The sequence below is a fragment of the Schistocerca piceifrons genome, chromosome 5 (genome assembly GCF_021461385.2).
Source record: "Schistocerca piceifrons isolate TAMUIC-IGC-003096 chromosome 5, iqSchPice1.1, whole genome shotgun sequence".
Classification (NCBI taxonomy): Eukaryota; Metazoa; Arthropoda; class Insecta; order Orthoptera; family Acrididae; genus Schistocerca; species Schistocerca piceifrons.
Window position 1 is genome coordinate 678,803,972 of NC_060142.1, and position 288,358 is coordinate 679,092,329.

The window sequence follows — 288,358 nt, forward strand, 5'->3', positions numbered from 1 at the left end:
AAACTTAAGCATATCATTCTCATAACTTTACAAGCATAATCTGATTCACAAACATATTTATATCCCCAAACAATCTTAAATTCATGCATTATAAATTTAAAAAAATTAAATTTGACTTCTAGAAACATTAAATTTCTAATCCTACTAATTACTTTGCAAATATTACATTAACATCACGAAATTGCCAAACCCATTTATATATACATCCTATATTTTAACAAACATATTAGATGTTAGAAGCTTAACCTACCAATAAAATGATAACATTTGGTTTTCTTAACTTAGACATGTTGAAAAATATGAAAAACAAGGAAATTTTATTAGTATGTCATGATTAAAATTTTAAAGTCATTGTTAATAAAAATCTGGTGCTGACATACGAGATTCTTCAAAAATTAAATATTTTTAAACAACAATAGACTTTGCATGTTTGTACATTTGTTATTTCTTTCAGTTTAATCGGATACTAGTCTGTCACAGACAGTTCTTTCTCTTATATCTTCAATGTGGTTCACTGAAGTCGTCACTCTCTTTTTCATGCATCTCAACGTGTCTCTGCTGTGCATGGTAACACGGTTGGCCATGTGCCTCAACGTGTCTCCGCTGAGTGCTGAGCATGGAATGATGGTAGGCAGAGAGAAAGGTTGCTGAAGGTCTGAGGGTGTTGTGAAATTGTATTAGAGATCTATTCTTGACAGCATAAAACCCTATCGTCATCATTCTGCGAATATTTACACCAATTCACCATTGGTCAATTCGTCTCCTGTTTTCTATACAAGTAGTCATCTCCCATCTGTTGGTATGACCTCCAAAAGTATTGTAATTTGCCATAAGGAATATCGGACATTTGTACTGCTAGAACAGTTAAAATTGGATTCTTTGTTATTAGGTAAATGCAATAATGGTCTTGTATGGGAAGGGATTTGGAAAGGTTTCTTGATCTCTTCTGGTCCAGGCTCTTCTTTCTTCCAAATCTGCTGTGTTGCATCTTCTGTTCTTGTTCCATCTTACTGTCTTCTCACTTGTGTCTTTGTTCTTCTTTGGACCAGGAATTGGGATTGAAGACTTGTTTAACCTAGTTATTGTTTACTACATTCTTATTGTGTCTTCTTTAAAATTGTTGTGTCTCCTCTCTTGTATCCGCTTGTTCATCAAGATAGATTGGACAGCCTTCCATGAGTGTTCAGCGAATGTTTCGCAGTTGTTGAATTCTGTACAGTATGATAACAGTTATGCTATTCTGAATCTCGAGTTACAGAAATGCGCCTCTTCTTTTTCCGGTGAATTTAAACACCCACTTGTCTTGGTGTAATACGTCCGCCTCCTTTCTGGTGTGGTTGACATACATCATCTCTCCTTATGCTGCCTTTATCAGTTCATGACAGAAGTGCTAATTATCTAACACTTTCACAAATCCGTTGTTATAACGATTGCATGTGGCTTTCACATGAATAAAGCTCGCATTATGGACATGTTGATCGTATCCAGGATGCATTGTAGATCTACAAACTTTTCCACAGAGGTGTTATCCTCTTGGACTGTTGCTTTCACCAAGGCCTCTTCTTTCACCATTTTATAGCCTGACGTACCAAGCACTCACACTCAGTGTCCCTTCCTCTCATGCCTAACTTTTCTCCTCAGTTCTGCTGTCGAACAAGCTGCAATAAAGCTGCATCGTGCTTGATGATGTTATGGATCATACTATATTGTCCAACTTCTGTCTATCTTACTTTTCTAATATCCTCACACTTTCTCTAATTTACATGATATTATTACCTACACTACTGGCCATTAAAATTGCTACACCACGAAGAAATGCAGATGATAAACGGGTATTCACTGGACAAATGTGTTATACTAGAACTGAAATGTGATTACATTTTCACGCAATTTGGGTGCATAGATCCTGAGAAATCAGTACCCAAAACAACTACCTCTGGCCGTAATAACGGCCTTGGTACGCCAGGGCATTGAGTCAAACAGAGCTTGGATAGCGAGTACAGGTACAGCTGCCCATGCAGCTTCAACGCGATACCACAGTTCATCAAGAGAAGTGACTGGCGTATTGTAACGAGCCAGTTGCTCGGCCACCATTGACCAGACGTTTTCAATTGGTGAGAGATTTGGAGAATGTGCTAGTCAGGGCAGCAGTCGAACATTTTCTGTGTCCAGAAAGGCCTGTACAGGACCTGCAACATGCGGTCGTGCATTATCCTGCTGAAATGTAGGGTTTCACAGGGATCGAATTAAGGGTAGAGCCACGGATCGTAACACATCTGAAATGTAACGTCCACTGTTCAAAGTGCCGTCAATGCGAACAAGAGGTGACCGAGACGTGTAACCAATGGCACCCCATGCCATGACGCTGGGTGATACGCCAGAATGGCGATGACGAATACACGCTTCCAATGTGCGTTCACCGCGATGTCGCCAAACATGGATGCAGTAAACAGAACCTGAATTCATCCGATAAAATGACGTTTTGCCATCCGTGCACCTAGGTTCGTCGTTGAGTACACCATCGCAGGTGCTCCTGTCTGTGATGCAGCGTCAAGGGTAACCGCAGCCATGGTCTCCAAGCTGATAGTCCATGCTGCTGCGGACGTCTTCGAACTGTTCGTGCAGATGGTTGTTGTCTTGCAAACGTCCCCATCTGTTGACTCGAGGATCGAGACGTGGCTGCACGATCCGTTACAGCCATGAGGATAAGATGCCTGTCATCTCGACTGCTAGTGATATCAGGCCGTTGGGATCAAGCTTGGCGTTCCGTATTACCCTCCTGAACCCAACGATTCCATATTGTGCTAACAGTCATTAGATCTCGACCAACTCGACCAGCAATGTCGCGATACGATAAACCGCAATCGCGATAGGCTACAATCCTACCTTTATCAAAGGCGGAAACGTGATGTTACGCATTTCTCCCCCTTACACGAGGCATCACAACAACGTTTCAGCACGAAACGCCGGTCAACTGCTGTTTGTGTATGATAAATCGGTTGGAAACTTTCCTCATGTCAGCACGTTGTAGGTGTCGCCACCGGCGCCAGCCTTTTGTGAATGCTCTGAAAAGCTAATCATTTGCATATCACAGCATCGTCTTCCTGTCGGATAAATTTCGCGTCTGTAGCACGTCATCTTCGTGGTGTAGCAATTTTAATGGCCAGTAGTGTATCTTATCATAATCCTTACTCCCTCGAAATATGTTACAAGCTTTACAAACATTAAATTCTCAATAAACTTTACAAAAGTCCTTATTTAACCAAACAAGATTTTTTCTGATTACCATTTTTATAAGTTTACGTTTCTTATCCCCATTCTATGTAACATTTTATTAGTATAAAGATCATGGTTTCATCTTCATCATGATGGATAGTAACAGTGAAATTGATGGTGATGTAGCTTAGTGTGTTAGTAAGTTCTCTTCCCCCCTTTTTCTCTAACTACAGGTACATCATATTATCATGAAAACTTCGCTCCTTGACTCCGACTTCCCTGCAATCTCTTCTTTTTGGCATTAGCTGTAACAGAGCTTCAAAATACAATATATATCGACCCTTTATTTCTTTTCCAAAACTATCATACTCTTCCTTATTGAAATTCTCTCTGGGTTAAACTTTCATCCCTCTGTCTACCTCCTTCCACGGAATAACATGTTTCTCACTTAGCTTAATAATTCAATTCTCACTTTTAATTCTTACCTAATAATATCAACTTGTGGTACCTTCCACAAATCATATATGCTTCTTCTTTTCTCCCAAAATATCTCCTCAGCTATATGTTCACTGTCCTTGATGGAACAAATTAGAAATGACCATCTCCTTATTACCTAATTCTTTACTTCCTTCCTACTTCTTGACTTCCTTTTGTGCACAAAAATCAACTTCTATTTTACTTTAAACTATCTTTTTAAGAGAGAATCTACTACTATTTCGTCAAACTATGCACATGCTGATCTCTATCTTCCTCCTTGCTTTCTACTCTTTCCCCAAAACACATTTCGTTTGCAGAAGAGTTACTTCAGTTCTTACATTACTGTTTTTCCTTCTCAATTATTATTTTAACTTACTGTGAAAGTACACAAAATAGCTCAGAACACTGTTGCAGAAGCAATGAAACAAGCATGCCAAATTTAAAAGAACGCAAAACCCCAAAGTTTGGCGAATTTTTACAGAAGCTCGAAATCCAGTATCAACTTCAATGTGAGATGCTTTTAATAATTTCCATAATGAAACTCTGTGACGAAATATGGCAAAAATCCCGAAGCGATTCTGGTCGCATGTAAAGTACACCAATGGCAAAACGCAATCAATACCTTCATTGCATGATAACGATGGTGATGTTATTGATGACAGTGCAACTAAAGCAGAATTACTAAACACAGTTTCTGAAACTTTTTCACAAAAGAAGACAAAGTAAATATTCCAGAATTCGAATCAAGAACAACTGCAAACATGAATAACTTAGAACCAGACATCCTGGTGTAGCAAAGCAGCTTAAAACACTTAAGAGAGGCAAGCCTCCGGTCTAAATTGTACACCAGTGCAGTTCCTTTCAGAATATGCTGATACAATAGCTCCATACTTAGCAATCATTTAGAACCACTCTCTCGTACAAAGATTCATACCCAAATACCGGAAAGGTTGCACAAGTCACACAAATAGCTAAGAAAGGAAATAAGAGTAATCCACCGAATTACAGGCCCATATAACTAATGTCGGTTTGCAGTAGGATTTTGGAACATGTACTATGCTCAAACATTAGGAATCGCCTCGAAGAAAACGATTTATTGACAAACAGCCAACACGGATTCAGGTAATACTGTTCTTGTGAAATATAGCTAGTTCTTTATTCTCATGAAGTAATGAGTGAAATCGACAGGAAAGTCGAACTAATTCCACATATTTAGATTTCCAGAAAGCTTTTGATCAATTAAATTGCGTGCTTTAGGAGCATCGGCTCAGTGTGTGACTGGATTTGTAATTCACTGTCAGGAAGCTCACTGTTTGTAATAAGTGACAGGAAGTCCTTGAGTAAGACAGATGCAATATCTGACGTTGCCAAAGTAAGTTTTATAGGCCCCCTATCGTTCCTGATCTACATAAACGATTTAGGACAATCTGAGCAGCCCTCTTAAGTTGTTTGGAGATGGTGCTGTCATTTACCATCTTGTTAAGTCATCGAGAGTGGAATGGTAGAGAAGTAGCTTAAAGACAGTTTGTTGTAAATTAAAGAGTATTCTTGTAGATATAGTTGTAGATGTAGTGGTTTGATCTAGTAGAGAGGCACATCATCATGTAGTACTGATAACACAACTTTATGAACTGCCTTAATCGTTGATATCCCAGTTTGGAAAGCACAATGGGCCTTCTCAAGTAGATTGTGATACGCAAAAAAATAATTCAATTGGTATTTCATTAGAGATTCAATACCTTTCGACATTATATGTTCGAATGGTGGGTCTGTAATTTTGGGGCGCATTTCTGTCTCTCTTTTTTGTTTATTTGCAAGACAGGACTCAGTTTCAGGCTGGTTGGCAAGGTTCCACCTGTTAACTTCCTACTGTGGAATACATATAATATTTATTATTTTTTAGGATTAAATTAGAGAAACCATGTATGTCTGAAGTTCTAAGGTTTCTTAGTGATTTGACTACTGCAAGTATATCCTTAGGAATGACAATTCACCATCAAAATTTTGGCAAGTACACCTTCAGCTCTGCTTCTAGTTGGTTTGGAAGTTCATCCACATTGTCATCTCAATTATTTTCATCGGACATGGCTAATTTCCTAGAATTTATAAATCTGTTATATTGCTGATCTCCACTTAGATGAACATATACATTTTCTGCAGTGAGCAATGTTCCTGCTTTAACTATTTTATAGGCTGCTTTACAGTTGTTAGTAGACTGAGAAATACAGTTATTTAGGCTTTTTTCTTTACAGAAATGATATCTTTTTAAAAAATTGGTTTATGAATGTCTATACTCGTTGTCAATGCAAGATTTGTCGTAGGAAACATATACAGAAATCTTAAATTATTCAAGTAAAGTCTATATCAGACAGTTACATTTCTCTTCTGGGGATAATATTCACTAAAGGTAGCAGTAATAGGTATGTAAGAAATAATCTAAACACCACTTAACGCCTCATTCTCCATTACAGTGGTACACCATTCAATGCTCAAAAACCTTTGTGTTAAATTTGTTACATTTTCGTCTTTTTAACTGTCTCACTACCCTGGGACCCATTGGTTGATCATGATTGTTTTTGGACTCCATTAACTTAAGGAATATTGCATTTTGGACACAGAAGATAGCTTTAACAGCATTGAAAATTACATTATCTTTGCAAATGTTTGATATATCATTATTTAGAGAGGCATTTTGCCTGATTGATTTATCGTGAAAGCAATGGAAATACTATGACTTGAGTGTACTGTAAGGTTCTGCTTGCTTTGGAATGTAATTTATTTTTTAATTTTAAGTTTACTAGAAATTTTAAAAATAAATTATATTCCAAAGCAGGCAAATTTTAAGTTTACTAGCCCCCCCAATGAACCATGGACCTTGCTGTTGGTGCGGAGGCTTGTGTGCCTCAGCTATACAGATAGCTGTACCATAGGTGCAACCACAATGAAGGGGTATCTGTTGAGAGGCCAGACAAACGTGTGGTTCCTGATGAGGGGCAGCAACTCTTTCAGTAGATGCAGGGGCAACAGTCTGGATGATTGACTGATCTGGCCTTGTAACACTAACCAAAACGGCCTTGCTGTGCTAGTACTGCAAACGGTTGAAAGCAAGGGGAAACTACAGCCGTAATTTTTCCCAAGGGCATGCAGCTTTACTGTATGGTCAATGATGATGGCGTCCTCTTGGGTAAAATATTCCAGAGGTAAAATAGTCCCCCATTCGAATCTCTGGGTGGGGACTACTCAGGAGGACGTTGTTATCAGGAGAAAGGAAACTGGCGGTCTATGGATCAGAGCGTCGAATGTCAGATCCCCTAATCGGGCAGGTAGGTTAGAAAATTTAAAAAGTGAAATGGACAGGTTAAAGTTAGATATAGTGGGAATTAGTGAAGTTTGGTGGCAGGAGGAATAAGACTTCTGGTCAGGCAAATACAGGGTTATAAATACGAAATCAAGTAGGAGTAATGCAGGAGTAGGTTTAATAATGAGTAGAAAAATAGGAGTGTGGATAAGCTACTACAAACAGCATAGTGAACACATTATTACGGCCAAGATTCATACAAAGCCCACATCTACCAAGGTAGCACAAGTCTATTTGCCAATTAGTTCTGCAGATGACAAAGAAATTGATAAGATGTATGATGAGATAAAAGAAATTATTCAGATAGTGAAGGGAGACGAAAATTTAATAGTCATGTTTGAGTGGAACTCGATAGTAGGAAAAGGAAAAGAAGGAAACGTTGTAGGTGAATATGGAATGGGAGTAAGGAATGAATGAGGAAGCTGCCTGATAGAATTCTGCACACAGCATAACTTAATCATAGCTAACACTTGGTTCAAGAATCATGTATACATGGAAGAAGCCTGGAGATACTGGAAGGTATCAGATATATTATATAATGGTAAGACAGAGATTTAGGAACCAGGTTTTAAATTGTAAGACATTCCCAGGGGCAGATGTGGACTCTGACCACAATCTATTGGTTATGAACTGTAGATTAAAACTGAAGAAACTGCAAAAAGGTGGCAATTTAAGGAGATGGGATCTGGATAAACTGACGAAACCAGATGTTGTACAGAGTTTCAGGGAGAGCATAAGGGAACAATTGATAGAATGGGGAAAATAAATACAGTAGAAGAAGAATGGGTAGCTTTGAGGGATGAAATAGTGAAGGCAGCAGAGGACCAAGTAGGTAAAAAGACGAGGGTTAGTAGAAATGCTTGGGTAACAGAAGAAACATTGAATTTAACTTATGAAAGCAGAAAATATAAAAATGCAGTAAATGAAGCAGACAAAAAGGAATACAAATATCTCAAAAATGAGATCGACAGGAAGTGCAAAATGGCTAAGCAGTTATGACTAGAGGACAAATGTAAGGATGTAGAGGCGCATATCACTAGGGATAAGATAGATACTGCAAACAGGAAAATGAAAGACACCTTTGGAGAAAAGAGAACCACTTGTATGAATATCAAGAGCTCAGATGGAAACCCAGTTCTAAGCTAAGAAGGGAAAGCAGAAAGGTGGAAGGAGTATATAGAGGGGTCTATAGAAGGGCGATGTTCTTGAGGACAATATTATGGAAATGGAAGAGAATGTAGATGAAGATGAAATAAGATATATGATACTGCATGAAGTCGAAACAAGGCCCCAGTAATAGACAACATTTCATTGGAACTACTGACAGCCTTGGCAGAACCAGGCCTAATAAAACTCTACCATCTAGTGAGCAAGATGTATAAGAAATACCCTCAGACTTCAAAAAGAATATAATAATTACAATCCCAAAGAAAGCAGGTGTTGACAGATGTGAAAATTGCCGAACTATCAGTTTAATAAGCCATGTCTGCAAAATACTAACACGAATTATTTACAGACAAATGGAAAAACTGGTAGAAGCCGACCTCAGGGAAGATCAGTTTGGATTGCATAGAAATGTTGGAACATGTGGGGCAATACTGACCCTACGACTTATCTTAGAAAATAGATTAAGGAAAGGCAAACCTACATTTCTAGCATTTGTAGACTTAGAGAAAGCTTATGACAATGTTGACTGGAATACTCTCTTTCAAATTCTGAAGGTGGTAGGGGTAAAATACAGGGAGTGAAAGGCTATTTACAATTTGTACAGAAACCAGATGGCAGTTATAAGAGTCGAGGGGCATGAAAGGGAAGTAGTGGGTGGGCAGGCAGTGAGACAGGTTTGTAGCCTATCCACGGTGTTATTCAATCTGTATACTGAGCAAGCAGTAAAGAAAACAAAAGAAAAATTCCGAGTAGGAATTAAAATCCATGGATAAGAAATAAAAACTTCGAGGTTTGCCGATGACATTGTAATTCTGTCACAGACAGCAAAGGACCTGGAAGAGCAGTTTAACGGAATGGACAGTGTCTTTAAAGGACGATATAAGATGAACATCAACAAAAGCAAAACGAGGATAGTGGAATATAGTCGAATTAAATCGAGTGATGCTGAGGGAATTAGATTAGGAAATGAGACGCTTAAAGTAGTAAACGAGGTTTGCTATTTGGGGAACAAAATAACTGATGATGGTCGAAGTAGAGAGGATATGAAATGTAGACTGGCAATGGCAAGGGAAGCGTTTCTGAAGAAGAGAAATTTGTCAACATCGTGTATAGATTTAAGTGTCAGGAAGTAGTTTCTGAAAGTATTTGTATGGAGTGTAACCATTTATGGAAGTGAAACGTGGGCGATAAATAGTATAGACAAGAAGAGAATAGAAGCTTTCGAAATGTGGTGCTACAGAAGAATGCTGAAGATTAGGTGGGTAGATCACATAACCAATGAGGAGGAACTGAATAGAATTGGAGAGAAGAGATATTTGTGGCACAACTTGACTAGATGGCGGGATTGGTTGGTAGGGCATATTCTGAGGCATCTAATTATCACCAATTTGGTATTGGAGGGCAGCATAGAGGGTAAAAATCGTAGAGGGAGACCAAGAGATGAATACACTAAACCGATTGAGAAGGATGTAGGTTGCAGAAGGTACTGGGAGATGAAGAAGCCAGCACAGGATAGAGTAGCATGGAGAGCTGCATCAAACCAGTCTTTCAGCTGAAGACCACAACAACAACAACAAGTTCACTAGAACTCGGCAAGATAGCAGAAGTAATTCGCTCCAATACCAAAAGCTCGGAACAAAAACAGTGCTGTGGAATATGATGGTAGCGAGTAGGCAGCTGGTTTCCACAACGGTAGTGTTGATGATTGGACCATATGGCACAGTAATGAGTCATGGGTATGGGGAGAAGAATGTGATCCTTGAGAGATAATTTTGCTTAGCAGTCAATACATATGGAACTACAAGTGTTCTGGCATGAAAAATCATAATGTCGCCATGCAGTAAACCAGATAAACTAGTAGACAAATAAATATTGTGAAACTACTGAAGATCTATGAAGAGTTTCGTTTTTGCATGGAAGAAAGAGAGTTTTGCCATGTATCAATTCCGCCAGTCGGCGATGGATGTACTTGGAGCATCTTCTTATGTGGAAGTCAGCTTTACAATATTCTCCAGATTTGTTAACTGTTTGAGATGAATCGTTTCAGACTATCAAATTATTACTGTTTTACAGTGCTAATAAATCATCATGAAAGGATTCTGAGACTTATTTCAAGTAAATTAGGTGTCCACTTGTCCACTTAAAATCACAGGTAGCCTGCATACATATTCTGAAGAGTCAAATGCATTACAGGAACTGCAGAAAGGAGGGAGGAAGAAATTTTATGCACCATTTCATTAAGCTAATCGAGGAAAGTGTTGTCTTAATTAGTGCAGTGTCATGTAGCAATGCTTGAACAGCTATACTATATGTCATCTACGCCACTTTCTACTGAATTGCAGGAAAAACGGAGAAAATTTATTTCGATTTAGCAAAGCAAGGGGTTTTTGCAGTATCCAGCAGAAGGTTTCTTTTAGTATTTTTCATTATCATGTTAATATTAATGTCACTAAATATTAAGATTTTATGTCTCTTATGTCTTACATTAACAGATTATCTCTGTGTTGGACCAGTACTTTAGTAACAGTTTTGGGAGCACAGAACATAGAGACTACAACGATCTTTTTCTCAGGGAATTTATTGGTAACATTTTCAATATGTATGTAAGGCATTAAATGTGAAATTGTTGTGTCATCAGCGTTCACCATGGGTTTATAACTTAATAAGTTGGTTAGTAATGGAGACAATAAATAAGAAAAATATCAGCACAGAACCGTGTCGGACTCCGTATTTTACGTGAGAAGAACAACATTTTTATTTGAGTTTTCAAGAGCCATTTGGTTTCAGTATAACAAATACGATTTCAGTAGTGTTAGTTCTGTTTTAGTTATTCCACACATTTCAAGTTTCGTAACTGAAATGCTGTGAGAGACACTGCACTGGATAAAATCTAACAGAGTGGTGTAGGTATACTGCCTGTTTTCAAAACTGTGTAGTACTAATAGTACAGTTTTATGAACTGCTTGCTTTGGAATCGACATTGCGCCTTGTCCAGTAGATTTTACACTCAAAGAGTCATTTAATTGGTATTTTGTTAGAGTTTCAATGACTCTTATCGACCTGTATGTTTAAAATCACTTTTGATTGCAATTTATATGCAATATTTTGTTTATATTTAATCTAAAGTAAGCAGTTAAAAATTCAAAGCCAATGGAAATATACATTTTGTAGTCATGTTCCTTAAGCCAGTGCTCAGCCAGGCACAGTATGACCCATTGCAATACTTAAACACGTAGTTCAAGTTTAGGAAAGTTATTTCTTACTAATTGTAATTGTAGCAGAGACTTATCATTGCATAGTTTAATAGACCAGTACTTATAAGAACAAGATTGGTCCTTGCTGCAAGTCTCCCTAGAAGAGATGCATATGTACAAGTCTGTGGATGGAGTGCTTATATTTTAATTTTTCCTTGTAACCTTTTCAATTAGTTTGAAAAAATTGGAACTTTGTGGTAAGTTCTATGGGACCAAACTGCTGAGTTCATTGGCCCCTAAGCTTGCACACTACTTAACCTAACTTAAACTAACTTACGCTAAGGACAACATTCACACTCATGCCTGAGGGAGGGCTCGAACCTCCTGCGATGGGGGAACCGTGCGAACAGTGGCAAAGTGCCTCAGACTACACAGATACCCTGTGCAGCTGTACTTTGCGAAAAGACTAGTTTCCAGAGTTTTGTATAATGGTTCCTTTTAGAACAGCTTGTAAGTACTAGTATCACATCACTGAAATGACCATCGATTAGTTACTATGTAATGCTAGTTTTCGATACTTCTTTGTTCACACAAGAGGTTTGCTTCGAGTCATGTCGATGTAGTATGTTCACTTTTATGATATTTGTATGCTTGAGACTAGCTAGTGTTCTTTTGAGAGCATAAGTTACGTCAAATGCTTGGTTTTTACTTAACGTCATTTGATCCTCCAGTTAATACAACAAAATCCTTAGCTGATCACTCATGAAACTTACTTTTACCCACAACATTACGCTCACTGTCTCCAGCGTTTGTAGACGCATCTACCTCAAACACGGTGTCATTCAGCACTGAACTTAATGTATTAGAAATACTATCAGCATAGATGTCTGAAAGTCTGCCTATTTTGTGTTTCCTTGCTGACTTTGACACAAGATTTGCTAAACTGCAAGTATCAGATTCTTTCCTTTGGCTTGTTAACAAGGTTTTTTCATTACTATTTCACATTTTTGATTCGTTATTTTCCGGTTTAGTTAATGCTTCGAATCTATTTTTCCAAGGTGAGAAAATTCCAAGAATTACATTCTTTCCTTTAGTGTACGATAAGGTGTATTCGTTAGTATCTGAACTAGACATTTATTATTAATTGTTTACAGGTTCAGTTTACGCTTCAAACCTATTTTATTAAAGGGGGAAAGTTGATTTCGTAGTCACTTTGCATCTTTGCGAGTGTTATACTTCTTGAAGCAGATACCTATCGCCTAACAGCGGTGCAAGCATGGAGGTATAACCTTCATGCTCATACTATAACTGAAGAACTGTATCTTCCCATGGAGAATAGCCATAATATACCCTGGGGTCACCTTGGTCTAGTGGTACATCTCGGTGCTGTACATTAGTAACACCAGAAGCGAGAAGTCAGGCGCCTTTGCGCCCTGCACCCCCTGCTAAACCCATCAATGACGCTGCCTTCACGCCATGGCACCTTGCTGTATCTAGCTCTAGCCTTGGCTGTACTCTATGCGTCAGCTACCTGAAGACACTGGAATCCCACTACTGGCAGACAGAATCGGGTAATCGGACAGTACCCTTTACAAAAAGGCGTGATAGATTACGTGACAGGTTGGGCTGCGACTTCATGGACTTGCGCCATCGCATTGAGAACTGTGGGTTCCCCTGAATAGGACATCCAAGGCTGCTACTTAAGTAGCCGACTGTGTGTGGGGTGCACACAAGGGTCTTTTAGATTAGGCGACTCTCCATCCAATCCAGATAACCATAGCTGTATAAAACCGTGACGTATTTGTGTAAGATCGAAAGTAATGCCTCTCATGCAAGAGAGTATTAGAATCGTAATGATAAACTGCTAAAGCATTTGCACCAAAATGCCAGAGGTTGAAGTGCGCACAAAAAGCAATGAAGCTGACATAATACTAGTTACAGAAATCTGGTTGAAATCTGAAAATGATAGCTGTGATAACCCAGTAAAAATGCGCTCTCTGACCATGATCCATAATTAGTTAGGATAAATAACATATTGCCTTACAGTATGGCTACTCCTCAGTGGAAATCAACACGAATAATTAATGACTCCGGAACAAATGTAGCTTACAGGAGATGATGTGGGATGAAATTTATAATGAAACAAATGCTAACATAAAATTTAATCTATTCTATGATAAATTCATATCATTATTTGAAACTAGCTTTCCGCAGAAGCTAATCAGAACTGGTTCACTGGTGAGAATAAAGTATCTTGTAAACAGAGAAGGGAGATTTAGCTTTTGGCGAGAAGAAGTAGGAATCTTTTAGTACTTGTACACTGCAAAAACTACTCAAAATCACTAAGAAGTTGCGGCGGCGTGGTTCCTGCCGTCCCTTTACGACGAACCTGCACCTACCTGTGAACATTGTCTCAGCAGATCATTTGTAGCGAAGCTGAGCGAAACCTACTTTACTTCGACGTGAACCAGGCTGCAATTAAAGTCACTAATCTATGTTTCGGGAGAAAACGAAATGAAAGGTTGGAAATTTTGTTCTCAATTAATATATTCTGAAACTTAGGTGAACAAGTATCACTGCCAAGCCCGTGCTAGTCTTAACACAGTCACTCACAATCCCTTTCACTCACGTTAGCAAGTTTATGGTGTTGCATTTCTCGAAAATGCAATAGCTACAAAAATACGAATTGCTTTTGATTGAGAATGCTCGACAAATATTAAGCCTGTCTTTACCGAATGCAGTATTCGGTATTTAGCCACCGAACTTCTCAATACGCCAAGCGGAATATATGTCTTTTCTCGTCACAAAATTCACTTAAAAATTCTGAAATTTCTACACACCCATCGGAATAATTATGCCGTCGCTTTACAACACTTTTGATGTATGAAACACTGCTAGATCCGGCAACTTATCATTTCCATCGGAACTACTACTACACACGCCCGAATTGTTTCATGGCTAGGTTCTGACTCCTCTCTAGAATACTCTAAGTCTTCTCTACTAGCAGAGAAAGGCGCGTGAAGAATACTGCTTTACCATTGGTCAGTTTATTCAACAGCCAATAGCAAAACAACATTCTCCCGCATCAGTCCATGCTTCTCATCAATAATCAATCGCAAAATAATAAATCTAACGACTGCACTTTCTACCGACGTAATTATCTAATATGCTGAAGTTTTGTTTATGCATTAAGTTAGTTACTATTGTTATTTATACCTGAATTAACTTTCCCTTTACCATACACTTACTTTACAAATCTATTCTCCAAAAATCTCCTTTGTCCTCATCCATACTTCTTCGAAATGTTCCCACACTAAATCCCACTACATAACTCGTTAAACAATTATCTTCATATTAACCTTAAACCACACTCATGAATCATTCATACTGCTAAAACACATATATAACATTTTTCATACACAAAAAGACATTATAACACTTTATGAAAATACTAGCGTAGTTTATGAAAAACGTTCCATTACTTTAGTGCACTCTAGTGGGCACAATCGGAACTAAATCACAGTCCCTTGTCCAATACTGTCCTCTATTGGCTGATACATAAACTACGTGTGTGTCCAGTCTTGCATCACCATCTGCCACTATCCAGCTCTGAGACACATCTCCCACTTAACTGCCTCCAAGGCAGGATTGGTATACTGCGCTACGCCTCAAAGGGATATTAAAAATCGGGGAACGTATATATAATGTCAGAAATCAGCAGTTCAGACAGCAGACTTAAGACTATATGGAATGGAACGTATTGAAATGAGAGACAGAACAACCAGCCACTGATCAAGTTTGTATCACTATTGAACTGAAGGGCTATAGAAGATGAGTCACAGGTAGCAAATGTATTCAACAATCATTTCTTAAATAAAGTAGAAAGCATAGGGACAAACAGTTACAGACAAAAATCACAACATGTTGAAAAAGTAACTCCATAAAGTTCAATCATACGAATGTATCACCAACTACTCCTCCCAAGATTAAGAAAATGATACATTCTCTCAAAAATAAAGGCTCACCTAGTTTTTATGGTGTTTCCAATAGAGTATTTAAGAATTGTTCCCATATAATAAGCCCAGTCTTAGCCAATATATGTAATGCGTCATTAACTCGAAGTTTTTCCAGAGAGACATAAATATGCTGTTGTTAACCCCTCTGTAAGAAAGGTTATATGGGAGATGTCAATAACTACATACCTGTTTCACTGCTGACACCATTTTCCAAAATTTTTGAGAAGGTGATGTATTCTAGGATAGTATCTCATCTTAGCAGCAATAATATTTCAGCAAACCACAGTTCTGGTTTCAGAAGGGTTCTACTGACAATGGTATTTACATGTTCACGTACCATATTTTACAAGTATTGTATGATAAAAGAGCCCTGGTTGATTTTTTCTGCGACCTGTGTGACTCACATTATTCTCCTAGATAAATTAAAGTTTTATGGGATTGATGGTATAGCCAATCAATAGATAATGTCGTATCCAGCCAAAAAATGCAGGAAGTTGTACTTTGTTATTCAGCCAATAAAGTCTGGTAACATAATTTTGGCTGGGAAGAAATCACATCTGATATTCCCCAAGGCTCAGTCTTGGCTCCATTACTGTTCTTCATAAATGTAAACGATCTTCTATATAACATACTGTACAACAAGCTGAATTATTTCTTTTTGCAAAGGACACTAGTATTGCAATCAGTCCAAGCATACACACAGAAACAGAAGAAATTGTAAACAAAATCCTTAAAAGTATTATTGACTGGTTTTCTGCGAATGGTCTCAGCCTCAACTTTAAAAAGGCCCAAAATAAACTGTTCTGCGCATGTTCAGGTACTACACTAATGATAAATGTGGCACATGATGAGGAAATGATAAATAGGGTGGAAACTTCAAAATTTTTAGGCGTCCATACTGATGAAAATTTAAATTGGAAAAAACTACTTAGTTCACCCATATTTGCACTTAGAGTTGTCGCAAGTCTCAAGACAGAAAAATCAGTGAGTTGACTTATTTTGCAAAATGTATTCAATAATGCTATATGGAATAACGTTCTGAAGTAACACATCTTTGAGAATGAAAGTCTTCATTGCAAAAAAAGTACTATAAGCATAATATGTGGTGGTTCCTTGTAGACATCAGTTTAAAGAGCTGGGCATTCTGACTACTACTTCACAGTATGTTTGTTCCCTCATTCAATCTGTTGCAAATAATCCACAACAGTCCAAAAGTAACGTCGATGCACATAATAACAATACCAGAAGGAGAAATAACATTCATTACTACACATTAATGTTGTCTTTAGCACAAAAGTTCAAAGATTTTTGAACCCAGTGATATAAAATGTATGACAGGCAGCAAAGTAAAACCTGAAAACAAACCAAGAAAGTTTTTCCTTCACAGCTCCTTCTATACCGAAGAAGAATTTCTTTCACGCCAATGGATTCAAGGCGGTTGGTAGGAATTAATAATTCACATCTGTATATCCTTTTCCTTCAGGAAAAAATTCCTTAGAATTGTTCAGAATGTAACCATATGTACAAGTTAATTTAGGGTGCCCCATCAAAATATTCGAGGAGTGAGAAATAAAATTAATGAATTAACTATCTGCATAGATGAATTAGAGTCTTCAAACCCAGCTGACATAATCTGCCTCTCTGAACATCATGTGACCACTGGTATAGAACTTTTAAGTGTTACAGGGTTTAGGTTAGCTTCTCACTTTTGTAGATCAGAAATGGAGAAAGGAGGAGTTGCCACATTCATTAGGAACTGTCATAAATTTAAGAACATATACATTCATAAATTTTGCCTAGAACAGCATATTTAAGCATGTGCAACAGAATTAGAATTTCACAAAAAATCCTTCATAATATTAAGTGTATATCGAGCACCTGCAGGTAACTTTAATCTGTTTCTAAACCACCTTGAAGCTGTACTGCCCCGTTTAACAACCAAAAACAAAGAAATAGTGGTTGCTGGTGATTTCAATGTAGATTTCCTTACAGACTCTCCCAATAAGAACTTATTTGAGTTAGTAACACTATCATTCAACTTAATTCCCACTGTAAAGTTCCCCACTAGGATAGCCACTTGCTCACAAACAGCCATTGATAATATCTTTATAGAAAAGTCCAGTGAACAAAATTATATTACAAAACCAACATTCAATGGCCTCTCAGACCATGACATGCAGTTCCTTCTGTTAAATGTTAATACTGAACAGGATATAAAATCTGTTAAATCTGAGCTCAAGAGGGTAATCAATAAGCCAAAAATTGATTATTTTAGGACACTCCTCAGAGACATTCACTGGACTGATGTTTACAGTGCTCATGGCATGAATGAAAAATATAACACTTTTGCTAATAAAGTGCTTACCTTATTCAAACACTGTTTTCCCCCAAAACGTACGAAGGTTAGAGCAAAGTCTACAAAAAAGCCATGGATTACGAGAGGAATAGGGGTATCTTGTAAAACAAAAAGAAAACTGTATCTGTCAATCCGAAACAGTTCCAATGCTGATGCTATAACACATTACAAGAAATACTGCAAAATATTAAAGACTGTAATACGGATATCAAAGCAAATATATTACATGGAAAAGATAGTCATATCAGATAACAAAATAAAGACAATATGGGATATAGTGAAGGAGGAGACCGGTAGAACCAGACATGAAGAGGAACAAAAAGCATTAAGAGTAAATGATACATTGGTGACAGATGTGTATAGTGTTGCAGAACTTTTTAATAAACGTTTTGTAACTGTTACCAAAAAGATGGGGTTGTCAGGTTCGGTAGATGCTACTATGGAATACCACAGATCAGAAATTTCAAGCAACTTCCATAATATGAATTTGACCCTCACTACCCCAACAGAAATAATGTCCCTCACAAAATCTTTAAAATCAAAAACATCTAGTGGGTATGATGAAATATCAACAAAGTTAATTAAAGAATGTGATTCTGAGCTAAGTAACATATTAAGCTATCTGTGTAACCAGTCATTTATCAGTGGAATATTTCCTGAATGGCTGAAATATGCTGAAGTTAAGCCACTGTTTAAGAAGGGAGATAAGGAAATAGCATCAAATTTCCGTCCAGTTTCACTGTTGCCTGCATTCTCAAAAATCTTCGAAAAAGTAATGTACAGTCGGCTTTATAACCATCTTATCTCAAATAACATACTGTCAAAGTCACAGTTTGGATTTCTAAAAGGTTCTGATATTGAGAAGGCTATCTACACTTACAGTGAAAATGTGCTTAATTCATTAGACAAAAAATTGCAGGCAACTGGTATATTTTGTGATCTGTCAAAGGCATTTGACTGTGTAAATCACAATATCCTTTTAAGTAAATTAGAGTATTATAGTGTAACAGGAAATGCTGCGAAATGGTTCAAATCTTATATCTCTGGCAGGAAACAAAGGGTGTTATTAGGAAAGAGACATGTATCAAGCTATCAGGCATCATCCAACTGGGAACTAATTACATGTAAGGTCCCATAAGGTTCCATTTTAGGGCCCTTACTTTTTCTTGTGTATATCAATGACCTTTCATCAGTAACATTACCAGATGCCAAGTTCGTTTTGTTTGCCGATGATACAAACATTGCAATAAATAGCAAATGAAGTGTAGTCTTAGAAAGATCAGCTAATAAAATATTTGTGGACATTAATCACTGGTTCCTAGCCAATTCTTTGTCACTAAACTTTGAAAAAACACACTACATGCAGTTCAGAACTTGCAAGGGGTGTCCCACGAGTATATGTCTAACATACGATGACAAGAAGAGACAAAAAGTGGACAGTGTTAAATTCTTGGGATTACAGCTTGATAATAAATTCAATTGGGAGGAGCACACCACAGAACTGCTGAAGCATCTTAACAAATCTCTGTTTGCAATGCGAATTTTGTCAGACATAGGGCATATAAAAATGAAAAAGCTGGCATACTATGCTTACTTTCATTCCGTAATGTCATATGGGATTATTTTTTGGGGTAAATCATCAAGCCAAGCTAAAGTTTTCCGGGCACAAAAACGTGCAGTAAGAGTTATATGTGGTGTGAACTCAAGAACATCCTGCAGAAGCCTGTTTAGGGAACTAGGGATACTAACTACTGCTGCTCAATATATTTATTCCTTAATGAAATTTGTCATTAAAAATATATCACTTTTTCAAACTAACAGCTCAATTCATGGAATCAATACTAGAAATAAGAATAATCTTCACAAGGACTTAAAGTCACTTAGTCTTGTACAAAAAGGTGTGCATTATTCAGGAACACACATTTTCAAAAAAGCTTAACAACCAATGAAATTCAGTTTAAGAGAAGCCTAATGGATTTATTGGTGGCCAATTCCTTCTACTCCATTGATGAATTTCTCAGTAAAACCAACTGATTTGTATATATATATATATATATATATATATATATATATATATATATATATATAACTTCTGCGCAATTTCAGTGCAGTAATGTGTTCATTGTAAATGTGTGTGTGTGTAAGTACAATCTAACTTCTGCACCATTTCAGTGCAGTATTGTATTCATTGTAAATAAGTATGATAATAGTTGTATTACATGTTTATTACCTTATAAATAAATAGAAAAACTTTTTATTTTAAATTCAGTGCATTAGTATTTGTAAAATTACTTTCATATAGTGTCAGTAAAAAATGACGATCATTCCACTTGGGACCTGTGGAATGGTACATCAGCTTATTTGTTTTAGTTGTAAATATTTGTCATGTATTGTTGTTTTCCTGACATGTTTCATATCCTGGAGGACCTCCTCACTACGGATCAATTGGAATGAAAGTAAATCTAATCTAATCTAAAAAACACCATTCCGATCTATCGTGCAATGATCAATGAAACATGCAACTGACTAACAGCTGTTCCTGTTCTTGATTTAGTCAGCACTATCGCTATTTATCTTCACTTCAACGATAAAGGTAGACAGTTTCATGCTCAGTCTAATTTTTCTGTGTCTCCTGCTGAGAACAATGAGTCATCCTACGCATATTAACCGAATATTTTGAGAACAAGATGTAACTTGACAACCGAGGCACCTCTCATTAATGGATGTGCGTGGATGCGAAAATTGGCTGTGGAAGTGGGAGCTAGAAACGAATTTCCAGAATCGATTTTGGAGTGTTTACAAGAGCAATCAAAATCGTTATTGTGAAATCGCATTACGAAGTCGGTTTTGGGAGCAACATGTAACGATAGCTCGCTTGTCGTATTATATGTACACCCGACTGATGCAGTAGTTTATCTTCGTTGTTGTCATTGGTGTGCATTGTTGCCGCGTGTTGTTGGCGTTCCAAATACAAACAGAGATGAGCGAAACTGTTGATCCGAAAAATATTATAAAAACTCGCGATCTTCTGTATCGCTTGATGATAAGGTTTGTTGATGATGGTATATGATGTGTAAGGAATGTTGCATCAAGTAGTTCATTATCACATTTTAGCGGAATATTTCAAAAATAAACAGATATAGAATTATGTTTTACGTGGTCTCTTGTGATACGGAGTATTTTGCTCAGAGAAGCTGTGATATTTGTTTTGTTTGTTGTTCAGTCTCACGGAAACATTTCTGGCTATCGTTTCAGATATCTGATGCACACATACGAGTTGTTATTAACATCGCTATCATATTATGTGAGATGTTTATACCTAAAATGAGAAATTTACTGCACGTTTTATTTCGGAATACAACAGCAATGCTTAAAGTTCACAGTCCAAAACAAGCAGTGACATTTAAATAATGTTGTCATTCATTATCAAAAATTATTTAGTTTCGGCAATGAACACGCAATGAAACTGGGGCCTAGTTCAAGCTAGCATTTGATCGAGCTCTATAAATTTAAGCACATAACAGAATTATGAAAGCTGGTACAAATCCATCTACTACATAAGCAATATCAGAAAACTCCCTAGGAAAAATCGTCAGATGCACACTTTGTACCAAGTGTATTTGAGAAGTACAGTTAACCAGACGTTAATTGAAACTTACTTGCTACCAAAGAGATTGCGGCAGCAAAATTTTGTTCACATGCCACACTGACACCTGGTAGATACATGTTAGGATTTGTCACCCTATTAGGTTTGTGACTTGATCAAAACCAATTTCGTTGTGTTTTGCTGACTGTGGACACACCCGCAGACAGAAAATGTTCGGTAGGGCCATTGCTACTTATAGATTTCTGATTTCACAGGTAATATTAGTTAAACATTTTGCCAATAGCACAGCTATTTATATGGAAGTATTACATTGTAAAAAATGTTGCAGTGTACAGTTAGTAAAGAACAATATCTGAACTTGGTACTTTATCTGATAATTAGTTTTCAGTATATGCCTTTGTACAGTTGTGTGTATCTAGAAAAGTAATTCAGTATATTTCGTGAAAACAACCTTGGTAAATTTGAAGATCTTATTGTCAGGACAGAACATACAGTTTTCTATGGTCCATTAGTTTCACTCCTGCAAAGATAACCACTTATAACAATGCGATAATGACAGTGGACAGAAGATAAGTAGTCATTTGTCCTGCACCTCGTATACGAATAAAACTGAAATGAAGAATAATAGCCCTGAGCTATGCTTTTTATAGCCTACTGATTTGCAGAGTATCCATTCACAACATGTAATTTAACTTTGCCATTAGAAACAGAAGGAAGAGAAACCTGCAAGCTATGTAAATTGCTGGCTGCTGACAGCAGATAAATCTAGCTCATTATTCTGAAGATTTTTCATTAATAGCTTTTCTAGCTTTGACACTACATAGAAATTCATACACTGCAAACTACTGTGAAGTGCATAGTGAAGGATAGGCTACTTTCCTCCTACCATACATACAGGTTTCTTTGAATTCCATTCAGAAATGGAGTTTGGGAAGAATGACTGCTTAAATGTCTCTGTGCAAACTGTAATTAGTTGAATCTTAGTCGCTGTGGGAGTGATGGGTAGAGGCATGTAGTAAATTCCTATATTATTCACATAGTACTGCTCACTGATACATTGTAAGTACACTTCTGGAGGATAGTTGTAGTTCACACACTTGGGCAGTATTGGACTCCTAATTGTTATTCACAGAGCTGGTCCGAGAACATTTTTCCATGTAAACAACTTATCATTTGGCACCCGTTTTCCCTTGAACACTTTCACCTGTGTCAGTTTTTGGTACTAATTGTGATGCACACTGTAGACAGTTCTTGCACCTGGGCGGCCCAGATTCCTGTCTCAATAAGTTTTCACACGTGGCCACTGCTAATTGTGATATGTCCTCACATGTGTGGTGCCCCTCTCAGCTTGGGTCACTTTGGCCTTAACCCGGATCTGGTCATGCAGGCAACATCCCAATGCCCTACCAAAAAACCAAAGTCTGCGACCTGTTTCACATATGATTGGGTCTGTGTATTCACTCCATTTCAAACACCTTTTGTAACTTACAACCAGGTACTTGCATGATTTGAGTAGGCTAATTAAAATTATGGCTCACTGATTTTGTAAACATACGTTTCTACGTTTTTTTCTTTTTGTGGTGTGCATAGTTTTACATTCTGAATTTAAAACAAGTTGTTAATCTCTGCACATTTCAAAATCTTATTAAGATCAGTATATATATGTAGCTTTTTGCAGACAGTGCTCCATTATAGATAACTGTATCATCTTCTAAAAGTCTGAGGCTAGTATTAATATTGCTTCCAGGGTCATAAATATATGACATGAACAGAAAGGGTTCAAACATACTTCCATGGACTGCATCTCCATTTTGCTGCATCCTTGATACCAAAAATTCCTCATTCATCACAAATTTCTTGTGACAAACCCTACGATCATTGTAGTTGATGAGCGTTGGGAAGGTACAGAGCCAAACGCTTTTCGTAAATTAGGAGCTACTGTGTCCACAGGATTGCCTTGATTAATGGAATTCAGAACATTACACCAGAAAAGTGCGATTCATCTATTGTGTTATCAATATCTTCTGAAACTGTGGTGGTTTCTTTTCGAGGAGGTAATTATTTCGAAAGAGCTCATTATGTTTGAGCACAGAATATGCTCTAAGATTCTACAACAGAGGATCAGTGATATTCCATGTGTGGATCAACTCTATTACCTTTCATGTAAATAGCTGAGACCTTGCTTCCTTCCAAGATTTGTGCGCAGTTTGTTAGAGGGATGTGCTGTTTATTATGGTTAACAGAGGGTCCAACTCATCTGTTAATTTTGTATGTTATCCATCCTCAGCAACTGTAGTTACATATATTGAAACAATCAGCAACCATTTACATAAAAGAAATTTAGTTTTTTTACCGGTTTCGTAGACTTAGTACCCTTCTTCAGAAGGTTGTACAGATTGCAGGCATTAGGGAAGCATCTGATTCTACCCATCTGCTTTGATCCGCAACATCATCACTATGGGAGAAACGCCTACTTCCAGCGTATACTAAATGGCGACAATATTGTCACTACATACACATGCCAACAGACACGAACAAAAATAAAAATGATTCAAGAATGTCCCACTCCAACACTAAAATGAAAGTAACAGGGCAACTGTGGGAAATAGTGGGTTTTGGACAGGGACAAGGTAAATATAGAACAATGAAAAACACTGCACCATCCCAAAATAAATAAAACAAAAAAATCTCAACTTACGACATAATGCTACAGCTACAACACCACCAGGAATCATACACTTCACTCAACCTATATAGCTCAAACGAAGCCCACAATACCAAAAAACCAAGACTTACAACTCTGAAAAGTGGAATTGGATATTTCCCTTTATCTTTGTTGCTTAAAAGCATCTGTCAATACCTACTAGCAAACCGGGGGGGGGGGGGGGGGGGGGGAAATCACAGCCACAAGCTTCGTACACTTACATAATTTACAAAACACCACCAAAATAGAACCCTGCCAACTGAAAAACGCCCACATTAACTAGTTCAACTAACACAGAACCAAAATACCATAAATATGCAACAGTCAAAATTACTATGGAATAAAACCAAAACAAAAATTATTTACCTGATAAGTTGGGGTGCGTGTGCGCACACACACACACACACACAACTTTTTTTTCTTTTAAGAAGAGGCGAACAAACTGGTCATCTCTAACATAATCTCTAAACACCTCCACCCTTCTCCCCAACCCGTAACCTGCTCCATTAACCATATAAATAATATGCGCAATCCCGCCCCCTCACACACACAGCCCCTCAACTCACCACATTCAGCCTACACATCCTCACCTCAAGCCTAAAAAAAAAAAAAAAAAAAAGGTCAGGGACGCTATTCCGCCAGCAATACTAATCTAAATGAGATTGCAGGTTGGAAGAGCACCTCTTCCCTATAACTGATTTAATTGTCCCACAGAACCCCATCCCCGCCCCCCTATGGTATTAGTACAAATCCCAGTGTCATGATCTTTAAACTGAATACTATGGTTAACTACTAAATGTTTATAACTGCTCTACGACGAAAATGCATCTGATATAACAGTACTACCCTCCTTGGTATATTCCTCAATGAGCACCACTAGTTCCCTCTTACGAAGACCCTGCAAAACCCTAAAAACACAATCTATGTACCCCCCTCTTGAAATAACAGCCTCCCCACACACACAAACCAACTCGAGAAGTGCCCCATACTTCCTCTTACCAAACTGTGAATCATCAATTTCAACAACACCTGACCCACCCACATCCCCCTGTACTTGATGTACTCTGAACACACCTCACAACAAAAAGAAAACCAATATAAAATAGTTCTAACACTCACATCAGTCTGATGCACACAAAAACTCCAGGAGGACCTATAGAAAAGTAATACATAAGTAAAACAGTCTACCCTTTGGCCAACCTTGATTTCTTGAACCAGGTACCATGCCATATCAAACACCAGATATTCTTGCGTCGACAGTGCCACATGTATAGGTTCCTGATCCGCGACGCCGAAACTCTCGTCAACTTCATACACTACCCACAAGTGTGACATCTAACATATTCTGCTATTAGCCGAGGAAAGAGAACACAAATAATTCATTGCAAACAAAGCAAAGACTTCCCGATCCACATCATCACGTTGGTTACCGAGACTCATACCCCCGTTACCACAGTGATAATCAGGTCTCAAATGAGCCCAATGCCACATGTTAAACTCAACATGTCAACATCCACCACCAGAGGGCACCATCAAATAGAGCAATGTGACATCTACAAATACGAACCAACCTAAAAACATAGTCCCACACAACACCATTATGTCATGGGTCAAAGCAATGGGTGGAATCGGACACTTCCAATTACCCCCTGTCGCATTATTTATGTGTGTCCACAGTTCCTATACATGCTGATGTCCAGAGCTAAATTTTTCCAGTAATTTCTTGAGATACAACATTGTTGCTTCTTTAATGGTTTACTGAACCAGTAAATTGTTCCAATTGTTATAATAACTCTTGGTACTTCCTTATAATTTATTAATGTAGATGATATTAGTGCTTTTGAAAACCTGTAACTCAGAAAATATGGTAATTTGGAGCGTCATTTTATTGTGGATTGGTTTATTGCTTTTGAACTGGTGCTAAAGCTCGTACCAGTTTTCATAAGTTTGATAGAAACAACAGATACACACAACAGACTTACATCAGCAATAATGTGTTCTCCTTCACTATTTACAACAGTCTGTCAACACTGGGGTAACTTTCTGGATCCGCAACTGAAGAAATCACATGGTTTTGAGGCAAAGAACTCATTGAGCCATGTTTGGAGTTCATTTTCATCTGGAAAGGAAGTTCCTTAAGATTGTTTGATAGACAGCAGAAAAGGTGAAAATCTGAGGGTGCAAGACAGGTGAATGAGATGGTTCGGAATAGTTTCACAGCCCAACTCCTGTATAGTGTTTTTCGTTAGTCTAGCATAATATGGGTGGACATTATCGTGGAGTAGCATCACTTCACACAGTCTTCCTGGTTGTTGTTCGTCTCAGTTGTTAACAACAAATGTCAGCAGTGATGCTTGGGGAAGCAATTTGTAGTCCAGTGCAGTGTCACTCTTCCACCAGATGCAAAACATTATCTTTTGGTGGACGTCCACAGGTCTTTGTACAGGGCAACAGCTTTGTTTGGGCTCAGTCATTCCTTGCTTTTCTGTGTTGTTGCTGTTGTTGTTGTGGTGGTGGTGGTCGTGGTCTTCAGTCCAAAGACTGGTTTGATGCAGCTCTCCATCCTAATCCATCCTCTGTGAGCCTCTTCATCTCCGAATAACTTCTACAACCTACCACTTTCTGAATCTGCTTGCTGTATTCATTTCTTGGTCTCCCTTTCCCTCCAATACTGAATTGGTGATCCCTTGATGTCTCAGAATGTATCCTATTAACCGATCCCCTCATTTGATCGAGCTATGCTGCAAATTTCTTGTCTCTGATTCTATTCCATACCTGCATGTTAGTTACATAATCTACACATCTAATCTTCAGCATTCTTCTGTAGCACCACATTTCAAAAACTTCCATTCTCTTCTTGCCTGAACTGTTTATCATCCATGTTTCACTTGCTTACATGAATTTCCACTTGATGTTAACAAATTTCTCTTCTTCAGAAACACTTTTCTTGCAATTGCCATTTTATATACTCTCTATTTTGGCCATAATCAGTTATTTTGCTGCCCAAATAACAAAGCTCTTCTACTACCTTAAGTGTGTCATTTTCTAATCTAATTCCCTCAGCATCACCTGATTTAATTGGACTACATTCCATTATTCTTGTTTTGCTTTTTTTGATGTTCACTGTATATTCTTCTTTCAAGACATTTTCCATTCCATTCATCTGCTCATCCAACTCCTTCACTGTCCCTGACAAAATTACGATGTCATCGGCAAACCTTAAAGTTTTTATTTCTTCTCCCTGGACTGTAATTCCTAATCGAAATTTTCTTTCGTTTCATTTACTACTCACTCAATATACAGATTGAATAATGTTGGGGATAGGCTTTTTCATATGTTTGCATAAAGACACCATTTCTGGTCATCATTAACGACACAAGATAGGAATGGTCGGTGTTGTTAATGAGTCAATTGATGACAAGCAAGGACAGATGCACATCTGGTCACCCACTAATTTTTGTGATTTGGCTTAGAGCATGTGGTACTCTTACACCCGATTTTTGAACCTTTCCCATTCCATGCAAATGTCACATGATGGTGAAATGATTACAGTTCATCACATTTGCAAGTACATGGATGTGGGTCATTGTGGATTGTTGTTGTTGTTGTCTTCAGTCCTGAGACTGGTTTGATGCAGCTCTCCATGCTACTCTATCCTGTGCAAGTTTCTTCATCTCCCAGTACCTACTGCAGCCTACATCCTTCTGAATCTGCTTAGTGTATTCATCTCTTGGTCTCCCTCTACGATTTTTACCCTCCATGCTGCCCTCCAGTACCAAACTGGTGACCCCTTGATGCCTCAGAACATGTCCTACCAACTGATCCCTTCTTCTAGTCAAGTTGTGCCACAAACTCCTCCTCTCCCCAATTCTGTTCAATACCTCCGCATTAGTTGTGTGATCTACCCATCTAATCTTCAGCATTCTTCTGTAGCACCACATTTCGAAAGCTTCTATTCTCTTCTTGTCTAAACTATTTATTGTCCATGCTTCACTTCCATACATGGCTACACTCCATACAAATACTTTCAGAAACGACTTCCTAACACTTAAATCAATACTCGATGTTAACAAATTTCTCTTCTTCAGAAACACTTTCCTTGCCATTGCCAGTGTACATTTTATATCCTCTCTACTTCGACCATCATCAGTTATTTTGCTCCCCAAATAACAAAACTCCTTTACTACTTTAAGTGTCTCATTTCCTAATGTAATTCCCTCAGCATCACCTGACTTAATTCCCTCAGCATCACCTGACTTAATTCGACTACATTCCATTATCCTCGTTTTACTTTTGTTGATGTTCATCTTATACACTCCTTTCAAGACACTGTCCATTCTGTTCAACTGCTCTTCCAAGTCCTTTACTGTCTCTGACAGAATTACAGTGTCATCGGCAAACCTCATGGATTTTAATACCTACTCCGAATTTTTCTTTTGTTTCCTTTACTGCTTGCTCAATATACAGATTGAATAGCATCGGGGATAGGCTACAACCCTGTCTCACTCCCTTCCCAACCACTGCTCCCCTTTCATGCCCCACGACTCTTATAACTGCCATCTGGTTTCTGTACAAATTGTAAATAGCCTTTCGCTCCCTGTATTTTACCCCTGCCACCTTTAGAATTTGAAAGAGAGTATTCCAGTCAACATTATCAAACACTTTCTCTAAGTCTACAAATGCTAGAAACGTAGGTTTGCCTTTCCTTAATCTTTCTTCTAAGATAAGTCGTAGGGTCAGTATTGCCTCACGTGTTCCAACATTTCTACGGAATCCAAACTGATCTTCCCCGAGGCCAGCTTCTACCAGTTTTTCCATTCGTCTGTAAAGAATTCGTGTTAGTATTTTGCAGCTGTGACTTATTAAACTGATAGTTCGGTAATTTTCACATCTGTCAACACCTGCTTTCTTTGGGATTGGAATTACTATATTCTTCTTGAAGTCTGAGGGTATTTCGCCTGTCTCATACATTTTGCTCACCAGATGGTAGAGTTTTATCAGGACTGGCTCCCCCAAGGCTGTCAGTAGTTGTAATGGAATGTTGTCTACTCCCGGGGCTTTGTTTCGACTTAGGTCTTTCAGTGCTCTGTCAAACTCTTCACGCAGTATCATATATCCCATTTCATCTTCATCTACCTCCTCTTGAATTTCCATAATATTGTCTTCATGAACATCGCCCCTGTATAAACCCTCTATATACTCCTTCCACCTTTCTGCTTCCCTTCTTTGCTTAGAACTGGGTTTCCATCTGAGCTCTTGATATTCATGCAAGTGGTTTTCTTTGCTCCAAAGGTCTCTTTAATTTTCCTGTAGGCAGTATCTATCTTACCCCTCTTGAGATAAGCCTCTACATCCTTACCTTTGTCCTCTAGCCATCCCTGCTTAGCCATTTTGCACTTCCTGTCGATCTCATTTTTGAGACGTTTGTATTCCTTTTTGCCTTCTTCACTTACTGCATTTTTGTATTTTCTCCTTTCATCAAGTAAATTCAGTATCTCTTCTGTTACCCAAGGATTTCTACTAGCCCTCATCTTTTTACCTACTTGATCCTCTGCTGCCTTCACTATCTCATTCCTCAAAGCTACCCATTCTTCTTCTACTGTATTTCTTTCCCCCATTCCTGTCAATTGTTCTCTTATGCTCTCCCTGAAACTCTGTACAACCTCTGGTTCTTTCAGTTTATCCAGGTCCCATCTCCTTAAATTCCCACCTTTTTGCAGTTTCTTCAGTTTTAATCTACAGTTCATAACCGATAGATTGTGGTCAGAGTCCACATCTGCCCCTGGAAATGTCTTACAATTTAAAATCTGGTTCCTAAATCTCTGTCTTACCATTATATAATCTTTCTAAAACCTTTTAGAATCTCCAGGGTTCTTCCATGTATAAAACCTTCTTTCGTGATTCTTGAACCAAGCGTTAGTTATGATTAAGTTATGCTCTGTGCAAAATTCTACCAGGCGGCTTCCTCTTTCATTTCTTAGCCCCAATCCATATTCACCTACTATGTTTCCCTCTCTTCCTTTTCCTACTGTTGAATTCCAGTCACCCATGACTATTAAATTTTCGTCTCCCTTCACTACCTGAATAATTTCTTTTATCTCATCATACATTTCCTCAATTTCTTCATCATCTGCAGAGCTAGTTGGCATATAAACTTATACTACTGTAGTAGGCGTGGGCTTCGTGTCTATCTTGGCCACAACAATGCGTTCACTATGCTGTTTGTAGTAGCTTACCCGCACTCCTATTTTCCTATTCTTTATTAAACCTACTCCTGCATTACCCCTATTTGATTTTGTATTTATGATCCTGTATTCGCCTGACCAAAAGTCTTGTTCCTCCTGCCACCGAACTTCACTAATTTCCACTATATGTAACTTTAACCTATCCATTTCCCTTTTTAAATTTTCTAACCTGCCTGCCCGATTAAGGGATCTGACATTCCACACCCCGATCCGTAGAACGCCAGTTTTCTTTCTCTTGAATGCGACATCCTCTTGATTAGTCCACGCCCGGAGATCCAAATGGGGGACTATTTTACCTCCAGAATATTTTACCCAAGAGGACGCCATCATCATTTTATCATACAGTAAAGCTGCATACCCTCGGGAAAAATTACGGCTGTAGTTTCCCCTTGCTTTCAGCCATTCGCAGTACCAAAACAGCAAGGGCAGTACCAAAACAGCAAGGCCGTTTTGGTTAGTGTTACTGGGCCAGATCAGTCAATCATCCAGACTGTTGCCCCTGGAACTACTGAAAAGGCTGCTGCCCCTCTTCAGGAACCACACATTTGTCTGGCCTCTCAACAGATACCCCTCCGTTGTGGTTGCACCTACGGTACGGCTATTTGTATTGTTGAGGCACGCAAGCCTCCCCACCAATGGCAAGGTCCATGGTTCATGGGGGGGCATTGTGGATTAATGCACATAAATGATCGTCATCAAATCCCAAAGGATTTCCCGATTTTGGAGTGTCACTAATGTTAGAATGATCCTCCTAATAAGGATAAAACCATTTTCTTACCGTGCTCCATCCAGTTACATTATCCTCACACGTCACAAATGTTTCTGGCTGCATCCCATGCTGTCACCCCTCTGTTGAACTCAGACTTAAGAATATGTCGAAAATGTTCCAATTTCTCCATTTGGAACTCCGTTTCGTAGTGTCCACAGCTCCTTTCATTACCTCGAAGAGTTACAAAGAAAAATGACAGTTGATAAATAAACATATAGCAACCGGAACACCAACATGTGAAACACAAACACTGTGAACTTATGCCCCAACCTAATATATTCTACCATGGGTGATGAAAGAGGCTGTGATATGCCTGTGTTACCTAATTTCATTGGTATGACATCAGCAAAGTCAAGACATTTTACATTGATTCTTTTACTTTTTGTTTCCATATTTATTCTAGCTATTTTTTCTATTATATTTTGATGATTTTATCTAGTATCAGATTGAGTAGGAGTGGAGATAACCTAACATTTTAACTAATGTTTTAGATAAAAGAACTGTAGTGGTTGAACACTACAGAGAGAACTTGCGGAATTTCGTGAATAAGTTTCCTGGTCATGCTATCGTAATATTGCATGACTTCAGCTTGTCAGGTATAGAATGGGAGGGTCGAGCAGTCAAAACTGGTGCCAGAGAGAGGATTTGTGTGATGTTATTGAATATCTTCTCCAAAAATTACTTCGAGCAGATAGTTAGAGAGCTAACTTGTGAAGGTAATGTCTTAGAGCTTTTAGAAACAAGGAGATCTGATCTTTCTGAATCGGTTAGTGTAAACGAGAGCATCACTTATCATAAAGCATTGATAGCATCTATGACTATAGGTATTACAAGGAATGTTAAGGAAGGTAAGAAATAATTTTTCTTAGCAAGGGTGACTGGATACAAATTGCAGAGTATTTGAGGAGTCAACATCAGATATTCAGTGTTGAGGACAAAGATGTAAAATTCAAAGGAAAAAAATTGAAAGCATCATTCAGTATGCCTTACACATGTATGTTCCGAGCAAGGTCTGTAGGGATGGGAAAGACCTGCTATTGTTTGATACCCATGTTAGAAAACTGCTACATAAAAAAGAGAGCTTCATCACAGATTCAAGAGAAGTCAAAACCTACCTGACAAACAAAAGCTGAATAAAGTGAAAATAATTCTAAGGAGAGGAATGAGACAGGCTTTCAGCGACTTTGAAAGTGAAAGCTTGCCAACCGATCCAACTAAAAGCCCTAAGAGGTTTCTTGTCTTATGTAAATTCAGTAAGTGGGTTGAAATCCTCTGTTCAGTCACTCAGGGACCATAGATACCGAAATGGAAGATGACAGAGAAAAGGCTGAAATACTGAATTCGGTCTTCTGAAATTGTTTCACTGTGGAAGATCGTAATACAGTCTTCTTCTCTGTGATCGTATGAACATCAGAATAGCAGACATTGAGATAAGTGATCACTTAACAGGAAGGCCACTACTATCACTTAGTAGTGGAAATGCTTCAGAACCAGATGAGCTAACTGTAAGATTCTACAGCAATTATGCGAAGGAACTTGTGCACCTATTAACAGCAGTTTCTCTTAGGTCACTGGAGCAATGAAGAATTCCTAGCGACTGGAGAAAAGTGCAGGTCATTCCTGTTTTCAAGAAGGATGTAGGACAGATGCATATAACTGTAGGCCTATATCCACTGACATCAATATGTTGTTGAATTAATGGAACATGTTTTATGCTTATGTGTTATGACATTTTTGGAAAACAAAAATCTCAAAAAAATAAATAAATAAATAAATTAAAAAAAGTCAACATGGATTCTGTAAACGAGATGTTGCCAAACTCGGTTCATTCTGTTACTCCATGAGACCCACACTGTTGTAGACATGAGCACTCAGATTGGTGCCATATTCCAACATTTAAGGAAGGCGTTTTACACTGATCAGTGACGAAAATGGGGTGTCACTGGGCATGGGACCACATTTGCAACCGTATTCAAGACTTCCTTGCAGAGAGAACTCAACATGTCACACATAATGGAACCAAATCGACAGGTGTAAAAGTAATTTCAGGAGTATCCCAAGAAAGTGTGATAGGACTGTTACTATTTACAGTATGTGTAAATGATCCAGATGAAAATGTCAGAAGCTCTATAAGGCAATTCATAGGTGATGTGGTTGTCTACAAGAAGGAAGCACTATCAGAAGACTGTAGTGATTGGGGGGAAGGAAATGCAGAGGGTTGATGAGCGGTACAGGAACCGGCAATCGACCCTGAATGTAAATAAATGTAACACATTTCGGATACGTAGGAAAAGAAATCCACTACTGTACAAGTACACTATTTATGACAAATTGCTGGGAACATCATCTACTGTAAAACATCTAAGAGTAACCATATAGAGCAATCTTAAGTGGAATGACCACTTAAAGCAACTAAAAGGAAAAATAGATACTAGACTGAGATTCATAGAAAGAATCCTGGGGAAATGTAACTAATCCAAGAAGGAGTGATTCACACACATTCATTTGACTTATTCTTGAGTACTGAGTATTGTTCATCACTCTGGGACCCTTCCCGGGTGGGACTAATAGAAGAGAGAGAGAAGATCCAATGGAGAGGAGTGCATTTCACCACTGGATCATTTATTTGGTGCGAGAGCATCACAGAGATGCTCAACAAGCTCCAGTTGCAGATTTTATAAGAGAGGGATTGTGCACCATGGAGTGGTTTACTGTTGAAATTTTGGGAGTGAACACACTAGGAAGAGTTGGACTACATGTTATTTCCTCTCATGTACATCTCACAAAACGACCACAACAAGCAAGTTTGAGAAACTAGACTAGAGCTAATACAGTGGTTTGCAATTGTCATTCTTCCCACATGCCATTTGCAAATGGAACAGAGAAGGGGTGATTGGACAGTGGTACCAGGAGTACCTTCTGCCACACACTGTCTAGTGACTTGTTGAGTGTTGATGTAGATTTCAACCATGAAGTTTACTTTAGTAATTGTGTGTGTTAAGCCCTGTTATATTAAGTTGGTAGTTTTGTTATCTGCACTATATTCATGTAGTGCATTAAGCAGTGTGGTATGGTAATAGTACTTACTAGATTAAGAATGTTTATAAGGGGATTTTCACTTGGTATGTAATATAAGAGGCATTCACTGTGAATGTCTCTACTTTGTTATTTAGCTACTTAATATCCCACACACATGTTTAATAATAACATGTGTTAATGTATTTTAACTTGTTTCTGTTGTACAGTCAGCTCTTCTATGATGGGCATCAGAGTCTGGCTGTGGGTCTATCAGCAGTTGCTCAGGCAGACCCACCTTGTCCGCCTTCAGATCGTCTGCTCCATGTTGTTATGGCCGGTCTTCGTCATGAGCCAGAACGTTCCAAAGGTGGAGGTGCAGCAGCAGCTATAGCAGCAGGGGTTGCACCAGAGAATGTACTCGGACCTGGTCTAGGTGAGTTTCTTGAGAAGCAGCATGTAACCAGTGATGATAGTTATTACAGCTTCTCTTTGTATTGTTAGAAAGAGTTAGTTTCTGTACTTGATGGATCATTCCATGTCAGTTCCACCAAAAATAAGGCAGTTTATCACCTATCATCTTAGATTTTAATGAAACTTGACTTATTTTTTCTCTTTACAGAGAAAAGTAATCATACCAAATTTTAAAATTTTATCTCTCTCTATTTTCATATAATGGCTTTTCAAAATTTGGAAGCTTTTGATGATTTTAGTGCCATGACGATATTTGCTAATATTTTGAAAATAAATTAAAAGTTTTTAATTGTTCATACACTCTGTATGAAATTTGGTGTTAAACTCTAAACCATAGGGATTGTAAACAAAATTACTTAATATCATTAAATAAACTTCCCAAAGGAGGAAACAAAGTGTATAAATTTTATTTTGTTTTAAGTATGGTTCAGCATTACATTGAATATCAAATCAAGGGAATGGAGTAACACCTACCTTTTTTCCAAAATAGTTTTTAAAGCTTAGGCTATCACATGAAAAAATAAAATTAGAGAATTTTTCTCTGTGTGGTATTTTTCCTACTACATTGGAAATTTTAGCTCATTGTTTTATTCATTCATCTCATAAATATTGTTAAAATATTTGTATGACTAATTATTTAGTACTTTATGTTTCCAGTCTTACTATCCTATTTAATTAATAATTTTTTTAACCAAGGAAAAAGTGGTAGCATAAGCTATATCATCCCAGCAAAAAACTGCAAATATTTGCATTTTAATAATCATATATTCTGATCTATGAATTCTAAAAATATCACCTTCGTGCAAGTGGATGCTCACCTTTGAAATTAAGTACACTTGATGAAGAAAAGATATTTGCAGAAGTGAAACTTCTGATATGGTCTTGCTACTTGATAACATAAGGAACAATTTGCACCAAGCTACAAATAAGAAACAAAGTCAGTTGCTGACTATATAACCATACCAACTTCATTAAATTTATCTCAGAAAAAAAGTAATTGGATTTTCTTATTACTTAGTGCGGCAAGTAACTGGTTTGGTACTGAATTTTTATCAGGGTAATAAACAGTGTGGAATTTTACAAGGTGCGATAAATGTGGTAACAGAGAAGAAGAAAAACAGAAAGAAAATCGCTGATTTTTATTTAGCTTGCATGAAATGTGTTCAGATTTTGAGATGGGCACTGTAACAGGCAAAGGCCCAATACTTGAAATGCAGAAGTAGTATTCAGATTTTAAAAGTGAATATACTGGAACTAAAATAGGTTTTTTTAAATTCTGTCCGCTCTGCCTCAAATCGTCCATTTTAAGGGAGCTAATGGAACCGACTCAGTACATATCTGTAATTAATGCAGTACCATGTGAAGGCAACTATGAAGATATAAAAATGCTGCTTTGTGAAACCTCAGCCTGTGCATGTATGCTGCAGCGCTGTATTGAATAACCCCTGAAAGAAAAAGTAACAAGATTTTTATATAAAAAAGTGTGTATTGAAAACTGTGATGAAGACGGAATACCAAAAAATTACATGTTCTGCAAAAGTTGCCAACTTTACTGGGTGTCTTTCATCTGAAGTAGAAAAAATGTTCCGCACTATTACATTGCAAAATCTCAATCATATTATTATAACAGAATCAAAGGATCAGCTGATGCAAACATTGCCAGAGTAGCAATGGACTTATGTGAAAATTAATGTTTAACTGTGCAGAGCGAAGACCAACGATACCTTTCGACATCAGACATTTGCACTGTACACTCGATAGCAAGAAACTTGGACCACTGCAGACAGAAGAGCAAACAATTCGGAGCTTTTGGGGGGGGGGGGGGGGTGCAGGATCAAGGTGTGACATCAAACAGAGGAAGTGAATCATTGAATTAGAAAATGTGAGGTATGTGATACTGACTCTGTAAGTGCCTATGCCCTGTGTGTAAGGATTTCTTACTTGACTGGCTGGATGAGGGCACACCAGAATGTGTGCTGGCTAAGGGGACAGACTATGGAACTGACTGAATGTTCTAAGCATGGCTCACAAAAATAATAAAAAATATGAAATGAGTTTCATTGAAATTATACTTGTTCTTTTAACACTTTGACTGCTGGAGGCGCACCATTTGCTTGGCACACTGAGGCGCTGTGGCCTGCGGTGTAATCCAGCTACCTGTGCTAAGTGCCTGTCCCTCGGAGCTGCCGCCAGGACTGGCACGGCCCGCACTGCCCAACCTTCCCTGTGCTGAATACTTCTGGATTGATTACAACTAATGCAGAGCCAGCCTGAATTTTTGGCAACTTTGAACTGTAATAACTCGGGCAATAGTTTTTGTAAAGAAATAAAATTTGACCATCTTGTACAACTTTATGCGTTCTCTTAAGAATAATAATGAAAAGAATTTTAAGAGCCATATTGATGGCCAAAAAAATAGGCACCCAAAAAAAAATTTCGAAGTTTAGCTTTTTACATCTCCTGGACTAATGCTGTGACAAACGTGAAACTTGGCATGTAGTAACCTAGCAACACATTGTTCTCTAATATAAAGTTTCATTTGCGTAGCACTTTTCAATGCTGAATGAATGGAAGGTATTGTAAAAACATCAAAAAAGTGTTTTTTTTGTTCTGATTTTGCTAGAAAACTATGTTCTATAAAACATTCCAAGCTGTATAATTGGAATGAAAGGTGGGCACAAAAATCAGGCCCGAAAACAGTGTAAACTTGATTTGCATATGTAGTAGAGTGAACACATGATGAAAATGAATTTTAGAGTGCAATAGATTGACAGCACAAAGATACGGAATAAAATTTTTTATTTCCCTACTATTTTCCAATAATCTACAAATTAGTCAAAAAGATGTTGATTTTTATGAAAAGACAAAAACAAGGTATATTCGACACTTCTTTTACAAATACCGTCTTCTATTAATGCTTCAAAGCCAGTCTCATTCGAACAACCAACTTTAAGCCCCCCAGCCTCCCCAGTATAGTATGTTGAATTTCCAATATTGGCTAACAATTGAGGAAAAGTAGCAAGAAAAATCGCACTGAGAACAGAGTTTTAATATTAGGATGTTATTTCTCGTTGGTCAAAGGCATTTGTATCAGTTATGGAAAACAGGTTTTGTACAAGTAGGCCGAATGTGATCTATGTTTGTACTACTAAGGATAAAAGAATATAACTGTGTATGTTACGCGTTAATAATTTAAATGTATTGTATGTAGATTAATACATGGGTTTTGTTATACTGGCGCAATTACATTTGCTACAGTACAGATATTATGCCATCTCAATCACCAAGTCCGTTCATTTGCCAGCAAATTTCTACATATGAAGAAGTCGGGCATTGTTTGAATAATTTTGCACCTGTTGCTTCTATTTCCCATCCTTGTTTTCGATACAGGCTATGGACTGGCACTGGCAAAGTTAAAAATAGATTTATATGTATTTTTTACATTTTTTTGCCTTTTTGTAGTAATTCGTTTAGAAGTGTCAATACATTTTTTCAGATTTAGTTCCCAATGATTAGTAGTACTTCTTTGTATGATAAGTCTCAAAGCAGGGCACAACACATAATGGAATGTTGCAAGTTTTGCATTGGTATCTAGTTTGCCGGTGCACTTCTTCTGTTTCATGCAAACCACGTATCTGCACGTTAGTGTAGTTTTTCTGCAAATGTTCACTCACAATAACAGCCGGAAAATGTCTCCCTGTGAATTGGAGTGGATTCTCATCATTGTAGTGCCTTCCCCTACCAGATTTTTTTCCATTCTGTACCATATTTTTTCTACACTCTCCCTTGCGAGAGAAAGGTGAAACTCTGCGAGTGCCATTTTTTCGCCCTGTTACCGACCAGTGGAGAGCATGAACATTTAGAATGCACAAATCCAAATTGTGAAAAAAATATTTCTTGTACCATTTCACAGTCTTACGCATTGATCCCACTGAGCTCAGTAACATGTCACAATGGTCAATTGCACCCATACTTGAATTGTAATCTACAATACATTGCCGTTTCCTTTATTTTTTCGCCAGTATTTATGTCAGCCTTCTCTGTTTTAACCATTTGTGTTGCATGACTTGTGGTCAACATGCACACACACCTCTCTCTTATCACACGACTTGATAGCAAGGATCCTGTCAGTGCACTTAAACTCAGTCTCTCCTCGTTTTAATTTCTTCTGCAGTTTTGGCATGTTGCGCTTATTCTTATGAGCAGTGCCACATGCAGCTGTTCTATAGTTGTGAAGCCAGCCAGAGGAACAGGTCCAGGCTGGAGTACCAATTATCGACAGTTTAGAATATGACCCTGTTCCAAATACAGTCCCATAAGAGTTGTTACTACGTCGCCACTTTTCCATAAATTGTGGAACCCAATTTCTTTTTGTTGCACCTGTATATACAATAAAATCCAAAATATACCCACGTCTTAACAGTCACACAGTACAAATGTCTTTTATTCCGAATCTTCTTTGCCTTGGTTGGAATAAATTACTTAACAGATAATTGTCCTTTGAACAGCAAGAGACTTTTCTCTGTACAAAGCTTGTGATGTGGACGAAATGAATTACGAAACGTCTTACGAACTTTGTCAACAATCGTCCTAATTTTAGACTGTCACCTCCAGTACTCACAGAGCTATCACTGAAGTGTATCATTCTCAGAACTAGACCAGAATGGTCTCGAGACATGATTTCACTGAAAACTGGTGTGATCAAAAGTGTATCTCTGGATTAGTAATCACTTAATTTTAACCCTCTTAACTTTTGCCATTAGAAGGCAAATAGCAATAAAACAATACATTTCCTCTTTCCACTTTGGCAGTCGAGAATTCACAGATTCTGTGGTATTTTCTCTGGTGTAAATGTAAATATAATTTGTTTCGTCTGCAATAAATTGCAACAATTCTTCATACATAAATATCACAAAAAATGAAAGAATGCTTGGCTCAGCATCTAGTTGACATTTGGGTCCTGAACTTGATTCATCAAAGTAATGGTTTAATGGCTGGAAATCAGTTTCTGTCCTGTCAAATGTGTCACTTAAGTATGCTCTTTTCCGAACTGTTTCACTGTCACTTTCTGATTCCTCAGATTCAGAGAAATGCTGTCTGTAATTCTTGCTCTCCTCTCTGATGTAAAGGGCTGAGGACTACAGCTTTGAGATTCTGTGGAGGACTCATCACTGCTAGCAACATCAGATAATTCACACTTACTGCCGCTACTAGTGAGCATATCCAGGATCTCTCTATGTGTGCAACCACAGTGATATGACATTTCTCCTGTAGCAAACAAGAAAACTGATGAAAACACAGGAAGCGTAGTCGAATTCTGCAAAAAGGGAACACATCAACAAACATATAAGCACTCTCAAATTATAGTCAGACTACTGAACAGCTACTGGAGGAGCAGAGCGGAAAGACAACGCTGCGTGTTTACACGACTGTCACACTCAGGTAGCTGTGATTCAGTATGCCTAAACTCGTCCCTAGTGGTGAAAAGGCTGGTGGCACGTCCTTAGCACTGTAGGCGAAACCCAAGGGCCACACTTAACCACGTCAGGCACAGCTGGGAACGGCGAGGGATGATGAGCTAACACATCTCCAGCAGTGAAAGCGTTAATACCTTTCTGTTTGTACCACTCTCTCATCCTCCCTTGCCCTCCTCTCTGTCCCTCACCCCGTCTCCCCCCCGCTCCCCTCTCCCCCCTCAACCCGTCTCCCCCCCGCTCCCCTCTCTCCCCCTCACCCCCTCTCTCCCCCTCACCCCCTCTCTCCCCCTCACCCCCTCTCTCCCCCTCACCCCCTCTCTCCCCGTCACCCCCTCTCTCCCCCTCGCCCCATCTCTCCCCCTCACCCCGTCTCTCCCCCTCGCCTCCTCTCCCCCCCTCACCCTCTCTTCCCCCTCACCCCTCTCTTCCCCCTCACCCCCTCGTCCCCCTCACCCCTCTCTCCCCCCTCACCCCCTCGTCCCCCTCACCCCTCTCTCCCCCCACCGCTCACACCCCCTCACCCCTCTCTCCCTCCACCTCTCTCACCCCCTCACCCCTCTCTCACCCAACACCTCTCTCTCCCCCCTCACCACCTCTCCCCCCTCCACCCCTTCCCCTACCTCCCCTTCCCCCTCTCCATCTCCCCCTCCCCTCCCCCCTCCTCCCCTTCTCCACTCCTCCCCTTCCCCACTCCTCCCCTTCCCCCTCTCCCGCGCCTCCTCCTCCTCCTCCTCCTCCTCCCCCCCCTCCTCCCTCACCGTTCTCTCCCTCAATCTACAAGGACACACACACACACACACACACACACACACACACACACACACAGAGATCCAGAGATGCACAACACAATTTTTAATTTTGGAAGTACATCTGTTTCGCAAGACTAATTTGTGATTCTTGGGAATTGAACAAGAAATTATATTTTGGATGCAGTCAAACTGTAAGTTGTGTTTTCTCTGCATCAATGTGGAGCTCAACAGCAGCTTCCCATTTTTGAAGGTGAGTGTTGTTATTTAGTTCAGAGATGCGAGACATTTTGGCAGCAGCTACCGATAGTGATGGTTGATCAGTAATTTTGTACTTTGAAGTTGAGAGACTTAGAAGAAACTGATGTTGTTAACAGGATACCTTATCATGTAGATAACAAGGAGTCAGAAGACCTTAAAAGAAAGTGAACTATATTGTTTCTGTGAGAACTGAAGTGTTTGATTTTTTGGCGACTATTCAATTTTCTCATTTTGATCTTAAGTACTGAGAATTTTTCTTTACTGAGATATATTTGAGAGACAAGTGGAGCATGGTAGTGATGAATGTTTCCAGGTCAGTGGTAGAAATGTGAAACTTAGTAGGATGTGAATAGTTTGGTACAGAGCTGATGCAACTATGTTGGTGGTTATGTTTTGTTGTCTTTGTCTTGTAGGTCTGGTGACTTTTCTTTAAATTACTTTTGTAATACCCAAGTGTTGAGTTTTTGTAGGGTTGCCAATAAACTTTTCCTTTTGTGGTATATGTAGGGTCTTTGCCACTCGTCTCTTATAGAGTGCCTAAAGGGTGCTGCATTCTCCGAATGCTATACAACAATTCATGCTATTAACATTAATAGTTTTATTTCAGTAAAGCAGATTTGACAATACTTAATTTGAATGAACAACAAGTGACGCAAATGACGCGCGACATGGAAACAGTAATGTTCTTCACTATAGACAATGTCCCAACAAGCAATCGATAGGTATCCTAATAACTGTTTTGCAAGTGCCGGTCTACAATTATGCGAATACTGTCTGAATACTGAGCTGATACTGAGTGGCGGAGACTGGCAGGAGTGGAGTTTATATTCTTCTCTTATAGAGGCCGCTCTTGTTGTGGTGCGGTCCTAATCAGCACACCATTGGCTGACATTGTTTCACAGCCTTCTCTTCTCTTGCACTCTTCATCTTTGTTCTGGCACTTGTGGTTATGCCACAACAATGTAATTGCCTCACATAGTGGGACTTGCACACCTTATCGCATCACGAACTGCGAAACGTAGGATATGGCTCGCGCACGTATTAGGGGATTAATGATCATTTAAGTAGAAATAAACATAGTAAAACTAACAAATGCGGTGGATATGTTGTAGTGCCTAAATATTTAGTCTGTTCCACTGTCACATTCTCTAAAACTTTTGCTTTAGAATTTTTCAACTTCATAATGATTCAGTTGTGAGGTTGCTGGTGTTAGTATGTACAGGGTTATTCTAAATGATGGACCCATTTTCAAAAATTTGTATGTATTCAAGTACAAATGCAAAATGAACAAGCTTTATACTAATGAAAAGAGGAAATGGGCAGGAAGTGAATTGTTTCAAAAGGGGCCGGTAAAGTTTGCGTGGCAATAGGGCTGTCACTCCATTTCACTGTCAGTTATGAGTGAGATGGTGACTGTGAAGCACAGTGATTCAGTCTTTCATTTTCTGATGTATGAGTTACTGAATGCAGGTTATGAGAAGACATACACTGTAGAGATTTTCTTGAGAATTCTGTGCTGCTTTTCGGTCTGGCAGTGTTCAGAAGAGCAAAAATGCCGACAAAATATACTAGTCCTACAGCCAGATTGGAAGCTGCACCTAATGTGGCTGTTGCTTCATACAGGAGCCACATTACCACGGAGCTAGCGTGGTACTACTATGATCTTTGTCCTGTCATTACCATAGTGCTGGCTAAGATAGGTAATTGAAGACATAAAAATATTTTCTGCATTGAATGACCTTCCTGGACTCAAAACCATTAATTTGATAACCCAGTATCACACTTAACATGAAAATCACGGAGATTATTTAATAGCAATGCCAAGAAAATAACAAGTGAATTTAGCAGGATAATTCTGTGCCCCTTCAGAAAGTCACTGGACTATCACAGAGTTGCTATACATATTCTATTATGTTGCCATTTATACTAGCCACTGGAAGAATCTGTTTCCATAGCTGATGGTTTTCTTGAATGAGCTTGGAAGTGAGGAACACAGCTCATGTCTCAAAGATGTAACCGCTGAGTTGACCCAGGACTGAAGTACCAAACATATAAGCCAATGACTTTCTTTCTCATTTCCGTAACTAGGCTTAGGGACTACAGAGAAGATACTAATAATATGCAGATGCACCGACTACAAGGTGAACACTAGAAATCAGTAGCTCTCATTATCATTTTTGAATTTCTTTCTTAAGTGTGCTGCAAACTGGTAAGTTAATTCAGCAGATGCGATTCACTTCATTGGTGCATCTGCTGTGATCATAGTGTAAGCATTATGTTTAGGTAACACAGCTTTTGATTGTTATAGACTTAAAAAATGTTTTTCTCGAGAACCCTGTCATTATTTCCACCCCCAAAACAGAGAAATGCAAAGATGACGACAAAAGAACTTTGATTGCTAAATGCGAACAGGGAAATTCTGTGAACTACAAGTGATATAAATCCACAAATAATTCAAGTGATCCACACAAAGAGACAATGTGCAATTGCTGTGAAAGTGCACTGCAAAGACATGAAAAGATGAAAGCAGGAAACGTAAAAATGAAAACAATATGCAAAAAGTAAAATATTTAATACATCATTCTTAAGTTAAACTTTCATTCAGTCTATGTCAATTGCAAGAACTTACAATGATTAACAGAACAGTCATTACTGTGCTTTGTCCGTGAAAGTGAAAACCTTTTGTACAACAAGCTGCTCAGTGTGCACTAGCAGTAAGAGGTTCACCTAGCTGAGGAAGGGGCACATTTGCAGTGCAATGCCTTGCAACCATTGCTGGTTTTCCTTAATTTAGTGACTAATTGTTTCATATTAACGACACCTCTAGCCCTCAGAATATTTATACTAGAATCATCAAGGAGTAATTATCAGAACAGACTGCTCTATGGTAATGAAATATTGTGGACACTCAATTCTGTCGAAGGGCTCAATGATGGCAAGTTCTTAAATTAAAAAGAAAATAATAAAATAAATTTTTCACTTGGAGTGTCATTTACAGCCAATGCCACCCAGCTGCATTATGGACTATGAAAGTGAAAATTCAGATTGGAATCTGTGCTGTAATGTATGGTAACTATTCAGCTAATATTTGTTCATTATGCCAAACTACTGTCATTCCATAACAATGTCCATATAAGCAGGAAAGAATGGCTCAGTAGTGTGTGAAGAACATCTGCTCTTCTGTACCCAACACAGAACACAAGTTATTTGCAGCAATCATAAACTATGCTGCACCTTCGTGTAGACAATTTAGTATCTTCTGCAGCAGATGGTCACCTTGTAAAGGCAATAAACAATGGTAACAGACTATCTATCACATCACCTTAAATACCGTCTGCACCCCCATCCTCACCTCCCCCCCCCCCCCCCCCCCCCAAAATGGTCAGTTCTCATAAATTATGATCATGGTCACAATATAATATTCTGTTAGTTGAATATAATTTTCAATTTCAGTTAAACCCCTTTGATGAAGAGAGATTGCTAAAAGTCTTAATAATTGAAATTGTTGGATCCCAACCTGTGAAATGTTCAACATGACCCAGACCAGTCAAAAAGCCTCCAGGTTTCTCTTGGGCATATTCACTTTTCTCCAATTATTGTTGCTTACAAGCTCTCATTCAAATGACAAATATTATGATTGCATAAAAAGAGCAAAACCAGAAGGGCAAGAAAGTGTAAAGAATATTGATCTCACAGTTGACACCACTTAAAACCTGAAAATTTGTTTGGAAAGTGCCAAATAAGTGTATTTAGATGAAATGAGAGTGGAACAAATTAAATGTATTTTTGTACCAAAACAGAGTACATTACATCCATAAACTTTTCCTTATTGATTTGCCACTAAATGTCAAAATTATCTATAAGACATGTCACTGACGTTCTCTTTGAGATGTCCTGTATTACATACGGCACTCGTTAAAAAAAAACCACACCAATAGTTACATACTCCTTTGTTAGTACAACCAGTTTCACAACTTAAAAGTTGCATCATCAGATGTATTTTCAAATTATTTACAGCAGAAAATTATTGGACACCGCCATCACTCTCAGTCTAATTGTGTTAAAATGTCCTTAAAAGGAACGGTAGTCAAAATATGAGTACTGAAGAGAAGGAGATGGCCTTGGCAAATGTGTGTTGCTTACTGTAACAGTTCGCGGTCTTTGTTGTAACCAGTAAGGCAGTCCTGGTGCTACATGGAATGAGACCCCACTACATGATGCACATATGGGGGACATGCAGATGGGTAGTTGGTGCTGTGAAGAAACTAACCATATAATGCTCATTTGTGATGCCGAGCAGTTAAAGTTTTTAAAAATGGTGCACTATGAAAGATATTAGTTGCAGTTTCACTTGCAATGAGTTATGACTGTAAATTATGCTACTCAATTATTTGTTTATAACAGCTTTTCTATTGCTTATTTTCACAGTTTATTAATGATAGGGTTGGAAGAATGAAAGCATGTTATCCACACCCATATACATTTAATCATAAGAGCAAAATTTGAACACCCAATCAGAATAACTGATATGGGAAGCTGATAACGCAGGTTCATATATATGCTGATTTCAGCTGCTTTATCACCATGATGACAAAGCAGTTTAGTGTGGAGCTTGTTACCCAACTACTGAATGAGTTAATACACACTGCCAGAAAGCCATAAATGCACCGTCTTGAATAGTCTAGAATTGTGTACTGCTGTTGCAGCTGTTAGTGCCGTTGAAATAGCTGAAGATATAGACATTTTGTGACACTGGGAAACTGGTGCCTAACTTATGGACTAAAAAAAATTAAAACTACAGGGACATTTCTTGCTTTTGGATCAAACTCTGTAGTTACAGACTGCGAGTTTCTCTTGTGACAAATGATACTGAAACTTTTCATAACCACTTTGGCACCCTTGATTCAGAATCATGTGGGAATAGTAATAGTTGGATGCTGTGGTAATATTGACCTATTTTGCAAAATTTACTTTATGAACCTGTAGTAATGAATTGCTAGAGCAGTAATTCGTTGCGATTGCTTCTGAGTCATAGTTGAAATGTGATGTCTCTTAACAATGGAGCGAGTCATGGTAGCTTCAAAGAATTTGCTGAACTAGGGGCTGAGGTTGGTATACAAGCTGGAGGCTTCCATTTTTATACAGCTATTAACTCATTAGCACCCATTGTTCACAACTGAGGACAGTCAGTTTTTGACTTGTGTTGTGAAGTAAGGTTTCTTTCAACAATGGGTACTGTCGTTATCTCTCTGGTACAGTATTTCAGTTCAAGATTGTTAAAAGTAGTGGAGTGTTTTGTGGAGCCTGGTGCTTATTTCTATTTTTGTTAGTGAGCTGTATCTAAGGTAAGACCAGTGTCATTTTCTGGCTGCTGCCTAATGTAATACTGTAAAAGTGTTTGGTACTAGTGAAGGCTAAAATACTTTATTACATTGTGTGCCCCTGTAACTTGCTGCCCTCATTTGAGGACACTGGCCAGTTCTGTGGTAAACGATATGTGTTTTGGGCTTTTTGGATTCCTTTTTTATGGCTCTCTACATTATTTTAAAACTGTTGAAGAGGCAGTAGAATACTTATTTTCTGAAGAAATATAAGCAGGTATGGTAGCTCTACCTCCGGATGTAGATGAACAGACAGATGAAGGAAATATTGATGACTTGTTAGGAAATACCTATTGAAGTGATATTGCAAGTGCTATTGAAATGCTACATGAAAGATACAACAAAGACATTCCTCATGCTTCCTCTAAAAGAACCTGTAAAGAGGAAGTTAAATGTTGTTATCAGGTTCTGAAATTTTTATTTCCTGGCTTAGGGAAGAAAGCTTCTTGTTTCTCAGATGAACTGAAAGAAAAGTTGTATAGTCCCATTCCTGTACAGGTTTTTGAAGAACCCTTTCCACAAGAAGCTGCAAACATGATTTTACAGGAAACTGAAATATACACTAAGGCATGTAAAAATAAAATAAGTTTTTCAGTTGTACCTGATGAAATTCGTGCATTTCTTGGGTTCTTTACAGGCTATCATAAATTGTCCAGTGAAAGAGATTATTGGTCTGATGATGATGATTGATGTTCAAATAGTGAATTAAAATCTGTATTACATTTCAATGATAATAAAAAGGCCAACAAAAACGAAAGTAACAAATCTTTCAAAATCAAACCATTAGCAGAGGCTGTAGTACAAAATTATCAAAGATGAGGAGTCTTTCTGGAAAATGTAGCAGTTGATGAAATGATTATGACATACTATTGACATCACCTTATAAGCACTTTACCAGACTCAAGTTCAATGCTTTAGATATAAATTATGTACCTTACATGCTACTGATGGCTACTTTTACAAATTCTGACTATGTTGTGGGAAGAACCTGAAAAATGACAGTGAGGATTTAACACTGGTTCCCAAAGTAGTTTTGAAAATATTGTTCTTTACTGGTGAGCCAAACAGGTACAAAGTAGTTTTTGACAATTACTTTACTTGTCATAACTGAAGGAACTAAGATTCTTCTGCAAGTAGAATGGTAACAGAAAACAGAACAAGAATGTGCCTCCTGTCACTAGATAATGTAATGAAAAGGAAATGAAGGGATAATGTAATGAAAAGGAAATGAAGGGGATATTCTGAGTCAGATTTGATAGAGAGAAGGAAATTTTCGTCACAAAATGGAATCATAATAAGTGTGTTGCACTAGTAACTAATTTTGGCACTGTGCTTCCTACCATCGAAGCACAACATTGAAATTCATCACAGAAGAAAAAAAAAAAGCCCAGTGTTCCACAGCAACATGAATTGAAAACATGCAAGAATTTCGTGGCAGGCATTGGTATTCATGATTCTGTTTCAAGAGGTGCAACGAAGGAACTTCTCTTTCCATGAAATAGATCAGAAGACAGATTGCAAGAACATACCTGAAGAAAAGTCTTGAAATGATGTCAATTAAAGGAAGACCAACCAAACTTGTCTCATCTCCCAGGACTAATGTACCAGACATATGATATGACTGGAAACTGCACATTGCCCAGAAGTGTGAAAGCAAAGATGATGCCATGATGCCAATCTGATAACTGTAAAGGAAAGCCTAGATTATACTGTGAGAAGTGTAATATTACACTCTTCATGGAATGCTTTCCCAAATATCATATTAGGCCTTAACTAAATTTTGGTTTTGGAAAGTTTTTGTGTTAAAAAGTTTTGTAAATGTGAGTTATTGTAAAATAAATAATAATTTTGAAAAATAAATAATAATTTTGAAATGTTGTTATTACCAATTTCCTTATCCCTTGCCATCTTTCTTATAAGAAGTGTAAAGATCAATCACCTGTTAAGCAAAGCACACAGTGTCCTCAAATGAGGACGGTCCAAAATTTCATGTTAAGCTTCCATAAACTGAATTGCCAGAATACTTTTTGTCCAAGAATAAAGAATATAGCCCGCATCTCGTGGTCGTGCAGTAGCATTCTCGCTTCCCACGCCCGGGTTCCCGGGTTCGATTCCCGGCGGGGTCAGGGATTTTCTCTGCCTCGTGATGGTTGGGTGTTGTGTGCTGTCCTTAGGTTAGTTAGTTTTAAGTAGTTCTAAGTTCTAGGGGACTGATGACCATAGATGTTAAGTCCCATAGTGCTCAGAGCCAATAAAGAATATATGCCAATTAAAAATAAATTGACAACAGTATTACAGAAAGGAAAGATTGCTACTTACCATGTAGAGGAAATGTTGAATTGCAAACAGACACAACAAAAAGACTGCCATACAAGTTGAGCTTTTGACCAAAATGCCTTTTTCTAAAGCAGACAACATGCACACATTCACACAAGCTCAACACACATGACAACTGTCTCCAGCAGTCATATGACAATGATCATTGTGTGTGTTGTGCTTGTGTGTGTTGTCTACTTTAGAAAAGGCCTTGTAGCCGAAAGCTCAACATGTATGGCAGTCTTTGTGTTGTGCCTGTCTGTGACTCAACGTCTCCTCAACATAGTGAGTAGCAGCAGTCTTTCCTTTTCATAGTATTGTCATTATTCCATCCTGGATTTTCCATTGTTTAAAAATAAGTTAGGTGCTAATGGGTTAAAAATGGGGGCCCACTTTTCTCTGCTGCCCAGGACTCACAAACAGTGTGCGGGAAAAGTAAATGCTCAAGTCTTTCCATGCAAGCTGTGATTCTCTTATTTTATTGTGATCGTCTATGTAGGCGGATGCCAACAAAATATTGTCACACTCGAGGAAAAAGTTGGTGATTGAAATTTCATGAGAAGATCCTGTCACAATGAAATATGCCGTTATTTTAATGATAGCCATATATATGTGACACTCTCTCCCCTATGTTGCAGTAATACAAAATGAGCTGTCCTTCTTTGAACTTTTTTGATGTCCTCTGTCAACCCTATATGATGCAGATCTCACATCCCACAGCAATACTCCAGAAGATGTTGGCCAACCATAGTATAAGCAATCCCTGTTGCAACTTCAGTGTGTTCTGCCAGTGAAATGCAGTCTTTGGTTTGCCTTTTCCTAGGTATTTAATTGAATTGACAGCCTTTAGGTTATGTGATTTATTGTGTAACTAAAATTTAGTAGATTCCTTTTAGTACTACTCTTCCTTGAGGAACACCAGCTATTACATCTGTTTCACTCGATGAATTTATGTAAACTGTGACAGCCTAACAACTGAGATGGTACTCTATAAGCAAGCAGTTTGAGTGCAAGTAGGGGAGGAACAGTGTCAGAAGCCTTCTGAAAATCAGAAATGTGGAATCAATTTGGCATCCATCATCAATAACACACATTACTTTCTGAGAATGAAGAGCGAATTGTGTTTCACAAGAACGATATTTTCTGGATTCATATTGGCTGTTTATCAATAAATTGTTTTCTTTGAGATAATTCATAATGTTCCAAAATTCTACTGCAAGATTAATGGAATCATCTTATATATCAATTATCACTCTTTATGAGAGAATAGAGCCACAAAATAGCTTTTATATGTGACAGAAGATGGTTTAATGTTTATAAAAGATGGTGTCATGGTTTGTTTCCAGACTTGGAGTTTGAAACAGATGTTCAGTCCTCAGCACCGGAGCCTGCACTGTATGAAACAGCTTATGTCACTTCACACAAAGGCAACTGTCGAGCGGGTGCTTTCAGTGCTGATGGTCAGTTGATTGCCACGGGCAGTGTCGATGCTTCTATTAAGGTAATGTCGTAATTGGTATGTTGCATGTATTCATAAAGTACTAATGTGTCATAAAAAATGGTTGGTGGCTGTGCCATCATTAGTGGGACCAATGGTGTATTTTCAGGTGTTCATCCAAGTTGTTGATATGTCCTTCGTGAAGTCTGCCACTGTTTGCAGTTCATGACTTGTTGTTGAATGTGGATTGTTAGTTGTTGAGGAACTTGTAGACGCACATTGAATGTATAGTGTAGCAGGAGGTTGTGCTCAGAAATCCAAACAAATGTGCACAGAAAAGTTTTGCAATGTACCTTGTTGTATTAGCTAAAACTTTTAAAAGATGTTACAGTTCCACTGTGACTGTGTTGTTATACATATATATGATACTTGATAATAACTGTGTGGCTGAAATGGAGTTATAGTGACAAACAAAATATTTTATGCAAGTAAGACTGCTTCAGTGGAAACATGACTTATTTTATTGATGTTTGTAGTTGTGAACACAACTATTAAGGAAACCATGGAAGAAATTTATTAGATTTATTGATTTGAATAGAAGCCTATGAGGAATAGGTTTAAATCAGAGAGAGCTCTCTACAGAAGAGTTGTGCATTACAGGACGTGATGTTAGATTGGTGGGAGAATATTCTTCGTTAAGCACCTGCGAACTTGGCAGACATCATCTTGAACAGTGGTCATGATCTACTTCTACATTTATACTCCACAAGCTGCCATACAGTGACTGGCAGAGGGTGCCTTGTACCACTACTAGTTATCCTGTCCCGCTCGCAAATTGAACGAGGGTAAACAACTGTCTATATGTCTCTGTATGAGCCCTAATTTCTCTTATCTTAACTTTGTGGTCCTTATGCGAAATATACTTTAGCAGCAGTAGAATTATGCTGCAGTCAGCATCATGCCAGTTCTGTAAATTTTCTCAAATTGTTCCTCAAAAAGAACATTGTCTACCCTCCAGGGATTCCCATTCAAGTTCCTGAAGCTGTGGCAAATAACATTTTTTCCCCTATGTTAACAGGATATTCCGGAATTATACAACTCCACATACAACGTGAACTGCTGGAAGATTTTTTAACTGCTGGGAGGCAACTAAAAATATAGCTGTGGAGTGCAGTTAGTCGAGAGCATATTTTAAGTTTGTGTTTATTAAATACTCAGAGAAAGATAATAAAAGAGAGAAATTTGAAAAATTTATCCAGATGTGTTCTCTGAAAATAAGAGAAACCTTCAGTTTGCTTATTGTTGAAGTACTGAATCACTTGGTGTAATTAAAATTTCCCATCGCATTGTTCTTCAAAACTTGATTTCATCTTTAATTTTATAATTTTGCTGTAGCTTCTACCTCATCCAATTTTAACTGATTCCAAAAATAGTTCTGATGTTTCATCTAACATTTAATACCAAGTTTCAGTGACAATTTTTATTATTATTTCAGATTTTATCATTATTTATGTGCATTAGTTATTCTTTTAATGTGTACAGTAAGTTGCTTATGTCACTATTCAGTTGTCATCCCTGGTTCATCATCTCGAGCACTCAGTTTAGGACTCTCTACAATCTATAAAATTTTGACTGTAAATGTTCAAATGAGTGAGGTGGTGCTTTGGTAAGACATTGGATTCGCATCTGGGAGGACACCACTTCAAATCCCCACTTGGACTTCTAGATTTAAGTTTCTTGTGATTTCCATAAATTGCATAAGGCAAATATCAATATGGTTCCTTTGAAAAAGACATGACTGATTCCCTTCCCCATCTTTCTCCAACCTGAGCTTATGCACTGTCTCTCATGGCCTCTTTGTTGATCGGATATTAGATCCTAATCTTCTTTTGTTTTTATGAGTTTAGGACATATGGTACTTCATATTATGGTAACTGTGAGACACAATTGTTTGGGTCTTGCAAATTGTTATCCTGTAGTTTTTCAGTGAATGTTCATAATTTTGTGAAAAACAGTTTTGACTCTGAAGTGCTGGATGCTTAGTGGCTGTTGTGTGTCTGAATTCTGGAATTGTAATAATTCACCAGCTTCCCTTTCATATTTATTTGAAATCTTTAAATTTAGAGATTACCAGTCTTTATCAGTTTGCAGGTATTTTAACAGAATCTTCCGTTGGTTCTTGGTAGAATAGCATTATAATAAATGAAAAGCACCAGTTTGCTTTTGTTCTACAGTATTACTGAGACAAAAAGCAAAGTCAACACAACACATTTCGTTTAACAAACAGTGTTTGCAACACAAAATTACGCCAAAATATGTCTCCATAAAGTCGAGAGGAACCTCTGCCACTGCAAATAAAGCCATTGACATCACAAGATACACTTGGATAAAGGAGGAAATGAAGAAATGGTATCGTGTTTGTAACAACGTGTGCACACATCTAAATGTGGTGCATATGGCAATCACATCGAAGTTACACCCCTGTGAGTTTGACGTTTTCAATCGCGAAGTTTGTCAAAGTGTAAGTGATCTTGTTCATGATATATTTTTGTGGCAGAACAGGAAATTATCTATGATTAGGAAAGTGACTGCACCTCTAACCTCAAATTGTAAACAAAAGTTTTCCCAATGTGTAATTAACCTATCGAACTTGGTTCTGTCTCCAGATGAACAAAAAGTGCTTGACAAAGGTTTTAAATATGCTCCTCCCCACCCTCCATCAGAAAAACAACTGGATGTTATGAAAGTAGGGATTGAATATGCTCTAACGAAAGACACCACTGCAAAATATTTAGTTGCCAGTGCACTAAGGAATGAAACCAGGTTCGTGTGTAACATCCCATGGTCTATTGACTTTCACACTGCATAAACAAAATGTTCCTATTTGTCCAGTTGTATCATCATTTACTGCTCCATCTTACAAACTAGCTAGTAAACTGGATGTCCTAATTAAGAGCAAGACTAAATTCAAACCAAAGCATGGTATTTCAAACTCCGTGGACCTATTAAATAAGTTAGAAGGTGTATCTGTCTCACACAGTGATAAATTAGTATCCTTTGATGTCTGCAGTTTGTTTTCCAACATACCAGTGGTGGAATGCATTGATATTCTGACAGAGCTGATGCAAAAGTCTAATGTCAATCCTGTGAAACTGAATGACTTGAGAATGGCTACTCAGACATGCTTGGCACAGAACTATTTCCAGTTTCAAGGGACTCTTTATAAAAAATTAGATGGCTTAGCTATGGGTTCCCCTCTTAGTCCCCATATCCAGAGATGATTTTAAAGCAGAGTTAGCTACAATAAAATTTATCGCCACCGCCAATTGCTACAGTCCATTCTTATTGACCACATCTTGCACAGGAAACAAAAATGGAAAATTGTACCCCTCTTCCATGCCCCACCTGCTTCCCCATCCACTGTCTGCAACAAATGGTGTACACTACCATACCTAGATGAGGTATCACAGATTGAAGCCAAAGCACTGAAAGGCTACTATGTTAAGAACACAACAGCCCAGTGTATTTTTAATAGCGAAGATAAGATCCAGTTATTAGGCAGCAGTGGGATATACAAAATCACCTGTTCTGATTGTGACAAATTTTACATCGGCCAGTCTGGCAGAGACATAGCAACTAGGCTGGCTGAACATGAATGCAGCTGGAGGTTGCAAAATTCTGACTCCACATTTGCTGAGCATGTACTGAGTGAGGGTCACAACTACCAGCCAGTGTCCCACGTACTTCACTTAGCAAACAAAGGCCATAAACTCAACCTGCTGGAAGTCCTGGAAATTAACAAACATCTAACTCACAGTCCATATCTAATCATAAATGACCAGACACAGCTCAATACTTCCCTTCTCTTAAACTTCATATATTCATCTCTGTTGTTCATTATTCCCACACTGCCTGTTTGTACATATTCCCATTTTTCCTGTACTCATTAAGTTCTTTTGTTTTATTGTTTATTGTCTATGTATTCCATATAGACTGTAGTTTCAATTGTTAAGCCTTTCTTTTAACTGGTACTTGTATTATTGTCCATGTTTAACCCCTCTTGTAGTTGTCTCATCAAATATTGTTTATATTTTACTTGGTTCATTTATTTAATGCAAACTGTTACATAGCCACAGTTTTGAATATAATGTTAATGTTAAAATGTAGTACCACCACATTCTCAAAGATTGCATTATGTTCCCTCAAACTCCTCCATTTTCCTGCATTTATTTATTTATGTTTGTCTTGCTGATATTACTTAAGTTTGTTACGTATTCTGTAGTTACATTGATAATTGTTTCTTCTTTTAATTGGTTTGTGTATCACTCTCCATGTTTTATGCCTCCTAATGTAGCCTTGTCAAGTACTTATTTTATTTTATTAGTTTTGTTTATTAGAAACTGTTATGTAGGCATGCTGACCCTATTTTGTGTTAAAGCTTTCCTGTCTACTCCACTTTATTTATTTACAGTTCAATTTTTTACTTTTTCATTGCATTACCACCACACTGTCAAAGATGTTACTGTATGTTTCTGCTTCAGTCTAGAAGTGTTACTTCTCTTCCAATGTTGTTTGCAAACACTGTAACTTCTTTGGTGACAATACTCAGTAAATGTCTGAAGATGGCCTTGTAAGCCAAAAACCAGTTAACACAATAAAAATTAATACTGTAGAACAAAAGTGAACTTGTGCTTTTCATTTATTGCAGATATTTTGCTCTGGACTTAACCTAATATTTTTCACATCTACACATATATAAATACACTGCCAGCTATTGCACAGTTCATGCTGGATGTTACTTTGTAACATGGATAGTCATTCATTTCCTCTTCCACTTGCAGATGGAGTGAGGGAAAAATGATTGCCTGTATGCCTCCATAATAGCCTTAATCTCTCTTATTTTCTCCTTACTTTTTGAAGTCCATCTGGAGAAATAATTTTATGTTTTCCATCACAATGTCGGCTGCAGTTCTTTCCATTAGTGCCTTGTTTGAATTTATAACAACTCTTGTACAGGCAAAGGGAGCGAGCGGTACTTTCTTGTTTTCTCGAAGAAGGATTATCCACAAGCAATGCAAAACATTTCATGTTGCTGAAGCATGTTCCTGAGTACGGAACTAATGAAGGACTTCTGCATTTGATATACTCAGAGACTCCCTATTGCGGTTCTTTCTATACCTTAATACACATTGCTTAACATTCTGTTAGTACTAATCTGTTTGTGAAGATATTTCACTAAACTCTGTACACTGCCGAAAGAATCTTTAGTATTTCTTTGTCTGTGTTGCTGAATTTGAATTATTGCAGTTTTACCTTGAAACGCCTTTTTTTTATATATATATATATATATATATATATATATATATATATATATATATATATATATATATATACACACACACACACACACACACACACACACACTAAAGATTCTTTCGGCAGTGTACAGAGTTTAGTGAAATATCTTCACAAACAGATTAGTACTAACAGAATGTTAAGCAATGTGTATTAAGGTATAGAAAGAACCGCAATAGGGAGTCTCTGAGTATATCAAATGCAGAAGTCCTTCATTAGTTCCGTACTCAGGAACATGCTTCAGCAACATGAAATGTTTTGCATTGCTTGTGGATAATCCTTCTTCGAGAAAACAAGAAAGTACCGCTCGCTCCCTTTGCCTGTACAAGAGTTGTTATAAATTCAAACAAGGCACTAATGGAAAGAACTGCAGCCGACATTGTGATGGAAAACATAAAATTATTTCTCCAGATGGACTTCAAAAAGTAAGGAGAAAATAAGAGAGATTAAGGCTATTATGGAGGCATACAGGCAATCATTTTTCCCTCACTCCATCTGCAAGTGGAAGAGGAAATGAATGACTATCCATGTTACAAAGTAACATCCAGCATGAACTGTGCAATAGCTGGCAGTGTATTTATATATGTGTAGATGTGAAAAATATTAGGTTAAGTCCAGAGCAAAATATCTGCAATAAATGAAAAGCACAAGTTCACTTTTTTATATATTCATATATATATATATATATCTAAAAAGAAAGATGATGAAACTTACCAAACAAAAGCGCTGGCAGGTCGATAGACACACAAACAAACACAAACATACACACAAAATTCTAGCTTTCGCAACCAATGGTTGCCTCGTCAGGAAAGAGGGAAGGAGAAGGAAAGACAAAAGGATATGGGTTTTAAGGGAGAGGGTAAGGAGTCATTCCAATCCCGGGAGCGGAAAGACTTACCTTAGGGGGAAAAAAGGACAGGTATACACTCGCACACACACACATATCCATCCACACATACACAGACACAAGCAGACATTTGTAAAGGCATCACATTTTCGTCAGCTCGTGCAATTGATGACCGTCCACTGCAAGGTTCATCGGTGATCTCCTCTCGGCCCTCCATGAACGACTTGTGCCGTTGGAAAACTTGTGATTTGGACAAGCAATCAGTCCCAAAGGCATGCTGAAGTAATGGAAACGTTTCGGTGGCGGACTTCCCAACTTTAACGCAAAATTTGATAGCATACTGTTGCTCTGCAGAATGATCCATTGTGCCATGTTACATAAACTCAAAATGGGGTTGAGGGAAACGCACGTCCTGACTCTCCAATAATGCAGCTGAGGTGGTTTTCATTCTAGATACATACAATAGACTCATTGCTGCACCAAAATTAATGAAGTTCATTATCACCCCCATGCTTGAAACGAGAGCGTAGAGCTGTAAACACAGATTTAATGCATGGATGTGTAGCCATAAGGGTTGTTAGGGTAAACTGAAGTTGCAGCCCAGTACGTTTCGGTGCTTCCTTTACCTCTGCCTGAAGTAATTGTCCCTATGTGTTTCTCAGCAACTGTCTGGATTAATCGCCAAAAATTCTTTTTCCAACAATAATGAAGGAATCTTTAGTTTTAGCTTGAAATGTATGTGATGTTTTACCGAACAGTGTAAGATTTTCTGATTTTTTGCACAGCATAGCATTCCAAAAATGACATGGTTTGAAGAAATCTTTAATGTTCTGCATCAGTCAAACTGCATATTTTTGTAGACACAAGTATAAATACGAAGATTACCAAATATGGCACTTAAGATTCACAAACACGTAAACATCATGCCCGCTTGGTTTGATTCTTTCAGCCATTGGCAGCAAAGGAGATGTGATGTCATCCAGATATGTTTGTGGTGATAAAACACATTTATTTAAACATTTATTCAGTGTTAATTTTACTATTTTGTGAATAAAATTTGTGGTGACAACATGAAATGTTGCATAGGACAGGACCTAGGTTGGTTTGGATGACATCAGATGCCATGTTGATCTGCATGTTTGCAAAACTAAACTGCTGTATGAGATGTTTTTCATATTTATACATACGCACTACAAAAATATGTTAATTGATGCACCACATTAAAGATCCCTCAAAAACACGCCATTTTTTCGTACAGTAAGGTGTGCGAAAGTGCTGGGAAATATCACTTTGGTGACTAAAACTATAACTGGAATGTATAGCCACTGTTCTTTATGCAGGAAATCATATGCTAGTTTAAGGTTACATACAATTCACAGTGTTCAGAGAAAAATTTTGTGACAATTGATAAAAGCTCACAATTTTGCAATTTCTGCAATAATCACATCTTTCTCTGGAGAATTATTGCTCTTCGAGGTGTTTACAATGCCCTTAATCTATTTTGCAGTTGGTGCTTCTGAGTTTGGATTTGCTTTTTTCTGGTTCTGAGCTGGTATATATTACTTTTTCCTTCTGTATTCTTGAAGCTAAAGTTTGGGGAATTGTGTCTACTTAAGTTAGTCTTAACTATTCTGTAAAAGTCTCACATATTGTTCTTTCGGAAGTCCTCTTCTGCTGTGTCATGTGTTCTTTCTCATATTTCCTCTGCGGATTCCTGATAGTTACAGCTGTGTTTCTTTTTAGTACTTGTTCTTTAGATTTTCTGGTGTTTCCTGAGAACACCATTCAGCCCATGCTTTTTGATGCTCTTTGATTGTCTTACCTCTTTCTGCACACCACCAGAAGTGTTCCCTAATTTTCTTGATGTGAACCATTTCTTTTGCACTATCAGTCATTGCTTCTTTTAAGTGTTCCCATCCATGATAATTCTTCTGATACAAGGTCATTGTAAAATTTTTGGCGCTTACAAGTTTCTCTGTCTCTAATTCGTTATAGAGTAATATTCCTAATTTGTTAGGCTCTTGGTAGGATTTTGACTTCAGTTTTGGAAATAAGTGATCTGAATCTAAATTTGAACCTCTGAGGACTTTGAAGTTTTGAATCTCCTTGTTGACGGGTCACAAGATTGCTGCATGATCACTTTGAAACTCTCCTAGTAGAACATCGGGTGATACCTATGTTTTTTGTTTTCTTTGATGCTGTTTAAATACTGTCAGATTCATTATCGGATCATATTTCTAACAAATTTTCACCAGTCATTCATGTTTCCAGTCAGTGTTGTTGTGAGCTGTAGTGCCACAATGATCTTTATGAATTTTCTTACTTTCCCGAGTTGAGCAGAACTATGATAATATTCTTGGTAGGAATCTTTGATAGTGTCTCCTCCAAGTCTTCCTGAAATTCTTCTAATTTATCTGAGCCTGTTTTGTTAGTCTCATTTGTTGTTGCTCCATTTTAGGGAAAAAAGGAAAATTATTTTTGTATTATGAATGTCCAGTTACATATTACGTATTGATTTGTGGAGAATAAATGGAATGGAACTTTGTAATGAGAGAGGAAGAATTTAGCAATAGAGAAAATAATGTGTACTGCAGACTTACTTACGTGTCTTCATCATTTGTTGACTACGAGTTTTCATACCTTATAATTTCAAATTTTTGCCTTCACACCTACAGATTTTGGACGTGGATCGTATGCTGGCAAAATCAGCGCCAGATGTTGCTGGTGGTGACACAGGTCCAGGAGGTGATCGTGGGGGTGGAGGCTCAGCGAGCGATTCACAGGGTCATCCTGTCATTCGCACACTCTATGATCACCTTGAGGTAAGAGCCTGCTATGCATTCCACATCAGTTTAATTAAATGTGTAGTGGGGAACATTACGCAGTTTCTCTCTGTTATTCAACACAGATATGGAATATTTTAAAATAATAATGCTCTGTTCTGTTAATCCCTTAAAACCTGAATAAATTTCTACCTGGAAGGAATATATATATATATATATATATATATATATATATATATATATATATATATATATATATATGTTGCTCTGGAAGTACTCAGGAAATGGCAGCATACATCAGAAGGGTTGGTAGCTTCATGTGGGATCTGCACCTTTTGGTACTGGCAATCAAAAACAGTTGACTTCCATTTATTTGTGTTGCATTGGTGTGATGCGAATGCATGACAGTTCACATTAACAGGCTAAATAGAAGGATAATCTTTTGGGTGTTACGATTCATCAGTTGTACTTGTCACAAGCTTTCCCTATGGGACATAAAAACATCTGACAGGTGTTGCCCCCACAGCTTAATTTCCTAATGGCGTGCATAAAATGTTAAAAAAGATTGTTGCTGTATTCCATTTATGTCAGATTCAAACTTATTTTCAAGCTGCTGAAATCTCAGATTAATGAGGATTCTCCTCAGTGTTAACAGAAGATTCTAAATACAACATACTCTAAGTGATTTACCTACACAGCACAAATGTCAGTGTGACACGTGCTATGGGCCCCACATTGTGAGGGGACCCACAGCCACACTGCCGTTAGTGTTTTGGAACTTAAAATAATAAAATCATTTAAGATTATTTGCCAATGATTATTCAGTATTTTTAAAGCACCAGAGATATAGATCCATAAAATAAGGGAAAGGCAACTACTTACCTATAGAGGACAGTGTGTGGTGCACAGAAACACGTAATAGAAAACAGTTAACACTAGCTTTCAAGCTCTTGCTTTTGTGTGTCTGTGTGCTTGTGTGAGTGATTCTGTACATTCTTACTAGAAAAAGAGTAATAGCTCAAAAGCTAATGTCAGCTGTTTTCTGTTGTGTGTTTCTCTGCACCACACACAGTCCTCTATTGGTAAGTGATTGCCTTTCTCTTATATTAGATATATTTCCATCAAGGAACTTTAATTATTGTTAGAAATAATAGATCATTAACATAAAATTGTTTTTCCTTTTGTACGTTTGAAATGTGTGTTCATCTTAATTCTCCTGTATTAAAGTATATTTTACATAATTATTACAAGTTGCCACAAGTGTTTTATTTACACATTTTGTACGTATTATAAAACTTCTGTACAAAATTGTTGGCATAGGTTGTTTGCTTTACATTGTTAACAAAGCTTGCCGAAGAATCATTTGTTAATTTATCAGCTGAGAAAAGGACGTGGGCCATTAATTGAAACGATCAAATGACAGAAAACTCTCAAGATTTGACAACTTTTTATTTTCATTAATTAAGGTTGCTGATAGTCTGTCTCACTTAGTGCAGTATTTGTGATCATTTTTTACATATCTGTCAAGAATTTTAAAATCAGTCACAAGATGCCATTACGGTATGTTCGTGTAGAATGTTTGAACTCATCTCTGTATAGTTTTTGCACATCCTTTAATTTTTAATCTATTTAGATATGCCAGTGTCTTCATTCTCCCCCCACTGAATGTTGCAGTATTATATCTCTCGCTTCCACCATTGAGCCCAACGTAGATCGCATGCAGCCAATTGGTATGTTGCGACTGTTTTCTGTGTGAAATAGTTCTACGGGGTGGATTATGAAATTTTGTTGTTTCCTGTGGTCTAAACTTTGTAAGTTTATAATACTAATACATTTATATAACTTTATTATTCTAAATCTCCCCTTGGTCCATGGACATTGCTGAGGTGGACAGCTGAAAACAAGGGAAAGCTACAGTCATTATATTTTCCAAGTACTTGCAGCTCTATTGTATAGCTTAATGATGACGGTATTGTGTTGGATAATATATCCCAGAAATAAAATAGATAAAGCAGTCTTCCATTTGGATCTCCATACAGGAACTATCCAGGAGTAATAAGGAAAAACAAAACTGGCATTCTGCGGACTGGAGTGTGGAACGTTAGATCCCTTAATCAGGCTAGGTGGGCTGGATAATTTAGAAAAGAAAATGGATAGTTTCAGTTTAGATACAGTGGGAATTAGTGAAGTATTCTGGCAGAAAGAACATGACTTTTGGTTAGATGAGTCCAGGATTTATCAAAATAAAATTAAATAGAGGTAACACAGGAGTAAGCCTAATAGTGAATAAGGAAATAGGAAAGTGGGTAAACTACTATGAACAGCCTAGTGAATGGATTACACAGGCCTACGAAAAATATTTTTTAAAAAACTTTTTTTTACTTTGATAGCTGATCTTTATAGATTTTTATGAGCTGAATCCAAATCTAGCCTTAATTTTTTTGTATCACCCATAGTTTTCGAGCAATATGCTTTTTATTATATAATATAAAAATCCTATGCTATTCGGTTAACAGGAAAATTAATGAAATGCTTTGTTACAACATAAGCATGGTTTGTGTTTACAGTAAGCTACTTAAAACGATCATATGTGTTAATAGAGGTTTCACTTGTCAGCTGGAATTGGTTTGTATTTTCTTTCTCTTATTTCTTTGAAGCTTCTTGTGTAGCTTTTTCTACGATGAGTCGCTTGCTGAACTTCTTAGTGAAGTGACCAACAATAGTCCCCCATCATTTTGGTGTCCCAGCAGCCTTGGTAGCGTTTTTCCTCACTTTAATGTCCTGATAAAAATGCTCCCCCTGTTCCTCACTAACATCTCCCATGTTGTCCGGGAAGTAATCAAGATGACTGTTCAAAAAGTGAACTTTCAGGCTCATTAAACATCCTAAAGTTTTAAACTCCTTTAACATTGTAGCTATAATAGAAACATCTTCTGGGTCTTTTTCATGTCCTAAGAACTTTGTAATGACTTGCTTGAATGATACCCATGCTTATTTCTCATTTAAAGTCATTGTAGATTCAGAGTTAACATCAAACATCAATTTTCTAATGTCAGGTCTGACAAAGACGCCTTCTTTTAGTTTAGCTGCTGAAACGTGTGGAAAATTTTGGCAGAGATACTTAAAACATGGTCCATCTTTTGGCCAAACCCTTACAAACTGTTTCATTAGGCCTAACTTTGTATGTAGAGGTGGTAGGAGTACGTTTTCTGGATCTACAAGGTTTTAGCGCAAAATGTTCTTCTGGACAGGTTTTAAAGACTCTCCCACAGGCCAGTTCTTCCTGCACCAGTGTTCATCCTTAGCCCTACCGTCCCATTCACACAAGAAACATGAAATTTGGTAAAGCCACCTTGCTGACCAAGGAGCATGCATGTTATTTTTAGATTGCCACATATCATCCAACCAAGAGCATAATAGCCTATTTTAATTAGCACTATTTCTAAGTTTTCATAGCTTTCTTTCATATGTACAGAATGTCCAACTGGTACAGATGCATACATGTTACCATTGTCTAGTAAAACAGCCTTTAAACTAGTTTTGGATGAATCAGTAAACAGCCTCCAGTCTTCCTTTTTGTATTCAATACCAAACTCATTCATCAGACCGGGAATGTATGAGCAGTACACTAAATTACCTTCTTGTTGAAAAAACTTGGAAAACTGCTGCTCTCTTTTACTATACATGTGTATGTTGGTCCAAGCTGCCAATAAGTTATTTTCTTTTAATCTAGAGCCAAGCAATTCAGCTTTTTCTTTCGTTAAGCCCAGATCCCTAAACAAATTGTTAAGCTCGGTCTGAGTAAACAATTTGCGCCCTAGACTTTCTGTATTACAATAGAATTCATCATCGTCTGGTTCATGTAAATCAGATTATACATAAGAATATAATAGAGAGAAACATTCCACGTGGGAAAAATATATCTAAAAACAAAGATCATGTAACTTACTAAACGAAAGCGTTGGTATGTTGATAGACACACAAACCACACACAAAATTCATCTTTCGCAATCCACGGTTGCTTGATCAGGAAAGAGGGAAGGAGAAGGAAAGACGAAAGGATGTGGGTTTTAAGGGAGAGGGTAAGGAGTCATTCCAATCCCGGGAGCGGAAAGACTTACCTTAGGGGGAAAAAAAGACGGGTATACATTCGCGCGCGCACACACACACACACACACACACACACATATCCATCCGCACATATACAGACACAAGCAGACATTTGTAAAGGCAAAGAATTTGGGCAGAGATGTCAGTCAAGGTGGAAGAACAGAGGCAAAGATGTTGTTGAATGACAGGTGAGGTATGAGCAGCGGCAACTTGAAATTAGCGGAGGTTGAGGCCTGGTGGGTAACGGGAAGAGAGGATATACTGAAGGGCAAGTTCCCATATCCGGAGTTTTGACAGGTTGGTGTTAGTGGGAAGTATCTAGATAACCCGGACGGTGTAACACTGTGCCAAGATGTGCTGGCCGTGCACCAAGGCATGTTTTGCCACAGGGTGATCCTCATTACCAACAAACACTGTCTGCCTGTGTCCATTTATGCAAATGGACAGTTTGTTGCTGGTCATTCTCACATAGAAAGCTTCACAGTGTAGGCAGGTCAGTTGGTAAATCACGTGGGTGCTTTCACACGTGGCTCTGCCTTTGATCGTGTACACCTTCCGGGTTACAGGACTGGAGTAGGTGGTGGTGGGAGGGTGCATGGGACAGGTTTTACACCGGGGGCGGTTACAAGGGTAGGAGCCAGAGGGTAGGGAAGGTGGTTTGGGGATTTCATAGGGATGAACCAAGAGGTTACGAAGGTTAGGTGGACGGCGGAAAGACACTCTTGGTGGAGTGGGGAGGATTTCATGAAGGATGGATCTCATTTCAGGGCAGGATTTGAGGAAGTCGTATCCCTGCTGGAGAGCCACATTCACAGTCTGATCCAGTCCCGGAAAGTATCCTGTCACAAGTGGGGCACTTTTGTGGTTCTTCTGTGGGAGTTTCTGGGTTTGAGGGGATGAGGAAGTGGCTCTGGTTATTTGCTTCTGTACCAGGTCGGGAGGGTAGTTGCGGGATGCGAAAGCTGTTTTCAGGTTGTTGGTGTAATGGTTCAGGGATTCCGGACTGGAGCAGATTCGTTTGCTATGAAGATCTAGGCTGTAGGGAAGGGACCGTTTGATATGGAATGGGTGGCAGCTGTCATAATGGAGGTACTGTTGCTTGTTGGTGGGTTTGATGTGGACAGATGTGTGGAGCTGGCCATTGGACAGATGGAGGTCAATGTCAAGGAAAGTGGCATGGGATTTGGAGTAGGACAAGGTGAATCTGATGGAACCAAAGCAGTTGAGGTTGGAGAGGAAATTCTGGAGGTCTTCTTCACTGTGAGTCCAGATCATGAAGATGTCATCAATAAATCTGTACCAAACTTCGGGTTGGCAAGCCTGGGTAACCAAGAAGGCTTCCTCTAAGCGACCCATAAATAGGTTGGCGTATGAGGGGGCCATCCTGGTACCCATGGCTGCTCCCTTTAATTGTTGGTATGTCTGGCCTTCAAAAGTGAAGAAGTTGTGGGTCAGGATGAAGCTGGCTAAGGTAATGAGGAAATAGGTTTTAGGTAGGGTGGCAGGTGATCGGCGTGAAAGGAAGTGCTCCATCGCAGCGAGGTCCTGGATGTGCGGGATATTTGTGTATAAGGAAGTGGCATCAATGGTTACAAGGATGGTTTCCGGGGGTAACAGATTGGGTAAGGATTCCAGGCGTTCGAGAAAGTGGTTGGTGTCTTTGATGAAGGATGGGAGACTGCATGTAATGGGTTGAAGGTGTTGATCTACGTAGGCAGAGATCTGTTCTGTGGGGGCTTGGTAACCAGCTACAATGGGACGGCCGAGATGATTGGGTTTATGAATTTTAGGAAGTAGGTTGAAGTTAGGGGTGTCGGTGGGGTCAGGAGGTTGATGGAGTCAGGTGAAAGGTTTTGTAGGGGGCCTAAGGTTCTGAGGATTCCTTGAAGCTATTCCTGGACATCAGGAATGGGATTACCTTGGCAAACTTTGTATGTAGTGTTTTTTGAAAGCTGACGCAGTCCCTCAGCCACATACTCCCGACGATCAAGTACCACGGTCTTGGAACCCTTGTCTGCCGGAAGAATGACAATGGAACTGTCAGCCTTCAGATCACGGATAGCCTGGGCTTCAGCAGTGGTGATGTTGGGAGTAGGATTAAGGTTTTTCAAGAAGGATCGAGAGGCAAGGCTGGAAGTGAGAAATTCCTATAAGGTTTGGAGAGGGTGATTTTGAGGAAGAGGAGGTGGGTCCCACTGTGACGGAGGACGGAACTGTTCCAGGCAGGGTTCAATTTGGATAGTGCCCTGGGGAGTTGGATCATTAGGAGTAGGATTAGGATTATCTTTCTTCATGGCAAAGTGATATTTCCAGCAGAGAGTATGAGTGTAGGACAGTAAATCTTTGACGAGGGGGCTGTTTGGTTAAATCTGGGAGTAGGGCTGAAGGTGAGGCCTTTGGATAGGACAGAGGTTTTGGATTGGGAGAGAGGTTTGGAGGAATGTCCTCATGATCCTATGTGAGCAATATGTTGAGTGTTGTAGTATATTCCTTTCGACACTCCCAAAGGTCAAACAAGCCTGTGATCATTTGTGCTGCCCTTCTCTGTATACTGTCATCGTCTCCTGTTAGTCCTGTTTGATACAGGTTCCACCCACTTGAACAATATTCTAGAATGGGTCATATGACTGATTTGTAAGCAATCTCCTTTTTTAGAATGATTGCACTCCACCTATGTTCTACCAATAAATCGAAATCTACCACTTGCTTTACACATGACTGAGCCCATGTGATATTCCATTCAATATCCCTACTAAGTGCTACACCCAGCTATTTGTGAGTTGGCCAATTCCAAGTTTGACTCATTGATATTATGTTAGTAGGATACTAAGTTTTTTTGTTTTGCGAAGTGTAAAATTTTACATTTGGCACATTTAAAGCAAGTTGCCAATCTTTGCACCACTTTGAAATCTTCTCAAGATCTAACTAAATATTTATGCAGCTTCTTTCAGATAGTACTTCATTGTAGATAACTTCATCATCTGCAAAAAGTCTGAGATTGCTGTTAATATTTTCTGCAAAGTCATTAATATAAAACATGAACACTTAGACTTTCCAAACGTTCTCCTGGGCTATGCTCAAAGTTACATCTATGTCTGACACTGACTCTCCATTTGAGATGCTGCGCCATGCCAAAAAGTCCTCAATCCAGTCACAAATTTCACTAACACCACTATTCATACTTTTTACGATAAACTTAGGTGTGGTATTGAGTCAAATGCTTTTTAGAAATCAGGAAATACTTCATTTGCCTGACTGCCTTGATCCAAGACATTCAGTATGTCTTGTGAGAAAACCGTGAGTTGGACTCCACATGATTGATGTTTTCAGAATCCATGCTATTTGACATAGAGAAGGTCTTTTTTTCAAGATGCCTCATTATGTTAGAGCTCAGAATACGTTCTCAGATTCTAGAACAAATCGATGTCCAAGGGTATTGGATGGTAGTTTTGTGGATCACTTCTACTATCCTTCTTGTAGATGAGAATGACTTGTGATTTCTTCCAACTACTGGGCACGGTTTTTTGTTCAAGGGATCTACTATAGATCATAGTTACGAGAGGGGCTAACTCAGCCCTAAATTCAGTATAGAATCTGATAAGGGATTCCATCAGCCCCTGCAGCTTTGTTTAGTTTTAATGTTTCCAGCTGTCACTACTGACACTAGCACTTATTTCACTCATGTTTTCAGTGGAATGAGGATTAAATTGGGGCGATTATCCTCGGTTTTCCTTTGTAAAGGGACATTTGAAAACCAGCTTTTGCTTTGCTACTGTCTATTTCAGTTCCAGTCTCGTTTACTATGGACTGGACACTAACTTTGGTATATAAAATTAGTGAAAAACAATCCAGATCGCAATGGTTATTTGTTTTTCAAATGATTGTTTTTGGCCTAGTCTTAGGCCATCTCCAGAATAGCACCATCAGCTGAAGTTGGCGGTGTCCAGAAGAGTCAGTAGATCTCAGTTGCTGAAACTGCTCTAACCTTGGTGCCACTAACAGGCCTTGCATATGACCAGAATTTCTTTGGAAGTTGTGAAAGATCATTTGACAATATTCTGCTACAGTAATTAGTGGAGGTTGCACGCATTTCCCTCATGACAGCCAAATGTGTTGCACTCATTATCTCTCTGTGTGTAATCCTATGCTTTCTTTTACACCTATTATGCAGTGGTCTGTTTTTTTGTTTTTAGAAGTTTCTTTACAGTGAGTGTGTACCATGGAGAGTCCCTCCCATTATGAACTGCTCTACTGGTTAATATCTTTGCTGTGCATGGTCAACTGTTGTTCTAAACTTTAGCTGTAGGTCCTCTACATGCTTCCGGTCTGTGCTGTGCTGAAAGTTTCAAGTTTCTCATCGAGATATAACACTAATCATTTCTTATCAAGTTTACTGAACACGTATCTTTCTGATTGTTTTAGTTATTCCTTGTAAGTTGGTAGTCGTTGTTGCCAGAACCTTGCCATGGTCACTGAAATCAGTAAAGAGGACAGGTCTGTTTGTTGCATTATATCCGACATAAGTGAGGTTCTGTTCTAGACAGTTTTCAGAGAAGGCATTTAATAATGTTTTACAGAATGTCTTATCATGCCCACCATTAACAAAACTATAATTTTCTGAATTGATTGTTGGCAAAGGATTATTCACAACTTATACAGAAAACAGACTGTTATTATGAGCTGAAGTATGTGAAAGGGAAGCAGTTGCTGAGAAGGGAGTGTACCAGGGTTGTAACCTACCCAGATTTTATTTGATCTGTAGAGAGAGAAAGCAGTAAAAGGAACAAAGGGGAAATTCGGAAAGGGAATTAAATTAAAATTTAAGGAGGAGAAATCGAAACTGCCGATGACATTGTAATTCTGTCAGAGACAGCAATGACCTTCGAAGATCAGGAGAGTGGAATGGGTAGTGTCTTGAAAAGAGATAATATGATGAGCATCAACAAAAGTAAAACAAAGGTAATGGAACTTTGTCTGATTAAGTCAGGTGATGCTGTGGGACTTGGATTTGGAACTGAGAAACTGAAAGTAGTCAGTGAGTTTTGCTGTTTGTGCACTAAAACAACTGATGATGGCCGAAGTAGAGATGATATAAAATGCAGTCTGACAATAGCATTTGTGGAAAAGGTAAATTTGTTAACATCTAATATAAATTTAACTATTAGGAAGTTCTTTTCTCAAGATTTTTGTGTGGAGTGCAGCCTTGTACACAAGTGAAGTGTAGTCAGTAAATGGATCAGACAAGAAGAGAATAAAAGCTTTTCAAATGTGAGGCTACAGAATAATGCTGAACCTTAGATGGGTATACTGAATAAAAATCGAGAAGGCACTGAATCAAGTAGGGAAGAAAAAGGAATTTATGCCACAACGTGACTTAAAGAAGGGATCAACTGATAGGACACATCCTGAGGCTCAAAGAATACTCAGTTTTGGTAGTAGAGGGATTTGTGGAATTAATTGTAGAGGGTAGGACATGTTAACTGCAGTGAAGCCTGTGCATGAACACTCTGTGTGTATTCAACAGTTTGTGCATTACAGTGTTTGACAAAGATTGTTGTGGAACTGATTAGTGCAACATTCTGTGTGGTATGGCAACATGTCTGCAAGATATCATTCGAGTGCTTGCGATTGTGGATGAGCAATTGTACAGCTTGAAGTTGGTCAAAGTGTCATGACTGTGGCCACAGTAATGAGTGTGTCCAGAAGTATCATCTCATGGTTAAAAAAAGACCTCTGAAGATGGAAATGTCACAAGAGGATTGATACGTAGCCCTGGTGGTGAAAATGGACACACACCTCACACCTAGGCAGATGACTGCAGACCTTGCAAATGCTATCAATACATGCGGTACACGTGTGTCTGTTAGAACCATTCCGCAGCAGTTATATCAGGCTGGTTTGTATGCTCGAAAGCCTATTAAATACATCCCACTTCAGCCACGCCATGATAACGAAGAGTTCATTCATGTAGGGAGCATATAGGATTAGGTCAGCGACAGTGGTCCAGAGTCATGTTCTCTGATGAATCTTGCTTTATTGTGGCAACTGATTCTGGCCACCAGATAGTGTGGAGAGAGAGGGGGGAGAGAGAGAGAGAGAGAGAGAGAGAGAGAGAGAGAGAGAGAGAGATAGGGGGGGGGGGACATGTTACACAGCACAGAATGTCATAAACATCATCAGTATGGCTTAGGTAGGCTGAACAATGCTGCATATCTTTGTGCTGTATTGCATGGAGATTATTCTGGAGTGTGGCAGGTCCTGACTTTCTGTTTATAGAAGGTAATTCCCAGCCACACAGGACTGCTGAGGTGTCAGACACACTGCAAAGTGAAGACATTTGAATGGGTGAAATGGACGTCTTAATCCGTGGACTTAAATCGTATAGTGTATGGCTGGAACGCTCTTAGCAGAAGTGTTTCTCATTGAACAACTCCTCCCAAAACCATGCAAGAACTGAAAACTGCCTTAAGAGAGGAGGGGATGGGACAGTATCCCCCTGTGATACCTTGAGAGTTTGGTACAGGTGCAAAATGTGTATTAGTGCCTGAAGAGGACATATTACTTGCTGAGAGTCCAATAACAATATTTATGTTGGGAGTGTGACGTGTCAAACATGACTGTTCCTTACATCAGTTAACTTGCTCTCCTATGTCGTGGTTTTTTGCATTATATCATTCCACCTCTGTTACATTTGTACTGTATTTTGTGTTGGACATCATTGCCTGTGATTATTCCTGTCCAACAATGCCTCTGGTCCTTAGCAGTGTCAAGCAGTGTAAATATGAGGCAAAATTGGTGGTCAATGCTTAACTTCAGGAAATGATATGTGTAGTACTGCCAATAAACACACATCAAAGTAAAAATGATGACACCATGCTAGCTTTCCAAACTGTTAGCTCATTTCTCTGATAGACTGAAATATGCTATTGTTATACCTTTGCATAAAAAAGGGGATCGATCTGATGTCAACAATTACCATCCAATCTCCCTTCTAACAGCTTTATCTAAAATTTTTGAGAATGTAATGTATTCATGAGTAGCTTCACATATCTGTAAAAATGAAGTACTAACAAAATGTCAGTTTGGTTTCCAGAAAGGTTTTTCAACAGAAAATGCCATATATGCTTTCACCAATCAAATTTTGAATGATCTGAATAACCGAACACCACCCATTGGGATTTTTTGTGATCTCTCAAAGGCTTTTGATTGTGTAAATCGTGAAATTCTGCTAGACAAGCTCAAGTATTGTGGCATGAGTGGGACAGTGCACAAATGGTTTAACTCATACCTAACTGGAAGAGCGCAGAAAGTTGAAATAAGCAGTTCTCATAATATGCAAAGATCAGCACATTCCTCAAACTGGGGAACTATCAAGGATGGGGTTCCACAAGGGTCGGTCTTGGGTCCTTTGTTGTTCTTAATATATATTAATGACTTGCCATTCTATATCCATGAAGGGGCAAAGTTAGTTCTCTTTGCTGATGATACAAGTATAGTAATCACACCTGACAAACAAGAATTAACTGATGAAATTGTCAATAATGTCTTTCAGAAAATTAATAAGTGGTTCCTTGTAAACAGACTCTCACTGAATTTTGGTAAGACACAGTACATCCAGTTCCGTACAGTAAATGGTATGACGCCATTAATACATGTAGACTTTAAGCAGAAGCATATAGCTAAGGTACAATATTCAAAGTTTTTAGGTGTGTCCATTGATGAGAGATTAAATTGGAAGAAACACATTGATGATCTGCTGAAACGTTAGAGTTTAGCTACTTATGCAATAAGGGTCATTGCAAATTTTGGTGATAAACATCTTAGTAAATTAGCTTACTATGCCTATTTTCACTCATTGATTGCATATGGCATCATATTTTGGGGTAATTCATCACTGAGGAATAAAGTATTTGTTGCACAAAAGCGTGTAATCAGAATAATTGCTGGAGTCCACCTGCAGACATTTATTTAAGGATCTAGGGATATTCACAGTAGCTTCTCAGTATATATATACTCTCTTATGAAATTTGTTATTAACAACCAAACCCAATTCAAAAGTAATAGCAGTGTCCATAACTACAATACTAGGAGAAAGGATGATCTTCACTATTCAAGATTAAATCTAACTTTGGCACAGAAAGGGGTGAATTATACTGCCACTAAAGTCTTTGGTCACTTACCAAATAGTATCAAAAGTCTGACAGATAACCAACAAGTATTTAAGAAGAAATTAAAAGAATCTCTGAATGACAACTCCTTCTACTCCATAGAGGAATTTTTAGATATAATTTAAGAAAAAAAGAAAAAAAAACCAAACAAAAAATTATAAAAAAAAAGTTGTTATATTAACTTACTTATGTTGTTAAATTAACTTAATTATGTCATGTACTGGAAAATTTGACTCGTTCCACATCATTACGAAATATCGTATTCATGATCCATGGAACTAGTATTAATCTAATCTAATCTAATCTAGTGGGGAGAGGAGTGTTGATAAGATTGAGAAATTCACATCTGTTGTCAATGATATTGTATTAGCATGACTGGTTTTGGTGACTCCATAATTGGGTGCTACACACTGCAACAGGGATTGGAGGGCATGATATAATGCAGTGTTACCGTTACAAGACAGTTACAGCCTTGTTAACAGCTACTTACTCATACGGTTTACAAGTGATGAGTGTGGGTTGGGCCGGCCAGTAATTGCAGCACATATGTGACTTTAAGGTCTTCCGCAGAAAGCACTGCACTGTAGGGAGGGAGATGATTCTACACTGTAGGGAGGGAGATGATTCAGATTTTGAGGAAAAAATGTGGAAGTGCACAGTGATACGTCAGGACTGCCAGAGGAACAGCTGTCTTGCTGGTACACAGGAAACAAAATGGCAGGTCTGTTTTGTTGAACAGCTAGGGGTGTGGCTCTACGGATGTCGGGTACACGAATTTCTGCAGATTGCGATGGAAAGTAAAACTGTAGAAATTATAAAAGTCCACTGCTAACTGGACTGTCAACTCACATTAATGTAGAACCCAGACAACAGAAATGAGGCCAAGCTGTAGATGTAATGCAAAACATTATGGTGGTAGTACAAGTAAAACTTTTTACTTAAATTATAAATGTGATATGTAGGCAGTAAAAATGGGTGAGGGAGTGATGAAATCGTGCTGTACATAGCACAGCTGTCTGCAGTGCATATTAGGAGAAAAAAGTGTGATAAAAATCTATTGAAAAACCAAGTGGCAAAATCAGAAGCTAGCTCTGTTAACAAGCATGTGATGGATGCACGAATTGATTATAAAACCTAGAGCAAGGTAGAGTGAGTTTAGTCAAATGTAAAATATGCTAACATCAAAATGTATAACATATATGTTATACTGCGTGGGTAACTGTCAATCACATACGGTAAAACCTAATGTAAGATAAGGTTTTCATAGTCAGATATAAACCAAATATGACAATGCAGATGTTGAAAAAAAAAAAATTAACATATGTGTAGGCCATGGCTGTATGGCACGCAGGTACACCCATATGACCAACAAACATGACACAAAATGTTGATTTCCAAACGTGTACTATCAGATGTACTATCATTATAGTGTACTGTGTATTATTGAACATCAGGCTGTAGAAACTTGAAAGATATGACCATAGGCTCGGCACTGTACTGCCTTAGGAACTTGTAATTATTGTGGATGGACCTATAAACATGGATTGCTCATTTAACATACATTCTAGGTTGTGAAGAAGATTGTAAAGGATTTCTATCTCTTCGAAAGATCCTGGACACATTCTTTGGGTTGAAGATGGGAGATATCAGGATTTTTGCTGATGTCAGAGAGCAAATGGTTGAAGCTTTTAAGATGATTAATAAGGAGCAATTTAGAATTACCTACATTGTGGTGCTCTTCGAATCTAGTGGAAAATGCACATCCAGTTTGACCAACATACCAAGAGACTACAGTCATCCATTATTTGAGATTGAGAGCAATTAGTGACTTCCAACAAACTTTGCACATAATTTCAAACCTTTATCAAATTTTTTCTCACTAAAACATCTTTTAAAATGTTGAAAGGATAAAAGTTTATCGATTACAATATTTTCGCGGTTCGTGCAGAAAAATTCAGCATAGACATGGTGTTTTAATTTGTTACTGCTTTACTACTAAATCTATTCACAACACATTTTGCAGACAGTATCCACATTTACCCCTCAGTGTACCTGCAAATTTATATCAGTATTTGACACATGGTTTGAGAGGTATGATGTCGTAGACATTGAGATGCGTGGAGCACAAATTGCTTAGATTGTACTCGTCCAGTGGTTGATAATGGGAGCATTAAAGATTTCCAGCAAACTTTAAACATAATTTCAAATGTTTTCTAAAATAATATGTTCTTGACATGAGGTGTTTAACATATTAACTCATTTCTGAGGTAATCAGACATTTCAAGCTGTTTTATACAAGGAAGTTTGATTCTTTGAAGAATCAGGAGTGGCATTTTACTGATTATACACCGTCTTGCCAATTAGCATTGAGTTTTTCTGTAAAAAGTATATGTTCTATATGATCAAGAAAAGTAAGCTGTTTCCACTGGGCCTCAGCGTATAGCTAAGCCTGTGTTTTGCTTGAAGGCTTTTACATTAAAACTGAAGTAGTTGTAGGAGAGCATTAGTGTGGAAGTTTAGTAAGTTCTATGATTTGTACCTGGCTAAGATTCCTGCATATAAAGGTATATTTTGATATTCTTTTTTTTTTTTTTAAAAAAAAATTGTATGTAGTTGATATTTTACTGCTAACTTTAATTTAATTTGTACTACAGTTTTGGAACGCCCTTTTCATCTGAGTTTTTTCCATGTTCATGTCATTCTTACAAATGCTGGATAACAGTCTTTGACTGAAATCAATTGCACATTAAAGAATGATTTAGACAGCAGCTAATAATGTTGTCATTTATAAAATTGTAACAAAAATCAATGTTTCAGTTGGCAATCTAATCATATCTGTAGCTTATGAGCTTGTTCATAATGTCCTTACAAAAAGACACTTTATGAACTTTTTTGAGAATATGTTAATGAGCACACTCACAGTTCCTCTTGCTTGGAAAATGGCTTTAGGAGCTGTAGAAAAGACTATTTTATTTGTCTTTCAGTATTTTTCATACAGAAAATAAACAGCTTATTTAAGAACTAAGAAAAACATGTATTATAAAGCTTGGATTCTAGAAATTCACTATATTTTACCCAAGTTTGTAACATGGTCATATATTTATTAAGTGGTATGTGTAATGTAGTATGAATGCCTGTTGAAAAATTTTATACTCGTGTATCTGTAGTTATTACGGACTATAGCAAGTTGTGAGGAAGGAAAGTCCAGCAAGTAACTATTTCTGGCATTGGATACATGCACATAGTATCTCATGTTGAATTTTTCCAGATTTTCTTTATCATACACAATGTGATCAAAAATATTTGGACACTTGGCTGAAAATAACTTACAAGTTCGTGGCATCCTCTTTCTGTATTGTTGGAATTCAGTATGGTGTTGGCCCGCCCTTAACCTTGATGACAGCTTCCACTCTCACAGACATACGTTCATTCAGGTGCTGGAAGGCTTCTTGGGGAATGGCCGCCCATTCTCCATGGAGTGCTGCATTGCGGAGAGGTATCAAGCTTGGTCGGTGAGGCCTGGCACAAAGTCGGCGCTCCAAAACAACCCAGAGGTGTTGTATAGGATTCAAGTCAGGACTCTGTGAAGGCCAGTTCAATACAGGGATGTTATTGTCGTGTAACCACTCTGCCACAGGCTATGCATTATGAACAGGTGCTCGATGGTGTTGAAAGATGCAATCACCATCCCCGAATTGCTCTTCAACAGTGGGAAGTAAGAAGGTGCTTAAAACATCAATGTGGGTCTGTTCTGTGATAGTGCCATGCAAAATAACAAGGGGTGCAAGCTCCCTCCATGAAAAACATGACCACACCATAATACCATCACCTCTGAATTTTAATGTTGTTACTACACATGCTGGCAGATGACGTTCACCAGGCATTCGCCATATCCATACCCTGCCATCGGATCGCCATGTTGCGTACCGCGATTCGTCACTCCACACAACATTTTTCCACTGTTCAATCGTCCAATGTTTATGCTCCTTACACCAAGCGAGGCATCGTTTGGAATTTACTGGCATGATGTGCAGCTTATGAGCAGCCGCTCAACCGTGAAATTCAAGTTTTCTCACCTCCCAGCCCTACTGTCATAGTACTTGCAGTCGACCGTGATGCAATTTGAAATTCCTGTGTGATGGTCTGGATAGATGTCTGCCTATTACACATTATGACCCTCTTCAACTGTTGGCAGTCTCTGTCAGTCAACAGACAAGGTCGGCCTGAACGCTTTTGTGCTGTACGTGTCCCTTCACGTTTCCACTTCATTGTCACATTGGAAACAGTGGCCTTAGGGATGTTTGGGAGTGTAAAAATCTTGCATTCAAATGTATGACACAAGTGACACCCAATCACCTGACCACCTTTGAAGTCCCTGAGTTCCATGGAGCGTCCCATTCTGCTCTCTCACTATGTCTAATGACTGCTGAGGTTGCTGATATGGAATACCTGGAGGTAGGTGGCAGCACAATACATCTAATATGAAAAACATGAGTTTTCGAGGGTGTCCGGATACTTTTGATCACGTAGCATACATTGTACAGGTCACCTCCCCCCCCTCCCGCATCAATGAACCATGGAACTTGCCATTGGTAGGGAGGCTTGTGTACCTCAGCAATACAGATAGCTGTACCATAGGTGCAAAGGGAGAGGCATCTGTTGAGAGCCCAGACAAACGTGTGTTACCTGAAGTGGGGCAGCAGCCTTTTCAGTAGTTGCAGGTGTGACAGTCTGGATGATTGGTTGAACTGGCCTTGCATCATCAACCAAAATAGCATTGCTGCGCTGGTACTGTGAATGGCTGGAAGCAAGAGGAAACTACAGCTGTAATTTTTCCTCAGGGTATGCAGCTTTACTGTATGGTTACATGATCATGGCATATTCTGGAGGTAAAATAGTTCCCCATCAGGATCTCTGGACAGGGGCTACTCAGGAGAACATTGTAATCAGGAGAAAGAAAACTGGAAAACTGGTATTCTATGGATCGCAGTGTGGAATGTCAGATCACTTTATCAGGCAGATAGGTTAGAAAGTTTAGAAAGGGAAATGGATAGGTTAAAGTGAGGTAAAGGGGAATTAGTGAAGTTTCGTGGCAGGAGGAACAAGACTTATGGTCAGTTGAATACAGGGTTACAGATGCAAAATCAAATATGGGTAAGGTGGGAGCGGCTTTAATAATAAATAAAAAAATAGGAACACGGATAAGCTATTACAAACAGCATAGTGAACACATTATTGTTGCGAAAATAGACATGAAGCCCACGCCTACCACTGTAGTACAAGTCTATATGCCAACTAGTTCCGCAGATGATGAAGAAATAGAAGAAATGTATGATGAGATATAAGAAATTATTCAGATAGTTAAGGGAGCTGAAAATTTAATAGTCACGGGAGACTGGAATTAGATAGTAGGAGAAGGAAGAGAAGGAAAAGAAGTAGGTGAATATGGAGTGGGGGTAAGAAATGGAAGAGGAAAAGAAATACAGTAGAAGAAGAATGGGTAGCGTTCAGAGATGAAATAGTGAAGGTAGCAGACGATCAAGTAGAGCTAGTAGAAATCATTGTATAACACAAGAGGTATTGGATTTAATTGATGAAAGGAGAAAATATAAAAATGGAGTAAATGAAGCAGGCAAAAAGGAATACAAACGTCTCAAAAATGAGATCGACAGGAAGTGCAAAATGGCTAAGCAGGGATGGTTAGAGGTAAATGTAAGAATGTAGAGGCATATATCGCTAGGGGTATGATAGATATTGCCTACAGGAAAATTAAAGGGACCATTGGAGAAAAGAAGACCACCTACATGAATATCAAGAGCTCAGATGGAAAACCAGTCCTAAGCAAAGAAGGGAGAGAGAAAAGTGGAAGGAGTATATAGAGGGCCTATACAAGGGCAATGTACCTGAGGGCAATAATATGGAAATGGAAGAGTGCATAGATGAACATGAGAAGCAAGATATGCCACTGGGTGAAGAATTCGACAGAGCACTGAAAGATCCAAGTCGAAACAAGGCTCCGGAAGTAGACAACATTCCATTAGAACTACTGATAGGCTTGGGAGAGACAGACATGACAAAACTCTTCCAACTGGTGAGCAAGATGTATGAGACAGGTGATATACCCTCAGACTTCAAGAAAAATATAATAATTCCAATTCCAAAGAAAGAAGGTGCTGACGTGTGAAAATTACCGAACTACCAGTTTAATAAGTCTTGGTTGCAAAATACTAATACAAATTCTTTACAGATGGATGGAAAAACTGGTAGAAGCCAATGTAGGAGAAAACCAGTTTGTATTCCATAGAAATGTAGGAACACATGAGGCAATACGGACCCTACAACTTACCTTAGAAGATACCTTAAGGAAATGCGAACCTACATTTATGGTATTTGTAGACATAGAAAGACATTTTGACAAGCCCTCAGGGGCTCAGCATTCATTTGCTGAGTAAGGGCTTGATGACCCCGGGGTCCTGAGCTGGGGACTGGTCAGCGCCGCCAGTCTCCTGTCACCGTAACCCCCGGACATGCTTCAGCGACCACCGCATGGCGCGGCGGTGGAATGTTGTGTGCTGCAGGGAATGGTAATCTTGGCTTGACCGCCTGGATTGCGAGGAAGGTAAACCTCTATAAAAAAACCCTCAATCTTACGGTGTGCTGCGCGCCTATAAGATGCATGGCTGTTGGGGTGGAACAGTCGCAAGCGGGCATCCTCTGGGGCACCTGCCGCACCCCAGTTGTATAAGGCTTACTCAGGCACGCGGGGCTCTGTCTGAGCGGACCTTTAGTTTCCTAACTGCTCGTGGGACCACAATGGACCCTTCGACCTCTACATTTCTCCCTACCATTGGATTGGGTGGGCCACTGGTAGGAAAACACACCCCATCGAAAAAGCGACTTCGTGCTGCGAGTCCTCCAGTGCCTGGTGTTACTAGAGATTTATCAGACTGTCATAACAGAGCACATGCTGATAACCAGAATGTGTTTTTGATTGTCAGACGGAAGGAAGGTAGCTTTGAGAGGGTTTCTCCCTTTTACATCCACAAGGATCTTGAGGGAATTGCAGGAACACTGAAATCTGTGAAGCGACTGCGCAATGGGACTCTGTTAGTTGAAACTTCTAGTTCCCATCAAGTCACTTCTCTTCGGAAAGCAACCTGTGTCGGAGAGTATGTTATCGAGACCGAGCTCCACTCCACTTTGAACTATAGTAAGGGTGTTGTGACATGTAGGGACTTGATGGATATCCCCAAGGACGAGTTGAAATCTGAGTGGGCTGACGAAGGTATTGTCGACGTGCAGCATATTATGAAACGAGTCGATGGGGACCTAGTCAAATCCGACTCGTTTATTCTCACGTTCAATTGCCCAAGACTCCCAGAGCATGTTAAAGCGGGTTTCTTACGTTTGCCAGTACGGCCATATTTCTCCAACCCAATGCGCTGATTTAAATGTCAGCGCTTTGGGCATACTACGTTGGGGTGCAATGGGATAGCCACTTGTGGTAAATGTGGTCAGCCTGCCCCATGAAGGAGTCGATTCTTCATCGCCTTTGAAGTGCGTGAATTGCTCTGGGAGTCACCCTGTCTGGAGCCGGGTCTGCCCCATCTATCTCGAGGATCAAAACATCTAAGCGCATCCCCTATGGTGAGGCCAAGAAGCTCTTTAAGGCCATGCAGCCTCCTGTGTTTACAACATCTTTCGCTTCTGCTCTGCAGAAACCGGTAGAGTTCAACTGCCCTTTCACAATGTGGGAACTGGATTCGGCACTGTCTGTGGCTCATGATACTGCACCAGGTGATCAAATCCTGTACAGCATGCTGCAGCACTTGTTGCTGCCATCCAAGGAAGTTCTCCTGAATTGTTTTAATATGATATGGTCATCCGGCACGTTCCCTGACTCGTGGAGGGAGGCAATTTTGATTCCCCTCCTCAAACCAGGAAAGGACCGAATGCATCCCAGTAGTTATCGGAGTATTGCTTTGACGAGCTGTGTCGGGAAGACATTGGAACGCATGGTCAACCGTCGCCTGGTTTGGCTGCTCGAGACCAGGCAGCTCCTTAGCCACTCTCAGTGTAGCTTTCGGAGATGTCGTTCAACTATAGACAACTTGACCCTGCTTGAGGCGGCCATCCAGCAGGCCTTCCTACGTAACCAGCATTGTCTAGGTGTATTCTTTGACATTAATAAGGCGTATGACACTACTTGGCGCCGCTTTATCCTCAATCAACTCCATCAGTGGGGCTTTCGTGGCCATCTCCCCATCTTCGTTCGGTCCTTTCTTTCCCACCGCCTCTTTCGATATCGGGTTGGTAATGTGCTATCTGATTTGTACATGCAGGAGAATGATGTTCCTCAGGGAAGCGTTTTAAGTGTCACCCTCTTTGCCATCGCCATTAACAGTATCACGTCCACTATCAGCAGTCCGGCCCAGTGCTCCTTGTTTGTGGACGATTTTGCTGTTTTCTGTTCTTCCTCCAGTCTTGTCACTGCTAGTCGGCAGCTGCAGCTTACGATAAAGCGATTAGAGGCATGGACTGCGAAGATGGGTTTTACCTTTTCTGCAGACAAATGTGTGTGTGTGTTCATTTTAATCGTTCTCGACGTGCTTTTACCTCCCCTGGATTGCGTCTGAGGGACACCATTCTTCCTTTTAGAGACAGTGTGAGGTTCCTGGGTCTCACTTTTGATTCCAAGTTGTCATGGTTGCCGCACCTTAAAGACCTCAAGGTGCGGGCCCTGAAGGCGCTGAATATTTTGAAGTGTCTGAGCCATCGGTCCTGGGGAGCAGATCGGGAGCGTCTGCTGCAGTTTTATAGGGCTTTCGTCCGGTCGCGTCTTGACTATGGATGCACCGTGTATGGGTCAGCGAGGCCTGCGAATCTGAAGATTCTTGACGCAGTACACCATGAGGGTATCAGGCTGGCCACTGGGGCCTTCTGTACCAGTCCCATCCCCAGCCTGTGTGCTGAGGCAGGGGAACCGCCGCTCGCCATCCGGCGGAAGCTCCTCATGGTGCAACGGGTGTGTCAATTCCTTGCCTGTCCTACCTCCCCTGCATACCCTGCTGTTGCCCGACCGCCTATGGAACGTCTCTTTTCCAGTCGTCCAAGGGTAACGAGACCATTGGGGATTCATGCCAAGCATTTGCTTGAGTCCCTTGGTGTGGAGCATGTGGCACCCCAACTCCAGGGTTTTACCCGCCTGCCTCCCTGGTTGCTCTAGAGGCCCAGCGTCCTTTTAGACTTGTCAGAGTACCAGAGGAGCTGCACTCCTGCGTTTGTTTTTACCTCCTTATTTTACGATATTTTAAACCAGCATCTCGACCATGTACCAGTATTTACGGATGGCTCTAAACAGGGGGACTCTGTTGGTTGTGCTGTTGTTTTCCCTGATCGAGTCGTCAAGTTATGGCTTCCTGCGGCGTTTACCATCTTTGATGCCGGATTGTTTGCGATCTTGCGGGCATTGGAGCAGATGAGATGTGTTCCCAGTCTTAAGTTTCTCATCTGTTCTGACTCCCTGAGTGCCCATCAGACCATGCAACACTTATTCCCAGCGGATACGGTCATCCAGAACATCCGTGATGCCCTACTCCACCTGCAACGGCAGGGGAAGGAGGTTTCTTTCTGCTGGGTGTCGGGGCACGTGGTTATAAGGGGAAACGAACTGGCGGATGTGGCTGCCAAAGATGCATGTTCCCTCCCTCACGTTGTTGAATGTGCCGTCCCCCTCCATGCTGTTACCTCCCTTTTGCATTTTCGTGTTATGCGTCAATGGGAAGAGGAGTGGCTGGCAGTTGGTGAAAATAAGCTGCGTCTGGTCAATGCCACCACGCGGCCATTGCGTACGTCCTACCAGTCATGCAGGCGGGATGAGGTTCTCCTCACTCGCCTCCGCATCGGGCACAGTCCCTTAATGGATGGTTTTTTACTCCGGCAGGAGGACCCCCCAATCTGCAGTGCTTGTGGCGTCCAGATTACTGTCTGCCACATTTTACTTGACTGTCCTTTATTCTCTGACCAGAGGGCGGTGGTTTCCTTGCTACCAGATTTGACCTCTATTTTGCAAGGCGATGCAACGACTATGGTTAAGGTCTTACGGTTTTGTGTCCTGTCCAATTTGTTGCCTCGGATTTTAGGGAGAGGATTTTAATGTGCTGCTGAGTGACTGGCTCACCCAGGTTTTAGGTAAGAGGTCCGCCAGTCACGATTACCTACTTGTTGAACTTCGATTTCTGTTCTCTTTTCCTTGTGTTTCCTTTCCTTTTTTAGTGCGTTTTTTATTTCCTCTTGTTTTGCCTCTGTATGTGAGGATTTGGAACTGCGTCAGGCCTGTGTCTTTTAGCCGTTCTCCTTGTTCGCTGTCCGTCTTCGTCCCTTCACCGCATGTGTTCCTGTTTCTATGCGTTTGGGCGCTGATGACCTCGCTGTTTAGCGCCCGAAAACCTCAAACCACACACACACACATATTTTGACAATATGTACTGGAATACTCTTTCAAATTCTGAAGGTGGCAAGGGTAAAATACAGGGAGCAAAGGGTTATTTGCAGTTTGTAAAAAAATCAGAAGGCAGTTATAAGAGTCGAGGAGCACAAAAGGGAAGCAGTGGTTGATAAGGGTGTGAGACAGGGTTGTAGCCTATCCCTGATAGTCTGTATATTGTGCAAGCAGTAAAGAAAACAAAAGAAAAATCTGGGCTAGGAATTAAAATCCAAGGAGAAGAAATAAAAACCTGGAGGTTTGCCGATGACGTTGTAATTCTGTCAGAGACAGCAAAGGACTTGGAAGAGCAGTTGAACAGAATGGACAGTGTCTTGAAAGGAGGATGTAAGATGAACATCGACAAAAGCAACACGAGGATAATGAAATGTACTCTAATTAAACCAGGTGATGCAGAGGAAATTGGATTGGGATATGAGACACTTAAAGTAGTAGAAGAGTTTTGCTATTTTTACAGAAAAATAACTGATGATGGTTAATGTGTAGAGGATATAAAATGTAGACATCTGATTGCAAGTAAAGTGTTTCTGAACAAGAGAAATTTGTTAATATCAAGTTTAGATTTAAGTGTCGGGGAAGTGTCTTCTGAAAGTATTTGTATGGGTCAAACAATGGAAAATCCAGGATGGATTGTAACAATACCAGAGAAGGAAAGTTGCTACTCAGCATATAGCGGAGATGCTGAGTCGTGATAGGCACAATAAAAAGATTAACACACTCATAACTTTCGGCGATTAATGCCTTTGTCAGCAGTAGACACACATACACATGCATACACACACGCGTGCAAACGCAACTTGCACACATGTCTGCAGGCTCAGAGAGCCGAAACTACACTCAACTCTCAACCCTCTGAGACTGCAGACGTGTGCGCAACTTGCATTTGCGTGAGTGTGTGTGTGCATATGTGTGTGTGTGTGTGTCTACTGCTGACAAAGGCCTTAATGGCCAAAAGCTATGAGTGTGTGAATCTTTTTATTGTGCCTATCGCGACTCAGCGTCTCCGCTGTATGGTGAGCAGAAACTATCCTTCTCTTGTAGTGTTTGTATGGGAGTAGCCATGTATGGAAGTGAAACATGGACGATAAACAGTTTAGACAAGATGAGAAGAGAAGCTTTTGAAATGTGTTACCACAGAAGAATGCTGAAGATTAGATGGGTAGATCATGTAACTGATGAGGAAGCACTGAATAGAATTGAGGAGAAGATGAATTTGTGGCACAACTTCACTAGAAGAAGGGGTCAGTCAGTAGGACACGTTCTGAGCCATCGACTGATCACCAATTAGTGTTGGAGGAAAGTGTGGAGGGTAAAACTCATATAGGGAGACCAAGAGTTGAATACACTAAGCAGATTCAGAAGGATGTAGGTTGCTGTAGTTTTTATATATATATATATATATATATATATATATATATATATATATATATATATATATATATATATATATATATATATATAATGCTTGTGTCTGTATGTGTGGATGGATATGTGCGTGTGTGCGAGTGTATACCTGTCCTTTTTTCCCCCTAAGGTAAGTCTTTCCGCTCCCGGGATTGGAATGACTCCTTACCCTCTCCTTTAAAACCCACTTCCTTTCGTCTTCCCCTCTCCTCCCTCTTTCCTGATGAGGCAGCAATTTGTTGCGAAAGCTTGAATTTTGTGTATGTTTGTGTTTGTTTGTGTGTCTATCGACCTGCCAGCGTTTTTGTTCGGTAAGTCACCTCATCTTTGTATTTATATATATATATATATATATATAAAAAAAATAGAGGGAAACATTCCACGTGGGAAAAATATATCTAAAAAGAAAGATGATGAAACTTACCAAACAAAAGCACTGGCAGGTCGATAGACACACAAACAAACACAAACATACACACAAAATTCTAGCTTTCGCAACCAATGGTTGCCTCGTCAGGAAAGAGGGAAGGAGAAGGAAAGACAAAAGGATATGGGTTTTAAGGGAGAGGGTAAGGAGTCATTCCAATCCCGGGAGCGGAAAGACTTACCTTAGGGGGAAAAAAGGACAGGTATACACTCGCACACACACACATATCCATCCACACATACACAGACACAAGCAGACATTTGTAAAGGCAAAGAGTTTGGGCATTTTTTGGGCAGAGATGTCAGTCGGGGCGGATGTACAGAGGCAAAGATGAAGTTGAAAGACAGGTGAGGTATGAGCGGCGGCAAATTGAAATTAGAAATTAGCGGAGATTGAGGCCTGGCGGATAGCGAGAAGAAAGGATATGCTGAAGGGCAAGTTCCCATCTCCGGAGTTCTGACAGGTTGGTGTTAGTGGGAAGTATCCAGATAACCCGGACGGTGTAACACTGTGCCAAGATGTGCTGGCCGTGCACCAAGGCATGTTTAGCCACAGGGTGATCCTCATTACCAACAAACACTGTCTGCCTGTGTCCATTCATGCGAATGGACAGTTTGTTGCTGGTCATTCCCACATAGAACGCTTCACAGTGTAGGCAGGTCAGTTGGTAAATCACGTGGGTGCTTTCACACGTGGCTCTGCCTTTGATCGTGTACACCTTCCGGGTTACAGGACTGGAATAGGTGGTGGTGGGAGGGTGCATGGGACAGGTTTTACACCGGGGGCGGTTACAGGGGTAGGAGCCAGAGGGTAGGGAAGGTGGTTTGGGGATTTCATAGGGATGAACTAAGAGGTTGCGAAGGTTAGGTGGACGGCGGAAAGACACTCTTGGTGGAGTGGGGAGGATTTCATGAAGGATGGATCTCATTTCAGGGCAGGATTTGAGGAAGTCGTATCCCTGCTGGAGAGCCACATTCAGAATCTGAACCAGTCCCGGAAAGTATCCTGTCACAAGTGGGGCACTTTTGGGGTTCTTCTGTGGAAGGTTCCGGGTTTGAGGAGATGAGGATGTGGCTCTGGTTATTTGCTTCTGTACCAGGTCGGGAGGGTAGTTACGGGATGCAAAAGCTGTTTTCAGGTTGTTGGTGTAATGGTTCAAGGATTCCGGACTGGAGCAGATTCGTTTGCCACGAAGACCTAGACTGTAGGGAAGGGACCGTTTGATGTGGAATGGGTGGCAGCTGTCATAATGGAGGTACTGTTGCTTGTTGGTGGGTTTAATGTGGACGGACGTGTGAAGCTGGCCATTGGACAGGTGGAGGTCAACGTCAAGGAAAGTGGCATGGGATTTGGAGTAGGACCAGGTGAATCTGATGGAACCAAAGGAGTTGAGGTTGGAGAGGAAATTCTGGAGTTCTTCTTCACTGTGAGTCCAGATCACGAAAATGTCATCAATAAATCTGTACCAAACTTCGGGTTGGCAGGCCTGGGTAACCAGGAAGGCTTCCTCTAAGCGACCCATGAATAGGTTGGCATACGAGGGGGCCATCCTGGTACCCATGGCTGTTCCCTTTAATTGTTGGTATGTCTGGCCTTCAAAAGTGAAGAAGTTGTGGGTCAGGATGAAGCTGGCTAAGGTAATGAGGAAAGAGGTTTTAGGTAGGGCGGCAGGTGATCGGCGTGAAAGGAAGTGCTCCATCGCAGCGTTGCCCTGGACATGCGGAATATTTGTGTATAAGGAAGTGGCATCAATGGTTACAAGGATGGTTTCCGGGGGTAACAGACTGGGTAGGGATTCCAGGCGTTTGAGAAAGTGGTTGGTGTCTTTGATGAAGGATGGGAGACTGCATGTAATGGGTTGAAGGTGTTGATCTACGTAGGCAGAGATGCGTTCGGTGGGGGCTTGGTAACCAGCTACAATGGGACGGCCGGGATGATTGGGTTTGTGAATTTTGGGAAGAAGGTAGAAGGTAGGGGTGCGGGGTGTTGGTGGGGTCAGGAGGTTGATGGAGTCGGGTGAAAGGTTTTGTAGGGGGCCTAAGGTTCTGAGGATTCCTTGAAGCTCCGCCTGGACATCAGGAATGGGATTGCCTTGGCAAACTTTGTAAGTAGTGTTGTCTGAAAGCTGACGCAGTCCCTCAGCCACATACTCCCGACGATCAAGTACCACAGATGTGGAACCCTTGTCCGCCGGAAGAATGACGATGGATCCTACTCCCAACATCACCACTGCTGATGCCCAGGCTATCCGGCTGACCGATCCATCGTCATTCTTCCGGCGGACAAGGGTTCCACAACTGTGGTACTTGATCGTCGGGAGTATGTGGCTGAGGGACTGCGTCAGCTTTCAGACAACACTACTTACAAAGTTTGCCAAGGCAATCCCATTCCTGATGTCCAGGCGGAGCTTCAAGGAATCCTCAGAACCTTAGGCCCCCTACAAAACCTTTCACCCGACTCCATCAACCTCCTGACCCCACCAACACCCCGCACCCCTACCTTCTACCTTCTTCCCAAAATTCACAAACCCAATCATCCCGGCCGTCCCATTGTAGCTGGTTACCAAGCCCCCACCGAACGCATCTCTGCCTACGTAGATCAACACCTTCAACCCATTACATGCAGTCTCCCATCCTTCATCAAAGACACCAACCACTTTCTCAAACGCCTCGAATCCCTACCCAGTCTGTTACCCCCGGAAACCATCCTTGTAACCATTGATGCCACTTCCTTATACACAAATATTCCGCATGTCCAGGGCCTCGCTGCGATGGAGCACTTCCTTTCACGCCGATCACCTGCCGCCCTACCTAAAACCTCTTTCCTCATTACCTTAGCCAGCTTCATCCTGACCCACAACTTCTTCACTTTTGAAGGCCAGACATACCAACAATTAAAGGGAACAGCCATGGGTACCAGGATGGCCCCCTCGTATGCCAACCTATTCATGGGTCGCTTAGAGGAAGCCTTCCTGGTTACCCAGGCCTGCCAACCCGAAGTTTGGTACAGATTTATTGATGACATTTTCGTGATCTGGACTCACAGTGAAGAAGAACTCCAGAATTTCCTCTCCAACCTCAACTCCTTTGGTTCCATCAGATTCACCTGGTCCTACTCCAAATCCCATGCCACTTTCCTTGACGTTGACCTCCACCTGTCCAATGGCCAGCTTCACACGTCCGTCCACATTAAACCCACCAACAAGCAACAGTACCTCCATTATGACAGCTGCCACCCATTCCACATCAAACGGTCCCTTCCCTACAGCCTTGGTCTTCGTGGCAAACAAATCTGCTCCAGTCCGGAATCCTTGAACCATTACACCAACAACCTGAAAACAGCTTTTGCATCCCGTAACTACCCTCCCGACCTGGTACAGAAGCAAATAACCAGAGCCACATCCTCATCTCCTCAAACCCGGAACCTTCCACAGAAGAACCCCAAAAGTGCCCCACTTGTGACAGGATACTTTCCGGGACTGGATCAGATTCTGAATGTGGCTCTCCAGCAGGGATACGACTTCCTCAAATCCTGCCCTGAAATGAGATCCATCCTTCATGAAATCCTCCCCACTCCACCAAGAGTGTCTTTCCGCCGTCCACCTAACCTTCACAACCTCTTAGTTCATCCCTATGAAATCCCCAAACCACCTTCCCTACCCTCTGGCTCCTACCCCTGTAACCGCCCCCGGTGTAAAACCTGTCCCATGCACCCTCCCACCACCACCTATTCCAGTCCTGTAACCCGGAAGGTGTACACGATCAAAGGCAGAGCCACGTGTGAAAGCACCCACGTGATTTACCAACTGACCTGCCTACACTGTGAAGCGTTCTATGTGGGAATGACCAGCAACAAACTGTCCATTCGCATGAATGGACACAGGCAGACAGTGTTTGTTGGTAATGAGGATCACCCTGTGGCTAAACATGCCTTGGTGCACGGCCAGCACATCTTGGCACAGTGTTACACCGTCCGGGTTATCTGGATACTTCCCACTAACACCAACCTGTCAGAACTCCGGAGATGGGAACTTGCCCTTCAGCATATCCTTTCTTCTCGCTATCCGCCAGGCCTCAATCTCCGCTAATTTCTAATTTCAATTTGCCGCCGCTCATACCTCACCTGTCTTTCAACTTCATCTTTGCCTCTGTACATCCGCCCCGACTGACATCTCTGCCCAAAAAATGCCCAAACTCTTTGCCTTTACAAATGTCTGCTTGTGTCTGTGTATGTGTGGATGGATATGTGTGTGTGTGCGAGTGTATACCTGTCCTTTTTTCCCCCTAAGGTAAGTCTTTCCGCTCCCGGGATTGGAATGACTCCTTACCCTCTCCCTTAAAACCCATATCCTTTTGTCTTTCCTTCTCCTTCCCTCTTTCCTGACGAGGCAACCATTGGTTGCGAAAGCTAGAATTTTGTGTGTATGTTTGTGTTTGTTTGTGTGTCTATCGACCTGCCAGCGCTTTTGTTTGGTAAGTTTCATCATCTTTCTTTTTATATATATATGTGCTAGGTTCCGACATTATGCTGAAACATTTTAAATTGGTTTCTGCAGGACTTTTGGGTGATAATCCTACTAAACATCTGATTGTCTTCTTCTGCCATCCGAAAATACATTTAGCTCATGGGGAAATGCCCCAGAGTAATGTCCTGTTCTGCAGATGGGAATGGAAGAAAGCAGAGTATGAATGGAATAAAAACTTTGCTCATGATATTCCTTAATTTATACAATAAAATAAGTACATGAGCCCGTTTGCTGCACAGATAATTTGTGTGTTTCTTCCCAAGAGAGTTTTTGGTCTGTGAACAGTCTTAAGTTGTTTTACTGTTTTATTTTCATTTTTTGTTGCCTTTAGATCAACAATTATTTCTTATGTTTTTGTTTGGTTTATGCACAGCTGACTGGCCTGGCACCAGTGACAAGTCATTTGCATCATTTGTCTGTCATTAACTGGTACACTTTGTAACTTCTTGCTTGTGGTTATTATTGTCATGCTATCAGCATATAGTATATTTTTATATAGTATATAATTCGAGAAGTTACTAATGTAGACGGTAAACAGGAAAGGCCACAAAGCAGAGCCTTGAAGTATTTCCCTTTTTATTGCAAGCATTGTGGAGCTCTGCTTGTTTGAGTACACAATGTAACCTGCTGCTTGACACTTTGGAGACCATCCACTTAGGAGAATGCCACGCATAGGAAACTGGCCAGTTTGCCATTATTTAAAGCATTACTGGCATGTGTATAATTGATGTATCTTTAAGAGTAATACCTACTAAAAAAAGACTGGGCTTCAAGATTTTTTTTATTTACTGTAGTTCTTTGATAGAGTGCAAATTTTAAAGTAATGATGACAGAAAGTGTAATTATCCTTCCGAAAAAAAGTGTGTGGTGAGTTATTGAGCAATTTCTTCCATTTGAGCTTCCACAATTTCTTTCTCGCTCAACAGACATGACGTATTTGTAGAGAATTACAGCAAACTGCGAAACTTAATGAACATATGAACAAAATTACGTCAATGCATCCCTATTGGCTAAGCTGCTTGCAGGAGCAGCTGTTACGTTTTATAAAGTTTCTTTCAAAATAATTCTAGAAATTGGCAACAGAAGGCAGTACAAGCCAAGATACAAGTAGCAAGCCATTGGTACATTTTTCTCATACATAGTGAATCCAGTTTTTGAGCAATATATGGCTTGTAACTTGAGAAAATCATGGTCAGATCTATAATTGGGTGCACTCGTTTTAACACAAAGTTGTGGCCTGACTTATGCTTGGGCTTTTTGTACAAAATGTTAAATAAGATGAGTGATTTATCTTCTGTGCCATATTTTAACTCTTTGGTTGTTATGTCATGTGACACTGAGTCAAATGATTTGCTTAAATCAATGTGTTCCAGACATAGATGACTTTTTCTCATACCCTTAATAAAAATTATTCACCAAAGCTTCTACTGCTTTTGTAGTTGATATATGAGACCTGAAGCCGAACTGTTGCTCATTTAACATTTTGTTGCTTTCAAAATAGCTGTATATCTGTTTGTTGTTGTTGTTGTTGTTGTTGTGGTCTTCAGTCCTGAGACTGGTTTGATGCAGCTCTCCATGCTACTCTATCCTGTGCAAGCTGCTTCATCTCCCAGTACCTACTGCAGCCTACATCCTTCTGAATCTGTTTAGTGTATTCATCTCTTGGTCTCCCCTTACGATTTTTACCCTCCACGCTGTCCTCCAATACTAAATTGGTGATCCCTCGAGGTCTCAGAACATGTCCTACCAACCGATCCCTTCTTCTAGTCAAGTTGTGCCACAAGCTCCTCTTCTCCCCAATTCTATTCAATACCTCCTCATTAGTTATGTGATCTACCCATCTAATCTTCAGCAATCTCCTGTAGCACCACATTTCGAAATCTTCTATTCTCTTCTTGTCTAAACTATTTATCATCCACATTTCACTTCCATACATGGCTACACTCCATACAAACACTTTCAGAAACGACTTCCTGACATTTAAATCTATACTCGATGTTAACAAATTTCTCTTCTTCAGAAACGCTTTCCTTGCCATTGCCAGTCTACATTTTATATCCTCTCTACTTCCACCATCGTCAGTTATTTTGCTCCCCAAATAGCAAAACTGCTTTACTACTTTAAGTGTCTCATTTCCTAATCTAATTCCCTCAGCATCACCCAACTTAATTCGACTACATTCCATTATCCTCGTTTTCCTTTTGTTGATGTTCATCTTAATCACTCCTTTCAAGACACTGTCCATTCCATTCAACTGCTCTTCCAAGTCCTTTGCTGTCTCTGACAGAATTACAATGTCAACGGCGAACCTCAACCTTTTCATTTCTTCTCCATGGATTTTAATACCTATTCCAAACTTTTCTTTTGTTTCCTTTATTGCTTGCTCAATATACAGATTGAATAACATCGGGGATAGGCTACAACCCTGTCTCACTCCCTTCCCAACCACTGCTTCCCTTTCATGCCCCTCGACTCTTATAACTGCCATTTGATTTCTATAGAAATTGTAAATAGCCCTTCGCTCCCTGTATTTTACCCCTGCCACCTTCAGAATTTGAAAAAGAGTATTCCAGTCAACATTGTCAAAAGCTTTCTCTAAGTCTACAAATGCTAGAAATGTAGGTTTGCCTTTCCTTAATCTTTCTTCTATGATAAGTCGTAAGGTCAGTATTGCCTCACGTGTTCCAACATTTCTGCGGAATCCAAACTGATCTTCCCCGAGATCGGCTTCTACTAGTTTTTCCATTCGTTTGTAAAGATTCACGTTAGTATTTTGCAGCTGTGACTTATTAAACTGATAGTTCAGGAATTTTCACATCTGTCAACACCTGCTTTCTTTGGGATTGGAATTATTATATTCTTCTTGAATTCTGAGGGAATTTCGCCTGTCTCATACATCTTGCTCACCAGATGGTAGAGTTTTGTCAGGACTGGCTCTCCCAAGGCTGTCAGTAGTTCTAATGGAATGTTGTCTACTCCAGGGGTCTTGTTTCGACTCAGGTCTTTCAGTGCCCTGTCAAACTCCTTACGCAGTATCATATCTCCCATTTCATCTTCATCTACATCCTCTTTCATTTCCATAATATTGTCCTCAAGTACGTCGCCCTTGTATAGACCCTCTATATACTCCTTCCACCTTACTGCTTTCCCTTCTTTGGTTAGAACTGGGTTTCCATCTGAGCTCTTGATATTCATGCAAGTGGTTCTCTTTTCTCCAAAGGTCTCTTTAATTTTCCTGTAGGCAGTATCTATTTTACCCCTAGTGAGATAAGCCTCTACATCCTTACATTTGTCCTGTAGCCATCCCTGCTTAGCCATTTTGCACTTCCTGTCGATCTCATTTTTGAGACGTTTGTATTCCATTTTGCCTGCTTCATTTACTCCATTTTTATATTTTCTCCTTTCATCAATTAAATTTAATATTTCTTCTGTTAACCACGGTTTTCTACTAGCCCTCGTCTTTTTACCTATTTGATCCTCTGCTGCCTTCACTATTTCATCCCTCAAAGCTACCCATTCTTCTTCTACTGTATTTCTTTCCCCCATTCCTGTCAATTGTTCCCTTATGCTCTCCCTGAAACTCTGTACAACCTCTAGTTCTTTCAGTTTATCCAGGTCCAATCTCCTTAAATTCCCACCTTTTTGCAGTTTCTTCAGTTTTAATCTACAGTTCATAACCAATAGGTTGTGGTCAGAGTCCACATCTGCCCCTGGAAATGTCTTACAATTTAAAACCTGGTTCCTAAATCTCTGTCTTACCATTATATAATCTATCTGATACCTTTTAGTATCTCCAGGTTTCTTCCATGTATACAACCTTCTTTCATGATTGTTGAACCAAGTGTTAACTATGATTAAGTTATGCTCTGCGCAAAATTCTACCTGACGGCCTCCTCTTTCATTTCTTAGCCCCAATCCATATTCACCTACTATGTTTCCTTCTCTTCCTTTTCCTACTGTTGAATTCCAGTCACCCATGACTATTAAATTTTCGTCTCCCTTCACTACCTGAATAATTTCTTTTATCTCATCATACATTTCATCAATTTCTTCGTCATCTGCAGAGCTAGTTGGCATATAAACTTGTACTATTGTAGTAGGCGTGGGCTTTTTGTCTATCTTGGCAACAATAATGCGTTCACTATGCTGTTTGTAGTAGCTTACCCGCACTCCTATTTTTTTATTCATTATTAAACCTACACCTGCATTACCCCTATTTGTTTTGTATTTATAACCTTGTATTCACCTGACCAAAAGTCTTGTTCCTCCTGCCACCGAACTTCACTAATTCCCACTATATATAACTTTAACCTATCCATTTCCCTTTTTAAATTTTCTAACCTACCTGCCCGATTAAGGGATCTGACATTCCACGCTCCGATCCGTAGAACGCCAATTTTCTTTCTCCTAATAACGACGTCCTCTTGAGTAGTCCCTGCCCAGAGATCCGAATGGGGGACTATTTTACCTCCGGAATATTTTACCCAAGAGGACGCCATCATCATTTAACCATACAGTAAAGCTGCATGCCCTCGGGAAAAATTACGGCTGTAGTTTCCCCTTGCTTTCAGCCATTCGCAGTACCAGAACAGCAAGGCCATTTTGGTTAGTGTTACAAGGCCAGATCAGTCAATCATCCAGACTGTTGCCCCTGCAACTACTGAAAAGGCTGCTGCCCCTCTTCAGGAACCACACGTGTGTCTGGCCTCTCAAGAGATACCCCTCCGTTGTGGTTGCACCTACGGTACGGCTGTTTGTATTGTTGAGGCACGCAAGCCTCCCCACCAACGCCAAGGTCCATGGTTCATGGGGGGGTATATCTGTTTATGTATACAATTTTCTGTTATCTTCGATATGATTGGCACTATTGAAATGGATCTGTTGTTATTTGGGAGGTTTTTATCCCCATTTTTGTACATAGGTAATGTAACTGTGAGCTTAAGACATTCTGGGCAGATTCTGTGTCTAGTACTCTGTTTGCTATACACTTTATGGTGGAGTTACTGAGTCCAAAATAGTCTTCTGTTTTGAAATTTGCTTTGTTTATATCTCAGTTTATGAATGTCATTTAAATTGATTATGGTCCATGTAAATTTCTCACTTGTTTGTTTTGCATGAGTGAGTAGGGCTTCTGCATCTAAGGTAGGATTACTAAGTGTAGTGATAGTGCTAGTACTGTTCACAACGTATTCGTTGAGTATATGACAGTCAATATGGATACTCTTTGGTGTGTTGATATTATTAATTTTATTCTTAATAACATTCCAGGCTGTTTTTCATTTATTTTTGGAATTTAAAATATGCTCATTATTTGCAATGCACTTAGCATTTTTTATTTTGGAACTATAGAGTTTTTTCATATTATGTAACTTTCATTGTCCTGGTTGCTTTTATGAGACTTATCTCTCATAATTAATAGTAGTATCTGTGTTTGTTAAGGTGTGGAGTGTACAACTTATTGGTATGTTGCTGTTTATGTGTAATATTTGTACAATATCTTACAGTTACAGTGGGGCATGTCTTTTCTGCTATGCACTTAATCTCCGTCAGGAAAATGGAAAAGTATTTATCAGTACTTTTGTTATTATGTGTTATATGAGACCATTCCATTTCCTTCAGCTGGTCTATCATGTTGTTTACATTGGAATCTCATAGAGCTCTACATGTCACTCCTCGACTTTCTCCACTTCTGAGAGCTGAATTTTCATTTTGAAGCCTTAGCTCTGCATGATCTAATATTCCTATTTCTATAACATCATATTCAATAGTATCTCTGTGTATGTTACTAATTATGTTGTCAAGACATGCATTCAGTTTGGTGGACTTTTCATTGAGACAGTAATAGTTCAGCGAATTCAAAAAAATTAACCAAACCAAACCATTTTTTCTTTGCCCTTATATCTATTTTAAAATCACCTACAATTATAATTTTATGCTGTTTATATTTGGACAGCTGTAATATTAAAGTATTAATTTTTTCTATAAATACTGCCTGTCAGAGCATGGAGTTCGATAAACTGAGACAGTTGCGATTTCGTGTGTGATTACCATACCATTTACTTCATACATGCTATCAAGGCATATTCTCCTAAAGTCTATGATGGAGTAATGTAAATCAAGTTTTCTTTTAATGTACATTGAGACTGCACCATATGACATATTTTCTCTCCAGTAGCAGCAACTAGCAGGTATTCAAGAGGACGCACCCAGTGTTCATTGTTACCCAAAACACCATGTTAATTTTATCAATCCAGCATTGCAATTCATTGGCTTTACCTTTAAGAGATGTACATTTACATGATGAAGGAGAATATTTGTTAGAACAAATCCTCCCCCCCCCCCCCCCCCCCCCCCCCCCCCACACACACACTTTTCACCCCGCCCTCTGTCTACCTACTGACTGCACCTAGCAGCACTACCCTCTCTCCACCTCATCCCTGCAAGCTCCCAAGCAACACTTAACCGTCTGCCACCCTTATTGTGCTATCCCTCCCCCTCCCCACCCCAGCCTCCTCAGTACCCCCACCCAGTTGCCTCACCCACCATGCACTGTTGCTGCTGTTGCTCATAGTGTGGTCATATGTGTGTGAGTTGAGTGTGTAATAACAAAAGTACTGATAAATACTTTTCCATTTTCCTGACGGAGATTAAGTGCATAGCAGAAAAGACATGCCCCACTGTAACTGTAAGATATTGTACAAAGTGTGTGTGTGTGTGTGTGTGTGTGTGTCTATATATATATATATATATATATATATATATATATACAGTCTCCCATCCTTCATCAAAGACACCAACCACTTTCTCAAACGCCTGGAATCCCTACCCAGTCTGTTACCCCCGGAAACCATCCTTGTAACCATTGATGCCACTTCCTTATACACAAATATTCCGCATGTCCAGGGCCTCGCTGCGATGGAGCACTTCCTTTCACGCCGATCACCTGCCGCCCTACCTAAAACCTCTTTCCTCATTACCTTAGCCAGCTTCATCCTGACCCACAACTTCTTCACTTTTGAAGGCCAGACATACCAACAATTAAAGGGAACAGCCATGGGTACCAGGATGGCCCCCTCGTATGCCAACCTATTCATGGGTCGCTTAGAGGAAGCCTTCCTGGTTACCCAGGCCTGCCAACCCGAAGTTTGGTACAGATTTATTGATGACATTTTCGTGATCTGGACTCACAGTGAAGAAGAACTCCAGAATTTCCTCTCCAACCTTAACTCCTTTGGTTCCATCAGATTCACCTGGTCCTACTCCAAATCCCATGCCACTTTCCTTGACGTTGACCTCCACCTGTCCAATGGCCAGCTCCACACGTCCGTCCACATTAAACCCACCAACAAGCAACAGTACCTCCATTATGACAGCTGCCACCCATTCCACATCAAACGGTCCCTTCCCTACAGCCTTGGTCTTCGTGGCAAACAAATCTGCTCCAGTCCGGAATCCTTGAACCATTACACCAACAACCTGAAAACAGCTTTTGCATCCCGTAACTACCCTCCCGACCTGGTACAGAAGCAAATAACCAGAGCCACATCCTCATCTCCTCAAACCCGGAACCTTCCACAGAAGAACCCCAAAAGTGCCCCACTTGTGACGGGATACTTTCCGGGACTGGATCAGATTCTGAATGTGGCTCTCCAGCAGGGATACGACTTCCTCAAATCCTGCCCTGAAATGAGATCCATCCTTCATGAAATCCTCCCCACTCCACCAAGAGTGTCTTTCCGCCGTCCACCTAACCTTCGCAACCTCTTAGTTCATCCCTATGAAATCCCCAAACCACCTTCCCTACCCTCTGGCTCCTACCCCTGTAACCGCCCCCGGTGTAAAACCTGTCCCATGCACCCTCCCACCACCACCTACTCCAGTCCTGTAACCCGGAAGGTGTACACGATCAAAGGCAGAGCCACGTGTGAAAGCACCCACGTGATTTACCAACTGACCTGCCTACACTGTGAAGCGTTCTATGTGGGAATGACCAGCAACAAACTGTCCATTCGCATGAATGGACACAGGCAGACAGTGTTTGTTGGTAATGAGGATCACCCTGTGGCTAAACATGCCTTGGTGCACGGCCAGCACATCTTGGCACAGTGTTACACCGTCCGGGTTATCTGGATACTTCCCACTAACACCAACCTGTCAGAACTCCGGAGATGGGAACTTGCCCTTCAGCATATCCTTTCTTCTCGCTATCCGCCAGGCCTCAATCTCCGCTAATTTCTAATTTCAATTTGCCGCCGCTCATACCTCACCTGTCTTTCAACTTCATCTTTGCCTCTGTACATCTGCCCCGACTGACATCTCTGCCCAAACTCTTTGCCTTTACAAATGTCTGCTTGTGTCTGTGTATGTGTGGATGGATATGTGTGTGTGTGCGAGTGTATACCTGTCCTTTTTTCCCCCTAAGGTAAGTCTTTCCGCTCCCGGGATTGGAATGACTCCTTACCCTCTCCCTTAAAACCCATATCCTTTTGTCTTTCCTTCTCCTTCCCTCTTTCCTGACGAGGCAACCATTGGTTGCGAAAGCTAGAATTTTGTGTGTATGTTTGTGTTTGTTTGTGTGTCTATCGACCTGCCAGCGCTTTTGTTTGGTAAGTTTCATCATCTTTCTTTTTTTATCAAGGCAGAACACCTGGAATCCTTACCCAATCCGTTACCCCCAGAAACCATCCTTGTGACCATTGATGCCACTTCCTTATACACAAATATCCCGCACGTCCAGGGCCTCGCTGCGATGGAGCACTTCCTTTCACGCTGATCACCTGCCACCCTACCTAAAACCTCTTTCCTCATTACCTTAGCCAGCTTCATCCTGACCCACAACTTCTTCACTTTTGAAGGCCAGACATACCAACAATTAAAGGGAACAGCCATGGGTACCAGGATGGCCCCCTCGTATGCCAACCTATTCATGGGTCGCTTAGAGGAAGCCTTCTTGGTTACCCAGGCCTGCCAACCCAAAGTTTGGTACAGATTTATTGATGACATCTTCATGATCTGGACTCACAGTGAAGAAGAACTCCAGAACTTCCTCTCCAACCTCAACTCCTTTGGTTCCATCAGATTCACCTGGTCCTACTCCGAATCCCATGCCACTTTCCTTGATGTTGACCTCCACCTGTTCAATGGCCAGTTTCACACCTTCGTCCACATCAAACCCACCAACAAGCAGCAGTACCTCCATTACGACAGCTGCCACCCATTCCACATCAAACGGTCCCTTCCCTACAGCCTAGGTCTTCATAGCAAACGAATCTGCTCCAGTCCGGAATCCCTGAAGCATTACACCAACAACCTGACAACAGCTTTCGCATCCCGCAACTACCCTCCCGACCTGGTACAGAAGCAAATAACCAGAGCCACTTCCTCATCCCCTCAAACCCAGAACCTCCCACAGAAGAACCACAAAAGTGCCCCACTTGTGACAGGATACTTTCCGGGACTGGATCAGATTCTGAATGTGGCTCTCCAGCAGGGATACGACTTCCTCAAATCCTGCCCAGAAATGAGATCCATCCTTCATGAAATCCTCCCCACTCCACCAAGAGTGTCTTTCCGCCGTCCACCTAACCTTCGTAACCTCTTAGTTCATCCCTATGAAATCCCCAAACCACCTTCCTTACCCTCTGGCTCCTACCCTTGTAACCGCCCCGGGTGTAAAACCTGTCCCATGCACCCTCCCACCACCACCTACTCCAGTCCTGTAACCCGGAAGGTGTACACGATCAAAGGCAGAGCCACGTGTGAAAGCACCCACGTGATCTGCCAACTGACCTGCCTACACTGTGACACATTCTATGTGGGAATGACCAGCAACAAACTGTCCATTCGCATGAATGGACACAGGCAGACAGTGTTTGTTGGTAATGAGGATCACCCTGTGGCTAAACATGCCTTGGTGCACGTCCAGCACATCTTGGCACAGTGTTACACCGTCCGGGTTATCTGGATACTTCCCACTAACACCAACCTATCCGAACTCCGGAGATGGGAACTTGCTCTTCAATATATCCTCTCTTCCCGTTATCCACCAGGCCTCAACCTCCGCTAATTTCAAGTTGCCGCCACTCATACCTCACCTGTCATTGAACAACATCTTTGCCTCTGCACTTCCGCCTCGACTGACATCTCTGCCCAAACTCTTTGTCTTTAAATATGTCTGCTTGTGTCTGTATATGTGCGGATGGATATGTGTGTGTGTGCGAGTGTATACTCGTCCTTTTTTCCCCCTAAGGTAAGTCTTTCCGCTCCCGGGATTGGAATGACTCCTTACCCTCTCCCTTAAAACCCACATCCTTTCGTCTTTCCCTCTCCTTCCCACTTTCCTGATGAGGCAACAGTTTGTTGCGAAAGCTTGAATTTTGTGTGTATGTTTGTGTTTGTTTGTGTGTCTGTCGACCTGCCAGCACTTTCATTTGGTAAGTCACATCATCTTTGTTTTTAGATATATATTTCCTACGTGGAATGTTTCCCTCTCTCTCTCTCTCTCTCTCTCTCTCTCTCTCTCTCTCTCTCTCTCTCTATATATATATATATATATATATATATATATATATATCAAAGATGATGTGACTTACCAAATGAAAGTGCTGGCAGGTCGACCTGCCAGCACTTTCATTTGGTAAGTCACATCATCTTTGTTTTTAGATATATTTTTCCTACGTGGAATGTTTCCCTCTATTATATATATATGGTTATAATAAAGGGAAACATTCCACGTAGGAAAAATATATCTAAACTATATATATATATATATATATATAAAGACAAAAGAGTTTGGGCAGAGATGTCATCTCTGCCCAAACTCTTTGTCTTTAAATACGTCTGCTTGTGTCTGTATATGTGTGGATGGATATGTGTGTGTGTGCGAGTGTATACCCGTCCTTTTTTCCTTTTTTCCCCCCTAAGGTAAGTCTTTCCGCTCTCGGGATTGGAATGACTCCTTACCCTCTCCCTTAAAACCCACATCCTTTCGTCTTTCCCTCTCCTTCCCTCTTTCCTGACGAGGCAACAGTTTGTTGCGAAAGCTTGAATTTTGTGTGTATGTTTGTGTTTGTTTGTGTGTCTGTCGACCTGCCAGCACTTTCATTTGGTAAGTCACATTATATATATATATATATGTGTGTGTGTGTGTGTGTGTGTGTGTTTTGTGTGTAGGAGACTTTTACATTCATGAATTTCGGTTATAATTTTGTTTACTTGGGTGTGCTGACAGGTGCTCACTATGTTCAGTTTGTAGAGTTTTCTCTGGCCTACTAATATTTACTACATTGCATTGTGCATAGGTGGAGGAAGTTGCTGGATTTAAATGGTGGTTTTATGGATCTCGTATAAATGGAAATCTGACTACTGTTGAGTACTGCAAAAGCCTGTCTTGTAGAAAAATATTTCAGGAGATGTAGAATCAGGCAAGGAATAACAGTAACAATCTGAATTACAGTAGATTTTTAAACTGCATAAAGGAGTCATTGTAGGATAGGGTGTCCATTTCATTTTCATTGAAAAAGGGGACATTTAAAATAAATTAGAGAAAAACCTGGGACAATGAAGAAAAAAACAGGACATAAATATTGTATTGACTAAATTTAATACACATAAAAGTTTACCTTTACAGTGTGCACTCAGATGATCCCAAATCACTTTTTACAATTATTCTGCCACAGTATCACCGTACTTTTCACTTTTATCTACTTTATCAACAAGTGCATTTTCGTCTGAAAGTGTATCATTAAAGTCAGTACACGATAGCTTCTTGTGCTGCCAACTGCCTATCCATTTCTGTTACTGATTTTAAGTTTCCATAGTAGTCACTCACGCATTTATTTGCTCTTTTCGTTTGATCACTGATGCGATGTTTCGTCGTCTTAATGTGATTCACAATGTCAGACCTTCCACCACGACCAATAGCAAATTTTGGTCTGCACAACGTACATTCTACAGTTTCTCCACTACCAGTAATAAAAGGAAACTCACTTTTTATACTGCTGTTAAAATTACACTTTCGGTTTGGCATAATGAAACAGTGATTGCACAGTGGAAAACATTAACAGTGTGATGACGGAAGCCAGAGAGCAAGTATCAGTGGTGTAGAGTATCTCTGGACCGAAAGGACGGATTCAGTGGGTCGATTTAGAAAAGAAGAATCTTCGTTGTTGAAACTTCCGGCAGATTAAAACTGTGTGCCGGACCGAGACTCGAACTCGGGACCTTTGCCTTTCGCGAGCAAGTGCTCTACCGACTGAGCTACCCAAGCACGACTCGCGCCCCGTCCTCACAGCTTTAAGTCCGCCAGTACCTCGTCTCCTATCTTCCAAACTTTATAGAACCTTGCAGAACTAGCACTACTGAAAGAAAGGATTTTGCGGAGACATGGCTTAGCCACAGCTTGGGGGTTGTTTCTAGAATGAAATTTCCACTCTACAGCGGAGTGTGCGCTGATATGAAACTTCCTGGCAGATTAAAACTGTGTTCCGGACCGAGACTCGAATTTGGGACCTTTGCCTTTCGCGGGCAAGTGCTCTACCGACTGAGTCCGGCACACAGTTTTAATCTGCCAGGAAGTTTCATATCAGCGCACACTCCGCTGTAGAGTAGAAATTTCATTCTATATCTTCGTTGTTATTCGTAACCTATAGTGCGTTTAAAATTACTTGCGATTTTTGACCGTTCCGTACATGTTTGGGGTATGCTGAAAGTCATCACACGCTTCCTAGCGTAAATTATTGCACAGTTAATAGCAAGTCAAACAACCAGTAACGTAAAATACTCTAGCCAAGCGGAATCATTAAAAAAAATGGGACATTCGAACGTCCCCAAAAAAAACTTTCGGGACAGTGGGACATTTTGGTAAAAAACAGGACCGTCCCGGGAAAAACGGGACGAATGGAAACCCTATTGTAGGACAAACAGGCACATTTAAAAGTAGACTGTTGGATATTATTAAGCTATTGGATAAAGTCAACTCACATGTGGCTACTGTTGACTCCATGTGCTTTGGTCCCACTGAGGTGAGAAATGATTTTGACTGGGATGGTAATGGATACACAGAAGTAGCATGGCATGGGGAGGGATAGCAGAATAGGGTGCAGGAAGAAGCTGCAGTTCTGCCTGTGGGACTGTGTGGGGATGTGGCTGGGAAAGGGTAGTGGGTTTCCAGGTGCTGCATTGGGAGAGCTGTGCTGGGAAGTGGGGTGGGGAGTGGTGGAAGGAAAAAGCAGAGGAAGGGGAGGGATGACGTGTGTGCACTGCGGAGGGGGGGAGTCTGGAGTGAGGGCAGGAAAGGGGATGGAGACAGTTTGGGCTAGTGACAAGCAAAGGTTGACACCAGTGGAGTTACAGGGACAAAGGATATGCTGGAGAGGGGGTTCCCATCTTTACAGTTCAGAAAACGTGCTGTTGGTGGGAAGAACCCAGATTGCACACCCAGTGGAGCAGTCATTGAAGACAAACATACCATGTTGAGCAGCATGCTCAGCAACTGAATGGTTTGGCTACCTTTGCTCACAATTTGACAGTAGCCATTCATGAGACAGACAACTTGTTAGTGGCCCTGCCCACATAGAATGCAGCTAAGTTTGTAGGCTACTTAGATGCTTTCACAGTTGGCTCTTTTATTGATGGGGTAGGAAATGCTTCTGACAGTGTTGGAGTAGGTGGTATTGCTAGGATGTATGGGGCAGGTCTTACATCTAGGTCTTTTTTAGGGACAAGCAGTTGGGAGCAAGAGTGAAATGGGAACGGACAATGATATTGCTTAAGTTGGGTGGACAATGAATGACGAGGGAATTGGGAAATATGATTCAGTTGCTCCAGTCTTGCATTCACTGAGTGGTGAGGGGGAGCATTCCATTGTGGCCAGCCAGTGGGCACTTTTGGGATGGTGGACAGCTGGGGCAACAAGGAGGTGGAATGGACTTATTGGTGTGGTGTGGTGGCAGATGTTGAAATGGAGGTATTGTTAACAGGTGGTAAGTTTAAATGGATGCAAATACTGATGGAGGCATCCACGAGGTAGAGGTCGACATCTAGGATGGTGGCTTGGGCTGAGGAGAGGACCAAGTGAAGCAAATGGGAAGAAGCTGTCGATGTTCTGGAGGAATGTGAATCTCATTCCAGATACAGATCATGAAAATGTCAATAATGAATTTGAACCATCTGATGGTTTAGTATTGTGGATGCTTAGGAAGGATTTCTCTGGATGGGCAAGGAATAGGTTTTCACAGGATGGTGCCATCTAGGTGCCCATGGCTGTACCACAGATTTGTTTGTAGGTAATACCTTCAAACCAGAAGTAATTGAGGGAAAAGATATAGTTGGTAATGTGGACCAGGAATGATGTTGATGATTTAGAGTCAGTTGGACATTGGGAAAGGTAGTGTTCAGTGGTGGCAAGGTCGTAGGGATTGGGATATTGGTGTAGAAGTGATGAACAAGGTGCTGGTGGGTATAGGGACAGGAACTGTGAAGAGTATGTGGAGGAATTGGCCAGTCTCTCTATATAGAAGGGTAGGTTGCTGGAAGGTGTTGGTCTCTGTTGGGGTACAATATTCAGTTACAGTGGGGCATCTTGGGTGGTCCGTACTCCACATATTTTAGGAGCTAAGTGAGTTCAGGGAGTGGTGGTGGTGAGGAGGCACATAGACTCAGGTCAGAGTTTCTGGGATGGACCTGTAAGAATTTGATGAGGGTTTGGAGATCAAGCTGGACTGCTGGAATAGTCACTATGGCAGGGCTTGTAAGTGGACCATCTCACAGCTGGCAGAGGCCTTCAGCCAGGTAATCCCCGTGGTTCATAATCACCGTAGTGGAACCTTTGTGCAGAAGTAAGTTTATAAGTTGGGGATCAGTTTGGAATACTGTTCTTTCTGTAGATGTGAATTTGGTTTTCATGTTGAGGGATTTGGGGAATGAAGGCGATGCTAGGTAGGTTTGATCAGAGCTTACTTTTGGTTAGAACAACATTCCAGCACCTCCCACATATTTCTTTTCTTTAACTTACCATAAGAAATTTGCACCAGGGATTTAAAATAGTACATGACTATTAAATTGCAATGTAACTATGAATCGTTGCTGCACCAGCAATAGTGAAAGTGACAGTGGGAGACCAATGTTATGTGATGGGCAGAGATATGGGGTGAAATACAGTGTAATTTGAATAACATGTTAGTTAATGAAATATTTCAGTTGGAGAACTTAAACTTCCGGAAAATTCATGGTGAGCTTTTCTAAAACTTTGGAAAACAGGTGTATACCCAAAACTTCTGCTTCACCAAGCATCTACAATGCAAATGTTTGAATGTTAGGTGGCAGGGAGCAGTTGAAAACTGAAGACTATCAACTTGTGCTGAAATGAATCAAGCAGAACAAGGGGGCAAAGTGACACTACTGTGGGGACAGGTGGCAGCTCCCCTTGTTTATTTTAAATCTTGTGTGTTGTTGTTGTGTTTTTTTCGAAGGCTACTGACTTTTGCCGATATACGTCGAGTTGAACCAAGGAGTAAAGTGACTGCTGTGGGGACAGGTGGCAGCACCTGTTGTTTATATTAAATCTTGTGGTTTTATTGTTTTGATTATAAGACATTATGATTTAAAAATTTGAATTTCAGGATGGTATTTTGCAGAAAAATGATTTCACATTGTAAGTTTCATCAGAAGTTTTAAAAAATTGAAACTTGTGATTTTTGTGGCTGGAAGGAAGGAGTGTTTGTGTTTGTGTGTGTGAGGGGGGGGGGGGGGGGATTGTATGGTTGAAGAAGTGTTTTCTGGCACTTAAAATTTTGGAGATGAAGCACTGAGTTTGATGTTAGGAAATTGTGTAAAGTTATTAGTTTTCTTTTTTTTTTTTAGCCGGGGGGGGGGGGGTTTACAGTTAAAGGGAGAAGTAAATTTGAGTAATGAAGGGTTCATTGTTAGCTTTGTGTCAAGTCTGATTGTCAGGGTTGGTGGTGGAAAAGTGTGTCCCTTGTAGGGACTGGGAGAAGGAAAGAAGGTTTTAACAAACCTAGCATGATTGACTCAGTACCACCCAGGACAGGAGCAACTGAATTGCATTGTCATACCCTCCCAAGTATCCTCCCCACCCCCCAAAAGTGATAGCCAGCTGCCCCGTGACCCTCAACCTACACAGTATTCTCGTCTGTCTGTATCCATTGCTACTACTACCTCCTTACCCCATAGTTCATATCCCCTTAAAAGACCTAGATGCAAGACCTGTCCCATACATCCTTCCACTATCACCCACTCCAACCATCCACAAGCATTTCCTTTTCCATCAAAGGCAGAGCCACCTGTGAAAGCAACCATGTAGTCTATCAGCTTAGCTGCAACCACTGTGTGCCATTCTGTATGTCAAAGGCAGAGCCACCTGTGAAAGCAACCATGTAGTCTATCAGCTTAGCTGCAACCACTGTGTGCCATTCTGTATGTGTACTCTTAACACTTTAGATGACAAGAAGCAATGTGGAGCTGGTTTGCAAACTTCCCACCTCTCTCCCATAAGTTGACTTTCTTCTCTGGATAGTCAGCCACGTCTATCTCCAAAAACTTCTTCCCCGAAGAATAATGCTGGTTAAGGGAATTTATCAGACTCTCTCTCTCTACTCTTGAAATAATTTGGTAATCAGAGGATACTTTTAGTTCAGTCATGGTATATTTCAACTTCCACAAAAAAACAAATTCACCATTTCTCATATAAATATTCGAACTTGTGCGAGTCAACCAAGTCGTCAAACATTAGACTCTATTAAGATACATCTACAACAGGGTTTGTTTAATAATCACCAGAAAATATGAACATGTCTTGCTTCTAGCAAGTCCAACACATGAATTACTTAAAAGACTAATCTCATTTCTTCATTTGTTCTTAACAATCATCACAGTCACTAAACCAGCAAAGAATAGCACAGGCTCTTCTCTTCACATACACTGAAACTCTATGGATCGTACGGCATGTACTTGTCGGCCGCTGTTTGACTGTCACGTCCACATTTTGCTCGTGACTGTTTTTAGATCTGCACACACAAACATGCAATGCGCAGTAGGTTGGATTCCTCTCTCTCTCTCTCTCTCTCTCTCTCTCTCTCTTCTATTTAAAATATTGTGGGTTCGAGACAGAGGAAGGCCAAGTGGTCCTAGAATTTACACGGAAATTCTCGTAGTACTACATATTCCCCCCTCAGATCGAACACGAGATATTTTATATACCATCATTATGTACATTTATGTCACATATAATAACAATTCATATTTCAACAGTATACCTTGTTCTTTTAATAACTGTGGATAACCTTTTTCTTATTATTTAGCTATTCCTTATTTTTTTCATTTTACTTTATTTATAAAACATGAATATTTCAATCAATGGTGGAGTTAACTCTTTCTATATCTAAAAAAATCATGAGGACCAATTTGTTTTCCCTCTTTTTTCTACTCTTTATCCAATCGTAAATTCCAGGTGTTCATGACACTTCAGTACTTTATTCTTTATTCTGATTCCTTGTACTATTTTTTCCTTATTACGCATCAGTATCATTATTCATAATAGTTTGTAGTCTGGGGGAACTCTGGGCATAATAAAAGTGTGTCCTTTTGACACTCGTGAACTTATCTGAAATATAACAAAGCTAGTGGTATATAGAATTCAAACTTACCAGAATAATTCTTATTAAATGTGTGACTTCTGTCACGATACTGTCCTTTTCCCCTAGGATCAGTACCTATACCTTACATGTGGGTTGACCCTCTGAGTGCACTTCCTCCTTCCACTCTGGTACGTACACCCCTTTACAAAACATCCCTATTTATCAGGCCACAGGTTGTCCTATCTCTATGTAGGTACAACTGCCATATATCTTTAGTAAATGCTGGGTACATCCCCCTTATTCTTTATCAGTAGTTCTCATGATTCATTGCCCTAGTATACACCTTTATGTACACTATAATTAAGTATTTCCTGGTAAAATTAAACTCTATTTTACACTTCACTCTCACTTCTTAGTACCTCCTCTAATACCCTAGAGTCCTCTTCCACTTCTCAACTTCAATAATCTTAGTATATACTATGTCTACACATATTATTCAACTCATGGTAGATACTGTGTCTACACGCAATGGTCAAGTCCCACTACTCTATGACAATGATGTAGAACCAACACTTAAAAAAAATATGTGTATCTTTCCAGATGTACATATATCTTTTTCCCCTACAACCCTTGGCAGTTCTTACATCCTTTTAATCTGTAAATTCATAGTTTGTGTATCGTATTTCTTTGTGTGTATGTGGACGTGTTTTCGTGTAGTCTGATTCTTCATCCTTCTTATCTGAAGATAAGTTCTAGGTTATTGGAAAACACAGAAACTAGGAAGGACTCCTGCGATAGAAGTAGATGAATATGGAAAGAGGGAAAAATAGATAGGTCCTCAAATGAGAAGTAAGAAAAGGTAGATGTGGTTGCTAAGATCGAAGAAGAGAAAGAAGACAGCCCCAAAAACTGGAAACCCTTCCCACCCCCTTCCTCAGGATCCCTACCTCGCTGGTACTTGAGTGAGAAGCCGGAGGAGGTATGGTGTTAAATCATATCCTATAGAACAGACATTCCCACCTTCACCCTTGAGGTCCCAGAAGAAAATCTTAGCAACCCTGTGGAAATGGCAAATGGTGAAGAATCAGGCACACTTGTTTGTGAGGGTCGTTTGAAAGGTGTGATGTGTGTTTTGTGTTAGTCATGATTTATCTGTTAGTGTAAATCATGCTTTTACCTACACTACCCAACCCCTTTCGACATCGATACAAAGCCTCCTGTTTAGGTCACACCTCATAAAAGGTGTAAAATATTCTGTACCAGGTATAAAATTATATATTCCATTATCACAATCATTTAATTAGTCACACAGTGTTATGTTTTCCACACATATAATATTCCATTCAGTTTACTAAGAAAAATATGCTTCAGTGACTTTATATCGATTATCTTTCGTTCAGTGTGAGAAATGGTATTCTCACGATTTCAGAAATTATTTTGAAAGTTATGTGCCAGGTATAGTTCTCCTTACTTACTTAGAACTATGTGACAAAAAAAGGATTACCAGGCAGCTTTCGAGAAAACCATTTTTGGAATCATTGTAATCATGATTCATATTAAGAGAATATACAAATTTAATGACGTTGATTTCACCCAGACTTCTGCCCACAGATTTGCACAGAAACCTGGTTAAGAGATTACTTACAAAGAATAATTCAGGCAAAAATAAAACCTAACTATACGTGGAAACTGCATTGGCTGCTGTTGACATTACAATCGAAACCAAGGGAGAGAATGGCAGGCTAGGCAGATTTAATCTATCTTATTTCAGGGATAATATGCATACCGATTCCCACGTCATGTCATGTCTAGTAAAGTCGGGATAAGTTGGGGCGAACTGGGACGAGTCATGAGGACAGATAGGAGCACCCCTGGAATATCCAAGAAAGATGCAATCAAGATTCCTAGCGGGCACAACTCCCTAACAACGGAGGATGACGCAGCCACATGCCAGGAGCAATTTTGGGTGACGTAATCACAATTTTTCACTGGTATGTTTCTCTAATAATCTCTAAGTGGAGGATGATAGAATAGTGTAAGAAGTTGAGGGAATTTGGTGCAGGAAAATTTTATTACAGAAGAAACAACAAAAACAACCCGGTATCCGACGGTTGTCACTTCCCCTGTTGGCACAGAACGTTAACGTCCATGGGAGATGTACAACTTTATGTCTTTTACATTGTACTTTCCTTTTTGTGACCCAGTTGTAGGATCGACTGAAAATAATGTCTTGGGATGGATTAACTTCACACTTTTGGAAAAACTTATTGTTTCTTTATTCAGGGCAGAGCTCTGAAAATGCTGTTTTACTAGAACTAGGTCATCGACCTTGTACTGAGGTTCTACAGCTTCCTCATTATGCTTACTCACCCTTTGTTAGGCCTTTTCAACTAAATTCTTCAAAACTATTTCCTGGTTCATTTCATAATTGACACTTGGTTGTTCAGTCCACGTAAAACATTTAACGAGGCGATCTCTTACAAAAGGTTTACTTGTTACCTCTGAAGGTGTTAACACAGTTGACAAATTGGTAATTCATTTAGAATAAGTTCAAAGTCCTTAACTTTTGTTGCCCATGAAGTATGTTTTTCATAGCAGTGAATACGGCATAATTTCCCAATTTCTTTCATAACTCTTTCACACGGATTCAAGGATGGGCTATAGTTGGATATTAACACTTGATGAATACCTTCCCATGCTAGAAATTTTTTTAATTTGCTACTCACAAACTGTGGATCATTATCGGTGAGAAACCGTTTTGATTTGCCTACATCCAGAAAGTATTGTTGTAAACACAGTATAACTGTTGGCATATTTGCTTTTTTGATGGGATATAGCTTAACATACTTTGACCAGCACTCAGTGATGATCAAAATGTATGACACGTCTCCCTTTCCTTTTGGAACTGGTCCAAAAAAATCTGCTGCTGTGAGATCATGTAACGACTTAGGAATAATCGGATATATTTTGTATTTCACATGAGTATTACTCTCTTTCACCTTCTGATAGATCTTACAGGTTCCAATTAAAGATGCTGCTTTATGCCCTAGCTTCTTAAAATAGTAAAACTTATTCATATAAGCTATACACTTTTTTATTCCGAAGTGTCCATATCCTGTGTGAACATACCACACTAGTGTGTCATCAATTACCTTTGGAATGCGTAAACACCAACATTGCGATATTACGCTGTTTCTCCAAAACAAATTATCACCCGTAATTTTCCATTTTCCCACTTGATTAGGAGGTACGGAATTTTGGATACACATAGAAAACATTCCTGTAAAATAGGAATCATGATGGATATTCTCTGATGTTCTTATGTTCTAATGACATAAAATTAATTGCAAATATAATGCCGGGCCTTTCCGTATGTTTTAATTTTTCCTTGCCTATGGGTAACCTAGACAAAGCATCCGGTACAATATTCTCGGAACCTTTTACATATTGTATCCTAATATCATATTCCTGCAGGAAAAGCATCGAGTGCATTAACCTACTATGTAATAAACAACTATTCATTAGAAAAGATAAAGCTTGATTGTCTGTATAAAAGTGGATTTCTGACCCCCATACTAGTGTTTGAAATTTGTGGATACTCCATACAATTGCTAACAGTTCTTTCTCAGTAGCCGTGTAATTCAATTCATGTTTTTTTTCAGACTATGACTAGCAAAAGCTATGGTTCAGTGTTCTACATGATTTAGATCCAACTCTCCTTGGAAACGTTTTGCCAAAGTACCTTAATAAGATGCATCTGTTGAAGTTTTAAATGGTTCGCCCATAACCGGATGATGTAATATGGGTGATTCAACAAGTGCTCTTTTGATGTTTTCAAACATTTCATTTACCTCTGGATCCCAAATCCACGGTACTCCATTTCTTAATAAATGTAAAATTTTTGGGTCATTCAGTTCTTGTCCTCGTATGTACCATCAATAGTATCTAGCCATTCCTATAAATCCCTTCAACTGTATTATGTTTCTAGTGTGTGGACATTCTTTATAGCTTTGATGTGTTCAGGGTCAGATCTAATTCCCTGCACCCCTACAATATGCCCTAAAAACTTAAGCTTTTGACGTGAAAAATATGAGTTAGATAGCTTTGCCGTAATACTTTTGTCTTTAAATTTTCTTTGGGTCTTCTGCAATGTTAGACAATGTTCTTCCCAAGAAGCTGATATTATCAGGATATCATCTACATGTATTATTAAATCCTTCAATAGATCTCTCCCTAATGCTTCATCCAGTGCACGCATAAATACGGATACAGAAATATTAAGTCCAAAAGGCAATACATTGAAATGACATGATTTACCATCAAACAGAAACGCTGTATACTTTTTTGATTCTGGATGTAACCTAATTTTCCAATATCCCACAGTCAGGTCCATCGTGCTAAAAAACCTTGCTTTCTCAAATTTGGATAACAATTCATCAATGTTAATCGGTCCGTCTCTTTCTGTCTCTCTATGCTTATTCAATGTTCGTGTGTCTGACACTGATCGTACTCTACCTGTAGCTTATTTCACCACTACCAATGGGTAGAACTACGTTCTAATACTGTTATCAATCATCTTGTTGATTTCCTCCCTAACTGCTTCTTTCAAATTCACAGGTATCGGATACGACTTACAGAAAAATGGAGTGTCACCTTTGATTTTAAACTTACATATGTAGTCAGTGATATTGCTTGGACTATCGGAAAACACTAATTCATATTTTTTATATAAATCTTGTCTTTGTTGATCGGTCAGTATTACGGACTCATTTACTTTGCCTTGTATGTCAGCTCAATCTGATACATGATCTATGCTATCGATCTCTGGTGACAATTGTGCAGTAGCAGTTAATCGTAAACATTGACACTCAGTTGTTTGTTTTGCAATGTGGTTATCTGTCATGAATGGTATCCATCATCTCCTGTTCCTTTTACCAAAACGAAGAAGATTTTCTTCAAAGTTTAGGATGACTTTAAATTCTAATAACCAATCTAAACCCAATAAAACATTTCTATTTGTATTTTTCACTGTCAACAGCGTTTGACGAAATAATTCATTTCCAGTGCTGCAATTCACTTGTGTTTTGTATTTCACCACCTTACTTTTCGTTCCTGTTATATCGACTATGTAAACTCCAGTTACTGGTAACAGTGGTAAGTGTTGTTTAGTCTGTAATGAGTCACAGAATGCACTAGATATGAGTGATACTTCACTCCCTGAGTCTATAAATACCCTAATCTTGGAATTTTCCATGGTCCCTGCTATTATAGGTTGTGGATTGTTGTTAGTCAAGCTTGGTTCTTCCAGCAACAACCATTCCTTTGTCGGTATTTTGTGCATAAAATTAACATACTTATTATGAACCAGGCCTCCTAGTGTATCTCCACGACCTGGGCCCTGGCCCTGGGTCCAGATCGCACTACGTTTTCCTCACTATCAGTAATCACAGGTTGATTACTGAATCGAGATACTACATTACCACTGTGTTTTACTAATACTTGGTACAAATTCCTGCGAAGTTACGGGACCTAAATTCGAAGGTGGATGTTTCTTTTGATAATTGTCATTACCATTTTTGCTGTTGCATTGGTGTACCCTATCTAGGTTAGCCTCATGTTTTCTAAAATTATTACTACTATTCCTTTTGTAGTTCAGATTTTCCCCATGATGTAGAGTTTCTTTATAGTCTTTATTTATTGCATCTAGAGTGTCAACGAAAGATAACAATTCTTCAACCATTTTCCAGCCACTACACAAGATGTCTTTCCTTGCATAGATGGGTAAACATCTAATTAAAATTCTAATCAATCCTTCTTCCTCCATGGGTTTATCTAAATATTTCGCCTGTGTTAAATGCCAGTCGAAATATTTTCTCATAGTACTCCATGTATTATTGTAATATTTCAGGTCCCACAAATCTGATATTAACATGTCTTGTGCACTAGCCAACCAGTATTTCTCTTTAAAATTCCTTTGAAAGTCTTCCCAAGAAGAAAAGTTCTCGATATTTACAGTATGCCATTCTGAGGCTTCCCCTAAAAGTTACCCCACAGCAAATTCAATTTTCTTAGAATCTTCCCAGTTCTTTGGCAAAGCTTGATTGAATCTTTTAAAAAAATGAGTTGGATGTACATCCCTGTGTGGCTTAAACATAGGGAATTGCCTGGATAATCCTGAATTGGCCCCCCATTGTAGATCAGTCATCACTTCACTAGTCAATACTATGTAAGGAGAAGTCATCCTCTTGTCTACTTTATCTTTGATAAATTTGAATTCTCTCCATAGGTCATTCATACCTCTCTTGGTATCACTAAGTTCAGAAGATAAAATAGGAGATCCGTTCCAGGATTTTACTTTCTCGGAAACTTTTCGATATATAAGTTCTTCCACCTGTTCCTCCAAACTATTTATATTTATAATGTCAGAGTTTGCTAGTTTCTCTCTGAAATTTCTTTACACAGTATCTACTTGTGTATTCACGCCTGTAATTTGCGATTGGATAATTGGTATCAACTTCTCTTGCTTATCAACTCTCTCTCTTACAGTATGAAATCTCTGATTTACAGCTTCGAACTTAACATTACATACATTTTCAAATGATCCTAATGTTTCATTGATTTCCGTTTCTACCTTATTACATTTTTCCTCAATATCAAATTCTAACCTTGTTGCTAAATCTTGGGTTTGATCATTCTGTTTCTGACTGAAGTGAGTGAATAATTGATTTACATGAAGGTAAACCTCTTGGTTTCAACCTTTGCTAGTCCCTGGGCTCGAACTGCCTATTCTCTTCCCTGCCCTCAGTCCAGGCCTACACATGCTTTCTACCCCACCAGTGCAACTCTGTAGTCATTTTACCCTCTCTACTCCTCTCCTCTCCTCATCCCCCTGCCTGCTCCCTTACGCAAGCACAAACTGCTGAAGCTACACATAGTAACTCATCAGGGTGTATACTCCACAGGACAACTGGGAAACCCAGAAAAAAAGTGGTAATTTTTTTCATCCAGGAGAAATCTGGGAAAAACCCGGAAACTTTTTAGAGTTCCAGGAGTTCTTCATTGTTTCCGTTTTCAGTTAAAAATCTGTAATATAGACTGGGAAGAACTGATACTCTAACAAAGAATTTTACTTTAGTCCACTACTGCAGAAATAAAATATATATGAGAGTACAACACCAAAATAAAACTTTAGTTGCAAAGAAAATGTGCTATTTACAACAGCAAAACACAGTGCACACACGTGTCTGCCGAAAGCAAAATGTGTCAAAGACTATGCAATACTTTGTAAAACAATCTGCTTTTGCTGCATTTTTCTTGTGGGCCTCATTTCAGTGAGCGTGACATTGCAACCTTTTACATTTGTAATAGGTCCCCAGAAAATACTGTGAATGGTGATTTGAGGAGTGTTACTTTTAAAGTAAATTATATTACATGTGAGAATGTGCGATGAATTCCTTAAATCATGGAGCATTAGACTCTCATTCAAAAGTTAATACTGAGGACCAGCCACTTAGAAAAGTTTCGGGTCGAGAAGACCAGCTATTTATTCTGTTATTTAAAATTTTACCAGCAGATACATGTTTGATATCTTAAAGGGTAACACACTCTAGAAAAGATTAAGTTCCAAGGTTAGATTTTCATAATTATTTTAGTTCTTTCATAAATTACAAATTATGCAATAATTATGGCAAAAAGTATAATTATCCTTCAAGAACGGTATGAAGTGAGTCCTTTAGCAATTTCACATGTTTGGTTCTACGAGAAAGTCAAAGTGCTCGCCAGATCATGTATTCAGTCAGATAACACACAAAAAGTATGATGCACAGCAGTGAAATGTATAATCATGCTTGTCAGAAATATTCAATTGCTGCAGTTGAAGCTGTGTGCGTAGGACACTGACTAACCACATCCTCAGACAAAAACAGCAAAAAACTTTTGGTAAGCAATATTATATGTGCTTTTCTTGTAGCTGTGCTGCATTATATCTATTTAAACCATTAACTTTTCCTATTTGTGTGTTCGCACTACTTAACAATGATGCTGCTATTGGTTGATTACATTTCACATCCAGTCCCCTGAGTATCTGCTGTAATTGCCTGGTGAGATCACATGCCAAGAAGTTCTAAGCTGGTGTATGTAACCTTTACGATTTAAAGGATTGATAAGTTTTACAGCTCCAAGGAAAAATATATTGCCATTTAGCATGGAAAAAATGTGCTTCCACTAGGATACAGTGTATTTTCACCCAAGAAAAAGTGTATTTTTAGCAGAAAAATCCGGGGAATTTTTTTTTTCTTGTCCGCATATGCACCCTGCTCAGTATCCTGTCCCCACCATATCTCTGCACACTCGCACAAGCAGCACTAACATCTTCCCCCACCCCTACCTTGCTATCCCTGTACACCCCATGCCTCCTCTGTACTCCCACTACCCACCCCAACCGAGATCACTATGCATTTCAGTGGGACCACATTGACTGGAGATGACAGTGGCCATGTACGAGTTGTGCATGTATGAATCTGTTTGTATTTCTTTATCTGATGAGAAAGACTTCGCCCGATAGCTTAACAGTTTCAAACAGTCTACTTTTAAATGTACCTGTCTGCTGCTCAGTGTACCTGTCTGCTGCTCAATGGCTCCTCCATGTGATGAGTAGCAATCTATCCTATTAAATCAGATTATAATACAAATGGAAAGTTAAGACAAAATCTTCTCACCAAGCAGTAGCAGAACACACATACAAAAGAAGGTAGATTTTTTTAGTCTATGTATTTACATTATATTGTCAAAAAATAATTATTTTTGATACTAAATAATATTGTTATTATGGAGACTGTAGGTATTATACGACTGCAGAAGCAGTTGAAAGGATGTTTGGGTATTGGTACATTCCTCTCCTATACAGACACAATGTCTTTCATTTGTTTAAAACAGTTGATGTGAATAAAGTTGCAAATTATTTTTAATTTTTTGGAGTAAAACTGATTTTTCATTTTCTGTTACACAGGAAGTAACATGCCTTGAATTTCATCCCCGTGAACCAATTCTGGCATCCGGATCCAGAGATTTTACTGTCAAACTATTTGATTACAGCAAGACTTCTGTCAAGAAGGCATTTCGTACAATTACGGTGAGTTGTTTTATGTGAACATTGGCATGTAGTTTATGTATACAGTGTGCAACATTGCTATTGCTTTCGTTCTTTGATCTCCAAGGTTTCTTTGTGGAACAGGACATTTAAATCTACTTCTGACTTTTACTTTCATAGCAAGAAATTTTTTTATACAGATATAAGGCCATCATATACAATGTAGAGAGCCATATGAAATTAGAATAATCTTTAAAAAGTCTCTACCCTCTTTACCTGCGTAGCAATTGCCACAGTCTTGAGTGAACCATCATACAATATGTTTCTTATGGACAGGACTATAAAGGTAACAGTATTCAACGAGTGACTTACCTTGAAAATGGCTGTAACATTATCAGCCAGTGTGTTGAAATAAGTAATACTATTGTGGATGCACACGAAAAAGATGATTGACTATACAGCTACACTCTTTCTAGGCCAGGAATGTGTAAGATACTTTAGAAATTAATGCCGCTGTGGATATTGCCGAGTTGTTCGCTGTTTATTTAATTTTTATGTAATATGTCCCAAAATGCATGCAAGAGTTGAATTTGTGCATTATTAAAAGTGGAGCGCTACATGAGAGAATAATGTGTTTGAAGCTACATTACTCAATTTTCGTACAAAATCTGGTCAGAATAGTGATTCAGCATCATTTAATTAATTTAAAAAAATGTAGTGAGACTGGCTCCATTACTGTTATTAAAACACACTGGCAATTATTCAACACATCATTTATCATAAAACATTGAAACAGTTCATGAGAGTGTTGTGGAGAGTTCAGGGGCATCAGTTCGGCACCATGGTCAAGAATTGGACATTTTGAAAAGCTCTTTACATTATACTCAGACAAAAGATTTGTATCTTCATGCTTAAAGAAGTTCAAACAATGGAAATGTCAGGTTGGAATATCAATAATGTAGGAAAACATAGATTGCTACTTACCGTAAAGCTGACATGTTAAGTTGAAGACAAGTACAATTAAAAGACACCTACACATAAGCTTTCGGTCACAGCTTTCATAAAAAAAAGGAAGTGAAGCACACACCAGTCATTAACACAAGCTAGCTCTCCTCATGCACACATGACCGCCGCCAACTCTGGCAGCTCGGACCAGAATGCCAACTTCTGGTCCAAGCTGCTGGTGTTGGCAGTTGTGTGTGGTGAGGTGTGCTTGCTTGTGTGAATGAATGGTGTATGTTTCTCTTTCGTTTTCAGATGAAATCTGTGACTGAAAGCTTATGTGTAGGTGTTCTTTAATTGTGCTGCCTGCAACTTAACGTGTCAACTTCACGATAAGTAGCAATTTATTTTTTCCTACATTGTTGCTTAAAATGTTCAGTTGACTCAAGAACTGAAGCCAGATGACTGTGCACAGCAAATAAAGTTCACGGAATGGAGTTAAGAAAAAACAAGTGGTTGTAGATTTTGCGAACAAATTCATCTTCAACAATGAGCCTCATCTTCATCTTGATGACTTGTCTAATCAACAAAATTGCCACATTTGGGGTTCAGGAAATCGACAGTGCTCACTGAGAAACAATGTGTCACTGTTTGGTGCAGACTTTGGGCTGGAGGCATCATTGGGCCATTATTCTTCTAAATGCTGCTAGCCAGGCATTAACAGTGAAAGTTATTCAATATTGTGGTATGATAATTCAGTTTTTTGTGCTTAAATTGCAGGATAAGGCAGATGATGAAAGGTATTTGTGATTTTGGGCATACCGCCTCCAGTCCACAAGGGTACAACAGCCATGGTGGGCATGGCCCTGTGCAGAGTGGAGATGGAGAGCGAGTTGTGCAACCTCCTCCTCTTCCACCCCCCCCCCACCCACCCCCACCCCCACCCCCCTTCCTCCCCATCCCTCTCCGCTGATGGCTCAGGCTCCCAGGAGCTCCCAGTCTGTGGGCCCTTCAGTGTGAGGCTGAAAGCGGCCTGGTCAGTGGTGGCTGCATTGCTTGGGCAGCAGCAGCCACACGGGAAAGTGGAAGAATCCAGAGGTGGTGTCATGATGATGACTGGGCTCCAGAATGGCATCTGCTCCTCGAGTGGATTCTGTGATGGTGTCACTGTTTACGATAACAAGACCCAAAGCAGTGGCCAGCCCCATGGGGAGGAAGCCAGAGGTGAGGCTGGACTCTCTTCCTGTTGCTGTGATATTCTGGAACAGCTAACAGAGGAATTAGGGGGAGGGGGGGGGGGTAGAGGAGGATCTGGGGAGTGACACAAGAGCAATCTCCTCATCTGCCAAGGGATGGGAAAACCAGGATCGGTTTAAGGAGTGGGGAGAAAAAGACTGGGGTGCGCAGCTGCATAACCAGACGTGGTTCTGATGTTGGGTGTTAGTCCGGTCTCCATTATCAAGTGCAAATACCCTTCGTTCCTGTTGATGCCAAATGGTGGCTGGGAACCAATGATTTTGTCAGCTGAACCCCTGGGCCCACTCCTGCGTGTCAGGCCAGAACTTCGAAGAGGGTGGAGGAACCAGAGGGGATGGGGGAGGGGTTTCCTGGCTGTCGGCAGCAGTAAATGCAGAAGAGAACAGGGCTGATGTCCATGTAAAAGTTCTGATGGGCTCTTCTAGCCAAACAGTGTTGTTCTATATGAAACTAAAAAGAAATGTCAGGGTGTCTTCCATTGGAGCATGTTGGACATAGTTCGCCATTTGTGGTTTGAATGACCGAACAAATTTCTCTGCCTCTCCATTTGATTTAGGGATGAAAAGGAGGTGAACAGATGTTCTTTGCGCCATTTATAACACAGTTACAGTATTCTCAAAGACCTCTGCCTGAAATTGTGGACCATTGTTATCACTGATGTCTGTGGCAGGGCTACAACGGCAAAAATCTGTGACAGCGACTTCACTGTATATCTCACAATGATTTTATGGCAGTTAACAATGTATGAGAATCAGGAAAGAGTGTCTGTGATGATGAGTCGCGTGGTATTCAGGAACAGGCCTGCAAAATCGAGGTGCATTTTTTCCATGGTTGGGTGGGTGCTGGCCGTGGTAAATAAACCTGAGATGGGGCCACCTGCTGTTCCACAAATCTGTTACATTGACGGACTACGCTTTCTACTTCCAGCTCGATGCCTGTCCAGCAAACATAGTGCTGGCCGAGCATTTTGGTTCTGGAAGTGCCCCAATGTCCCTGATGCAGCAACTGTAGAATCTGATGTCAGACTGGTGTTGGAATCACTACACATGGTCCAATGTGCTCTGTGTTTATGAGGACCATGCAGTCGATAAGAATCAGATGGTGTTCCAGCCCATAGCAATGCCAAAGAGAATTAGGTTGTTGCTGTGGTGTTCCACTGGTTTTTTACTGTGGTATCAGGTGGCAAAGTGAAGCCTGATCTGGAGTTAAGACTGCACACCATACTATTTTAGCACATTCGCCAACTTCTTCAAATCAAACTTATTTTCTCGAGTTTATGGAGTTACTGTTAAAAGTTAAGAGTACATATCCAGCATTCAACTCTCCAAATAAAGGCGAAGCTGCTCATTCACATTGTCAGACAAAAAGAAGAAGTTATTAATCTGTGGTGATTTCAATGTAAACTTTGTAAGCAATTCTGATAGGAAAAGTGAACTAGAAGTGTTATTAACAACATATAACTTAGAATCAGTGATCAATTTCCTTACACGTATAGCTCAAGGCAGTAGCACGCTAATAGATAATGTATTTGTACAGAAAGAGGATGTAAAACAAACACATGCTTTTCCTGTGTTAAATGGATTGTTGTACCATGATGCACAACTGATTAACTTACAAAACCCCACAGGATGTACAGTTTGGAAGCCATTAAGTAAAAGTGTAATGTCGCTCAACTCGGTATCTATAGAGCACTTCAAAGAAAGATTAAGAAATATTAATTGGGGAGATGTATATAATGATCCAAATCATAATGATAAATACAACATATTTCTTGATAAATTTATATCCCTTTTTGAACATTGTTTCCCAAAGAAAATTACTAAATGTAACACCACACACTTTTCAAAGAAACCTTGGATTGCTACAGGTATTAAAGTGTCTTCAGAAAGAAAAAGAAAACTTTATGAGACAGCAAGAACTAGCAAAGATCCAGAAGTAGTTTTACGCTATAAAAATTATTGTAACATACTGAGAAAAGTTGTAAGGAAATCAAGAAATAAGTATGTTAGAGAAGAAATTAACAACTCCAGCAATAAAATCAAATCAATGTGGAATGTTGTTAGAAGGGAGACAGGAAAAGTATCCTCTGGGGTAGGTAGTATTACTATTAAGGAGAATGAGACCATCCTAACCAACAGTACGTACACAAGTAGCTAACATATTTAACAACCATTTCTTAAGTGTAGGAGAAAAAATTGGTGAGAACAGTTCAAAAGAAAAAGCCAGGCAGTACATGGAAGAGTCTGTTTTGAAAAATTTTAGTCAGATTAAGTTTCACCTAACAACCTCTTGTGAAATAAGTAAAATTATTAAATATTTGAAAAATAAATGTTCTGTTGGAGTAGATTACATATCTAATAAGATATTCAAACGATGTGGAGCAATTATAGCTGATGTGTTGAATCACATATCTAATGCATCATTAACTCAAGGTATTTTCCCAGAGAAGTTAAAATATGCCATTGTCAGGCCGCTCTACAAAAAGGGGGACACCACAGATGTCAATAATTATCAGCCAGTATCCTTGCTTACAGCATTTTCAAAAATCTTTGAGAAAGTAATGTACTCAAGAGCGGTTAGCCATCTCAACAGTAATGGGATACTTAGTAAATAACAGTTCGGATTTCAAAAATGCTGTTCCACTGAGACAGCAATATACAATTTCACTGTCCACATAATAGAGTCTTTAAACAGTAAAATTTCACCAATAGGAATTTTCTGTGACTTGTCCAAAGCATTTTATTGTGTGAACCATGACATTATGTTACAGAAATTACAGTTCTATGGTACAAATGGAATAGCATATGAGTGGTTTAATTTGTACCTACAGAACAGGAAGCAAAAAGTTTCCTTATTTGGGCCAGGTGATTTAAATAAGTTTGCTACTTCATCCAACTGGGGTGATATTACATTAGGTGTTCCACAGGGTTCAATCATGGGTCCCCTTCTGTTCTTGATATATGTGAACGACCTCCCTTCCTATCTGAAACAGGAAGCTAAAATGACACTGTTTAATGATGATACAAGCATCATTATTAATCCAGTAAAAGAAACTCCAATTGAAAATGATACAAATAAGGTCTTTGAAAAAGTTATTAATTGGTTTTCTGCAAATGGGCTTGCTCTAAACTTTGAAAAAACACAATACATCCAATTTTCTGCAGCAAAAAGTACAGTTCCTTCAATAAATATAACACAACAGAAGTCAGTAGACAGGGTAGAGCATACTAAGTTTTTGGGTGTACACATAGATGAGAATCTTAATTGGAAAATTCATATTTTGGATCTTCTAAAGTGACTAGGTTTAGCAACTTTTGCAACCAGAATAATTGTCAATTTTGAGGATATAGAAATTAGTAAGCTAACATACTTTGCATACTTTCACTCTCTGATGTCATACTGAATAATATTTTGGGGTAACTCAACTTTTAGACAAAAGTATTCACTGCTCAAAAGAAAGTGGTTCGAAAATGTGTGGGGTTCATAGCCTCACATCTTGTAGGTATCTTTGTAAAAGATTGGGAATTCTTACAACAGCCTCACAGTACATTTACTCACTAATGAAATTTGTTCTCAACAACATGGACCAGTTTAAAAACAACAATGACATTCATGGTTATAATACCAGAAAAAAGAAAGACTTGCACTATCCTTTACTCAAACTATCTTTGGCACAGAAAGGGGTAAAATATGCTGATATAAAAATTTTCGACAAATTACCAGAGGAAATAAAATGTCTGACAGACAGCAGTAATAGCTTGACAACTCCTTCTGTACCATAGATAAATTCGGGAATAGGAATAAATAAATCTATAAATATAGTATATGCATTTTGTGCCATTTAAGGGTCACCGTACCATGCGATTGATCAGTGGAACATGGAACCAACTAACTAACTAACTTGTTTGTTGTACTCTGATTACAATGACCTTAAATTATAGTTGTTACATTGTACAGAACATCACAGAAATATCATAAGGATGAAGTCTAAAAACATTCTGTCGTATTAAATAGATCTCATTTGAATGTATTTATACAACAAGTTTTCTCTTGTCCCTGTGAAGTCAAAGACATTGTCACAGCCCCTCTTCCTCTACGGCGCACATCAAGACAGGAAACGATGACACAGAGTAAACTGTCTGACCTACAGGTACCACGAACATGGTATAATTTTTATCATTATTTCCACTTGTATATACACTCCATCCATCCCATGATACATGTGCATAAATAAAACTTACATCTAGACAGTAAATGATATAATACATTATGAAAATAAACTCTTTATAGTGGAGATCATCATTCGTTAGTTCGAAAAATGCTTGTTCAACACGTCACTTCATCAGAGTGATCAGTAACACTACAGATTTTTGCCCTTAGGTGAATGATGTCGTCATGTTGTAACTACTGTGAAATGCTAACCAAACAACAAGTATTTAAAGTTCAAACTTGTTCTAACCTTCTCAATACAAACATTAACATCATTTGACTCTTTAATGTAAAATTACAGTTGTAAGTGTATCCCACTTTTAATTAATATGTGTGTTCATATTTGTGGACTGTGGAACGGTCCACAATAGGTTGTAAACCATCAGTCATACATATATATTTCACTTTGATTAAGTTTCGTAACATTTCTACCAGGTAATGACCTCTACTATGGACATAGGATCTCAGATAACAAATATTATTATCCATAATGATCATTATACATTTTTTATTGACATTTGTGGTTTTCTCATGTGCACTACTCATTACTTGGACCTATAGTCCAGTAGCCATTTAGCCAAATCGTTCATATTTCATCTAATTGAGTCTATCTATTCCAGAATTCAAACAATGGAAGCTCCAGGATGAAATAACACCAGTAGTATGAAAAGATAGCTTGTCGCTCACCATATAGAAGAGACACTGAGTTGTATTCTGGCACAACAAAAAGACTGCTGTACATTTTAGCTTTCGGCCCAAAGGCCTTCTTCTGAAGTAGAAAGCATGCACGTGCAACCCCCCCCCCCCCCCCCACACACACACACACGTGTGTGTGTGTGTGTGTGTGTGTGTGTGTGTGTGTGTGTGTGTGTGTGTGTGTGTGGGTGGGTGGGTGGGTGGGTGGGTGGGAGGGTGCAGGTGCAGGTGCAGGTGCATGCTTTCTACTTCAGAAGAAGGCCTTTGGGCCGAAAGCTAAATTGTACAGCAGTCTTTTTGTTGTGCCAGAATACAACTCAATGTCTCTTCTATATGGTGAGCAACAAGCTATCTTTTCATACTACTGGTGTTATTTCATCCTGGAGCTTCCATTGTTTGAATTCTGGAATAGATAGACTCAATTAGATGAAATATGAACGATTCGCGCGCGCGCGCGCTCGCGTCCACTGTGTCTGGGCATTGCAGCTGGACTGAATTGTTACTGTGTGTGTTGTAGGAGCAGCAATCTGGTGGTGGGGGCAAGAAGGTGGCATGGGGAGGAGGGGGAAGGGATAGTAGTTTGAGGTATGAGAATGTGTGAAGCTTGTGGGAGATTACAGGGATGTTGTGGGGGCAGGGTAGGGTTGCTGAATGCAGTCAGGAGGTTTGGGGGAGGGGGAGGAGAGATATTGAAGAGGAAAAGGACTAGTGGGTTTATTGATGGTATGGAAGGCTGAGTCGTGCTGGAGTGGGAGCAGGAAGGGGATAGGTAGGTGGAGGACAAGGACTAGCAAAGGTTGAGGCCAGATGGGGTTACAGGAATGCAGGATAGACTGCAGGGAAAGCTCCCACGTGCGTAGTTCAGAGAAGTTGATGTTGGTGGGAAGGATTCAGATGGCCCAAACTGTTGAAGGAGAGGTACTGTTGGTGGTTGGTAGGTTTCATAAGGGTGTACTAATGTAAGCCATCTTTGAGTTGGATGTCCACTTCAAGGAAGGTTGTTGCGTTGAGGAAGACCAGATGAAGTGAACGGAGGAGAAAATGTTGAGGTTCTGGAGAGGTGTGGTTAGTATTTCCTCACCCTCGGTCCATATAAAAAATTATGTCATTGAATCTGAATCAGGTGGGGGTTTGGGATTCTGGGAGGTTAGGGAGGATTGTTCTACATGGCCCAAGAATTGATTAGCATAAGGTGTCATGCGGATACTCATTGCTGTGCTGTGGATTTGCTGTAGGTAATTGTGGGTGAGAATATCGTTGGTCATGGTGACCAGGAAGGAGGTGTAAGTTAGGCATTGGGAAAGGAAGTGTTTAATAGCGGTAAGGCCAAGGACATTAGGGATGTTAGTGTAAAGGGAGGTGACATTAATTGTGATGAGCAGTGCACCATGTGGTAAAGGAACAAGAACTGTGGAGAGTCAGTGGGGGAAATGGTTGGTATGTTTTATGTAGGAGGGTAGGTTGTGGGTAATAGGCTGAAGGTGTTGATCTACTAGAGCGGAGATTCTTTCAGTGAGGGCACAGCAACTGGCCACAGTGGGGCATCCCGGGTGGTTGGGTGTATGGACTTCAGGAAACGTATAAAAGGTAGATGTGTGCCCTGAATTCATCTCTCTTCTCACCACTTCAATTCCTTGCAAGAACTCCTCTAGGTTCTGCAGGCTATTTGCTGTCTAATGTTTGTTACTTTTTATTGTGTTCCCTATACCCATGTAAAACTGTGTTAGTTGTAAGGATAATTGCTACTCACCATATAGTGGAGATGCTGAGTTGCAGATAGGTACAATAAAAAGACCGTCAAACAAAGCTTTCAACCAAACAGGCCTTCATCAGAATAGGCAACATAAACACACACACTCATGCAAATGCAACTCACACACATTATCACAACTTCTGGCTGCCAAGGCCATACCCCATCCTGGATTTTCCATTGTTTAGTTGTAGGGATGTTTATTATAACTTATATCTTTTGATCATACTTGCCTATATTATAGAGATTGTTTTCTTGTCCATTAAAAGGGTCTAGGTTTACTAAGGAAACAGTCTTTGGTTGTGGCATCTATATAATGTCATATGGTCTTTCATAATAATGGAAAACTTGCACTTTTCTTTCTTTAATTGTGAGCTGTGACGAAAGACTTTCACTAGCACTATGTCATTCAGTTTAAAATTAGGTTAAAATAACATGTACTACCATTTATGTAACCAATAATGATGTAAGCATCCTTAACGTAAGGTGGCCTACAAACTAGAAAAACTTCATTTTCTATAATAAATTATCATTAAAAATTGAATCCAAGTCTAGTAATTATATGAATTAACGTGCATTATACACTGCCCCTAAATTCATCTTAACACTAATATTTTTCTCCATCAATAAACAAATAAATGTATGGCTATTTTCATTGCCTCAGATAAGTAAATAAGAATAAGAAAATAAACTTGTAAAATCTTAACCAGCATCATAAACTAAAACTGCTTCCAGTTCAGATACTGGTTTTCAAGAGGCACATCACATCAGACATGCACCATGGTGTCTTCAGCATAAAATAACCAAAGCCTCTCCAGAATATGGGCAATCTGGGATTTGGGCAATAGACACATCTTAAACCTAGACTTTTGACTCATTCACTGATAGCACCTTTATTGCTATTCAGCACCAAATATCCACATAAAGTAGTGTGTCTAAAATTATGCAGCATACACTAATAGTAAATCTTACTGGTTCCACACAGAATAAATTGCATAATTGTTTACTTTCATCTAATAGTGCTCCATTCAAATACATATTCGTGTTCAAGTACTTCTCAAAATAGCAATAAAAACTATGATACACTTTGGTATATTCACCCAGATCCAACTTCCCTGATAAAGACTGTGCTCAAGTGTTAAATCCTCATCAGCATTGTTACAGTTTAAGTACCTTCCAAAGCTGGATTTCTGAGTGTGGTATACTTTGGTAGACTCCAACGGATACATAAATATTTCCTCAAAATATACTTCCTTAGTTTTGTTTAAGTTGTCCCAAATTTCCTGTAGTTCCCTTTCTGTTCTATCTGTTTCTGCATTAGAATAAGTTGTATCTACAGACGATTTAATCATTTCTTGTATTTTATTTCAGTCTCTGGCACAACTTTGATATTATTAGTCAGCTGCTCACTAAACGTCCTGAGCCAGGGAGAAATGTCTGCAGTCATTTTTCTTGTGACCACAGACATACAGCATATACAATAACACACGTTTAGTTAGTCTCAGCATAATATTGCAACAAGGGAATCTACACCACTATAGCACACACGTGACCCTTGATTGTGAAACCACTTGAAGTTTACTGCAAAACACAAATAACAACACAAAAAAACTTTTTGGAAACTAATCAACCTGGATTATATGCAGCTCGCAAGAATCTTGGTGCGAGTGGATGCTGATGAGAAGCTGGATCTATGTGGTAGGTCATGCTGTGCCATCAAAAGTGCTGCCCCTGTAGATTGACATGACTTAGTTGTGATCTGCGACTGCTGTGGGTTACTTGCCTTGGGATTATTACAATCTAAGCCCTCCTTGGTTGAAGCTGAATCTTCCAACTTGTGGACTAGTTAATTTCTTCTCCATCATAATTGTACTCAAAAGATTTAATAATTGTTTATCAACTACCTTAACCTCTGCGAAATTCTTGTTTCACAGTGCTAGCAATTGATTTATGCATTTTAGCTGTTGATCTTCATTACTATTGACAACAGATATCATCTCTCATGAATCTGCATGCTCAAAATTCACCAATTCTCTCTAAAATTTCAAATTTATGGTCACTGTTGTTGCTCTTCGTAAATTTTATATATTTACAGCCGTATTTGTTCTGGGTCTTGTCATGGTCACTACAGGTAATGTTTCACTGGTTCTTTACCATGGTCTTGAGTGGTGGAGTGAAGTCTGATGGGGAGCTGTTCACTTATATTTTTATAACCATGTAGTGTGTTCACTAAAAACTTCTATGAACATGCATTGAAGGGAACTGTAAGTACATCATGGCGAGGTCAATTTTGGAGAAAGTGTCCACCTGCCCAGCTTAGTGTATAGTTTCTCAGGCTTTGGAAAGGGGTACATGCCCACTTCGGCTTTAACACTTACAGCACGGTGCCCGTACACCATATGGGTGCTGCCGCCCTGACGTTGACGACGGCGCCCGTATACCGTACAGGCGAGCCTTTATTTGGCTCCGTAAACGCGTGTAGCGCGTCTCCGAAGCAGTTTCGTCAGCTAATTTGGAGGCATTTCATTCTTCTTCCGCAAGATGTGAGCACTTATCGGCTATCTCATCCTAGGAGCGGCTGTGAGCACTGCAAAGACGAAGTTACCTGCAGTTCATTCACAGGTGTTTACGATCGTGAAAATATCGCGCAACGAGTTGACGGAGGCAAAGATCTTAGATATTCTTTATGGAGATGCAGGATCTGAAATTGACGATTCTGACAAAGAGGGTTCATACTCTCCAGACGAAAGTACAAGTGATGATTCAGGTATGTATATATCTCAACTTTTCATAAAGTGAAGAGTTCATTATGGTACCGCATTTTGTATTGTGAGTAATGTTCATTACTTCACTTGCATTTAGTACCTTTTAGTACCAATCTTAGCATTATTCTTTTTCTATGCAGACAATGGTACAGACCATCAGTCACCAACTGTGGTACCTGGTCATGTGTGGCTCACTGAGCACAAAGAGCAAGATTGGTCTGAACTAGACAATCAACCAGCACTGCCGGATTTCCAGGAAGTAGTCAGCGTAGCATAGCATTTTTCAGATGCCACTGAGGAGCTTCGATATTTTAGTTATTTCTTTGAAGACGACCTTATTTGGCTCATCAAAAGTGAAATGAATCTGTACGCTGGTAACATTATTACGACAATGAAATGCAAAGGTAGCCTGAAAATAAACTCTATTTGGCGTAAGTGGTCTGCAGTAAAACTGAAAGAGATTTACTGGTCTCTTAGTATTATTTTGCATATGTGCGTCGTCAAATTGCCGAAAATCAGTGATTATTGGTCAACAGACCTGTTTCCGCAGACAGAATTTGCGAGTAAATTGTTGAGTCGCTATCGATTTTGCGCTAGATTGTCGGTGTTACACTTCAATGACAATGCTACGTTCATTAGCAGAGGTGAAGAAAAGCACGAACCACTTCACAAAGTGAGGCCTTTGTTTGATTTCTTTGTGAATGAAAGCAAAATTAGTTTTCGTCCAGGCATGAATCTGACAATAGATGAGGCAATGTGTCCCTTTCATGGTAGAACAAGCTTCAGAGTATACATGAAAAACAAACCCAATAAGTATGGAATAAACTTGTATGCTCTCTGTGATTCATCAGCTGCTTATATGCTAAACTGTGATGTATATACAGGTTCTGCAGGCAGTGTTGACAATAGTATCCAGGGCCTTGTAAAGAGGTTGTGTACACAGTACTTTGGCAAAAGACATTGCATTTATATCGATAGGTACTACACCAATCCATCTCTTTTGGACATGTTGTGAGAAAATAAAGCTCTTCTCTTGGCAGTGAAGTGGAAGTCAAAACGAGATGTTTTTTGTCTTTCCACAAAACATAAGTCTACCAGCACTAGTTTTCAAGTTAGGACAAAGGTGGAATAGCACAAATTGTACAACCAGATGTTATCATTGATTACAATAAGAATAAAGCTGGGGTTGACAGAGCAGATCAGTTCTCCAGCTATTATCCGTTTGCCCGAAAACTTTGAGGTGGTGGTAAAAGCTGTTTTTCCACTTGTTTATCGTGTCAACTGTCAACAGCTTTATTTTATATAAAGAGAACACTAGGAAGAATGTATCCCTAGTGGACTTTATTCACAGAGTGGGGAAGAAATTGGCTGAGAAGGGCGGAAATATTTTTCAGCAACAAGCCGCTTCATCCTCACAAATTGAGAGGGCATTTGCAAGGCACTTTCCAGAGAAGGTCCCACCCACTGCAAACAAGGTGAATACTACTAGGTATTGCAAAGTATGTTCAGACAGGGGGAAGAAAGAGACGGGTAAGAGCATCAGGAAGGAAAGTAGATGGTGGTGCAAGGACTGTGGCGTTGGAGTTTGCGTCCCACAGTGTTTCCAGGATTTTCACAGAAAAGCTAACTACATCTGAATTATTAAAATACTCTAGTTTACAGGTACCTGCAGTGAGACAGTCCAGTGATATTTTGTTTTAAATTTAGATACTGTAATAATGGAATTACTCAGGAGAGAGACCATGTAAAACTTTTTTATCCACTATATTTCTGTGTTTTCTTTTTTTTTAATTATAACACCCATTTGTATTTTATATTGTAAAATAAACTCACATTCATGTAATGCTCTTACTTTTTCCTTTTAAACGATGCAAGAACCATATTCCTATCATTTTTCTGTTCATTGCAACCTAATTTCAAACATCCATTAAATATGCCAGTTCACAGCCAAGTGCCGGGTGTAAAGAGAGCAGTGTTGAAAGTGTTAACATTCACCATGACCTTAGAGTCCCCACAAAGTCTGAGTTTGTTGGATGGTTTCCTGACAATAGCTCAAGAAATTACCCACTGACTCAGTGAGGTAGGTTCTATCACATTCAATCTTTGCGACCTGTCTTAATTCATCCTTGACCTGGCCACGAAGTACCAGTGGAACTGACTGGGGGCAATAAAATCGAAAAATTGAGGCCAATACCATAGGTTACGGCAAAATGTGAGCTTCAAAATTTTTCTCTTTTCCCAGTCCAAAAGAAAAAATGTTGGGTAACTCAGTGCAGAGCACGTCCAGTTGTTGATAAGGAGCATTCTTGGAGACTGTTCATTGATGGAAAATAAAGAAGTTGCTAATGCGTCCAGACTGAAAAGATTCTTGGTATCATCATGATGTACAACTAAGAAAGTTATTTCCCTTGTCACATTTTTGTAAATGGCTTCCATGCTAAATTGACCTTTCAATGGAATACTTTGCTTGTTATAACTAACCAACCATCAGACTGATGGAGTTAGCCTGCTTGTCCCTAATTGTAAAAATGTTTGAAAATTGATGAGATTTGTGGCAGGACCTATATCGACTTGAAAATTTACTGTTTTGCCAATCACCCATAGTGAAATGAGTAGTTTATCATAGGATCTTTTATGAATGTGAAATATGGTATCCCGGCTGAGACACAAAGTTGAAATATGCTCACTATTTTTTATTTACTTAAATTTGGCATATTTCGTGGCAGTACCTTTTCCATTAGATGTTTACAAGGTGATATTGGTCTTGGCTTCAGTTGTCTAGTGGAAGTATGATTCCACAATGCATCTTTGTCGGCTGCAGAAATGACCTGGTTCAATGTGTTTGCCTCATTTTTGGTGCTTCAAATACCATTTCTTTGAATGTAGTTTCTTCTTATAGTTTATATAAAAAAATAGTAACATAATTCAAAATTATTTATGACGACGACCTGCACATTGTTCTACCGTCAACACACACTAAGAGTTAACTGCCGACTGAGTACAGTCAAAGACGACTCCAGCGTCAAAGACATTTTACACAGCACACAAGCTTCCACTTGTAATCAGTCTCTTTGATATTCTTCGACACATTTACGAATAGTAATCAATATGCTTTCACTCTCAAAAATATAAGTAAATTAACATATAATAAGGCAAATTATAATAAAAAATTCTGACAAAAAATATAAGAAAACATTTACAATTTGGTATCGACAAATCCGGTGAAAAATAACACATCTCCCAGATCCATTACAACTGCTCCCCAGGGCTTTTGTTGTTATGAACATATACAACAAAATCCCGACCACTCTCAGTAATGGATCTGTATTACACAATTAGTACATTAATGATGCAGTCTGATAACCTCTTCCAAATTTGGACTCTTTGAATCTGTGGACTTGTTACTGGCTGTTGTTGCAATGATCCTTCCCCATCAATCTCATACACAAAAAATTCAAGTAAAGAAATTATTTGACATGACAAATATGCATGGTATAATACATACATGAGAAATATTCTAACATACAGCATACAGATTGAAAATAATAGAAAGGTAAAACTCATTTCCTAGAGTAAGATTAAAATTTTTTTTCATATTAATGTTAATTTCATTATGCTTACATATTGTACAGTAAAAATGATACTGGACATATATAGTGTAGTGTTTTTTTTTTCTTCTTTTTTTTTACTTCTGATTTTTTAAAAAAAATTTTTACTCATGTTTTTTTTTTCCTTATGATTTTCCTCTTTTAGTACAGCTAAAGATACATCAGTATTATCTAAATTTTTTGCAATTATTTATGTACACTTGCCTCTCTACTACAATATTACTACAAGTCACATTCTTGTGAAGAGTACTTTCGCTCCCCACAACATCAGTATAAACAACAATAAATTGCTCATATATCATGAGGCTTTATCTAAAATTGGTTTTGAAACTTATACCTTTGCATGCATGTTCTCACATGCATGCCTTCACCCACAGGGAAGACTTAGCTTCCAAAAATTAGAAAAATTCAGAAATGCTCACTAGGGAGACTTTTTTTTTTTTTGTAAAAAAGTAAAAATAAATCTTTCTCTCATTCTTTGTTACAACAGTGTTTTTTCATCAGTTTCAATTAACATGTGACTTCAAATTATTAATTTATACATGCAGATATACATACTTGGTTGTACAGATAATTTTTTGTTCCAGCAAGCATATTCCAGTGGAGGACTTTTGTTTTAGATGATAATAGGTTATTTAAATTTTTGAAATTATGATTTCTGTTTATACAGTTTCAAAGAGACAACATTCCTGAGACCAAATAATTTCTTTGACTTAGGGTACACCAAACGATAAGCATTAGGGCGTGGATTTTCTATGACTTCAAAAGGCCCAATATAGATATCAAAGAATTTTTTAATTTCTGAAGTTAACATTTTTGATTTTTCATGAGATTTGACCAGAACAAGATCCCCAATTTTGAAAGTGGTTAATTTTACCCTATTGTTATGTCTTTTATTCCTCTTTTCCCCTTGTTTCCTCATAGTTTCCCTGACAATATCTTCTCTCTCTTGCATAGTTACAGATGTACATTTAGGAAATTCAATAACTTCTGATATAAGATTTGGAGTTCTAACATTAAACATAATCTCATACGGTGAAAATCCTGTGGAACTATGTTGTAGGCTATTCATAATATCTTCAAAATTTCGAATATGCTCAAACCAGGTTGGATGTTTATGGCTACAATAGGTTCTACAAAGTCTCCCAATTTCCCTCATATATCTTTCTGCAGGATTGGTGGACGGAGAATAAACAGATATAAGTATATGCTTCAATTTTGATCTTTCAATAAACTTTTTCCAAATTTTAGAGGTGAACTGTGAACCATTATCTGATAATATAGCTTTTGGTTTACCCACCTGTGCAAAATAATCTCTTTCAATTTTTATTATAATTTCATGGCTAGTAGCTTTTTTCACTGGATATAGTTTAATTAATTTTGAAAATACATCTACCATAACAAATATGTAACAGTGACCACCTTTACTCTTTGGTAACATTCCATATAAGTCCACTGCGATAAGATCTAAAGGTTTTTCCGGAATAATGTTTTGCATCTTTCCACCACATCTTTGATTGCTCACTTTAACTCTCTGACATTTGTCACAGGTTGCCAATTCTTTTCTTACTTTCTTTCCAATATTGTAAAAATAAACATTTTCTTGTATCTTTTGAATGCACTTCTGTATCCCACAATGACCAAAACTTTCATGTATGTAAATGATCAGCTTATCAGCATCTGCGTCTGGCCAACACAGTTTCCAATTATCAGAATCTACATCTGTTCTCCGAAATAAAATCCCCTTATGTAATTTGTAAAATTTATCAAGTTTCTCATACCCCTTCTTGCCTAAACATTCTTTGATTAATTTCCAACTCTGATCCAAATTTTGATTTTTTTTTAATTTTGTTACACATAGCTCTAATTGTTTTCTCATTTTCCACCCCTTTCAAGTATCTAATTTTAAATTGCTTTTCCTCCTCTTGTTCAAAAATCTCCTTTTCTCCCCCAATTGGTAACCTTGAAAGTGAATCAGCTACTACATTTGATTTCAAAGTCAAACTGTTGCAGAAAAATTGCCCATCTGGTCAATCTACTGTGGTATAATTTGCACTCTTGTAAGTAACTCAAAGCTTTGTGATCCGAAAATACTATGGTTTTATGTGCAATAAGGTAAATTCTAAATTTTGTAAAAGCCCAATGAATTGCCAAAAGTTCCTTCTCTGTGACTATAATTTTTCTCATGCTTGAGCAACATTCTGCTTGCAAATGCTGTGGTACAATGTATCTTAACTCCATTCTCTACTCTTTCTTGAAATAACTCTGCTCCAAGCCCACAATTACTGCTATCAGTGTTCAAACAAAATGGTAAATTAAAATCAGGTCTGTGTAATAAGTGTTGCTTCCTCAACTCTTGCTTAATTTCATCAAACTCTTCCTGACAACTTTTATCCCAAACCCAAACAGTGTTTTTCTTAAGTAACTGACTTAAACATGGAGCATTCAGACTCTGATCACTTATATGTTTTTGGTAATAACTGTATAACCCAAAGAACGACTTTAATTGTTTTTTAGTCTTAGGAATAGGAATTTCTGAAATTGCTTTAATTTTTTCTGGATCTGCCAAATTCCCTTGTCTGTGACAACATGACCCAAAAATTTTAATTCAGAAACTGCAAATTTACATTTCTCTCATTTCAATGTCATCCCCCCTTTCCTAAGTTTTTCACAAACTGACTTCAAAATCGAAAAATGTTCCTCCCAATTTTGCCCCGTAACCAAAATGTCATCTACATAAATTTTCAGCTTAGATGCAAGTTCTTGCCCCAGTACATGATCCAAAGCTCTTATAAATTCGGAAACAGAAGAATTTAACCCAAATGGCACAACACAATATTGGTAACTCTTACCATTGTACAAGAAAGCAGTATATTTCCTAGAATTAACCGAAAGTGGTACCTGATGAAAACCCGAAGTTAGATCCAAACTTGACATGTATTTTATATCTGTAAATTTATAGAGTAACTCATCAATATTTTCGGGATGGTCTGTCTGTCTGAACAAAATTTTGTTAAGTGTCTAGAGTCCAAAATCAATCTTACTCCACCATCTTTTTTCGAAACTACTACTACAGGATTATTATATGCACTGATACTCCTTTCTATTATATTACATCCTTCCATCGGTTTCAGCTCTTTCTCAACAGCAGGTCTTTTTGATATTGCAATACTGTATGGTTTTATGAAAAATGGTTCATGAGGTTTTACCTGAAGCTCACACTGATAACCCTTTACCCCATCAGTTATGTTTCTGAAATTTTCAAATTTACTAAATTCCCAAATTCAACTTCATCAGTATCAAATCTATGAGTTTCAATATTCTCCAATCTATTTTCTTTTAATAAACTGATACTGTCAAAATTTCCATTACTCTGATCACCAAGTGTGTTCACAAAATTTGTCTGAATGTATTCCCTTTCACTCGTTTCTATCAAAAGTTTTCTTCCAACTCAATCAAATGCTGTATTTACTTTTATTATCCAATTCATACCCAGAAGAAAATCCTCATTAAATTCCTGATTTGCAAAACATCCATGTGTGAACAATTTGCCTTCAATTATAAATGTCACTAAAGCCTGGCTTTTTACCAATTTACTGCTCTTCCCAGTAGCACCTTTTATCTTTACCCCAACAACTGGCATTTCAACATAATCTTTCCCCGCTTTCAACTTCTTGCTTAACCTTTCAGATATTCCCGAGATCTCACTTCCTGTATCAATTAAACATTTACCAATCCATGATCCAATTTGAACTTCTATATAAGGACTGCAAAATTGATCACTTTTCTCAGAACCTGTATCCACATGTAATAAATAACTTTCAATTTCCCCAAACCTATACTTATCAGAATCATATGGTATACCATTATATGCATTATTTGTCACAGTTATAAAATTTACACAAGATACAAAATTGTCATTAGTACTCTCTATTATCTCAAATAGCCAAGAATTTTCATCCAAATCACATTGTATACTATTGAAGTACTTATCCTTCAGCTTTTCAAAAATAAAATATCTCGTCTTTTTCCACCACTCAGGACATACAGTGTCACATACATTAATGAGCATCTTTCTAAAGTTTTGTCAAAAGAAATAGTTTTCAGCCATATATTCATAAGAAATGTGTGTGTGTCATTAGTATCTGTAAAAGTTTCACTTAGGCTAGAAGTTATATACGTGTCATCTTTATTTGTGTAGTCAGATTCTTTACTAACAACATCAAAATTCACACTTTCACATACATCCAGCTTGTGAGCCTTATTCATCCTGGTAACATCCCTGGGAATTTCTATAATATTCTCACTATTTAATCCATTTTCAACCATGTCTATACCCAACTCCCTATTTAAACTAATGAAACACCTCTTCTCAAGATCATCATCAATACCATTACCATCATTATCAACTTTATCATCAACATAATTATCGTTATACATATCCAGGTCATGTTGTTGTTGTGGTCTTCAGTTCTGAGACTGGTTTGATGCAGCTCTCCATGCTACTCTATCCTGTGCAAGTTTCTTCATCTCCCAGTACCTACTGCAGCCTACATCCTTCTGAATCTGCTTAGTGTATTCATCTCTTGGCCTCCCTCTACAATTTTTACCCTCCATGCTGCCCTCCAATACTAAATTGGTGATCCCTTGATGCCTCAGAACATGTCCTACCAACCGATCCCTTCTTCTGGTCAAGTTGTACCACAAACGTCTCTTCTCCCCAATCCTATTCAATACTTCCTCATTAGTTATGTGATCTACCCATCTAATCTTCAGCATTCTTCTGTAGCACCACATTTCGAAAGCTTCTATTCTCTTCTTGTCCAAACTATTTATCGTCCATGTTTCACTTCCATACATGGCTACACTCCACACAAATACATTCAGAAAAGACTCCCTGACACTTAAATCTATACTCGATGTTAACAAATTTCTCTTCTTCAGAAACGCTTTCCTTGCCATTGCCAGTCTACATTTTATATCCTCTCTACTTCGACCATCACGAGTTATTTTGCTCCCCAAATAGCAAAACTCCTTTACAACTTTAAGTGTCTCATTTCCTAATCTAATTCCCTCAGCATCACCCGACTTAATTCTACTACATTCCATTATCCTCGTTTTGCTTTTGTTGATGTTCATCTTATATACTCCTCTCAAGACACTGTCCATTCCATTCAACTGCTCTTCCAAGTCCTTTGCTGTCTCTGACAGAATTACAATGTCACCGGTGAACCTCAAAGTTTTTATTTCTTCTCCATGGATTTTAATACCTACTCCGAATTTTTCTTTTGTTTCCTTTACTGCTTGCTCAATATACAGATTGAATAACATCGGGGAGAGGCTACAACCCTGTCTCACTCCCTTCCCAACCACTGCTTCCTTTTCATGCCCCTCGACTCTTATAACTGCTATCTGGCTTCTGTACAAATTGTAAATAGCCTTTCGCTCCCTGTATTTTACCCCTGCCACCTTTAGAATTTGAAAGAGAGTATTCCAGTCAACATTGTTAAAAGCTTTCTCTAAGTCTACAAATGCTAGAAACGTAGGTTTGCCTTTCCTTAATCTTTCACATCTGTCAACACCTACTTTCTTTGGCATTGGAATTATTATATTCTTCTTGAAGTCTGAGGGTATTTCTTATACATCTTGCTCACTAGATGGTAGAGTTTTGTTAGGCCTGGCTCTGCCAAGGCTGTCAGTAGTTCTAATGAAATGTTGTCTATTACTGGGGCCTTGTTTCGACTTAGGTCTTTCAGTGCTCTGTCAAACTCTTCATGCAGTATCATATATCTTATTTCATCTTCATCTACATTCTCTTCCATTTCCATAATATTGTTCTCAAGAACATCGCCGTTCTATAGATCCTCTATATACTCCTTCCACCTTTCTGCTTTCCCTTCTTTGCTTAGTACTGGGTTTCCATCTGAGCTCTTGATGTTCATACAAGTGGTGCTCTTGTCTCCAAAGGTCTCTTTAATTTTCCTGTAGGCAGTATCTATCTTACCCCTAGTGAGATAAGCCTCTACATCCTTACATTTGTCCTCTAGCCATCCCTGCTTAGCCATTTTGCACTTCCTGTCGATCTCATTTTTGAGACGTTTGTATTCCGTTTTGCCTGCTTCATTTATTGCATTTTTATATTTTCTCCTTTCATCAATTAAATTAAATATTTCTTGTGTTACCCAAGGATTTCTACTAGCCCTCGTCTTTTTACCTACTTTATCCTCTGCTGCCTTCACTACTTCATCCCTCAAAGCTACCCATTCTTCTTCTACTGTATTTCTTTCCCCCACTCCTGTAAATTGCTCCCTTATGCTCTCCCTGCTACTCTGTACAACCCCTGGTTCTTTCAGTTTATCCAGGTCCCAACTCCTTAAATTCTCACCTTTTTGCAGTTTCTTCAGTTTTAATATACAGGTCATAACCAATAGATTGTGGTCAGAGTCCACATCTGCCCCTGGAAATGTCTTACAATTTGAAACCTGGTTCCTAAATCTCTGTCTTACCATTATATAATCTATCTGATACCTTTTAGTATCTCCAGGATTCTTCCATGTATACAACCTTCTTTCATGATTCTTAAACCAAGTGTTAGCTATGATTAAGTTGTGCTCTGTGCAAAATTCTACCAGGCGGCTTCCTCTTTCATTCCTTCTCCCCAATCCATATCCACCTACTACGTTTCCTTCTCTCCCTTTTCCTACACTCGAATTCAAGTCACCCATGACTATAAAATTTTCATCTCCCTTCACTATCTGAATAATTTCTTTTATTTCATCATACATTTCTTCAATTTCTTCGTCATCTGCAGAGCTAGTTGGCATATAAACTTGTACTACTGAAGTAGGTGTGGGCTTCGTATCTATCTTGGCCACAATAATGCGTTCACTATGCTGTTTGTAGTAGCTTACCCGCATTCCTATTTTCGTATTCATTATTAAACCTCCTCCTGCACTACTCCTATTTGATTTTGTATTTATAACCCTGTAGTTACCTGACCAGAAGTCTTGTTCCTCCTGCCACCGAACTTCACTAATTCCCACTATATCTAACTTTAACCTATCCATTTCCCTTTTTAAATTTTCTAACCTACCTGCCAGATTAAGGGATCTGACATTCCACGCTCTGATCCGTAGAACGCCAGTTTTCTTTCTCCTGATAATGACATCTTCTTGAATAGTCCCCGCCCGGAGATCCGAATAGGGGACTATTTTACCTCCTGAATATTTTACCCAAGAGGACGCCATCATCATTTAATCATACAGTAAAGCTGCATGCCCTCGGGAAAAATTACGGCCGTAGTTTCCCCTTGCTTTCAGCCGTTCGCAGTACCAGCACAGCAAGGCCGTTTTGGTTATTGTTACAAGGCCAGATCAGTCAATCATCCAGACTGCTGCCCTTGCAACTACTGAAAAGGCTGCTGCCCCTCTTCAGGAACCATACGTTTGTCTGGCCTCTCAACAGATACCCCTCCGTTGTGGTTGTACCTACGGTACGGCTATCTGTATCACTGAGGCACGCAAGCCTCCCCACCAACGGCAAGGTCCATGGTTCATGGAGGGGATTCAGGTCATACACATTCAAATTATTCCCCAAAATATAATTTTTCCTTTCTAAAGTTACCAGATCCCTTTCACCAATATTTTCATTCTCACATCATGCATTCTCTCTTTCATTCACACACGTTTCTGAACTACTACAAATTACATCATCTGACAAAGTGTTGTTCTTTTCTGCCCAAGTGTAAAACTCTGTCAAATTAAATGAATCACAATTACTTTTATCTACTGTATGTTCTTGTGTACTGAAAGTTTTATCTTTATCAATATCATCATTATTTTCCTCTTGAAATTTCTTCAATAAGTAACAACTAATGACCTCATGTGATAGCTTAGGTTTGGAACTGTCATGTTTGGGTTTACGATAGTCACATCCATTGGTCCTTTCATCGTGCTCACCTTCTGCCTCAACCTTGCGGACCTTCAAGGGGGCGTCTACTCATTTTTTATTTCCTGAATTACAACTGGTTCCTGCTTGAACTGCTGATTGTGGTTCTGCCAATGTCTCTGATCAACATTTCTGTTCCCATTCCTATGCCAAACATTACCTGATTGTTGGTAGTTTCTATTGTACTGATCTCTAGCAAAATTTCTGTGATTTTGATCCCTAAAGTGTTCTCTATTTTGTTGATTATTTCCGCAAAAATGTTGTTCTTGTTTTAGATGAAAATTATGGTCCTTCTTTTGAAAATTGTTATATCCCCGTGAATTTTGACTGACACCATGATAATTGTTTTGTTCCCTTTTTTTGAAAGTTGTCATTTCCCAATTTTGACCATTACCTTTCTGAGTAAATCCACTGTGTTTTCTTGTTGTTACCCTATCCAACTTTTCAATATAATTGAGAAACTGCTCTACATTATTATCAGGACAATGAACTAAACTCAACTGCATTGCTGATGGCAATCTTCTCTTTAAGGTATCAATTTTGATCAAGTCATCCAAAGGTTTTGTTAAATGAATAAGTTTTTGAAGTTCACTTTTGCAAAATCGTTTCATGCTCCCATCTGATTCTCTATAGTTTCTCCCATTCAAAAATGCACTTTTGATTCTAGTTTGTTTAAGATCATCCCAAAAATTTTCCAGAAATTTTGATTCGAATTCTGAAAAGGTCATCCCCAAAGTTACAATCTGGTTTGCCCAAGTCAAAGCTTCCCCTTCCAAGAATTTTTTCACAAATTTAATTTTTATTTCATCTGGTGAGTGAGGTAAAAAACAATCCTTACAATACTGTATAAAATCAACGGGATGTAAGGGTCCATCTACCAAAAAGTGCTTCACTGGAATCTTAGATACAAGATTGCATGTGTTGACATTGTGATTTTTGCTTTGAAATTCAATGTCAAAACTTTCAATTTTTTTGCTAAGTTCTTTGACAGATTTTTTGTTTTCTAAATCATTGCACTCTACTTTTTTTTCTAGAGTAACCAAACGATTGTCAGTTTCTTGTTGTACATTTTTTACTAAAACTTTTGTATTCTCATCCAAATTTTTAATTTCCCCTTTTATCTCATTAAAATCAATTAAATTTCTTTCCCTATCTACCAGTAACTCATTTTTTACAGTATTAATTTCGTCACTCAGTTTAGCATCAGTTTCATTTACTTTTGCTTCCACAGATTCAATTTTTTCCTCAACACTGCCAACTCTGTTCGAAAGATCACTCACTTGGGTATTGACTGTTTGGACTTGCAACAAAATGTTATCAATTTTTTCATCCCAGTAAGTCTTATTGTCGTCAACTGATAGTTTAATTTCTTTCATGAAATTTACAAGAAAACTTTTTAAATCAAATTGCTCGGTTGTTTCTGTTTCATTTGACCTGTCCTGATTTTCGAAGTCTATCAAATTACTATTTTCTACTTTAGGCACAATACTCTCGAAAGTCTCATAAGTCATTGTGAAGGAAAAAAATTTATACACAACAATACAAAACAAGATAAAAATATTGTTTTAACGAAATACGAGGGTTTCGTGACTTATCTGGAACACTCTTCTACTGTTGCAAATCCACGTTTTCCATCCATGTGATTGTTGACCAAAATTCTTGAAATTACTTCTTCTGTTGTGAACTACATTTTTTGCCGAAACATTTCTTCTCCAAAACTTTTACTTCCCGATGAACACAAATACTGTAACACTCATTCTGAAAAAACTGGTATTAACACACAAAAATTTTCTTCCTCGTAGCACTGTTGAAGATCTCGTGAACACAATATCCCGGCTACAGTCCCCAGTTGAAATGTTGTATCCCGGCTGAGACACAAAGTTGAAATATGCTCACTATTTTTTATTTACTTAAATTTGGCATATTTCGTGGCAATACCTTTTCCATTAGATGTTTACTAGGCGATATTGGTCTTGGCTTCAGTTGTCTAGTGGAAGTATGATTCCACAATGCATCTTTGTCGGCTGCAGAAATGACCTGGTTCAATGTGTTTGCCTCGTTTTTGGTGCTTCAAATACCATTTCTTCGAATGTAGTTTCTTCTTATAGTTTATATAAAAAAAATAGTAACATAATTCAAAATTATTTATGACGGCGACCTGCACATTGTTCTACTGTCAACACACACCAAGAGTCAACTGCCGACTGAGTACAGTCAAAGACGACTCCAGCGTCAAAGACATTTTACACAGCACACAAGCTTCCACTTGTAATCAGTCTCTTTGATATTCTTCGACACATTTACTAATAGTAATCAATATGCTTTCACTCTCAAAAATATAAGTAAATTAACATATAATAAGGCAAATTATAATAAAACATTCTGACAAAAAATATAAGAAAACATTTACAATTTGGTATTGACAAATCCGGTAAAAAATAACACATCTCCCAGATCCATTACAAATGGATGGTCTGGAACATATATCAGTAATGTCTATTTGATCTTGCGATTGTGAAATGGGAATGGCCATCCGACAGACAGATATGAGGTGACACTGTCTTGTGCATTTAGTGCAACACACCCACCAGAATAGACAGTCACCTCTAGCATGCTTCTGAAAAACAGTCCAGGCGGGATGGATAAGCTGTCGCAATTGAGTGATGTGAGACCCTTTGTTTACACATGGAGGAATGTGCATGCTGTTGTTTGTGTATTGTCCCAGTGTCATCGCTGGCTGTCAGATTTTCAATGTTTCTGTACTCACTGTTTACTGTGGCAATGTATGTCCATGAATGTGAGTGCCAGCCCACCGGTCGTGGGACTTCATAGGACTGTGCTAAACACAACACCTTGTCTAAAGTTGTTTTTGTTGTTGTTGTTGTTGTTGTTGTGGTCTTCAGTCCTGAGACTGGTTTGATGCAGCTCTCCATGCTTCTCTATCCTGTGCAAGCCTCTTCATCTCCCAATACCTACTGCAACCTACATCCTTCTGAATCTGCTTAGTGTATTCATCTCTTGGTCTCCCTCTACGATTTTTACCCTCCACGCTGCCCTCCAATACTAAATTGCTATTCCCTTGATGCTTCAGAATATGCCATATCAACTGATCCCTTCTTTCTAGTCAAGTTGTGCCACAAACTCCTCTTCTCCCCAGTTCTGTTCAATACCTCCTCATTAGTTATGTGATCTACCCATCTAATCCTCAGCATTCTTCTGAAGCACCACATTTCAAGAACTTCTATTCTCTTCTCATGCAAACTATTTATCATCCATGTTTCACTTCCATACATGGCTACACTCCACACAAATACTTTCAGAAACGACTTCCTGACACTTAAATCTATACTAGATGTTAACAAATTTCTATTCTTCAGAAACGGTTTCCTTGCCATTGCCAGTCTACATTTTATATCTTCTCTACTTTGACCATCATCAGTTATTTTGCTCCCCAAATAGCAAAACTCCTTTACTACTTTAAGTGTCTCATTTCCTAATCTAATTCCCTCAGCATCACCCGATTTAATTCAACTACATTCCATTATCCTCTTTTTGCTTTTGTTGATGTTCATTTTTATATCCTACTTTCAAGACACTGTCTAAAGTAAGAAATTTAAAGCCTTCACCTGAAATTCTTTGTTGGGTGCCGATGATCATGTTTCTGATCGTGATCACTGCATAAGATTCTTTGGTGGTTGGCATGAAAACCTTGCACCGGTGTCTTAGCCCCTGGAGTTCAACTGCCCCAAATTCAGTGTGATTGACTCAGTTGCTTGCGACATTGATAAAACTCAGGGCAAGCAGAAATCAAATGGCAATGTCTTTGGTAGTGAGCACCTAATAAAGAGCAAAGTGCTTTGAAAGTCAGTTTATCAGTTTCTGTCAGAGGGGCCAGCTTGCACAGTAACCAGTAAGTTTTTGGTGGAATCCATGATAAGAAAAGAGATTTAACAGTATCATCATCTTTTACTTTAAATACTGTAAAGTGCTGCCTCAGCTGTTTTTCATATGGGTCCAGGTCTTCTGAATTGTTCTTGTATGACAGGAATGGAGAAGCATCAACAGTGTGCTGCAGCAGTACCCTAGTCAGAGATCCTCCATATGCTTTTGACTCTCCACTTGTTGAGCCATCAGCTGCTGCATAACAGTGACTAGATGGCCTTTCAACACACAAGTCCGCAGATCACCAAAAATTTCACTATCCTAAAGTATGAACAAAGTGCTGAAATGAATGTTTGTAAGTTTTTATATATGTAGAAAAAATATGTACAGATTTGAGTTAGTATTTCCTACCCACCACTTTTTACACATTAGAATAATAGAAATTCTTATACAGAATAGAATGAGTTGTCAGGAAAAAATTGTTTCAATTTGTTACCAGATTTTATATAACTGGGTAAGTAATCAAATTTTTGTTGCAGCATTGTGCACCCCTTTTTGTGCTAAAGACAACCCTAATGTGGAGTAATGAATGTCATTTTTCCTTCTGGTATTGTAATTTTGTGCCTAACTGTTCTTGTTGAACTGTTGTGGATTATTCATAACAAACTTCATGAGGGAATAAATATACTGTGAAGCAGTAGTCAGAATGCCCAACTCCATATACAGATGTCACAAGATGATCACGGATGAGCACCACATATTACTGTTACAGCACGTTTTTGCACAGTGAAGATTTACTTTCTAAAAGATGAGCTACCGCAGAATATTATTCCATGTGACATTGAATGAAAGTATTCAAAATATGCCAACTTACTCATTTCTCTCTTCCTAAGATATGCAATGTTTCTAAGCGCAAATGTGGCGAAACTAAGTTGTTTTAGGAGTTCCAAATTTTTTTTTAAATTTTTTTTTTCCAATTTAAATTCTTATCAATATGTACCCTCAAGAATTTTGAAGTTTCCACCCTATATGTTGTTTCCTCACCATGGGTTACACTTATTATTGGATTATCATTGGTGTGGTGCTTCTAGATGTGCAGAACTGAATATGTTTTGTCTTTCTAAAATTGTGGGTGAGACCATTCGCAGAAAACCAGTCAATGATACTTTTAATAACTTTGTTTACCTGTATGTAAGTTTGAATATAATAGAGGGAAACATTCCACGTGGGAAAAATATGTCTAAAAACAAAGATGATGTAACTTACCAAACAAAAGCGCTGGCATGTTGATAGACACGCAAACAAACACAAACATACACACAAAATTCAAGCTTTCGCAACCAACGGTTGCTTCTTCAGGAAAGAGGGAAGGAGAGGGAAAGACGAAAGGATGTGGGTTTTAAGGGAGAGAGTAAGGAGTCATTCCAATCCCGGGAGCGGAAGGACTTACCTTAGGGGGAAAAAAGGACAGGTATACACTCGCGCACACACACACACATATCCATCCACATATACACAGACACAGGCAGACATTTATAAAGGCCTTTGCTGTATTTGAAACAGTAAAAGAGTCTGGTGTAGAGTAGGGTTACATACAGAAACAGGGCCTTTCGATATTAGGCCTTTGGGAGTAAGTCCAAGGGACAAACAGGTTTCAAGAAACAGAATGTGGGACCTTAGTTTTGATAGTGCAAAAACATGTAAGAATGGATGTAATGTGTACTGGAGTTCATCATAGCATAATTTGGTATATAATTGTGTGTGTGTGTGTGTGTGTGTGTGTGTGTGTGTGTGTGTGTGTGTGCACACTCCTGCCGCTGCTTAGTGAGTATCCAAATTATCATTTTACTTTTACAGGAAATGTCAACAACTTTCTTTTTCGTCTTTGTCAGTTGTTAACTTGCGTTGGTATCCAAACTGTGAGCAGCACACACTGTATGCCACCATTGCATGTACTTCCTTGTGCCTTAATCAGCAGAAATTCAAAACTAACAGAAGGCTATACCAAAAATGTAAATAAAATCTAACGCTTTAGGCGACAAGAATCGATGTGAAGTTGGATTGCAAAGTTCACACCACACTCACATCATTTTTCTTCTCCGGATTTCTGGCTATGTCAATCTCCAAAAACTTCTTCTCCGAAGAATACTGCTGGTTAAGGGAATTTATCAGACTCTCTCTCTCTCTCTCTCTCTCTCTCTCTCTCTCTCTCTCTACTCATGAAATTAGTGGATACTCGCAGAATACTTTTAGTTTAGTCGTGGTTTATTTCAACTTCCACGAAGAACAAATTCACTATTTCTCATGTAAATATTCGAATGTTTGCAAGTCAACCGATTCGTCTGGCACTAGACTCGATTTAAACACATTTAAAATAGTGTTGGTTTAACAACCACATAATTTATGAACATGTCTTGCTTCTAGCAAGTCCAACATGTGAATTACTTAAAAATCTAATCTCATTTCTTCATTCGTCCTTAACAATAATCACAGTCACTAAAAGCACAGAATAATAAATAAACACACCTTGTTCGTCTCTACACATACGCTGAAACTCTATGGATTGTACATCAATTCTCAAAGCACTTCAAAAAGTTGTAAGTAAGGCAATCTCTTTACGAAAAAATGTCTTAATATGCACTTCTCTGCTGGCAGAGAGAGAGCACTGCAATGTATTTCTGTGTGATTTGAGAACCTAAGTGTCGGATCCCAAGCTTAATATAAGCTGAAATGTCTGTCTTTGTTTATTAAATTTTGTACAACTCTAATCTCAGTTGCTTTCTTTATTACACTGTCCCAGAAATGATTCACCTGCACCACATTGCTCGTATCTTCAAATTTCATTTCATGCTTACAGATGAAGCAATGTTTGATGGCAACTAATGTAGTTGGCTGTTTCATTTGGGTGTAATACTTGTGTTCTTTGCATCTTCTTTCAGCAATTCTTATAGTCTATCTAACATATGACATACCACATTTGCATGGTATGTGGTTTACAGCCGATTTTTGAAGCCCTAGATTGTCTTCCAAACAATGTAATAGACCTTTTAATTTTGTTGGAGAGATCAGTATAAATTGGAAACCACATTTCCAAAGTATTCTCCCAATCTTGATTTCATGATTGTCGGTATATTTTCTGCAGGATGCTGAACAGGTGCGGTGCCTTTCATTTCACCCAACAGGTGACTACATTCTGGTTGGAACAAACCATCCAGTTGTTCGTCTGTATGATGTCCACACATCACAGTGCTTTGTGTGTTCAGTGCCATCACATCAACATACTGGATCTGGCGTCACATCAATCAGGTTAGTTATGGGTTGATCATTTATTTAAATTTTCTTGGCTGGTCTTCTGTATTTTGCAATTTTAGATGCATCTGTGACATAGTGATGTGCCTGTAATGCGGAGATTGAGTACATATGAAAGAGATTGAATATGTTTGTAACATCTTGTCTTTTGGAGAAGGGACATTTTAGAGTTGGAGAACATGCAGTGAATAGGAGGAATTGCATCATGCATAGAGATTAGAAGATTTCAGACTGATGAAAAGATTAACTAATGGTAAATCCAGGAAGAAGCAATTGACGAAATGTAAAAATTGTTGCGTTTGATGACTCAGTGAGTGAGCCACATGTCTATTTCAGCATCAGTTCTGTGTAATTTTGTAGATGTATTAAGGTATGCCAATGTCAAGAGTCTCTCAAAAAAGAATGGCACTGCAGGTATTAGATACCGGCTAGTACCTCTCTCTATGTCATTTTCCATGAAAAGAAATTTACTACTTTGACCTCTAACTCTCCCTGATACCTCTACCTGCCCTCCCCCCTTTTTCATATTTGTCTATCTTTTATTTCAGAGCAAATGGATCCATTTCATCCTAGGGTTTGAGTGACCCACACTACCATTTTAACCTTCCCTTTCTCTCCTCCCTGGACTCGTATTCGGGAGGATGACGGTTCAATCCCGCATCCAGCCATCCTGATTTAGGTTTTCTGTGATTTTCCTAAATCGCTCCAGGTAAATTTCCACGGCTGACTTCCTTTCCCATCCTTTCCCATCCTTCCCTAATCCGATGAGACCGATGACCTAGCTGTCTGGTCTTCTTCCCAAAACAACCCAACAACCCCAACCTCTCTCCTCCCTGAAAAAAGATCTATTAGTTCCCAAAGTGCATATAGTGTATGTACTTTTATTTGTGTTTGCTGGCAGTACTGACATTTTCTCTTGGGCATAAGCACTAGCCAGCAATCAAGTCTCATGTATTATAGTTTTCATAAGAGAATTGTCCCTTATAAAGTAGTAGCAGTTAACACCTTGTTGTATGGAGCAAAATGTTGTACTCTGAGAAAGAAAGAACTGGGCAATTGAAAATATCAGAAATATGACAGAAAGTTGCCTAGAATAAAAACAAATGGAAAGAACTTTCTCAGTGCTCAGTGAAGATCAAATTGCAGTACAAACCTTATATTATAAACTTCAGGGAGGAGATCAGTGGACAGGCTGGGGACAAGATGGAGATATTAAAAGTAGGTTTATCATATATTAAACCTGAAAAGCCAGAAGAATAAATGAACGAGTAATTAAATCATGTTGGCTGGCGTGAAAAAACTGAGTTTGTACAAGGTCTGTTCAGAGTTAGAGGAGCAACGCTTCTGTGTTAAATTTTGGAAGAAACTCGAGAAAACCTGTACCACAGATGCACCAAATGATGCAGAAACTCTATGGCGATGAGTGTTCAAGCTGTACTTGGTGTTACAAATGCTGCACATGGTTTACAAATGGCTGGATGGAAGTTAAAGATGACCCTTGGTCAGGGTGCCTTTCCGTGTCTACCAATAATGCTCGTGTCAGGAACATTAGTGAAATACTGCTTGCCAATTGAAGACTGATTGTCCGAGAGATTGTGGAGGAATGTAACATTTCAGTTGGATTACGTCATGAAATCCTGACACAGCATCTCGGAATGCATCGTGTTGCCGCCAAGTTCATCCCATGACTCATGAGTTAAGACCAGGAAGACCTTCGCCTCACAGTCTGTGAAGAGTTTTTGGATCACGCAAATGAGAATGAGATGGTCCTTAAGAGAATCATGACTGGTGGTGAGACATGACTCTATGGTTATGATGTTGAGACTAAGGTTCACGGGTCCAGAAACATTCTCCAAGACCATAAAAAGCTCATCAGGTCAGGTCAAAAGTCAAAGCCATGCTGGTAGTTTTCTTTGGCTTTGATGGATTAGTCATCATGAATTTATGCCACAGGAACAAACTGTTAATCGATGGTACTATTGGGACGTGTTGTAACACCTGCGAGAAAATGTGAGAAGGAAATGGCCTGAAATGTGACGAGACAACTCGCGGGCCTTGCAACACAATAACGCACCCGCTCCAGCATCCCTATTGGTGCGTGACTATTGCACTAAAAACTAAATCTCTGTGTTGCCTCATCCTCCGTACTCTCCAGACCTGGCCCCGTCTGACATTTATTTAAATTCCATTGAAAAGATGAAGATTTGCAATGATAGATGAGACAAAAGAAAATTTGCAGACATCCAGCAAGAGGCGTACCAAGACTGCTTCCGGATGTGGAAATGGTGTTAGGAGTGGTGTATCAATTGTGGAGGAGAGTATTTTGATGGATACTATGCACAGTAAGTAAAAGGTAAGCATAGAAAAATTTTGTGGACAAAGTTTGGGAATTTTTGAACAGATCTTGTATATTATGTTGCCCCAGTGGTTCAGTGAATGTTAATTTATACTGAGAGTGAGCCAGTATCTTGAAGTGAAGGAGAGAAAAATGGAGACAGATTGAAAGTTAAGTGTATGTGCACTTTGATGGCATGGCTACATTACTCAAATTAAGAAAAAAAATACCATCCTGAAAAATGTGTCACATTGAATGAAAAAATTGTTGACCTAACAGTCTGGGAGTTTTAGAGTGGTATTTCATGTTTGCCCTTCCAGCTGGTAGTTTATATGACTATCTGGTACAGGAATGCAGCATGTTATTTAAAGTGCCCTAACTCAGGATTTTTGCCAAAAGTTAAAGAAATTTTCAGGAATTGTGAACAGTAGACCTGTATTCCATTTAAAAAATTCATGATTACATAAATGAAGCTTTAGTCCAGTCAACAAAGCAAAAATAGAGGAAATAATTTGTGCAGCCACAAATTTTTATACGATGATAAGAGGGAGTGCCATGAATAACATAATAAACTTCCTAGCTGGTGTGGAGGTGAGCATGGGGTGTGAGGAAGAATTTAAAGATAACTTTCACATGTTTTCTGGGAATAACTCAAGAATCATGGCCTCTAGCAAACACAAATCCCAATACAAAATTAAACTGCATTAAATTTCTTAGAAAATAAATCAAGTTCATTTTTTCTCGTGGACTAATTGTTTGAAGAATGCAGGGGATGGAAAAATTGCCAACGATTGACAATATGGTTTTAAGGGTATAAAATTATGTTTAATATTGGTTGAACTTAAAACTAACAGAGAAATGTACATTACTTATTATAAATAAACTTTCCATCTTGAGAGAGTATATTTCAAAAATCATCAGTTGAATTGTCATTGTTATAATGGTCATGCAGATTGAGTAACAGTGCATCATTCATATACGTACCACAGCCTGTGCCAAATACTACGGGGTACTTGTAGAGTGGGCTCCACTGAGTAAAGCCACTTACCATACGTCTACAATATATCTTGCAGGGCAGGTGTCAATAAATAGGCTGTAATGGGGCTGACCATGTTAAAGTCAAGAACTGTAATCTGTCATACTTTATTGCTTGTCCTCTGTTCAAACATCTGAAGTTCCATAACACCTAGCTGGCCTACTTCTGTCATTGAGAGAACCAGTTTAAGCCTCCAATCTTCTTCATATTGTGAGAGAGCGGATGCTGGAGTGATGCATTTGACACCCCCATGCTGTGATAAGTATCCCCGCTGTTGATAGCAGAGACATATATAGATTTTCCTGGTGTATTAAATGATTATATTCACATCAAGTCTGCAGCTGGATAATGGAATCATCTAGACACAATATTTCCGCAGTCTCTTCAGGTGAGAACGCTTTCTGCTAATCTTGTCTTTTGCGGGTGCCGTCATGGAATAGACACACTAAACCATACCCTGTATCATTTTAATTGGTTTCATCCTAGCATTAAGTTTCACAGTGGAGGTCAAATGGGGTAGAAAACTTCTGTATCTAAATGTAAGGCCAGTGGGACTATGGGACACAGTGTTTATCAGAAAATGATGCATGTGTGCCATACGAGTTGTCATCCACTGTGGCAATGTGAGGGGTCCTGTGAACATTGGAAAAGAGGAATCAGGTCTCAGACACAGAAAGCTTGACACTGGAGCTGGAACACCCTGTGCTCGTATTCAAGCAGAATGACTACACAGACAAACATATCCATCATGCCTTTGAGTTGGACCCCAGCCAGAACCAGCAGAAAATGCATGTAGGTCAGTGGCCTTCCTACCATATGCAAGTGGCGTGTCTTCAGAAATAGGACAGATTTTAAAATGAAATAGCATCAGAAATGTATTTCATCCATCAGCCAAGATTAGAGCATCCTGGTTTGCTAACCAGTGATGTAGGATTGAGGAAGTCTGACATTTACCAGATCCCTTGCCAGTGTGGGAAAATGTATATTAGCCAAACTATATGTACCTTTAACAAGACATGCATTGGGCACCGTTGTCATGCACGATGGTTGCAGTCTGATAAATTTGCAATGGCAGAGCACTCCCTTATTGAGGGACATAGAATATTATACGATAAGATACAAATGTTTCGAATCCATTGAAATTAGACTGACAGACAATATTATAAATAGTGACAAAGCTTATACATTAGGAAAGATTGGGAATCCTGGTGTATATGACACTAGCAAACCCAATAATGCTTTGCAGTTGCTAAACATGTATGTGAATTTGATACATGTCCTAATCTCATTCTGCCCCCTCTATGTCTGCTTCTGTAGCTGAGTGAACAGTGCGACTGACTGTCATGCAGGGAGGAACCACGTTCAGTCCCCGGCCAGATTGGAGATTTTATCTGCTCAGAGATTGGGTGTTGTTGTGTTGCCCTAATAATTATTTCATTCATCATCTAAGTGAAAGTCAACAGAGTGGGATAAAATAAAAATGACTTGCACTAGCAGCCAAACGACCCAAGACCAGTTCTCCTGGCGAAAAATTTCATGTGATCATTTCATTTCCCCTATCTCTGCGTCCATCTCCTACTCCTCGCTCTCCCCCTCTCTCTGTCCATCACCTTCTCCCCCTCTCCCTGTCCATCTCTGCCTCCCCTGCTCCTTCCATTTCCTACTTCCACCATGCTCTTAATTTCCTCTCACCTTACCCTCTCCATTTTGTCTTCCCTCTCCCTCTTCCATCTCCTCCTTCCCCCTCTCTCTGTCCATTTCCTCCTCCACCACCTCCTCTTTCCCCATCTCTCACACCTTGAACCTTGTTGATTGTTATTGCAAATGAAACCTTGATTGAGAATTGAAGTTGTGTAAAATAAATGGGTAAAGTCAGTGAGATTATTAATATATGGGGTATGAGAGAGATCTCTCTAGCAGATGGATCTGTGAGGATTGTAGCTTGAGTGACAGTATTTCACAAATTTTAATCTGCGAATGGGTAGGATTATAAAGTTTCAGAGAGTTCAAATTTCATAGTAGTATTCTAGCCAAAATCAGATAAGCCACAACTAAATCTTTCCTTTTTTCTGTTAATACTGGCTGCGAGAATGAAAATAAACAGCAAATTGTTGTGCATACAATTTATATTTAAAATTATCTGTACAGAGAAATAATATATATGAGAGAAACAATTTGTCTAATGGTTTAAATGTGATGCTATCATAGGTAAAACTAACTGTGAGAAAGTAAAAAGAACCACACATTTTCACAGCACAGCATTCTCCTCGCTGTCAGTTTTAACAGAAAACTTATACATTACTGTTTAAAAAATGAATAATGTCAGTCTGAATGTTTATAATGCGGAAAAATTTGAAGTAAATTGGTCAAGAACTTTTCGAGGTATTCACTAACTGTGTGTGTGTGTGTGTGTGTGTGTGTGTGTGTGTGTGTGAAGAGATGTAACACTCCTTTTATTTCACAAAAGGTTCCAGATATCAAAACGAGGTTTTCCGAAACTGATAGTTTACTGAGGGACACACAATGTTTTGTAGGGATAATGCTCTTGACTCCGGTATCAGCCTAGATATTGAAGCAAGTAGGGTTACTTTTCATAAGTGGATTCAGTAGCTCTTGGGAAGACAGTTAGACTGATCTAGCACTTGTTAATATCAATGTTGAAACCTTTGCAAAAGCATCAGAGAAAAGTACAAAAATTGGAAAGCAACATTGCCAGAGGCAGCTATTGCAGTGTAAACACTGCCAAGCAGAGCTCTCATGCCAGGCTCCATCGTTATACACAGCAATATGGTCCTATACTACTACGATAAAAACTCATCTTCTATATGATATAGATAGGGGGTCATGTATGATTTTTGTGTATGGAACTGCAGCATATGCTAACTTCTGGCACATCAGATGGAGATTAGGAGAATTATTTCAAATGTATGTATGTTCCATGGTTTTGTGGGAACTACTATAGTTTCATCAGGCAGTTTTCCATGTAAATCCTCCTTGTTGCTGCTTATTTTTCAAAGGCAGAACAGTAATGTTGGTTGTTCATACTTGATAATGGTAAACAGCCCTTTCACAGAAAAAAATAGCGATACTACTGAATTAACTTTCTTAGATAAGCAACTGATCTGTCTGTGCATGGAGATGACTGAATGCTTCTTGAAAGTAAAACACCTGCAGCCAGACAAATATATCTATAGATACTACTCAGAACTATAATTAGAAGGAATATGCTTTACATAACCTAAACATTTGATTCAGAATAACTGATGACATGACACCAACAAAAGAAAACTTTTCTTAATAAAACGTAGTTTTACGTTCAACTTACGCGTGTGCTTAAATTGTTTACCATCAACTGCAGGGCATAGTTGCAATCACCATACGAGAGATAGGTGAACAGATAAAAGTACATTGGATGATATGCCATTGTACGCTGTGGCTATTCAACGGCGTGTATCGCCTGGCATAGTGGGAGCTTCATGGATAGACTGTGTCTTTTAGTGCTCCCCATAGAAGGAAATCAGTAGGAATCAAATAGGGGACCTGACTGGCCAGCATACTGCAGCAGTTTGTCCTATCCAGTGTTCAGGAAACTTTTCAGTCAGTATTTGCTTTGCGACACAGGAAGAGTGGGCTGGGTAGCCGCTACGTTGGAACCACAAACACTATCTCTTGTCCTGTGATACCTCTTCAAGAACAACAGGTAGAATGTTCATGAGAAAGTGTGCATACATATTTCCATTTAACACCCCTGGGGTGCAGTAAGGTCCCACAATGAAATTTCATATAAGGCCACATCATACGTCTATGCTCCACAGTTGATTTAACATTATTGTGGTTTGTAAACATTGTTTCATCCATAAAGAATGCACATTGGAAAAGTACAGTGTCATCTCTCATGTGCTGCGGAGTAAACAGAAAATTCTGTATGACTTTCGAAATCACATCATTTGCATGCCTGATATAGTGACAAATGGCAAGGGGTGAAAGTTATGTTGATGCAAGGTGCGAATGACACTTGTCTGGCTGATCCACATTCCTTGACAGTAGGTCTTGTGCCACTGTGCAGACTGATAAGTGTTGTAGCCAGAACAGCTTCTTCATGTGCTGTCAGTTGCAGTCTTCTTCCTTGTTCTCTGCTTGATGTTGAAGCTACTACCTGTATGCATTAGTGACCTAATAACGTGTGCAGGTGCCTGACGCAATTGACAGTGACGATCAGGATAAATATCCCTGTACAGCCATACCATTTCAACTGCATTTATTTGACATTCACTGTGTAAAAGTAGCATGCATAACTTCTCCTCATTGGTGTACATATCTGCATGCAAGGAATGGTGAAGCAGAAATGACCTTCCAGTAGATGACATAGTTCTTGCTACTTCTGCCTTGCAGACAAGTAAACAGTTGAAATGCTTTATGTGACATGTAGCCTTGCATGAGTGTGTTTTCAGTGCAACAGATGATGCAGGTCAACTTGCCTTTTAATTTTAGGATCTTTTTCAGATTCTTTTGCAAAGCAAAACCTCAAAATTAATAAACATTGTGTCACTGAACTTGTCTTTTTCAAGCACTTTTGATGGTGTATAGAAAATATATCACTCTAAAAAATCATACTTGATTGGTGCAGGAGTTAAGATACTTTATCAAATAACAGAAGTATGTACTATAATCTGCCGAAAAACTCGGTTTGATGTTGGAACTATTAACGAAATGAAAGATGTGTTATGTCTTATGTTACTCACCCTGTATATTTATATATTATATATATTAAAAACATATGTAGCTATTGTGCATCCAGATGTTTATTACAGGTCAAGTAAAAATTTGATGGAAATTGTCCAAGAACTTTTTGAGATTTTTGCTGACAATGTTTCCCCTTGATGGTAGACAGATGGACCACAGAAATATGTCGTCTAGATAATTACAAGGTCCAACTGCATACCCAACAAGAATATAACTAGTGGGGACATACTTACACTTGGGGGTAGGCTCATCAGTGTGTTACACAGCTGATAGCTCCAGCTGTTGAATTATGTGGTAAATTCCACTTAGTCCCAAACCAGCAATGCCAAATTTCCTGTTGTTGGTAGGTTGTTGCCCCTGAGGTGGAGATTGTGGCGCTGATAATGGAGGATGCTGTGCATGGTAGGTCTTCCTGGAAAATATTGGTTCTTCATAGAATACAGTATAGGCCAGTGTATGGAGGTTGTAGTTGTGTCCGTTTGTAGCATCGCATGTGGGCAGCTTCCTAAGTTGCGGGGCACATAAGTGGTCAATATACCATATCTGGAAGCTGTGGAGGATGACATTTTGAATGACATGGTATCTTAATTGCAGATGGAATTCCTGTTGATCTAGTATTGTTGATGGTAGAGATCTGGCCAAATTCTCCAGGAAGATGCAGTGGTTCACCATAGACCAGTTCCACAGTGGAGTGTCAAGGTACTGCTTATATGTCATTCATAGGCCCAGGAAGACTACCGAAAGAGCAGAAGTCCAGGACATTCCATGGCACATTAATGCCACCTTCAGGGAACAGTACCATCTTTCAAATATTTTACTACTGATGGGGTGGTAGATGGTAGTCGAGTGATGTACATATCTGAAGAACTTTACCAGCTATGCGAACAAATGCGATTTGAACTGGAAAATCACCAACTGGTGGGTGCATGTGGTGGGGCACTCTACACTGTTGACATTGGACTAATATCCATGTCCACTCTTAGAAATCTCTCTCCATCCCTGGCCAGACGAAACATTACACAAGGTGAAAAGTTGAGTGGGCTCCAGGCTGGCACAGATTGTGGAAACTGTCAAAGACTTGCCACCAAAATACAGTCAGTAAGGATGGTCATGATCTTCCCTGTCGACGTCACAATGCAATTAAGCATCTTACTCCAGGAACATTGATTAGTTGTAACCTCATTGCCAAAGAGATATTATTGATGAAGGTCTGGAACCTTGGCCAGTTCTAAAAGGTCTGTTGGTCGTGACACTCTGCTGACACATGAAAGTAGTTGGTCACCACATTGCAATGCTGGAAATGTATTTCTGTCTGTGCTAAATCGGCTTATAAGTTCCAGATGGTGGTACTGGTGAGGAGAGTAGTTGTTGCATAGATTAGTGGCTTGTGATCTGTGTAGATTGTGAATGCCATTGCTGTTGTTTGTAGTCAGAAATATTTTACTGCCTTGTACATGGCCAGGAGCTTGCGGTCATATCCGAAAGTTTGCGCGAGAAGTACACAAGCCAAGAATCATTTGACCATTGTTACTGTACCTCGCTGACAGTAGTGTGTCTTGGGTCCACCACTAATGCCAAAAGTGTGTCAAGCTTAGGGTGTGAGAGTAGTGCTACATTTGCCGTACGCTGTTTTGCGGCCTTAAAAGTAGAGCACATTGCTTCATTCCACTGCACTGGAGTCTTGCTTTGAACCTTTGGGTGGTAAGTTCTCCGTTCAACAGTTCTTGCAGTTCTACTGCATGGGTTGGGTATTGGTGGTAGAAATTTAACATTCCTAAAAATCTTTGATAGTGGTCACTTGTAATATCTATACAACTGCTTTGACCTTCTCAACTAGTGGCAGGGAACCTGCAGGTGATATTCGGTCGCCTAGGAATTACCTAAGTTTGCCCAAACATGCACTTTGCCATATTTAATACCACATCAAACTACTCCAGATGTTTACATACCTCTTGAAGATGCTGGCAGTGTTTCTCCCTGGTGACCAAAAATACAAATACATCATCTAAGTTGGCAAAGCAAAATGGCTGACCTCACAAAATGTAATTGATAAATCTTTGCCAGGTTTGGGCAGTGTTTCGGAATTCAAATGCCATGAATCTGCTTCCGAAAAGCCCAAATGAGGCAATTTTTGCCGTTTTGGTAATGCCTTTCTCTGTCACAGATGTCTACATGTGCGTGCTTTGGCACAGTCCAAAATGCTGAATACTGTTGTGCCTACAGCACCTAATTGTTGTCATGCAGCAAAGGCACAGGATACCTGTCAGGTACAGTTCTGGAGTTAAGTGCATGATAATCACCACATGCATGCCAGGCTCCTCCTTTCTCTGGGACGAGGTGTAGTGCAGATGAACACAGGCTATGTGATGATCGGAGTATTCTTCTTTAATCATCGCATCAAATGCTGCTTCACTGATGGCCAAACAATCAAGTACCAAATGCCTGGGCCTGTAAGAAAGAAGAGGACCATCTGTAGTTTAGATATGAGGCACCATATTGTGTGACACTTGGGTAGGTGCACTTGGAGTTCTGTTCAAAGTTGGAAACTGTCTTAGCAGAGAGGCGCACTCTGCACCACATGTCTGCATCAACTTAGTGCTGTACACTGATATATTGCAGTGAGAGCCTGCTGCCGTCAGTTCAGTAATGCTATTGACCAGACAAGCATTGGATACTCTCAGTAATAGACAATAATGTTCCAAGAGATAAGCTCCGTAACATTGGTGATAGTGAAGTCCCACTTGAGTGGATGCTGCAGTCCCAAATACAATGTGATCTGCTGCATTCCATACATTGAGGTGGATGAGTTACTAGCAGCAGTTAACGGGATGCCATCAGCTGTCTACAGCTGTGCTTTGTTCTTGTTAGGATGCTTAAATCTGAGTAAGTGTCTTATCAGATTCTTCTGATCTTACATTCTATTACTAATGAATAGCTGCCATTACTTTGGGGGGAGTCAGTTGCACCCAACTGCCACTGGAATTTGGGTACTAACATGGTCCTGTACATTTCCAAGTACCACCTTGCAACAGCGGCATGCCAATCTGCATGCAAAATGTCTCCGCTTTTGCCACCAATGAGTCAAACTCTGTGCACGTAACTATTGCTGCCATCCTTGTACCACTGTCATTGCATGAACCTGGGCATGTGCGCTGGCCTCTTGAATATGATCAATGAGCTCCACCACCGCTTGTAGCGACATTTCCATTTGTGGTGCCACAAATGCATTGACCTTTGGCGGTAGTCTACCGCTCCACAGTGTGCATAGTAGATTGTGCAAATGATGTAGATATTGCAATGGCTTGCGATCACGTATGCGTTCTTGCGTCAACACATCTTATACTTCTGCCGTGTAGTGGTGATCCAGATGACTCATGATGAGAGCAAATCTGTTGGCGTAGGCTGTAATTCCTGCGTAGCAAAAGTTGCCTTCTAACTGTGCGAACCATAGAATCGAGTTGTTCATCCAGAACAGAGGCACATGGACTGTTATTCTGGACATTGCAGGCGTGTCGGCCATCTTTCATAATAGTAAAATCCAGTGGTGATTGTTCAACATTCTTTAACTCACATCACTTTGGGTCCAACATTTGTCAAGTACACCTCAATTCGGGCTGTCTGACCTTCGCAAAATGTGAACACACACAGACTGGAGGTTTACTGGAACAAAATACTTTATTGTGGCAACTGCATTTTAGTGAACAGGGTGAACAAGGAGCAAAGTAATAATTACTGTTCATCAAGTATTGATTAGATTGTAAACTCTGAGGTAAATCATTCTGGAATGTACAGATACTTGAGAGTAAGTTAGTAAGCGATTACTACTCTAACATGGATTGAGAGAATTGAGAACAGAACATAAAACACAGAATATACGAAACATATAAAAATTCACAATGTACAGAAATGTAAAAACTTATTAGAAAACCACTCCCGGTGGCTGGTGCAGAAGCTGCTTGACAGCTGCGATAGAAAACCACCCCCGGTGGCTGGTGCAGAAGCTGCTTGATAGCTACGATTCACTTGTTACCGCACACTCAACGCTACACCACTAAACACATTAGCATCATTGGTTGATGCAAACTTGACAGTCAACCACAGTGATGACATGTAACCGTGTAGCAGAATCTGTAGTGTTAATGGAAATAATTACAGCCTCTCTCACTTTTTAATGTTTTCTTCATGAAGGAATGGATTCAGAAAGTAAGCTTTTAACTCTGTCATGTTGTCTTATGTCTTTACATTGTGCTATGTAATTAAGCATTCAGTCTTCCAGATAATTTTGTTGTGGAAAATCACCTTTTTATGTGTTTTAGTTAGTTATTTGTTTGTACTAGTAGATAATTCTTTGTTGTGATAAATGGCTCTATTGTAGGTACTCACCTGATGGCAAGATCTACACATCTGCAGGTCGTGATGGTAGCATCAAAGTATGGGACGGAGTTTCAAATCGTTGTGTAAATACCTTCATGAAAGCTCATGACGGGGCTGAGGTCTGTTCTGTTTGCTTCACTCGCAATGGAAAGGTATAATTATCTCTATTGTGACATGTTTATTATACTTTTTTAAAGAAATAGTTTATTATAAGCTTAAGTCTTCACATGTACATCTGTTTGCACTTTATGATGATTTTTCTTTGCTTTATTTTATTTATGGCAGATATTGTCCTTTATTTATTCCCAAACTTGTACCTACATTCCCAACAGCAAGATAAACTTTGTTCATCCAGTACAGTTTAACATTTTCCAACACTTACAGATTTCTTTGAAGAAATTGATTCTCAAGAATTTCAATTTTTGATAATTATCATAGTAACAGTGAATCATTTTCCACATATTGAGTGTTTTCCAATCATATTTGTAGTGTCTTTTGTGTCCAACCAGCATATGTACATTTTACCTGCCTCTTTATGACTTCATATCTTCTCTTCTTTTAATGAAACTGTTTTCTAAAATAATTCTGAAAGCTAGAGATTCAGTGTTATTTTTAGTATGTGTATCTGTTACTTCTGCTTTGGTCGCTAATATGTTCTATATGTTGGCTATAAGTAGACCTCCCTCATCTGTTACAGATATTGTTAGTATGTAAAATAAAGGAAAGGTAACCACTCATCTATAGCTCGCTGATGTGTGGTGCATACAAAAACGCAGCAGAAAATAATACTTATACTAGCTTTTGAGCTCTTGCTCTTTCTCTGTTAGAAATACACACATTCAGACACACACAACCACTCAATTGCATGTGCCTGTAGCCATGAGTAGAGTTGACAAGCACTGTGATGCACCTTTTCACTCATTTCAATATCTAATTACTGCAAAAACATGACACAAACACTCGAAACGCACAACTGCTGTTGCACCCATTGTGTTTGCTAGCTAACACTGACAGGAAGACAGATGCTTAATTGATTTAACTCTTGCGGGTGAGAATTGGTATTCAGCATTGTAACTGGTGACAAAACGTGACTGTAGTAATTTGAACAATGGAAACCCCAGGCAGGAATATCAACAATGTAGGAAAAGATAGATTGATACTTACTGTAAAGATGACATGTTAAGTTGCAGACAGGCATAGTTAAAAAGACACTCACACAAAGCTTTTGGCCACAGCCTTCACCATAATAAGAGAAACACACCATTCATTCACATGAGCCAGCACACCTCGTGCACACCATGACCGCCAACTCTGGCAGCTTAGGCCACTGAGTTGGCAGTCATGGTGTGCACGAGGTGTGCTGGCTCATGTGAATGAATGGTGTGTTTCTCTTACTATGGTGAAGGCTGTGGCCAAAAGCTTTGTGTGAGTGTCTTTTTAACTATGTCTGTCTGCAACTTAACATGTCATCTTTACAGTAAGTATCAATCTATCTTTTCCTTCTTTATCTGTATTAATTTTACACAGAGATGAAGTAGCATTCACAAATATAGATCTTCCCAATAACATTCATCCAGCATAAGCACATCTCTGTGGCTTACAAAGATGTTGGGGTAAAGACATCGAGCTGTGTTTATCCGAACTGTAACAGCTGGTCAACACTGTGAGGATAGGACCAATCCTGCAACAGGCCAGCACAGTCCTGGTAAAAGTGCACATATAGGACACTAGAAAAGAGTTTGACACACTTGCTTCTGCCTATTTTGCCTAAGTCTGAGAGTAGACCAACAGCAATACTTTTGGATCTGGGACTTTTGCAAGCAAAAGTCCACAGAAAAACAATGCAGCAAGTTGCAGTGACTGTTGCAGGCATACCCAGAAGAAGACAGCAACCGAAACTTAAAGAGTATCATTAACCAGATAGATAAGGAATTGGTTGAGGTGATTGCATCAGCATTCACCGAAGGGTCAGACTCCATTCCAGTTCCAAGAAAGCTGCTTAAACAGGAAATAATTGGGGCTGTCGATCATAAATTCTATTGTGTCACCTCAGAAAACATCAGAAGCAAAATGTGCCATGAGCTCGAGAAGGCCAGGTGTGACAAAACATACCCACAACAAAATGCAGAGCAATAGAAGCCTTCCAAAGTATGGTAACTATAAAACAGCCAACCGGTTGCAACAAAATTTGACTTTGAACAGCTTTAGACATTGAGTATGGGTGTCTTCATCAGAAAATCCACAATTATGTAAAAAGATTATAAATAAATCGTATCTTAGAGAAAAACTAAGCACTAAACAGTTTTTACTCCGAACAGATTTATAACAAGACTGTACTCACATGGAGTAACTGATGAATAAATTTAAGAGCAAAATGCTCTTGTCATATAAAATAGTTCCTTGAGAAGTTAATGTTAGAGAACCACATAAAATTCAAGTCATTGAAACTGATATAAAGCTGGTAACTGCCATTAAAACTAGAGCTACATGGTGTAGCACAGTACATGCGGCTAAGGGCTGCAAGAGGAAAAAGAGGAGGCATCAGACCAAGAGGCTTAAATGCTGAAGTTGCCACATTGTGAACCCAAAACAAGTGGCGCCATCCAGTAAGAGTCAAAGTTACCAGTGCTTAATGTACAAAAAAATACTTCAAATAGCATGTGTTCACGTCACATATCAGTAGATGGTATTACACAAAATGAAAAATTATACAAGACAATGCAACAGCAAATGTTAGGTACATTTTTGTGTGAAACAACTACAGTGTAATAATTAAAATATGTGAGATTAACAGTTATATGCTATTTAAAATATTTTTTTGTAAATTAAGCAGCTGATATCTAAGACTGTTCTAGATGTAACAAAATTATGAAAAGGAAAGTTGCTACTCACTATGTAGTGGAGATGCTGAGTCACATATAGGCACAACAAAAAGACACACAATTAAAGCTTTCGTTCATTAAGGCCTTTGTCAACAACAGAAAACACATGTGTGTGTGTGTGTGTGTGTGTGTGTGGGGGGGGGGGGGGGGGGGTCTGTTGTTGACGAAGACCTTAATGGCTAAAAGCTTTAATTGTGAGAGTCTTTTTGTTGTGCCTATATGTGACTCAGCATCTCTGCTATTTGGTGAGTAGCAACTTTCCTTTTCATAATATTGTTACATTCTATCCTGGATTTTCCATTGTTTGACTGTTACTAGCTGGTGTCACTTGTTTCATGCTCACCTTGTGGCAACTTTGGCATGTAAGCCTCTTAGTCGATACCACATCCAGTGACTGTTTCCTCTTGCAGACCTTAGCAGTGTGTACTGTGCTACCCCGTGTAGCTATAGTTTTACTTACAGTTACCAGCTTTATGTTAGTTTCAGTGGCTTTAAATTTATGTTATTGTAACATTAACTTCTTAAGGAAGTATTTTATGTGACGCGAGCATTATTGCTTCGTAAATTTGTTTGTCAGTTACTACAAGTGAGTACAGTCTTCTTATAAATCCGTTTGGAGTAAAAACTGTGTAGTCCTTAGTTTTACTCCATGTTCATGTTTGTTTAAAATATTTTTAGGTAATTGTGGATTTTCTGATGAAGACACCCACAGTTGGTTTTGAAACCGGGTAAAAGTAAAATTTTGTTGCAACCATTTGGCTTTTTTATATTTACCCATATTCTTCTATGGTCGCTGTCTCACAGCCATGTTAAAAATTGTAAGCTGTCTAAAATGATGAAGACATAGTTGTCTTGCTGGTGGACAATGGTAATGCAACTATATTGCTAAAAGTGAAATAATGCTGGCAAAAGATTCTACACTGCCATTGACATGGATGACCTTCTTGCTGTGTAGTTATTTCGGCCTGGAAGAGGAAATGTTAAGATTTCCTGTGTGTAAGATTACTGGAACTGCTGCATTTTATGGTTTCCTGAAAAAACATAAGGCATAAAAGGAAGTGCCACTACAACCAATAACAGAAACTATAAAATCCCCTTTGTATGGTCTGACAAAACATCTGGCCAAGCAGCTGAAACAGTTGGTAGGATAGCTTTCCCACCGCCTAAATAACTCAGTAGAGTTTGTAGCAGTGCTCTGGAATATGATTATCATTGTAAAAGATTTGCTGTCATCTGCAGTGTCACGTCTCTATTCACACAGGAGCCAGAGGAAGACTTCCTGAAACTGGTGGAAAGGAATTTTGTCAGCGAAACTGTTCCAACACTTGTTTACTGCCATGGGCTTTCATTGTGGTGGCAAGTTCGGTGAGTAAATAAGACGGGGTACCTATAGGGTCTCCCCTGACTTCAGTAACCACCAATTTCTGCACGAAGCATGTTGAAGAAACAGTGCCAGGTGACGCCCAGCTGAAAGCTCAAGTGCATCCACCATTACATTGATGGCAGTTTTATTGTATCGATACACAGGAAGGAATATCCTATGAATTTCTATGAATACTTGATTGTCAGAGACAGCAAAGGATTTGGAAGAGCAGTTGAACAGAATGGACAGTGTCTTGAAAGGAGGATATATCAACCAAAGCAAAACGAGGATAATGGAATGTAGTCGAATTGAGTCGGGTGATGCTGAGGGAATTAGATTAGGAAATGAGACACTTAAACCAGTAAAGGAGTTTTGCTATTTGGGGAGCAAAATAACTGATGATGGTCGAAGTAGAGAGGATGTAAAATGTAGACTGGCAATGGCAAGGAAAGCGTTTCTGAAGAAAAGAAATTTGTTAACATCGAGTATAGATTTAAATGTCAGGAAGTCGTTTCTGAAAGTATTTGTATGGAGTGTAGCCATGTAAGGAAGTGAACCATGGATGATAAATAGTTTGGGCAAGAAGAGAATAGAAGCTTTTGAAATGAGGTGCTACAGAAGAATGCTGAAGATTAGATGGATAGATCACATAACTAATGAGGAGGTATTGAATAGAATTGGGGAGAAGAGGAGTTTGTGGCACAACTTGACAAGAAGAAGGGACTGATTGGTAGGACATGTTCTGAGGCATCAAGGGATCACAAATTTAGCATTGGAGGGCAGTGTGGAGGGTAAAAATCATACAGGGAGACAAAGAGATGAATACACTAGGCAGATTCAGAAGGATGTAGGTTGCAATAAGTACTGGGAGATGAAGAAGCTTGCACAGGATAGAGTAGCATGGAGAGCTGCATCAAACCAGTCTCAGGACTGAAGGTCACAACAACAACAACAACAACTTGATTGTCTGTCTGTGGAAATGTGAGAAAACTGTTGCCTGCACTATCTAGTGCAGTGCCTCATGCGCATCACCACTCTCATGCACAGAGCCCAAACTGCATGTGACACTAAGAGCCCTGCCTTCTGAGCTACATCAGCTATGAAAATTATTCTGTGGGTATGGATACTCAGAAGTGGAAATAAACCATGCCCTCAAGTCTAAGGAAAGAAGGAAAAAGACAGAAGACAAGAACAAAAACTAGTCATTACTATCTGATATTATACCATCTATACTCCATTCAGAATAAGAATAAACCTCATGCAAACATTACACTATATATTCTTCCGCTTTTGCTGGAACCTCATTGGATTTCATTTCATGTGGAGTGCAAGCCAAGCTGTCTCGAGTACAATCAAGTATGATAATGAGGATACATTTTATGCTGTGCATTACATGTACATCGACTCAGCGATAATAGGGGGCAACAGTTTTACCAGCACATTTAACTTGTGCTGCACTGGCCAGGCAAGTGATCCAGCTAACCTGCAGTGATGTGAACAGGTGCAGTAAAGATGTAAAAAGAGTTGAACAGAGAACAATATAGCTTTGAATGTCATTTAATTTTTAAACAGAAGGAAATGATATGTGGTAAAACTCAGGTGATATGCTTCTGAGGTGATTGGACAGAAAACATGTCATGATCTCGATCTTAGCTAACATAGTACTGCAATTAAAAACAAGAGTGATGAAAGTTCTTGACTTTAACAAGGGTAATTTTTCTGTATGAGCTTTGTGTGGTGTAAAAGCACATTGCTGGGGTTTTACCATGTGGTTAAATATTGAAGCCACTCATGGTATTACCACAGTCTAACATAACAGTCGCGACACTTCGCCTCGATTTTGTTGCCTTCAGCACCAGCAGCGCTCCAAGCGGCCGGTAGGTTGAACTGTGAGTTCGGCGCGATCGTGAAAGCGAATAGTGATTGTTTATTTTGATTTATACAATGGTTTTTACCATCGGGAGTGTTTGTAGCGCAATAAATTGCAGCAGCAATAGGAAGAAGACACCACAGCTGTCTTTTTTAGGTTTCCTAAGGATCCTGAGAAGTATATACCATCATGTTACTAAACTGTATCGTCAAGATTCATTTGCAAATGTATGTGTATAAATCATGAATGTTTCGTTTTAGGAGGAAAAAAATGGCTAGTTAATAGCAGACGAGAAGACTTTATGAAGAAAGACCCGGTTCACCTCTATAATAATATTAGGTTTTGTTCGCTACATTTCGAACAAAACCAGGTCATGAACGCAGACAATAACAAACTCGTGTGGAATGCAGTATCCACACTGTTTGACATTCCAAATAAGCCACCTCAACTGACTATGAAGAAGAAACTGCCACAAAGATTCGACAGTCCATCTAAAGCTGTAAAACAGTCCTATGACACAGAAGCAGCTAGTTCAACTCTCCATTTATTAGTGCCAGATTCGTGAGAATCATCAACACAAGACCTGCTTTGACGATGAAGTGGTTAGATTAAGAGCAGCTGTTCGTGTCTTACAAAAGCGTGTGAAGTGTCAGAATGTGCAGATCGCTAGACTTCGAGCGAAACTATTATGGGACAAGGAAAGTGCCTACAGACAGATTGTTTGAAAATTATTCAAATATTTGGTTTTTCGTGAAATGTAATGTAATCAGCTCATTATGTTTTCAGCATATTTGTCCCACTATTTGTCAGTTGCTTGTTCCATTTAGAATAATATAAAGATGAAGGTCGTGGAAACAAGTGACAATGACAAACACAGTAGGCCTACAGAACGATAAACGAGCTGTCCATCACTTTTGCATGTAGAGGTACATGTCTGTGCTTCTTACATGTGAATCTGTGTGTTTATATTCTTTTGATATCAACGTGGTAAGCTGCAATTCTGTCCAATGTCACAAGTGTTTCTTCACGAATGTGTTGTAGCTTGCCACTCTATTCATGGTTTTTGTCCATACTTGCGCATATTTTAGAATAATTTTTAGAAACGTATATGCCTTCTGATACCACACACTCTTGGAGGCAAGAAAATAACTCGAATAATTCGGAAATTACGTAGGAAATGGATGCAAACAAACATTATGCTTACAACGTGTCTGACGTTCACCTTACCTGCCGCTCTGAGCGCTAGTGTCGCTCCATCTGTCACGGCAACAACTTTTACAGCAGTGAGTGTCACGACTGTTATGTTAGACTGTGGTATTACAGTCTGTCTCTGAACTCTTTCCACCTCAGACTCTGAGGAAAGTGTTTCAGTACTGCCATGTTGATAACAAGGTGGTCAACAACAGAATCCCAAGCTGCCAAAAAATCCACATTTCCTCCTCCTCTTTTATGACATACTGTTCTGCATTTTGCCATCATTTGACAGTGACGTGTCGCAAAGCTCCATACATTAGTTCCAGTATGATTAAGAAAAATGTTGATGGCTGTTAGTACATCAGAATGTCTTAAAGTTTCATTTACAGTGACATAGTAATAAGATGTCTAATACATAAGTTTGACCTACTTTCAAGATCGGAACAATACCATTGTATGAGAGCTATGGCTATTGACCAGTTATTGTGTTTATGTTTGTTTACATCAGATGTATTCTTATAATGAATGAAGTAAAGTGTCTAGAGCGAATAAACCTGTATCATATTCAATGTCTGAGGGGTGCATTGACATTCTTGCCGTTAGCCCTGCTATAATTGTTTAAAAACAGATAATTTCTCAGAGACAGATTGTGAAATCTAAATTCCCTTTGATAAAGAATGTGAAGGATTTGTTTAATGGAAAGTAATCTGAAATTGAATAACATGCACTGTTTACTCAGTAAACAACGTAAATTAATGATGCGTATTACAAAATCACAAGTATGGATGGGAATTGTTATAACTTCAAGTTGAACAAATATATTTCAAGGAAGACGCAATACATGAAAGTCACAGATCAAGTAAACAGTGTAAGACGTGTGAACACTTTAACAGTCAAATCATAACTGAGTCCGAGTCTAGCAGCCACTGGCTGGCTGGCCGGCCGCTTAGGTGGCGCTGCTGCTGATTGGCTGGCAGACAGCGCCGCATGTAGAGGACACGCGTAACTGCGCAGCGGCACTTTGAAAGATTGGTGAGTCACAACACTTTTCCCCCCTTTGAAGTTTTTGCACAGGTCTTGATGGAGGTGGCCTGTAGATTGCTAACGTCCATAGGTGTTGTTTGACTGGCCATAAAGTCTCGAGGAGGAGGCTTCCCGAATGGACAGAAGTGTCCCCGATGATAACAGATCGAGATGACAGGAGACGTGCGGGTCAAATCTGCTGGGGCCCCGTGCACCAATCTGCCCGTTGCGGCAAGTTCGGTTGTTATAACAGGAGACATTGGCGATGTGTTCGCGTCCGTAGGAGAAGGAGGCGAGTAGAGTTGCTCCGGCAGATGATGGTCATCTGGTTCCTGCATGGGCACGTCTCTTGGTGGCGTCAGTTCTTGTGCTGGCTCCGATATGATGGTGACAGGACTGTGTTGTGAGTAATGAGAGATTCCAGTATCCCGAGCATCAGGTAGAGCCGAAAGTGGTGTAGCGGCATCTGGAGCAGGCGTTGCCGGCACACGAGGCCGAAGCTGGTCCGAATGACGCACTGCAACACCCGTGTCCGTCTGGATTTCGTACAGGCATTGGCCACGGTGTCGTAAGATGCGGCCAGGATTCCATTTTGGCCGCCTGCCATATCCCCGTATCCATACAAGGTTGTCGGCGGGGAACCGGCCAAGCGAAGGCACCTGCGGCAGTGAGGTGGAAGGCCGCAGAAGATGAAGTAGCGTACGGGGCCATTGGCCATGTAAGAGCTCAGCCGGGCTGTGGTCGCCCACGGGGGTGAAACGGTAAGAAGCCAGAAATTGGAGAAGCACATCATCAGCAGCAGAAGTCAGGAGTTTCCTCATCTGAGCCATAAATGTGCGGACCAGTCGTTCAGCCTCACCGTTTGACTGTGGATGGAACGGAGGGGCCGTGACATGCATGACGCCGTGACGGGCACAAAAATCCACAAAATTGGAAGAGGCAAATTGCGGACCATTATCAGTAACAAGAGTAGAGGGAAGGCCTTCCAAAGAGAAAATGCGAGCTAGAGCATTGGTGGTTGCCACGGTGGTTGGCAACGTGCAACAGGCAATGAAAGCGTAAAACCCGGGAGAGGGTAGGGTCAGAACCCGTAGCAGCCGCCAGCCGGTCACCGGTGATGGGGAACCCGTCCACAACCCACTGCTCGGCAACATCCAGGTGGAAACACAAAAGCTTGTCCCTATTGAATGCCAGATCAGGACCCATGGGAAGGCGAGACAGTGCATCAGCATTTGCATGTTGAGCTGTCAGCCGGAAATGAATCTCATAATTGAAACAAGACAAGTAAAGAGCGATGTGCAGCCTTGTCGGGAAGTGACGTTGATAGATGAAACAAGGAAACAAGTGGTTTGTGATCCATAACAAGATGAAATTTGGATCCATAGAGAAAAACACCAAACTTATGAAGAGCATAAATAATGGCCAAAGCTTTTTTTTTTTTTTCAATTTGAGAATACTTTTGTTGGCCATCCGTAAGCGTTTTGGAGGCATAAGCAATGGGTTGTTCAGAACCGTCAGAAAAACGATGCGCAAGGACTGCACGAACATCGTATTGAGAGGCGTCCATGGTAAGAACAAGATGTTGGCCAGTTCGATAAGTAGCCAGGCACGGGGCCTATTTCAGCATAGTCTACAATTTCTGGAAAGCCGCAACGCATGATGCGGACCAGTGAAAAGGCACGTTTTTATGCAACAGGCGAGAGCAACGGCTGAGCCACCGAAGCAGCAGACAGTAAAAACTTGTAATAGTATGCTATTTTCCCCAACAAGACCTGCAGTTCCTTAACAGATGTAGGGCGAGGAAGGGCATCGATCGCAGCGACAGTTTGCTGAAGTGGACGAATACCATCCCGAGAGAGTTGAAACCCCAAGTACGTGATAGATGCCTGAAAAAATTTTGATTTCTGAAGATTACACGTATGGCCGGCAGTCTGTAAGACATGAAAAAGTGTGCGGAGATTTTGAGGATGTTCGTCAGTGGTGGAGCCAGTGACAACAATGTCGTCCTGGTAATTTATACACCTAGGGACAGTGAGCAATAATTGTTCCAAGAATCACTGAAAGAGAGGAGGGGCGCTGGCAACCCCGAATTTCAATCGTTGGTATTGATAGAGGCCAAAAGGCGTGTTAAAGACCAGAAACTGCCGGGAAGCAGTGTCGAGAGGAAGTTGATGATAAGCTTCTGACAGATAAAGTTTAGAAAAATACTGGCCTCCAGCAAGTTTAGTGAACAATTCTTCAGGTCGAGGCATAGGGTAAGTGTCGATAAGGCATTGAGCATTTACAGTGGCTTTGAAATCGCCACAGAGACGAATATCACCATTTGGCTTAGCAACGACAACGACAGGAGAGGACCACTCACTGGAAGTGACAGGAAGCAAGACCCCTGAAGCAGTGAGACGATCCAGCTCCCATTTGACCTGATCACGAAGGGCCACAGGAATGGGCCGAGAGCCCGAAAAAACTTAGGCTGAGCAGTGGGTTTGAGTGTGATATGAGCTTCAAAGTCGTTTGCATGGCCTAACGCAGGAGAAAAAAGGGACAAAAATGTCGTCGACAAGGAATCCAATTGAGCATAAGGAATAGCATCAGATACGATAGTGACAGAGTCATCTATGGAGAACCCAAAAAACGCGAAAGGCATTGAAACCAAAAAGATTCTCCGCTTTACTATGGTCGACCACAAATATGGGAACAGTGCGAATGGCAGATTTGTAAGATACCTCAGCATCAAATTGTACCAAGAGAGAAATCTTGTGTTGATTGTAAGTCTGTAATTGCCTAGTGACAGGGGACAGGATTGGAGAACCCAACTGAAGATACGTCTGAGAATTGATGATAGTGGCAGCAGAACCATTATCCACCTGCATGCGTACATCTCGACCAAGTATTTGGACAGTGAGGAATAACTTCCCTGAAAGGGAAGAAGAACAATTGACAGACAACACAGAATCAGAATCAGCGTCATGTTCATGAACATCATGTATGCAGTCGGATTTGCAAACGGATGACACATGACCCTTTTTTTTGTATTTGTGACACAAGGCCCAACGTTGTGGGCAATCTTCTCATGAATGTTTCGTAAAACACCGTGGACATGATGGAAGTTGCCGTGGGTTTTGCTGCAGTTTCTTAGACGTTTGTTTACGGTTAGGCCGAGGCTGCGCTTGGGTGCGTACTGCGGCCACGTCGGCCAGCGGGGACACACCACACACTTCGTCAACATCGCACAGAGGTTGTATTTCCCCGACGTCGCCCCATGCCTCTATTTGCGCTCCAGCGGCGCGAGAAATTTCAAAAGACTGAGTGATGGATAGGACTTCATCTAGAGTCGGATTTGCCAACTGAAGGGCACATTGCCTAACTTCTTCGTCGGGCACCAATCGGATAATAGCATCCTGTTCCATGGAATCGGCGTAGGATTCTTTGTGAACTTCAGTAACAAATTGACACTTTCTACTGAGGCCATGAATTTCAGCAGCCCAAGTGCGATAGGATTGATTCGGTTGTATTTGACAACAATAAAAGGCAACACGAGAGGCTACCACATGCGTTTGCTTTTGAAAATAGACGGACAGAAGTGAGCACATTTCAACAAAGGACAGAGACGCAGGATCTTTCAAAGGAGCCAATTGCGACAACAACCTATACATTTGAGGTGAAATCCATGAAAGGAACAGAGGCTTACATGTTTGTTCGTCCGCAACATGAAATGCAAAAGAAGTGCTGTCAAAGACATTTTTTGTAATCAGACCAGTCTTCTGCCGTCTCGTCGTAAGGAGGAAAAGGAGGTAGAGATGACGACGAGAGACGCCCCGCATTTGATGCCGCGACGAAATCACGAATCACATTGTTGAGAAGCATTTGCTGTTCTATGAGACCTTGCAATAGTTGCCCTAAAGTAGCCATGGAAATATGTGGGTCAACGATGCAAAAGAAAAATTACTACCTCATCGCCAATTGTTATAACTTCAAGTTGAACAAATATATTTCAAGGAAGCCGCAATACGTGAAAGTCACAGGTCATGTAAACAGAGTAAGACGTGTGAACACTTTAACAGTCAAATCATAACTGAGTCTGAGTCTAGCGACCGCTGGCTGGCTGGCCACTTAGGTGGCGCTGCTGCTGCGTGGCTGGCAGACAGCGCCGCATGTAGAGGACGCACGTAATTGCGCGGCAGCACTTTGAAAGATCGGCGAGTCACAACAGGAATCATGCTTCAAATTCTGGAAATGAATCAGTATGTGATAGTGTTTAATATTATTGAACATATGCAGAATCCTCCTAAGTGCACATGAAAGGAACACATATACAAAGTCCTAATGAATTGTAATGTAAAAGAAGTAAATGTTATGAAATGCTGCTAAATATGTACAAGTTTTGCAGTCAACTGTTAAAAATATTGTTAAGTCCAAATGACTATGAAACTTTCTAACAATTATCCTAAAGTTGAGTCCAAAACACTGGATTATTATAATTACTAAAACAAGCAGTAAATTTGGCATACTCCTATTCATCTGAAAATATTTCAATCATTTACACTGGCTCTGACTGTCTTTAAGTCCAAAAGCCAGCCACATATTTTCTGTCACCTAACTCCTTTGAGAATTTGGCAAAGACCAAAAGACACAAAAATAACTTTCATCAGTTGAGACCGTGTGGCTTTGTGCTGTACATTTTTTATGTGTCTCACTGTCTGATTACCGTTAACTGCTCCCAAGTAAAGCACCAAATGTTTTGTGGCTTTTGTCCCCTTATAGATCACAAATTCTCTCCATTTGACAAGCACATATTTTTGGACACCATTTGAATATAATACACAAAACTTATGAGTAATTTAGATAAAAAATTGCAGCTTTTGATGCTGATCGCTCTCCGAGTTTCAAATGAACATATAGTACACAGTATTTAAATGAGCACAAAAAGCTAAGTCTCTTGGCATTATGATAGAAGCAAAAATACAAATAACAAGTCAAGTAAAATTATCACAACATACGTTGCCATCTCAACTTGTGTGTCTCTTTGAGCCACATCTGTTCATGTCATCACATTTGTTCTAAGTGGCACCAATTTTAATAAAGGCCAATTTTTCTATTGGCTGTTAAATCAATCATCAGTTTCATTAATAATGCCAACTTAGAACTACCATTTGGATGTGTGAGGATGAAGCTAGCCATATCTCATTATGAATCTGGTTTCATAATATGTGTGTTATGACTTGATTAATTCAGTCTGTATAAATTAAAATGGCTTTCATGGTAAAACAATACATGATACAAATAAGTGACTTTTACCTGTGACTGCTGCAACTATGCTACCGATCACCATTTACATCTTACAGTAAGTCTTGTTTACGGGACTGTGCGGCTGGTCCCGGCGGAGGTTCGAGTCCTCCCTCGGGCATGGGTGCGTGTGTTTGTCCTTAGGATAATTTAGGTTAAGTAGTGTGTAAGCTTAGGGACTGATGACTTTAGCAATTAAGTCCCATTAGATTTCACACACATAAAAAAACACACACATAACTGTACGGATTTGCATGCATTTTTGTTTAGTTTCAGAAATCTCAAAACATAGCCCATTTTCAACAGTTTGGCCATACAGCTGAATTTGAAGGTGCAGTGAATTCATCTTTTCAAACCGAAGTTTCCTGTACTTAGTTTTGATTTAGGTCATCAAGTAAATGTATATTAATATCATAGTCAATATTTTGCACTATGCACACAATAGTTAGTGGAAGGAAATCATGTGATGGCTGCATGCTACACCCTCCCTGCTCTCAGCAGCTGGGCTTTCTGAGCCTGTATGTCCCTGCAGAAGTTTGTGATCAGAAACCCAGTCCTGTTCTTTCCCTGTCGAATCAACTATCCACTACCTTCAGCTCTTCTGTCAAACATACATCATTCTGCGATTAACACAGTACCAAATGGGCATAATATCACCTGCCGACACTTCGCGACGGGATGAAAAGTGGAAAATTTGCCTGAACATTTCTATGCATTGACCAGTTTACTCGGCTGATATCCGAAGAAGATTTTCTCCCTGAAATTTGGCGAGTTAGCCTACATTCACAAAATTGTTGATGTTCAAGTGTTTGAATATGAAGCTAATCTTTTTAATAAGTGTAGATTGCATATTATTTTATTGATTTATACATGACCAACTTCTCGTTTCCACGAGAACCTCTCATCCTTGTGTGCACCCCAAAGTTTACATACTGAATGGATTTGTACAACAATATCTTCATCCACAACAGTTTGTTTGTTTAGTGTTTCTGGTTCAAAGTGTATGACATTGGCATTGCCCAGAATCCTCAAAATGAATTTGTGTGTTTTTTATGATTTTCTGCACCTCTTTACTTAGGCCATACTTCCTGCCCAGAAGATACCAAATGAATCATTGGTAGCATTGTAAAGAGGAGATAATTGCTTAGAACACTTGGGAAATCAATGATATAACATATATGAGGGTGAGTCAAATGGAAACCTTAAGTATTTTTTAAATATTATTTATTGTGCAGAAGTGGTACAAAGCTGTATCACTTTTCAACATAATCTCCCCCACGCTCAATGCAAGTCCTCCAGCCCTTACAGTGTGCATAAATTCCTTTAGAAAAAAATTCTTTTGGTAGTCCGCGCAACCACTCATGCACCACGTGGCGTACCTCTTCATCAGAACGGAACTTCTTTCCTCGCATTGCGTCTTTGACTGGTCCAAACATATGGAAATCACTTGGGGCAAGGTCTGGTGAGTATGGTGGATGAGGAAGACACTCAAAATGCAGGTCTGTGATTGTTGCAACTTTTGTACGGGCAGTGTGGGGCCTTGCATTGTCATGTTGCAGAAGGACACCTGCTGACAGCAATCCATGTCACTTTGATTTGATTGCAGGCCGCAGATGATTTTTTAGGAGATCTGTGTATGATGCACTGGTGACAGTGGTCCCTCTAGACATGTAATGCTCCAAAATGACACCTTTTTCGTCCCAAAAGAGAGTCAGCATAACCTTCCCTGCTGATGGTTCTGTTCGAAACTTCTTTGGTTTTGGTGATGAGGAATGGCACCATTCCTTGCTCACTCTCTTCGTTTCCAGTTGGTGGAAGTGAACCCAGGTTTCGTCCCCAGTAATCTCTTTGTTTCCAGTTGGTGGAAGTGAACCCAGGTTTCGTCCCCAGTAACGATTCTTGCAAGGAAGCCATCACCTTCTCGTACAAAGCGCTGAAGAAGTTCTTCACAAGCATCAACACACTGTACTCTTATTTCAGGAGTCAGCTGAAGTGGCACTCATCTTGCAGACACCTTGTGAAACTGGAGCACATCATGTACAATGTGGTGTGCTGACCCATGACTAATCTGTAAACATGCTGCAATGTCATTAAATGTCGCTCGATGGTTTTCCTTCACTATGGCTTCAGCTGCTGCAATGTTCTGTGGACTCACAACTCGTTGTACTTGACCTGGATGAGGAGCGTCTTCCACTGAAGTCACACCATTTGCGAACTTCCTACTCCATTTGTAGACTTGATGCTTTGACAAAAATGCATCACCGTACTGAACCTTCATTCGTCGATGAATTTCAATAAGTTTCACACCTTTACTACACAAAAACTGAATAACAGAACACTGTTCTTCCTTAGTGCAAGTCACAAGTTGGGCAATCACCTTTACACTGATACTGCGATGATATGTGTGCATCCGCACTATGCTGCCACCTACAGGCCATTCTGCATGCTGTTTGTAGCACGCTTACCAACTTACAGGATAATGGTGCGAAATTTTGATTTGTTATTACAAATTTAAGGTTTTCATTTCACTTGCTCTCGTAAATAGGAATGATCCCAAGATGAAGCCCTGAGGAACCCCCAAACTTATGTTTCTTATCCTGGATCTTATCCATTGTATTACTTTTCAACCATCACATCTAATTTCTGAGTATTGTTTCCTATCTGCTGATGTGACTTGTATTAATAGCATGAGTTTTCCAATGGCAACATTGTTTACAAGTTCAGATAACATACACCAAGGTGACTTTGGAGGAATATAAGAACACTCCTGCTATTTGGTACGTGTCATTAATCCTACCAAGTGCATAATCAACAAAAAACATTGCTGCTAACAGTACCTCAATCATTTCTGAAACCTGGTGCAAATCTCTTAATGTGTGAGCACTTTTACAATGTGGGGGAGAATTTTAAGCATTACTTTTTCAATCAGTTTGCTAAAAGCTGAAAATAAGGCAATTGGTTCTAGTTCTGTACGTCCTTTTATACAAAATTTTGACTACAGCTAGTTTCAGCCCGCCGGGAAAAATATCTTCTAAGTACTGCTTATTAAGTGAAGTGGTGATTTGTCTCACTTCTATTTGAATTTCTTGAGTGAAAATGAGAGACTTCATCCAAACTTGCAATGTCTTACGGTGTTGATCAGCTCCAGAATATCTTTAATGCCTGCTGCAGGAAGGTTGCTGGAGTTCGCTTTACCGTTGACACTGCAGCGACATTGTTTGTTGTGTTTTATGGCTTTTATAATGCGTACTGCAGGTAGGCTCCTGGAGTTCACTTACCACTGACATTACAGTGACATTGTTCACTGTGTTTTATGGCTTCTATAAAGTGGTCATTAAAAAGAATGCTGATAAGAAAGATGTCAGAAATATCATCATTATTAACAGAATAAAATAATGGAAACTACAGGTTGGAATATCAACAATGTAGCAAAAGATGGTCACTACTCACTGTAAAGATGGCCTGTTAAGTTGCAGAGAGGCAGAATTAAAAGACACTTACACATGAGCTTTTGCCACAGCCTTTGTCAGAAAAGAAAGAGAAACACACACCATTTATTTATACGAGCAAGTACACCTCACGCACGTATGACTCCAACTTTGGCAGCTCGGACCAGAATGCAGCTATCATGTAGAATGGAAGCAGAAGTCTGGACCGGGTAAAGGGATAGTAAAACTGGTGAAAGGAGACGGGAACACTGTCTGGCAGAGTGTACAGGGACCAGACTACTGCCAACAGGTGCAGTATCAGGAGGTTGTGATGCAGGAAAATGATGGGGAAAATGGAGCGAAAACTAATTCTAGTGCTGGTCTGAGTCGCTTTCTGTCTTGTGTCATCTGTTGCAGACCACCATCATTTTGAAACTTTATCTGAACTTTGCATCTTCTGACTAATACGTTCTGTTTTCTATCCCCTGTTTTTCTTTCAGAACTGACACTTTTCCTGCTTGTACATCTCTTTATGTAGAGCTGAGTTTGTCTACCCTATGGAAGCTATAAATTTATTTATGAAAATATTTCTAAGATGTAAAATTAGTAACTTTCAGAAGCAGTGACTCACATCAAATACCACCCTGTTGAAACCACTATCCAGGCATTTATATTGATATGACACTCTCAAAATTATCGGTAAGCACAAATATGCATAGATGGAGAGTGTATATTGACAACTCACAGTACCCCATTTCTGTTAGCATTTACCCTAAACTTTATAGATGGAAACTTGGTGTTTATTTTTGACCACCCACATTTCCTTCCCTTGGATCTTGAGTAGCCTTTCATATATTCTTACCACCCCTTTTCTTCCTGCCCATCATTCTCATCTGTTCGAAAAAGAAGCCCTTGATGCCAAAAGACAGCAATTTAACATTTTTCTACATGTTTCTATGTATTGCTGTCTGTTTAGCATATTATAAATATTTTTAGCTTACTGGTGATTCTTGTTCATGGGTATTCCTACTCCTTATTTACAGTGTTATTTTTATATGGTCATTTTGAACTCACCTGACGTAGATGCTTTGTATCCTTCTCTCACTGCAGTTTTGATGTAGGAAGGTACTCTGTTCTTCACATTTACAAATGTTCTAAGTTGGCTTACACATCCAGGTTTTATGTTCAGCATTATATAGTGATAGATTGATCATCTTGTCTTTTTCAGTGAACTTTAACATTTATGAAACTTTTACATTTCATTTATTTCTGATTAAAGGAAGCACTTGATCAATTTTGTTTGTTATTCTGCTTCTTTTCCTTTAAAAAAAGGAAAAAGAAGGAAGAGAAAGCACAGTGGTTAGTGATAGAACATACTGATTTTAGTGCCTGATGATTCACAGTATTTCTATTCAATTATTATAGCTTTTTGTAGCTTGTTAAATGGCTCTCAAATACAAAATGTGTCTTCTTTTTTTTCCAGTATATTCTGTCCTCAGGGAAAGACTCACTGATAAAGTTATGGGAGCTTTCAACAAGTAGATGCCTAATTGCATACACAGGTGCTGGTACTACAGGTAAGTGACACAGAACTTGTGATTTATCAAGATTTTCTAATGTGGCAACTAACTGACTGTTTTCCTGACATCTAGTCAGATTATGGGGTTTAATTTTGCTCCAAATTGCATCTAAAGAGATGCTGTGGATGACAAGAGTGGCACACTTAGGCAGACATGCTCACACATCAACAAGGATTTGTAGAAGCGCAACACAGGGAACGGATTAAGTTCCAGTTCTGGGTTCTGTATCCTATGCATAGGGATGGGAAAATGTAGCATCTGTTTTTGGAAAGAGTCAAGTTTATTTTTATCAAAATTCTGTCTTTTTTTTTTAGTGCTTAGATGCACAAATTAAAAGGTCATCACACTAAATGAGTGACGACAAACAAATTGGCTGTTTAAAAGCCGGCTACTGTGGCTGAGTGGTTCTAGGCGCTTCAGTTCGGAACCACGCTGCTACTAAGGTCGCAGGTTTGAATCCTGCCTGGGGCATGGTTGTGTGTGAGGTTAGTTAGGTTTAAGTAGTTCTGAGTGTAGGGGACTGGTGACCTCAGATGTTAAGTCCCATAGTGCTTGGAGCCATTTGAATTTGGCTGTTTAAAAAAAAAAAAAAAAAGAGCTAATTGGGAATTTAGTGACTTACATAGAACTATCGAGCCACTTCACGTGGAAGTAGAACTGAAAGTAACTTTATTTTAATGTTATGGAAAGAATTTCAGCACTCTCAAAAAATGTGACAGTTTTGTTTTGCAATCACTATAGAGCCGACTGCAGGCACTATAGGCTGTTCTAGGGTGCGAATGCTCAGAATGTTGAAAATGTGTTCGAACTGCAAAAATGAGCCATCCGAATAATGAACAAGAGTCACAAAAGAGCCAATGTGTTGAGCTATTCAAAAAATGGGTTATTCTGACAGTTCCAAGTGAATATGTGTTCCAAACTACAGTATATAAACATTGAGCAATCTGTAGCAAACAGTGTCATACATGATCATCAAACAGTGATTGCTTGTACCTGGGTAGAATGAATACAGCAGAGACCCAGACCTGTGGGTTTTACCAAGGAGTCAAGATGTGTTATAGACTGCTGCACACAGACTTCACAGCATGATTCCTCACATACTAGCATTACAAGAATGTCTCTCACAAAATTCCATCCTGCGAATATTTCAGGCAGTAAATAAACGTTACGAGGGTGGCAGGCTGGCAATGCTGTAATCACATATATGGTAACTACGTCTGTCAGCATATAGTAGTGGTGCTGTGCAGTTGGTGTAGTGGGTAGTGTTTTTTGTTAGCATGCAGGAGGTCGAGGATTCGATTCTGGGTCAAGACTTATTTCATTCTATTTGCTAAATATAGTCTGCATGGTACGTTATCTGATGTCTTAATCATCATACAGCAACTACAGTGGGTCTTCTACAAACCATTTGCAGTTAAGTACAGTTGTTTTCATTGGTCAGCTTTTAAAGTAGCCTTTTGCATTTTGTGGATGTGAACCGTTTCGTGCCACTGCGTCTGCTAGATTCCAGATCTGTTTTCTGTGTACCCTATCCCAGTGGGCCCATTGAAATTATTTGCAAAGCACGTTACTAGCCCTACTGGTGACATAAAGAAAAAAGGAAGGAAGGAAAGTAGGTTGGGTTTAACACTCCCAAAATCTAGGTCATTAGAGATTGAGCACAAGCTCGGATTGCGTCAAGGATGAGAAATGAAATCAGCTGTGCCCTTTCAAATGAACTATCAAGCTTTCGCAACCCACGGTTGCTTCATCAGGAAAGATGTAAGGAGAGGGAAAGAGAAAAGGATGTGGGTTTTAAGGGAGAGGGTAAGGAGTGATTCCAATCCCGGGAGCGGAAAGACTTACCTTAGGGGGATAAAAGGACAGGTATACACTCGCACACATACACATACCCATCGGCACATATACAGACACAGGCAGACATATGTAAATGCAAAGAGGTTGGGCAGAGATGTCAGTCGAGGCAGAAGTACAGAGGCAAAGAACTTGGCAACTTGAAATTAACGGAGGTTGAGGCTTCACAGTGCAGGCATGTCAGTTGGTAAATCTTGTGGGTGCTTTCACACGTGGCTCTGCCTTTGATCGCGTACACCTTCTGGGTTACAGGACTGGAGTAGGTGGTGGCGGGAGGGTGCATGGGACAGGTTTTACATTGGGGGCTGTTACAAGGGTAGAAGCCAGAGGGTAGGGAAGTTGCTTTGGAGATTTCATAGGGATGAACCAAGAGGTTACGAAGGTTAGGTGGACGGCAGAAAGACACTCTTGGTGGAGTGGGGAGGAGAGAATATATTGAAGGGCAAGTTCCCATCTCCAGAGTTCTGATAGGTTGGTGTCAGTGGGAAGTATCCAGATAACCCGGACAGTGTAACACTGTGCCAAGATGTGCTGGCTGTGCACCGAGGCATTTTTAGCCACAGTGTGATCCTCATTATCAACAAACACTGTCTGCCTATGTCCGTTCATGCGAATGGACAGTTTGTTGCTGGTCATTCCCACATAGAAGGCTTCACAGTGCAGGCATGTCAGTTGGTAAATCACGTGGGTGCTTTCACACGTGGCTCTGCCTTTGATCGCGTACACCTTCTGGGTTACAGGACTGGAGTAGGTGGTGGCGGGAGGGTGGATGGGACAGGTTTTACATTGGGGGCTGTTACAAGGGTAGAAGCCAGAGGGTAGGGAAGTTGCTTTGGGGATTTCATAGGGATAAACCATGAGGTTACGAAGGTTAGGTGGACGGCAGAAAGACACTCTTGGTGGAGTGGGGAGGTTTCATGAAGGATGGATCTCATTTCAGGGTAGGATTTGAAGAAGTCGTATCCCTGCTGGAAAGCCACATTCAGAGTGTGATCCAGTCCCGGAAAGTGTCCTGTCACAAGTGGGGCGCTTTTGGGGTTCTTCTGTGGGAGGTTCTGGGTTTCAGGGGATGAGGAAGTGGCCCTAGCTATTTGTTTCTGTACCAGGTCGGGAGGGTAGTTGCGGGATGCGAAAGCTGTTTTCAGGTTATTAGTGTAATGCTTCAGGGATCCAGGACTGGAGCAGATTCGTTTGCCACGAAGATCTAAGCTGTAGGGAAGGAACCGTTTGATATGGAATGGGTGGCAGCTGTCATAATGGAGGTACTGTTGCTTGTTAGTGGGTTTGATGTGGACATTGCACACAGACCCAGTCTCTCCCATCTACTCAATCTCCCACTTCCAGCTCCACTCCCCCCCAAAACTTCAAAATTCTAATCAACACAATCTGGAACCACAACACCCTAATTGAGTAGTTAACCTTTCCTCCAAACCTCTCTCCCAATCCGAAACCTCTGTCCTATCCAAAGGCCTCACCTTCAGCCCCACTCCCAGATTCAACCAAACAGCCCTCGTCAAAGATTTGCTGTCCTACACTTGTACTCTCTGCTGGAAATATCACTTTGCCATGAAGAAAAATGATCCTAATCCTACTCCTAATGATCCAACTCCCCAGGACACTATCCAAATTGAACCCTGCCTGGAACAGTTCCGTCCTCCGTCACAGCCAGACCCACCTCCTCTTCCTCAAAATCACCCTCTCCAAACCTTCCAGGAATTTTTCACTTCCAGCCTTGCCTCTCAATCTTTCTTGAAAAACCTTAATCCTACTCCCAACATCACCACAGCTGAAGCCCAGGCTATCTGTGATCTGAAGGCTGACCTATCCATCGTCATTCTTCTAACTGACAAGGGTTCCACGACTATGGTACTTGATCATCGGGAGTATGTGGCTGAGGGACTGCGTCAGCTTTCAGACAACACTGCATACAAAGTTTGCCAAGATAATCCCATTCCTGATGTCCAGGCGGAGCTTCAAGGAATCCTCAGAACCCTAGGCCCCTTACAAAACCTTTCCCTTGACTCCATCAACCACCTGACCCCACCGACACCCTGCACCCCTACCTTCTACTTACTTCCTAAAATTCACAAACCCAAACATCCCGGCCGCCCCATTGTAGCTGGTTACCAAGCCCCCACAGAACGGATCTCTGCCTGCGTAGATCAACACCTTCAACCCATTACATGCAGTCTCCCACCCTTCACCAAAGACACCAACCACTTTCTCAAACGCCTAGAATCCTTACCCAATCTGTTACCCCCAGAAACCATTCTTGTAACCATTGATGCCACTTCCTTATACACAAATATCCCACACGTCCAGGGCCTCGCTGCGATGGAGCACTTCATTCCACGCCGACTACCTGCCACCCTACCAAAAATCTCTTTCCTCATTACCTTAGCCAGCTTCATCCTAACCCACAACTTCTTCACTTTTGAAGGCCAGACATACCAACAATTAAAGGGAACAGCCATGGGTACCAGGATGGCCCCCTCGTACACCAACCTATTTATGGGTCGCTTAGAGGAAGCCTTCTTGGTTACCCAAAGTTTGGTACAGATTTATTGATGACATCTTCATGATCTGGACTAACAGTGAAAAAGAACTCCAAAATTTCCTCTCCAACCTCAACTCCTTTCGTTCCATCAGATCCACCTCGTCCTACTCCAAATCCCATACCACTTTCCTCGACGTTGACCTCCTTCTGTCCAATGCCCAGCTTCACACATCCGTCCACATCAAACACATGAACAAGCAACAGTACCTCCATTATGACAGCTGCCACCCATTCCATTTCAAACGGTCCCTTCCCTACAGCTTAGGTCTTCGTGGCAAACGAATCTGCTCCAGTCCTGCATTCCTGAACCAATACACCAATAACCTGAAAACAGCTTTCGCATCCCGCAATTACCCTCTCGACCTGGTACAGAAACAAATAGCTAGAGTCACTTCCTCATCCCCTGAAACTCAGAACCTCCCACAGAAGAACCCCAAAAGTGCCCTACTTGTGACAGGATACTTTCCGGGACTGGATCACACTCTGAATGTGGCTTTCCAGCAGGGATACGACTTCTTCAAATCCTGCCCTGAAATGAGATCCATCCTTCATGAAATCCTCCCCACTCCACCAAGAGTGTCTTTCCGCCGTCCACCTAACCTTCGTAACCTCTTGGTTCATCCCTATGAAATCCCCAAACCACCTTCCCTACCCTCTGGCTCCTACCCGTGTAACCGCCCCTCGGTGCAAAACCTGTCCCATGCACCCTCCCACCACCACCTACTCCAGTCCTGTAACCCGGAAGGTGTACACGATCAAAGGCAGAGCCACGTGTGAAAGCACCCACGTGATTTACCAACTGACCTGCCTACACTGTGAAGCTTTCTATGTGGGAATGACCAGCAACAAACTGTCCATTCGCATGAACGGGCACAGGCAGACAGTGTTTGTTGGTAATGAGGATCACCCTGTGGCTAAACATGCCTTGGTGCACGGCCATCACATCTTGGTACAGTGTTACACCGTCCGGGTCATCTGGATACTTCCCACTGACACCAAGCTATCAGAACTCCGGAGATGGAAACTTGCCCTTCAATATATTCTCTCTTCCCGTCACCCACCAGGCCTCAACCTCCGCTAATTTCAAGTTGCCACCCCTCGTACCTCACCTGTCTTTCAACAACATCTTTGCCTCTGTGTCTGTATATGTGCGGATGGATGTGTATGTGTGTGTGTGTGTGTGTGTGTGTGTGTGGATGTGTGTGCGCGAGTGTATACTTGTCCTTTTATCCCCCTAAGGTAAGTCTTTCCACTCCCGGTATTGGAATGACTCCTTACCCTCTCCCTTAAAACCCACATCCTTTCGTCTTTTCCTCTCCTTCCCTCTTTCCTGATGAAGCAACCTTGGGTTGCGAAAGTTTGAAATTTGTGTGTATGTTTTTTATATATATATATATATATATATATATATATATATATATATATATATAATGGAAGGAAACATTCCACGTGTCTGCTTGTGTCTATATGTGTGGATGGATATGTGCGTGTGTGCGAGTGTATACCTGTCCTTTTTTCCCCCTAAGGTAAGTCTTTCCGCTCCCGGGATTGGAATGACTCCTTACCCTCTCCTTTAAAACCCACTTCCTTTCGTCTTCCCCTCTCCTTCCCTCTTTCCTGATGAGGCAACAATTTGTTGCGAAAGCTTGAATTTTGTGTGTATGTTTGTGTTTGTTTGTGTGTCTATCGACCTGCCAGCGTTTTTATATATATATATATATATATATATATATATATATATATATATATATATATATATATATATATATATATAAAAAGAAAGATGATGAAACTTACCAAACAAAAGCGCTGGCAGGTCGATAGACACACAAACAAACACAAACATACACACAAAATTCTAGCTTTCGCAACCAATGGTTGCCTCGTCAGGAAAGAGGGAAGGAGAAGGAAAGACAAAAGGATATGGGTTTTAAGGGAGAGGGTAAGGAGTCATTCCAATCCCGGGAGCGGAAAGACTTACCTTATATATACCTTATATATATATATGAGTGAGTTATAACAAATTGATTAATTGTGGTGGATAAGAGGTGTTTAGAGATAATGCATTCTAAAGTTACATACGTAAGAAACAAATTATGTATATGTATTTGAAATGTTCTTTGTACAGTTTTTTAACTTAACATTACACATTAAGTGGTTAAACCCTTCAGACCTGTTGAACATTACAGTGTACATAAATTTGAAACTAAATAAATTGGCTCCAAATCGAAAAAAATCAATGTTATGGCATCTTTTGGACCAAATTTCAATTTTGGAGCCATTAATGGACTCAGAACCAACAAAAATTTGAGTTCACAGAACCTTCGAAATAGATTGCTGGAATTTCATACGTTGTAGTGGCCTAAGTATTTGGTTTTCTACTAGTAAAAGTCTTATGCCTGAAGTGGTTCAAGATCATTTACCAACAGCATTATTTGGTTAAGTTCTTTCCCAGCATCATCACTGTTGTTGACTTGAGGTTCTGGTTCTACTTCGGGACTCAGAGTGTCGTTTTATTCCTCTTTGCGTAATGTTTTTAAAAGATAATCCTTTGTTGCTGTGTCATCACTGCATTACTGCACCAGGAAACCCAATGATGAAATATGCAGTATGCGTATTCATTTCCATCAGTGTCTATTTTGCTATGTACACTACCTTTGTAGCTAAAATTGAACTCAGAGTGGTTATATTTAGTTATGTGAGGTATTTCATTAGCATTACTATTCTTCAAGAAATTTAGTCACTCATGTGTAATGAAAGTAAACTGAAGAAAGATGAAAGTAATTAGAAGTAGCAGAAATGAGAAAAGCAAAAAACTTAACGTCAGAATTTGGGACCACAAAGTATACGAAGTTAAGGAATTCTGCTACATTTGCAGCAAGATAACATACGATGGACAAAGCAAGGAGGACATAAAAAGGAGACTAGCACTGACAAAAAGGACATTTCTGGCCCAGAGAAGTCTGCTAGTATCATAGTTAAATGTGGACTGTGGGAAAACTGGAACAGAAGAGAACCGAAGCCTTTGAGATGATGTGCTACAGATAAATGTTGAAAATTAGTTGGACTGATAAGGTAAGATATGAGAAAGTTCTTCACAGAATTTGTGAGGAAAGGAATATATGAAAACAATGACAAGAAGAAGGGACAGGAAGACAGGACATCTATTAAGACATTGGAGAATAAATTTCATGGTATTAAGGGATATGTCGAGGGTAAAAACTGTTAGAGGCAGACAGAGATTGGAATCAGTCCAGCAAATAATTGGGGTGTAGCTTACATTTGCTACTCTCAGATGAAAAGTTAACACTTGAGAGATACTAGTGGTGGACTGCATCCTACCAGTCAGAAAACTCATAACTTACCTTTTTTTATTTCCAACAGCATCAGCAAAGCTAACATGAGTTGCAGGTGTAGATTTCTCAATGCGATCAGCGAATTATTGTATGGATGACACATAATTGATGCTAAATTGTTTCTTTAAAAGTCCGAATGCACAGTCACATGCATATTTCAAGTTGCCTACTGGTCTGAATGAGAAATGCAATTCTCTTGTTTTTTCTATTACAGATTCTCCAAGTGAGACATCTTAACAAGATGTTGTTCTTGTTCTGCCCTACACATTTGTTAACATGAATAAACATTGCATCTTCTCCATGACTGTAGCTTGCCAAATAATTGTAGAAAAGTTCTAACAACAATGTTGTATCCCTTTGTTATTCGTACATTTACTGGCAATAGATTGTCTATTTACAGTCTCTCACATATTCCTGCATATTCCAGTTCTCAATGGGACCAATAAATAAATGGGCCCAGACTGTAAAGGGTTCCTGGATATGTAAGCCTGTTGGGCCACGTCAAAACTGTAGTGTTGTACACAAGTTTATTCACCGTCTTCAGAATTTTTCTCAGTCTTCTTAATAGTTCGCTTATGAAACTGCCTTTTTTTTGCAACAAGTTGTAGATAGAATCTCATTTTTTTCTGTAGTTTCCATTTTATTATCTTCAGGCACTAAAGCCGTTGCAGATGTGAAATGCCTCTGGTTGGTTTGTTTGTGGGATTGAAGGGACTAGACTGCTGAAATGCCTCTGGAAATATGCACAATGATCTGACAACTATTTCTGAGCAGATATCCTTCCAAATATTAGAAAACACCCTACTTGATGTAGGTTTTAGAGGCATATCATTTGTAAAGGAAGCCATGTAAGATTCAAAAATTTTGACCTACTATCACTTGAAGGTAGAAATTTTGAATTGGCATTATGCTACTCAGTGCTATTTCTTCATGGTAAGCGTAAGGCATTTATTCTGTGTAATTGTGTAAAAATTTTATAAGACACCCTGAATCAGAAAAAGAAGTCACATTCTGAAAAAGTTTCCTTGCGTTACTGTGACCAAGTGAGATGGCACAGTGGTTAGCACGTGGACTCGCACTCAGGAATATGGTCGTTCAAACCCATGTCTGGCTATCACAATTTAGGTTTTCTGTCATGTTCCTCAATCGATTCAGGGTTTGTTAGGCATTTCAACCTTTTAGTTTTAATACTGTGGGCAAACATGTAAGCATTTTCACGAACATGCCAACCTTTTACTAAGTATTTAGTTCATGGGTGTTTCCTCTCAGTCTGACTTTTATGTTTATGAGCTGCAAAGAAGAATATGAAGTTACACACTGCATTTGGCCAACAATTACATGACCTAATGTGTTGATGTTGTTTTTTTTAGTGATCAGTATCATCACATTCGCAGCACTTTTCTAAATAGTCACCAACTGAAAAGTTATTGCAACATTCTTCACTGCATCTGTAGCCCATTTTTAAAAATTCTGAAATGAAGTCATGGTCTCTGTCAACATCAAAAGAGTCATTTAAACAATGCAGTTATATCAGTTATGAACAGGCCAAAGTCTTCTACACTGTCATTCTCTTCTACTATTTGCTTGTTATTACCATTTCATTCTGTTTCAATAATAACATTATCTGTAATATTCTCATTATTGCCTAAGGCTTCATCAAACTTAGGAATGTCTTGCAGTAGAGAAATATTGGAGACGTTAACCATCTCCCCACACTGAGGTTCCAGTTTGTCATCACTTGATTCGTCACTACTTGGTGTTACTTCAGAAAAGTAATCTTAAAATTCTTGGTAGTCTTCATCGTATAAATTACAGCTATCACCAATACTAGCAGGAAAATGCTCCTACTGCCACACAAAAATGTGAATATGCTCCTGTTTATTTAAAAGACTGTGACTGAAAAGTGGGGTACCAGCTGCCTCATTCTACTGTCCTCAGCATCTTTAAAAATATTCCCAAAAATTTTTTAAGCAAACTAATTCATGCTGTTTTTAACATGCAACTCACCTCTAACTCCCATGAGCTCCCCTAATTATAACTCTCTCACGGCATTAGTCCATCACTAAATTGTTCACACCCATCCAATCCCATCTGCCCATTCTCATTCACACATTCAGAACCAACTCATTGTCATTATCTCTTTGTGTCTAGCTGTAACTGCCTCCTGTGTCACAGCCATAGTCTCCTTTGTTCTGTCATACAACTACAACCTCCTCTCACTATCACTGTCTCCCTCTTGCTCTCTCTTATTGCTGCTATCTTATTTATTCCTTCCCACTGCTTCTGTCTACTCTCAGTGTCAGTATCTCTCCTTTTCTCACTGTCATTGTCATAGACTCTGTCTCTCGTTATCACTGCCTCTCAGTCACATCAATTTTGCCTCCTCTTTGTTGCTCTTTCACTGGCAGTCTCCTTCACTCTTTCCGTAGCACTGTTCTGTCATTGTTAACTATGTTCCCCTGCCACTGTGACCATCTCTTTCTGTGCCATTGTCTCATTTGCTCTTTTTATACCAACCACTGTCTATTATCTTCCCCTATTTATTGCTTTTCCATCTCCTTCCCACTGCCACTGTCTCTCAAAGCATAAAAAAGTATGAATATGTTTCCATGTCAAAATTATTGGGAAAATTTTGAAAGGTGCTAAGGAATGTAGGATGAAGCAACTTGTACCCCACTTTTCATTCAGAGTCTTTTAAATAAATAGGAACATATTCACATTTTTTGTGATCCAATACAAGCATTTTTCCACTGGTTCCCCCCTTTTCCCTGCTGCAACAGGGCATGTCAGTCTGCTTGTGTCTGTGTACGTGCGGTTGGATATGGGTGTGTGTGCGAGTGTATACCTGTCCTTTTTTCCCCCTAAGGTAAGTCTTTCCGCTCCTGGGATTGGAATGACTCCTTACCCTCTCCCTTAAAACCCACATCCTTTCGTCTTTCCCTCTCCTTCCCTTTTTCCTGATGAAGCAACCGTTGGTTGCGAAAGATTGAATTTTGTGTGTATGTTTGTGTGTGTATCGACCTACCAGCGCTTTCGTTTGGTAAGTCACATCATCTTTGTTTTTAGATATATTTTTCCCACGTGGAATGTTTCCCTCTATTATATACATGAAAAGAAGTGGTGTTTTTTTTTTGTTTTTTTTTTCGGTAAAATTTTGATAGTTTACTTATATGTAACTTAAAATAATGCAATACTAATTTTAGACCCTGGTCAGTAAAATTTTGATAGTTTACTTATATGGAACTTAAAATAACGCAATACTAATTTTGCACCCCAGACCAGATCTTACGCGTAAAAAAAATTTTGCATGTGCTTCAGTACTACAACACGGGGTTCCCAGAACCATAATGATTATTTTATGTTTACAAGTAGGGTAGCATCTCGGAAACAGATAAAGGTATCAAGAAAATTTTTAAGACTGGTCAAGATCAGGATCTTAGGAATTTGTCACAAAAATTTTAGCCATTTCCTATGCATACCTGTCTTGGAATCTATTACCTATTTTTGGTATGAAAAAATAATAAAAAAACACTTTTCTCAGGTTTTCTGAGGAACAACTCATGAACTAACAGTGCCTCCATAAACCCAATAAGGTCCAACATAAACCACATCAAGTACTCCATTTGCTTAAGCAGGAGGGAGTGTGTTGTATTCATACTTTGACCCTGTACTGTAAGATAGTGACAGTAACAAAGGAACTGTTCAATTAGATGCATCAAAACCTGTGGTGAAATTTTTATTACAGGAAGAATACACTGAAAGAAACACAATATCAAAGTTTTGTCTGCTAAGACTCACTGCAATATTAAAGAAGAAGAAACTCTTGTTTCGCCAGGTGGCTGGGGGAATGTGCACCCCTCAGCACAATGTGATCATGGTTTGTAAAGTGAATTTCAGTTTCCCTTGACAGTTTCCCTGACACAATTGTTCACAGTTACTGTTCACTTGAATTTGCAACTCATTTAACATCCAAATCAATTAGCATTTGCCTTTGTGGTTGTGTGTTACTGTGGAGATGTGGCTGAATTAATTTTCTTTGTGTTTTCTTCATATATGCTAGATAATGGCATTTGTCTTTGAGCAGTTTCCAGACATTCACAGTACTGTAAAATCCAGTTGTTTTCAACATTGCAAAGATGAAATATGAAGGACATGGTATGCAGTTGAAATAATCTACTTCTCTTGAAGACCTATTACTTATTAGTTAATTTATTGTTTGTTCATTTGAATGGTAACGACATTTCGTGGAAAATTAATGGAAACAGAAGAAGAAACAAAATAACTGACGATTCTGTGAATTGTGGTTCGAACAATGATTGTTGTGCTGATCAAAGACCAGAATGAAAACACAATATCTTCCTTGCCCTAAAGACAACTGGTTGGTAATAACTTCTAGTGTCAAAGAAAAGTCTACAAATTTTTGTTTAACGAAGGATGGAGAAAACACTTTAAGCTAAACAGTATACAAAGCCAGTTCTGTTTTGTAATACTGTAGAGAAATTCATAGTTGACGTCAAGATGAAGTGTCTTGTTATCCCCTAAAATGCTGTGTATAAAGCCAGTCATCCAGGTTTTATGCAAGAACTATGTGCAAACCATATTTCAAGCAAAAGAAAGACAAAGTAACTTTTGCAGCCGTATACAACAATGCCAGTGAATAAGTAGCAGTGGATTATCTTCTCACATCATTATACCTGGCTTCAGGAACTTAAAGGCAAATTAAGACCAAAAATTTAAAAAAAGATGGGGTTCTAGTAATTGATGAAGCAAAATCTGGAAAAATGGAAGAGAGTAATTTTCAATATTACATCTGAAACTTCTCCATACCACTTGCAGTAAATAATTCATTGCTTTTGTTGGACTCTTGACTTGGACATAACATCTCATCTGTCTTTAGGAAGTATGAAAAGTTTTTCAGCTTATAGAAAAGAAATTTTTCGACGCTGTAAAGCATTATTAGAAAATTGTCGGACATAATAATTTCTGATAGCTCTTTGTCATTTCAGATTTTTTGGTCAAATAGTATTGTTAAAATTCAGTCTGCATTGTCTGCTCCATGTGAATTATCTGTTTGTGTCATCAGGTTTTACAAATTTGATCAAGAATGCCTGGTATGCAGCACAATATGCAGAACAATGGCCACGGCCATTTCTTATTCCATCTGTCTAAGTAAAACTAGTAATTACTGTGGCATACCTAAATGCATTGATTCTTCTTTTCTCATGTGCTCATGGTGTAAAGAAAAGTTTGTTTTCATGACCCAAAAGGTAATTTGTATTTTTGTGATGACTACTGGAAATAATTGTAAAATTGTAAATACAATTTGTACAGAAACCAGATGGCAGTTATAAGAGTCGAGAGACATGAAAGGGAAGCAGTGGTTGGGAAGGGAGTAAGACAGGGTTGTAGCCTCTCCCCGATGTTGTTCAATCTGTATATTGAGCAAGCAGTAAAGGAAACAAAAGAAAAATTCGGAGTAGGTATTAAAATCCATGGAGAAGAAACAAAAACTTTAAGGTTTGCCAATGACATTGTAATTCTGTCAGAGACAGCAAAGGACTTGGAAGAGCAGTTGAATGGAATGGACAGTGTCTTGAAAGGAGGATATAAGATGAACATCAACAAAAGCAAAACGAGGATAATGGAATGTAGTCGAATTAAGTCGGGTGATGCTGAGGGAATTAGATTAGGAAATCAGACACTTAAAGTAGTAAAGGAGTTTTGCTATTTGGGGAGCAAAATAACTGATGATGGTCGAAGTAGAGAGGATATAAAATGTAGACTTGCAATGGCAAGGAAAGCGTTTCTGAAGAAGAGAAATTTGTTAACATCGAGTATAGATTTAAGTGTCAGGAAGTCATTTCTGAAAGTATTTGTATGGAGTGTAGCCATGTATGGAAGTGAAACATGGACGATAAATAGTTTGGACAAGAAGAGAATAGAAGCTTTCGAAATGTGGTGCTACAGAAGAATGCTGAAGATTAGATGAGTAGATCACATAACTAATGAGGAAGTATTGAATAGGATTGGGGAGAAGAGAAGTTTGTGGCACAACTTGACCAGAAGAAGGGATCGATTGGTAGGACATGTTCTGAGGCATCAAGGGATCACCAATTTAGTGTTGGAGGGCAGCGTGGAGGGTAAAAATCATAGAGGGAGACCAAGAGATGAATACACTAAGCAGATTCAGAAGGATGTAGGTTGCAGTAGGTACTGGGAGATGAAGAAGCTTGCACAGGATAGAGTAGCATGGAAAGCTGCATCAAACCAGTCTCAGGACTGAAGACCACAACAACAACCGGAAATAATCACAGAACTGTTTCATTGTTAGTACAATATACCTTATTCAAACATTATCATAAGACCTGTACTACAGAAATTGCTATAAAATATTTCATGTCAACACATTAAAGTGCTGAGTGATGGAAGTCATCTGTAATATGTCATCATATACTGCCATGATTTTCTTTCCTCTGCTAACCACTTGTATAGCAGTTACATCTGCAACAGCTTAACTGGACATGAACTGTAAGTTATTCAAAACATTAATGATTTGAGACATTTTTGGCAGGCTTTAAGTGCTTAAAATTCACGTGTGTGCTCTTTGGACTTTGAGTAAGTGGCGCCACATTGTCTTGTCATGGCTGCATTTGCGTATTCACTGATTTGTGCATCAGTCAGGGACTGCTGTACAAACCACTGTCATAAGCGGTTCTTTGTGCAGCAAAAATGAGGAATTTTAACATTTTTTAAAAATATGTGTAGTGTGCTTTGGCAGCTAAAATTTTGAACTGGCATTTCTTTCAATATATTCTTCCTGTATAAAAAAAAATTCGGATTGGGTTTCGAATGTTGGATTGGACCATTCCTTCATAACAAGATCCTTCTGTTAGGCATACAGATAGTCCCTCCCTAGCCCAAGGGTTATCCAAACCAGTTGACACCACCTTTCTGTCACCAATACAACCTGAGGTATGAGTCTCGGAAAAAATCGCTTTCTTTTTTATGAAGCATTTTGGAACATATTGGTAATCATGCAGTTACATGTGTATTATTTAGTGCTTTCAGAATTCTGTATTGGATCAATTGAAACTTCAAACTGAACAGGGTGGGAAAAACGTTTTTGTTTGTACAGTAACATCAGCTGTTACCTGTTGCTCTTGGGCTGTCAACTGCAAATTGGCAATGTCTTTAGGCATTCGTAAGACTCATATAAAAAGGGACAACATGTCTTGTTTGGCATTATTGTAATCACGAAACTCTTTTTTTATACAGAGCTACTCTGAGCTGCTTAAAATGGCTTCAGAATTTAGGATATGCAATTTTGTGAAACCTGCATATGCACCTGCGAGATTTGGAAAATTTATTGATATCATTGACTCCTGTTGGATTCATACAATTTCCAAAACAATGTGACCATGTACAGAATGAAGTAATGTTTGCTTGTGTCTGTATATGTGCGGATGGATATGTGTGTGTGTGTGTGTGTGTGTGTGTGTGTGTTTGTGTGTGTGTGTGTGTGTGTGTGTGTGTGCGCACGCGCGTGAGCGAGTGTATACCTGTCCTTTTTTCCCCCTAAGGTAAGTCTTTCCGCTCCCGGGATTGGAATGACTCCTTACGATCTCCCTTAAAACCCACATCCTTTCGTCTTTCCCTCTCCTTCCCTCTTTACTGATGAAGGAACCGTGGGTTGCGAAAGCTTGAATTTTGTGTGTGTGTTTGTGTTTGTTTGTGTCTCTATCAACATACCAACTCTTTCGTTTGGTAAGTTACATCATCTTCGTTTTTAGATATATTTTTCCCACGTGGAATGTTTCCCTCTATTATATAAACAAAGATGCTTTAACTTACCAAACGAAAGCGTTGGTATGTTGATAGAGACAATAAAAAACACACAAATGCACACACAAATTTCAAGCTTTCGCAACCCAAGGGTGCTTTATCAGGAAAGAGGGAAGGAGAGGGAAAGATGAAAGGATGTGGGTTTTAAGGGAGAGGGTAAGAAGTCATTCCAATCCCGGGAGCGGAAAGACTTACCTCAGGGGGGAAAAAGGACAGGTATACACTCGCGCGCACACGCGCGCGCACACACACACACACACACACACACACACACACACACACACACACACACATATATATATCCATCCGCACATATACAGACACAGGCAGACATATTTTTTGCTTGTATGGAGAATTTCACTTTTGTGACAAGAGGTCCCTTTTTGATTTCATCTTACACATAATGATGATTATACTACTAATAATATATGTATTAATGAATATATAAAATTTAAGAAATGCCAGTTGTATTAACACTGGGTTATTGATACATCATGAAGCACCTAGATCCCTTTGCTACAGCCAGGTCACTTAAGTCACTAAATAAAGGAAATTCTTGTAGCCCAATCTGTATACCAGTTAGGTTCACTTCAGAATATGCTGACAAAATAGCTAAGTTTCTAGCTGTTCTTTTCACAGCTTACTTCACAAAAGTGCTGTCTAAAAAGTTCTTAAAAAATAAAATAAAATGTAAGTGAGAACAGTGGTTTCTTTTTAGACAGCATTTTTTTGAAGTAAGCTGTGAACAGAACTGCTAGAAACTGAGCTATTTTGTCAGCACATTCTGAAGTGAACCGAACTGGTATACAGATTGGACTACAAGAGTTTCCTTTATTTAGTGACTTAAGTGACCTGGCTGTAGCAAAGTGTTGACACATAGCCATCATGTATTCAGAAAATATCTTTCTAATGAAACAATTGGCCCTTTAGTCACATGCAGTAAGGAGTGTCATCGATAGGGCATCTCAGGTGGATTTCGTACTCCTAGATTTCCAGGACGCTATTGACACCTTTGCACAAAAGCAGTTTCATGTGTATGGAATACCATTTCAGCATTGAAACTGGATTTGTGATTTCCTGTGAGAATGATCACAGTAGGCAGTAACTGATGAGAACTCATTTAGGAAAACGTAAGTTGTATAAGGCAGTCATCAAGAAATCAATAGACCTTTTGATGTTCTTGAGCTGTCATTGATTTAGGAGATAATCTGAGCAGCTCTGTCGAACGCTGTTATCAGCTGATGCCATTGTTTACCATCTAGCGAGGTCATGATGTTATCAGAAGATCAAAACAAATTACAAAATTATTTAGACAAAATACTGTAAAATTAGGTGAATCCGATCAAAAATGGCTTTTTTTTTTCCTTCCTGTTGTGATATCAGAATAAAAATTCAATATGGTAGTTTCACAACCCTGATAATGATATATTCATGTGTTACGTTATTTGTAGTTTATAATTTCAGTTATTATTTTAAGTTAACCGTTGATCGGTTTCATCTCCTCATTTGGGGTGAATCTGATCACCATTGTATTTTGTATGCAGGAATGGTATCAGACTTCTAGCGAAGTGAATCCGATCACTATTTTGATTTTTTTTAAATATATTGCTGTATTTGCAACAAAATTTTACAATTTCTAGACCAAACAAATTTTTATAAGCACATTAATCTTGAGATTTTTGCTATAAAAACACTTGCATTCACAAAATTTGACAAACAAATATTAATTTTTAGTTATTATGTGTCATTATCTGTGTGAAAAGTATTTACTCAATGTCATACTCATCTATCCCTTCAAAAATAAATTTACCTCGTCTTCTATGTTCTGGAATAACTTTTTTAACAATTTGGCTATTTCTACATCAGTTGCATCATCAGTTTCTTGGAAAGACAAAATGAACATTACTATCAAGTAGTTTCTTTCTCAGAAATGTCATTTCATAGGTGTCATTAGAGATGCTTTAAATTTTACCAATTAAAAACCTGAACCTTTTTTTCATAGGAAATATTGCAGTGAAATCATTTTCTTTAAATTCATGCCAATCTTGATCCTTCTCCTTGTCCATTTCTTCATTTTCATAACAAGAAAGAAAGATTGCTACTCATTGTAAAGGTGACATGTTAAGTTGCAGTCAGGCACAATGAAAGGACAGTTACACATTTAGCTTTTGGCGGAAACCTTCTTCATAAAAGGAAACACACAAACATTCACTCACACTGGCAAGCACACCTTATGCATGCGTGACAGTCATCTCTGGTATGTTAGACCGGAATGCAACTTTCACGTTGAATAGAAGCAGCTGCCTGGAGGGGGCGGAGAAGGGAAGCGATAGCAGAACACAGGTGGGGGAAAAGGAAAGTGCCATCAGGTGGAGTGTGGAGGGACTAGAAGGTCTAGAAGGAGGCCCGACAAGACTGCCAACAGGTGCAGCATTGGTAGCTGTGGTGTGCAGAGGAGAGGGGGAGTGGGAAGTGGAAAAGGAGAGGAACAAGGAAGGGGAAAGACAGGTGTATTAGCAGAGAGTGGCACATTAAGAGGTTGAGGAGACATGAATAAGAAGGAGGTAATAGGATAGTAGGGATGGGAGCTGTTGGGTGAAGGATATGGTGACATTGGGTTACTGTAGGTTGAGGCCAGGATAATTTGGGAGCACAGAATGTGTTGAAAGAATAGCTCCCATCTCCACATTGAAAAGCTGATGGTCGAGGGAGAATTCAGATGGCCCAGATTGTGAAGCAACCATTGAAATCAAACATGTTATGTTCAGCTTCATGTAGTGCCACAGGCTGGTCTACTTTGCTCTTGGCCAAAGTTCGGCAGTGGCCATTCATCCTAGTAGACAACTGGATGGCAGTCATACCAATATAAAAAGCTGTACAATGATTGCAGCAGAGTTGCTATACGACATGGCTGCTTTCACAGGTGGCCCGGCCCCTGATGGGGTAGGGTAAGCCTGTGACATAACTGGAATAGGAAGTGCTGAGTAAGTGGATTGGGCAGGTCTTGCAACTGGGACTTCAACAGGGATGTGATTCTTGTGGCAAGGTGTTAGGATTGGGAGTGGCATAGGGATGGAATAGGATGTTATGGAGGTTGGTTGGGCAACACACCACCACTTTGAGAGGTGGGAAGTATCTAGGGTAGGCTGCCCCTCATTTCAGAGCATCATGGTAGGTAATCAAAGCTCTGATGAAGGATGTGGTTCAATTCATCTAGTCTGGGGTGTTATTGGCTGGCAAAGGGGCACTCCTTTGTAACTGGTTCTTAGGAGTGGTGTGAGGATTGGGGGTGTGTGGTGAAATGGTATGGAGGATCTGTTTGCAGACTAGGTCTGAGTGATAGTGCCTGCAGGTGTTGGTGAGATCCTCAGCATACTGGACAGGGGAGCTCTTGTCACTTCAGGTACACCATCCAGAATGACGAGACTGTGTGGGAGGGGTTTTTTGGTGTGGGAGAAATGACAAGCTCTGCTACAATCATTGCACAGCTTTTATATTGATATGACTACCAACCAGCTGTCCACCAGTATAAATGATCAATGCCAAATTATGGCCAAGAGTGAAGTAGCCCACATTTTGGCACTACATGCAGCTGAATGTAACAGTCTTGATTTCAATGGCTGCATCACTAACTGGGCCATCTGGATCCTCCCCTTCACCACCAGCTTTTCTGAACTGTGCAGATGGGAGCTAACCTTACAACGCATTCTCTGTTCCTGAAACTATCCTGGCCTCAAACTATGATAACTTACTGTCCCTACAAGCTCCACTCAAAGTTCCTGCCTCCTCTGTCCTATCACCTACTCCCTATACACGTCTGCTCACCCTCTTTTCGTGCTGCCCTCTGCCAACACACCTGTGCCTCTTTCCCCTTCCCTGCTTCTCTTCTTTTCCACTCCCACCTCCCCACCCCTCTGCCCCACAGCCACCTAAATCTGTTCCAGTTGGTAGTTTTGTCAGGCCGCCTCCTAGTCCCTGCACACTCCGCCAGACAGCACTGTTCTCTCCCCCACCCGAACCCTGCTACCCCACCCCCTTCCCCACCCCTTCCAGATTGCTGCTTCCATTCAAAGTGACAGTTACATTCCAGTCTGAGCTGCTGGATATGGTGATCTTGTGTGCGTGAGATGTGCTTGCCTGTGTGAATGAATGTGTAATTTTTTCATTCCTGAAGAAGGTTTTGGCTGAAAGCTGATGTGTCACAATTGTTTTGTTGTGTCTGTTTGCAGCTCATCGTGCCTCATTATGGTGAGTAGCAATCTTATCTTTTCCTTTATGTTGCTGATATTCCAACCTGGAGTTTCCATTGTTTAGAATTAATACAAGCGGCACAGCAACATATAATTTTGCATGTGTGTGTGTGTGTGTGTGTGTGTGTGTGTGTGTGTGTGTGTGTGCACACGCACGTGCACTTGTGCACGTGTTGATTCAAGGTTCTAGGCCGTATAGCCAAATGTGTACTGCACAAGCCACCGTATGGAATGGGGTGGAGTCAGGTGATATGTATCATATCAGTCACATTTCTCCCATGCACTATTCTGTTTAAGCATTGTATGTGGGAAGAAAATCTGTCGGTACACCTCCATATGGGTAAGATTTTCCTTACTTTTAACATCACAAACCTTACACAAGATACATGTTGCAGGTTATAGTATGTCTCTTGACTCATTTTGGAACATGGGCTCTCAGAATTATGTGAGAAAGGCTCTTGACAATTCACATTGTATTCTTTACAATGACTCGCTCTGCAGTTTGTTGAGCATTCCCTTGACCTTCTCACACTTAGTAAAGAAACTGAGCACTTCTTGGTTGATCAGACTGTGGAAATGTCCAAGACTTACAAACAGTGCTCAAGAATTGGTTGTATGTGGGTCTTGTAAGCAAATTCTTCCATGTGATAGTTCAATCTTTTCAGGATTTTTTTTCGATAAATCTGAGTCAGGGAGACGTTTTTGCCATGCCTATATTTTTGTCATCTGGAGGAACTATTAACCACACTGGCTGTAAGGAGCCAGCTATGTATCATTGTTTGTGCCATTGGCCCTGGGAGGTGCACATGCTCATTTTTGTGGTTCTAGACAACACATACATACAGAGTGATATGTTGTCCACTGCATCAGAGGGGGCCGGCCAGAGTGGCCGAGAGGTTAAAGGCGCTACGGTCTGGAACCGCATGACCGCTACGGTCGCAGGTTCGAATCCTGCCTCGGGCATGGATGTGTGTGATGTCCTTAGATTAGTTAGGTTTAAGTAGTTCGAAGTTCTAGGGGACTTATGACCTCAGCAGTTGAATCCCATAGTGCTCAGAGCCATTTCAACCGTTTTTTTTGCATCAGAGGAGTGGCCATTATCGATTGTGTGTGTCAACAACAAAAATTTGGGCCAATTTAGCACACAGAATGCCAAGTGTCACAATCAGTAAAGACTTTTTCTGAAAGCTGGGCAATGAGAAGGTTGACATTTGTCAGGATTTTGACACATCATATCAGAATGCACCTGTCTCCAGTTGTAAAGTGGAAGCAAAATTGTTTTATGTGTTGTTGTTGTGGTGGTCTTCAGTCCAGAGACTGGTTTTATGCAGCTCTCCGTGCTACTCCATCCTGTCCAAGCTTCTTCATCTCCCAGTAACTACTGCAACCTATATCCTTATGAATGTGCTTAGTGTATTCATCCCTTGGTCTCCCTCTGCGATTTTTACCCTCCGCACTTTCCTCCAATACTAAATTGGTGATCCCTTGGTGCCTCAGAACATGTCCTACTAATCGATCCCGTCTTCTAGTCAAGTTGCGCCACAAATTCTTCTTCTACCCAGTTTTATTTAGTACCACCTCATTAGTTATGTGGTCTACCCATCTAATCTTCAGCATTCTTCTGTAGCACCACATTTCAAAAGCTTCCAGTCTCTTCTTGTCTAAACTATTTACTGTCCATGTTTCACATCCATACAGGGCTACACTCCATACAAATTCTTTCAGAAAAGACTTCCTGACACTTAAATCTATACTCGATGTTAGCAAATTTCTCTTCTTCAGAAATGCTTTCCTTGCTATTGCCAGTCTACATTTTATATCCTCTCTACTTCAACCATCATCAGTTATTTTGCTCCCCACATAGAAAAAGTCATCTACTACTTTAAGTGTCTAATTTTCTAACCTAATTCCCTCAGCATCACCTGATTTAATTAGACTACATTCCATTATACTCGGTTTGCTTTTGTTGATGTTCATCTTATATACTCCTCTGAAGACTCTGTCCATTCCGTTCAACTGCTCTTCCAGGCCTTTGCTGTTTCTGACAGAATTACAGTGTTGTCAGCAAACCTTAAAGTTTTTATTTCTTCTCCATGGATTTTAAGTGATGAAGGTACAATTTCCTTTGACAAGGAGTCAGTCGTTTGTGAGTGCGACGTCAATCAAGGCATCATTTCAGGTACCAAGGTAGAGTAGTGTCTTTAGTCATCACACTGGGAGAACTATGGTCAACCTTGAGGACACACCTCTAGTGCGAACACTAAATATTGCAGTGCACATCAAGATAATAATCCAGCATGCATCCAAAACATCATCCAGCTCATTTTGCTGCCGTTCCTACAGTGTCAGGGGGATTTGCTCCTCCAGTAGGATGTTACCTGTTCTCTACTGCTCACATTATCAGTTCATTCTCAAAGATGTTCGTCACCTCCTGGAAACAATACAATCATTTAACTTGTCTCCATTAAGTTTGTGTGATACAGGCTACTACTGCATTACTGGCACTATCCATTAATCAGTTGCAAGAATGGGTAGCAACATACTCACCTGTTTATTGATCTCTGATAAGCCTTGGCCACTGTAAGGACAATACTGCATCACCGAGTAGCTGGAAGCGATGTAATGTTACATATGCTACATGCTGATGACCCTGTCAATTAAATCTTCTTGGCTTACCTGGCAACTGTGGAAGATTGTAATATTGGTCATGTCTTCTGGTTCTTAAAGCAGCCAGAATAAATAGTACAGAGAGGGGCTAAATAATGTAGAAGTTGTTATACTATGTCAACACTCATTTATTTGTTGTGACTAAGTAAATTTCATATTATCAATGACCATAAAAGTGATCTGTAAGCTGTCAGTTCATGAAACAAAGATTACTGAGAAGAGTGCTTATGTCAACATAGTTCTGCCACACAGATTTAGATGAAAGCTGTGTCAGAAGAAACATAACAAGTATTAGCTTTGGCCATTGTGTATCCAATTACACCGACAGTTGAGGCCCTTAGTCTTAGCCAGTTGACTTTCTAGCTAGTGTGGAAAGCATGGTCTGTAAGGAATACGAGCATGAAAGTAGCTTTTATCCCAGTAACAATGAAGGCAGTAACTGTGATATGCTCCAGCTGTCACGATGTGAACTCATAGCTGATAAAATATACATTTTGGAAACAGACTTTCCAGACTTCGATAGTGCATAGTGGTAGGAGTGATTGTTTGAGAAAGGGGCTGTGACCCCAAACTGGTCGCAGAGAAAAAAAAGAAAAGAAAGACAAAAATGTAGTATAACAATTGACTCTATTTCTAAAACAATGAATCAGACTGTGTGCAGTGCTTGCCCCATCTGATGGTGGAGACCTAGGATGCCAACAGTGAATTATGCAGCAGTAAAAATGTTTCTCGACACAGGATGCCTTTGTCGTTCCCAGGTTGTGTCCTGGCAGAGAAATTATGCCGTGTCTTTCTCTCCAGATTGTATAACTTGGGATTCCAGAAAAGACTTCAGGATGCTAAATTTGCTGTCAAATCACTGTCTTGGCCTTTTGTTCACTTGGTCTGCCCTGTCATGTTGGACAATGGAAGTTGGTCAATTAATACTTACACTAAAATACAGCTCCTCAAATTAAATTTTACTCTGGGTCTGCCATTTTAATAATCTCTTTCAAAATTAAATATAATCACCATTTGATTTATAATATGAATGTCAGTAATGAGGCAGTCACATGGGGATTTGCCCCAAGATAGAAGTGACATTGGGTTACTGCATGCAAGATACAGATATTGTTGTCCAAAATAAATCTGTACATAGGTATATTACAATTATATAGTGTGCAGTCTGTATATTACGTAAATAAAATTTCTTTCATGTGGAAATGTTGCTTCAAGCATTTTTGTTTTTCTCTTACACATTAATAAGATTATAGACTTGATATTTTTTAAAATTGTTGGTATTAATTATGCTATTCACATATTGCTTCTTGTTTCTGTACATTCTTGTCAAGAATAATTAATTTGCCTTTCATCTGTTTTATAGGAAAGCAAGAACATCGTGCACAGGCTGTTTTCAACCACACGGAAGACTATGTGCTCTTTCCTGATGAGGCCACAACATCATTATGTGCGTGGAACTCTCGTAATGCTTCTCGCAAGCAGCTACTTTCATTAGGTGAGTTTCTCTCTTTCTTTCTCTTTTATTTTATTTTATTTATTTATTTATTTATTTTTTTGCATTAATAGGGTTGGATTTATAGACCCACAAAGCGTGTGCTTATTCGTATTCTGGGTGTTCCATTTATCTAATGACCAGAGCTGTGCCCACTATGCACCTTTTTGGCCAGTGTCATTCAAATAGTAAAACAAACATCTTGAGTGTAAGAGTGAAGGCTGCAAAGGCAACAATGGCAAGACCAAATTATTCCAGACAACAATGATCCATACATGCATACAGAGTCCTCACGTATTGTTTAGAGATTGTCTGAACAGAAATTTCTAGGCATTTCAATACCAATTTGTGATACAGTTCACAAATTGGTGAATAAATTTCGTGAAACGGGAAGTGTTCGTGACAAGAAGTGTCAACGACAACATACAGTGCTCACAGAAGCTCATCTGATGACATTTCTTACCACCTGGAAAATTCTCCTAAAAGTCCCTGAACATGTCTCTCGTAGCAAATGCAACAATTTCTTGCACCTGTGTACAAAGAGCTGATACATTACTGGGGCTAAAGCTCTGTAAACAGTAGTGCAAGAACTTAAACATGGTGATCCCATGCACAGATTTTGGTTTTTTGAATGGGTTTTTAAACATGCAGGATTGTGAAATGGATCCTTACCTATTTTGTTTTCAGACGGACCTTGATCCCATTTAGACGGGTATGTTAATCTGAAAACTGTCAACATTGGTGTGCTGATAGGCATATTCTGCTTCATGATGAACCCCTTGATGATCAGAAAATAGGAGTGTGGTGTGCAGTTAGTGGTGACAGTTCAATAGGCCCAATTTTTTTTTAAAAGAAACGCTTAACAGTGAAAGATATATCCACAACATATTCAACTGTTTTGTAATGAATTGAGTTTGCTTTGCATTTTTTAACAGGGTTCAGCAAGAGCTCTTACAGCCATTGTTACTTTGTACACAATTCACTGTGTATTCCATGACAGACTCATTAGCAACAATATCTGGCCCTGTTGGAGTCTCAATTTAACCCCATGAGATTTCTGTTTATGAGGAGCACTAAAAGATGGAATGTACACAGCAAATCTGCACATGTTATAGGATCTCAAGAGTAATATCCACAAGTCAGTTAATCAAATTTCTCAAAGGGGATAACATCATATCATGAATTATTTCTTGAGTAGATGTCAGAAATGTGTGGAAAACAATGGCATTCTGTTCCAGCATCTCCTTGCATGACATGTGTGAGTACACAATTTATTTGCGTATATTGTAGGTTTACTGCTGTGTAGTGATACAGACCGGGCAAGTGTCCAATGCAAACTAGTTTTAAATTTCCAAAATCTGGGCATTTATAAAAAAAAAAAAAAAAGTACTACTTAAAGTTTTTACCGCTACAGTGTATATTTTATCAATTAAAATAAGATAATGGGATGATACTCCCGATATTAGAAGTTAGTAAATGTTCACATTTAAACTTGCATATTTCATTCGTTGCCTTTATTACTAAGAAAGAAAGAAAGGAAAGAAGAGCGAAGCAAGTTTCTTTTTTATTAGTTCCAAATTCCTGCACAAAGGAAGAGCGCATGTTACTGACAGCTGCTTGTCATTTACTATGTCCTTTTTATCACTTCTCTCCCTCCCTCCCTCCCTCTCTCTCTCTCTCTCACACACACACACACACACACACACACACACTGCATTGAGTAACTGTGTAATGATAAGGTAGTATAAAAATACATCATCCTTAGATCACTGCTTTGTAATGTAATACAATTAATAATCCATGTCAAATCTCTGAATATTACTGAAGGATGGTTATTGATAGCAAAATTATTACTGAATTTCGTAAACAGCTGGCAAATATGTCTAGATAATAAATATATTATTCAATGTTAAACTGATATCAGTGCGGGAGGGGGGGAGTGCTTTATTTTCAGTTGTAGTGATATTTGAGATAGACTATAGTTTTCTGTTCTGCTTCTTTCTTTATCTGCTTTCATATGACTGAACTAACGTCAAGATAAAATGAGAACATTAACGTAAAAAAGATTTAATACAAAAGAATAGATGCCAAAGACACTGGAATCATTCAGTTCTGATACTAGTCAATTCCTAGAGGATCCGCAATTCTTGGGCTTATGGAAATCGAACTGGAATGTGATTCATCCCTAATTAAAACCATTATGAATAAACTTTGTTAACTCTAATATTTTTGCAGTAGTATAGTTTAAGTAAAAATACTACCTACTGGCTACCTACTTAACATATTGCATACCTGCTGCTGTGCCGTGGTTATTGTGGCAGTTCCTTCCAATTTTTGTAAGACGTGTGCGAAATGAGCGCGCCTTCCTTATTTGAATGTAGCTGCAGTTATCAGTGTCTGATGCTGATGAAGCTTGGCAGACATGTTTGTGTGATGTTCTAATATTCTTGAAGGTTGTGATACCTCTGGAAACACAAGTCTTTATGAACAGAACTTCACAAAACTGGCAGTAGTATCTTGTTTCACTTCTTTTATGATGCGCTGCGCAGACTCTGCAAGGTTGTGCTGGATATTTCTTTTTTCCACTTCCCACAATGGTCCGAATAGTATGTTACCAGAGAATCAGCTAGGTGGATCCTTAGCAGGTACTTTTTTCGTGGTTTGGGTTGCTTCAGTTTCCCCCTCAGTTGCTGTGCCAACTTGTTGAGTACTTTTCCAGGCTCTTGCAACTTCATGTAGGAACATTTTATATTTTTTGTATATCTGGATTTGTATGTATTAAAAAGCAGAGTTTATTAGATACAAAACTACTTCCTTTGTCCATTTATTGGTTTTCTGGCGTTATCTCACAATATGAAAGATATTAGTCAGCTCTTTCCATGCCGTTCATAAATTTATTGTACATCACAATACCTTTTGGTTTCTGTGTGGTTTCCCCTTGTTGTGTTTTTTGTTTTTCTGTCACAATTATCTTTCCACACCTGCAGCAAAAAGTCACTTTGTCTTCGAGATTTGGCTTCTTTGTAGACACTGAGAGATATCTCTTTCGATTCTTATTGTACAATAAACTCTTGTTTTCCTTTCTATAATATGGCAATAGCTGTACTATTGTAATAAATGTCTTGATGAACATGGTACCACATGCCAAGGTGGGATGAAAGTATAGAGAGAATAGTTTCTTGAAGCCTTTTCCTTCCCCAGTGTATATTTCTAGATATACCCACTTACACTTTCGCAAACCATATGGACAAGCAAACCATATCTGAAAAATTTCCGGGATTATATGTCTGGGAATGAAGCCACTTTCTCCATGGTATCATTGCTTTATCAAGAGAAAGCTCCTGTTCAGGTTTGTATACAGTCTGAAATTTATGTAGGAGGTGCTTTAGCTCAAGTTCAGTTTTGTAGATATGTTTTCTGACCGCTCTGTAAGGAATTGTCATTGATGTGCCATGAGTTCCTTATCTGCTTAAATCAGTTATTGCTCATTAGCTTGCCAAAAATCAGAGCATCTGTTAGAGAATCTGTTGACCAGTAGTCCTTCAAATAATCTTTTTTTATTTACCCCATCAAGATCATCATGCCCAGAAATTTTTTCAGTTCAACAGCCGTGATATCCATAAATTTGGGAGTCTTGGGAGATTCTTTGTAATGGTTTTTGTTCTGTTTGTAATACAGGTTTGATTGTGTCGACATCTGATCGAACAATTCGTTCCCTAAAAATAATTCCACATTGCTTATAATTCTGTTGATCTCACTGGGAAGGATTTTTACACCTGGGATTCCTGTAAATGTTCCTAAAATAATGATCTTGTCCTTCTTTAGCCAACTTTCACTGTCAGAAGCTTCGTCATCTAAATTGTTCACAATTATCTCACTTTAGTTGATTATAGCCATGGTGTTTTCTTCTTCACTTCCACTACTACTATCAGTAACATCATTTGAATCACTTGGAACATGAGAATGATTCTCTGCAAACAGCTCACCAAGAATCTTGCTTTCCGTCAACTATTTTCGTGCGGTACCACACAAGGCAACAACTACAGTACTGACTATTTCACAATACTGATTATTGGCGGTAAAATGAAAGATAAAAGTAAGTTCATACTGTTGTTTACTGCTCTTAACCATTCAGTTCATATACAACCTTTTGATAAATTGAAATAGTTAGTGGCATGAGCAATGGGTCTCAAAAAACACACGCGGAACGAAAAATGTAAATTTGCGTGATTTGTTCAAAGTAGCTGGACGTGGAAACATGTAAATTTATGTGAACCACACACCGTGTTTAATATAAACTATAATTTATTTCAAGAATTACTTTTAAACTTGAGTTTTGTTTTCTTTTTTTATTACATACTACCACAAGAATTGACCTTATTAAAAATCTATAGTTACATTTACAGACCAGTTTATTTCCCCTAATAACTCTTCCCTAACTCTCAAGCAGCTTTTTCAACTTGGTTACCAAACTACAACAGAATCAGTGTTGCAAAACATCTTTTACAATACAAAATATCAGTTTAAAGTTTTATATATATATATATATATATATATATATATAAGATGAGGTGACTTACCGAACAAAAGCGCTGGCAGGTCGATAGACACACAAACATACACACAAAATTCAAGCTTTCGCAACAAACTGTTGCCTCATCAGGAAAGAGGGAAGGAGAGGGGAAGACGAAAGGAAGTGGGTTTTAAAGGAGAGGGTAAGGAGTCATTCCAATCCCGGGAGCGGAAAGACTTACCTTAGGGGGAAAAAAGGACAGGTATACACTCGCACATATCCATCCACACATACAGACACAAGCAGACATATATATATATATATATATATATATATATATATATATATATATATATATATATATATATATATATATATATAATGGAAGGAAACATTCCACGTGGGAAAAATTATATATAAAAACAAAGATGAGGTGACTTACCGAACAAAAGCGCTGGCAGGTCGATAGACACACAAACAAACACAAACATACACACAAAATTCAAGCTTTCGCAACAAACTGTTGCCTCATCAGGAAAGAGGGAAGGAGAGGGGAAGACGAAAGGAAGTGGGTTTTAAGGGAGAGGGTAAGGAGTCATTCCAATCCCGGGAGCGGAAAGACTTACCTTAGGGGGAAAAAAGGACAGGTATACACTCGCACACACGCACATATCCATCCACACATACAGACACAAGCAGAATATGTCTTTCCGCTCCCGGGATTGGAATGACTCCTTACCCTCTCCCTTAAAACCCACTTCCTTTCGTCTTCCCCTCTCCTTCCCTCTTTCCTGATGAGGCAACAGTTTGTTGCGAAAGCTTGAATTTTGTGTGTATGTTTGTGTTTGTTTGTGTGTCTATCGACCTGCCAGCGCTTTTGTTCGGTAAGTCACCTCATCTTTGTTTTTTATATATATATATATAAGTGGTGCTTGTCAATTACTCTTTGAAATGCATAAATGCCCAGGCATTTATGAATTTTGGGCATATAGCCCAGGCATTTATATTGGACATTTGTCCCAACTTACAAATGCCCAGTCATTTTACATCACTACTACTGTGGTAGTAGACAGGAGACACAGCATCTGCTTCACTTTACAACTGATGCTTACTGCCCATCTTCTGCTGTGCCGTGCATGCTGTCATAGTGACATAGATTTGAGAATGCTCAGTTGCCATGAACATGAAATTGACAGAAAGGTATTCTAACAATGGAAAACATAGGATGGAGTAATGACAATATTATGAAAGGGATAGATTGCTACTCCCCCCCCATGAACCATGGACCTTGCCGTTGGTGGAGAGGCTTGCGTGCCTCAGCGATACAGATAGCCGTACCGTAGGTACAACCACAACGGAGGGGTATCTGTTGAGAGGCCAGACAAACGTGTGGTTCCTGAAGAGGGGCAGCAGCCTTTTCAGTAGTTGCAAGGGCAACAGTCTGGATGATTGACTGATCTGGCCTTGTAACAATAACCAAAACGGCCTTGCTGTGCTGGTACTGCGAACGGCTGAAAGCAAGGGGAAACTACAGCCGTAATTTTTCCCGATGGCATGCAGCTTTACTGTATGATTAAATGATGATGGCGTCCTCTTGGGTAAAATATCCCGTAGGTAAAATAGTCCCCCATTCGGATCTCCGGGCGGGAACTACTCAAGAGGATGTCGTTATCAGGAGAAAGAAAACTAGCGTTCTACGGATCGGAGCGTGGAATGTCAGATCCCTTAATCGGGCAGGTAGGTTAGAAAATTTAAAAAGGGAAATAGATAGGTTAAAGTTAGATATAGTGGGAATTAGTGAAGTTCGGTGGCAGGAGGAACAAGGCTTCTGGTCAGGTGACTACACGGTTATAAACACAAAGTCAAATAGGGGTAATGCAGGAGTAGGTTTAATAATGAATAGGAAAAGAGGAATGCGGGTAAGCTACTACAAACTGCATAGTGAACGCATTATTGTGGCCAAGTTAGATACGAAGCCCACGCCTACTACAGTAGTACAAGTTTATATGCCAACTAGCTCTGCAGATGACGAAGAAATTGAAGAAATGTATGATGAAATAAAAGAAATTATTCAGAGAGTGAAGGGAGACGAAAATTTAATAGTCTTGGGTGATTGGAATTCGAGTGTAGGAAAAGGGAGAGAAGGAAACGTCGTAGGTGAATATGGATTGGGGCTAAGAAATGAAAGAGGAAGCCGCCTGGTAGAATTTTGCACAGAGCGCAACTTAATCATAGCTAACAGTTGGTTTAAGAATCATGATAGAAGGTTGTATACATGGAAGAACCCTGGAGATACTAAAAGGTATCAGATAGGTTATATAATGGTAAGACAGAGATTTAGGAACCAGGTTTTAAATTGTAAGACATTTCCAGGGGCAGATGTGGACTCTGACCACAATCTGTTGGTTATGACCTGTAGATTAAAACTGAAGAAACTGCAAAAAGGTGGGAATTTAAGAAGATGGGACCTGGATAAACTGAAAGAACCAGAGGTTGTACAGAGTTTCAGGGAGAGCATAAGGGAACAATTGACAGGAATGGGGGAAAGAAATACAGTAGAAGAAGAATGGGTAGCTTTGAGGGATGAAGTAGTGAAGGCAGCAGAGGATCAAGTAGGTAAAAAGACGAGGGCTAGTAGAAATCCTTGGGTAACAGAAGAAATATTGAATTTAATTGATGAAAGGAGAAAATGCAGTAAATGAAGCAGGCAAAAAGGAATACAAACGTCTCAAAAATGAGATTGACAGGAAGTGCAAAATGGCTAAGCAGGGATGGCTAGAGGACAAATGTAAGGATGTAGAGGCTTATCTCACTAGGGGTAAGATAGATACTGCCTACAGGAAAATTAAAGAGACCTTTGGAGATAAGAGAACCACTTGTATGAACATCAAGAGCTCAGATGGAAACCCAGTTCTAAGTAAAGAAGGGTAAGCAATAAGGTGGAAGGAGTATATAGAGGGTCTATACAAGGGCGATGTACTTGAGGTCAATATTATGGAAATGGAAGAGGATGTAGATGAAGATGAAATGGGATATACGATACTGCGTGAAGAGTTTGACAGAGCACTGAAAGACCTTAGTCGAAACAAGGCCCCCGGAGTAGACAACATTCCATTGGAACTACTGACGGCCTTGGGAGAGCCAGTCCTGACAAAACTCTACCATCTGGTGAGCAAGATGTATGAAACAGGCGAAATACCCTCAGACTTCAAGAAGAATATAATAATTCCAATCCCAAAGAAAGCAGGTGTTGACAGATGTGAAAATTACCAAACATTCAGTTTAATAAGCCACAGCTGCAAAATACTAACACGAATTCTTTACAGACGAATGGAAAAACTAGTAGAAGCTGACCTCTGGGAAGATCAGTTTGGATTCCGTAGAAATACTGGAACACGTGAGGCAATACAGACTTCATGACTTATCTTAGAAGAAAGATTAAGGAAAGGCAAACCTACGTTTCTAGCATTTGTAGACTTAGAGAAAGCTTTTGACAATGTTGACTGGAATACTCTCTTTCAAATCCTAAAGGTGGCGGGGGGAAAAATACAGGGAGCGAAAGGCTATTTACAATTTGTACAGAAACCAGATGGCAGTTATAAGAGTCGAAGGACATGAAAGGAAGGCAGTGGTTGGGAAGGGAGTGAGACAGGGTTGTAGCCTCTCCCCGATGTTATTCAATCTGTATATTGAGCAAGCAGTAAAGGAAACAAAAGAAAAATTCGGAGTAGGTATTAAAATCCATGGAGAAGAAATAAAAACTTTGAGGTTCGCCGATGACATTGTAATTCTGCCAGAGACAGCAAAGGACTTGGAACAGCAGTTGAATGGAATGGATGGTGTCTTGAAGGGAGTATATAAGATGAACATCAACAAAAGCAAAACGAGGATAATGGAATGTAGTGAAATTAAGTCGGGTGATGGTGAGGATATTAGATTAGGAAATGAGACACTTAAAGTAGTAAAGGAGTTTTGCTATTTGGGGAGCAAATTAACTGATGATGGTTGAAGTAGAGAGGATATAAAATGTAGACTGGCAATGGTAAGGAAAGCATTTCTGAAGAAGAGAAATTTGTTAACATCGAGTATAGATTTAAGTGTCAGGAAGTCATTTCTGAAAGTATTTGTATGGAGTGTAGCCATGTATGGAAGTGAAACATGGACGGTAAATAGTTTGGACAAGAAGAGAATAGAAGCTTTCGAAATGTGGTGCTACAGAAGAATGCTGAAGATTAGATGGGTAGCCCACATAACTAATGAGGAAGTATTGAATAGGATTGGGGAGAAGAGAAGTTTGTGGCACAACTTGACCAGAAGAAGGGATCGGTTGGTAGGACATGTTCTGAGGCATCAAGGGATCGCCAATTTAGTATTGGAGGGCAGCGTGGAGGGTAAAAATCGTAGGGGGGGACCAAGAGATGAATACACTAAGCAGATTCAGAAGGATGTAGGTTGCAGCAAGTACTGGGAGATGAAGAAGCTTGCACAGGATAGAGTAGCATGGAGAGCTGCATCAAACCAGTGTCAGGACTGAAGACCACAACAGCAGATTGCTACTCACCTTAGTTCTTTTTGACAGCAATAAGATAAAAGCAAAAGTATATTGAAATCAAATGCCTCCAATTGCCAGTTATGCTATAGTTTTATTCACACAACTAGTTTTGGCTTAGTTATGAGTCAATCTCAAGTGTATTAAATGTTTTTTGCTACAGCTGATGATGACAAACACTGTCTAAACTTATACACTTTGTTATACGAACAAACATTCCTCAGCACATAAACGCTTAACACACTTCAGAATGACGCATTATTGATTGGAAACTGGTTATATCAATAAAAGTATTACACAATTGACAAGTGGAGCATTTGATTTCCGTAAGTATGCAGTCAACAACTGCATAAGTACTCCAACCCTTCAAGGAGTGACAACACAAATGTTTCTCAGGATAAAGACAAAAGTATTGAGTCTTTCTACAAGTTGCTGTGATGGGATTGCAATAGCAACTACAGCAAAGCTGACTCACATGCACACACAGAGGAAATGTTCATTTAGTCTCTTACTTTTAAGGAGAAATAAGTTTCCTTCTCCAGTAGGAACAGGTTCTTTGAGGAAACTGTTTCTTGATTTCAGCCTTTGGGTAGCCTGTCAAATTCTTTATAGTATCGATGTGGAGTTCTGCATTCTCTCTTTCTAGGCAACTGCAATGGCAAAAAACAATATTCACCAGAAAATTGCTAAACCACAAGTCTAAACAGTTAAGCAGACTGCAGACTGGTGATAATACAGGGTGGAAAAAATAAAACTGGCCATGGAAATATTTACAATAAAACTGGTGCTGGATTGACCCTTGTTAATTAACATGACAGAAGACACTGGAAATGGCCACTGTTGATGTCGATGCAGCACTGTGCTTGGTTTATTAAGCTGTTAGCCAGGCATAGCAGTTTTGCCTGGGGGTTAGCTGCAATCTCATTTCAAGTGTTCTGCTGTAGCTCATCCAGTGTGTGAGTACACTGGACACTTCAGTTTGCCTCACAGGCAAAAATCAGAGGGACAGAGAGAGAGAGAGAGAGAGAGAGAGAGAGAGAGAGAGAGACCAGGCAGTTTAGGTGCCCAGGATATTGCACTGCCTCTGCTGACTGCCTCACCAAGCACCTCATGCACTCGTGACAAGGTTGTCAAAGCAATGTTGCTTGATCTTGCTGAAAATACCCATAAAGTTGATCGTCTTCTGTGAGTTGATCCACATATGAAGTAAGCAATTTATGGATGTATCAGGTAGCATTACTAGTTTGGTTAAAGAATCTGTCTCGTGGCCCCCTACCACCACGGCACAGCGTGTCCCCAGGTTGCGGATAGGGAATATGGCCTTCAGATATGAAGGGTAGCTGCGAATACAAAAAAATAAGCAGTCACGGACAGCCGGTGGGGAGCAGGCGATGGCGTGATGAACCATCCCTGTTTCTTCTTCTCTTTCTATCAAATCTATCCATCAAGAATCAGCAACATTAATGGTCATGGGTCCCTTTGTAGACAGGGACAGATGGCGAAAATATGTTGCTGCGGTAATGGACTCTCGAGTCCGGTAAATAAGTAAGTAAGTTAAAGAATCATGTTATGATGCAGACACCAGTCATCGTGCACCAAACACCAATCTTAGGATTATGCAACAGCTCTTCAAAGTATTGATGAACTTTTCTTATGCATAATGGTGCATGTTCTGTGAATTCACGTATCCTGATATGCAGAACCTGGCCTCATCCGTATCAATAAAAGGGTCCAAAAGTCCTGATTCCACTTCTCTCATAAACCACCAGCAGAACTCAACACACCAAAGGTCATCGGGTTGTTTTAACTCATTTCATACACAACAATAAATTTGTATGGATATGGATGCCTGTGGTTTTGATAACATTTCATTATGATTATCTGTTAATTCTCATTTGTACAGATAAACAGCATTGAGATTTTGTCAATCTTTTTTCCAGGCTTTCCTTCACTCGAGCAATGTTTTCTGGTGTTTGAATTCTTTTCAGGTAGTTATGACTTTTATTCGCTGCAGAGCCAGTTTTGCACTATTTTGCCACTAAGTTTTATGTTGCAGACTTTTCTGGAGGTTTTGCCAAGACACTTCCAGTCTTAAACTCATGTACACACAGGTCTGCAGGTTGTTTACCATGAAATATACTTCACATAACACTTGACAAGAGACACAAGGTGTTTTATTGTGAGTAAAATTTTGTAGTTGATTCAACTGTTCACTAAACACATCTACTTCTCTCACTCACTCAAATGTGATAACACTGCAAAGTATTTGTGGCATAGCATGTGGGAAATGCACATGTGTAGACACAAGACAGCAACCACTTGGAGTGTCGAAATCATGGTTTCCAACATTTTCTGGGTTGAGCAACTCGCTGTTCATTAACAAGGATTAATTGTGCATCGGTCTTGTAAATATTTTCCATGCCAGTTATATTTTTCCCACCCTGTATATGAAGAAGTTACAGCAAAAGCCTTGTCTGCTGGCCCTGTCAGGCTATTCAATACTGACTGGCCGCCCTGTCATCCTCTGCCACTGGTGTCATTCAGATGCGATTTGAGAGGCAGTCAGCACACTGCCCTCCCTACCATTGTCATTTTCTCAGACCTTTGGAGCTGCTACTTCTGAAATGAATAGCTCCTCGGTTGGCATCCTGAGGCTGAGTGCACCCTGTTCCAGCCCTCCCACCAAGGAAAAATCACTGGCAGTACTGTGAATCAAAGCAGGGTCCACCACACAGCAGTCAGACATAATGACCACTTTGCTGCAAAGGTGGATGTATGAAGAAGCTACACTTTTGAAAATTCATGACCTTATATCTGTCAGTGAGGGAAACAAAAATTGAAAAGTTTACAAAATTTATTTTCTAAATCACGTGGTACCTGTATGATGGTGATCTGCAACTCAGTGGTTTCAATGTGACCACTTTATTGTTCACTCTTATTAGTAATGATAATTCCTCTCTGCATCAGCCAATCACATATAGACAGATAAACAATTACTGTACAGAATACCAGTATCTCCTCTTGCCATCTCACTTGCTCATTGCTTTTTTGTCTACATACATCAAAAAAAGTTTTGCATCATCCCAGTTCCCAGAACTCCCGAAGATCGACATTGACAGTGGATATTTTATCACAGACACAGTCCCTTTGACTGTTCAGAGATGTCACTAAATCTGCCAAAAGATGTAAGCACCATGCATGAGCAGCACCTATTAGACGCAGGGGGTCTGACAGCTGACCATTTCCAGTCATTGCACCAAGAAGGAGGTACACGGCTCATGTTGTTTGTAGTTCAACCGTGCCTAGACGGTCAATGCCGCAGTTCGACTGCGTCCGCATTGTTACTTTGTGCCAGGAAGTGTCCAGGTGTTTCGGAATGAACCAAAGCTATGTTGTTTGGACATGGAGGAGATACAGAGACACATGAACTGTCAATGACATGCCTCGCTCAGGCCGCACAAGGAATACTACTGCAGTGGATGATCGCTACCTATGGATTATGGCTTGGAGGAACCCTGACAGAAATGCCACCATCTTGAATAATGCTTTTTGTATAGCTACAGGACGTTGTGTTATGACTCAAACTGTGCGCAATAGGGTGCATGATGCGCAACTTCACTCACGACTTCCAAGGCAGGGCCCATCTTTGCAACCATAACACCAAGCAGTGCAGTACAGATGAGCCCAACAACATGCCAAATGGACCACTCAGAATTGGCATCACATTCTCTTCACATTTATGAGTGTTGCATATGCCTTCAACCAGACAATTGTAAGAGACGTGTTTGAAGGCAACCCAGTCAGGCTGAACGCCTTAGGCACACTGTCCAGCGAGTGCAGTAAGGTGGAGGTTTCCTGATGTTTTGGGGTGGCATTATGTTGGGCTGAAGTACGCTGCTGATAGTCATGGAAGGTGCCTAACAGCTGTACAATACGTGAATGCCATCCTCCGGCCGATAGTGCAACCATATCGGCAGCATATTGGCGAGGCATTCGTCTTCATGGATGACAATTCGCGTCCCCATCGTGCCCATCTTGTGAATGACTTCCTTCAGGAGAACGGCATTGTTCAACTAGAGTGGCGAGCATGTTCACCAGCAGGCATGAACACTATTGAACATGCCTGTGCTATATTTAAAAGGGCTGTTTATGGACAATGTGACCAACCAACCACTCTGTGGGATCTATGCCGAATTGCTGTTGAGGATTGGGACAATCTGGACCTACAGTGCCTTGATGGACTTGTGGATACTGTGCCACGATGAATACAGGCATGCATCAATGCAAGAGGACATGCTACATTGTGCACCTTCCATTATGGTCTCATGCTCTATACTCTATGTTTATCTGATTTTTCTAAAAAGAATTGCATTTCACAAGCCTCCATCTTAACAGTTATTTTTTGACAACTCATTTGTTTAAAAGCCTCACATATCACCTAAGTTGTTTAACTCTCATTTCCCATTTTAAAAAGTCTTTTACTAATCTCCTGTGAGTGGCAACCATAAATTTTGATGATCATTTTTGTAATCTGCAGAAAAGTTCAGTTCCAGTACATTTCTTCGTTTAAAATACAACAAAACTTCTCATATTAGTGGCATCAGTTGGAATCTGTCATAATAGCTGAAAATATCTTAGACGTAAAAGAACTGTATGTATGAAATGTGAAATCAAACAATCGAGGATTGGTTACAATGTTAATATTGTAAGCATTCCATGACTATGTAAATTTTAGACATTGTGCATTGTACTGTAATTGAAATCACAGTGTCAGTTGACTTCAAGCAGGTATTTTTTGCATCCTTAGAGATTTTCATTGTTGTAAATAAATATAACGCACACATCCATTTACTCAGCTGCTGTGATTTATCTTCATTCATAGTGCACAAGAGCATGCTGTATTATCAGAGGTACACAAAAAAATAAGAGAATATGACAGATCCTTTAAAGTCAGTTAATATGTTCAACAGTTTGGATCCACTTTTTCCCCAAAACTATTACCTAAGCACAAGCATGTGCACCCCTAACCCCCCCCCCCCCCCCCCCCACACACACACTCTTTTTTATTCTTTGGAACATACTTAAAAAAGGTTAAAAGCTCTGTCCGCTGTGCTTGAGAACCATAGTTTAGGATGTTATAGCCTTTTTTTTTATTTCCCTGAAATTGTATTTGGTGTGAGTGGTGTTAGAATCCCTGTTTGGCAATTTTTGTGTGTTTTCCCCAAAATGTCAGAATGGTTTATTTGAAAAGTATATAACCAATTTCCTTGCTTATCCTTGTCCAATTTCTTCTTGTCAGTTGGACTTTCAAAACGTAATTTTCCATTCTTCATTAAGGTACACAGCATATTATATACCATTCATCAGTCTGTTATGTAATGTATTTAGAAGAAAGGTAGTCAGTTGTTTGGTCCTCATTGAGATGAGTGATTGTTTCCTTCTCACAGCTATAAGTCTTTTTCACCCTTGTTTGCAGTAACATCCAGCAGGTGACTCTTATTTGGTTTGGCTTCAAGTCTTGTCGCCACCTTTTGTATGTTCCATTAGTGCCCTGCATTGAATGTGACTTCTTGCAGCCCAGTCAGTGAATGCAGATAATCACTGAATGTTTGTGCATGGTTGTTGTTGTTCCAGTAGTTAGCATCTTTGCCATCTTTGCAGTTGTTACATGCAGGTTTGTTTGCAATATTTTTCCTTGACATCCTTGATGTTTTCTTGTGGAAGACATTAAGTGCTTATATTGTCATCAGGATGCAGCCTTGCTGTTCTTGGCACTCTAAACCAATTTTTTTCTTCAAAAACAGTCAAAGGGCAGTGGCTCTTTTCTACATTAAGATCTAGACATCTAGGGATACTGCACCATTGCTAAGTGTAAAATGTGGTGAGGAAATAATAAATAGAATGGCAACAAAATTTTTAGGTGTCCATATTAATGATAATTTAAACTAGAAAACACACATTTTGGAACTCCTAAAACAACTTAGTTCATCCACATTTGCAGTGAGAATAGTTATAAATCTTGGGGAGAGGCAGACAGTAAGTTGACGTATTTTGCATATTTTGATTCAGTGATGTTGTATGGAATAATGTTCTGGGTAATTATTCTTAAGAAAGGAAGTCTTGATGGCTCAAAAATGAACTGTAAGAAAAATGTGTGGTGCTCACCTGTGATCATCTTGTAAATGTCTGTTTAAGGCATTGGGCTTCCTAACTACTGCTTCACAGCATATTTATTCCCTTGTGTGGTTTGTTGTAAATAATTCATTGCAGTTCAAAAAGAACAGCGATGCACATAATTTCAATATGGTATAAAAATGACATTCATTACTCCATATTAAAGCTGTCTTTAGTACAAAAGAGGGGGCACAATGCTGCAACTAAAATTCTTGGTAACTTGGCAAGTGGTGTAAAATGTCTGACAGACACAAAAGTAAAATTTGAAAAACAAACTGAGAAAGTTTCTCCTTGACTACTTCTTTTATTCCATAGAAGAATTTCTGTTATCATAATGCGTAAAACGTGGTTGGGGTAGGAATCACTAACTCGTGTGTACATTTAAAAAACAAAAAGAAAAAAGAAAGAAAAAAAAACACTTAAAAATGTTCAGCATGTAGCTATATTTACAAATTGATTTGGAGTGTGAGTGTAAAATGAGTCATTTTACATAATTATGTTTTATTGTGCAAATGATCTATGGAACACGAAACAATAGTCATGCAAAATCGAGCGAAGATAGATTCATCTTGCAAATGCCAGTGGAGCAGCCCAAGTCATTGTTATAGTAGTATCTCACATGATGATAACCTTTTTTTCATATTCCAAAAATGCTATTTTTACTGGCATGCTGTCTAATTATTATTTTTTTTTATGAATAAGGAGATACAGAGCTCATAACAGTGTGTAAAAAATCTTAATAATGCACCTCAGTAATTGGCAACAAATACAATTATTTTACCTCCTTCAGGAAAAAGTGGTAAGAGTAGTAAAAAATATACTTTAGGTATATCTGTCAACACTATTAAAAGCATTTAGCTTGTTCTCTGCATCTTGTTTACTAAGACTCACATAGTCTGAAAATGAGCTTGATCAGTTTGAAATCCCCATATGAACAGTAAAATAAATAAATAATTAAAAAACTGAAGCTGATTGGTTACTGTTTTAAGCCATCACATATTAAATGATCAGTGTTCTTTTCAAACTGTTCTGGATTTAATGAGATGTTTTGTGGGATGTAAAGGAGGCAGAATGGTAATTTTGAGCAGGTAATTTTTGATGCAGCTTTGTGTGGTGAACTGTGAATTGACGTTTCTTATGTATTGCTTTTCTTCTGTAGTGTCATTATTTGTTACAGGTCACAATGGGCCAGTGCGGTTAATAGCACATTCCCCTACAGCACCAGCATTTCTCACTTGTTCTGATGACTTCCGTGCTCGCTTTTGGTTCCGACGTATGCACTGATGAGCTGTGGTTGTGTGTAGCCTTATTTTTATACTCTCCCATAAATCAGTGTGTTTGTACATGTGATGTATGCTATTAAAGTTGTTACTCATATTTAAAGATATTGTGATTTGTGAAACACCATTGACGTTAATGATTGAGTGGAGATCCTGTTACTTGTTGTAAATTACTTCTTTCATTGGGTGCATATTAATTTTTGATAATACATTAAGAGACAAACAAGAAAACTCTGTGGTTTTATATATGTTGGATGAAGAGTCGAAAAAATTTACAGCAACAGTAACAATTGGCCATTCGCCATATTTAATGACTTTGTTACATCTCAGCAGACTACTACTGTAATGCTACAATAACACAAGGTAAAGTATAAGCATAAATACAAGCATATTTCCAGAGGAATGTTAAGAATTATTATATATCTTTTGGACAGTCATTTCCCAGCCATAAAACTAAGCAATAATAGTGGGGGCTCAAGAGGATGTACTAAGTAACTTGATTAATATTAAAAGCATCATGTTTATAGTTCGTCATTTTATCCTTTCGTGAACTTCATGTCCATTAAGGATTGTTGGCAAATAATGCAACCAGCCAGAAATTGGCTGTATTATTCATGTACATTCAAGTTTTATGTTTTAAAACCTGAGTGTTTTCAACAATGTATCTCATATTGGCAGTTTAACAGGTTGTCTGTGGGTGAACGGTTTCTGATCAGAATGAGATTTTCACTCTGAAGCGGAGTGTGCACCGATATGAAACTTCGTGGCAGATTAAAACTGTGTGCTGGACCAAGTCTTGAACTCGGGATCTTTGCCTTTCGCGGGCAAGTGCTCTACCATCTGAGCTACCCAAGCTTGACTCACGCCCTGTCCTCACAGCTTTACTTCTGTCAGTACCTCGTCTCCTACCTTCTTAACTTCACAGAAGCTCTCCTGTGAACCTTGCAGAACTAACACTCCTGGAAGAAAGGATATTGCAGAGATATCTCACTCTGGAAACATCCCCCAGGCTGTGGCTAGGCCATGTCTCCGCAATATCCTTTCTTCCAGGAACGCTAGTTCTACAAGGTTCGCAGGAGAGCTTCTGTGAAGTTTGGAAAGTAGGAAATGAGGTACTGGCAGAAGTAAAGCTGTGAGGATGGGGCGTGAGTTGTGCTTGCGTAGCTCAGATGGTAGAGCACTTGCCCGCAAAAGGCAAAGGTCCAGAGTTCGAGTCTCAGTCCAGCACACAGTTTTAACCTGCCAGGAAGTTTCATATCAGCGCACACTCTGCTGCAGAGTGAAAAATCTCATTCTGAAAACATCCCTCCAGGCTGTGGCTAAGCCATGTCTCTGCCATATCCTTTCTTCCAGGAGTGGTAGTTCTGCAAAGTTCGCAGGAGAGCTTCTGTGAAGTTTGGAAAGTAGGGGACAAGGTACTGGTGGAAATAAAGCTGTGAGGACAGGGGGTGTGTCGTGCTTGGGTAGCTCAGATGGTAGAGCTCTTGCCCGTGAAAGGCAAAGGTCCCGAGTTCGAGTCTCGGTCCGGCACACAGTTTTAATCTGCCAGGAAGTTTCAGTTTCTGATCATTCCAATACACAGGATTATGAAGAACATCCTTATTCACATATTTTATCTCATGAGTTTGTGTGACGGTTGCAACACAATGAACTAACTAGGCTCCTTTTGCACAGTATGCGAAATTCATGATCAATAAATTAGCTGTTTTTAGTCAAATTTATTGCTTGTAAGTTACTGCTTCACAATATAGGATTTCAGTTGGGTTGGTCTTTGATTTATTCAATGAAGATATGACTTTGTTCTTCATTCTCTCTTAGTTGCTTGGCAATTTCTTTGAATATGGCAATAAAAGACTTCACCTCCTCTTTGCTTTTGATTATTGCTGTTACAATACAGTACATTTATTTATACTTTTCTTGAATAATGTATGAACACTGTTCGTGTATATAATCCATGTAGTTTATCAGCATAAAAATCAAACTTCTGTCAAACCAGAAACTCCAACATGAAACTTCTACTTACAAGTCAATCCAATGAACGGAGGAATCTGAACATTTCATTTGTTCAAGTAAACATCACAACTATTGTCAAGATTGTATTAATTCTCCTATATATGTAGACTGAAGGGCTGGATGAACATTTGTACCAAGGATGAGATTGAAACCCGGGTCTCCTGCTTGCTAGTCAGAAGAACTGACCACTACACTACTCGCACAGTCGCTTTGCACAACTGCATGAGCAACCCTAGCATTCTCCCTCCTCAGTCCAAATTCCCATTCACACCTCAACCAACTTGATATACCCTTGAAACACAAACAGCATTGCAGAGGCTCTCTGACTGTATTGGAGTAGCACCTCAGCACAGAGTGAATTGGGGGATTGTGCCCGAAACCCATGCAAAGGTACTTTAATTAAACTAAACTAGTATATGGTTCCAGAGATCATTTCATGTCTCAAGGATGTATGACATATACAGGGTGGTCCATTGATCATGACTGGGCCAAATATCTCACGAAATAAGCGTCAAACGAAAAAACTACGAAGAACGAAACTTGTCCAGCTTGAAGGGGGAACCAGATGGCACTATGGTTGGCCCACTAGATGGCGCTGCCATAGGTCAAATGGATATCAACTGCGGTATTTTAAATAGGGACCCCCATTTTTTATTACATATTCACGTAGTACTTAAAGAAATGTGACTGTTTTAGTTGGACCACTTTTTTCGTTTTGTGATAGATGGCGCTGTAATAGTCACAAACATATGGCTCACAATTTTAGACGAACAGTTGGTAACAGGTAAGTTTTTTAAATTAAAATACAGAACATAAGTACGTTTGAACATTTTATTTCGGTTGTTCCAGTGTGATACATGTACCTTTGTGAACTTATCATTTCTTAGAACACATGCTGTTACAGCGTGAGTACCTGTAAATACCACATTAATGCAATAAATGCTCAAAATGATGTCCGTCAACCGCAATGCATTTGGCAATACAGGTAACGACATTCCTCTCAACAGCATGTAGTTCGCCTTCCGTAATGTTTGCACATGCATTGACAATGCGCTGACGCATGTTGTCAGGCGTTGTCAGTGGATCACGATAGCAAATATCCTTCAACTTTCTCCACAGAAAGAAATCCGGGGACGTCAGATCCGGCGAATGTGCGGGCCATGGTATGGTGCTTTGCCGACCAATCCAACTGTCGTGAAATATGCTATTCAGTACCGCTTCAACCGCATGCGAGCTATGTGCAGGATATCCATCATGTTGGAAGTACATCACCATTCTGTCATGCAGTGAAACGTCTTGTAGTAACATCGGTAGAACATTACGTAGGAAATCAGCATACATTGCACCATTTAGATTCCATCAATAAAATGGGGGCCAATTATCCTTCCTCCCATAATGCCGCACCATACATTAACCCATCAAGGTCGCTGATGTTCCACTTGTTGCAGCCATCGTGGATTTTCCATTGCCCAATAGTGCGTATTATGCCGGTTTACGTTATCGCTGTTGGTGAATGATGCTTCGTCGCTAAATAGAACGTGTGCAAAAAATCTGTCATCGTCTCATAATTTCTCGTGTGCCCAGTGGCAGAACTGTACACGATGTTCAAAGTCATCACCATGCAATTCCTGGTGCATAGAAATATGGTACGGGTGCAATCGATGTTGGTGTAGCATTCTCAGCACCGACGTTTTTGAGATTCCCATTTCTTGCGCAATTTGTCTGCTAATGATGTGCGGATTAGCCGCGACAGCAGCTTAATATCTACTTGGGCATCACCATTTGTTGTATGTCATGGTTGATGTTTCACATGTGGCTGAAAACTTCCTGTTTCCACAAATAACGTAACTATCCGGCGAACGGTCCGGACACTTGGATGATGTCGTCCAGGATACCGAGTAGCATATATAGCACACACCCATTGGGCATTTTGATTCCAACAGCCATACATCAACACAATATCGACCTTTTCCGCAATTGGTAAATGGTCCATTTTAACATGGGTAATGTATGACAAAGTAAATACCGTCCGCACTGGCGGAATGTTACGTGATACCATGTACTTATACGTTTGTGACAATTACAGCGCCACCTATCACTAAGTGAAAAAAGTGGTCCAACCAAAACATTCACATTTCTTTATGTACTACACGAATATGTAATAAATAATGGGGGTTCCTATTTAAAAAAATTGAGTTGATATCCACATGACCTATGGCAGTGCCATCTAGCGGGACAACCATAGCGCCATCTGGTTTCCCCCTTCAAGCTAGACGAGTTTCGTTCTTTGTAGTTATTTCGTTTGATGCTTATTTCATGAGATATTTGGCCCGGTCACAATCAATGGACCACCCTGTATAAACCCAGGTATTCTGCTCACTAGGCAGATGCACTAACCACTACGCCACACTGGCACAATTGTGCAGTGCCACTGTGTGAGGACGGTGTAGTGGTTATTGCATGTGTCTAGTAAGCATGAGACCACGTTTCAAATCCCAGCCTTGGTACAAATTTTATACGTCGCTTCAGTCTGCATATATTTGAGACTTGAATAGGTTTCTGGAACCATATAGTTTCATTTGATTAAAGCACCAATGCCTGGGTTTCAAGCTGTATCCCTTTTTTTATGCTGAGGTCCTATTCCAATACACTTAGAGAGCCCCTGCAACACTGTTTGAGTTTTCGGAGAATACCAAGTGGGTTGAGGCATCGTTGAGAATTTGGATTGAGGAGGAAGGTGTGCTAGGGTAGTCCGTGCAGTTGTGCAAAGCCACTGAGCCAGGATGGTGTAGATTGGCATATCTGCCTAGGGAGCAGGAGACCCATGCTTGAATATCTGGCTTGTTACAAATTTTCATTCATTACTTCAGTCTGCATGTATACATCATAGCTGTTTCGACACCTGGAAAGGTCTCTGGAACCACATAGCTTCATTTGAATTTACCAAGGGATTTACACTTCTCCAAAGTAGGCCAGCAAAGCTTGGAGCTTCTATATTTGTGTCTGCTCCGGTACTTCCTCTCATGTATTTACTCTGCACACTGTCCTATTTTGAAGACATATTCCATACCTTAGAAAGGTTCTCTGCATGCAAATAAAATAACAAATTTGCAGCATAATTGTGCTCTCCTCTTGTTTTATGGGGTTTGTGTGCAAGTATGATTCTGCAGGGAGACACATCAGTCCTCTGGAGTGGTAAGTAACACTACTAAAGTGATAAAATTTCAAGAAGCACAGCTGTATGTTAACCTATGTTCAGTTTGTCATAGTAATTTTTTATCAAGAAGATGGATTTCATGTATTTGAATATAACTTGAAATGACAATGTTAGTTATGGGAAGGCAAAATCTTGGGGCAATAGCAAAAGGAAATTTTGTTGCGACAAACACTTGCCACCAAAGTAAAGAATAGAAACTAAGTCCGCCTGCTCTTCTGCTGTTCCATCATTTAGCAGATATTTCTGCAACTTTTTCTGCCATTACCTGTGAAATGAGTTTCAAGTTTCTCTCAGTTATAGTGAGACCTGAGGCAGAGCCCGTATCAATTTTTTAACACACCAGCATTCTATATGTTGTAAGATAGGAGGTATAAAAGGCTGTTCAAGCACTGGCGAATTGGATATTCTTATTACTTGGAGTTCATTTACTCCAAATTTTTAATTTATTTTATGCCCAGCACCTGCTCCCCAATTAAAACCTGCAGGTAATAATTGAGGAACAATAGCAATAAAAGAACATTGAGAAAAGAGAATGACATATGAAAAAAAGTATCGTTCTTGCTACCCAAGCACTGAAAAAGTCAAATGTGATGTACAAAATAAGATACTTGGCTTGTCTTCAAATAACATCATTACAGAACTGTCTGTATGTTCTATGAATAGAATTGTGCATTTTTAATGTATTTGTAGTTGTGCTGAGAAAAATTATGAACAATATATCCCAGGAACTTTGAACTCATGCGTGAATTTGTTGCCTGTCAAGAGAGTAAAAAATTACATTTTTGACATGTCTGCATAAAACATGAGAGAGTTTGCACTATGGAGTATATCAGTCTTGCCAGTAATAATAAAGAAGACTGATACAGAATAGCATTGGGAAAGTGATGTTATTCATTTGGAATGTCTGACTGATGATAATACATTGAATTTTAGAATCTAATTTTGACCCTAAACATTCCTGTTGAGCAGGGCATGCTGAGGCCATATAATTGAGTTTCCTTTGTTGAGTTTAACTCTACTGCTAAGTCTGTTCAGTTAGTGGCAAAGGGTTATTCATCTGTCAAAACTGTGCTCTTATGTATTTTGTTTTTCCAGTTGTGCATAATATTATTTGTCATTTTAAATCTATTTAAATAAGGCTGGAAAAATAAGCTGCTCACTTTTTAGAATGCTATCTGTCTTAATAGCACTGTAGAGATAACTCTGAAAAAGGGGTTGGGTGCAAAAGGTGGAGTAATATTGGTTTTCAGGTATATTGTATGTAAAACCCTTCTCATATAAATCCATGTTTTAGACTTTGTCCCCCCTGTGTGTTATCCGCCATCTTGAAAAAAACACTAAGAAAGGGCACTGTTTTCAGTTTTTCCTCAGTATCTTGCTTCCAGTTTGTTTTACTAAAAAATATGCTGTTATCAATTTCAAAGATCATTAAACTTCCTACAAGTTTCGTAGGTTGGAAAATTGGAAATTTGTGGTAAGATCTTATGGGACCAAACTGCTGAAGTCATCGGTCCCTAAGCTTACACACTACTTAATCTAACTTACGCTAAGGACAACACACACACACACACACACACACACACACACACACACACACACACACACACACACCCACGCCCAAGGGAGGACTCGAACCTCCGAGGGGGGGTTGAAAATTTGTTTTTCTTTTTCAGAAATACTTATTCCCCAAAATTTGCATGAATCTCATGGACTACATGTATATGTTCCATACATAATGGCTGAAGAATATTGTTTTTCACTGAGAGTGGTACTTCCTGTTTCAAGGCAGCTTTCAGCAAAATTGTTACTGTAAAATTTCTCATGGTGCATAGAAAATAATTACAAATATTTTGTGCGAATCTTGAAGGAAATTAAAGCTCCTGCAACAATGGTTATTAAACATTCTGCACAAAACTGCACTTAAAAAAGTTATTAAGGTGAAACCAGTGATATATCTAAATTTTTTCAATTACTTGACATTTTTGCAGAGTTTCACTGCGTTGTATCTCAACGGCTGTTCTGAATTTTCCAACATGTAACATATGAAACTTGCAGGAAATGTAATGCTCTTTAAGAATGATAGTGGCATATTTTTTTACTCAAATGCACTGGAAGCAAGTTACTGAGGAAAAACTGAAAACTGTGCCATCTCATAATGCTTTTTCGAAATAGCAGATAGTGGACATGGGGGAGGTCTGGAACTTGGATTTTTTGTGAGAGGGGTAATATGTACAACACACCTGAACATCAAAATTACTCCACCTTCTGCAACCCAAAATACTTTCTCTACTGGGTTATAAATGCTGTTGAACTAATGGTGTCTATTGTGCAGTATTTCACCTTTGGATCACTTAACTAAATGGAGCCTGCAACTTTAAAGTTCAAAAATGTTTTTACTGGAATTATCTTTGAATGTGCTGTCAGCATGGTTTCATATTACGATGGCACTGGTGGATACACATGATCAGATGCCGTTGAAGGTCAGAAATTTTGCTGCTGAAGTGCCGAGGTAGGTTCTGAATGCAGTCCACAGCCCAAGCAATACCAGTGGCAATTATGCCAACCAGGAAGACGTAGGGCACATTAATGCCGACTTAAGAGTCCTGTGCCAGCGTTCCACCAGCTTTTGCTTTCCAGGTGGTAGCTGGTGGAATCATGATGAGTGATCTACATAAAACTGCTGGTTTGTTGAACAAAGACAACTCAAATTGTCGACCTTGATTGTTCAGGCACCCTGACCTTGAAATCCATGTAGTGAGAAAGGCTTGTGCCATTGTCTTTGTAGAAATTTCCATAACAGACATGGCTTCAACCTAGCAAGTGCACCTATCTATAGCTGTGAGAATATATTTGAATCCGTGTACTGGGGTAATGGCTCTACAAGGTCTATCTGATCACAAGAAAAATGGAATATTGGTTCTTAAAAGGAGCCAAGAGGCTTGCAGACATAGTGTCCGACTGGCCAGGTAAACAGATGTTATACCGCAAATGACAGCCATGTGGCACTGCTGACCAAACATACCTGTCTGTTAACATATGAACAGTCGTGTTGGCCCCAGAATGAGTGAGGTCGTGAATTGTGTCAAAAAACTGTTTCCTACAATGGAAAGAAAGGAAAGGTCAGGGTTGGCTCTGAGAAATGTCACACCAGGTGAGAAAGTTGCCCATAGATGCCTGTTTTGGCTACGTTCCAGTCATTTTGTATCTTAAAAAACTCATGTAAGTCCTCATCCGTTCCTGTGCCATAGCTAAATGGGTTTGATTGACTCATGCAGAGAGTACATTGATTCTTGAGAAGTAGTCAGTGACTTACGTTATCAGTTCATCGCAGGTGATAGAAATCAGTAGTGAATTGTGCAATGAAATCTAACTGGCGAAACTGCTGAGGAAAGCAAGAGTTGCAAGTGTTGTTAAATGCCAAAGAAACAGGTTAATGATCTGTAAAGAAAGTGAAGTGGCATGCCTCAACTTGTCGTTGGAATTGTCTGATAGTTTTGTAGACTGCTAACACCTCATGGTCGTAGGCACTCCATTTAGTCTGTCCATCAGACAACTTACGGGGAAACAAATTGTGAGCTGACATGACCCTTTTACCTTCTGGTGCGGGACCGCCCCTATAGTAGTCTGGCTGGCATCTACAACTACAGCCTGTGGCACTGAAGTCAGAGGGTGAGCAAGGTGGACTGCCTCTCACAAGGAGGATTTGACTTTGTGGAAAGCAGACATTTCAGGTGTCCACGTGCTGGTGCATATTCATTGTGAAGTGATGTGCATTTTCCTTGTGAAGTGATGCGGGGAAAAGTGCTGCTGTGAGTGGTGCCTGAACTACCTGTGTGTGCAGTAGATAGCAGCTGTAGGAATTAACCGTACCTAAAAAATGGCATAATTGCTGTTATGTCTTGGTAAAGGGAAATGATTGCAACAAGTCCACTGTACATTGCAAGGGCCAGTCAGCGGATGTCACATAAATTCCACTGCTTGTTTGCGGAACATGCACTTGTAACTGTTATGTTCAATCCGTAGTCTGTAGCTGAATTTCATGCTCAATAGCAGATACAGAAAAAATTAACATATCTTTGAGATATACAAAGCAGGAATTCAGCCATTGGAGAACATCGTCGAAAAAATGTAGTCATGTTTGTGGCATTCTTAAGGCTGAATGGCATCTGTGCATATTCAGAAAGGCCAAAAGGTGTGATTAACACTCTTTTGTACTCCCTCTGGTGCTACTTGGATTTGATAATAAACCTTTTGGACATCAATAACTATGAATATTTGAGAGTCTGCCAGAGCAGCTGTAAAATTGTGTAAGTGGAAAACAGGAAAGCGATCTGGTGTGGTGCGTACATTCATATTTCGATAGTCTCCTCATATATTTCATGAACCACCTTTCTTTCGAACTACATGTAGGTGAGACACCCATGGGTTGTATGAACATCTGATAACCCACATAGCCAACAATTCTTTATACTCTTTCTTTGCAGCAGCATACTTATCAGCAGCCAACTTACAGGGTTTGTAAGCCATTGGTGGCCCTGGCATAATGAGAATATTGTATATAGTGTTATGTTTTAGTTAAAACTGCTGTATGGGTTGGCGTTCTACTGTGTCCACAGTCATACTGGGACATATGTGATCCCTGAGCAATAACAAGCACAAAGCTATTAGCCGAAATGTGTGCGCACAGGGCCTAGTTGTCTGCAAGGATGTGTGACTTTGCAACTTCTGAAATTAGATCGCTAACACTGGACAGCAAAGTAAGGAGCTTCTTGAACATTGGTGTTTTTGCACCTCCCGCTGAAGACCTCTTGTGTGGGGGTGCGGCTGTTGCTGGTACAGAAGCATCTTGTAGAATTATTGTGTGACCATGTACAATTTCACTGTTCATGTGAAGTGTCGCCTCCCATACATACACAGTTATTTTGTAACGGTGGAGAAAATCGACAGCTGCGTCTTGGTGATCAAACATAGGAATTCTAGAATTGTTTAATTGTTTGCTGCTGTTGAACAGTGGCAGAATAGATGGGCGGATAAATAGTGGAAACAGACTAATAATTGCTGCTTGATAAATTAAAAAATTAATTGGATAGAATAATTGAAAGAAATTGGAAGATAAACATAAGCATATCCCAAACTTAAACTGGTACTAATATCAACAGAACTTCAATGTCAACATATTTAAGACCAATATTCATCATTTAAGTTACATATTTCTTCACATTAATTCCATTGTCCGTAGTCCTAATTATAACAATGCTGATGCAGGATTGCGTCTCTGCTGCTCACGCAAATTCCTCTTCTGCTCCGAATCTCCTTTGCAGGATTCTTGGCATGTGCAAAATGATGAACAGACAGATGTGGTGATGTGAATATTTGAATAAAATTTTAATTTTGTAATAACTTTTTCTAACACTTTGAATGTATGCTTGAAATACACATTTTTAAACAATACTGGTATGAAGGATCTTGTCATACGTCTGCCCGCTACCATTAATAGAAACAAAAGGTGAAAACACAGAAATTAATTAATTGAAGAGCATATCTCTTCTCTTTTTTGTATCAAAACATTATCTCTGCCACATAGCCACTTGTTAATTTACCTTTGGCTTTGTGTGTATATAGCTTTCTTGTATAAAAGGAAAAGAACGAAGGGAGAAAAAATAATATCATCCATTATAATTGCCCCCCACTGTGCACTGGCGTCGTACAGAGGTGTACATTGTCTGAGCTTATTTCCCTTTTTGAGGGCTGATAACACTGGCCGGTATGGGCATAGCCTTTATTTTTGGCCATTGGATTTATCCTGTACAGTTATCAATTTATATGGGCACGTCAGCTTGTTTTAACACATACATAAGTTTTCTTTCCTAACAAAGTGCTCGCTGTTACCGTGTAGTCCCATTGTTACCTGTCAGCATTTGCACTGTGTTTAGCTTGTGAAGCGCGCATGCGCAGTGCAACGTCCGTTATCATCCCAGTTCACACTTACAGGTTTAGTACAAGGCCAGAGTGTCCATATTGTGCATTTACAGTAGCTTTCACTGCACAAAATTGTGAAGTTTGTAATCGGTGGAGTGCTCCTTTGTGAAATCTTCAATGCATTAACGACTGGATTCCATATTAGCAGCCTGAGGAATTTATTTCACCTCGTCGCTCTCACTTATTCAGTGGGGACACCAGCCATACACCCAATATCTGTCGACAATGTAAGTTTCTTACCACTTTTACAATGTTGTCGTGCACAGAAAATTCATGTTACATTAAGTATTGCCATCCTTAGTTTGCCATGCGCACACCCATCTATATCACACACGCGCTTAACACTTTGCAGCCAGCTTTTGTATGCTTTCACACTTTGTTTTTAAGCATCTTTCATACACTTGCATTACATAAAGTTTCTGTAGTGTCCTTTCCACATACTATAAAAAAGAAGAAAAAAAAAACAGTTACAAAATACACTTATCCTATTCATTTGGTGACATGCCATTATCATCGCTTATATACATTGTAGTCTGTAACATATTCTCTTCCCTTTTTATATACATTTTTTAATATTACAGTTTCATTACATTATTCAATTTCAATTATGAGAGTACACATATTACTCCCGTTTGGTTGTATATTCTTCATATAACATTCATACAGTAATAGCTTATGTTTTCCTTTATGGCATAAATTGATATACATTTCATTTCAATTTACAATGGCTTCTTGGCGGAGTATATTTATCAGTTCAAAAGAATTAAATAAGTAAACAATAGTTGCTACAATAGATACTACGTCCCACTCAGATAACTACACATGGCCTCACCTCTCTAGCATTCTCCAGGAAGCATCTACACACTACAGGGGTGAGGGAATACCATGGAAGGGCATAATTTGTCATTTTTTTTTTAGAGGGGGGGGGGGGGGGGTACTCCCAGCTGTGCCTGCCTGGTACGCACACGCTTGCGGTTCGTTGACTAGCTTGCTCCCCAATGCGCATGCACTGCGTCGCTCTGATATCACTTACTTCTCAGTGAGTTGTATATTGCATTTTGTGCTACCATGCCTTTCACAAGTTTGTTTATTTGCTTACAACTAGGTTACGCTCAAGGCAAAACATTGTATTTAGAATATCGTCATCTCTAGACACATAAAAGTAAAATTCTTCCTTGTTACAACCACTCATCTTATTGTTTACACATTTGACATATAAGAAAAAATACAAACAAAAATTTTCCTTATCAACAAACAACATAAATTCTAGAATGTGATTTTCCTGCATCCTAAATCTCATATTATTATTGTACACGTATACAACTTAGAGGGTATAAAGTCTTTCTTCAATATATAAACATTCTCAAGTCTTTGTGTGGGTAAATGACCTTGTCTTTACCCGTGTTCGTGTGTACCAGTCTGTATGCTCCCGGGTAGGGGATTTTAGAAATTGTGTATGCTCCGGTGTATAGCAGCTGCCACTTACGTTTCAGTTTTCCAATTTTTGTGGCTTTGGGATGTGTCCTAAGTAACACCTTTTGTCCTATATAAAATTGTGTTGTACATTTCAGCTTTCTGTTGTAAATTCCTTTCCTGTATTTATCCCAGGTTTCAAGGTTGATTACTGCTTGTTGTATTTTATCCTCCAGTGATAATCCTGGTATTGGTATCTTGAGCAAAGGTTTCTACCACTCGTCTACCTGTTTGCAACTAAACATCAGCTTATTTGGTGTAAATCCAGATGATGTATGGGGAAGGTTGTTAACAACCTGTAAGAACGAAGTAACATATTCTATCCAAACAGAAATACTTTAAATTCGAAGCTCCTGCCCCCACGTACGAAGGTGGTATACTTCCAACTTTCTTCATGTAGTTTTATTTGCCAATATGAAGATCGGAGGTTGATTATAGTAAGAAATTTAGCATCATGGAATTTCATAAGCTGTTCCTCTAACTTGTCTGGACGTGTTCGGACTGGTACAGTAATCTTATTAATGTTGCGTGCATCAAGAATCAAGCACACCTTGCCATCTGGCTTACTCATGACCAAGATAGTGCTACAATAATTGGAAAATGATGGTTGCATTATGCCCCATTCATTCATCCTGCTAACCTCTTTTCTTACTGTTTCCCTCTTCGTCCATGGGATAGGGTTTTACATATACACTTCCATTTTGTACACAAAATACTTAATGATACCTAGTATTTTTTCAAATACATGTATATACACAAGTATCAGTTCACAAAGTTCCTCTTGAGTTTCTTGAGACAAGCATATTGTGTTGACATTTACTTCTTCTGCTGCCAACTGTTCATTATTGTATGTGTTGACAAAGATAACTATTGGATTTACCAACTGAACTTCAAAGTCATAAGTAACTTCAGTTTTACAGCTATAAGTACTTGCCTGATTAGGTCTGTTGCAAATAATTTGTTGTTTACAGTGAAATGACATTGGCTCTTTCTTATATCAATTTGTATGTGATATCTCCTAAATGTGTCCACACCGATTAAACAATCAACTATTAATTTTTCTACTATAAAAAAATTGCTTCATACAGAAAACTGTCCTTATTGTATGGGACTGAACACTTGTATTTTAACCCCTTTCGATTTCTGAGCATTGGCAGTTACTACCTTGCAATTTTGTACTGTCAGTGTGGGTTTACACCCACGTTTCTTCAGTTCTTGAAAGAATCCCTGTTACATCAAATTAGTCATAGCATCCGTGTCAATCACAATTGGTACTTAAAGGTCAAATATTTTTGCTTTTTTTCTGTCAATTTTTTCTGTGTACGTTCATTACCATATTGTCATTAACTTTTCACATCACTACCATGATCGTATCTGATAAAGCGAGTGTCGATCAAGCTCGTGCCCCCACTCTCCTGCACAGAACCCATGACTGGTTCAAGTTTTCCAGCATCATGGGGCATAGGTCTCTGGTTTCGGCGTAACTTTTACTATATGGACCGTTGCTGTTTGATTATGCCAATTAGTATCCTGTGAGGCTCCTGACTGATATTCTCTTTGCCTCTATTCACGTTATTTGGCATATGTGTGTTTTTTTGCTGGCCGAATCCTTCTGTCTGTGGGTTATTCGGCTGTCTGGTATTGTTTTGCGTTTGCCAGGCAATTGACTGATTACTACTAGTAGGTGGTGTCTGTACATATTGTACAGACTAGCCATATGCTACTCCCCCGTTATAGTTGTTTTTGCTAAATTTTTGCCCATTTCTTTTATATCCACCCTTGAATTTATGGCTTTGTCCACTGCCGTTGTGATTACTATTACCATTACCATAGGTCTGTGTGGGGTAAGGTTGCCATCCATGTTGTTCTACGAATCTTTTGTTTACTTGTCAGTCCGCAAATCTCTTTGGTGATATCTGCGTATTAACAATCTTGGGTAGTACTGGTCTCTCTTTGTATATCAAATCTATTGAGTCCAGTATAGATAGAAAGTATTCGGTATTGTGTTCTGGAATGGTAATGAGTTTTTCCCTAATGTGGGCAGGAAGACGGCTCTTTAAAATTGTAAGCACATCTACTTGAGATACCGGGTTCGTCCATTACCTGGTTTTATTCAAATATTTTTCAAAATAGCACCTTAAGCTTCTGTGTGTGCTACTGAACAGAGCTGGGTTGAATACTTCACGTCTCAGCCTCTCTTGCGTGGCATCAGAGCAGTATTTATCCATAAAAGCTCTCTCACATTGTTCATAGTAGTGGCAATGTTCTGCCATGTCCATAACCCACAGCAGAACTTTACCCTGTATGTGTCCAACAACAAATCTAATGTTCTGGACTTCAGTCCAGGTACGAGGTAAAACGTTTCTAAATGCTCTAATAAATACTACTCGGTTTGTTGTTTTCCCTTCAGAGGTAAATACTGGAAACTGTCAATGCCTAAGTAATCCCTCATCTGCAAGCAATGTAGACAAACATGCTGTGTTGTCATGACATGCGTGTTTGTGTTCGCTTGTGGCGTAGCATATGGCAATTGCGCTTGCTTGACTGGTACAGCTGCCGGCAAGTGTTATTGCATTTGTGATGGTTCCCCTTCTTTATTTCTTATTTGTTGTCCTCGGCGTCAATGTACTGCATTGTGATACTTTCTGAAAAATGGAGTTTGTGACGGTTCGCCTTTTTTTTTCCTTCGTTTGTTGTCCTGGGTGTCGACGTACTGCATTGTGATACTGGCTCAAAAATGGGGTGTGGAAGTACAACAGTAACTACTTTAAATAATGTAACCGACAGGTGCACAATTGCGTTTCACAGTAGTTTATTTTCACTGTTCACAACTTCAGAATAATACACAGTTGTATATAGAGCATGATTGTTTATTTTCAACCAGTATCACAATGCAGTACATCGACACCGAGGACAACAAACGAAGAAATAAAGAAGGTGAACCATCACATATGGTGCCCCGATGTGAGGACTTTTGTATGTGGGCACAATAAAATAGGATTCACGAACTTTGAACAGTGGACTTGAGTGGTTTACAATACAGTATTAATGAAGAAGGTGCAGCAGCCAATCAGCACTTGGGTTTCATGGCCACAGTATAACAGCAGCCAGTCAGTAAGCGGTTTCTATGGAAGCAGCCAATCAGCACGCAGGTGGACACAGTTGACCAGAATAAACAAGTGCCGCCGAGGGAATTATAACTTGCAACAGCAGTGCGGATGACAAGTTGAGATGACAACAGCAGCAACAGGAGACAAGTGGTTAAAAATTAGGTAATTTCATAGCCAAATCTGTTTTATATTAAGTGATAAATAATGAGCGGCCTGAATGAACAAGACACTGTGATGGGAGACAAGGCACAACAGAGGCCTGGTTCAGTAGACGATAGTGGTTATAAATCAAACATGAATGTTACTTTGAATGATGGGGACGAAAGTCCTATTGTAGATGGAATGATAAAAGTGTCATCTACATTGTGTGGTGATGTGAGCGAAATGAACGAAACAGTACTGAATTGGCTGAGATCATTAAGGTTAAGGAGGAGGAGTCTAGTAGCGAAAGTCAGCAAGGGCAACAGTTTATGGCAGACGGATGTTTGGGAGTGATGTTAAGAAAATGTATGACTAGTTTGGATAATATGAGCATGAAAGAAGACATTAGTAGTATGAAAGAAGACATTAGTATGGTGAAAATTAGTGTGAAAAAAGACATCAGTAGTAAGAAAGTAGACATTAGTAATATTAGAACTGATATGACTATCCTAAAAGACTGAAGAAAGAAATTAAAAAGGAAATTAAGGTAGTTAGCTCTAGCCTTTCAGAATTAAATTAACATTAATGATTAGTAAATGTGTAGAAGATAGAGAGAAGCTTTGTAATGGCTATAGTAGGAAGGTGGAGGCTTCCAAAAAACAATGTAAGGAGGAAGTCAAAGCTGCCAAGAAATATTGTGCTGAAAACAGGGTTAAACTAGAGAACCAGATTAAAAATAATTTAGAAACAGAGGTAGAAACCAAGTGTGCAGTAGTGGTAGAGGAAAAACTGGAAAAAGTGAATAAAAATGTAGATTCCAAATTGGCTGAAATGGAGAAAATGATGGAAGAGGTACAAAATCTAAAGCACAGAGTATGTAGTGTCTCAAACAGTCCTTCATTTGTTAGTTGTAAGAAATTTAATAACTTTGAGTCATATGGGGAAGTGCGTCCACTGGATTTCATTCGGGAATTTAATGATTTGCATGAAACATCGAATGACAAAGAGAAAATGTAATTTGTGACAGGTTTTTTGAAAGGGGATGCTTATGGCTGGGCAGCTCAAGTAGCTGATAGTTGCACTTCATGACATAGCTTTGAGAAAGCATTTTTAGATGAATGTAGGTCCAAATAGAAGCAGCAAAGAATTTTGAGCGAATTTTGGGGAGGAGAGAGATGTGACTCTAGGAAGGGTTCTGTGAAAGGCTTCTGTCAGCTTTGGATAAACAAACTGAAATATTTGGACAAAGAGCTAGGTAGTGAATCAGTAATTATGAGTTTAGAAACTAAAATGCCTCAGAAAGTTACAGAATTGCTTGCACCTGCCCCTAGGGGTAATATTAGTGATTTCTTGAATTATGTTGATAAAGTGGAGAGGGTGAAGCCCTCAGTGGAAGATCGTAGGAGGAATTTTGATGACAATAACAATCAGGGCGAGAGTTTCAGGTAAATAGGATGAATAGGACTATTATAGCGGAAATTCAAGGAATGGTTGGATGGAGGATAGCCAGAATGGACACGGAAATGGTAGGAGAAATTCAAGTAAAAGAAATGGATGAGCTGACTTTAATTTTGGATCAGACCATTTAAACTAGATAATGCTCCAGTTATGGCTCACACTCGAGCAGGTAGTGGTGAAGAGACAATTGTATATAAATGAGCGGTAATCACAAAGGGTAATGTAAATGATGGTGGTAAGATGAGTGTAATTTCTAATTCTAGTGAGATGTTGAATGATGGTGTGGGTAAGCAATGTTTTTCCTGTAAAAAGAGTGGAGGAGCTTACTATAATCGGCACTGAACCAGAAGTAAGACCTTCAAACAAGTAGGGGGTTCAACATTCTGTGTTGGATTCATTACGTGGTGATAATACTTACCCCAGCTGTCTGTCTCATTTTTCACATTTCCTGAGGCAGTCAAACTCTTCTCCTATCCTATAAGTAGTTTCTAAGTCAATCAGAGACATTCTATCCTCGACTTTCAGGTGATTTTTTGAGATTAGTGTAATTTGGTGCAGCAGAGGCAATATGCAGTAAAAACCATCTGGGATACTAGGTCTTAATATTAATTGCCTATATAGAAGTTTTTGTGTTCAGTGCAATCACTATATGGAGATAACTATATATCTGTGTCATGGTACAGCCTTTTCTAACATTAAGGAATTACAACTGTAAACATAGTTGCCTGGAGTAATGTGTGTAAAGCATAAGCAAGATTTGTATGTATATTACCCTTCAGACTAGAATCTTAAGCAATTCGATGGAATACAGTGAAGTAATATTTTGTCAAAGTGATAATTTTGTCTGATTGGTAATGAGAGTTAAGTTTGCCTTAGCATAAGGATCTGTTAGTGTGGAGTGTTTTTCAATAGAGTCAATTTTGCATTAGATAAGCAGAACAGGTATTTATTTACTATATAATGAAACAATAATAAAGTAATGAATAATGTTAGGATCTTAATGGTTAGGGGGCCTGCCTTTGCAGTAGGAATATTTTTTGAGAATGCACTCCTCTAGTTAACTAAGCGAGAAAGGTAAGTAAAATAGTGGAGTTGACAGACTTGCTTGAGTAATGAAAAAGATAACTGTATACAAGCAGTTGTATTGGTGGATTGTTGTGTAATTCATGACACTGTCGTGGGGAATGAGAGCTTAACAGAAAGAGCAATAAGTTAGTGAGGTACAGGTAATACTTCTATTTGTGTTCTAAGAAATTATGGGCTTAAAGTGGTAATACTGGAATGAAGAACAATAAGTTTGCTGATTAACTGATAACTGTGGTGCTAAACTGATGTGAATATTCTGACAGGTCAAATATTTGATAGCATTTAGTGATTTTGTGAGGGTGTATATATATATATATATATATACACACACACACACACAACAATTAGCACTAAATTTGACTATAGTACGAAAGGTGGTGCCTATAAAAATTTTTAAAATCAAGTACACATTACGGTACAAAACATTACTGTAAGTTGTAACTGTCTGAAACCAGTTGAACTTGAAAAATTTTTGTTTCTTTCCCATTTACAAAATTTCACCTTAATGTCTAACATGTGTACATTACCTCTAGTAAAAACTCAAGATGTGTAGTAGAATTGATTTACTAATCATTACATTATGAAAAAAGAATAGAGTCACCATCAAAAAACTTAATTACTACTCATATCAAAATTAATGGGATGGAAGTTGTACCAAATCATTGCTTTATTTCTCCACTCAACTCTGAGCACTACCCTCATTCAACCAGAAAATTACACCCTCACAAAATCACTAAATGCTATCAAATATTTGCTATCAAAAAATCATATATATATATATATATATATATATATATATATATATATATATATATATATATATATATATATATATATATGACTATCATTTTTAGTGTGAAACATTTTTTTCTTAGACTTAAGTTAGAAGAAAAAGTAAGTATACTAAAGTAGGAATTGTCTAATTTTTTCCTGTACTGTGGGGGAGGAGAACCACATCCAAGGGAACTGATCACTGTGCATTTCCTTGCTAACTGCTGTAATGGTACTTTGACTACCGCGCCTCCGCCAATACAAAGATATAATTTACGATCGCGCATGCAGAAGAGCGATGCGCCAGCGACCGATTTGTATAAATAATTTTGTTCGTTTTTTTACTTTTGCGTAGGTTTTTTGTTTTTTAACAACTAATTGAGGACTCTCTCTCTCTCTCTCTCTCTCTCTCTCTCTCGTCTTCATACGAAAGACGTGTATTTTTCGGCGCTGTGTTGAATGTGCTTTTGGGTGGAAATTAAAATTATATTACAAAGCGAGGTTGTTTCAATAGTGATTCGAGGTGGTTATCGCCAAATTTGTAAATTGATCATGACAGTGACAACTTGAAGAAGTAATCAACAGACAGAGAAAAGTGAATGACGGTCGTCCTACAAGAGAAATTAGGAGGACAGCCATGAAGACTATATTGTAATTAATACTGCGTATCTAACAAGATTATAAGGTAAATTTCAATTAGTTTCTGATGCTATTTCTGTACAGTCGCTTTTTGTAGTGTTGCCGACTCGGTCTGCCATGCACGGTCAAATTACAGCACGATCTCAATCAATAATACGAAGTCTGCCTTATCCGTAACTGAAACCACCAAAATTCAAAACCCAATCGGATTTTCTATTTTATATTTTTGATGGTATTTTCCTGAAACAAAAGGAAACACTACACTGCCACTGGGACCTGTTGAAGGCATGGACAGCTTGGTGAGAAAGTGTGTTAAAGCTCATTAAAAGTGTGAAAATGGTTGTGAAAAATAGTGAACATTGAGCAAGTGAAATTTTCTGTCTAAACAGTAAACTGCAGTGCACAGTGTAATTTAACTTTTTGCAACCCATGAGGATTTATTATCTGAGGCAAGACAGGACTAGTATAAAATGATATGTACCTGTAAATGTAATCTTCAATTACCCAAAAAGGACATAACTTATGACAAAGATGCCTAATTTTTATTAAAAGTATAACTTGTGGATATTCTGTGCAAATGTACAATACACTGTATGTAAATATTTTGTATGGGAATTTTCATATGACCAGTTCATATAAGTATAAATTTGAAAAAAACATATGTACTGTAGTTTTGATAAGATTTCATATATAATATTTTTTTGTGTGTAGACTGTTAAACCCAATTTCTGGGGTCACTTGTGGTCATTGAATTGCCCAGTTAGCTATTTGCAATATCTATCTGGTCAATCCAATGAGGGGGTGATGTGACGAAGCAAGCTGGGATGTTTTTACTTCCCATCTTGTTTTGCCATCTGCCTCCTTAGAATTCATTTTTTCACTTTTAACTAGCTACCATTAACATACGTGAGCGTAATCTGCATTTTCATAGAAGAGGAAGAGTGACACTCAGTTTTAAAGAATATAACACCAGATCTAATTTTGTGTTTAGTTTTATGTGAGTAATTGATTTTGTAATTTATTTTGACTACTCCTAGTTAGCATCTTCTGTTATAGGATGAAATCACTAATTGTTTTGTAACTTAAATTCTATTGTTGATGCATAAACAAATATAAATTCTGTACTAATTATAAACATTTGGAGGAATAACTAATAGTATTCTTAAAGGATCTATTTGGTTCTATTCGAAAACATGTTAGCAAAGCTGTCTCTTAATTAATTCCAAAGCAATTAACAGTTTTGTCCAAAGTATTGTTTGCATAATTTATTTGTTAATTTCATGTGCATAATTTATTCGTTAATTTCATGTTTTAAACAAATAATTCGGCGGTAATCTTGTAGTAGAAGAAACTGTTAAAAAGACGGAATTTTCCGATGTATTCAATTAATTTAATGAGTTAAGTTTTAATTGTAATTTCTGTAAATTAAACATCAAACAATGTGAAGTTTCAATACCTATTACTGTGAGGATGTATAAGAGTCCAATCTTTGATCCTGAGACAGTTAGTCCACGGCTGAGTTTCAGACAAGGAACCTGTATTGGTTAGATCAACAACAAAGCATCTGTGAAATAAGTGTAACACAATTAGGCCGTGTGTTAAAACAATGACAGTGTCTGCTCCACATGTAGCTTCCTATTCTTCAAGAACTGTGAACTTTGTGGTTAGGTTTTTACTGCTCGTAGATGTTCAGTTGTAAACTATTGTAACAGTATGTGGAGGTTTGCCTGCAAGCTATTAATAAGGCTAGTGGAAAGTTAAAACAATAGTGCATTGGCCATATACAGGGTGATTCAAAAAGAATACCACAACTTCAGGAATTTAAAACTCTGCAACGACAAAAGGCAGAGCTAAGCACTATCTGTCGGCGAATTAAGGGAGCTATAAAGTTTCATTTAGTTGTACATTTGTTCGCTTGAGGCGCTGTTGACTAGGCGTCAGCGTCAGTTGATGCTAAGATGGCGACCGCTCAACAGAAAGCTTTTTGTGTTATTGAGTATGGCTGAAGTGAATCGACGACAGTTGTTCAGCGTGCATTTCGAACGAAGTATGGTGTTAAACCTCCTGATAGGTGGTGTATTAAACGTTGGTATAAACAGGTTACAGAGAATGGGTGTTTGTGCAAAGGGAAAAGTTCTGGACGGCCGAGAACGAGTGATGAAAATGTAGCACGCATCCAGCAAGCATTTGTTCGCAGCCCAGGAAAATCGACTCGCAGAGCTAGCAGAGAGCTGCAAATTCCACAATCAACTGTATGGAGAGTCCTACGAAAAATGTTAGTTATGAAACCTTACCGTCTGAAATTGGTTCAAGCACTGTCTGCAGCTGATAAGATTAAAAGAATCGATTTCTGTGATTTTATCCTTGCTCAAATGGAAACAGATGAATCTTTCGTTTCAAAGATTGTGTTTAGTGATGAAGCAACTTTCCACACTAACAGGAAAGTCAACCGTCACAATGTCTGTATATGGGGCACTGAGAATCCGCAGGAAACAACTCAGTATGAACGTGACTCGCCTAAGGTGAACGTTTTCTGTGCCATTTCAGCCAGTAAAGTTTTTGGTCCCTTTTTCTTCGAAGGTGCTACTGTAACTGGACTACAGTATCTGGAGATGTTAGAGAATTGGCTGTTCCCTCAGCTCGAACAAGAAGCACAACAATTCATATTTCAGCAGGATGGAGCGCCACCACATTGGCACTTATCTGTCCGTAACTACCTGAACGTCAACTACCCGAGGCGATGGATCGGCCACCAGGCAGCCCGTGACAGAGCACTTCATCACTGGCCTCCAAGAAGCCCTGATCTTACCCCCTGCGATTTTTTCTTATGGGGGTATGTTAAGGATATGGTGTTTCGGCCACCTCTCCCAGCCACCATTAATGATTTGAAACGAGAAATAACAGCAGCTATCCAAACTGTTACGCCTGATATGCTACAGAGAGTGTGGAACGAGATGGAGTATCGGGTTGATATTGCTTGAGTGTCTGGAGGGGGCCATATTGAACATCTCTGAACTTGTTTTTAAGTGAAAAAAAAACCTTTTTAAATACTCTTTGTAATGATGTATAACAAAAGGGTATATTATGTTTCTTTCATTAAATACACATTTTTAAAGTTGTGGTATTCTTTTTGAATCACCCTGTATAACTGTGTATTATTGAGGGGTTGTGAACAGTGAATGTTAACTACTGTGAAACGCAACTGTGCATCTGTCAGCTACATTATTTACAGAAGTCAGTAGTTGCACTTCCATCCCCTATTTTTTCAGCCGTTACGTCAACACCGAGGACAATCAATGAAGAAATAAAGAAGGCGAACTGTCACACGTTCAGCGACCTTTGCTATTTTCCTTCAATGAGCTATCCCCGTATTATGGGTAACCATTGAAAGTATCTAACTTCTCTAAAAGCATGGGTTTGTTTTCTGTCAAATGTTGTATTGGAATTCCAGTAGTTTTAGCAACTCCGCCTCATAACCTCTTGTGGCGGTACCCACATAACGTGATAAAAATGATGTTAAATAACTTTGCAAATAAACCAGAACTGACATCTTCTCATAAAAATAACAGACTCTATAATCAATTAATACGATCTGTGAATGTAATTGCAATCTCTGTTTTTTTGCAAAAAGTTCACTCTCTTCCCTTTTGTTTCTTCGTAGCGTAAGAAGCCATTTTGTGACGAGGCATGAAAACGTGTAAGATTCATGTAATATTTAGCCTAAATATAATCAAATATTACTTAAAAATGTTGTCAAAGTTCACTCCTATATTCATGAAGTAGTAAATTTAATTTCTTTATTCAAATTTTATAGGAAAACATTGGTGCAGAGGTCAGCGCCATTGTTCTAAATGATAATGGCACAGAGTTGTAATATATATCTTAATATGGATCTTGTAGTGGAATGTAAGAGAAGCATACCACTGATAACTTGGTCATTCCAGCCTCTGTCATCTCGTTTAATATTTGGTGAACTGTGGATAGTTAACTGTTGCTGAGAACCGCGGATCCTTACAAGACGCATGTGCATAGCAAACACTGAGTCGTTAATTGCTGAACAGCTGAGCATCATAGCAACCTCCCATGCCGAGTGTGTAGGCGAAATTGGCGCTACCGCTAGGAAACAAGATCTTCTAGCTCGACTATCACCAGATCTCACTAAGGAACAACAGAAGAAGCTACTTGCCATTCTTCAAGAGTTCTCTGAATGCTTCAATCCACAGGTGAAGCGCAAATTAGACAAATCAACGGTGAAGCACTGGATTAGCACTGGAACCATCAACCAATAAGCCAGGGAGGATACCGTGTGTCAGTAACAGAACGTCGAATAACTGGCAACGAGGTAGAGAAAAATGATGAAGAATGACATCATTCAGCCTTCGCAGAGCCCATGGTCATCACCAGTGGTTCCCGTCAAGAAGAAGGATGGCAGTTTGCGCTTTTGTGTTGATTACAGGAAGCTTAATAAGATAATGTTTACCCCCCTTCCACAAATTGACGATACACTAGATTGTCTGAAAGGCGCTAAGTTTTTCTCAACCATTGACATGTACTCGGGATACAGGCAAACTGGAGTAGATGAGGCTGATCGTGGGAAAACTGCATTCATCACCCCTGAGGGCCTGTATAAGTTTAAGGTAATGCCGTTTGGTTTGTGTAATGCACCAGAAACTTTTGAACGGATGATGGATAATCTTCTAAGTCACCTGAAGTGGATGATGTGTCTTTGTTATTTAGATGACATTCTAGTGTTCTCAGAGACATTTGATGAACATTTAAAAAGACTGAGGGCCGTTCTTAAGTGTCTCCAACAAGGCGGACTGAAACTTAATTCAAGAAAGTGTCTCTTTGGAGCAAAAGATATCAAAATACTTGGACACCTTGTGTCAAACGAATGTGTGTGGCCAGACCCAGAAAAGGTTAGATCTATACTGGAATTTCATATTCCTAAAAGTATTAGAGATGTGAGAAGCTTCCTCAGATTATGTTCTTATTACCATCGTTTTATCAAAGACTTTTGTATCAAAGCCAGGCCACTCCAAGAGTTGTTAAAAGCCGATGCTAAATTTATCTGGGGTTATGCTCAACATGATTCTTTTGATGTGCTGCAAAAAGCTCTGACGACTGATGACTGACATGCTATGCCATTACAAAAGCTGTGAAAACAGCCGAAGCATTCGAGGTAGCCAAATTCATCGTGGAAGACATTTATTAAAACACGGTGCCCCAAGGTCATTAATTACGGATTGAGGGAAAGTTTTTAAGTTGAATCTTGTGACAGAGATAAACCATCAGTGCAACATTACTCATCAGATGACGACTGCCTACCATCTGCAAACTAACGGACTTACTGAATGCCTTAATAAGACCTTGGCCAACGTGCTATCAGTGTTGAGCAGAGCAACTGGGATGAGGTGCTACCTTTTGTGACGTTTACCTACAACACCACCAAACAAGACACCACAGGATTTATGCCATTTTTCCTGGTGCATGGGTGTGAGGTGACTACGACGATGGACACTGTGTTTCCATTACATCCTGATCACGTGGGCGATGACCACATTGGCCAACTGTTAACCAGAGCCGAGGAAGCTTGGCAATTAGCTCGACTCCGCATGCTGCAGGCTCAATGATCGCTGAAGGTATGGTGTGAGCCACCACCCTGTTGTCTACCAGGCTGGTGACCTCGTCTGGATCTTCACTCCTGTTCGGAAGGTTGGTCTTTCTGAGAAGCTCCTCAGGCGCTACTTTAGACCTTGTAAGGTTGTAAAACAGTTGTCTGATGTTACTTATGAAGTTGAAGATTTTGACTCTGACACAATTTGATGAAAGATCAGAGATATGGTCCACATCATTTGAATGAAGCCCTAATAAAGATCCTGTAACCCAGGGTAAATTCGAAGCTCCAGTGACAGGCAACGAGCAGAAAGATGTCGAAGAGCATAGCGGCAAACGCTCTGTGATTCAAGAAATTCATCGTACATTCTCACACATAGTACAATTTGCGAAAAAGGAAATTTACTTTGAAAGTAATGCTTTTCAAACCAACATTTGCAATATTTTCCCGCGACCTGTTAGAAATAGGTTCGTTTCAGTAGTCGTCAGAGAGTGCCAGATAACTGGTGTCACCGCGATTTGGCAGCTGCTGCGACGCAGGAAGCCTGTATGTTCTTACGCGTAAAACATTGAAAGATCTTACATTACGTCATAAAAGAAAAGAGACGTCAGAGGATGCTCCAAGAGCATTGAAATTTCGTGAACCATGGGACATTCAAAGTGCATACTTAAAGAGCACATTTGTATATCTAGATTCCCAACAAAGTAGGCCTCGACCGGATATTAAGCTTTTCAGTGTGGGTTTCGGGATGTAAATTTTCTTTTGAGTACCAGTACTGTATAAATTCATTTTTGATTCTTTATTGTGGCATAATGCCATACGTGCTAGAAGATGAAAATGTGCACCTGAAATGCAGCGAACAGTTGAAATTTGCCAATAGTGAGAAACCAAACATTTCGTTTCAAATACATTGATTGCCTCAGCGTAAAAAGTTAATAAAAGTCATATTTCTGTAGCAAACTGACAAAACTAACTTCATTGTTCTACAAGACGATTAATACACGACTGCCAGAAAAGTGGAAATAAAATAAAATCTGAAACTAATAACGTGTAGTAGCCTTCTGTGATTACGTGACTGTATTTTAATTCACTTGATAGTTCCTGGCCACAGAAATCCATTTTGTTTTCATTTGACGTGAGAGCAGTAACCGAAGAGGAAACAGCAGAATCACTAAATGTAAACACGGGTCACGTGGAGACTACACACTTCCCCAATATAACTCAGACTGCTCTGCGCATCAGCCTCGGATCTACGATATTTCTGAACCGGGGCAATACTAAGATAGTAGCGCCCCCCCCCCCCCCTCCCCCCACAAGCGTTTGAGATACGACGTCAAAAATTTAAATATGTTCATTTTGTAGCGAACATCTTTCTGAAGAGTCTGATACATAAAACATATATGTTCGAGGAAACGTAAGACATGTTACTTGACCTTAAGTGTGCCAGAGTGGAGTGCCATCCCTCTTCATACAGCATTCTATCTGCTCCCAGTCGCCCAGTTTGACATCCTCCCCCACTCTTTTTAAAAAAAGAAAACCCTCGCAATTAATACTGGATGGGATTATTTGTAACCGGGAGAACAAGAACTCTTCAGAAAATTTGCACTCTTTATTGCCTTTCTGCTTTGGGTGACAAAGTTAAATACAGGATACATAAAACCAGTAAAGACAACAGACAAGCAAGGCAGTACACATTCCTTCAGTTCTTAGCTCCTAGCATTGTTTTCTCTCTAATCTTTCAAAAATGGTTCAAATGGCTCTGAGCACTATGGGACTTAACAGCTGTGGTCATCAGTCCCCTAGAACTTAGAACTACTTAAACCTAACTAACCTAAGGACATCACACACATCCGTGCCCGAGACAGGATTCGAACCTGCGACCGTAGCAGTCGTGCGGTTCCGGACTGCGCGCCTAGAACCGCGAGACCACCGCAGCCGGCTCTCTAATCTTTCTACAGCTTTATGTGGCATACTTTCCTTTTTGCGAAAGAATCTGTTACCTCATCAAAGTTCGTCAAACGTTTTGCTACATGAAAAATCGAAATATCGTTGTCTAATACTGCGTAAGGTGTTAATACAAATAGTACCAAAGACTGGTGTGGTTTCTCGGTCTGATTACGTCTATTTTGTCACTGTCTGCTAGATAAAACAAAATAGGCCTTTCTAACACTGCAGAAATTGTAACACACACAAAATAAACGAGACTGTTTTGGCAAATATGGTCATTTTTATAACACGACAGAATATAATTCACCAAGAGCAACATACAATGCCTATTAGGCCTACTACAAGCAAATAGCTTAATGTTAGGAAATAGTTTCACATTTCATTCATACGCTCCAGTTTCTCGAGCATGAGATCGAAAAGTAGTAGTATAAGATTTTTATATAAATTTGGAATCGTCATGTTCTTCCCTAATTGGTGTGATGTCCCTGTTTCTTCTTCTTCCTCGTTCTAACAAACAGTCTTGTCATGACTAATTCTGGAACTATTCCTGCCTTTGTCAAAATTTATTCGCCGCTTAACTTCGCTAACCCTACCAGAATCAGCGGTTTAGTTCAAAAATGGTTCAAATGGCTCTGAGCACTATGGGACTTAACATCTGTGGTCACCAGTCCCCTAGAACTTAGGACTACTTAAACCTAACTAACCTAAGGACATCACACATATCCATGCCTGAGGCAGGATTCGAACCTGCGACTGTAGCAGTCACGTGGTTCAGCGGTTTAGTTATCCCTGATTATTCTCCGGTTAGGTGTTGTTATGTTCGTACAAACCACTTTCCGCGCTACTTCCAGAATAGAAGTTAAGCGGTTGCTAGACGGGGACTGTACAACTGGCCCTTACTAGCGTAGCGGTCTGGCCAAAACTTTTCTGACAAAATTTCATTTTCTTGGATACACTGAGAAGATAATAAATAATCTATCTTGCCCTTTATTCCTGTCAGTCGTTTATTTCCATTCTGGTAGTATGAAACAATGGATAACAACGCTCATCATTCACAAATACACTCAACCACATAATCAGACAGCGGTTCAGCTTTACTCCGATCAGCTCGTATAACCCGGTCCCCTTTTGCCTGCAGGAAAGTTTATTTCTAGTTGCGATGAGGATTCCCCTGACAGACATCACGTACACTATGCACGGATTCAAAAATTAACTTATGATTCATTCAGAAATCAATTTACAGAGTTTGTTCAAAAACCAACAGGGATGGGTTTCAAAATTATGAGTAATCGATAGACCAACGTGCGCTGGTTGCTAGGAGCTTTGTGAAACAAGGTTTTTTATTCTCAAGAATATGAATCCCCCCCCTGCAATTGTCATCCAGGTCAAAAACATCGGTTTGCCCCCCCCCCCCCCCCCCCCCCCCCCTGCTGCGCATGCGTGAATCTGGCAGCTTGGGCGCGACAGTAAAATTTTTCCCGGTAGCATCTAGCTGCTTGCTGCAACTGCTTACACAGCCAACAGCCACACTTCTGTGGCCAGAATGGGGAGAAGGTACAACTCATACGCCACTCAACTGCGCATGCGCATGAGCCCGCTTGTAACTGCCATAACAAATCTAATTTAAACAGTTGTGACGTCACGCTCATCTGAGGCATTTTGTTGTTATGAAGCATTGCATAGTCTTCCTAAAGCCTTTGACACATTTTGCTGTTGGCAAACGCTTGTATGAGCACTGTGTTTTGTTGGTGTATATGGCACATTTCCTTTGCAATTTATGTTTTATTTTCATATTTTTTTTCTCGTTCACGTTTTATTGTTGTAGTATTATTCTGCAGTAGCGGGATACAGTAATATCCTTTGTTAGAATATCGATTGTTACCAGTCAAGATTACAAAAATTTAACTGAAAACTAAAACAAAAAATTCCCGGAATTCCAAAAAGTTCCCGGGTTTTTCCCGGTTTTCTCCGGGATGAAAAAATTCCCGGGTTTTTCCCGGTTGTCCCGGGTCGTATACACCCTGTGTAGATGTTCTGGCCGGAGGCAGTTCGCTTCGCATTCTTGTATGTGCAAGTGCTGAATTAACCTTCGTTAAGTGAAGTTAGTGTTCGTCATTCATCTGATTACACTTTTTTCTATGTGACAATATGTTGGTGGTGGCCTCTTTTAATATAAAGACACCTTGTCGGGCAAACTAACTGTGAGAAGTACCACCACTGAGACAATGATGTAACTAATTTTCCAGTTGTGTAGCAGGCACAATAACATTAACTTTGACTTTTCATAATATATAAAAACCAATACACAAAGCACTAACACACTCTCCCCTGCTTCCTATAAACCTGAATCAATTTTAGTCAGAAGTTGACTTTCTTTCTCTTTTAGAGCTGCTTCTACAGTATCTACAAAGATTTTGCACTCTGACACTACCTTTTCAGCTGCCCTTATCCAGCATTGTGGCTTCAGCTTTTTCAGTTATTTCCTTTAAATCTGCACTTATCTTACCTCTCAATTTCTTGGTAAATTTTGCTAAACTTAACTGGTCTACTCCTAGACTTAACTTTCGTACTTCTGTTGGTAAGTTTTTGCGTCTGTCTTGTAGCTTGCTGACTGAATTCGCCACATTTTTAACCAACACATCCACTTGGGATTGTACCTCCTGAATTTGAGAATATGCTTCACTAAGGTTTTGTAACTCACCTGCAAGCTATTCCTGTTTATCGTCTATGGATGATGCTTTTTCTGTTAGCATATTTATATTGCCGGATATGTCAATAATTATTTCCTGTTTTAGTTGTTTATCTATCTCTGTCAACTTCCCAGATAGTTCATCAGATAATTCAGTGCGTATAGTTTTGCTCACCTCACTTCTGTTGACTAATACTGTTCTTAAAATCGTTAAATTCCTGATTTTGCTGTGTAAGCTGTTGTCCTATATTTTTCCTGTTTTTTTGTGAACTGCTGTGTAAACTTTTGTCCTATTTTTCCTGATGTTCTGTAAACTGCTGTGTAAACTGATGTGTTATTAGTTGCATGAGTTTTGTCAAACTGTGTGTCTTGCTAGTATTCAGTTTGCTTAATTGTTTCCTGTTCTTGCATTCGCGACATCATGAAAAAGTGATCAAAGGAATTTTCACTGTCGCATGCTTCAGTTTCACTATTTGGAAAAATGTTTCCCAGTGAGAACTGAAAAATTGTCTCATCAAGCATAATAAAAGTGACATCATAATTAGTTATGTTACCAATGCCATCATTTTTTGATAGTGGGACACCAACTTCATTGTTTTGGTTGCTATCAACCAGTCCATGAGTTGGCACATCACCTTCAGCTGTTGCCAAGCTCGGATTTCCGACGTTTTGTAATGAATTTTCAACAATGGCCATTTCCTTTACTCTATTGCAAATAGTTTTTAACAAAATTATGAACAAAATTTTTCAGTAGTGAAATTTTGTCTGTATCGGTGCTTTTCAAGTAAAGTAGATTTAGGTGTGTATTCACTAATAAACCTGGTTATTATCTGACACTGTCTTAAAGAATTTGATGACTTATCTTGCACTTTAATGGTGACTTGAAACAAATTTTCATCTTTTCTTTAAAAATGCACTTTTCGTAAAGAATATTAAGTGGAAGGATAAGAGATTATATGCTGTGAGAGAGACGGTGCCAAATGAGGCCATACATGCATACAACGTAACAGCTTCCTACCTTTACTGCTGAAATCAGCATTCCCGGTGTGTCTCGTTTGTTGGCAGAATATAATTTTAATTTGCCCCTTCAATGATTTTCTTATTTCCAATCTGACAGACAAGTAACAAATACAAAGAAAGTTTCATTAGTTTCTTGTAACAATAAAACGAATCATTGATCTCAAAATAATTATTTTTATCAACAATTGAAAGGTCTGTTCATATTTCGCTCGGCGCCATCCTTTTAACAGTCATCACTGAATAGTGGCAGAGTAGGTGGGCAGATAAATAATGGCAACTGATTAATAACTGCTGCTTGAATAATTAAAGAAAATTAATTGGAAAGAATAACTGAAAGAAACTGAAGGTACACATATCCTGGGTGAACTTTGACTGGTACCAATATCAACAGATCTTCTGTGTCAATATATTTAAGATCAATATTCATCATTTAAGTTATGTACTTCTTCACATTAATTCTATTGTGCATAGTTCTGATTATAACAATGCCGATGCAGGATTGCTCCTCCGCTGCTCACGCAAATTCCTCTTTCCTGCTCCTGCTGAGTGGTAAAGCTTCCTCTAATGGGGATAGAATTGTTCGTAATAGTGAGTAGGTGCTGTACAGTGGGGCAATCAGTTGTGTCTACTTTTGATCGCTGCCCCCATTTGGGTAATCACTTGGCTCTGTGTGCATTTGTGCTCCAGATGCCCAAAGCTTGAATGATACTAACACAGTTTAGCATGCTGACTGACAATACTTTGTGCGCTGCACTGTCTGGTAGGTTGAGTGCTGTGGAAGTACCTGTGTGCATTTGTGCTCCAGATGCCCAAAGCTTGAATGATACTAACACAGTTTAGCATGCTGACTGACAATACTTTGTGCGCTGCACTGTCTGGTAGGTTGAGTGCTGTGGAAGTACCTGGAGCTCCTTGGAGTTGCCACTGAAGATTGTCGATGCTGCAACATAGTGCACTCACTTGTTCTGCAAGCAGAAGCTGCTGCTCCACAATTCCAACACTGTGTTTTCCAATTTTTGGGGTCCCACTTGTGTCATTAAATGATAGAACATGATAAAGTTGATCCACAATCAGTAATTGCAAGTAAAAAGGTGAGAAAGTACTGAAACTCATTTTTTTTCCCCCCACTGCAAAACGTAACTGGCTAATCCAAATCTGTTTGAATGTTATGTCAGAAACCTCAGTCACAGTAACCAGTGTTCACAGGTAAACGCAAAAAGAGTGAGAGGCATTGTCACCAATAATTTCAACTTGTAGCAGCTGCCGAAAGTGGATGTCCGTCAGTTTGTGCACTCAGTGAGGATTACTTGTTCTTGATGTGGGTACAAGGTCTGTTCAAAAATTCCAGAACATGTGTAATTCCGCACCAGTAATATGTTGGAGTGAAATGCAGTTGGTAGCCCTGTGCACACCTGTGTAACAGCCAGAAGTTTCATTATTGTATGTCTGTTAGTTATTGTTCACTGCTGTATTGAGCAGAACATTGTGTCATAGAGTTTGCGAATTTTGAGATGGCAGAGTTAGAGGAGCAACGTGAGTACTCAAGCCATACTCGATGTTATTAATTGTTCACATGGTTTAAAAATGGCCCGACAGTAGTTAAAGATGACCCTCATTCAGGACGCCCTTAGATGTCCAAGGATGACTCTCATATGTCCAGAATGTCAATGAAATGTTGCGTCCCAATCGAAGACTAACTGTCTGAGAGATTGCAAAAGAATGTAGCATATCAGTTGTATCATGTCATGAAATCTTGACACAGCATCTTGGGAATGTGTCTCGTTGCTGACAAGTTCATCCCATGGCTCATGAGTCAAGACCAGAAAGACTTTTACCTCAGAATCTGTGAAGAGCTTTTGGATCATGAAAATGAGTACAAGATGTTCCTTTAAAGAGTCACAAATGTTGATGGCACATGGGTCTACAGTTTTGATGTTGAGACAAAGGTTGAATGTTCAAAATGGGTGTAAGGTTCTCCAACACTGAAAAAACCTCATCAGATCAGGTCAAATGTCAAAATCATGCTGATAGTCTTCTTTGACTTTGAAGGATTACTTTGTCATGAATTCATGCCGCAGGGACAAACTGTTAGTCGATGGTACTATCGGGATGTTGCAATGCCTGTGAGAAAATGTGAGAAGGAAACAGCCTGAAATGTGACAAGACAATTCATGGTGCACCCACACAGTCATTTCTGTTGGTGTGCGACTACTGCATAAAAAATGAAATCACTGTGCTGCCTCATCCTCCATACTCCAGATCTGGCCCCTGCGGTCTTTTTCTTATTTCCAAAGTCAAAAACCATTTGAAAGGATGAATGTTTGCAGCAATATATGAGATAAAAGAAAATTCGCAGACATCAATTCCTGTGATCTAGCAAGAGGTGTACCAAGACAGCTTCTGGACGTGGAAACGGCATTGGGAGTGGTGTATCAATTGTGGAAGAGATTGCTTTGAAGGAGACCATGGACAATAAGTAAAAGGTAAGCATGGAAAAATTTTGTGGACAAAGTTCTGGAATTTTTTGAATAGACCTCATATGTTTACCCTCAGAAGGCATGTTGTGCACTACGTCCAGTAATAACAATAAAGTTTGTGAATCTAGTGCTCTGTTACTGAGAAAAAAATTGCATGTTATCTTCTGAGAGGCTTGAAGAAAGCTCAAGAAACCGGAACCAAAGGTCAGGCTGTTGCGTCATGTATGGTGGCAAGGAATTTACTATGTGTCATGAAAGGCACATTGCTACTTGGCAACAAACTATCTGTGAGCTGTATATGACAGGCAATTGTCTAGTAGTTAACATTGGTCATGGAATAAGTGTCTTGCAGGTGTAGTGTCCATGTTAGCAGGCAAAGTGAGCTCACTCTGGATTAGCTTATTGTCTACCACTGTTGATGTCGCCAGTGGTGGGATCTATAATCCACAACTGAATACAGATGGTGTAAATACTGTACACTTTATTACTTTAATCGGTCACAAAAATCAAGGAACAAAATACTCTGGAGAAAACCAGAGAGAGCTCACTAAACAAGGAGTAACATGTAAACCAAGATGCTGTTGGACCATCTGTAACATAGGCACAAAGATAGTCCATATTTTCAGTTATTTGTTCAACCGCTTTCATCAGTATGAACTGTTTTAAATTAGGACAAATTCTACTGGTGATGATTTATGTAATGGACATGAGGAAGAGAGGGTAGCACTGGTCATCATTCCAAGGCAGTAAGGGGGTGCAGAGCTGGAACGGTTGAGAACTACTATCCTAATACGTAGTTATAAAGCCATTTGCCATCATCATACTGTAAATTGATGAACGGAGCCTTTTTTTGCACGTTCATTGCATTGAGCCATAGTTCATGGTTTGTAATTAATTGAATAGTTTCCATTGTGTACCATGACAGTAGCACTGTTGACGGCGTTAAAAGTGTACAGCAACTGCAGAACTGCTCAATGATTGAACTCAAAGAGATTTCCCAATAGAATTACTCCGTATCATTTGGCATTTTTGACTAGTAGAAAGAGCCAAGTTGGAAGAAAGTTTCAGCGGCAGGTGGTAGTGCACATGCACTTGTTCTTCCTGCAGTTTCATGTGACTACAGTAATACTGTGTGTTACTGAGAATATCCCCTCATGAACCATGGACCTTGCCACTGGTGGGGAGGCTTGTGTGCCTCAGCGATACAGATAGCCGTACCGTAGGTGCAACCACAACGGAGGGGTATCTGTTGAGAGGCCAGACAAACATGTGGTTCCTGAAGAGGGACAGCAGCCTTTTCAGTAGTTGCAGGGGCAACAGTCTGGATGATTGACTGATCTGGCCTTGTAACAATAACCAAAACAGCCTTGCTGTGCTGGTACTGCGAACGGCTGAAAGCAAGGGGAAACTACAACCGTAATTTTTCCCGAGGGCATGCAGCTTTACTATATGATTAAATGATTATGGCGTCCTCTTGGGTAAAATATTCCGGAGGTAAAATAGTCCCCCATTCGGATCTCCGGGCGGGGACTACTCAAGAGCACGTTGTTATGAGGAGAAAGAAAACTGGCGTTCTACGGATCGGACCATGGAATGTCAGATCCCTTAATCGGACAGCTGGTTAGAAAATTTAAAAAGGAAAATGGATAGGTTACAGTTATATATAGTGGGAATTAGTGAAGTTCGGTGGCAGGAGGAACAAGACTTTTGGTCAGGTGAATACAAGGTTATAAATACAAAACAAACAGGGGTAATGCAGGTGTAGGTTTAATAATGAATAAAAAAATTGGAGTGCGGGTAAGATAGTACAAACAGCATAGTGAACGCATTATTGTTGCCAAGATAGACAAAAAGCCCACGCCTACTACAATAGTACAAGTTTATATGCCAACTAGCTCTGCAGATGACGAAGAAATTGAGGAAATGTATGATGAGATAAAAGAAATTATTCAGGTAGTGAAGGGAGACGAAAATTTAATAGTCATGGGTGACTGGAATTCGTCAGTAGGAAAAGAGAGAGAAGGAAACATAGTAGGTGAATATGGATTGGGGCTAAGAAATGAAAGAGGAGGCCATCAGGTAGAATTTTGCGCAGAGCATAACTTAATCATAGCTAACACTTGGTTCAAGAATCATGAAAGAAGGTTGTATACATGGAAGAAACCTGGAGATACCAAAAGGTATCAGATAGATTATATAATGGTAAGACAGAGATTTAGGAACCAGGTTTTAAATTGTAAGACATTTCCAGGGGAAGATGTGGACTCTGACCACAATCTATTGGTTATGAACTGTAGATTAAAACTGAAGAAACTGCAAAAAGGTGGGAATTTAAGGAGATGGGACCTGGATAAACTGAAAGAACCAGAGATTGTACAGAGTTTCAGGGAGAGCATAAGGGAACAATTGTAGGAATGGGGGAAAGAATTACAGTAGAAGAAGAATGGGTACCTTGAGGGATGAAGTAGTGAAGGCATCAGAGGATCAAGTAGGTAAAAAGACGAGAGCTAGTAGAAATACTGAATTTACTTGATGAAAAGAGAAAATATAAAAATGCATTAAATGAAGCAGGAAAAGAGGAATACAAACATCTCAAAAATGAAATCGACAGGAAGTGCAAAATTGCTAAGCAGGGATGGCTAGAGGACAAATGTAAGGATGTAGAGGCTTATCTCACTAGGGGTAAGATAGATACTGCCCACAGGAAAATTAAAGAGACCTTTGGAGAAAAGGGAACCACTTGTATGAATATGAAGAGCTCAGATGGAAACCCAGTTCTAAGCAAAGAAGGGAAAGCAGAAAGGTGGAAGGAGTATATAGAGGGTCTATACAAGGGTGATGTACTTGAGGACAATATTATGGAAATGGAAGAGGAGGTAGATGAAGATGAAATGGGAGATATGATGCAGCGTGAAGAGTTTGACAGAGCACTGAAAGAGCTAAGTCAAAACAAGGCCCCGAGAATAGACAACATTCCATTAGAATTACTGACAGCCTTGGGAGAGCCAGTCAGAACAAAACTCTACTATGTGGTGAGCAAGAAGTATGACACAGGCGAAATACCCTCAGACTTCAAGAAGAATATAATAATTCCAATCCCAAAGAAAGCAGGTGTTGACAGATGTGAAAATTACTGAATTATCAGTTTAATAAGTCACAGCTGCAAAATACTAACACGAATTCTTTACAGACAAATGGAAAAACTGGTAGAAGCTGACTCCGGGGAAGATCAGTTTGGATTCCATAGAAATATTGGAACATGTGAGGCAATACTGATCCTATGACTTATCTTAGAAAATAGATTAAGGAAAGGCAAACCTAAGTTTCTAACATTTGTAGACTTAGAGAAAGCTTTTGACAATGTTGACTGGAATACTCTCTTTCAAACTCTTGAGGTGGCAGGGGTGAAATACAGGGAGAGAAAGGCTATTTACAATTTGTACAGAAACCAGATGGCAGTTATAAGAGTCGAGGGATATGAAAGGGAAGCAGTGGTTGGGAAGGGAGTGAGATAGGGTTGTAGCCTCTCCCTGATGTTATTCAATCTTGGAGGGGCAGTTGAATGGAATGGACAGTGTCTTGAAAGGAGGATATAAGATGAACATCAACAAAAGCAAAACGAGGATAATGGAATATAGTTGAATTAAGTTGGGTGATGCAGAGGGAATTAGATTAGGAAATGAGACACTTAAAGTAATAAAGGAGTTTTGCTATTTGGGGAGAAAAATAACTGATGATGGTCGAAGTAGAGAGGGTGTAAAATGTAGACTGCTAATGGCAAGGAAAGCGTTTCTGAAGAAGAGAAATTTGTTAACATCGAGTATCGATTTAAGTGTCAGGAAGTCTTTTCTGAAAGTATTTGTATGAACTGTAGCCATGTATGGAAGTGAAACATAGACAATAAATAGTTTGGACAAGAAGAGAATAGAAGCTTTTGAAATGTGGTGCTATAGAAGAATGCTGAAGATTAGATGGGTAAATCACATAACTAATGAGGAGGTATTGAATAGAATTGGAGTTTGTGGCACAACTTGACTAGAAGAAGGGATCGGTTGGTAGGACATGTTCTGAGGCATCAAGGGATCACCAATTTACTACTGGAGGGCAGCATGGAGGGTAAAAATCGTAGAGGGAGACCAAGAGATGAATACACTAAGCAGATTCAGAAGGATGTAAGTTGTGGTAAGTACTGGGAGATGAAGAAGCTTGCACAGGAAAGAGTACCATGGAGAGCTGCATCAAACCAGACTCAGAACTGAAGACCACAACAACAACAACTGAGAAATTTACTGTGAGGTAGGGTTCAGAGTATTGTATGAGTTAATTTGCTTTCTGTCTGATACTGAGCATGAAGAAATGATAATATGAGCTAGTGTTTGGGCTCATGTCCAGCCACGAAAGCGTCGGTATGTTGCTAGACACACAAACAAACACAAACACACACAAAAAATTCAAGCTTTCACAACCCAGGGTTGCTTCATCAGGAAAGAGGGAAGGAGAGGGAAAGACAAAAGGATGTGGGTTTTAAGGGAGAGTGTAAAGAGTCATTCCAATCCCGGGAGTGGAAAGACTTACCTTAGGGGGAAAAAAGGAAAGGTATACACTCGCGCGCACACACACACATATCCATCCGCACATATACAGACACAAGCAGATATATGTAAAGGCAAAGAATTTGGGCAGAGATGTCAGTCGAGGCGGAAGTACAGAGGCAAAGAAGTTGTTGAATGACAGGTGTGGTATGAGCGGCGGCAACTTAAAATTAGCGGAGGTTGAGGCCTGGTGGGTAACGGGAAGAGAGGATATATTGAATGCCAAGTTCCCATCTCTGGAGTTCTGATAGGTTGGTGTTAGTGGGAAATATCCAGATAACTCGGACGGTGTAACACTGTGCCAAGATGTGCTGGCCGTGCACCAAAGCATGTTTAGCCTCAGGGTGATCCTCAGTACCAACAAACACTGTCTGCCTGTGTCCATTCATGAGAATGGACAGTTTGTTGCTGGTCATTCCCACATAGAAAGCTTCACAGTGTTAGCAGGTCAGTTGGTAAATCATGTGGGTGCTTTCACACGTGGCTCTTCCTTTGATCGTGTACACCTTCTGGGTTACAGGACTGGAGTAGGTGATGGTGGGAGGGTGCATGGGACAGGATTTACTCCGGGGGTGGTTACAAGGGTAGGAGCCAGAGGGTAGGGAAGGTAGTTTGGGGATTTCATAGGGATGGACCAAGAGGTAACCATCTCTGCCCAGACTCTTTGCCTTTACATATGTCTGCTTGTGTCTGTATATGTGCGGATGGATATGTGTGTGTGTGCGAGTGTATACCTGTCCCTTTTTCCCCCTAAGGTAAGTCTTTCCGCTCCCGGGATTGGGATGACTCCTTACCCTCTCCCTTAAAACCCACATCCTTTCGTCTTTCCCTCTCCTTCCCTCTTTCCTGATGAAGCAACCTTGGGTGGCGAAAGCTTGAAATTTGTGTGTGTGTTTGTGTGTTTTTTATTGTGTCTATCTACCAGCACTTTCTCGTTTGGTAAGTCACAGCATCTTTGGTTTTTATATGTTTTTTTCCCAGATGGAATGTTTCTTTCTATTATATTCATATATGTGTGTGTGTGTGTGTGTGCTGTGATGATTTGTGATCAGATTATAGGACAAGCCTCATTTCAGGCACTCTAAGAGGACCTAACTCATGTTTTTCCTACCCTATCAAATTATCTGCCACAGTGAGTTTTGCTTCGGATAAGCATTTGACCCAATGCCACATCGAAGCTTATTACCAAAGTACGACCATATGGGATATCAAACAAAGTTTGTGAATAGACCGAAGAGTTCTTGGATAGGGAGGAGGCAGTGCATAATGTCTTAGATGAAGACTCATCAAAAGATGTAGCAGTAACTTTAGGGCTTTCTTTTCCATGGGACTGTGCAAGCCAAAGCTACTTGGCCATGGAACAAGTCAGGACATAGTTTACAGAGTGTGATTAGAAAGTTTGTAAACAAAAGAGTTAATAAAAACAATAAAATTGTGAGAGGGTATACAAATAAATAACATGTTATAGAGAAAGGTTATCAACTACTGTGAGGAACTCGTACAGCATAGGGGTATACCACAAGTAGGCTGTTCAACTTGGACTGGATTCTTTTGGTGTATCACTCAATTTTTTATGTTCAGCAGGAAGTCTACTGAAAATGAATCCTACTGAATGGTGCGCAATGCTTTTCTGTACAATGCTTAAAGAGGTATTATCCAAGTGCATGTTTTCTTTCCATTTAGTGTTCACTAAATGAATAGTACTGTTTCTTGTGAATGAGTCAGTATTGTCAACAACAAAACCCATGATGGAATATGTGTACAGAGATGGCAGAACAAAAGTACTGACGCCACGTATCAGCCTGGCTGCCCTTACTGGGCTAACAACATTCTTGGTGAAAGCACAAAGTTGCCTCAAAATACAACATAATACACCTGCCTGTTTAGCTGAGTGGTAACACGCTTGCCTCCCATGCAGCAGGCCCAGTTTTTATTCCCAGCTGGGTTGGAAATTTTCTCCGCCCATGGACTGGGTGTTGTGTTTTCCCCATCATCAGCTCATCATCATCGACACCCTAGTTGCCCAATGCGGTGTCACATGCAATAGACTTGCAGCACGTCAGCCAAAGTTCTCTGGACAGGGCCTCCCAGACAACGATGCCATACGATCATTTCATTTCATTTACAGGTCAATACAAGATAACAGTGTGGAAGTAAACAAGCCTTCACATTTCAATGTCAGGGGCAATGGAGATCATCCTTATAGTGAAGATAGTAGCATTCAGTTTCTGTACAAGCTACAGAATGTGATACAAAACAGTCTTACATCTGCCCTCAGTCCTAAGAATTTAAAATGGTCAACCATAAAATTTTAACTTTACCAGAGTTCCATATCAGAAAAGGTATGCATTGCATTTTGTTGCAGTTAACTGCCAATCTATTCTCTGAAAGCCATGCACATTTTACTGATTACCCTCTTAGCTACATCATTTATATTTTGTCCTATGACTCTCACAATAACACGTGTGTCATTTGCCAAGAGAAAAAAAATTTAAGTCGTCTGCCATGTCTAGTCGCAGATTATTGACACATATGGTACACATTGAGGAAAATAATGAATCTAGAACCCAGATATGAAGTGAATCACTGCTAAGCTTTTCTCTAAGCCTGTTGGAATGAACCTGTACTTTGGTAACACCTGTGTAGTAGTAGATAATGATACAGCTGTGTCTAATGAGCATCTCTATACAGACTTGCCCTTGCGATATTTCTTACCATTTTCAAAACATATTTTTTCTGTGTGTGTGTGGATCCATTTCGATGTTTAGGGCCCTACATTTGGAAAGGCCTTCGTCAAAATTAGAAACAAACACACACACACACACACACACACACACACACACACACACACACACACAGTCATGCAAACACAACACCAGACAAGTTGATTATTATTTCAATTGTTTGAAGGACGCACTATTATGAGACATTGGTTACAGGAATGTGAATCTTGTTCAGAAACATATTGAATCCAGGCTTCTTGCACTGAGATCGTACCCCATTTTATTAAAGGACAGCAAGCAACGACAATGATGATGACATCAAGATAATTAAGATGAGTATGACTTCTTAACTATCAATCTCATCAGTGAACAATACAGGGTGTTGATGATCTGCAGGCTCTGTCCCGCAAAGTGAACAAAATCATTTCTGTGTCTATTTCATTAGACAGAAATGTAGTTAAATCCAATTTGTGTCAGTTGATCATCTTTAATTGGACTGTGTTGTTTAGACCATGATATTCCAAGTTATGCAAAAGTATAGTATGTTCGACAGAGTCTTATAGTCAAAGGAAATAGGAAATACCTACATTTCTCAACCTATCATGTATCCCTGCTAGGGATTCACATGCAAAATAGTAAACTGCATCTTCTGTGAATACTCCTTTGCTGAAAAGAGTCAGTAAGCTGGGTGCCATTGCTGAAGAAGGTTAGGACTAAAATGAGATTTTCACTCTGCAGCAGAGTGTGTGCTGATATGAAACTTCCTGACAGATTAAAACTGTGTGCCGAACCGAGACTCAAACTCGGGACCTTTGCCTTTTGCGGGCAACTGCTCTACCAACACAGCTACCCAAGCACGACTCACGACTCATCCTCACAGCTTCAATTCAGCCACTACCTCGTCTCCTACCTTCCGAACTTCACAGAAGCTCTTCTGTGAACCATGCAGAACTGCCACTCCTGGAAGAAAGGATATTGTGGAGACATGGCTTAGCCACAGCCTGAGGGATGTTTCCAGAATGAACTTTTCACTCTGCAGTGGAGTGTGAGCTGATATGAAACTTTCTGAAAGATTAAAACTGTGTGCCTGTCCAAGACTCGAAGAGCTTCTGTGAAGTTTGGAAGGTAGGAGACAGGTACTGGTAGAATTGAAGCTGTGAGGGTGGGTCATGAGTCGTACATGGGTAGCTCAGTTGGTAGAGCACTTGCCCATGAAAGGCAAAGGTCCTGAGTTCTAGTCTTGGTCTGGCACACAGTTGTAATCTGTCAGGAACTTTCAAGGTTAGTACTAGTATTGGTAGAGTTTGTAGCGACTGTTTTATGTGATTGTCACTTTTGCAATGGCTGATTTTCATGAACAGTGTGCAGCAATGAAATTCTGCTTTTTGCTCAGGAAAAGTGGAACAGGGACTCTGGAAGTGTTAAAAAATGGCATACAAGGATGATGCCAAGGGGAAAACTCAAGTGTCTGAGTGGTTTCCTCGTTTCAAAAATGATGAATTGTCAGTTAATGACAAAACCTCATTCTGGCCGTCCTTCCACTGCCCAAACAGATGGAAAAAATATGTGCAGTAATCAACAATTATCAAAGATGGATCATTGAACAAATTGTGGAACTGTCAGGAGTGACTTGGAATTCAGTGCAGCGAATTGTGACAAAATATTTGGGAATGAAAAAAGTGACTGCCATATTTTTGTCATGACTGCTGACTCCTGTACAAAAACAAGTTTGGATGGAAGTATGCTATGCTTTGGAAGATGAGCCATGAAACGTTTCAAACTTATTTTCAAAATTTATCTCAGGCGATGAAACTTGGTGCTATGCTTTTGATCCTCAATCAAACCAACAATAAAGCCAATGGAAGACTTCAAGTTCACCTCACCCCAAGAAAGCTCATCAGGTGAAATCAAATGTTAAAACAAAGCTGATTTGTTTTTTCAATGTGACAGAAATCATCCATTCAAGAGTTTTGAAAATATTGAACAACAGTCTGTCAGGTGACTGGTTTTTCCAGTGGGGGAAATGCTCCTGCTCACATAGTCTTATCTGTATGATAATTCTTGACCAGAAATGGTATGATCTCTGTTTTCTCTCATGTAAATTCCTCTTGTGTGCTTCGATCCTCTTGATGCAGGATTATCGGCATGGACAAAATGATGAACAGACAGGTGTTACTGGCATAACTATACATACTATATATATAAATAAAATTGGTCTTCCTAATAAATTTTATAATGTCTTTTAATACACAGTTGTAATACCGTTTTTTTTTTAACAATACTTCCATGGCTCAGCTAGTCATACATCCGTCCGCTACCACTTATAGAAACAAAAAAAAAAAAGTGAAGATACAGAAATTAATCAATTGAAGAACGTATCTCTACTCTTTTTTTTTCACTGTATTATCGCTGGCAAAAAATAACTTGTTGCTTTACTGTTGGTTATATATGTCTTACATGTATAAAAAGAAAAGAACAAAGAAAGAAAAATAATATGATCCATTACAATTGCCCTCCTCTGTACACTGACGTCATATAGAGGTGCACCGTGCCTGAGCTTATTTCTCATTTTGAGGGTTGATAACCCTGGCCGGTGTGGGCATAGCCTATACTTTTGGCCATTGGAGTTATCCTTTATGTTTATCAATTTACATGGGCATGTCAGCTTCTTTTGACACATTCATACATAAGTTTTCTCTCCTAACAAAGTGCTTGCTGGAACAGCGTAGTCCCATTGTTGTTAGTCATTATCTCCCCAGTGTGTAGCTTGTGAATAAGGCGCCTGCAGCTCAATGTTTACTTGTTACATTCACCGTATAAAGGATAACCATTTCAATACAATGAGCATAAAATAGTGCTTACATAAGTAACAAACTTGCATAAAAATTTCAATGTAAATCAGATGTTTGATGCTTTCATGCGTAGTTGATGCTCACAGTAGTTAGGTTTTGACCCATTGATTATTTCATAGTGTTCAACCTTAGTTCAGCATCATGATATGTGACGTACTGCAACTGTTTTCCGCTTCACATACTTTCACACTATCACATTCATACACATCATAAACTTATAACTATATTTATCTTGCGGTATGGTCCTTTATTATTTTTATGTGGTACCTAACACCCTACAAGCATTTATCATTCTTCACTTTAGGATGTGTCAATGCATTGCTCCCTGGAAGAAAAACTTAATACTAACTTAAAACAAAATCTCCATAGATAAGTGTATAGTGACTCGATGGCTACTAGTACCTCTTTCATATAGTCAACCATACTTTGGTGTGCAGTCGTGCTATCACAAAACTTATTTCATACGTCATATGTGCATCTCTATTAGCCTTATAAATCCGAAAGATAAAATGTATTATATATTATAGGCATGGTGCGACCTCTAATTCGGTTTGCCACTTATACTGGACTCGCTTGTTTACCTGCAGCAAGACTTTCCTTGTCCTTCAAATATAATTAGTGCGTGTATTTTCACTGCTTAAATTTGTAAATATTGTACGTATAGAGATTTAGTGTTTATAGGTGTACAACTTTGCTTCCACTGTTTGCCGATAAGTAGCGACAGCGGTAAGTAGCGGTTGAAAGAAACAGATTGCAGATGTCAGGCAGTTAGCTTGGACCTCAGTCAACATAACCTCATTAAAACATTAGTCAATTTGTGTCTGCATCACAAAGTTGTTCTTGATTGAAAATGTCAGTTTACGAGCCTAATTCTCATCATTTGCGGGAGGTGTTACCGTTCTGTTTCAATATGAAGAAAACAGTGGCTGAGTCTCATAGAATGCTCTCAATTACGTATGGTAACGACACTATTAGTGAAAGAGTTTGTCACAAGTGGTTTCAATGCTTCAAGAATGGTGATTTTAATGTCGTAGATCAGCATAGTGGTGGAAGAGAGAATGTTTGCGAAGATGCAGAATTGGAGACATTGCTGAGTGAAGACTTGCATCAAACTCAAGAAGAATTGGCACGATTAGTGGGAGTGACACAGCAAGCCGTTTCAAAATGTCTCAAGGCTATGGGCATGATTCAGAAAGAAGGAACTTGGGTCACGTGTGAGCCGAAACCAAGAGACGTTGAATGGCATATGTGTGTTTATGAACAGTTGCTTCAGAGGCAAAAACGGAAGGGATTTCTGCATCGCATTGTGACTGGAGATGAAAAATGGGCTCATTATGGTAACCCTAAATGCAAGAAATCATGAGGATATCTCGGCCATGCTTCCACGTCGATGGCCAAACCAAATATTCACGGCTCCAAGATGATGCTCTGCATTTGGTGTATCTGGGCATGACTATTTGAAATGATCTCAAATGGAATGATCGGATTACACAAATAACGGGCAAGGCGAAATCTACATTGCGGTTTATTGGTAGAATTCTGAAGCGATGCAATCCTTCAACAAAGGAAATTGCCTGCAATATGTTAGTTCATCCAGTCTTAGAGTATTGTTCATCTGTATGGGACCCTTACCAGTTGGGTCTGATTCAAGAGATTGAGAAGGTCCAAAGAAAAGCAGCAAGATTCTTGACTGGTACATTTAGCCATCATGAGAGTGTTACAAATCTCATAGAAAGTTTGAAGGGGGACACACTGCAGATATATGATGTGCTAAACGGAAGGAGCTGCTCACTAAATTCCGAAATCTGATCTTTGCCAAGCAAGTAGAACATATATTATTACCACCAACTTACAAATCGTGCAATGATCACCAGCCAAAGATAAGGGAAATTAGAGCTCGTACTGAGGCGTTGAGACAGTCGTTTTTCCCTCGCATGATCCGTGAGTGGAACAGAGGGGGGGGGTGATACAACTTTGGTGCAAACTGTGCCCTCCACCACACACTGCTTGGTGGCTAGTGGAGTATATATGTAGATGTAGACCAGCTCAGTGTCGTGTACTATGAGGTGTTAAAACCAAGTGAAACAATCACAGGTGCTCGTTATCGAATGCAATTAATGCATCTGAGCAGAGCATTAAAAGACAAATGGCCACAATACAGCAATAGGCACGATAAAGTGATTTTGCAGCACGACAACGCTCAACCTCATGTTACAAAAGAGTACTTGGAAACATTAAAATGGGAAGTCCTACCCCACCTGCCGTATTCTCCAGACATTGCCCCCTCAGACTATCACCTGTTTAGATCAATGGCAGTAGGCCTGGCTGACCAACACTTCCGATCTTGTCAAGAAGTCATAAATTGGATCGATTTGTGGATTGCTTCAAAAGATGAACAATTTTTTTGACGCAGGATTCGTACGCTGCTCGAAAGATGGGAGAAAGTAGTGGCCAGCGATGGAAAATACTTTGAATGTTACATGTGTAACCAATTTGTTTCATTAAAGCCTCAAATGTTGGGAAAAAAACAGTGGAAGTAAAGTTCTACACCTTGTAGTAGTGTACCTTCAGTAAATATTTCGTAGTTTAGGGTCCCTTTTCATGTATATAATCCCTTAGCTTATCTTTGTATGTGTTGTAATGGATCATATTATTATTATTATTATTATTATTATTTATTTTCGTTACAGTCATCAATGGGCTACATTTACACAGCTAGCTTCCCTTCCTCTTTTGCCAGTTCTCTTTCATCCGCTGGCTCACTAGTGCACGTTCTTCTGCCGAGAATACCCCGTTCTTCGTCATTTTCTCCTCGAAGAATTCCTTCGCCTCCGCAGCCTTTTTCCTAAAGATCTGCGTGTTCACAACTTCTTCTGCTGTGATCCCGCATTTTTCTAGATCCCAGTGCACTTCTTTCACCCATGGAAGCTGTATCTTCCTGTTCTCCTGGAAGAGAAGAATTTGCTGGTGAGCCTCTCTGATTCCATTCTTTTAATATGTCCATAGAAAGACAGTCTTCTTTTCTTCATTGTGGTGGTGATATTTTCAAATCGTTGATAAAGTTCTTTATTTGATCTTAGGTGGGACGTAAAAAAGTAGAGATACGCTCTTCAATTGATTAATTTCTGTATCTTCACCTGTTGCGGACATATGGAGAGTTCAGCCATGTTAGTATTGTTCACGGCATTTTCATAACCAGCTCTATGCACAATGGAACTATTTCAAAAGAAGTATGTGAACTTAAATGACGAATGTTGATCTAAAAAATGTATAGATGAAGGGCTGTTGATATCAGTGCCAGATGAAGTTCACTCAGTATATGTGTACCTTTCAATTTCTTTCAGTTATTGTTTCCATTTTTTTTTTTTAATTATTCAATCAGCAATTATTAATCAGTTTCCATTATATATTATATTTTATGCTCGTCGCCCCCCCCCCCTCCCCCCCCCCTATATTTTGCACTATTCAATGGCGACCACAACAGGAAGGCACTGAGCGGAATATGAACAGACCTTTCAATTGTCAATATAAAAAATTGTTTGAGATAAATGATCCATTTTATCGTTACAAGAAACTAATGAGAGTTTTGTTGCATTTGTTACATGTCTGTGGGATTGGGACCAATAAAAACTTCATCATCGTCATCATCATTATCATCTTGGACAGTTTCCAGCCCTTGGCCTGGACTGTAGGGAACATAGGCCCCTCCATCTTGCCACCATCTCTCCATCTTCACCTTGGTCCAGTCTTCTCCTTTCTTCTGGACACATTCCTCTACTCCTTTTAGCCATCTGTCTCTCAGTCTTCCTCTTGGTCTCTTTCCTTCCAGTTTCACTTCGTGTATCCTCCTGGGTAACCTCTTCTCCTCAATTCCCTTAACATGGTTTGTGTCTATACCATCTCAGCCTTGACTATCATTTCTTAACCTGTCTATCGTTGCCACTCCAATACTGTTTCTCAAGAATTTCGTCTCAAACTTGAAGGAGCAATTTAAAATTAAATTCTGCCTACAAACAAGACATGCCAGGAATACTGGTTTCGCCATTGAAGGTAGGAAGCTGCTACACTGTATGCTTATATGGCCGTGCTTGGCGCCGTCTCTCTCGCAGTAGATAATCTCTTTTCCTTCCAATTAATATCCTTTACAGAAAGTGCATTTCCATAGAAAAGAAGAACAGTTATGTAAAGTCATTATTATGTAAAGTCATTATTATTGTGGGCTGGGCGGTTTTTTAGGTTAGATGGCCTTGGGCAAGTACAGAAAGGGCAACAGCCTCAACGGGTGCGGGGCAAAGTCAGGACATGCGGGGAACAAGCAGCAATCGGTATTCTAATTGTCAACTGTCGAAGCTGCGTTGGTAAAGTACCGGAACTTCAAGCGCTGATAGAAAGCACCGAAGCTGAAATCGTTATAGGTACAGAAAGCTGGCTTAAGCCAGAGATAAATTCTGCCGAAATTTTTACAAAGGTACAGACGGTGTTTAGAAAGGATAGATTGCATGCAACCGGTGGTGGAGTGTTCATCGCTGTTAGTAGTAGTTTATCCTGTAGTGAAGTAGAAGTGGATAGTTCCTGTGAATTATTATGGGTGGAGGTTACACTAAACAACCGAACTAGGTTAATAATTGGCTCCTTTTACCGACCTCCCGACTCAGCAGCATTAGTGGCAGAACAACTGAGAGAAAATTTGGAATACATTTCACATAAATTTTCTCAGCATGTTATAGTCTTAGGTGGAGATTTCAATTTACCAGATATAGACTGGAACACTCAGATGTTTAGGACGGGTGGTAGGGACAGAGCATCGAGTGACATTATACTGAGTGCACTATCCGAAAATTACCTCGAGCAATTAAACAGAGAACCGACTCGTGGAGATAACATATTGGACCTACTGATAACAAACAGACCCGAACTTTTCGAATCTGTATGTACAGAGCAGGGAATCAGTGATCATAAGGCCGTTGCAGCATCCCTGAATATGGAAGTTAATAGGAATATAAAAAAAGGGAGGAAGGTTTATCTGTTTAGCAAGAGTAATAGAAGGCAGATTTCAGACTACCTAACAGATCAAAACGAAAATTTCTGTTCCGACACTGACAATGTTGAGTGTTTATGGAAAAAGTTCAAGGCAATCGTAAAATGCGTTTTAGACAGGTACGTGCCGAGTAAAACTGTGAGGGACGGGAAAAACCCACCGTGGTACAACAACAAAGTTAGGAAACTACTGCAAAAGCAAAGAGAGCTCCACTCCAAGTTTAAACGCAGCCAAAACCTCTCAGACAAACAGAAGCTAAACGATGTCGAAGTTAGCGTAAGGAGGGCTATGCGTGAAGCGTTCATTGAATTCGAAAGTAAAATTCTATGTACCGACTTGACAGAAAATCCTAGGAAGTTCTGGTCTTACGTTAAATCAGTAAGTGGCTCGAAACAGCATATCCAGACACTACGGGATGATGATGGCATTGAAACAGAGGATGACACGCGTAAAGCTGAAATACTAAACACCTTTTTCCAAAGCTGCTTCACAGAGGAAGACCGCACTGCAGTTCCTTCTCTAAATCCTCGCACAAACGAAAAAATGGCTGACATCGAAATAAGTGTCCAAGGAATAGAAAAGCAACTGGAATCACTCAATAGAGGAAAGTCCACTGGACCTGACGGGATACCAATTCGATTCTACACAGAGTACGCGAAAGAACTTGCCCCCCCTTCTAACAGCCGTGTACCGCAAGTCTCTAGAGGAACGGAGGGTTCCAAATGATTGGAAAAGAGCACAGATAGTCCCAGTCTTCAAGAAGGGTCGTCGAGCAGATGCGCAAAACTATAGACCTATATCTCTTACGTCGATCTCTTGTAGAATTTTAGAACATGTTTTTTGCTCGCGTATCATGTCATTTCTGGAAACCCAGAATCTACTATGTAGGAATCAACATGGATTCCGGAAACAGCGATCGTGTGAGACCCAACTCGCCTTATTTGTTCATGAGACCCAGAAAATATTAGATACAGGCTCCCAGGTAGATGCTATTTTTCTTGACTTCCGGAAGGCGTTCGATACAGTTCCGCACTGTCGCCTGATAAACAAAGTAAGAGCCTACGGAATATCAGACCAGCTGTGTGGCTGGATTGAAGAGTTTTTAGCAAACAGAACACAGCATGTTGTTATCAATGGAGAGACGTCTACAGACGTTAAAGTAACCTCTGGCGTGCCACAGGGGAGTGTTATGGGACCATTGCTTTTCACAATATATATAAATGACTTAGTAGATAGCGTCGGAAGTTCCATGCGGCTTTTCGCGGATGATGCTGTAGTATACAGAGAAGTTGCTGCATTAGAAAATTGTAGCGAAATACAGGAAGATCTGCAGCGGATAGGCACTTGGTGCAGGGAGTGGCAACTGACCCTTAACATAGACAAATGTAATGTATTGCGAATACATAGAAAGAAGGATCCTTTATTGTATGATTATATGATAGCGGAACAAACACTGGTAGCAGTTACTTCTGTAAAATATCTGGGAGTATGCGTACGGAACGATTTGAAGTGGAATGATCATATAAAACTAATTGTTGGTAAGGCGGGTACCAGGTTGAGATTCATTGGGAGAGTGCTTAGAAAATGTAGTCCATCAACAAAGGAGGTGGCTTACAAAACACTCGTTCGACCTATACTTGAGTATTGCTCGTCAGTGTGGGATCCGTACCAGGTCGGGTTGACGGGGGAGATAGAGAAGATCCAAAGAAGAGCGGCGCGTTTCGTCACTGGGTTATTTGGTAACCGTGATAGCGTTACGGAGATGTTTAATAAACTCAAGTGGCAGACTCTGCAAGAGAGGCGCTCTGCATCGCGGTGTAGCTTGCTCGCCAGGTTTCGAGAGGGTGCGTTTCTGGATGAGGTATCGAATATATTGCTTCCCCCTACTTATACTTCCCGAGGAGATCACGAATGTAAAATTAGAGAGATTAGAGCGCGCACGGAGGCTTTCAGACAGTCGTTCTTCCCGCGAACCATACGCGACTGGAACAGGAAAGGGAGGTAATGACAGTGGCACGTAAAGTGCCCTCCGCCACACACCGTTGGGTGGCTTGCGGAGTATCAATGTAGATGTAGATGTAGAAGTGCAAGATAAGTCATTCAAATTCTATAAGACTTGATCAGAGAATAACCAGGTTCATTAATGAATACGCACATAAATCTACTTTAATTGAAAAGTATTTTTGAAATTTTTTTTCATAATTTTGCTAAACACTGTTCCCAATGGAGTCACAGGAAATGGCCATTGTTGAAAACTCATTGCAAAATGCAATATGCCAAGATGTCAAAAATCCGAGCTTGGCATCAGTTGAAAGTAAAGCGACGACTCGTGAACTGGCCGATGTCTACCAAAACAATGTGGTTGGCGTCCCACTATTAGAAAACGATGACACTGATGATATAACAAATGATGATGGCACTTTTATAACGCTCGGTGAGGCAATTTACCCATTCTCACCGGGAAATATTTTTCCAAATATTGAAACTGAAGCGCACAACAGCGAAACTTCCTCTGACTATTTGCTCATGAACACAAAAGCAGGAAACAGTTCATAAAAGCAATGTAAATACTAGTGACACCCACAATTTGACACAACTCATACAACTAATAACACAACAGTTTAAAAACAACAGCAATTTCAGGAAAGTGTAACACAACAGCTTAAGGATGTAACACAGTAGTTCACAAGACATCAGGAAAATATAGGACTACAGTTTACACAGAAAAATCAGACATTTGATGATTTCAAGAATAGTATTATTCAACAGGTCAGTGAGGTGAGCAAAACTATAAGCACTGAATTATCTGGTGAATTATCCGGAATTTGGCAGAGCTAAGTAAACAAATAAAACGAGAAATAATTACTGACAGGTCCAGCAATATAAATATGTTAATGGAAAAGGTATCATCAGTAGACAATTAACAGGAACAACTTGCAGGTGAGTTACAAAACCACAGTGAGACATATTCTCAGATTCGGGGGATGCAATCACAAGTGGATGCGTCAGTAAGTACTGTGATGGATGCAATCAGTGAGCTGCAAGATGTGTGCAAACACTTACCTACAGAAGTACAAAAGTTAAGTCTAAGAGTAGACCAATTAAGTTTAGAGTCAAAATTTTCCAAAAAATAGAGAGATAAGTTATGTGCAGATGTAAAGGAAATAACTGAAAAAACTGAAGCTGGGATGCTGGATAAGGGCAGCACCCTTGCTGAAAAGGTAGTGTCAGAGTGCAAAATTTATTTAGATTCTGTAGAAGAAGCTCTAAAGGAGAAAGAAAGTCAACTTCTAGCTAAAATAAATCCAGGTTTAAAGGAAGCAGAGGAAAGGTTACGAGGCAGTGTTGCTAAAACTATTGACATTCCAAAACAACATTTGACAGAAAACAGACTGATGCTTTTAGAGAAGTTATATACTTTCAGTGGTTACCCACAAGCAAAATAGCAAAGGTTACAGACTGTAGCAACACTTCCCAGCAGCTGTACCAGTCGAGCCAAAGCGGACATAAATTTGCCTGTCACTGACAGTGCGGCGTGTTTGTCAACTTTACTTGGAGATGAGGGATTACTTAGGTGTCGACAGTTTCTGGTATTTACCTCTGGAGGGAAAACAACAAACTGAGTAGTATTTATTAGCGCATTTAGTAACGTTTTACCTCATACCTGGACTGAAGCCCAGAACATTAGATTTGTTGTTGGACACATTCAGGGTAAAGTTCTGCTGTGGGTTACGGACATGGCAGAACATTGCCACTACTACGTGCAATTTGAGAGAGCTTTTCTGGATAAATATTGCTCTGATGCCACGCAAGAGAGGCTGAGACGTGAAGTATTCAACCCAGCTCTGTTCAGTAGCACACACAGAAGCTTAAGGAGCTATTTTGAAAAATATTTGAATAAAACCAGGTAATGGACAAACCCGCTATCTCAAGTAGACAGGGTGAAAATTTTAAAAAGCCGTCTTCCTGCCCACATTAGGGAAAAACTCATCTCCATTCCGGAGCATGATGCCAAATACTTTCTATCTATACTGGACGCAATAGATTTTATAGACGAAGAGAGACCAGTACAACCCAAGATTGTTAATACGCAGAGATTTACGGACCAACAAGTAAACAACAGATTCGTAATACAACATGGATGGCAACCTTACCCCACACAAACCGATGGTAATGATAACAGTAATCACAATGGCAATGGACAAAGCCATAAATTCAAGGGCGGATATAAAAGAAATGGGCAAAAATTTGGCAAAAACAACTGCAATGGGCGAGTAGCATACGGCCAGCCTGTGTAATATTTACAGACACCAGTTATTGGCAATAATCAGCTGATCGCTTGGCAAATGCAAAACAATACCAGACAGCCGAATAACTCACAGACAGCGGGATTTGGCCAGAAAAATAACGCACATATGCCGAATAATGTGAAGAGGCAAAGAGAATGTCAGGCAAGAGCCTCACAGAATTCTACTTGGCACAATCAAACACCAACTGTACATGTAGTCGAAGTTATGCCTAACCCATAGACCGATGTCACTGAATTTCCAGAAAATGAATTGCTCATGTTAGGTGCCTGTTGTGTGTCCTTGGACGAGAGTGGGGGCGTGAGCTTGATTGACACTTGCTTTATCAGATACGATCATGGTAGTGATGTGAAAGATGATCTATATCAAGATAAGGAGGGTACACATAAAAAGTTGACAGAAAGCAAGGTGCAAGGTACTGTTAAAGCAAAAATATTTGACCTTTATCTGTCACAGGGATTCTTTCAAGAACTGAAGAAACATGGGTGCATACCCACACTGCCAGTGCAAAATTGCAAGGTAGAAACTGCCACTGGTCAGAATTTGAAAAGTGTCAAGATAAAAGCCTTAATTCTCATAAAATTTAGACAGTTTTTTAATAGAAGGAAACATTCCACGTGGGAAAAATTATATATAAAAACAAAGATGAGGTGACTTACCGAACGAAAGCGCTGGCAGGTCGATAGACACACAAACAAACACAAACATACACACAAAATTCAAGCTTTCGCAACAAACTGTTGCCTCATCAGGAAAGAGGGAAGGAGAGGGGAAGATGAAAGGAAGTGGGTTTTAAGGGAGAGGGTAAGGAGTCATTCCAATCCCGGGAGCGGAAAGACTTACCTTTGGGGGAAAAAAGGACAGGTATACACTCGCACACACGCACATATCCATCCACACATACAGCCACAAGCAGAATATGTCTGCTTGTGGCTGTATGTGTGGATGGATATGTGCGTGTGTGCGAGTGTATACCTGTCCTTTTTTCCCCCAAAGGTAAGTCTTTCCGCTCCCGGGATTGGAATGACTCCTTACCCTCTCCCTTAAAACCCACTTCCTTTCGTCTTCCCCTCTCCTTCCCTCTTTCCTGATGAGGCAACAGTTTGTTGCAAAAGCTTGAATTTTGTGTGTATGTTTGTGTTTGTTTGTGTGTCTATCGACCTGCCAGCGCTTTCGTTCGGTAAGTCACCTCATCTTTGTTTTTAGACAGTTTTTTGTGTGATGTATTTTTTTGATAGTAGAGAAATTAATAGTTGGTTGTTTAATCGGTATGTATACATTTCCAAGTACAAGTTGATATATGAATAGGCCAATGTCATTTCACTGTAAATAACCAATTATTTGTAATATACCTTATCAGCCTAAGTACTAATAGATGTAAAACTGAAGTTACTCTTGAATTTGAAGTTCAGTTGGTAAATCCCATGGTTATGTTTGTCAACACATACAATAATGAACAGTCAGCAGCAGATGTCAACACAATAAGCACAAAGATAAGTGAATCAAAGTGTTTGTCTCAAGAACAGCAAGCGGAACTTTGGGAACTGATACTTGCGTATATACATCTATTTGAAAAAAGACCAGTTATCATTAAGTATCTTGTGTACAAAATAGAAGTGTATCCTCACGAAACTTTCTGTTCTACCTAAAACCATCATTTTCCCCTTATTGTAGTCCTATTTTGGCCATGAGTAAGTCAGATGGCAAAGTGTGCTTGGTCCTTGACGCACGTAACATTAATAAGATTATTGTACCAGTTCGAACATGTCCAGACAATTTAGAGGAACAGCTTTTGAAATTCCATAATTCTAAATTTATTACTATAATCGACCTCCAGTCTTCATATTGTTAAATAAAACTACATGAAGAAAGTTGGGAATGTACTGCCTTCATATGTAGAGGCAGGAGCTTTGAATTTCAATATTACCATACAGATTGAACTAAGTGCAGGTGTATTTATCTCTGCACTTGACAGAGTGCTAGGGCCCAAACTGTTGAGTAAGGTAACAGTATAAATGGATAACCTTTTAGTCACTACACCCACTTGTGTAGAACATTTAAGATTAATTGAACAAGTGATGAGTCCCTTTTCTGAATATGGAGTAACAGCAAATCTCAAGAAATCTAATTTCGGACAAGAAAAGCTAAAATTTTTAGGACACGTAATCTCTTCAGAAAGCATACTGCCAGATCCTAAAAACTTGATGTCATTAGGATCTGCCCTGTTCCTCAAGACAAGAGAAAATTAAAGGCGTGCTTAGGCTTAGTGTTATTTTTCAGGAAATTCATCCCTAACCAACTTATGAACAGTGATGCTTTACTCAGTCTTCTCTGAAAAAGCAGACCTCGGTTATGGGGACAAGCAGTGTCAAAGCCGATTTTCAGAACATCAAGCAAGCCTTATTAAATGCTAATATTTTATCTCAACCAGACATGAAGACAGATTTTTGTTTATGCAATGATGGGTCTTCTCACGGTGTGGGTGCATGCCTTTCCAAATGGTAGAAGAAGAGGAAAATCTCATCTGTAAAGTAAATAGCTTTGCCAGCCACACCTTATCTGAAGCTGAATGTTTATATTCAGTCATGGAGCTGGAGGGTTTGACTGTAATTTGGTCCTTTAAAAAGTTTGAATATTTCCTTTGGGGTAAGCACAAAATAGTGTACTGTGACCATCAGTCCCTTTCACTTTTTTTAAACTTGTAAATTGCTACATTGGTGGATAGCCAGGTGGTGTATATATCTTCAAGAATTTGATTCTGAAATAGTATACATAAAAGGAAATCAAAACATAATAGCTGATACTCCTCGACTACCACAAGGCTTAGAGGAATTCAACGATCTTTTAGAGCAGGAAGGTGAAATAAGAGCTATGTTGATGCAGGACAAAACACTCCGTCCATACTATGTCCACATGTGTAAACACATGGAGCAATTACAGCAGGAAGACACATGATGGAGTAAGGTAAGAGCAAAACTTACACATGACAGTGATGAAAATTTAAAAAGGTTTTTTACTATTCACAAAGGTGTTCTGTTCCCATAGGAACCCTTATGAGCTAGAACAATGGCACATGTGTTTGTCAGAGGAATATGTGGATGATTTTATGTTATACACCCATAATACTTAGGGCAATTTTGGCACTGCAAAATGCACTGACAAAATCGATAAATATTGCTATTTCCCCAACCTTACACAAAGAGTACTACAGATGGTAAAAAAGTGTATTGTTTGCCAGAAAGCGAAACATTCTAAAATCTCCAGGCAGATAGAACTACATCCCATTGTGGCTAAGAAACCTCTAGAAAAGGTATCGTTAGATGTGGCTGGACCCTATCCCAGAGGTAAGGGGGGAGTAAGATAAATAGTAGGTGTGTATGATATTTTCACCAAATACTTAAAACTGTATACTGTACAGAATGTTACAGTCAGTTAAATTATAAGGTGAACTAAAGAGGATTATTTTGAGAGACTAGAAAAACCAGAAGTCATGTTAACAGATAATGCCTCATATTTTGTTGGCTGTAAATGGAAAGAGTTTGTAGATTCCAACCAAATCAAACACATTTTAGTATCCAAATTTCATCCCAAAGCATCTGCCATAGAAAGGTGTTTAAGGAATTCAGCAGGTTTGTGAGGACCTAGATACCTCATAAACATACCAAGTGGATTGAATATGTCACTCATTTCTTACCAGTTGTTAACAACCTTCCCTATACATCAAACTGGATTTACACCTAATGAGCTGATGTTCAATTGCAAGCAAGTAGACGAGTGGGAGAAAGCTTTGCCCAAGATACTGATACCGGAATTATCACTAGATGATAAAATATGGCAAACAGCAATCGACCTTGAAACCGGGGCTAAATAGAGAAAAGAAATTTATGGCAGAAAGCTGAAATGTACATCACAGTTTTATATAGGACAAAAGGTGTTACTTAAGAATTTTGCTTTTATATGTCTAGAGGCGATGATACTTTAAATACAAAGCTTTGTCTTGTATGTAGCCCAGTTGTAAATGAATAAACAAACTTGTGAACACACATGGTAGCATGCAATGCAATACACAACTCGCCATGATGTTAGTGATATCAGAGCGATGCAGCGCATGTGCATTGGGAGCAAGCTAGTCAACAAACCACAAGCATGTGTGCACCAGACAGATACAGCTGAAAGCATTGAAGCACACAAAACAACCTGATGAGCTACAGCCTGTACTAGCATTTGTAAAGCCTATTGCATAAACAGGGACATTTATTTATTTTTTTTATTTATTTATTTATTTATTCATCCGTGGAACAATAAATATTGTATGGATGTCGTCAGTTTACAACACATGAGCACACATTTACATTTACAATGAAACAAGTTTATCATATTTTGTGTAGTTTTTATAACTAGTCATACACACATTTATAATTACATAATATTTTGGTGATAATGTCATATGTTGCTAATAATCTACATCTATGTTAAATATTCTTTTACAGTATAACAACTTTTACTTACTAGAAAGGTTTTAAGCTTTTGTCTGAAAGTGAGGGGCTCATTTATTTCTTTAATTTCTTGTGGTAATTTGTTATACAGTTTTATCCCATTACAAAATATACTTTTTTGTGTCTTTGCCTTGTTCTTTCTATCTAGATGGAGGTGGTGACAAGCTCTTGTTTCATGGTCATGTATTAGGCTGTTTGTGTTGTACATGTTGAGATTTTCTTAATGAACATTATGTTCTGAAAGATATACTCACAAGAAACAGATAGAATTCCTAGCTTTCTAAATAATTCTAGACAGTGGGCCCTGTTGTTGCTGTTTGTTACTATCCTTATGGCTCTTTTTTGTACTTTGAACACACTTTGTATGTTACTGGCACTTGTTCCCCAAAACATGATCCCATAGCTGAGGACTGAGTGTAGATATCTGTAATATGTTATTTTAAGACCCGGTGCAAGGATTCTAAGAGCATAGCATGCTGTGGATAATTTCTTTGCCAAAATGTTGACATGGTTTGTCCATTTCAGTTGGCTGTCTACATTCATCCCTAAGAATTTGGTACTTGTTACACATTCTAATTCATTATTATTAACTTTTATTCTAGTGGCATTGTGTTTTTTGTTCAATTGGAAGTTAATATAGTTAGTTTTCTTTACATTTAGGGTTACTTTATTTTTTAATGACCAGTTGTGGACATCACTGAGAGCCTCGTTTGCTCTTTCTGACAGTTGTGTTGGATTTTCACCTGTGATTACTATGTTGCTGTCATCAGCAAAAAGTATTTTTTCTCCATGTCTGATACTTCGTGGGAAGTCGTTAATGTATATAAGAAACAATATTGGGCCTAATACACTTCCCTGTGGGACGCCTATATTCACATTTTCTGGGTCAGACAGATGTTTTATAAGGCAATTGTTTGAAACTTGTGATAACTCAACTCGTTGAACTCTGTTTTCCAAGTATGATTAGAACCATTTCTTTGTCACACCTCTTATTCCTATTTGCCCTAATTTATGAAGTAAGATTTTGTGGTCAACTGTATCAAAGGCCTTGGACAAGTCTAAAAAGATACCACTTACATTTTCACCTTTGTCCAGTACTTCTAAAATTACTTTAGTGAACTGTGCTATAGCAGATTGTGTGCCTTTTCCGGGCCTAAAACCAAATTGGTCATTGGAAAGAAGATTATATTTATTCCGGTAATTTAGCAGTCTCTTTTTGACTAGTATTTCTATTATTTTAGAAATGGTAGACAGTATAGAGATCGGCCTGTAGTTCTCTACATTTTCCACATCTCCGTTTTTGAGGATAGGTATAACTTTTCCTTGTTTTAGGTACTCCGGAAAGTATCCAGATTCGAAAGATTTATTAATTATGTCTGTTAAAGGGCCCTTTATGGAGTCTATACAATCTTTAATTACGCAGACTGGGATTTCATCAAGTCCTACTGAAGTTTTATTTTTTAGTTGGTGTACTACTAGTGCCACTTCCCTTTCTGTAGTTGGCAAGAGCACCATTGAGTTTGTTGGCCGGTTCTGAGTAGGTAAATCATACGTATCTGGAAATTTCTGCTGTAATTTTTTTGCAATCCTACTGAAATATGAGTTTACAAAATCAGCTAATTTTTTAGGGTTACCTACTGGTACATCTTTGTTTTTAATATGTGAATTGAGGTCCTTTTTAGCAGAGTTAGATGTTTCCTGTTTGACGATGTTCCAGGCTGCTTTGCTCTTGTTTTCAGCTTCAAGTAATATTTTGTTGTTTGAAAGTTTTTTTGCGGGTAGCGACACCTTTCTGTATATTTTCCTGTACTTTTTGTAGAGTTGCAGAACTTCTGGGTTAGATTGATTATTTTTTATGGAGTTGAGATATCTAAGAGTTTCTGAGGATTTTTTGATACCTGTAGTCACCCATTGATTTCTCTTTGTAGTTTTAATTTGATAAAGAGTTTTGGGAAACATCTCTTCAAATCTGAGTTTAAAAATTGACATGAACTTGATAAATTTCTGATTTGCATTGGTTTCTGCATAGACTTCCCTCCAATCTTCATATTCTAGCTGGGATTTAAACTGATACAGGGCTGATTTGGAAAACATTCTTTTGTATGTACAAAGTTTAGGAAGAGTTTCTACATGAATGTTAGTTTTTAAGATCTGGCAGAGGTGGTCTGATAGGCCCAGGTTTTGGACAACAATAAGACATTTTTACTATCAAAATCTGTAGCTACATGATCTATAGATGAAGAGGATTCTTTCGTTATTCTAGTTGGACAATTAACAAGGGAGGATATTCCATAACAGCTTAGAATATTCACATATATGTTGCTAGCCTTATCAGGCTTCATCATATTAATGTTTAAGTCACCACAGATAATTACATTTGCTTTTGGTCCAGAAACCTTGTCTAAGCTTTGATTCAGTTTTGAGAAGAATATATCAATGTCTCCACTGGGAGAGCGGTACACACAAAATATGACTAATTTTTTTGCTATGCCAGGTCCTATTATTTCAACAGTGGAAAGTTCAAAATGTTTGTCCTCACCTAGATCTAAAAGATCATATCTAACTTTAAATGACATACCTTTTTTTACATAGATACATGAACCTCCACCATTCATTGAGATTCTGCTATAGTAACATGCAAGGTCAAATGGGGCTAATGCAATGTGTTCAATTTCCTTCCCTTTGCACCAGTGTTCAGTGATACACAAAATTTGGCTATCAAAATTTTCCAATTCTACTTCTAGCTGTTTTGCTTTGTTCTTTATGGCTTGAATGTTTTGGTGAAACACTGTTAAGCATTTGTTTTCACTTATCTTGGTGGCGCCTTTCCCTTTAGACCTGATGCTAAAAAATCCTTTAGATGAGCTGGTGGCATGGCTATTCTTCTGTTGATGACAGTGGAGGTGAGTCTGTTGCCAGTTAGACTTGGAAGTTGGTGTATCTGAAGGTATCTGCCTTATGTTAGTCTTGTAATTGAGGCAGGGTAACAAAAATCCCTGTTGTAGATTCCTCTGCTTGCAAGCATTTATCTCTTTCCCTGTTATGTGCTGTTGTTCACTGCTTTGCCCCAGCAAAAATACTGGCTTCTCAAGGGTGGCTGCCTTCTTCTGGTGTGATGACTGCTCCTATTACCACTGCTGCTGCTGTGTGCTGTTGCAGTGAATGCCAGTGATTCTGGTTGCTTGGTTACTGATGTTGGAACTACTGCTTCTGATGTTGCTGTGACTGCTAATGATTCTGGTTGGTTGGTTTTTGATGCTGTAACTATTGCTTCTGTTGTTAGTTCTGCTGCTGCAAATGTTGGTTCAGTAGTAGGTTCCTCTGTTGCTACTGTTTTTTGGATGGTCCATTTGCGTGCTGCTCCTGTTTTTGCTGGTGTTTCTGCTATTGGAGATTTATACCATCTTTGGTAATTGCTTTGTCACTGTCACTTTGTAATTGTATTTAATTGCTTCCCTTATTAAGTTTCCTAACCTGGCCTTTCCATTTCTGTTAAGGTGAAGCCCTTGTTTCGTAAAACATTCTCTGTCAAGTGTGCTTGAGTCAATTAATTTCACATTGCTGAATAGCCTACAGCTACTTTTAAGTTTCGCATTAATTCTGTGAATTTCCTTATTCACACATGACCATTCAGGTAAATCATGCCTATGGGTGAAGAAAAGTATGGGAGGGTCTATACTACAATTACAACTATCTGCAAAACACACAAACAAAGATATACTTAGGCACTATATACACTGAAAGGGACCCTAACGTACAAGATATTTATTTCAGTTATGCTACTGTATACATTATATCTATATATGTACAATATTTAAAAATGTAAGAATTGAAAGTACACGCAATAATTATGTTTGATGGACCAGAGTGGTGGTGGTGGTGGTATGTTCCTATGGGACCAAACTGCTGAGGTCATTGGTTCGAGCTGTAGGTAAACAAGTAAGTACAATATAAGTGGCAAACTGAATAACATGGCACACCACGCCTATAATACACTTCATCTTTCAGATTTACAACGTAAGTAGAGATGCACACATGAGATTAAATGAGTCTGTGGTAGAACGATGGGACACTAAAGTGAATGAATACATGGTAGAATATATGAAAGAGATAGTAGTAGCCATTGAGCCACTGTACACTTATCTATGGAGATTTAGTTTTAAGTTGGAATTAAGTTTCTCTTCCAGGGAACGTTGCATTGACACGTCCTAAAGTGAAGAGAGATTAAATGCTTATAGGGTGTTAGATACCATATAAAAATAAGAAGGACCGCACCACAAGACAAATATAGTTATAAGTTTAGCATATGTAGGAATGTGATAGTGTGAAAGTAGGTGAAGAGGAAAACAGTTGCAGTACGTCACATATCACGATGCTGAACTAAGGTTGAGCACTATGAAATAATCAAGGGGTCGAAATCAGACTATTGTGAGCGTCGACTACCCATGAAAGTGCCAAAACACTTGATTTACATTGAACTTATTTTGTGCATTTGTTACTTATGTAAATCCCAGTTTACTCTCGTTGTACATAACATATAGTATTGATGATACAACTCTGTATACGTCAGCATATGAAATGTTTATCCTTTATACAATGAACATAACAAGTAAATACTGAGCTGCACTTTAAACACTGAATAAGTATTTAATACAATTCGTGTCGTCAGATTTGTGTTGTGTTTATAAACAACAAACTATTTTGTTCTTGGGAACACAGTTAAGACCAACAGTGAGACGTAACTGAGCACATAAATGCCTATCTGTGAAATTTCCTCAACCTTGTAGTGTGTAGATCCTTCCTGGAGAATGCTATAGAGGTGAGGCCACACGTAGTTATTTGAGCAGCTCGTAGAATCTATTGTAACATCTATTGTTTACTTCTTTAATTCTTTGGAATTGATGAATATGCTCAAACAAGAAGTCTCTGTGAACTGAAATCAAATGTATGTCAATTTATGCCATAAAGGCAAAAAGAATCTATTATTGTATGTATGTTATGTAAGAGTGTAAAACCAAATGGGAGTAAAATGTGTACTCATATTATTGGAATTGAACAATGTAACGAAATTATAATTTGACAAAATGTACTAAAAGAAAATGACAATCAGACTATAATGTATATAAACAATGATAATGGCATGTCAGCAAATGAATAGGATAAGTTTATTTTTGTAATTATATTTCTACTTTTTTTTAATGTGTAGGGTATATGGAAAGGACACTAAAGAAACTTTAGGTAATGCATCTGTGTGAAAGACGCTTAAAAACAAAGCATAAAATCATATGAAACCTGTCTGCAAAGTGTTAAGTGTGCATGTTATGTGTATGTGTGATACACTAAAGATGACAACACTCTAAAAGCAGCAAGAAACTTATCTTGTCGCCAGATGTCCCCACTGAATAAGGGTCATTCCATATCAAATCACCCAATAAAAAATAAATTTTACACCCACCTCCTTAGATTTTCATGAAATTTGGCTCAAATGGTTCTAATACCATCCTGACAACACCTGCAAATTTTTTTTGCTGTATATCTTATAGTTTCTTTTATAAATTTTTAAAGTTTTTATGTTTTGCGTTTTCCGAACCTTCGGAAATGGTAAATTTAATTTGTATTCAAAACTTTAAAATTGCTTATCTTAAAAACTCTTTTAGATAATATCATGAATTTTTGCAGCAAGTTTATTTATTATACATATTTGAAGATAAAAATGATACTATTAAAATATATTAATATTTTCCATGAGAAAAATGTATATGTATTTTTTTCTTTTTTTTTTAATGGATGTTTTGTTTTATAAGAACTGCAATATCTAGAGTCTCAGACCTGATAGAATGCTCAAATTTGTTTTAATTTACTCTTAAACATATAGGCTACTTGATGAAACAAAAATAATGATGGCTTTTTAACATGTTTATTAATTATAGCAGATTACATTAGAATTATGTACAAAGATAGTGTACTTACGACACTTATGTATAACCCAACTGATTGCTTGAAACATTGAATTTTTGGAGTAATTTTGTCTTTTTAATAAACATTAATGCTGATTCAAACTGTTTTTCCACTTCATCCAAGAGCTTTCAGTTCTTTTGATACAGTCTTTTTTGAAGTAATGCATTCTTCCAGTGCCGCTTGATTGAGGTGCGTCTACTACACAGACTATGTGCTCCAAAGGCACTATGCAAGAATCTTCTCTTTCAGGCCAATAAAATGATGCAGCTGGTCCTGAAGGATGTAAAAATAGAATTTCTGCATCTTCTTCATCATTGAATATTGTTTTTACCAGTCCAAAGTACCAGTTACCATCATAATTTGCAGCCACATAGCTATTTATGGATGGTTCAACACGAACCCAATCAGAAGAAGAATGGAAAGAAAAGACTAAGGAGGGTTTTACACTATTTGTAGTCCTTCTAATTTCAAGGTTGTTTGTTGGAAGTGGTTTGAAGTTATGAAAACTTCTTGTTCCAGGAATGGTTCACGTTGCTGAAAAACGTTTTTCTAGTTTTAACCGTAGCAAATCAGCTTCTTTTTTGTCAATAAAGTGAAAATGAATGTTTTCAATATTTTTTTCACAAAACTTGTTCACATTGATTGCTGTCATTATTTGTTCTTCGTCTGAAAACTGTAGACTGGCTTTCCCTAAAATTCTTTTAATAGTTCCTCCTAGGCCATCACTAATTGACTTCCCATGACTTGTTGCAAAAAAAGAGTGTTGGGCCTTCAAATTAAAGTCTCTCAAGTGTTCAGTCAAATTTTTAAAACTGTTTCTATTTTTGTACTGCCCAGCACAACCATCTGTAAAGTAGTGAACTGAGTCAATGTCAGTATGATGTAATAACAGCCACTTTGTAATTTCTTTTTGTAAAAAGTTAACAAAACCAGTGTCATGTTCTTGGTCATCACTAATAAAACAGTGGTTGGAAACAAAAACATTGTTTTCCTCATTTCTTAGAAAAACTCCAACTGGGTGTAGAGTACAACCACCTCTATTCCAGTGGTAACTTTGGATCTCATTTTGTATAACAAAGGAATAATTTTCACTGAAATCCATCACAATAATTGCTGTTTTGGGTGGTGGGTCTTCTTTCAATCTTTTATGGGCTGCTGATTGGGATTTTGCTACAAACGAGTGAGGGGTGAGCTTTTCCAATGACCTAACCAATAAAGAAATGTAGTCTTCAACACTGATAGACTGTTTGATCATTTCTGCCCTGTCTGTGTTAACCCACTGACTGATAACAATTTCTTCTTCTAAATAATAATCTTCACTTAGTTCTTCAGTTAAGTACTCAGTTAGTGCAGTATTTGCAGGACAGCTGTCACAATGATGTAGCATGCAGTTTTGGTTTTCCGTGTTGCACACAAGCATCTTAATTAGGTCTTTATAAGATTCTTCAATTTTCACAGCATCCAGTAATAGTTCAACATTCTGGTGGATACTGCATACACATACAGTGTGTGTGCCTGCAGCACCAGCAAGGATACACCATTTAGGCCTCAAGAAACAAAATTTTGAAAATCCTACTTCTACCTCGGGATTCTCCCATTTGAAAGAATAATAGAGTTCTCTCAAGTTACACAAAATGATTCTTTTTTGCATGTACACATGTTTTTGAACACTTACTTTGTCTTTTGTTCGAGGTAGCACTCTGGAACTTTCATCCTTTTCATAAAAATCTGTTACAAGTCTTACTGTATCTTCAGAAAGAGTTTTACCTTTTTTTGGAGCAGGAGTTTCCAAAATACCCTTTTCAGATTTTAGCTTTCTAGCTTGTCGCACCATGTACTCACTTACATTAAATTCTTTCATCACTTTATTTCGACTCCAAGAATCTGGAGCCAAGGTCAGAATCTGGATTTTTCTAGACCTCCCAACAGATGAAATCTTCTCTTTCATAAGAGAAATCATTACATCAAAATCCTTTGCTTTCTCAACCACACTTGTATCTTCTTCGTCATCATCAGAACTTGGTGCATCATATTTTAATGCTTTTGAAACTGCCTTTTTTGTAGTCTTTTCAATACTGCTAACCTTCCTTTTAAAATAAGACACTTTACTTTGTTCTGACAAGCCATGAAGCTTTATCAGTGTTAAACCTAAATTATCAAGAGTAATGTTTGTTTGTACGAGGGATTCATTTCTGGATTCCAATGATTCTAATTCAACCATGACTTCACCATCTGTTTCACTTTCATTGACTTCAACTCTTAATTTTTCCTCACAAAAGTTACGGCATGTTGAGCAAAGCTTTTGTCCAGGTTTTATGCTAATATTTTTTGTCGGTAATTGTTTAGAAAGATCCAAGCCTACACTTCTCAACGATTTTTTGATGGGCTTTTTGTGTTTTTTTTTTTAGTGGGTCTACATGTTGTTTGATACTTTTCAAAAACATTAGTAGCTGTGGTGTGAACATTTATTCTTAAATTCACACAGATTTATTCCAGATCGTAAGTGGATCAAATCTTTTTCTTCCTCACTCAATTCAGATACCAGTTGTAACTTTTTTGAAGGTGTGTAGGTTGTTTGGAAACAGTCAGATTTTTTAAATAACCCTACACTACAGGTTTGAAAATCTGACATACTGATTTCACTTTTGGTCTGATTACTCTTCTGGTTACTTTTATAGGATATGGGAAAAGGATCTCTGTAAACTAAGTAACAGTACTTACTGAAAGTTCGAATAAACTTCATAAAATACTATCCAAGCACTATTTAACACTGTAATAATTTTTTACTTCAAAACACGGGAGTAGCAAAACAAAATCCAAGCGTACATAGTTACTCCAAGAAGCCAAAAACTTATTTCGGTGTCTAAGTCACTTGGAACTTTTTATTTTTAAAATATAATTAATATTATTTTAAAAATTAGATAACTATTAAAAGGGTTAAAAAGCCAACATAATTTTTCTTTTATCTAATAGCCTATACAATTAAGAGTATTTTAAAACAAATTCGAGCTTTCTATCAGGTCTGAGATCCTAGATATGCCAGTTTTTGTAAAACTAAACATCTGTTAGCATTTAAAAAAAAAAAAAAAAAATTAACTTGTAATATTTTTTTTTCATTTGGAAGATTTTAATATATCTTTATGGTAATTTTTTTTAACTTTTAGATATAATACACAAACTTAATCCAAAGTTTCATACTGATATCTTTAGTATTCATTAATATACAAATTTTTTTAGTTGTGAGGGCACGTTTAAGTTACGATTTCCGACTGCTGAAACAACGCCAAATCTAAAAACTTTAAAAATTTATAAAAAAAAACCTATATGAGATAGAGCAAAAAATTTTTACAAGTGCTTCCAGGATGATAAAAGAAGTAATTGTACCAAGTTTCATCAAAATCTGACACGGTTGGTGTCAACGCCTGGGTGACTTGACATGGAATGACCCATAATATGTGAGAGTGGCAAGGTGAAATAAATTCCTCAGACTGCTGAAATGGAACACAAGCTGAACACGAGCTTCACGAATTTGTGCAGTGAAGTGTACCGTGAACACACAACATGGACACACTGACTTGTGAGAGTGAGCTAGGACGGTAATGGAAATTAAAATGCATGCACATGCTTTGCACTGGGCGGGTAATGACTGACAACAATGGGACTATCCGACTACAACGAGCACTTTAGTAGGAGAGTGTAGTGGTTAATAAAAAAAGGAAAGAAAAGAGAAGAAAAGGTTGAAAATGTGGGAAGAAATGGTGAATAAAAAGGGGGTTATAAAATCGTTAATGACCGTGAAAAAGGGAAAGAATGAAATGCAAATCGGACTTCGTATTACAGAAAAGTTATCAGACTTATTGATTCGGAAAAGCTATTGTTGCGGTGGTCCTTGTGGCGTTTCTGAGCAAAAGTCAAACCAATGTCCACTACAAAAATTATTTGAAGGAGAACAGAGAATAACAAAATGTGATTAACGGGGGGAAATGGCGTAGATAAGAGTTCATCCTTTACCATGTTAACATGTCTTCTTTCGTGCGGCGTCCAGGTCTTCAAAAATCTCCTACTTTATTTCTGCGTGAAAAGTAGTAGCTGCTCCGAAATTTTGCAATAAATTTCATTGTCCAGGAATTACTAAGGTATACAAAAACCGTCTTGATATTAAATTCAATGTATTTTACGTTCCTGCGTCCATCCAAATTTCATATAAACTTCCACAATACGTCGGCACGTCAATAAGTTTTTTCGTCTTAATCAGACCAAGACTAGCTAATAAGTAAGTTAAGCTTCTGCTCTCAAAAGACAAAAGCGGATAGAAAACAAAGGGAGTTACAATTTCTTGTACCATCATTTTCTTATTTTCTCTGCCGTCGAGCACTCATACAGCTGCGACGGTAATATATATCTGAGGGAACGAGTGTAGCGCGGCGAAATTCAAAGTCCCGCTACATCGCCCCCTCGACTGTCACGCTAAAACATTTAGCGTGGCAGGCTAGCAAACAAGATAATATGTCAATATATACATATTTTCATAGGAAAGGCAACGTGCATTCATAGGGGATAATCTTTGTCAATACTTACTTTCTAAACCTATATACTAAATACAATTGTTACAGTTTGGATCCTTTTTACAAAATTAATATACATATATTTACATAGAGTTTGTTTGAGCAAGCTGCTCACTAGCGCAGTTAATGTTGTGTGCTTGCAGCGTTGCACGGCCGCCTGTAATACAGGCGGCCGTGAGCGTTGGTTTCCCAATGCATCTCTGGCAGCACATAGTCTTTCACGGCCGCCTGTATTAGAGGCGGTCGTGAGTCTTTGCGCATGCGCAATAGCATCACTGAATTTCGCGTGCGGCGGTTTCAAAATCGCTGTGTTATGACAGTCTTCACTTTCACATAGTGTTCATTACAAGTTATTATTCCAGCATAAATGGCATGCTAAGTCCGGTGACACCATAAGATTGAGCGTGTGCGTGATCTGAAGAAAATGCCCATGTCTTCTGTTCCGACACAACACTCCAGGTCCTTGTGCGTTTTCATGACTATTGTTCCCGGGGCATATGTGGTCGATGTAGTTTTAGGCTCCACATCGCCTACGACAGGTGTTGAGTTTGTTGTCTCTAAAGCATCTAAAGGCCGGCCAGGAATAACGGCGTCGAAGTTCGCAAAGGTAGGTGTTTCATCATGTTGTTTACACTCGCCAACAAACGTTCATTTGCAGTGTGAAAATCTTCATTATCGCCGAAGTAAATTGCAGTTTGTATCGGTTTACGAACAGTTATTTGGTTTATGCACCATAAGTTTCACAAATAACACAAAATTCGTCAGTTTAACACAATTTGCAATACTTTTTTGCCATATTTACAGTTTAACAAAGTTCACTGTGTCCCAACATGTCCACATCGTTAATTATGAAAACTTACATTTCATGGTCACATTTCAAAATATGTTGTAAATATGCAAAGTTTTAACACTTATACAAATACATATAAATTTACAAGAATATGCATGTGAAATATTTACACAAAAAAAATTATACTAAGTCCCATTTATTTATTATTATTATTATTTTTTTTTTACTGGGGTTTATGGTCATTTTGAGTTTCTTTATTCAGGTTTGGGCGCGCCAAGGGATATCAGACTTAATATTTAAAGCACGGGCTTTCCTTCATTTATTATTTCTTTCTTTCTTTTGATTCCATATCTTGGCTAGTGGTTGACCAGGCTTGTAATGCCATACTTAATTTCCCTCATGTCTTTTAATTCATACCTGAAAGTTTGTCACACAACATACTCTTACATTCCATAAACAAACAATACCCAGCTGCAGGAGGTGGCAGGATAATGGAGAAAGAAAGAAAGATAGAATGGAAGAAACTATTCACTACCTATAAACTACCAAATACTACAGCTACTACATAAAAAGAGAACATAATACATTATAACGTTTGCATCACCTTAAAGGGGTGTGTGAAAGGAGGTGCTTACCATTTACGAAATCATGGGTAAATGTAAGTGATCTTACGTCAAGTCTGTGTAGTGTAACATCATGACAGATTCTCTGTTGGTGTTGTGACTGTTCATATTGTAGGGAAGCAGCCTACTCACGCTGTAGTAAATTCACATCAGTTTCCATTGTGTGCCAGCCAGTCTGCTGTAACTAGCTCTGACGTCATAAATATTGTGTAATACCTTAAAAATCAAGCAAATGTCCTAAAACTTTTCTAGCATGTCAGGAATAATACTAAATTAATGTGTGTTAAATATCAGTTCGATAACTTAAGTCATTTTCGAAATTTGGACGTTTTTCTGAAAAAATCATTGGCGCAACAGAAAAGAGCTAGAGACTTCAAAATTTATATTTAGATTCATCTTTCATAATGATTTAATAAAAACAGTTCTTTGGATTTCACAAATTAAGACTTTAGTGGAAATTCATGATTTTCTGGTTTTCGTCTCAAAACTGAAGGAAGCAAGATAGATTAAGTATGCTAGTAAATAAGGCTAGGATGTTTAGATTTAAGTAGGTTGGAGGTCCGCTATGACTATGAAGATGTGAAAAGTTTCTTTTGAATACCTATAAAATTATAGCGATAGCGGATCTCAAAAGGGCCAGTTCAGAGCTCATCTACTGCGTGCAGTGTAATTTAATTAATTCTCTCGCCCAAAATATTTAACTTAGCCACGTCAAAATTTTATTATCAATACTTACCTGCGTGCTGAATGCACGTTTAAATTAAGAGCTTCATCGGCCATCAGCAAAAGAAGCTATAAATTATTATGTAACTTGAAGTGGTGCGTTACTAGCCCAGCGGCTATTCGAGAGAGCCAATTTGATCAGGCGTTCCCTTAGCCGTCCGCACCGCGGCTTTATATATAAGAACGCTGCGCGAGGAAGGAAGGCCCCAGTTCTCTCCAGACGCTGAATGACACGCCATCTGTGTCGGGAGCCGCGTCGCATCAGTGTCACTGCTACAAACAGTCTCGGGTGCCGTATTAAGTTACTAGAGATACGCGGAACCATGAAAACATTTCATGTGAAGTGTTAATTCTGGAATGATTTTCATTATCTAGCTTCAGTTTGCGTATTGTCGCGTTTTCACGTGCCGTCGCGGGACAGACATTCTACCAAATATTTAGCGTGGCGTTTGATGAAGTATTTTCATCAAATTATGGCGAGCATTCCTTTTAACATTTAATTCGGACATTTATAGTTGCATCAGCGCAATAGACTCTGAACTGCTCTGTTAGTTAGGTTGTAGGGATACTTGTGTTTTTTATCAGTGAATTTCAGAATATACTCAACTATTTTGGAAAACCGTTTTTGATTAGAAATCCCGGACAATCTCCTAATTCCTCAGAGCTATAAGCTGCAGCTATAATAACATTCTCATATAAAGTGGGCACTAGGATCTCTAATTACTAGTTCCATGTTTTATGAAATCACTTTCTGGGTGCCAAAAAGTAAATAGAGAGCCAGTGTTGAGAACGGCGAAAGACAGCATTAACAACATTCTAAAAGCCAGAAACTGATTCAACATGCAAGCATTTATACAGCAATCAGCAGATTTAATTAATTTTTACAAAAACTTAACCGCCGCCCCACAATGTGACTAAGTGTATTATACCTTAACAAATCCTTGCATGAGTAAATCACATATCTGCTCAGTACTTCCTCGATATTTCCCCTTCTTGTGGATACCTTCTATACAAATGGAAAA

The 288,358-nt window shown here is 39.3% G+C and overlaps 1 protein-coding gene across 1 annotated transcript; it reads left to right on the forward strand.

Annotated features, from left to right (window-relative positions):
• The first annotated feature begins 20,674 nt into the window (after positions 1–20,674).
• On the forward strand, positions 20,675–217,129 carry LOC124798338 (cleavage stimulation factor subunit 1). The gene is made up of 10 exons (XM_047261693.1): positions 20,675–20,832; positions 34,355–34,560; positions 50,126–50,280; positions 59,095–59,241; positions 114,942–115,064; positions 145,221–145,384; positions 157,877–158,027; positions 176,402–176,495; positions 200,388–200,519; positions 216,930–217,129. Exons 1-10 carry the CDS (start codon positions 20,765–20,767, stop codon positions 217,034–217,036), a joined length of 1,347 nt encoding a protein of 448 aa, XP_047117649.1. The 5' UTR covers positions 20,675–20,764; the 3' UTR covers positions 217,037–217,129.
• Positions 217,130–288,358: the final 71,229 nt, after the last annotated feature.

Excerpts from the sequence above, each read along its gene's own strand:
- LOC124798338 (XM_047261693.1), top strand. The coding sequence starts at position 20,765 with ATGAGCGAAACTGTTGATCCGAAAAATATTATAAAAACTCGCGATCTT. Across the intron at positions 50,281-59,094 it reads GTGTCGATGCTTCTATTAAG|ATTTTGGACGTGGATCGTAT; the intron begins GTAATGTCGTAA and ends TCACACCTACAG. Across the intron at positions 115,065-145,220 it reads AGGCATTTCGTACAATTACG|GATGCTGAACAGGTGCGGTG; the intron begins GTGAGTTGTTTT and ends TATTTTCTGCAG.